The 288,358-nt window shown below is 44.6% G+C and overlaps 2 protein-coding genes across 13 annotated transcripts; both read right to left on the reverse strand.

Annotated features, from left to right (window-relative positions):
• Positions 1-38,565: 38,565 nt before the first annotated feature.
• PRDM2 (PR/SET domain 2) lies at positions 38,566-158,608 on the reverse strand. Of its 12 annotated transcripts, XR_010837364.1 has the most exons (11): positions 158,539-158,608; positions 144,496-144,569; positions 128,223-128,337; positions 126,462-126,565; positions 114,690-114,842; positions 108,688-108,814; positions 83,633-83,743; positions 74,673-79,068; positions 45,971-46,114; positions 40,407-40,504; positions 38,566-38,864 (listed from the first exon to the last, which is right to left on the reverse strand). XR_010837364.1 is itself a non-coding variant. In XM_067017042.1 (10 exons), the coding sequence occupies exons 2-9, from the start codon at positions 144,502-144,504 to the stop codon at positions 45,994-45,996; spliced, it is 5,136 nt and encodes a 1,711-aa protein (XP_066873143.1). In that variant the 5' UTR covers positions 144,505-144,569; positions 158,539-158,608; the 3' UTR covers positions 38,566-40,504; positions 45,971-45,993. The 12 variants fall into 12 exon arrangements, 8 of the variants coding, with proteins under 8 accessions (XP_066873143.1, XP_066873169.1, XP_066873184.1 ...); XM_067017042.1 differs by having other exon boundaries at positions 38,566-40,504; XM_067017068.1 differs by lacking the exon at positions 144,496-144,569 and having other exon boundaries at positions 38,566-40,504; positions 158,539-158,597.
• A 61,177-nt stretch (positions 158,609-219,785) lies between these two features.
• Positions 219,786-246,809, reverse strand: PDPN (podoplanin). The gene is given in 8 exon segments (XM_059045904.2): positions 219,786-221,497; positions 222,052-222,163; positions 222,933-222,968; positions 226,386-226,515; positions 228,139-228,272; positions 246,495-246,657; positions 246,659-246,751; positions 246,753-246,809. Coding segments are annotated over 8 exon segments (717 nt in total). The 5' UTR covers positions 246,795-246,809; the 3' UTR covers positions 219,786-221,490.
• Positions 246,810-288,358: the final 41,549 nt, after the last annotated feature.

Below are 288,358 nucleotides of genomic sequence, written 5' to 3' on the forward strand. Positions count from 1 at the left end.
GAGAGGCCTTACATCGGGGAAAACTTGATTAAGACACCATCTTAATCAAGAGACCAAAGTTAATATCATTAGTAACAGGATAAATCAAAATCATGTACCATCAAATAGGATGCAACGGACAAACCCAGCATCGCTTCTACAATAATACCAACAAAGGTGCATTTTGTGAATCTAAACATGAGGAAATTAGATAAACCCAAATTGAGGAACATTCTACAAAATAACTGTCCTGTAATTTTCAAAGGCAGCAAGGTCACAAAAGTTAAGGAAAACCTGATGAACTATTCCAGATCAAAAGCAACTAAAGAGGCAGGGCAACCAAATGCAACCTGTGATCCTGAATTGCTCTAATAAAACTTCTATGGATTATATGGTAATGATGGATCGATATTAATTCCTTGAGTGTGATGGTCATATTGTGGTTCAATGGAGAATGTCCTTGATGTGTAGGAAGTGTACCCTAAAATACTTGGGAGTGATGGAGCATCATGTCTGCAACATACTCCCAAATGGCATGTGAGGGAAAAGTTCTTTGTACTATTCTTGCAACTTTTCTGTAGCTTTGAGAAAAATAACCAGACATAACAAAGAAAACGTGATCAAAAAGCAAGGGAAAGAGATAACAGAGAACCACAGGTAATTCAGATAACTCCAGTATTAGATACAGATCATAACAAGGTTGCTTAATACGGACAGAAATGGGGCAAGGTGAAGAATTTCGGCAAAGAAATGGAAACCATAAAAAGGTACCAATTGAAAAAAGAAGTAACCGAATTGATATTAGAAACAGGTGGAAAGAATCAGTGAGAGCTGAAAAAACAGAAGGAAGTCAGAATGCTGTAGAGAGGAAACAAAAGGATGGGAAAGATAGAGGAAAGAATGAGACATGGGGATTCAGTTAAAAGGTCTAACATGGGCTTAACCGTCATCCCAGAAAGAGAGAAAAGAGAAAATGGGATAGAATTGCTATCAGAAGAGATCATTGATAATATCTGAAAAAACTGACTAAATTAAAATTTACAAAGCTCAATGAACCCTGAGCAGGATAAATAAAAAGAAAACCACATGTAGGCATGTCACAGGAATGCACTGAAAACCAGTAACAGAGAAAGTCTTAAAAGCAGCTGGAAGTGCAGGTAAGGAGAGAACAGATGTGGCAGAGAACAGCATCTGCCTTCAACACAAACTAGGGAAGCCAGGAGCTAACGGCATGGTACCTCCAAAGTGCCGAAAGAAAATAATGGCCACGTGGAATTCTACACCCATTGAAAATATCCTTCAAGAATGAAGGTGACATAAAGACACCTTCAGACTAAAGAAATCTAGGAAAATTTATCACCAGTGGACCTAGTCAAAAAAAAAAAAATACTAAAGGAAATTCCTTCAGGAAAAGGAAAGTAAGGCAGGAACAAAGAGCAGTGAAAAAGCTAATTGTAACTAAATCTAAATTACATATAAATTAATATTAACATGTAATATTAATATACTATCATACAAATGTATCATTATTAATGATTAATAAATTATTATATATTAATATATAAAAATGCACTATAGGGTTTAAAGTATACACTGAAATACAGAGCAAAAAATAGCTTAGAATTGAGACAAGGTAAATGGAATTAGAAAGTTCTAAGATTCTTACATTGTCCAGGAAAAAATAGGACTTATTTTCCATTAAAACTTGATAAGTCAAGAATATATGTTGTGATCTCTAGTGAAACCACTGGAAGTATGTATAGTAAAAGAGCAGACAATCAGACTAATAGAGGGAGAAAATGAACATAAAAATAATCAACCCGAAAGATATCAGGAAAAAAAAGAAAAAGAAACTAAAAAGAAGACTGGTGGATCTGTTACTATCAGACCAAATAGGCTTAAAGAACATAAAAGCAGTTCTAACAACCAACAATATCTTTCATAATAATAAGATAAGCAATTCAATACACCTCAAAACATAAGGCAAAAAACTGATGAACTGTAAGGAAAAATTTTAAAACCCACAATGAGTGAAAAATAGAAAAACTGAATAAAAAGCAGAAAATACAGAAAAATTAAGCATAATTAACATATTGCCCAATGGACATATATAGATCATTATGCGCAACAATTGCCAAATATACATTCTTTTAAAAAAATATGTAACATCACAAAAATTGTCCCTATGCCAGACTTTATTTCAATTCTCAAAAAATTGTCAAAGGAATAAAAAGAAACTTCCTTTACCTGATAAAGTGTATAAAAAAGCCTATAGAGAGGGATGAACAGTCAGAGCACAGAGGATTTTCAGGGCAATGGAAATACTCTGTAAGACACCATAATTGTGAATATATGTCATTATAAAGTTGTCCAAACCCATAGAATGTACAACACCAAGAGTGAACCTTAATGTAAACTATGGACTCTGGGTGATAATGATGTGTCAATGTAGGTTCATCAGTTGTAAGAAATGTAAATGTACGGCTTTGGTGCAGGATGTTAATAATGGAGAGACTCTACATGTAGGGGCCAGAGGGCACGTCGGAAATCTCTGTAACTTCCTCTCAATTTTTCTGTGAACCTAAAACTGCTCTAAAATATAGTCTATTTTTAAAAAAATCTAACCAGGCTCCTCACAGCCAGGATATGGACTGAAATAGCCAAATACAAAAAAGGGCACAAATTCAACTCAAAGAAAAAGCCCATAGAAAACATTATTCCTAGTGGTAAAATACTGATGACCAGGAATGAGGTTTGAAATAGAAAAATAAAAATGTCCCTATTCTCACATGACATGATAGTTGTAGAAAATCCAAAAACAAGTCTACAGAAAAATTACTAGAATAAATTCAGCAAGGTTGTTAGATTTAAGGTATATATAAAAGAATATATTTCTATATATGAAACAGAAAACAAAATTTTTAAAATATAATAGCACTGAAACATATCAAATAACTAGGAATAAAATATAATGAAAAACACTCAGGACCACTCTACAGAAAATTATAAATGATGGAGAGAAAGTAAAGAAACCTAGCAAATGAAGAAATGTGTCCAACTGAGCCATGGATTTAATGATTTGATGTCGTAAAAGCTTCAGTTCTCCCCAGATTGATCTACAGATTTAATCTGATTAAACTGTGAACAGATTCTGTGAAAATTGACAAAATGACTCCAAGATTTAATTGGAATGGCAAAGGGCCAAAATCTCTTGAAGAAGGCCACCAAAAATTAGAGGACTTGCTCTACCAGGTTATCCAGATGGATATTAAGCTTCAGTGATTAAGAAAGCCTGATATTGGCCCAAGGTGTATATATATATATGTATGTATATGTATATATAGACATAGGTGAGAATAAAGGGTCCAAACGGTGATTCACTATGGCAGAGCAGTGGAGATGCTCAATGGTACTCAATCAATTAGAAATCCGTATGGGGTAAAAAAATAATTAAACTTGGCCCTGACCTCACACCATACAAAAAAGTCAGTTTCCAGATGGATTGTAGATTCCAATGTGAAATTAAAACAAAACTTCTTGACAATAATAGAGAGTATCCTTAGGACCTTGGGGTGATCAATGATTTCTTAAACAGGACTAGCCATAAAGGAAAAGATGGATAATTAGACACCTATAGCCAAGAGAAGATTCCTACTCTCATTATAGAAAGAACTCCCTCGGGCTTCCCTGGTGGCACAGTGGTTGAGAGTCCGCCTGCCGATGCAGCGGACATGGGTTCGTGCCCTGGTCCGGGAAGATCCCACAGACCGCGGAGCGGCTGGGCCCGTGAGCCACGGCCGCTGAGCCTGCGCGTCCGGAGCCTGTGCTCCGCAACGGGAGAGGCCACAACAGTGAGAGGCCCGCATACCGCAAAAAAAAAAAAAAAAAGAAAGAAAGAACTCCCTTAAATCAATAAGACAAAGAATTCAATTAAAACACAAACAAGAGGGAATTCCCTAGCGGTCCAGTGGTTAGGACTCCGGGCCCGGGTTTGATCCTTGGTTGGGGAACTAAGATCCTGCAAGCTACACAGTGCAGCCAAGAAAACAAACAAACAAACAAAAACCAAACCAGAAAAACAAAAAGTAAATAAGAGATTTCAACGAGCACTTCATTACGTCATTAAAGGGGGTGTTTAAAATGGCCAGTGTGAAAAGATGTTCATCCCCATTATTCATTGGGAAAAGCAAATTGAAACCAACATGACGGGCTTCCCTGGTGGCGCAGTGGTTGAGAGTCCGCCTGCCGATGCAGGGGACACGGGTTCGCGCCCCGGTCCGGGAAGATCCCACATGCCGCGGAGCGGCTGGGCCCGCGAGCCATGGCCGCTGAGCCTGCGCGTCCGGAGCCTGGGCTCCGCAACGGGAGAGGCCACAGCAGTAAGAGGCCCGCGTACCACACACACAAAAAAAACCAAACAAACAAACTTAACAAAACCAACATGAAACACTAATACATATCCACCGTAACAGCCAAAACTTCAGATTGACGATTCCAAGTGTTGGTAAAGGTATAGAGCAACAGGAACTCTCATACACTATTGGTGGAAGTATGAAGTGGGGCAAACACTGTGGAAAACCGCCAGGCATTATGTGAACGTTGAGCATATCCGCCTGCTCTCTGACTCAACAACCCCACTCCTAGGTATACAACTAACAGAATGCATGCCCACGTATATCAACATATTACCAGCATGTTCACAGAAGCATCCATTACTCATAACAGCTCCAAACTGTGAACAACCCCAATTTGCATCAACAGCAGTAGATGATAAAGGAGGGTATTCACAGAAGGGAATAGACACAGGATTGAAAGTGAACAAACGACATGCAGCATGGATGGTTCTCAAGGCTGAAAGGGAAAGCCAGATATAAAACACATGAAGGACTCCATTTAATTTCATCTCGTGGGACTTCATACAGTTATTGGTATCAAAGGTCCGGATAGTGGTCATCTTTAGGGAGCAGGGGTGACTGGGGAACCCCAGTGGGACTCCCAACACAGAAGCTCCGTCTTAGAATCTGCGCCCTTTGTTATTGTTTTGTTGCTGTTGTCGTCACACTTCAGTAAAAGTCGCTTTTGAAAGTGTGGCTGGATACACACCAAACTTAAAAAACTCTCACCCTACAGCAGCAGGACACCGGGAGGGACTGTCATTTTAACTTCAGATTGTCTAGAACTAAGCTGTACCGTTGTAATTCCAAAAATAAACATTGAGTTGAAGCACTAAATTAGCTTTCACCAAGAGTTTCTATTCCCCAACCACTGTTACTGGAAAAAGCTTCCCATTGGAGAAGTGAGCTGTTAAGTGAAAGTGAACACTGCTTTATCTCAGCAATGTCCCTGTTTCCCCTTGTTCTACTTAAGTTTTTTCCTGAGTACAATACAAGTTCCACTATCAGTTCCTAGGAAGCCTTTTCCCTGGTTTTTAGAACAGTACTGGCATGGACAGGCCCTCAAACATCAATGGACGAATGGACAGTCTGAGATTTGATGGATTTTTTTTTTTTTTTTTTTTTTTTGCCAGGGATGGATTTCTCTAAGGAGCTGGTGGGGAACCCACCATCCAGTCTGGGCTTAGTTTTCTCAGTTCCACATCACTACAGTGATCACGTCACTTATAGTCCAAATAGGGGCACGTGCAGGTGAAAGGGGGTGCTAGTAACAACTATATCGGCAATCAGAGTTAAACCAGGACCATTCTAGGCAAACAGGGATGTAAGGTTACAAGCTAGCTTGGGGCTGAGAATTCACTGGCTAGAGAAACCACAAAACGTAAAGCAAGGCTCCCCTGGGATCGGAGCTGTGCTGTCAGCCTTGTTATTAAAACGGGGTAATTGTGTTCTCTTACTTTCTACGTAACAGCTAATGCTACTAGCTCTGAAATAGAAACCTATGCTAAATGCATCTTTTATGAGACAGTTTCTTTTGTGCTCTCCCTGCCTTATTTGCTGGCTGCCAGATACCACTTCTGGGCAAAGGACTGCCTGGGGCACGCCTCGCCAACCTCTCTCAGGCCTGCTGAGACCTAACCTTTGTTCTAGCTGCCTCTCTCAGGCTCTTCCAAGTCAATACGCGGGTTGAAATTCTGGACTGTTCAAGGCCAGGAGCCCCCATGGCTTGCTGCAGGAGCTTAAGAAACATTTGTTAAGGGAGTCACGTGGCACAGCGGTCTTTCTGGCCCCTCCTACTTGCCTCCTCCGGACACCCAGCCTCTGCCTGAGATGTCCCGCTCCTCCTTCACTGAGTTAACTCCTTCTGGCCCCAGCTCTCAGCTCCGACGTCACGGCCTCGTGAAAGGCACGTCTGATCCCTCCGAATAGGTCTGGTGTCTCTGTTACACACAACCTGGTTCTTCTGCGAGGACTCAGATCTTGATCTGAGATTGGATGACCTTTGCTTTCTCCAGGGCCAACACTAGGCTGAAGCATATGAGGTACTCACCTCAGGTGCAAACGTTAAGGGGGCCCCAAAAATTCAACAGTCAAGACAAAAATGAAAAATTTTTTTAAAAAAACAAAGTCATGCAAAAAAAGCCACCATGAACACAATACCAAAATCTTAAATAAGGGCAAGATCACAAGGCAACGCTTGTTAGAGTACAGATTGCTGGATCCCATTCCCTGAGTTTCTGATTCAGGAGGTCTGAGGGAGCTGAGAACCTGCACTTCGAACAGGTTACCAGCTGCTGCTGCTGCTACTGATCCAGGGAACACACTCTGAGAACCACTGATTTAGAGTCTATTCACCCTACTTCCCACCTCCACCCTACATCAAGATACAGAAAAACAACTCCTTCCGTGCCATGAGCAGAACTGGGCAGCCACTGCCTTACAAAATAGATCAATATTTGACCATCTAGCACTCCTGTGGTTGGCTGAATGACGCCCCCCGCAAGGACTCCACGTCCTAATTCCCAAAACTCACCTTATATGACCTGAAGGATTCTGCAGATGTGATTAAGTTAAGGATCTTGAGGGGGGAAGACTGTCACGCGTTAGCCACGTGGGTCCCCATATAACCACACGGGTCTTGATAAAAGAAGGCAATACGACGACGGAAGCAGAGATTGGAATGACGCACTTTGAAGGGAGAGCAAAAGGGGCCACAAGCCTGGACTACTGGGGCCACTAGAAGCTGACAAGAGCCTCCAGAAGCAATGCAGCCCTGCCGACACCTTGACTTTGGCCCAGTAAAACTATCTGGACTCTTGCCCTCCATAACTGTAACAGAATAAATACGTGTTGCTCTACGTCACTAAGTTTGTGGTAATTTGTTACAGCAGCCATAGGAAACTAATACACTCCCCTCATGTTATAAACAAAACACCTGGGGACACAGTGAAACACACCACTGTGAACTGGGCCACAAGGGCAAGGAGGGTTTGACAATCCTGGGGACAGAGACCCGTATCCCCAGCGGATGTCAGTAGTTTTGTTTCTTTTGTTTTTTCAAACACCCTGAGCTCTTTCCTACCTCAGGACCACTGTGGATGCTGCTGCTCTGAGCTAGAACATCCGTGTGGGGCTCTAGTTCATGGGCCTGCACATCAACATCTCCAACAGCCAGAAAACGGAACAGTACAGTTCTTCCTAGGACCTGCCAATGAGAAGGCAAGCCCACGACGCCAGAGGGTAGAGCGGGACAGCTCTACTGAGATCGCTGCCAGCCGTTCGGGTAAACTGCAGGTCATAATCATCAACTCAAGAGCCTTGAACAACAAGGGGACTTCTCATCACATTACTAGTCACAACATAGATGTTATGCCCCACTCCAAAAGTTCGTATGTTGAAGTCCTAACCCCCTAGAACCTTAGAATGTGACCTTATTTGGAAATAGGTTCTTCAAAGAGGTAATTAAGTTTAAGATGAGTTCATTAGGAGAGCCCTAATCCAATATGACTTGTGTCCTTATTAAAAAAGGGAAATTGGGGGAATTCCCTGGTGGTCCAGTGGTTAGGACTCGGTGCTTTCATTGCCAAGGGCCCAGGTTCAATCTCTGGTCAGGGAACTAAGACCCCACAAGCCACACGGTGTGGTCACAAAAAAAAAAAAAAAAAGGAAATTGGACACAGATAAGCACACAGAACGCCATGTGAAAATGAAGGCAGAGTTTGACTTATAGAAGCATCATCTCAACGAGTGTGAAGGATCTCCAGCAAACCACCAGCTAGCTGAAGAGTGGCATAGAAGAGGTTCTCCCTCACAGCCCTCAGAAAGAGTCAACCCTGCTGACACCTTGATCTTGGGTTTCTAGCCTCCAGAACTGTGAGACAATAAATTTCTGTAGTTTAAAACACCTATTTTGTGGTACTTTGTTATGGCAGCCCTAGCAGGTCAATACAATAGGGTAACTCCAGGGAAAGTTAACTCTGCAGCTCAACAACATCATCTGGAACCCAGGTCTCTTCCTCCATTCTTTTTCCTCAGTGAGTCAGCTTTGCCTCATGATCACAAAATGGCTGCTGCAGACATGCATGAGAAGGTCCAGGAGAAGAAGCGCTGTTCCTGTTCATGTATATCATTAAGAGAAAAGAAACCCTTTCTAGAAGCTCCCTAGGGAACTTTCCCTCACATTTCAATGGCCAGATAACATCTCATGGCTAAGATCACCAGTAACAGGAATGGTTTCCTCCACTCAAGATTTCTCCATGGAGCTGGGTAGAAGGTCATCCTTCCCTAAAGAAAGTGGGTAAAGGTTGGACACAGGGTCGACTTATCCACTGAGCAGAGTAAACACAGAGCCTAGAGCCAGCAGTACTTTTAGGGGCCCACAAAAAATATTTTACATCTCACAAATAAGCAAGATACATATTTCAACTGTCATTTATACGAATATGATTTTTTTAATTTTATTTATTAATTTTAATTTTTATGTATTTTTTGGCTGTGTTGGGTCTGTTGCTGCGCGCAGGCTTTCTCTAGTTGCGGCGAGCGGGGGCTTCTCTTCGTTGCTGTGCACGGGCTTCTCATTGCCGTGGCTCCTCTTGTTGCAGAGCACGGGCTCTAGGCACATGGGCTTCAGTAGTTGTGGCATACAGGCTTCAGTAGTTGTGGCTCACGGGCTTAGCTGCTCCGCGGCATGCGGGATCTTCCCGGACCAGGGCTCAAACCTGTGTCCCCTGCATCAGCAGGCGGATTCTTAACCACTGCGCCACCAGGGAAGCCCTGAATGTCATTTGTTTAATATTTGTTAGAGAGGGAAGGTCCCTCAAAGGCAAAGTGCCTATAGGACTCACAAAAGTCACAATGCAGCCCTAGGTGAACACCTCTGCCAGCAGAGGAGGTGGGTGAAATGTGTTTGGGTGGGTAACTAGTTGGGTTCGCTACAACTCAACACACAGACGAGAAGACTCATGACCACCAGTAATAGTAGCGCATTGTGGCATGAATGTTTCAAGCAGGAATGGGGTGAGGGGTGATATTAGCTGGGAAGAGTCCTCTCTCATCACCCAATAATTGATACCCCTACAGAGGGGACAACCACCTCCCTACCTTGCTGGTTTGCAACTTTCTCATTGTGATGGACTGTACTGTGCCCCCCATTATACACTGAACCCCTAACCCCCTCATGTGACTATATCTGAAGATAGGACCTTTAAGGAGGTATTAAGGTTAAACAAGGTCATAAGGGAGGGCCCCCTGCTTCGACAGGACTGGTGTCCTTAGGAGAAGAGGAAGAGACACCAGGAGTGCATGTACAGAGGACAGGCCACAAGAGGACACAGCAAGAAAGCAGCCGTCTGTAAGCCGGGAGGAAAGGTCTCACCAGGAACCAACCCCGCTATCGCCCTGATCTTGGACTTCTGGCCTCCAAAACTGAGAAAATGAATTTCACCCTTTACGCCACCCAGTCTACAGTGCTCTGTTATGGCAGCCCAGTCACTGACACGCTCATCTAGTCCAACCCTCTCATTTTAGAGGGGCAACCATGTCTGAGAGAGCCAGGCACTTGCTGGGCTCTAGCAGAGCTCAGCCTAGAATCCTAGCCAAGCTGGGCTCTATCTGCCTCATACGTGCAGCCAAGGGACACAGTCGCCGTAGGTCGTGGGCGCCATTTAACTCATCACCTGCAGGTGTCACCTGGGCTCCTGCCCACGCTGGAGTCTGTGCTGTAGCAGGCCTTGTTTTTACCTCTGCATCTGCTTCCTGCATTAGTACCATAAGGGAGTGGCCAGCGTTCCCCGCTCCTCCCATGGTCATTAGCATGCAAGAAACAGCCTCATAATGATGGAGGGAGGAGGAAACAAACTCATCAGCTTAATCAGAGAAATATAGTTTGCCGGCCAAGTGCTAATTCATCAAAGCACAGCCAACAGAGACATTGGCTCGGCTTTCATTAGCCCAGCGAACACAATACAGGAGCAATTGAGCATAAGAGGCAAAGAACGATAATTCTTTCCAAGGAGCCCCTGGGTGACTGTGGCTTTTGCACATGAATAAAGAGGAGCTGATTAATCAAAGGTGGTGAATAAAGGCTGCTCGCTCTCTGCCGAGACACGGCAAGATCGAAACCGGATAGTACCTCTGCCCCTTTCCGAGTTTGGGCCCCCTCGCCCTTCAGGATAGTATGTGACAAGAGCAGGCTTTTAACGAGGCAGCTGCTCGGCCATCTCAGCTTCATTCCTTTTCCTAAATAATTGATACGTGTGGATCGCAGCTGCTATAAATGTCAGGCCACAATTTGTGGCGAACGCCAGCTCAAATCAGTTCAGGCAGCACATGACCAGAGGCCTCCCCGGCTGCAGCCAGAGCAGAATAATAAAAACGCTCAAGGCTGTGGCGGCATTTTTCTTCCTATCAGCTCTCGGTGCAGGAGCCTCAAGATATTTTTTTTAAGTCCTGCAGACTCCCTGGGAAGGAGGGAATTATGGCCTGAGATTTTCTGTGAGGTACTGTTGACCTTGGGAAGCTGAAGGACTCCAAGAGGATGGGGAGAGCATGGACCCTGATCTTTAAAAGCTCAAGTCCTTGGGCAAAATGACCCACCACTCCTAGGGACCAACAGGGAAGAGCCATTATTTGGTAGAGGAGGTAACTGCCCCTGCCTCTGGGCCTTTGCACCTGCAATTCCCTTACCTTGTGACGGTTTTCTTCCTCTCGCCCTGTTGTTAACTTTACTTGTTATTCTGGTTTCAGCTTAACTGCTTCTTCCTTCAGGAAGTCTTCCCCCACCTCCAGGACTGGGCTGGGCATTTTCCATTGTGCTCCATGGCACATAGGGACCCTGGTCTCCACTCGCCCAACAGCACTTACAATTTATTCCAATAGCAGAAACTCAGTGCCCTTCAGGAGGTCTCCTCCACCACTGCACACATCCTCTGTGGGCTGTCAATCCAGAGTCCTGTCCAATTCCAGCCAAAGTAGCGGACGGAAGACCAAAGACAAGTCAAATTCTCATGCCAAGACAACCTGATATTGATCAAGGTAAGGAAAATGGTGAGAACCAATCTGTCCCAGAGGCATCGACTCTGGAAAAGACTGTCTATATTTTCTGCTCTTTAGATCCCTGGAGCTGCTGCCCATTCCTGTCCTTTCCAAGCCTGGCGGTTCGGCTTCTTTTTCCAGCCTGTGAACCATCCCATAGCTACCCAGTGCACTGTCTTTGGCTGAGGGTAGCCAGAGTTGGCTTCTGTTGCTTACAACCAAAAGCCCTGAGGTCCTCTACCATCCCGTCCGTCCCTCCGTAGCGACTCCCTGAGAACAGTGGCTGTCACTCGTCCTCATACCCTCGGAGACTAACACAGGATCTGGTACGTGGCGACTGCTCCCCAGTTTGAGTGGAAATGCCTTGTACTAATCACTGAGTAATGCTGCTTTGATTGGCTGTGTCAAGAGCTGTCAATCTGACATGCAACACGCACTGATGAATCTGCTTAGGGATGCAACCACTGGGAGACAGACGTGACAGAGCAGAAATACGTCAGGATTCAATGCACAGGGATCTGAATTTGGATGCCAACTCCAGAAGTTGTTAGGTGTTACTCAAGGGCACAGAGTTCACCTCTTTGTCTTTGCACTGTACCTGGCACCTGGGCAGGTGCTCAAGAAAGAAGTAGTGACATGAGTGTGTCACTAAGTCAGTCTCACCTTCAGCATCATTAGAGGAAGAGAATGTCATTTCCCTCTCTAGACCCTCGAGGCTTAAACCCTAGGTTAAACACGTAACGTGCTCAGTGGTCAGTGTGTATCAACTCCCTCTCCACTCAGAGTGTGTGTGTGTCCAACCTTCTACGTTTTCCCCAAGGTGTAACCATGTTGTGCAAGGAGAACCGTAGTTTAACCCTGCTGTCCCCACTCCCTCCATCCAAGTTACCTAGTCTAGAGTCTGTAGGGGAGAAGAAACTTCTTCCCTCCACCCTCCAAGGCTCTCCAGACGGGGCCCTGCAAATTAGACTGACAAGAGACAGATTAACAAGAGGAAAACAAATAAAAATTTATTAACATCCACAGCACAGGTACACATGGGAGAAAGCCAGTGATGAGGAACTCAAAGGGGTGGTTAGAACTTGGGGCTTCTATAGCATCTTAACAGTGGACGATACACTTGTCAAGAAGTGACAAGACAAAGGAAACAGGATTTGGGGTGGCAAACTGTGGGAACATAAATATATAGGAGAAAAAATGGAGGATAAGGGTTTAGTAAGGTTTCCTAGGTAGATTCCTCTGGTGCCATCTCTGGACCAAAAAGAGTCAAGAGTGGTCCCAAGTGATTAAGAATTGTAGAAAGGAGAGGGCAGAGGGTTTTTCTTATGTCTACTTCTTCTCAACTGCTCATTTTAAGGTGGGATGAGTGGCTCATTTTAAGGTTGGATACTCTGAACCCTTCGCATCATACACAGAAGCTATGACCTGGGGTTCCAGGCTCCGGTGACAGCTGTCCAGAACGTGGGCAGTCCTGAATGGGTCACCAGGACCCATGGGAGAGCAAGTCCAGTGTGACTGCAAAGAACATTGCAGAACAAGGCAGATACGCCTTGTAAATCTACGCATATATTTAATTCAAATGATCTGGATTTGTATCTAGCTGCCCTTTTGATCTGCTCTCTGAAAACTGTCATCTCCTCCCACCTCCCAGAAGAGCTTAGGAAGCCGTGTTTATCTGGGAGAGCAAACACTACTCTTCATCTAGATCAAGGGTCAGCAACGTTTTTGTTTTTGTTTTTGTTTTTTGCGAAGTCCCAGATGGTAAATATTTCAGGCTCTGCAAGCCGCACAGCCTCTGTCACAGCTACTCATCTCTGACATTGTAGCCTGAAAGCTACCATGCCTGTAACTGTGCTTCAATAACGCTTCTCTTTGGCAGGTACTGGAATTTAAATTTCATATAACTGTCAGCTGTCACAAAGTATTCTTTCTCTGATTTATTTTCAACAAATGTAAAACAGATAGCTAGTGGGAAGCGGCCGCATGACACAGGGAGATCAGCTCGGGCTTTGTGACCACCCAGAGGGGTGGGATGGGGAGGGTGGGAGGGAGGGAGGGAGACGCAAGAGGGAAGAGACATGGGAACATATGTGTATGTATAACTGATTCACTTCGTTATAAAGCAGAAACTAACACACCATTGTAAAGCAATTCTACTCCAATAAAGATGTTTAAAAAAAAAAAAAAAAAAACGTAAAAACTATTCCTAGTTCAGGAGCTGTGGGCTGTATTTGCCCTGCAAGCCAACGTTTGCTGCCCTCATCTAAATGGAGGCTTAGGGCTTCCCTGGTGGCGCAGTGGTTGAGAGTCCGCCTGCCGATGCAGGGGACACGGGTTCGTGCCCCGGTCCGGGAGGATCCCACGTGCCGCGGAGCGGCTGGGTCCGTGAGCCATGGCCCCTGAGCCCCTGTGCGTCCGGAGCCTGTGCTCCGCAACGGGAGAGGCCACAACAGTGACAGGCCCACGTACCACCAAAACAAAAAAAATAAAAAATAAAAAAAAAAAAATAAATGGAGGCTTAGTTGCTCAGCTTTGGCATAGGATGGCCATCATTCACTACTCACGCTATAGCTATAGCACCCTCAGGAGCCTGCACCACAGGAAGGAACTTGCAAGGAAAGCAGAGAGGAAGGCTATCCAGAAAAAGGGGAACAGTGGCAGTGGTGAAAACCTGTGGAATTAGACCCAGGACAGAAGTCAGTTACTCCTGCTTGCTAACTTGTCGAGCCCTGGGCAATTCAGTTACATTGTCTAAGCCTTAGCTTTCTCTCACACTAAATGGATATATCGCACCTCATGAGATGGTGAGTGTTATGTGAAATAACCTATTCAAAGCATTTAACACAGCCTGGCACCCAGCAAGAGCTTCACGGGGGGGCTGGTCCCCCACAGGGAAGGAACGGGACATTCCCATTTTTTCCAAGGCCAATTAGCCTGAAGAATGTCCACACATTTACAGAATGTAGGGACAGAATGTCCATACAGACAGAACAAGTTTGCTGAGCCCTGATAAAGGAGAATTGTGTTTGATCTCCTGGGTAAGAATGACTTCCTAAGCTATTCTAGAAGGTGGGAGGAAACAGGCCAGTTTTCAGAGGGCAGATTGGCAGGGCGGCTAGACTGTACTTGGTGTGTGTGTGTGGTGGGGGCAGGGGGAAGCCTGTTCACCTTCTACTTCAGCAGCAGAAACTCAGCCACATTTTCCCCTGATGCCCCTTTTCTGTTCACCCTGCTGACGAGTAAGGCTTAGCTCTGCCTCTAAATTACGAACAATCCCCTTCAAGTTGACCTTATCGAGGGTCTTGATCTGCAGCCTGCAACCCAGCCCTCTCTGCCACACAGAGCAGCGGGCCTCCAGCCTTTAGGAACAAATTCACCTGAGAGCCGGGAACAATATGGTTAGTTCATCCAGATTATCCTTAAAATGACTACCAGCTTCCAAGAACTCCAGCAGCTACCCAGGACGGGCGAGACCCCACTTATAGATACATTGTGGGAAGGTTCAGAATCGCCCACGAGAAGAAAGCGGGTAGAAAGAGGGTAGCGACGGAGGTCCCGATCTCCCCTCTTCCAGGAAGGACCAGCTGTCCCTGCAGTTGCTGGTGGTACGTCAGGCCCTGCAGGTGCTGCAGAGAGGCCCAAGGTCACATCCTTCCAGGGATGACCACCTCCCGTGACTGGTGACGGGCATATGAGGGCTGGGCCATTCCGGCTCAATGTGGGTCACTCCGATGGCCCATTTCGGCTCCCACGCGTAGGGAAGGAAAATTATTCTTTTTACCATCTACCCATCTTAGGTTCATTGGCTGGGGCCCTGACCGTTAGACTGACAGAATTCAGATTAGCAAGAGAAAACCAAACAGAAATTTAACAATGTATTGATATTTTGCCTATATCAATACATGGGAGAACTACTTATACATACAACATCTTAACAAAGGAACAATGCATGTTTAGGGAAGTCAGGACTTTGAGTGTCTAGGGCAGCAAACTGGGAAGTTTTAAAGCTTGTTGTGTAGATTCCTCTGGTGACGTCTCCAGGCTGACAGAAGCTTGGAGTTGTCTCCCGGGGATGAACTTCTGTCCTTCCCAGTGGAGAGGGCAAGCGGGGACAGCTTTACAAACGTACGTCCTGTTTCAGGCAAACAGGGGAGGTCAGAGGGCTTTTCTTATACCTGCTTCTTCTGGGTTGCCTTCAGCTCAGAAGAATCAGTGTTCTCAAGTGGCACATTCCACTCCCCTTCGCAAGCAACCCGTGGGGTCAGCAGAGGCTGTGGGGCATGACCTCTTCCTCTGACCTCCATGCCACAGAGGCGGACCCCAGAGCACACCCTACCAGACTCCCGGAGTGAGTACTCTGGCTCCGAGTCTGCTTCCCAGAGAGCCCAGGCGGCGACAGCTGAGCAGCCAGCTCCAGGGTCAAACTCCCTGGCCAGACCCAAGGGCCGGGCCACTCGCGTGAAACTCTTTCCAAGCCTCAACCTCTTACCTGGAAAATAGTCTGTGCCTTTTGATGGGGTATGCATAAAATAAACATGCAAGGTACTTAGTACACCTTCTGGACTCACCCCTGAAAGATGAGACGTCTCATAGACATGCTAGGAGCCAAGCAGGACAAAACCTAAAACAGCTAAGGGGATCAGAATACGCCACCCCAAATATGTCGCTTTTGTGCAAGGACTGTTTTGAGGTGACGACAACTGAGAAACATCAGACTGAAAATACAGTTCTCTAGCCTCCCCCTATTTGCCTAAGCAGGGCTTAAATTTCCCTTTGCAAAGGATTTCCTCTCCCCTTTCTCATACCAGGAAGAGCAGAACCACTTCTTTTTTTTTTTTAGGTAAGAAATAGATTTACTTAGAGAGATACACATTCCATAGACAGAGTGCAGTCATCTCAAAAGGCACTTTTAACAATCTTTTTTTTTTTTTTTTTGGCTGCACGGCATACAGGATCTTAGTTCCCTGACCAGGGATCAAACCCGTGCCCCCTGCAGTGGAAGCACGCAGCATGGAATCTTAATCACTGGATGGCCAGGGAAGTCCCTCAAAAGGCACCTTTTGAGACAGAACCACTCCTAATCACCAGAGAGGACTCTAGACTCTCAACAGCCCAGAGATGGCACCAGAGGAATATGCATAACAATTAGTAAAATAACACTTACCTTCCATTAGTTTCCCACATCTAGTTACCTTCCAACAATTTACTACCCTTTTCCTTTGTCTCGTCACTTTTCCGTTGACTATATCATTTTTTGTTAAAATGATATATAAGCCTCCAGTTCTCAACGTCTCTTTGGGGTTTTCACTGCCATATGCATGTGAAATAAACCTTTTGCTCCTGTTAATCTGTGTTTTATCAACTTAATCTGCAGTCCCCAGGTACAAAACTTAAGAGGGTAGAGGAAAATGTTTTTTCCTCTCCAACAACAGCATGGAAAAATAGGCCACATGGGCCCATAGCAACGAGGCACATGTCGGCTTGCTCGTTCTTTTCTACAGTTTGAGGTCTGCTTCTGATCGGTCACAGGACAGTGTGTATAAAACGGGAGAAACCTGTCATGACACACAAAGGAGGCTACATTACACATTTATTTTCCCCAGTGCCTTACACAAGGCCAGGAACATAGTGGACACTCAAAATCCAATGGATGAATAATGAACGGAGGAGAGGGGAGGGAGGGGAGGTGATGGCCAAGATCAATGCATGCCAATACTTGAGCCTTTACTCTCTGCCAGCCATTTTTCACAGTACATGGGTTACAGCTGGGAACAAGATGAACTAGGCTGCCATGGAGCTCACAGTCTAATAGGGTATATATGGATTAAACAGCCAATCACAAAAGTGTTAGGGGAACCTGCGACCGAAACCGCCTGCCCTGGCCAGGCCCCATAGTAACCACTCGCGTGACTTATCTTAACAGCAGGAGGTCCTGGTAACGAACGTGGAACTAATAAGCTACCACCAACCAGAAGCCTTCGGGAAAGGTCAAAAGGAGAGAGGAGACACCAGTCCATATGTCCTACCAACCTCTCAGAATCCTCACTGAAATCCATCTCGGCTGAGTGATGCATGTGCCACCAGGAAGGACCCTGACTCAGCGTGAATGGCCGGAGACGACCCGGAAACTAACCCCATCGCCATAAAACCCGCGACCGTGGGCCACGTGGCGGAGCAGTTCCCCTGGGGTCCCTGACCCTGCTGCTCTCCGCCCGGGCGCCCCTTCCCCATAACGTCTCTTGCTTTGTCAGCTCGTGTGTCTCCTCAGACAATTCATTTCTGAGTGTTAGACAAGAGCCCACTCCCGGGCCCTGGAAGGGGTCCCCTTTCCTGCCACAAACGCATAATAGCAAGGGACAAGTGCCATACAGAAAAATAAAGGGTATGTTGAGATCAGTACAGGGGGACCCGATTTAGACTAAGGGGTCAGAGAAATGCTTAGGTCAAGAAAGCAACATATAAGCAAACACCTAACTGATGGGTAGATTTTAGCCAGTAACGGCGTCGGGGTGGAGAGGGCAATGAGGGGGAAGAAAGGCAGGGCACGTGCTAAGGAAAGGGCACGGCAAGCGTGTTCTGGGAGGGGAAAGCCCATCACTGTGGCCGGAGCACGAGCTGATGCTGGGATGGAGGCATCGGCCAGGCCACACAGAGTTTCATGATCCACATGCTCTGGGGTTTCCTCTTCTGCACAATGGGCAGGCATGGGAAGGGCATAGGCCAGGGAGTGTCCGGACTTAAGTGTCAAAGAGATACCCTGTCTGCAGAAGAGACGTTGGGCCACAGCAGGGCAAAAGGGGAAGCAACGAGAGCCATTTGTAGTCATTCAGAGGACGGTGGCTTAGACCACGGCAACTGGGAAGGAGAGAGAAAGGCAGGTCTGGGTAGGATGCCTTCTACATAGAGACGACATGTGACTTGCTACCACACACCGGGCACTGTGCAAAGCAGCTGTTCCTAAATGCCTGTCATTTCTGTGCCTTCTTTTTCAAGACATCTTCACTTATACGCTTAGCTTGGAATTACAAGGACGAGGTGTTTCCTTCTTTCTAAAGTAGTAGTTTAAACATGACATATTATGCATGCACTTATATCAGTTCCCTCCCAAAACTCTACTAGAATTATAAAGTAATTTATTTTTAATGTAGAAACCCACAGGGGCAGAGGAGGGACATGGTAGAAGATGAAAACGTCAAGACACTTAAGAAGCGGGAAGAGTGGTGTCCCATGATAACTGAGTGTCTTAAGGCAGGGCAAGCTGAAAATGGGGTGCCTGAGCACAGGGAGCAGGCAAGAGTGGAAGGCTACAGTCCACGCCACGGAAATCCAGAAAGCCTCCGGTACTGGAGGTACAAGGCGTCTCTGAAGGTAGGGCTGAAAAACAGGAAGGTGGGTTGAAAGTCTGTAGACTTAGATCGCCCCCAATTCCTTCCTGGTATGTGGCAGAAAGTGGCAAGTACATTCCAGGGAGCAGCTGAACCAGAAAGTCCCTGGATTTCTGAGCGCCAATCACAGCAAAAGGGCTGTAATGAAAACAGGGAGATGAAGAGAAAATCTGAACATGACATTTCTTTACTCAGCTCTCAATGCTGGAGCCAGTCTTTGATCACCCTGACACATCCTCTTCCTGGGATTCTCCTCAGGAAACTAATCATCACAAAGGAAAAACCTATAGACGGAAACACTGAAGAGTTCTGGCTGAACCCCCTCCAAAACCCATGTGAAAGCCCAACAAGTGGACAGGCATCCCCCATGCACGCAGAGCTTCCAGCCAGCTATGAAGCATCACCCAAGACAGCTCAGAACCAGCTGATCCCTGAGGGAAGCGTCTAGTCCCCAACCACAGTGGGCCATGGAGCGAAAGGCCTGGGTTCCAATCCCAGCCCTGCCCCTTGCCAGCTGTGAGACTTAGACAAATGACTTTAGGTCACTTCACAATAGCTACCTTCTGGGTGAAGGATTAAGTAAGAAAACACTTGTACAACTATTTAGAACAATGTCCAATATGAAAGAACTACATAATGTCTAAATAAACTCCAGACAGCAGTTCTGCAGAAACAGTGCATTATGCATGACTGCAAAAAAAATGTGAATTAGAAATAATTTTGTACCCATGAAATGATGGGGTACTTAGGCAAAGGAATAGAAAAAGTGTAGAGCTCTTAAGAATTTAAAATGACTAAAGAAAAAAACAAAAATAGAAGGTACTTCCCTGGTGGTTCAGTGGTAAAGAATCCACCTTCCAATGCAGGGGATGCAGGTTCGATCCCTGGTTGGGAAACTAAGATCCCACGTTCTGCGAGGCAACCAAGCCCCCGTGCCACAACTACTGAGCTCCTACGCTTCGATGGAGAGAGTCCAAGTCCCGCAAACTACAGAGCCCATGCGCCCTGAAGCCTGAGAGCCACAACTAGAGAAGAGAAAACCCTCACGCCACAACTAGAGAGAAGCCCATGCGCCACATCAAAAGATGCCGTGTGCCGCAACTAAGACCCAACACAGCCAAAAAAAAAACATAGAAGAGCAGCAGTACTAATAAAGTCTCACAAAATACAAAACAAAAGAATCAAGATCAAAATTTTTATAAAAAGAAAACTACACGTTCAATGCAGGTGCTAAACATCGAAACAACAGAAGTTCTTGAAAGAGAAAAATATTTTTTTAAATTAATTTATTTTTTTATACAGCAAGTTCTTATTAGTTATCTATTTTATACATATTAGTGAATATACATCAATCCCAATCTCCCAATTCATCATACCACCACCCTCAGCCCACTTTCCCCCCTGGGTGTCCATACGTTTGTTCTCTACATCTGTGTCTCTAATATCTGCCCTGCAAACCGGTTCATCTGTACCATATTTCTAGGTTCCACATATATGCGTTAATATATGATATTTGTTTTTTTCTTTCTGATTTACTTTACTCTGTATGACAGTCTCTAGATCCATCCATGTCTCTACAAATGACCCAATTTCGTTCCTTTTAAAGGCTGAGTAATATTCCACTGTATTTATGTGCCACATCTTCTTAATCCATTCATCTGTCGATGGGCATTTAGGTTGCTTCCATGACCTGGCTATTGTAAATAGTGCTACAGTGAACATTGGGGTGCATGTGTCTTTTTGAATTATGTTGTTTTCTGGGTATATGCCCAGTAGTGGGATTGCTGGGTCATATGATAATTCTATTTTTAGTTTTGTAAGGAACCTCCATACTGTTCTCCATAGTGGCTGTATCAATTTACATTCCCACCAACAGTGCAAGTGGGTTCCCTTTTCTCCACATCCTCTCCAGCATTTGTTGTTTGTAGATTTTCTGATGAAGCCCATTCTGACTGGTGTGAGGTGATACCTCATTGTAGTTTTGATTTGCATTTACCTAATAATTAGTGATGTTGAGCAGCTTTTCTTGTGTTTCTTGGCCATCTGTATGTCTTCTTTGGAGAAATGTCTACTTAGGTCTTCTGACCACTTTTGGATTGGGTTGTTTGTTTTTGTAATATTGAGCTGCATGAGCTGTTTATATATTTTGGAGATTAATCCTTTGTCCATTGATTCCTTTGCAAATATTTTCTCCCATTCTGAGGCTTCTCTTTTCGTCTTGTTTATGGTTTCCTTGGCTGTGCAAAAGCTTTTAAGTTTCATTAGGTCCCATTTGTTTATTTTTGGTTTTATTCCCATTACCCTAGGAGGTGGATCAAAAAAGATCTAGCTGTGATTTATGTCAAAGAGTGTTCTTCCTATGTTTTCCTCTTGAGTTTTATAGTGTCTGGTCTTACATTTAGGTCTCTAATCCATTTTGAGTTTATTTTTGTGTATGGTGTTAGGGAGTGTTCTAATTTCATTCTTCTACATGTAGCTGTACAGTTTTCTCAGCACCCCTTATTGAAGAGAGTGTCTTTTCTCTATTGTATATCCTTGCCTTCTTTGTCGTAGATTAGTTGACCGTAGGCGCGTGGGTTGACCATAGGTGCGTGGGCTTATTATCTCTGGGCTTTCTATCTTGTTCCATTGATCTATATTTCTGTTTTTCTGCCAGTACCATATTGTCTTGATTACTACAGCTTTTTAGTATAGTCTGAAGTCAGGGAGTCTGATTCCTCCAGCTCTGTTTTTTTTGCTGAAGACTGCTTTGGCTATTTCAGGTCTTTTGTATCTCCATACAAATGTTAAGATTTTTTGTTCTAGTTCTGTAAAAAATGCCATTGGTAATTTGATAGTGATTGCATTGAATCTGTAGATTGCTTTGGGTAGTATAGTCATTTTCACAATATTGATTCTTCCAATCCAAGAACATGGTATATCTCTCCATCTGTTGGTATCAGCTTTAATTTCTTTCATCAGTGTCTTATAGTTTTCTGCATACAGGTCTTTTGTCTCCCTAGGTAGGTTTATTCCTAGGTATTTTATTCTTTTTGTTGCAGTGGTAAATGGGAGTGTTTCTTTAATATCTCTTTCAGATTTTTCATCATTAGTGTATAGGAAAGCCAGAGATTTCTGTGCATTAATTTTGTATCCTGCAACTTTACCGAATCCATTGATTAGCTCTAGTAGTTTTCTGGTGGCATCTTTAGGATTCTGTATGTATAGTATCTTGTCAACTGCAAACAGTAACAGTTTTACTTCTTCTTTTCCAATTTGTATTCCTTTTATATCTTTTTCTTCTCTGATTGCCGTGGCTAGGACTTCCAAAACTATGTGAATAACAGTAGTGAGAATGGACATCCTTGTCTTGTTCCTGATCTTAGAGGAAATGCTTTCAGTTTTTCACCATTGAGAATGATGTTTGCTGTGGGTTTGTCATATACGGCCTTTAATATGTTAAGGTAGGTTCCCTCTATGCCCACTCTCTGGAGAGTTTTTATCATAAATGGGTGTTGAATTTTGTCAAAAGTTTTTCTGCATCTATTGAGATGATCATATGGTTTTTATTCTTCAACTTGTTAATATAGTGTATCACGTTGATTGATTTGCGTATATTGAAGAATCCTTGCATCCCTGGGATAAATCCCACTTGATCGTGGTGTATGATCCTTTTAATGTGTTGTTGGATTCTGTTTGCTAGTATTTTGTTAAGGATTTTTGCATCTATATTCATCAGTGATATTGGTTTGTAATTTTCCTTTTCTGTAGTATCTTTGTCGGGTTTTGGTATCAGGGTGATGGTGGTCTCATAGAAGGAGTTTGGGAGTGTTCCTTCCTCTGCAATTTTTTGGATGAGTTTGAGAAAGATGGGTGTTAGCTCTTCTCTAAATGTTTGATAGAATTCACCCATGAAACCATCTGGTCCTGGGCTTTGGTTTGTTGGAAGACTTTTATCACAGTTTCAACTTCATTACTTGTGATTGGTCTGTTCATATATTCTATTTCTTCCTGGCTCAGTCTTGGAAGATTATACCTCTCTAAGAATTTGTCCATTTCTTCCAGATTGTCCATTTCATTGGCATAGAGTTGCTTGTACTAGTCTCTTAGGATGCTTTGTATTTCTGCAGTGTCTGTTGTAACTTCTCCCCCTTCATTAATAATTTTATTGATTTGAGTCCTCTCCCTCTTTTTCTTGATGAATCTGGCTAATGGTTTATCAATTTTGTTTATCTTCTCAAAGAATCAGCTTTTAGTTTTATTGATCTTTGCTATTGTTTTCTTTGTTTCTATTTCATTTATTTCTGCTCTGATGTTTAGGATTTCTTTCCTTCTGCTAACTTTGGGTTTTGTTTGTTCTTCTTTCTCTAGCTCCCTTAGGTGTAAGGTTACATTGTTTATTTTTTTTGTTTGTTTTTGTTTCTTGAGGTAGGCTTGTATAGCTATAAACTTCCCTCTGAGAACTGCTTTTGCTGCATCCCATAGGTTTTGGATTGTCATGTCTTCATTGTCATTTATCTCTAGGTATTTTTTGATTTCCTCTTTAATTTCTTCAGTGATCTCTTGGTTATTTAGTAACATATTGTTTAGCCTCCATGTGTTTGTGTTTTTTATGTTTTTTTCCCTGTAATTGATTTCTAATCTCATAGTGGTGTGGTCAGAAAAGATCCCTGACACAATTTCAATCTTCTTAAATTTACTGAGGCTTGATTTGTGACCCAACATGTGATCTATCCTGGAGAATGATCCATGTGCATTTGAGAAGAAAGTGTAATCTGCTGATTTTGGGTGGAATATCCTATAAATATAAATTAAGTCTATCTGGTCTATTGTGTCATTTAAGCTTGTGTTTCCTTATTTATTTTCTGTTTGGATGATCTGTCCATTGGTGTAAGTGAGGTGTTAAAGTCCCCCACTATTATTGTGTTACTGTCAATTTCCTCTTTTATAGCTGTTAGCAGTTGCCTTATGTATTGAGGTGCTCCTATGTTGGGTGCATATATATTTATAATTGTTATATCTTCTTCTTGAATTGATCCCTTGATCATTATGTAGTGTTCTTCCTTGTCTCTTGTAACATTCTTTATTTGAAAATCTATTTTTTCTGATATAAGTATTACTGCTCCAGCTTTCTTTTGATTTCCATTTGCATGGAATATCTTTTTCCATCCCCTCACTTTCAGTCTGTATGTGTCCCTAGGTCAGAAGTGGGTCTCTTGTAGACAGCATATATATGGGTCTTGTCTTTGTATCCATTCAGCAAGCCTGTGTCTTTTGGTTGGAGCATTTAATCCTTTCACGTTTAAGGTAATTATCGATATGTATGTTCCTATGACCATTTTAAGAATTGTTTTGGGTTTGTTTTTGTAGGTCCTTTTCTTCTCCTGTGTTTCCCACTTAGAGAAGTTCCTTTAGCATTTGCTGTAGAGCTGGTTTGGTGGTGCTGAATTCTCTTAGTTTTTGCTTGTCTGTAAAGCTTTTTGTTTCTCCATTGAATCTGAATAAGATACTTACTGAGTACAGTAATCTTAGTTGTACGTTCTTCCCTTTCATCACTTTAAGAATATCATGCCATTCCCTTCTGGCTTGTAGAGTTTCTGCTGAGAAATCAGCTGTTTATCTTATGGGAATTCCCTTGTATGTTATTTGTCATTTTTCCCTTGCTGCTTTCAATAATTTTTCTTTGTCTTTAATTTTTGCCAATTTGATTACTATGTGTCTCGGCGAGTTTCTTCTTGGGTTTATCCTGTATGGGACTCTCTGCGCTTCCTGGACTTGGGTGGCTATTTCTTTTCCCATGTTAGGGAATTTTTCAACTATAATCTCTTCAAATATTTTCTCGGGTCCTTTCTCTCTCTCTTCTCCTTCTGGGACCCCTATAATGCCAATGTTGTTGCCTTTAATGTTGTCCCAGAGATCTCTTAGGCTGGCTTCATTTGTTTTCATTCTTTTCTCTTTATTCTGTTCTGCAACAGTGAATTCCACCATTCTGTCTTCCAGGTCACTTATCCGTTCTTCTGCTTCAGTTATTCTGCTATTGATTCCTTCTAGTGTAGTTTTCATTTCAGTTATTGTATTTTCATCTCTGTTTGTTTGTTCTTTAATTCTTCTAGGTCTTTGTTAAACATTTCTTTCATCTTCTCAATCTTTGCCTCCGTTCTTTTTCCGAGGTCCTGGATCATCTTCACTATCATTATTCTGAATTCTTTTTCTGGAAGGTTGCCTATCTCCACTGCACTTAGTTGTTTTTCTGGGGTTTTATCTTGTTCCTTCATCTGGTACATAGCCCTCTGCCTTTTCATCTTGTCTATCTTTCTGTGAATGTGGTTTTTGTTCCACAGGCTGTAGGATTGTAGTTCTTCTTGCTTCCGCTGTCTGCCCTCTGGTGGATGAGGCTATCTTAGAAGCTTCTGCAAGTTTCCTGATGGGAGGGACTGGTGGTGGGTAGAGCTGACTGTTGCTCTGGTGGGCAGAGCTCAGTAAAACTTTCATCCACTTGTTTGCTGATGTGTGGCGCTGGGTTCCCTCCCTGTTGGTTGTTTGGCCTGAGGCAACCCAACACTGGAGCCTACCTGGGCTCCTTGGTGGGGCTAATGGTGGACTCTGGGAGGGCTCACGCCAAGGAGTACTTCCCAGAACTTCTGCTGCCAGCGTCCTTGTTCCCACGGTGAGCCACAGCCACCCCCGCCTCTGCAGGAGACCCTCCAACACTAGCAGGTGTGTCTGGTTCAGTCTCCCCTGGGGTCACTGCTCCTTCCCCTGGGTCCCGATGTGCACACTACTTTGTGTGTGCCCTCCAAGAATGGAGTCTGTTTCCCCCAGTCTTGTCGAAGTCCTCCAATCAAATCCCGCTAGCCTTCAAAGTCTGATTCTCTAGGAATTCCTCCTCCCGTTGCCGGACCCCCAGGTTGGGAAGCCTGACGTGGGGCTCAGAACCTTCGCTCCAGTGGGTGGACTTCTGTGGTATAAGTGATCTCCAATTTGTGAGTCACCCACCCAGCAGTTATGGGATTTGATTTTATTGTGACTTCACCCCTCCTACCGTCTCACTGCGCCTTCTCCTTTGTCTCTGGATGTGGGGTATCTTTTCTGGTGAGTTCCAGTGTCTTCCTGTCGATGATTATTCAGCAGGTAGTGGTGATTCTGGTGCTCTCACAACAGGGAGTGAGAGCATGTCCTTCTACTCCGCCATCTTGAACCAATCCCAAGAAATATTTATTTTTATAATTTAAAAAATAATAGGAAAGTTTCAAGCTCCCAATACAGTACCCACCAAGTATAACAGAGAAAAAAGGAAGCCAGGCCTAGCAGCACTGTGAAGTTTCTGAATATTAGGGATAAAGATCTGATAAACTTCTGAAAACAAAAAACAGACGTAAAAATCAGAATAGCATCAAGCAACATGATACATGATCAAGCATCATGTACATGAAAAGGTGCTCAAATCACTAATCATCAGGGAAATGAAAATCAAAACCACAAGGAGATATCACCTCACTCCTGTTAGAATGACTATTACCAAAAAGACAAGAGACAACAAATGCTGGCAAAGATGTAGAGAAAGGGGAACCCTTGTGCATTACTGGGAACATAAATCGGTGCAGATGCTATGGAAAATATTATGGAGGTTCCTCTATAAATTAAAACCAGAACTACCATACGATCCAGCAATTCCACTTCTGGGCATATATCCAAAGGAAATAAAGTTACTATCTTGAAAAGATATCTGCAGCCCCAAGTTCACTGCAGCATTATTCACATTAGCCAAAACATAGAAACAACCTAGGCATCTGCTGGAGGATGAATAAAGAAAATGTGGTATACATACACAATTAAATGTATTAGATACACAAATGCAATATATTTAGCCATAAAAAAGAAGGAAACTCTGTCATTTGTGACAACTTGGATGGACCCTGAAGACATTGTGCTAAGTGAAACAAGTCAGACAAAGACAGACAAATACTGTATGATGTCACTTATATGTAGAATCTGAAAAAGCCAAACTCATAGATACAGAGAACAGTTTGACGGTGCCAGAGGTGGGGGGTGATGGGTGAGCAAAATGGGTGAAGATGGTCAACAGGTACAAACCTCCAGTTATAAGATAAATAAGTTCTGAGGATGTAGTGTACAGCACGGTGACTACAGCTGATAATATTGTATCATATTTGAAAGCTGCTGAGAAAGTAAATCTTAAAAATTCTCATCACAAGAAAACATTTTTTATCATTACCTGAGGTGAAAATGTTAACTAAACTGATTGTGGTAATCATTTTGCAATATATATATTTGCCATATATATATATATATACACACACATACATATACGTGTGTGTGTGTGTATATATAAAATCATATACATAGGGAATTCCCTGGTGGTCCAGTGGTTAAGACTTAGCGCTTTCACTGCTGGGGCCTGGGTTCAATCCCTGATCGGGGAACTAGGATCCTGCAAGCTGTGCAGCAGAGCCATAAATAAATAAATAAATAAATAAATAAATAAATAAATAAATAAATAAATAAATAAATAAATAAATAAATAAATAAATAAATAAATAAATAAATAAATAAATAAATAAATAAATAAATAAATAAATAAAACACATATAATCATCATGTCGTACACCTAAAAGGAATACAATGTTGTATGTCAATAAAACTGGAGGGTTTCCCTGGTGGCGCAGTGGTTGAGAGTCCGCCTGCCAATGCAGGGGACGCGGGTTTGTGCCCCAGTCCGGGAGGATCCCACGTGCCGCGGAGCGGCTGGACCCGTGAGCCGTGGCCGCTGAGCCTGCGCGTCCGGAGCCTGTGCTCCGCAACGGGAGAGGCCACAATGGTGAGAGGCCTGCGTACTGCAAAAAAAATAAATAAATAAAAAGAAAATTGGAAAAAAATAAACCTCAACACATGTAAAAGAACTGAAATCATATGGAGTGTATTCTCTGACCAAATGGATTCAAACTAGAAATCAGTAACAGGAGATAACAGGAGAATTCCAAGGATCTGGAAACTAAGCAACATATTTCTAAATAACTCATGGGTCAAGGAGGAAGTCTCAAGAGAAATCAAAAATACATTGAACTGAATGAAAATGAAAATACAGCATAGCAAAATTTCTGGGCCACAGCTATCACTGAGAGGGAAATTTATAGTACTAAATGCATACATTAGAAAAGAGGAGAAGTCTCAAATCAGTAATCTATGGTCCCAGCTGAAGAACCTAGAAAAAGAAAAGCAAAATAAGCCAAGAGCAAAAGTAGAGGGAAGGAGATACCACAGACCAGAAACCCATGAAACTGAAAAGAGAAAGATGATACGGAAAACCGATGCAATGACGAGCTGGTTCTTTGAAGACTGATAAACTTCCAGCAAGACAGACAAAGAAAAAAACAGAAACAATATCAGGAATGAGACGGTGGATCAAAATGATAACAAGGGACCAGGAACAACCGTCCACCATAAACTTGACAACTTTAAGAAATCATTTCATCTAGAAACACAAATGACAACAAATCACCCAATATGAAATAGGTAATTTGAATAACCCTGGAACTATTAAGGAAATTGAATTCATAATGCAAAAACTCCTGAAGAAAGAAATCTCCAGGTCCAGATGGTTTCACTCGAGAATTATACCAAGTATTTAAAGAAGAATGAATACCAACATTACACAAAGAGTAAAAAGTATACAGATAAAAAAAGAAGTAAAATAGTCTGTATCTGCAGATGACATGATTGTCTATATAGGAAATCCCAAGGAATCTACCACAAACTCTCAGAACTAATAGTGAGTTTATCGATCACAAGATACAAGATCTACACACAAATCAATTATATTTCTTATACTTGCAAGGAACACACGAACATTAAAGTTAAAATATACAATACCATATACAATCATTCCACATGAATATTTAGGTAAAATCTAACAATTCAGGTACAGCGCTCTTATGCTGAAAACTACAAGCACAGATGCAAGCCTTCAAAGACTATCTAAATAAATGGAGAGACATACGTTCATGATTGGAAGATTCGACATAGTAAAAATGTCAATCCTTCACAGATTGATATACAGGTTTAACACAATCCTATTAAAGTTCCAGCAAGATTTTTGGTAGACACAGACAAGATTATTCTGAAATTCAAAAATTATATGAAAAGGCAAAGAAACTATAACAGATAAACAATTGGGGGGAAAAAATAAAGCTGGAGGAATTAGTCTACCTGATTTCAGGACTTAACTGTATCGTTACAGTTAATCAAAACTGTAACTTTGCCATAGGAAGGCAGGAAAAATGTAACACATAGATCGATGGAACAGGATGGAGAATGCAGGAATAGGCTCCACTCTCACTAATATGCCCAACTGATTCTTGGTAAGATGCAAAAGTCATTCCATGGAGGAAATCATAGCCTTTTTAACAAAGGTGCTGATGTAAGTGGATATTCAAAGGAGGGGGAGGGGAAGACCCTTGACCTAAGTCTCACACATTATATAAAAATTAATTCAAAATGGGTCACCAGATTAAGTGTAAAACATGAAACTATGAAACTTTTAGTAAAGAAACTATAATAATGTTTTAATATAGTCAATAATAATGACTATATTATAGTCAATAATAGCGTCAATAAGAGTGACAGACGGTAACTAGGCTTATTGTGGTGATCAGTTTGTAACGTACAGAAATATTGAATCACCACGTTGTGCGCCAGAAAATAACATAGAGGTGTAGGTCAACTATACTTCAAAAACAAACAAACAAACTCATAGAAAAAGAGATCAGATTTGTGGTTACCAGCGGCAGGGGCTGAGGAGAGGAGGAATTGGGTGAAGGCGGTCCAAAGGTACAGAGTTTCAGTTATTAGATAAATAAGTAGTAGGGATGTCATGTACAACATGATTAATATAATGAACATGGCTGTATGCTATGTATGAAAGTCGTTAAGAGAGTAGATCCAAAGAGTTCTCATCACAAGAAAAATTTTTTCCTCTCTAATTTTGCATCTATATGAGATGACAGATGTTTGTTAAACTTATTGTGATGATCCCTTCATAATGTATGTGAGTCAAATCATTATGCTGTACACCTTAAACTTATACAGTGTTGTATTTTAATTTATCTCAATAAAACTGGAAGAAAACATAAAAATTAAGAAAAAGAAAACATAGGAGAAATTCTTGGGGAGCTAGGGCAAAGAGTTGTTAGATTTGACACCAAAGGCATGATTCATAAAAGGATAAATTGGTAAATTGGACTTCATCAAAATTAGAAACTTTTGCTTTGTGAGAACCCCTGTTAAAGGGACAAAAAGGAGCTTCCCTGGTGGTGCAGTGGTTAAGAATCCGCCTGCCAATGCAGGAGACACGGGTTCAAGCCCGGGTCCAGGAAGATCCCACATGTCGCGGAGCAACTAAGCCTGTGTGCCGCAACTACTGAGGCTGTGCCCTAGAGCCCGTGAGCCACAACTACTGAGGCCTGCGCACCTAGAGCCCGTGCTCCGCAACAAGAGAAGCCACTGCAATGAGAAGCCTGCGCACCGCAACAAAGAGTAGCCCCCGCTTGCCGCAACTAGAGAAAAGCCCGCATGTGGCAACGAAGATCCAATGCAGCCAAAAATAAATAAATTAAATAAATAAATAAAGGGACAAAAGACAAGCTTCAGACTAGAAGAAAATATTTGCAAATACAAATTCAAATTCTTGAATTGAATTCAAATTCTAGGGCTACAGTCTAGAGTATATAAAGAACTCTGAAAACTCAATAGCAAAAACCAAACAACCCAATTAGAACCTGGGCAAAAGACTCGAGCAGACATTTCACCAAAGAGGATACACAGATGGTAAATAAGCACATGAAAAGATCTGCATCAAAAGCCATCAGGGAGCTGATCTCAGCTCCGTGCTTTGTGACCACCTAGAGGAGTGGGATAGGGAGGGTGGGAGGGAGGGAGACGCAAGAGGGAAGAGATATGGGAACATATGCATATGTATCACTGATTCACTTTGTTGTACAGCAGAAACTAACACACCATTGTAAAACAGTTATACTCCAATAAAGATGTTAAAAAAATAAATAAATAAATAAAAATAATAAAATTAATGTGGAAGATTTTTTTTTTAAAAAGCCATCAGGGAAATACAAATTAAAATCACAATGGCTAAAATAAATAGTGACAACAGCAAATACTGTCAAGGATGCAGGGCAAGTGAATCACTCCTACCCTGGAAAACGTACGATAGTCCAGCCACTTTGGAAAACAGTTTGGCAATTTCTTCAAAACAAAAGGAAGCCTACAACTCTACAGTCGCACTCCCAAGAATTTATCCCAGAGACGTGAAAACCGCATTCACATAAATATCTGTACACAAGAGTTGCTGTAACAGCATTATTCACCATAGTCCAAAACTAGAAACAACCCAGCTGCTTTCAGTGTATGAACGGTTCAACAAACTGTGATATATCCATACCATGGAGCCCTACTCAGCAATAAAAAGGAGCAATCCCAAGTGGGTACATGCTGTATGACTCCATTTATGGAACATTCTTGAAATGACCAAGATAGAGATGGAGAACAGAGTAGTGGTGGTCAGGACTTAAAGAGGAGGCACGGGGAGGGAGGGAGGTTGCAGTGGACACAAAAGGGCCACGAGAGGGCTCTCTGTCGTGATGGAAATGCTCTGTATCTTGACGGTATCAGCGTCAATCTCCGGGCTGTGTAACTATTATACCATAATTACCATTGGGGGAAACTGGACAAGGGATACCCGGGATCTTTGTATTATTTTCCTACAACTACACGTGAATCTACAATTAACCTCAAAAAAGTTTAACTAAAAGTTAAAAGTTTGACTAAAAGTTTAACTCCAAAATACAAGGAAGTCATCATTATGAAAGTCAGCGGTTACTTTTGGAGGGAAAGAGGGCAGCTGGGAGTGGGACTGGGTGACTGGCAAAGTTCCGGTCCTGTCCTGGATGGTAGTTAGGAGGGAATTTATATAATTCACCAAGCTATACATTTGTTTTGTGTGATTTTTTGTTTGTTTTTGCATCTGTGTTTTGTTTTACAGTAAGTTTAAAAAAATAATAAAAGATAACAGCTGCTCTGTCTGCCTCGTTACTGATCCAGGAGTTAGCAAACTTGGAAGCAGTCGCTAGCCAATCCACAATCGACACGCAATGGGAACAAGAAATAAGCACTTATCAGCCACTAAGGATTTGTTTGTTACAACAGCATAAACAGCCCTGACTGATGCATCCGTTGCGGGAGAGTGCACAAGTAAAAGTTGTCTGGACTCCAGGACTTAGAAATGGGTTACAGTAAACCTGGCAAGGAACAAGCGATGCACCCTTGGGGAGAGCTGGGAGGGGCTGTTTGATGAGGTTAATAGAGCAAAGCCTCAGGTCAATGTCCTGCATAAGCCCTGAGGCCCATACCTACTCTAGACTCAACTGTCTCTTCTATGGACTACAATCATGTCTACTCTTCCGAGGAAACTGAGACACAGAGAGGTTCAATAAGTTTTCAAGGTCACACAGCAGGTTGGTGGCACAGCCGGTTAGCTAACATTTGTTTACATAAAAATCTGAAGGATTAGGTACTAAAAAAGTCCATTGGTGACTGGGGATTTCTTGGGATTTTCTCTATTTTTCTCAAGTTATTATAATGTACATTTTCTAGTTAAAAAATTAAAAATTCAGGACTTCCCTGGCAGTCCAAGACTCAGCACCTCCACCGTAGGCGGCATGGGTTTGATCCCTGGTTGGGGAACTAAGATCCTGCGTGCTGCTTGGTGCGACCAAAAAAATAAAAATTAAAATTCGCTGTTTAAGGAAACACACAAGCATCGACGGCATGCCTCAGTGCCGAGGTAGCACACGCAAAGATTAAGCACTCATTAGCAGCTGGACACAACCCAGGCCGAAGAAGTGCCAGAGGTGTGGACGGCCCACAGTACAGGCTGCCCTTTCCTGGGCTCCACGCCCCTGCCTTCCCTCTCTCTGCACCTTAACCCTGCCAGCAGCACCGGAGAGCAGCACTTAGGTAAGATGGAGCTGATGTGGACCGTGCAACAGCCGGTTTGGAAGGGCTCACCCAGCCTTGTCTGTGGAGGGGCAGGGGGGCCACAGCTGTAGGAGCCCTTCCTTCCTTCCTTGCCCAAGAATGATGGCATCTGGCAAAATCCTGCCAGCCGATGCCCAAAATGCTCCACTCGCTTGCCCCTCTGTCAAGGAATCTTTCGCACCAGATGGCAAGAAAGGTAAGGTGGCTTTAAGAAACAAGAACAAAAAAACCCTTGCACATCAAGCAAAGGTCAGAGCCACAACTCCACGATGTAGGCAGGAGTCAAGAGCCACTTAAACACTCTACAGTCCTCAGGGCCCCACTTGACATTTGGTGACCTTCGCATCCAAGGCTCGAGCTGTAATTAAGAGCAGGGGCTGGGCTGAGGGCCACGGCTGGCTGACGAGTGTGCAGTGACCAGCTGGAACCCCTGACAAGATGTCCCAGAAGAGAAGGGCATCGCGGAGGGCCTTAGCCCGATGAATAGGCTTGCCAGTTTTAGCAAATGTAAATAGAGGACGCTCAGTTCTACATTTTCATTTCAAATCAACAACAAAAAGTTTTTTAGTATAAGTATGCCCCCTACTATATTGGGGACACAGTTATACTTTTAAAAGTCACTCCTTATTTATCTGAAATTCAAACTTAACCGGGCATGCTGGATCTTATCTGGCAACCCTACCTCTGAAGCAGTGACATTTAAAAGAAACCCCCCCCCCCCTCACTTCCCCCCTGGCCACAGAAGCAGGCCATGGTTGAGAATCAGGCAGAATGTTCCACCCAGCTTGGAGGCTGCAAACCAGCATTTTCACACACCTGCATTAGATTCCCAGCTCATCAAGGGCTCCTCTTGATGAGGACACCTTACCCCAGGGATACCTCTCAACGGATCCCACAGTGAATCCTAAAGCCCTTTCTGGGTGTTAGACATCATGGCCAATAAGAACATAGACAGATAAGTTTCCTCTGCTCCCGTGGGGCTGACATTCCAGGGAAGCTGAGAAACTAGAGCATCTCAGGTAGTAGAAAACAGTCAACAAAACCAGGTGACTGAGTAGTCGGGAAAGGAAGCTAAGGAGACAACATTTAGGCTGAGAGCCATGTGGCTATTGGAGGGAAAATCATTGCAGGCACAAGGATATGAACATGCAAAGGCCCTGTGGCAGAAGAGAGCAGAAAGTCCATTGCTATGGCTAGACTAGAGAGGGCAGGGAGGGGGAGAGTGTTCTGCAGGGGGAACCTGGGGCCAGAAGGCTTTCTGAACCAGAAACGGGAGTCGGTGCCCAAAAAAATCCTTGGAGGCTTTTTAGAGTGACATGATGGGATTCAGAGATGTATACACAGGATCACAGGCTGCCAGGACAGGGCTAGGAGGAGACAGGTAAGGCGTTTAGGGTACGAAATTTAAGGAGACCCTCATTCTTAGATGTGTGCAAGTGCTGACTCTCAGTGCCCACCAGCACCCTTCCCCCAGACCCTGCAGGGACCCCAGGAGGCACATGACCGGGAGTGACCATCCCCTGCTTCACCCTACAGCAAACCTGGCCATTATCTGTCCAGCAGCTAGAGTGGGGGGCAGGTCAGGAAGAGAAGAGACAAACTTACTTTGCGCTCCATCCGTCTGGGACAGGCTGCAGGGTCCATTTCCCACGTTGGCTGGGCGCGTCCTGCCCCACCCCCACCAGCGGGGGGGTAAATCGGGGCAGACGGGGGCCAGGGCGCCTGCCGGGGCACCGGTCACCGGGAGCTGGGGGCCAGCGTCTCAGCTGCGCCGTGGGGAGCCAAAGCTGCTGGGGCATTCGGAAGCTCCTAGACCCCCGGCCTCATGGACCTCCGCCCCCCCCCGGACCCAGCGGGTGAGAGGGAGCTGGACATCCCACCCAGACCACTGCTCCTCTGCCTTCACCTCACACCAAGGAGGGTGCCAAGCTTCCCTGTTGGAGCAGGGAGCCCAAGAACCTGCCTTCCACGCCCTCGACCCAGCAGCTCTGTGGCCTCGGGGCTGCTTTAGACCTTCATCAGCGGTAAAGAGGCGCACCTGGCTCCCCCCGGGGCCTTGGAGCCGCGGCGCGAGGAGGGCCCCCTCTGCTGGCGGCGGTCAGCATCGCAGCCTCGGGGGCGCTCGGGATCCCCCTCACCGGCTCCCACCTCTCCGGCGCGCGCGGATCTTGGGTTTGGTGGGCAGTGACACCGCAGCCTGGTTCCTGGGCCGACCCGCTTCCAGGCCTGCTCGCTCCGCGGCGTGCTGACTCCAGCCCCCGCCGGAGTCTCCACCGCCGTCCCCGCGGGGCTCGGTCTAAACCTCCCTGGGAATTCGAGACGGTTCTCATTCCTCGTGCGGCTGCCACAGGCGGCCGCGGGGTTCCGTTTCCTGATCCCTGTCCCCAGCACCGCTCCGCTCTTGTTTCTCACCGGACACAGGTGGCCTGCCAGTTCCAACAGGATCTGCGAAGCTCCTGGAAGGAGTCCATTTCTGGAGCGGGCCTCCCCTCTCCCAGCTGTGACCAAGGGCCAGGCGCAGCCTGACGCTCAAAGAAATCACCAGAGATGCTGCTTAATGCGAACTCGAGACCCCAGGGCCGCCCCCTGACTCGGGGGTCTGGCTGAGGCTGGAGATGCTTATTTTCAGTCCCTGCCGTGACCATCGTTCTCAGCATCTGCGGCATTAAACTTGGTGGGATGTGCAGAACTTGTTGCCAGTGCAGGAGGCCCAGACCACCCCCCCACACACCTCCTCCGGGTATTCTGATTCAGCGGATGGCAGAGAGTCTCTTGTTTAACCATCGGCCAGGTGATCCCGGAGGTATGTTAATTTACCTTAAGGAGACACAGTGGTAGCTGATTCATACCCATTAGAACACAAGAAGGCGAGTACAGTGATCGTACCCTCGTACAACAAACGAGGAACCAAGCTGAGTTCAGTGACCAGCCCAAGGCCACATGGCCGGTAGAGAACAGAGCTGAGATTTAACCCAGGCCTGGGGACCTCTGCGCCTGTGCTTCTAAACCCATACTTCCTATGACCACGCGATGGGGGTGGAGCGAAAGTCCAACAGCTCATTGCTGTGTTCTCGGGGCTGGGGACGGACCTCTCTAGTGACTTTCCACTTGCAGGTGGCTCGAAGTGCTGGGAGAACAATAGGGCAGCGGTGGAAGAAGCACTGAGGGGCTGGGGTGGGAGACTGGGAAATAGTGGACATTGAGCCTGAAAGGCCTGCGTCCAGTTCCTGACCCACATCTGCCAGCTGTGTGACCCTGGACAAATAGCTTAACGTGTCTGAGCCTCCGTTTCTTCACCTGTGAACTGGCTATCGAGGTACCATGCGGTTGGGCTGCTGTGACAGGAGACGGATGGTGCAGGGCACGTGTGGCGTGTGGCAGTGCTCAGTAAACGGTGCCTGTGGGTGACAGCCCTGCGCTTGGATTCGGAGGCTGCTTCAGGTCCCCGCTGACATTGAACGGGTGTGACCTGGGTAAGTTGCCTGCTCTCAGAGCTCCACCTGGTAGAAGAGACAGTAGACCTGCCCAGTCTACCTCAAGGCTTATTAGAAGAATGAGATGGAATTAATTGTGTGTGTGAGGGTATCTGATGGAGCTGAAAAGTAGTCCATTAAAGGACACTGTTATTTTAATTCCAGGCTACTTGCAATAACTAAGAAACCTTCATGAATCTTTCTAAGGCCCAATGTGGAGATCAGGTGAGGAGAACTGTCAAGGTCTGCAACAGGCCTCCTCCTCCAGGAAGCCCTCCCTAATGCCCCAGGTTGGTGAGGGATCCCACCTCTATGCCTTCAAATCACCCAAGGCTGAGCTCTGTACCAGCCCCTTTCATTTCCCGAAACAGCCTCCTTTCTTCTCTACTTTCCTGCCCCTCCCCCACTACCACTCCCTCCATAGCCAGGCTTGTGGGAAATTCATCTCTGCGGGACCAGACCAGGGGTCAGCCAAGGTGGAAGAGCCTGATGTTTGGATTTCACCTCACTGGGAGGTTCCACAATGTTTGCTTTCTAGGTAAGTTTCCTCCAGAGAGTGGAAAGTCCTGTGTGAGGGTTACTTTGTGTCAACTTGAGCACACCATGGCAAGCCTGGATTAAACACTTTCTGGGTGTCTGTGAGGGTGTTTCCGGGTGAGATTAGCATTAAGTAGGTCACCCTCCGCAGTGTTAAGTGGGTTTACGCAATCCACTGAGGGCCTGAACAGGACAAAAAGCAGAGGAAGGAGGAATTCACCCTTTTGTCCTGACGCTGCTTGAACTGGGATATCTCATCGCCTGCCCTTGGACTGGGATTCACACCATCAGCTTCCGCTGGTTCTCAGGCCTTTGGACTCAGAATAAATTATACCACCAGCTTTCCTGGGTCTCCCGCTTGCAGATGGCAGATCATGGGACTTCTCAGCCTCCCTAAATCTTGTGAGCCAATTCCTATAATTAATTAATATATATCTGTATATCTCCTGTTTCTCCAGAGAATTCTAACATGACCTCACGTTTTTAGAGAAAGTGTTTAAGTGAAAAGGCAAAACTGTGTGCTCTCCCTCCTACCCCTCTGAAATATCTGGATATGGGCAAAGACCCCTTGGGGACCTCCTACCGTCTACCCACCCCAAACCCAAGAAAATGCTTACCTCTCACCTTCCATCACGATTCACCTGTCCTCATCCCATCCTCTCAAGGGTCTTTATCTAACTCTGCTAGGATGTGTGATCAGAAGGGTGGTTCGCTCCTCAAAAGAATTCATTTGTACTCACACCTACGCAGATGGCAAAAATTAAAGAGACAATGACAAGTGCTGGGGAGAATGTGGAGGAATTGGAATCCTCGGATACTGCTGGTGGGAATGTGAAATAGTGCAGCCACTTTGGAAAATGTTGGCAGTTCCTCAAAATGTTAAATATAGATTTACCATGTGACCCACCAATTCCCTCCCAGCAATAGAGTAAAAAAAAAAAAAAAAAATACCCACACAAAAACTTTTATAGGAATGTTCATGGCAGCATTCTTCTTAATATCCAAAACGTGGAAAAAACCCAAAAATCCATCAACTGAAGAATGAGTAAAATATGGCATATCCAATACAATGGGATATTTGGCCGTAAAAAGGAAAGAAGTCCCGATACATGCCACAACCTGGATGAACCTTGAAGACATGATGCAAAGTGAAAGAAGCTGGTCACAAAAGACCACATTTTGTATGATTCTATTTATATGAAATATCCAGAATAGGTCAATCTGCAGGGAGGGAAAGCAGATTTGTGGTTGCCAAGGGCTAAGGGCTCGGGCAGAAATAAGAAGTGACTGCTAATGGGTTTGGGGTTTCTTTTGGGGGTGACTGAAAATGTTCTACCATTGACTGCTGCGGTGATGGTTGCACAACTCTGTGAATATACTAAAAACCAGATTTGTACACCTACATGGGTGAATTGTACAGTATGTGAATTCCATCTCGATGAAGCTGTTTAAAGCAAAGAATATGTTTGCAATCACAGGAGGTCTTTCTAGTCTCAGCCAAATGGCTTAACCCACAGGCTGGCGGGTGAGGGAGGGGATGTGAAGGCAGGGTAAGCTTGCTCACCTGGTGGGGTATTTCCACAGGGGGCTTTTGCTGGGAACCTTAGGTTTCCCTCATCGCTGGAATGGAGCCTTCAAGGACCCCCAGCCCGCAGACACAGAAGTCACCAAAACACAAGACACGAAACACAGGAACCAAAATGATCACTCCCACGCCTGTCCCTTGCAATTGCGCTTCACACTTTTATTGTTAATTTTCTTTACATGTCCTCTTCTGCAATCCAAACCCACGCTCGGAGCCCTTCACTGACCAGGAAACACAGCTTTTTAACCCCCCCCCCCCCCATTTTCATGATGAGAACATTCGTGACAGTTTTCCTGACAGTCTGAGTGCTGGAGGCTGACCAGCACGTTCACACGTGCAAAACACGAGTGTTCCCCAGGCCTCACAACGTTTTGCAGAACTCGCCGCTGGCTGAAGGTGACTTTCCAAGCTTGGGGTTCGTGGACCTCCCTCGCTGCTGAAAGGAAAAACACCCTCAAGAACTGAGAGGCTGGGGTGAGGTTCACGAGTGTCAACATTGAGGGGACAAAAATCGTCTTGTTAGGATAAGGAACAGCCACAGATTTTCATGCTTGTGAGGGTTAATTTTAGGAGCGGGCCAAAGGATTCCAGTTTGTGAGAATTTAAAACAAACCACGGTTTGCAGCTGGGTGGGAAAGAGGAAAACTGTGACGTAGGGCAACGGTTAGCGTTTTTCTGCCCATGTGAGGCTCTCGCGAGACCTTCCTCCTGGACCGGTAACAAATCGCACACTGCAGCCAGTCGACCGATTCATTAAATAACACAAGTTATAAAACTTTAAAAATGGGGCATTTACAGTCAGGGACATAAATACATGCTTTTTAAAAGTGTCTACGTACATATTTACAGAGTTGCAAGATCAACCATAGTAGCCCTGAAAAAAAGTCCCTTTTTTTTTTTTTTTTTTTTTTTGCATGACCACTCGTGAGTTCTCTGAAGAGTTCCCTCCTTCCGCTTTGGGTTTGATGTATCACCATCCAAAATGGGGCTGAGAAGACAGCGCCAAAGTGGTCTCAGGCATCCTTGTCTGAGAGTCTGCCCCAAAGGCACAAAACCCAAGACCCTCACTGAACTGGGTCCAAACTCCTAGCTCAGCTCACCCGTTTCTCCGAGACATGGACTGTTCCATCAGAGATGGAGCCAGCTCCATCGTTCCCTGGCAGGCGATGGATGGCCTCTGGAAATCTCTTTTTTTTCCCCCCTAGGCTTTTTAATCCTCCAGCTTATTTTTCATTTCCCAATTTCTGTTTGTTTGTTTCCCTTTTCAGCCAATTGGAGAAGCTCAGACCCTAGAGGCGTCGGTGGTCCCACCAAGGGAGGCAAAAAAGCGCACACGGGAGAGCTCCCCGCACCGCCCTCACAGCATCCTGTCCCCTGCCTCTCCCACGGGAGGAGCCAATCTATAAACGGAGATGAGGACTTTCTCCTGGACGCACAGGGCCTGACTGATGAGAATGACAAATCTGGAAACGACTCGAGAGCCAGCGGCTCAGATTACGCAGGCAAAGAAGGAAGTCTTCCAAGTGCAAAGGGCCAAGGGGGATGATCAGCAAGGCTCCGAAGTGTCTACACACTACGGATTCCCAGAGACACTGGGGGCGCGGGGAGGCAGGGGCGGGGCTGGCTGGAAGGGGAACTTGGCCTCTTCCTGAAGGCCTTCCCCGGACGGACGGGGCCGGAGCTGACCCCTGGGCCAGACGCAAGTCCCCGCCGTGGCAAAAGACAACCGGAGAAGCAAAAAGCAGGATCAAGGAGCTCTTGGAAAATTGCATAGTAGGAGGGGCCCCAACCCAACAGGAAGGCTGAGCTGCAGAACACGGGCCAGGGGCTGCACCCAGGTGTCATCCACGGCGTGCCATCAGCCGCCTTCCTGCCTCCCTGGGGTTCGGGACCCTCATCTGAAGACCACGGGTGCGCGCGCCCGTGCACGCGCGCGCGCGCACACACACACACGCGCGCACACACACGCACTCACTCTCTCTTGCAGGCTCATGGATCTGGAATAGGTCGGTACTCCCTGGAGGCCAGAAGGCCAGTCCCTTTGGCTTCACTGATCCCAGGTCACTTCAGGTGCTGAGGAGAAAAACAAAAGGAAAATAATAATGACGGCTACATATTCAGGGCCTACCCTGGGCCCTTCAACCATGATCCCTCTACTTAATTTTTCTAGTTAAACTATTTTTGTAAGTATACCACACGTACGGAAGAGTACGGCTTGATGAACTGTTAGTGAACACACCTGTGTAACCAACACCCGGATGGAGAAACAATTCGACTAATTGTCAGCCCCACCCAGGCCCCCTTCTAGGATGCCCACCAACCCTCACCGCGCCCCCCTGCCGGGATAAACACTCTTCCAAACCTCTATCACCATAGATGGATCTTACCCAGTTTTTGACTTAAATAAATGGAATCAGTCAAGATATATCCTTTTGTGTCTGGCTTCTTCTGCATAATGTGTTTGTGAGATGCACCCATTTCGAGCATGGGGCTGCAGTTCTTTCCGTTTCTCTGTTACAGGATTCTAGTGCAGGGTCAGGCCACTTTCATCTGCCTAGTCCCCTGCCCCTGCACAACTGGGTAGTTTCTAGTTTGGGGCCCTCATGAGTAATGCTGCTAGAATGTTCTTATGTATGTCTAGAAGACGCATACCGTGCCCACGTGTACGTATTTATGCCGAGTGGAAACTCCAGGCAGTAGGCTGTGCGTCTATAACATATGAACACGTGGTGCACACGTGTATGCATTTCTGCTGAGTGTGCCCCTAGCACTGTAACCGTTGGGCCCTGGGGAATGCATAGGTGCAGCTTCAGTAGATACTGCCAGACAGTTTTCCAAAGTTAATTACACTCTCGCTTCATTTCATGCTAATACTCAAAATGACCCTTGTGGCAGGTGACACAGACCCCCATCTCAAATGGAAGAGACAGAGGCCCAGAGAGGAGAAGTAACTTTTACAAGGTCAGGCTGACCAGCAGTAGAGGTGGGACTTGAACCCAGGTCAAGCCCCCTCCAGAGCCTGTGTGTGCTCTCTGTCCCGAGGGAGTGGCTTAGCTCACATGCTTCCTCCAAGGAAACCCCGGTCACAGTAGCTGGCACACAGCCAGGCACATGAGTGACTGTTTAATGACATTTGCTGCACTGGGTCGAATATGAGCCTGGAATTGCGCTGGGCCAAGTTCAGGGGCTCAGTTCTCTCACCCAGTGGACCTGGTCATCATTACTATCACTACTACCACGAACATCTGCTATTACTATCACTACTACTACTACTACTGTCTACTATTATTACTACTACAACTACTACTAATATAATAATTCAGTGAGAATAACAATAATAGCAGAGCTGATCTATGGAAGAGTTATGCAATACTACATAGCAGGCACTTTCCTAAGTGCTTCTCATGTACAGTAAGTCCCCTACATACAAACGAGTTCCGTTCCAAGAGCAAGTTCGTAAGTCCGGTTTGTTCACAAGTCCACCAAAGTTAGCCTAGGTACCCAATTAACACAATCGGCTACACCGTACTGTACTGTAATGGGTTGATAATACTTGTCACACAAATAATACATAAAAAACAAACACACACACAAAAGACATTTTTATTCTCACAGGACAGTACCTTGAAAAGTACAGTAGTACAGCACAACAGCTGGCGTTACAGGGGCTGGCATCGAGTGCACAGGCAAGAGTCACTGACTGGAGGACGGAGGGGAGGGGGGCAATGGTAGAGCTGAAGTCTCGTCAGCAATAGGCGTACGACTGTACTCTACCCAGTACTGTACAGCAAAGTACGCAAAAGCACAGCCACTCGTAGAGGATGCACGCACGTGACAGTGTACGCCAGACACGTGAACTAACTTATGTGATTGGACATGCGAACGCACGTTCCCATCTTTGAAAGTTCGTAACTTGAAGGTTCGCACGTAGGGGACTTAGTGTACTAACCGACGCAACCTTGACAGTATTCCCATGAGAGATGTACAATCATCCCTCGCTATCCACAGGGGGACTGGTTTCAGGACCCCATGTATACCCAAATCCACAGATGCTCAAGTCCTTTATATAAAATGGTATAGTATGGTATTATTATTATTATTATTAACCCACTTTACAGGCGGACGAATTGAAACACAGAGAAGTGAAGTACCTGCCAGGATTACTGGAGCTGGAATTCAACTCTAGAAAGTGTGCTCTTAACCACCACACGGTCAGTTCCAACCCCCAAGACCTCTTGATGGGGCTGGAAAGAGCTGCTTGCAGCGGAGCAGGGTGCCTTTGAGAGAGGGAGCCTCGAGCCAAGCCTGGTGGAGGCCTGCAGGTGCCCCGCCCATCTAAGCAGCAGCAGGAGAACAGCGTAGAGACAGGGGCCAGCGGGGAGCGCTCTGCATTCCCCTGGTTTGGTGTGGCTAGTATATGTGAGTTTCCTGTGGGTCACGGGGTGAGATCCAAAAAGGAAGCCATCTTGCCAGGCCCCCACCCGAGAGGCCGCCCTCCAGGAAGGAGACCCCAGCGGCAGGCGCTGTGGCTGCACCACCGGGACTGGAGCTGAGGGGAGGCTGGCAGAGGCTGAGCAGAGGGGAGCTCTCCTATCTCGGAGACCCTCCACACACCCCACTCCTGTGACCCTGTGTGAGGGCCAGCACTGGGAAGTCTGCCCCACGGCCGGCCAGTCTTAGCCAGAGGAGCAGTGACAGCCAAGAGGAGGAGAATGGCAGCGGCCAGACAAGTGAGAGGTGCCAGTCCCTGCCCCGGACCTCCCCTCCCAGACCCTAGGGCAGAAGTCCAGCTGGCCCCTTAGGATGGGAAAGAGACAGAGGCAACATAGGATATGTGCAATGGGAGTTTCAGGCTGGACCAGGCAACGTGGCACTTTGTTATACCTAAAAGTGAACAGAGCGTTCTGGGCTTTGCCTGAGACATCATGAGAGCACAGAAAAGGGAGGCAGTGGAAGGCAGGTGCTGGAGAAAAGCCAAGCTCCTCTGTGTTGGTCCCTCCCTTGGGTCAGACTGTCCAGTAAGCTGGCCACAGAGCCTCTACCCCGGCAAGGGCAGCAGGATGAACGGCAGTCCTGGGTGCTTTGAGGATGTCATCCTTTCCTCAGAACAAACCCCAGAGCATGCACAGTGGGCAGAGACTGCTTAAAATCCATCCTCCCTCTGGGCATCAAAAAGCTGATCCCAGGGCTGTCACTTGCCGCTCTGTGTCTCAGTTTCCTTCTCTGTAAAGTGAGGGTATCCGCCTACACATCCCTTCCGGTGCTAAAATCCTTTGCCGTGGCATCTCAAAACATCATTTTGGAACTGTGTTCAACGGTGCTGTGGACTGAATTGTGTTCCCCACCACAACTGTACTCTAACCCCCAAAATGATAGCGTTTGGAGATGGGGCCTTTGGGAAGTGATTGGGCTTAAATGAGGTCATGTGGGTGGGGCCCTCATGATGGGATTAGTGCCCTTATAAGAAATGACACCAGAGCCTCCTCCCTTTGCCATGTGAGGACACAGCTAGAAGGCAGCATCTGCAAGCCAGAAAGAGAGCTCTCACCAGAACCCCACAATGCTGGCACCCCGATCTTGGCCTTCCAGTCTCCAGAACCATAAGAAGTAAATGTCTGTTGCTTAAACCCCCCAGTCTGTGGTATTTTACTGTGGCAGCCCAAGCAGACTAAGATAAATAGTATAAGGTGTTTAAAAAAAAAAAAAAGAAAAAAGTCATTTTTTAAAATAATAAGTAGCACATACTTATTATACATACAAATTTAAAAATTAGGGAAAAAGTTAAATAAGATTTTAAGGAGCAATTTTCAGTCACTTTGAAAGTAGAGTGTTGAGTTCTGAACGTTCACTTGTTGGTGAGTGAACAGAAGCTGTGAGCTGCAGATACAAACGAAATTGGGCCTCTATTCATCTGAGCACCCAGCATGGGAAGCTGAGCACATTTGAAACGAAGGGAAAAGAATTCATCTAGGGTCGAGCACGGGCCCCAGGGGAGGGCCTGAATCTGCGAGGCTTGCTTACGGCTGAGAGTGCAGTGGCCCACAGAAACACCCCGGTCTGGGCAGGAATCAGTCCAGCTGCACCCACCTCTCCCTCAGGCTGCAAAGAACACCTGCTCTGATCTGGAAGCCACACCCTGCCAGCCCATCAGCATGCAAGTCCACGCAGCTGCCAAAAGGATGATCCCAGGACACGCACGGGACCCAGAGTGGGGAACTGCACATCCTGGCTCTGCCTGCCGCTCTCCAGAAGACGCTAGCCAAGCCTCCTCTCCGGGGCCCAATTCTTCCAGCTGTAAAGTGGGAGGGGGGATGGTCTCCTGGGCCGTCCAGTCCTGAGGACTGCAGCATCCATGGCAACCTCGCTCCACTGCACTCCAGACTTGGGCTTACCTCCCCTCGCAGGAGCTGGTGCCCAAGAGGTGGGCTCAGTGCCAGCTGCACAGCACAGACTCTCTAGGGAAAGTGGGTTTTATTTCCACTCCCCTCCTGAACGAACCCCTAGAGAAATAAGGGCAATCCCAGAAACTCCACCTGCTGTGGGAGAGAGGAGTGAGCGAGCCATCAAGGAGAGGAGAGGCAGGAGGGAGGAAGGCACAGCACAAAAGACCACAGAGCTTCGGAACTCAGCCCATCTTGCCTTAAACAGCTGCGTTCTCCTTCCAAGTGACCTTGGCCGTGTTAAGCAGGCATCCATCCCCGAATGTGAGTGTGTCCCAGAGCCACGGGGCCACCTGATAATGCAGATTCTCAGGCCCTGCTCACCTGCACGCTCATTTAGTGAAATGGAGCAGGATCCTGGGGTCTGTATTTTTAACCGGTGCCCCAATCATGCTTGAGATGCTGGTCTCGGGGACACAAGGAAAAAAGACATGCCATGTCACCAGCAGGGAAACCCAAGCCTGCTCAAGGTCACTGGCAAAGCCCGGCCCTCCAAGAGGAAAAGTCCAGCATCCATGAATGAATTCAGGTTTCACCATCAGAAAATCTGGAAGGAGACTTCTAGTTCAACATAAATCTAAGTTTTTATACTTTATGAATTAGTATTACTTCCACTTTCAAATACACTGTGGGAATAGGGACTCCATAACCTTTTCTGCTCTTAAAGCCACTGAAGGTCTCAATTAAGTGCTGAGTATTATTATCACTATTATTATTACAATAACGATCGCTAATACTTAGACTTACTCGGTGCTTATCTGTGCCAAGCACTGTTCTAAGTGCTTTCATATGTTTGACACTTGTAATTCTCACAATCCTATGAAGTAGATACTACTGTCATTCCCATTTCATAGATGGGAAAACTGAGACCCAGAGAGACACAGAAACTTACTGAGGTCCCCCAGCCTGTAAGGGACAGAGCTTGGATTTGAACCAGATGGTCCAGGGTCCACACTCTCAGCCACTATGTACCCTCCCTGCAGGAAGGCCCCCTGCCCCACCCAGCACACCCCCTTCTCTCCTGCCCAGCCCACCCCCAAATCCAAGCCCTGCCTCTCGGCCCCCAGAGCCACCGGAGGCTGCTCCACCCTCCGCGTACCTGTCAAGGAGCAGGCGAAGCATCTACTCTTTGAAGAGGGATCCCTGGAAGTGGGCTGCGGCTGTGGCCTTGACATTCCTACACTGCCTGGTGATGTACGGGGCAGCTGGCGGAGGACATCGAGATGCCAGGCGGAGACTGTAGCTGTGCGGGGAGAGGAATAACACACAGCATCACCAGGAGCCCAGCCCGGTGGGTGCCCAGACAGCGCCTGGGAGGTCTCGTGCTGGCATCGTCTCTCCAGGCACCTTGAAGACAATGGGACTCGAGCTTTAACAACCGAAGTGAGCGCCACCATCCGCCCACCCGCTTCCCTCCACTCGGAGGCGATGGGCCGGCAGAAGCGTCCACAAGCGGGGTTCTGAGACACTGCACCGGGCAGGCCCAGCCTGAGGACCCCCACCGGATGCGCAGGCGAGCCAGGAATGGACCCTGCTGTGCAGACGGCAGTTTCACCGTTTCCCTGCCTGCCTCCCGGGGCACTAAGCTCCCTGCAAACGTATCTGGGGAGGTTCTGGTACCAAGTTACCACCATTGCCTACAGAAGGAAGAGGAGGTAGGTCCGGGTCCCCTCCAGGCTGGAACTCTGCACCTGGCGCCTGTTCCGGCCTCACTGTGCGGAGAACTTTTGTGTCAGGGATCTCGGAGCGGGTATAAACCTGGATCCCTTGACCTGGTTTGGCCCTATTTGCTACTACAGCCCATTAAACTGGATTTCTTTTTCAGGAAAGCATTAAATTTTTTTTAAAGATAGACAACCCAGACCATGATTCCTCCCCTTCCTGCATCCAGCTAAGTCGTACTCACCTTCCAGATCCTAGCTGGAATATCACCTCCTCCAGGAAGACCTCCTTCTCTAACTCCTGGATGAGGTACCCCTCCTGTGGGCTCCCACGGCCCCCCACGCTTGCCCACCACGGCCCCCGTTAAACTGAATCACAATCACAGAATCGTGCATATGCCTCCCTCAGGAGCTGTGCGATCTCAAGGTCGGGGCCCCTGTCTTGTTCGCTGCTGCATCCCCGGCTTAGCATCACAAAAATAAATATTTGTGGAATAAGAACAGCACATGTGGTGCCCAGAACTGTGCTACATATTTTACGTATATCAACTATCTTACTCTTCCTACAGGATGGGTTCTCTGTTGGTCCTAATTTACAGACGGGGAAACAGAGGCAGAGAGTGGTCAAGTAACTTGTCCCGGGTCCCAAGTCTGCCTCTCTAGGCAGAAGAATGGAAGCGAGGTGGGCAGGAAAGCAGGCAGCGCAACCCCTTCTGGGAAGCTCACCCGCTCCAGGGAGGGGGCAAGAACTGGGGATGGGCTCCGTCTCAAAGCTGAAACATCAGGGTTTCAATGAGCGGTTCTCAACCAGGGCATGGATTTGGCAATATCTGGAGACATCTGGGGTTGTCACATCTGAGGGGAGGGACGCCGCTACCCGGCCTCTGGCGGACAGGGCCTGGGATGCTACTAGACATCTTAAAATGCACAGGACGCCCCCAAGATGATGGATCTGCCCGGATGTTAACAGTGCCACAGCTGTCACACGTACCTCTCACACGCACCTAGGAGAATAGACGAACGTATACACAGAACAACAAAGAAGGTGCCAGAGGGAAGATTTCTGTTCTCTCCACAGATGAGATCCCCTCTGAGGTCCTGGCTCTCAGTCATGGCTCAGGACCGCCCCTGCTTGAACTCCTCCCCGACACTGTGCGATCAGTCCTGAGCGAGATTCAAGGCGGAAAACTGAGACCCAAGGCTCGGCGGCAAGCTTGTGCCCCGGACGGACCAGAAGAACCACGGGGTGGCCTGCAAGGGGCACCTCAGGGTGAGCGTGACGACGACCCCTCGGCCAGCCCACCCAACGCTGGGAGGGGACAGTCAGCTGCCAGGCTGCCTGGAAGCACGGGCGACCTGCACGCCTTGGCCGGCTGAGGCATAAGGGACAGTCCTGGCGCGTGGCAGCTCCCCCTACACTGTCCCCCTCTCTGGGGCAACGTCTCCAGCAGGATGTAGCAGCTCTGGGGACGCACGGGCTGGCATCCTCAGTTTCCAGTTCATTCCTCTCACCGACGTCACACATCTAATAAACATTCAAAAGACTAATCAATCAAACAAAGACAACACCGTGGACCTCCCAGCCCTCTCCAGCTGCCAGACATCTCTGCTCCCCTCTGCTCCGTTCCACCCTCCGGCTCCTGTGGCCGCACAGCCGTCGCTACTCGGGAGCAGGCTTTCTCCCCAGTCTTAGTCGTCTGCCTGGGTAGAGCGCTAAAGGTCAGGGGCCAGGCCCCCGAAGGCAGGTGCCTCTCGCCACCCCTCACACGCTGCCTGGCCCCACGGGGGACAACACAACAGCCGCTGTGATTCCCAAGTGCTCTGTCTGCTGTAATCTCCGGAGTCTACCAGCAGACCAGGAGGTAGGAGGAACCAGCGCTTTTATACCCATTTCACGGATGAGGAAACTGGGGCTCAGACAGATGGAGACTTTCCTGGGTGGGGGAGCAGAGCCCAGGTCTTTCAGCTCTATGGGCCACAATTCTGGAGGAGACCCCAAGTCACCACCTGGGTGTTTCCTTTAGGGACTGGGGTGGTGATGTCCAGCAGGACGTCCGGTCTCCTTCCTGATTGTGAAACCCTTTCTCTGTCGGCGGACTTTGAGAGCCCAGCAGCTGTCTGAGGCTGAGGGGTGAGATGCTAAGAAACCAGATATTCTCCGATCCTCAGCACAGTTACGCGTAACCCACAAGCACCTTGTGATTCTTGGTTCCCACTCACTGGCTGTGTGACCTTGGCAAGCCGTGGACCCTCTCTGAGCTACGGTTTCACCACCCACAAAACGGGAAGAGCAATTTTATTTCATAGCGCTGTTATGACGATCAAGTCCAACATCAGCTCGCATGGTGTTTTGATTGTGGCCGCTGTGGGGGCGGGCAGCAGCCATAACCCCCGAGGAGGCAGCACAGCCGTCGGAGACCTGAGCGCCAGTTCCCATCCTCAGACTCACTGGCTATGTGACCCCGGGAAGGTCCTCCCTGCCTCCCGGCCGCCAAACCTCAGCCTCCTCATCTGTAAAATGGAGACAATCCCTGCAGCCTGCTGATGCAGAGTGGGGCTAAGAAGAGCCCCGGGGGACCAGGATACGAGGGCCCTCTGCCTTCTGAGAAGAATTCGGCACAAGGGGGATATTTCTGGAGGCGTGAGGGCAGGGGCCACCAGCGCAGGGGACCCACCAGGGCCCTGCCGGCTCCGTCCACCTTCCTCCCTCTCTTCTGCCGCCGGGTCTGGTCTCCTGCAAGGCCCCCTCCCCACCCCACCCCCGCGGGCTCCCCTCCCACCTGTTCCCCTTCCCTAAGGTACAGCGGGGTGTGACATGTCCCTGCTGAAACTCAACCCCAGGCTCCTGGTGGGGACCGAGCTCTTCCACACACAGCCCGGCCCCGCCGACCTCCCAGCCCTCTCGCTCCTTCAGCTCCTGTCTCCCCGGCTCCGCAGGGCTTCCTTCGGCACATGCACGTGGAGCCCTCCTCCCCGTGGCCTCCAGCCCCGGCTACTAGAGTCTGCTGGGGAGGCCCGGGCTGCTGCCGGACCCTTGACGTCAGAACCTCTGGGGTGGCGTCAGGCATGAACATCTTTCAGCTCCGCAGCGGTTCCAACGTGGGACCGGGGCTGGGAACCAGTGCTCTGCAGATGCCCCCGGGCCCGCGCCACTGACCTCTCGGCACACACCCCCGCCCCCTCCACGGGCGGTTCCACGGTACCTACGTGATTGCACAGTGCATGTGAGGCCAAGGAACCGAGCTGGGTCTGCTCGTCACAGCAGCCTCAACACCTAATTTTGAAGGCGTGGACAGCAAAGCCCCAAAATGTAATGAATGAAGAGGTGAGTGATCCTAGACTCCAGACATCCCGCTGCACAGGCTTCTCTGTCACGCAAATCTGCGCCCATTCGGTGCAGGGGCCAGAACGCGGGCTGAGCGGGCCCCCTCGAGCATCCTTCCTCACAGCCTGGTAAAATGGGTAACACTCATGGTTCTGAATCCAAGGCATCGAGAAAGGGCTGGACAGTCACTTCTTCACGGTCAGCAACGCTCCATAGTCTGAAGGCACTGAAAGGCAGGGCTGTTCCATTCCTGACCCTTGCGGGTGTCATTTATGTTTCCTCCGGTCCATTCCTGCGGATCCTGCCCTGAAGGCCCCCCACCATCGTCACGGGGCGCCCCCTCCCTCCTCCAAGTTCTTGCTCAAGGGCCTCCTTCTCAGCAAGCCTCCCTCCCAGCTGCCCTACTTGAAACTGCAAACACCCTGCCCTGAAACTCCAGCCTCTAGTCCATTTTTCTGTCTTTCTTGTATCTACTGCACCAACACACTCCGTGTCTACCTGGCTGTTTGTTTTCTGGCTCCATTGGAGGTGTTCTGTCCCTGACGTCCCCTGCACCTAGACCCGTGGCTGGCACACAGTAGGGAGCCTTTCATTATCTGCTGGATGGATGGCGTGTCCACTACCTGCCAGGTGCTTTGCCGAGGAAGCTTTGGTGAATGACACTCACAGAGGTCGTTACCTTTCACAGTCTGCGTGTGACTCAGTGATTCTTAGAGGGAAACAACTCTCATTTTCAGATGCCAGTGCGAGGCCGAGACTGGGGCCTCGGGGTTCCCAGGCCCGCCATGTTCTCGCTCAGCCCCCAGTGGTTTCTGGTAAAGGAGGCACCCGATACACTGAACTACACATGACAAACAAAACTGAAGGAGCAGGAGGGAAGGCCAGGGTCGGGGAGAAGATGCGAAAAGGTGATGGGGAAGGTCCCAGCGTGGGTCCCGAGCAGAGAGAGTGACGCAAGGACCTGGTGAGGATCTCACAGGGTTGGTCTGTCTGCGAGGGGTGTCTGCACGAGCTAATGAGTCACAGGGGAACGAGGTCAGCACCTCGATGGGAGCTCGCCCTCACTGGGCTCTGGGGAGCTGGGGAGAAGGTGACGTCACGGATCAGGGCCCACACCTGGCCTCTCATCCCAGGGTCGTCTCGGGGGCAGGGGATGCTGGGGCCAGGGAGACGAAGTCGTAACAACAGAAACTAAGGAGTGCCTAATACAAATGAGCAAAGGCTGCCGATCACTGAATAGACCATTTAATGACACGAGAAGGCAATTCACAGAGAAATCCAAAGCGGAGGAATATGCAAAGGTGCCCGGCCGCCCTGACTGTCCAAGAAGAGCAGTTAACACAAGAGGCTGCTTTCACAGGGCAGACGGGGGACAGGTGCCGTATGGGCGTTACGCGCAGGTGAGGGAATGAGCAGGACGAGGACACCCCCGGTTCCCTGACACTTGGGCAGGCTGCGCCCACCTGCCCCCACCTCCGGAGAGCGTCTTCTCACTTGCCGGGAATGTCAGGGACGAAGAGGTGGCAGAGGGGAGGGTCTCACGGGCTGAGCCAGGCTATCCTGGGCAGCAAGGTGACACGACCCGATGCGGCCGCTGTGTTGGGCACGGATTGCAGGAGAGCAAAGAACGGAAGTGGGGAGACCGGGTCGTCAAGCAAGAGATGATGGAGGTGCAGGAGGTAGAGAAGTGGAATCAGGACACATTTTGGAACTGGGTGTCAGGGTTGGGGCAGGGCTGAGGCAGTCTAGATGGAGTCCAGGATGGGATAGTGTGTTTGACGGAGAAGGGGGCAGGAGAAGACTTCGTGGGGAGAACCGTTTTGCAAAGATTACATTTGAAACGTTCATTACACACCCAAGGGAGAAATCAAGAGGGCGGGTTAAATGAAACCGATGAATTTGGGACGGGTCAGTATTTTTTTGTTTTTTTTTTGTTTTTTTTGCGGTACGCGGGCCTCTCACCGTTGTGGCCTCTCCTGTTGCGGAGCACAGGCTCCGGACACGCAGGCTCAGCGGCCACGGCTCACGGGCCCAGCCGCTCCGCGGCACGTGGGATCTTCCCGGACCGGGGCACGAACCCGTGTCCCCTGCATCGGCAGGTGGATTCTCAACCACTGCGCCACCAGGGAAGCCCTGGGACGGGTCAGTATTTAGGGGGGCTGGACAGGCTCACCCAGGGGAGGGGAGACGGGGGCGGGTCCAGGCAATGAGGATGGAATGCAGAGGGGCAGGGGGTGACGTGAGAGTGGTGTCCACGGTGACACATATTTCAAGGAAGAGGGAGAATTAACAGTGTCCGACGCTGCCGATGCGTTCAGGAAGACAGAGAGAACCAGCCACGGTATTTAGCTGCCTGGAGGCTGCTGGTAACCTTAGTAACAGCAGCTTTCAGGACATGGTGGAGACAAATGCCTGAGAGAAGTGAGTTCAAGGGAGATGGGGAGGAGAGGAACTGCGGCAGGGGCTCAGAGAACCCCACCGAGGAGTTTTTAGGTCAAGGGGAGGGGCTGCCAGCTCTGGGATACACTCTCCAGGGCACGCGCTCCGGGGCTCCGGGGTCCCTCCCCAGCAGGCTCCCTGCCGGGCTGCCTGGGCCATTCTGAGCGGAGACCCTGCCTGCCTCCCCGCCTTCCACCTCTTCCCCTGAATGAGTCAGGAGGGGCCTCGTGGCAACCCCCAGAGCTGGTCAGGCCACATGGCCACCGCCGCGGCATCTTACGTAACTCTACAAATTCTGAAAGAGCAAATCATCTGAAGCTGGTGTCTGATGTTCAGCACTTTTGCAGGAGGCAAGGGAGGGGCAAAGGGCGTGCGAGCCGACGTCAAGGCGAGACAAGCTGAGATGATACTGACGCTCCCTGGAGGTGGGTGAAGCCCCAGGTGGGAGCTCGCGGGAGCCACCTCCTGCTTCCTGGCACCTGCCAGTGGCAGGAACGGGGGTCAGCATCCAAGCAGCCTCCACCTTCTGCTCCAGGGAGGCCCCCTGCACTCAAATGGGATTCCCAGGCTGGGAGTCGGGGTTGGGAGTAGTGATACAGCCGTGGGATGCAGGAACCCGAACTTCAGCCCTTGAACCACTGATAACGTGCTGTGTGGCCTCTGAAAAATGCCACCACCTCTCTGAGCCAGGGTAGTCTTGCTTGCAAAATGAGGATGTCAAAGGAGGAAAAAAAAGGTAATAGCATCATTTACATAGGTGCCTACTATACCCCGGGAGTTTACTGCAGGTGCTTCACTCCCGGAAGCGGGACGGTGATGACCTGCATCTCACAGAGGAGGAGACGGAGGCTCAGAGAGGTGAGGAGGCCCATGTCCACACTCTATCAGCCAATAGGGTGCGGCCAAGATCTGAATCCAAGACCACCTGACACCAAAGCCTGGGCCCCCTCCCAGACACAGTCCCTGTGGCGACGGGGAGCAAAAAGTTCTTTTCAATATTCCAAAAAGCCCGACAGGGTGACCGTCTGCCCGCAGAACAGTCACACAAGCCACCCACGAAGCCAGGAAGCAGTTCTGGGTGGAACCACATCAGCTCAGAGGAGCCCTGGCAGGGGGTCTCAAACGCTGACGCTCACGGGCCTCCCCTGAAGACATGAAAACAATCCCTGCGCCTGCTCCAGTCCTCAGCCCTACAGATTCTGATTTAGCTGGTGTGGAGTCCAGGCACTGGGAATTTTAAAAGCCAACTTTGAGAGCCACTGGTCTGGACCCCACCTACTCAAAGTGTGGTCCGCGGACCAGCATCGGCAGTGCCTAGGGGCTCGTTAGCAATACAGCTACTCAGCCCCCACCTGACCTCCTGAGTCAGAATCTGCATTTTAACAAGATCCCTGGAGAGGCACCCGTGCACTGAACTTGGGGGAGCGTGGGGCTGGGAGAAACCTTCAGCAGAGTCAGGTGCAGGCAGCGTGCTAGGTGGTGGCCTGGTTCTGACGTCTGGGGCAGGACCCCGTCCGTGCCTAGTGAAGTTTTATAGGGAAAGCCTTGGCAATGTGCGGGCTGAGGGGAGGGAAATGAAAGTGGTCCTTGAGGGACGGGGCAGAGGTTCGAAGCCACTGGCCTGGGCAGTAGCTGTGGTTCCTCAGCTAACGCATGAAGGGTCAGCATCGCGGGCCCTGGTAGCTTAGGTGGTTTTTCCATTTAATGGTCCCTTGACGTGAGACGGCTTTTACTGTGCCCTCTTATGGCTGAGGGGACAGCTGCACAGGGAGGTGAAGTAGCTCCTTTTAGGTCACAGAGAGGCGTGAATAGAAAGGAAAGGGAAAAAGGAAGAAAAGAAGGCAGGATTCACAGGGATCTGACCCCAGAGCTGTGAAGCCTGCTCCGCAGATAGTTTCCTTCCCTCTCATCAGCCCTGAGGGAGGCTCCTGGCTGGCCCCCACCCCGTGCATCCAAAAGACCAATCACATACCTTCCTCCTGGGGCTTTTACGCCAGGTTCTTAGGTCTTCATGAGTTCCCCAAACCTGTTTGGCTTGAACTCCAAACACCAAGCATGTGACAGCTCGTGACACAAGCCAGTCAACAGGAAGGCTGGCCTGGCCCGCGATGACCTTGGCCAAAGGAAGTTTCCCAGCAGGGAGATCCCAGCCGGGGCAGTTTCCAGCCCTGCCAGGACAAGCGAGGGGCAGGGGACCCCAGAGACCAAGCAAGCAGCCCTTCACTCTCGGACGAGGACAACGAACCAGGCTGAGGTGGTCACCTGCTCAAGGTCACACAGCAAGTTGTTCTTGGGAAGGAGTCGGGGGGACATGCCTGGTCACACTGCTTTTTGGAGGACACGGATGATGGAGAGGAAGGGCAGTGAGGGGCCCCCATGGACTTGGGCGAAAGCAACCCTGGGAGGCAGGTGCCCTTCTCAGCCCGGCCCAGGCGAGGGCGCTTCCAGCTCTGTCCCTGCCTCCACCTGCCTGCCTCCCGCCGGGGACTCGACCCTAGGGTCGAGCACAGGGTGACTCTATTCACTTCTCACCCACCTGCCCACCTGCCACCAGGCCTGGCACCCGGAGGTGCTCAGAGAAGGTTCCCTGAACAATAAGTGGCACACCAGGAGCAGGGCTCCCAATGCAGCCCAAGCCCAACTGTGCCCGGCTGTGTCTCTCCAAGACCAAATCATCCAAGGCAGCAGCTTCCTGTGAGGTTACTCTCACCACCAAGGCCCCACTCAAACCAGGGTCCCCAACAGACCCTCCCCACTCCACGTGGCGCAGTGGGTCACGGCTGGAGGACGTCACACCTGCAGGAGGAGTCACAGCCTGTGAGGTACAAACTGGGGGTGAGGAGTCCTGGCTGGAGGAAGGAGTGACCCCCTCGGGCAGACCCCGCTCTGGCCCTGGCTGTGTCTCTGCCCCTCACCGCCCTTCTCCCTGGGAACCACTGGGTTCTAGCCCAGATGCTCGCTGGCCCTTCTCTTTTCCTCCAACTGAGCCGAAACGGTCTACTTTCTTCAAAAGGAAACTTCTAAGAACAGGGGGGAAGCCAAAAAGAAAAGAGAAACAAATACAAGCGTGACAAGACCGATGGATGCATAGAAAACAGATTCCAACTTGGGACAGAAAGGGACTGATGGGTCTCCCACGAAGTCCAGATGGGAAAGCTCTTTTAAATGACAAAATTCTATAAGGACACTGAGATTTAATTATTGCAAACACTCCATCTTTTAAAGTGGTCTTAGGCCAAAGAAGTTAAGCTCCAGGGACAAACCCCTGCACGGTTTGGAGTTGCTGGGACTGAGAGTCTCAGAAGCCCTATGAGGCATCTGCCCTGATCACAGGACTTCTAGAACTTGAGGTCTGGTGCCCCTCCAAAGGAGGCCAGCAAGAAGAGGTGGCTGCCTTGATGGAAAGCCTTGTGGGAGCTCAGGGGGCTCTTTGCTACCCAAGGCGTCTAGACCAGTCTGTCCTGGGAGGCCTGGGCGTGCCTGCCTGGCAGGGCATCCCAGACGCAGGGCTGGCACAGCTACACGAAAGACACACTTGCTACGCGCCTGAACCGGATGTGAGTTCAGCGGGTGACAAGGCTGACCAAAGGGCAGGGGCACCGGCGCCGTGGGCTGTGGGCCTGGAGGCCTCTTCCTCGAGGGTGCAGGGGATTGGATACAGAGGCTGCCCCTGCACCTTCTCCCCATCCCTGCCCCGAGATCCCCAAAGCCCTCACCCTGAATGCCAGCTGACCTCCAAACAGGTTGTCAGGTGGTCATGGCTGGGACAGTTCACCTTTTTTTTTTTTTTACAGAGCGGGAGACAGAGGCGGCCTGTAGATGCTAAATGACTTGGACCCGGGTCCGCCTGATTCCACCCTGCGCTGCCAGGGCCTCACCAGGATCCTGCAGCCCTTCAGGTTTGGAAACCGCTCACTTGCAGAGGCCTCTCAAACAGGTTCCCTCCCTGCAGGGGACAGACGCTGCCCAGCCAGACACTCCTGGGGAACCCTCTGACTCACGGCCAGGCGGTGGCAGGCGTGGAATGAAACCCCTCCTAATTTTCCTTCCTTGTTACCAGCATCTCCCAAAGCAGGTTTGGTGGAAGGTTTGCCCAGATGTTGCATGGGTCGTCCTCGTTACCAGGCCCATCACAGCAGCTAGCGTTTCCGTGCTGACTGCATGTGGAGCACGGTGCCCACTGCCTGACGTGGAATAACAAACGGAGTCTCCACAAGACCTCTACGAGATGGGTACCGCTGCAGCTGACGCGTGAGGAACAAAGGCACAGAGAGGTTCGGCAGCTTGTGCAACAACACACAGCTGGCGAGAAGCCGAGAGAGGAGGGAAGCCAGAGCCATTGATTTACTCCAGAGCACGGGCTCACGCGGCGAGACACGCCCCTGCAGGACCCCCGAGAGTTTCATGTGCCCACAGGCAGTGTAAATTCCCACGAAGAGGACACAGGCTGTCATTTACCCCATTTATCGGATAATTGTGCCCTGACCGACTGCTCTGTGCCAGGTACCGTGGGGCACAGTGGAGTGCCGGGCAGACGTGATCTCTGAAGACACGATGACAATTCTGCAAGGGGATGGCGTGGGCTACGCTGAGCCTCGGGGGGTGCCCTTTAAGCATGCAGAAGTTTTTGTTATTTTAGTTTAGTCTTTTTGCACAGAAAATTTCTAAGATCAGCCGTATGAAGCAACGTGTCTTGAATCTGATTTGGCACTTTCTTTGGGAGCCAGATTTCTGCACACGTAGTACACGTGGCGTCATGTGCCGACAGGGAGAGGTGTCCTCCGGCCTATTAAGGTGAGTCAGCCCTTCCTGTCCACATGCTAAACAAGACCAGGCATTCCCGTGATTATCAGTACTGATCCATCAAGCACCTGTTACACACCTGACCCCGTGCTAGGCACTGGGGATACAGCAGTAAAGCAAACAGATCTGGTCTCTAGAACACTGGGGCGTGTGTTCTAGAAGGGGAAGGTAGTTACTTGCATAATACATCAATAAATACAAAGTTACAAAGTGTGATTAGCAGGAAGGAAGAAAAAGAGGCTACCAGAGCTCAGAACAAGGGACTTGGCGGCAGAAACACCGTGTAAACAGTGTGTGTGTGTGTGTGTGTGTTCGTGTTCTGTGGAACATATGGAACACATTTTGGGATTGGCTTCACTTTACCATGGTGTCCTTTGCTTTACTTCGTTTGGGGGTGGGAGGGACGGGAAGGAAAAGAAAGCAGAGAACGTGTAACTTACTTTACCCCCAGAAAGAAAAGAGACGGGATTTCCAGAAGGGGTCGTTTCTGTCTCTGAAGGCCACTCCTCGGGGATGGAGAGGGCATTGTTACCACCTACCCTCAGCCCCAAATCTCTCCCGCCCTCTTTGTTGTGCCTGAGTCTCAAGGCAAGTTATACACAAGGGGATTTGGGGAGTTTGCAAATGGGAACAGGACTGGGGTAAGAGTGCATCGAGTCTCTTCCTCAGGCCTTTTTCTGAACCGTGAACAACAGATCCGGTTACACGGGGTCTCTTACTCGTTACAGGAAGCTGGTCTGAGAGTTTGTGAGCAGCTGAGGACCAGCCTTGCGTTCCCATGGGGTCTCCTTGGCTTTTGCTGCAGATGGTTTTTTCAGGTGGCAACAGCCCACCACCTGGAGGAGTGGGAGCAAAGTCGGGGACGGCTGTGGTGTGTCTACCTGGATAAGTCAAGGGGGCCATTTCCAGCAGCGCTGCAGGCCCCCAAACATTCTATGATGGTGAAGAGGAAAGCTACTGAGAAGTGCAAAGCACAGACTGCCTACTCAAGTCCAGGGGAGGAGCCTTCAGCCCACGAAGGTCCCCTCCATCCGACGTCACCGCTGTCCCATTCACACCTCAGCCCGGGGCACTGCCAAGGCTCTTCCAAAATCTCTCCAGCCTCTCACACGAGAGCTCCCCCGGCCTCAATTCCTGGGCTGCTTCTCTTTAGCTGCACTCACTACCTTGGGGAGGCCAACCTCGTGGTTTTCGGTGTCACGCGCACTCCGCGGACCCCCAAATTTACATTTCCACCTGGGTCCCTTCTTCGGAAACTCAAACCTGTGTATTCAACTACCCTCCCCATGAGTGTCTAATGGCAGCCCAAGCTTAACACACCCCCAAACTGAATTTCCAGCACACACGTACCCCACAAACTGGCTCCATCACCTCATCACTGAATGGCAACTCCATCCATCTGGGTGAGGAGGCAGAAACATGTCATCATCCTTGATTTCTCTCTTTCATCCAATCCGCAGCGAATCTTGGGGCTCTACCCTCAGCAGACATCCAGAAGTCCACGCCACTCACCAACACCACCGCTACATTCCAGTCCAACTACCATCATTTCTCACCTGGGTTACTGTGTTCACCTCCCAGTCTGTATTTCTATTCTTGGGCCCGTTCAGCCTACTCTTAACACATCAGCCAGAGTGATTCTTTTAAAAGGCAAGTCATACCATATTATTCCACCCCCTCAAAATCCTGCAATGAATCACACTCACTCAGGATAAAAGCAAAGTCTTCCCAAGGGCTGCAAGAGCCAATATGGATTGGCCCCTCGTTACCTCCCTGACCTCATCTCCTAGTCCTCTCCCCAGCCTGGCTCCCCTGAGCACATCAGGGATGCGTCCACCTCAGGACCTTTGCACTTGCCATTCCCTCTAAGTGTTTTCATCCCGTGTCCACAGGGTTGCTTCCCCTCTCCCTCCCCCACCACCCCCGTTTCTCTCCCTCTCTCTCTCTCTCTCTCTCTCTCTCTCTCTCTCTCTCTCTCTCTCTCTCTATATATATATATATATATATATATATATATATATATATATATAGTCCCTTGAAAGTCAGGCTACATTTACATGGTAGCCCCCATTTTCACGTTCGTAGTCTCTACTCCCCCTTCCCTGTTTTACATCTCTCCACAGCATTCACCATCTGACATGCTATATAGTTACTTGCTTGTTCATTGTCAGTCTCCCCCTCTAGGATGTGAGTTCCGTGAGGGTGGGGAACTGTGTTGGTTTTGCTCGCTGCTACATCCTCCCGGAACAGTGCCTGGCCCGTGACAGCAGGCGCTGGTCCCACGGTGAGTGTATGGGTGAATAAATGAATGAAGGAGGGGTCAAGATCTACAGTCTTTCTTGACTAAATCACACCCAGAATGCATCATCTAGTTATTGTTTTCCACTTACTGTTTCAAGTGGGGCAAGAACTGAAGAAATTTTTAAGAGCGATGTAAATGCAAAATGTTTCTATGTCTTTAAGTGAATTTTTCATTGTTTCTCACCCCCACCTAACCGGACAGCAGTTTTTAAGCAAATTACTATGAGCCTTTCTACGCATTCAACTAGTTCTTCATAAACAACTCTGTTCATGTTTCATCAGTTTGGATATTTAATTAACTCATACACATACAATAATAAATACTGGCATATTTGTTGTTTATCATAAACATGGTTACGTTATTATTAAACGTTATTAAAAGTGTCATAAACAGGTTTGGGAACAAATACAACTAACTGACTTTTGGCTGCATTTAACTTGACTGCGGGGCACCGAAGGGCACGGGTATTTCCTGTGTCACTGGGGGAGTGAGGGGCGTCCATGAACATGGCAGGTTGGTTCGACAAAAATCAACTGAGCCTCGACTGTACTTCATTTTATCCACAGTTGGTATTCTAACAACAGTTCAGAAAGATTTCTGGTACCACCCCACCCTCCCAGGCCCTGTCCTCTGCAAAATGCTCTCACGCCAATTATTCCTTAGGCCATGGTGAACACGCGGACTTGATGGTTGGGTGAATGTGTAAACGGGAGACCTCTGTGTTTGCTTCGTCAAATGCTTGTGTGCGGCCCTTTGACTCCGTCGGCTGGATCCCATTACGCAGCAGCTCTGACTCATGGGCGCGATGGAGAAACCGCCCAGGTGAGTGAGATGTGCCATGAGTCCAGTTTGGGCAACAGCCTTGCTCGGCACAGCCCAGTCAAGTGCGTGTGGCATCGTGAAATCAATCAGCGTTTAGGCTCCAAGAGGGAGGCGTTCCTCATTTTGAGCAAAAAATAAGAACACACGGAAGGGAAGCCATCCACGGCCATGTATTTGGGAGGCTCTACGAGAGAGGACTCCTTAGTAGATGTCAGGAAGTAAAGCTGGAGACACAGGGAGGATGACCCTATTTTCAGAGCCAAAAACTGGGGGAAAGGATTTAAAAATGTGAAGGAGTATTTGGATTGTCCTACCTCACGAAGTTCAGGATGCTCGGTTATAATCGCAGACAGGCTGTGCGTGCACCGGTGTAGACTGGAGCAGGGGGCGGGAGGTGTGGAGATATATATAATTTCACCAACACCTTTGGTTAACGAACGAGCTGTAGCGCACAATTCCCTTCTGGTCTCTGTCGGTTTACTGACGGGCTTTCACTACCGTGCCCCCAGGCCACAATCCTTTAAGACCAACTGTAATTAACTATCCACCAAATAACAGAGTCCTTTCTTTCAACCTGATTTTAATTGATCATTTACTTATCCAAGGGATGCTCTCTATTCAGCTGCTAACAATTAATTGCCCCCAAAATACACATTTTAAGCCCTGAAGTCATAAGGTGGGATCAGATCAGAGGTCACTGAAGTGGAGTGGTAGCTTTGGCTCCATTATTCCTGGAGGTTTCTTCCTTTGCTTTTATTCCACAGATACTAAGTACCTACTGTGTGCCGGGTACTGCAGTAGGTGCTGGGGTAGAGTGAACGCACACCAGCCGGGCACTGTGCAATACCAGGCTTGTCCTAGTGAATGACCTAAGGTCATATACTCCCCTCAAAAAGATACACAAAGAGCAACAATGGACAAGGCGGGGAACCCTCAAGTCTACCTTGGCTCTGACACTCAGAAGTGACCCTAACTCTCGAGCGACCCTGGCTCATCTGTCACAGCATGGTCATATACAAGCGAAGTGTTCTGAGAATTGAAAAATGTTATGAATATATGAAAGAGACCGTTAATAAGCAAAGGGAAATAATTTAAAATGAAGACCGGAAGCAAATAAAAATGATGGTATGTGGTGACACCATGTCACTTTTCTTCCCCCCCCTTGTAAGAACCGTAAGGGAACTCTGAAGTCTGGGTAAGGCTCATTGGAGAAGCTGATAAAAATGAAGATTTCACAGAGCCACTCCCAGAGGTGATGGTTTAGTAGGTCTGAAATTCTTAAGAAGCCTCCCAGGTGGTTTTTCGATGCAGGTGGTCCACGAACATCCTGGTGAGATCATCCAAACTAGGGTCCCTGCACACACCTGGGAACACAGGCAGGAAATGCACTTCCTCAGCCTGAAATTAACAATACCTACTAGACCAGCAAACCACTCTCTCGCCCCTCTAAGCACCTGCCCAACAGGATTCAGAACATCACCTTAATACAACACCTGCTGCTGGCTGGCACCAATGGGCTGTATCTGTAAGTTTTTAGTTTTAAGGACATAAAAACGTATCGGAGTCTACATGTCGATTATAGTATCTGACACCAATTTATTTAGGTGCATTAAGAGTTGGCTCCTGGGCTTCCCTGGTGGCGCTGTGGTTGGGAGTCCGCCTGCGATGCAGGGGACACGGGTTCGTGCCCCGGTCCGGGAAGATCCCACGTGCCGCGGAGCGGCTGGGCCCGTGAGCCATGGCCGCTGAGCCTGCGCGTCCGGAGCCTGTGCTCCGCAACGGGAGAGGCCACAACAGTGAGAGGCCCGCGTACCGCAAAAAAAAAAAAAAAAAAAAAAAAAAGAGCTGGCTCCTGTGTGAAGGCAAAGTTAACACAGACTTCTTCTCACCAGACTCCCTCGTAAAATTCATTCAAAGGGGCCTAAACGTGAATGAAGAGGACAGGGGGATAAAACACCTATAAGCTATGCATTGGCTATAAGAGAAATTCTAAAAAACTTCTGGAGGAATACTGTGAACGAAAAAGGAAAATCCAAGCCACGATCAGGTCCAGCAGCCTGGGAGGCAAGTACTGGGATGGAACCAACCTCCAGGCATATCCTTACAGATTTAACCACTTTCGAGCACTTGGCACCAGATAAAATATTTATCCCAAATACAGATTACAGGACAGAGGTTATCGGGGAAAGCGAAGCGGACTATTCTGTCTCAGAATTAAGGTGCTTCCCCGGGCGACAAACCTTTGCTGAGGAAGTAACTGTGTCCGTCATCACCCAAACTTTCCTTCCATTCTCTCCACATGTAGAACATGTGCTTTGGGAGCTTAAAAGCAAGCGAGCAGTCTATACATGTGTGTTACACTGAACTCGCCCCTCTCTGCAGTGCACTTTGCTTACAAGGGAGGTCCCCAGGTGTTCTCAGGCCCTAGCGCTTCTTTACTTATGTATCACATCAATAGGACCCCTCCCTGGCTTCCTAGCTCACAGATGATTATCAGAGGCCTATCAGAAGCCTGCCAGGGAGTACAGACAGTATCCATAAATAATAGATGAAAAAGGAGATGCTGAGAAGTACACCCTTCTCCAAAAATACTTAAGCCACATCTCAAGCTTCTGGATCCTGCATGCCTGAACTCCGAGGTGTCGCTTCGCCACAACAACGTATGAACTGACGGTCACCTTGAGCCTTCCAGGAAAGGTGAAATTATGTCCCGTGTACTTTTTAAAAGCGAGGGAACTAGCAGATACGTTAGAGCCCAGACAGCAAACGCCTGTGCAACAGAGCCATTGCCCTTCCAGCGTCCAAGGCGGACACCGGGCACTCGGCCCGGCCTGTATCCCCGAAGGGGACCCTGCCTGGGAATCCAGCTCACAGCACCCCCCAGGCAGCTGCTCCCCTTGCACAAATGGAAAGCGACCTGCCAACCATGGCTTGGAAAGACTGCTATGAAAACAGAAAAAAAAAAAAAAAAGTTCACACCGGGGAACAAGGTTTAATGCTCTGGATGAGTCAGTACCTGGATCGGCTCCCTTCCTAACAAAGCTGGTACGTGAGTTCACCGGCCTGACCACCGTTCCGTGTGGTCTCCCAAGAACTTACGAATTGGACTCGACCAGGAAGGACCAAGACCCGTGTTCACCTCCGGCATACGTTTTTGATTCCTTCGGATTAGCTGGTGCTTCCCCAGGGCAACTGCATACTAACAGGCCACATCTCCCCGCTTCTTAAAGGTGGTGAACCAGGCACGAACTCACTCCCAGATCTGTGGGTGAGAGGCAGAAGAGACTCCCAATTCAGAAATGGAGCCAGACTGCTGGACTCGTTTCCGGGCTCCTCTTTTACTAGCTAGGACCTCAAGCAAATTCCTTAACCTCTGTGCCGCACTTTCCCCATCTGTAAAATGGGAGAACATAAAAGTATTTTATTTCATAGGGCTGTTGCAATGATTCAATGGGGCAGTATGTGTAGAGCCCTGAAAAGTGGCTAGTAAGAGCTTTAAAACATCAGTGACCACTCTTATATTATTATTTCAAGGAACTGGGGTCCCTTGTTTAAGTGGTCACGGTTTCAAAGAGCTAAGGAAGTGTCTTCTTCTGAACCTGGCTTTAAAAACTTACATTTTGACTCTGAAGTTCAAAACCAAGAGAAATACAGTTATATGGAAAGACGGCACAATAAGAATTAGGAAAGATGGCAGAATAAGAATGAATCTTCTCTTTTTCTTGTTGTGATTTGAAAAATGATTTCCTGTTTTATGGCTCATTCTCATCTGATGGGAGAAAGGGAGCAGCGCCGCGGTCGGCACGTGAACAGCACAGGCCTGGCTGAAACACAGCAAAGGGCCCTGGGGTCACTGGCAGCAGAACCGGGACTTGGGGATGCTCGAGCTCCTCCTCTCTGGGCGGAGGCAAGAGACGATGAAGGACCGTTCCGGCCACTGTCATCTGTGCGACCACGAAATCTCATACGCGGCGAGAGTCAGCTCTGAGCAGCAGACGTAAGTGTCCATCAGATTCACACCGAGACTCGAGAGGACGCCTCTCAACAGTAACAGCAGCAGACGCCAGGGCCGGCACATCTGCCGTCTTCACCAGCGTCCTTCCTGGTCAGACACATTGTTACTGTCACTCACAGAGAGGAAGGCCGGCGCTCAGAGAGGTTAAGTAACTTGCCCAGTATTACAGAGCTGGTCAGCGGTAAAGCCAGGATTCAAATATTTTATTCTGCAAGTTATTTACCGAGCGGCTACGACCGTGGCAGGAACTGTGGGACATGTTGGAAATGCGGCAGTGAACGAAACGGAGTTCCCGCCCGGGGAGAACTTTCATTCTAGGAGGGGGGACAGGGAACAAACCTCCCTCGCAAGTCGAGGACGGAACGTACGGATGAGTGAAGCCCCTCCAAGCACGGGAGAGCAGTGAGGCGAGGCAGAGGGGACGAACAAGGCCGGTCCTTCAGACCGGATGGTCGGGACAGACAGGTGACCAGCGGCTCCGGGCGTGGGGCCAATCGGAGCCCTTACCTACATCCCAACGCCCGAAATGAAGTCACAGCAAAACCCTGAGGGGCTCCCAGGAGGCTCGTTCCCTTTGCCTGCGCCCCGACGGAGGGCTAAGACCATCCCGGAAGCCTTTGGGAGTGTTTCTAAAACTCTGCAAAAAGCTCTATTCTCCCCCAAAGACAGTAACCACCATTCTCTGAAACGAACATAAACTGAGGTTGGTGATTTTCCATGAGGGAATCTTTTTTTTTCCTTCTGGGCCTTTGAAAACATGAGCAGTTTCTTCTGCAGCCTCTTCCAGAAGTTCCTCCGCGATCGTCACCATCCACGTTCTGGCTCTTTCCACCGGGGACGGTTACCACACCCTGTCGGCTTCCTCGGAGGCGGCCTCCCCGGCGCTATCGCTGCGAGACTCGAGCCCCGGTCACTAGACGGTGGGCGCTGGTGGTCACCGCCGTCACCGCCACCACAGTCGTCAGCTCCCGAGTCCTCACTGGGAGCACACGTGCCCTCCTCTAGCCCGACCGCTCACAGAACCAGAAGCCCGGGGCTCAGCCAGCAGCGTGCCCCTCCTCAGTGACCGACGGAAGCCAGGGAATTAAAACTCAGGCGGCTCGGAGTTCAAGGCCAGCGTTTATCCCCAGTATGCTACCCAACCTCTCTACAGCAGAACCCCGTTGTGGGTGAGGCCACCGGCACTGATCACTTGGGGGACACGGTAACTACGTCAAACCCAAGGGCATGGTGAAACTAAGGCTGTTTCACGTGGCACCAAAGGGCACGGCTCTGGAGTCAGATGGCCGGGTCTGGGGTCCCCGTTTACAGCTGTGGGACATGGTGCAGGTGCCGTGGCCTCTCTCAGACTCGGTCAATTTGTCTGTACCTGGGGACAACTGCTCTCCCTCAAGTGGTGGGAGAGCTTTCCGAGGAATCAGTGCCCGGCGGGTAGGAACAGCCAGGACACCCTCAGCTTCTCCGCGGTGGCCGGCTACACCCCAAGGTCCTCTGAAAACCCTCGTACACAGGACAGAGCCCGTCAGATCTACAGAACAGACTGATCGTTAAAGATGCTTTCTGAATGGCTGACCGACTGAATCACTACAGGAGAATGTGCCTGAGTTCACAGGTCCAATAATAGCTTGGAAATAGAAGCCATCTGAAAATGTGCCTAAACTCGAGCTGGGTTGGCAAGGATTGGATGTGATTATAAAAAGCAAGTGAGAAGATAATGTTACTGCAAGGAAAATTAAATCCACATGAGTTTTAAATAACTTCATTCCAATAGAGAGTATTAAAATGTATTTCTGGCAAGTATTAAATACTAAAACAAATCCAATTTTAAACTGAAATTCTACTTTAACTTAAAAAATGAAAACGGCCACAACTGTATCCTAAGGCCTAAATCCCCTTCTATTATTAACTTACCTGTGAAACAAATAGTAGGTCTTTTAAAAAATGTTTTCTACTTAAAATTCGTACCTAGATTTCACGCTAAGACTCAGCAGCTTTCCAAGCAGAACTCTGTATTATGCAGCAGGCTCCTATCTAAACGCTGATATGGAAATGTTCTCAGCTTAAATATACGTTCTGATTCAGGCCATAAACCGATACTTTAAAGTCTGCCTGTAGCTTTCTGTCATTACTGAAATAACACCCCGCTGAGTAACTCGGGGAGCGCCTATCAAGGAATTTTCAAAAGCGTCCGTTGTCCGGCTTCCTGATGTGGATTATCAGCTGGACACGGGAAGGCACACTTAGGCACAAACTTCTTCCATTAAAGGCTTATGTTCTCCGAACCACCCACCTGCATTTCAGCTCGCAGAATTTCTATAAGAGACAGTGGAAAAGGAATCCAGCTGGCCCAAGTGAGGCAGAAAACAGAAGCTCATACAAATCCTATCAGCCCGATGGTTCGGCGAGTTTACTCTAATAAGTGTATCCAAGCCCCCTTTTAATGGCTCATGACTGAATGTAACTTTTGCAACGGCTAGTAATTTAACGCGGCATCACGATGGTTTTCCCAATTCTTAGTCTTCATCCAGAAAGTAAACAAAACCTACACGCACCCTCCAGACTCCAATCCCATACTTGAAGAGTAACTTAGCTTTTGGCAGAAACTTAACCTTCCATTCTGCACGCAGTGGAGTGTGTGCTGAGACGGCAAAAGCCCCGACAGACTTTGGTTCTGGTCCAACACGCCAAGGTTCTTAAGTCACATCTGAGGGCACTCCTGGAGACCAACACTTCCAGGATCAAAGCGTATGATTATCATGTGCTTGATTTCTATTAAACAGAGTTTTGTTGACTAATCAGACTCATCTACAAAGCCACTTGAACCTGAAAGGTCTACGATGGAGGTAGAAGCACGTCCCACAGTTAAAGAGAGGGAACGAGATGTGGATGTTCCCAGGCAGCTCTGTACTAATCAACAGTCCTGCTGCACCAGCAAGAAGCCTTACCGAGAAGGGATGATTCTACTTGCTCACCAATGCCGGGAAAGCCCTCACCAGAGAAGATGTCAAGGCCTGTATCCTACATCTAGAGGAAATGAAGCTTTCAAAAAAGAAACTACAAGAAGGATCGATAGGACGGTACGGCTTGTTGGCAGTTCAAATCCCAGCCTTCCACTTGGGAACTGTGTGACCTCTGAACAAAACTCGTTTCCCCCTGGATCTGTTTCCCCATCTGTAAACGATACCAGCCTCAGGGGGCTGTCGTCAAGTTTGAAAAATCACTTTGCACGGTACCTGGCACACAGAAAGCACCCGAGGGCTACGTCAGATTCACCCCAGAGCTTAACAGATCGTTTCAACACCTCTGGGAGAGGAAGCCGCACGAGGCCGAGCAGCGGGAGGCCCGGAGGGCCGGGTGGAGCAGGGGTCCGGGGCGGGCCCTAGGGCGGCAGGTGCCAAACAGGACTCCAGGCATTTGCCTGAAGGGATCGGCCAATGAGCAGCTCCACATTTCCCTACATCACACCCACTCGAACCTCAAGTTCTGTTCCTCTCAACTTTTTTTTTTTTTTGATATTTTAGTCTGTAAAGAATTTCAGTGGTAACATGGATGTCATCCTTCTCACCAATCTGGATCTTTCTCTTTCTTTTAATCCTACAGCAGGGTGACTGTAAATGTCGAGGCACTTGAGGCCCAAATGAAAACACTCAAGTACTTTAGCAATTAAGAGCTACACACATTCGTTATGATTTATCCCACATAAATTCTGCAGTTCTTCAGTGTGCAATGAAATTACCTGGGGTGGACGTGGGGATAATTCAGGGGCCCCCCCAAAATGAAAGAAATGGCAAACCGTTTTCCTTAACCAACGGTCTGGTTTTTGGACTACTTTAAATGTGGCCTTTCTATCCAAGTTACCCTTTTCCTCACCCACCTGTACTTAAAGTATATAAGCCAATCGATTCAAAGTGAGGCCTGATATCAAATCAAAATCGACAGAAATAAAATAGCGAATGCATTGATATAATTTTAGAAGAGTCGCTTTAACGTAAGTATGAAAAGTCAGCAGTCATCTAGATATCTGCCCTCAAATATTAATGTAGAAGCATCTTCTTGACCACCCAGACTTGGGAGAACTGTGACAAAGTGAGGGAGGTTTTGGATATGAAGTGTTAAAAAAAAAAAAAAAAAAAAAAGGCACCACACAAATATAAGCTTCACAAAAGCTGGGATTTTGGTCCACTGATGTAACCTAATTACCTCAGTAGGTGCTCGATAAATCAATGTGATTTTGTAAAACATTTTGTTAGAAAGTACTTGTAACATCCAAATTAAAATAGCCAGCCTAGAGACACTGACAGATCTTTCAAAATATTAGCTGCAGGGACACAAGGCTTCAGTCATTCGCTTTTTTAATTTTTCAGAATGTTTAACTCCATGAAGAGTAAAGCAGCCAAACTGGGCCAGCTCATTCTCGTCGAGGGAGCTGACCACCTGCGTGGGGACTCCTCAACTGAGTATGTGGGTGCTGCCACATCCAGGCCCTGCTGTAAGGATGGGTGGTGACACAACAGACCTCACACTGCCCTTTCAGACCTGAGGAAATGTCAGCGTCCACAGCCTGGGAAGAGGGCTTCCGGCTACAAGGAGAACTCGGGACCACCTTGTCCAGTCCCCACTTTGGGCAGACCAGGAACTAACAACCTTGAGGCAAAATACCTGCCCGAGGCTAAGCCACCGAGGCAGGGACAGACACAGACGGCGGAGGAGCTCGTCAGAGCCCTGGAGGGACAGGTGTCCCTGTTTCCCAGAGCAGCACCCTTTCCAGCTCACGGCGTCCAGCTCCTCCCCGGGTGCCGTGCGTGCTCAGCGCTCAGTTTCTAGAACATTTAACACAGCTAACGCTGAAAGCCGCTCCGTACCTCTGCCTCTTCCTCCCATACACCTGCCCCCAACCCTTCTGGGGTTTCCTAAGGTAGGAATCCGTAAGCCACAAGTGTGAACATCTCGCTGAGGGAGACTGACCGCACCTTCGGCTTCCCCACCGTTCCCTGAGCAGGAAGGACGCGGGCGGAGAAAAAAAATGAGGACAAGGGCTCCCATGCGGGACTTTACGAAACTGCTTGTCTCAGCCGTTTTTAATCTTTAAAAACACAAACAAACAAACAGCAATTCCATATCAACCTAATACAAATGTTACAACTTCTTTGTTTCATTCTTCCCGGGATCCATACATATAAAAGTCTCCAGACTACAGCGAACTGTTCGCCAGCACCAAGGAAACTGACACCCGGCACGGAAATTATTTCACTCTTTTACCCAAGTAAGTTCTCCACGCACTTCTTAGCACCACCGTCCAAATGCACGTCCACTCTCTAGGTGGTATGGAAACGATGTGAATTCACAAATATTCAATCAATGCCAAACAGAAATAAGTGGGAAGAGGTCGGCCGTGGGGCTCGACCACTGCACTTTGGAGATGCAGCCTGTGAGCACCCCTCCCACATGCACCTTCATTTTCCCCCTTAACTGCTCCCAATGATGTACAAAATACAGTCCTTTCACAGCTTTTAGAAAGTTTTTTATTGGTTACAATGATATAAAATGCATCATTTGAATTCCCCCGTCAGTAAGTGCTTGCTAGCAACAGCGTAAGAAAACTTTCTGTACATCTGACAAGCTCCAATGATTTATTTCATGCTGGAAGGGGAAAAACAGCAAACACCACTCTTAACTTGTCTGTCTATAATTAACCCTCTCTCTCTCTCTCTCTCTCTCTCTCTCAAGGCTACGTTGGTTAAAATCAACGGACAACCCCTTTTGTATGTCAATTTGTAAATTTTAATGTTTTCATTAGAATAGTCTTTTATATCACTCTCCAACAAGAAACAATAAAATTACTAACAGCAAACTTCAATACAAGAACACTCTCAGATTAACAAACAAAATGTAAAATGTAAATCACATATAATACAATTGAAGCGTCCAAAACAATTTAAATAATTTTAAATATTTTATTTTTAAACTGCTACAAATGCTTTATACAATATTTCAACATAAAGTCCCCATAACAGAAAATGTAACAAAATGGGAATGATAGTGAAAGGGTTAAAGTGGCACAAATTCACCAAACAAGTATTAAACTACAAATTTTAAGAGGTAGATTACTTTTAAAGTTGAGAACAACAACAACAAAAAAAAAAAACAACACGAATAAAACTTAGCCATTTTCCACCAACTCCGTCATTAATTAGAGGGAAGGCATATAACAATGCATGGAGAAATGATACTTGTATACTCAGAAATAGGCCAATTCATTGGGTTTTTTAAATCTCTATTAGAGACTGACGTGTAAAACCTGATAGGTAAATTCATTTACACTTAGGTGTAGACAGACATACATCTATACAGGCCTGTGATGTATCCCGGGCACTGATATATTGCTACCGTCTCCGATAATACAACAGTTATAAATTAGTGCCAGATAATAATCTGAGAGGATAACGTCCATTTGGATATATAAACATGACACTGGAAGAGGCATAAAAAAGAGTCCATATCCAATCTGGTTTCCTCTCCATTATGCTGGCAATCAGCTTGTGATAAAAAACAACAAACAAACAACAGCAAAAAAGAAACAGGCTAAGAAAGAAGCTAAATGCCTCTGTCTACAGTTCATTTAAAGGAAAGGCATCAAGAGCTGGTGTGACCAAAACATTATAGAACCGAGTGCATCAGCATCCGTCATCCCTGAAATCTACAACAAACTACTGATGAAACAGAGAACTTGCTTTGCAAGATTAGGTTCAACTCATTCCTTTCTCTGGTCTGTGCCGAAAGCCAGGGCCACGCTCAGGTCTGAGCTACCAGTCCCATGACGAGGAGCCAGGTCAGCTAGCCCGTCCTATAGCGCCCTCCTCTGTGCATCTCAATCACCTGTGAGCCCAGCACGTTTGTGTTGGGCGCCAGCGAAGAAGCGGATGCCTGACTCTAACCAGGGCAACAAGAAGCCCGCTGGCAATCAGCTGTGTGTTAGGGTTTCTGAGTCAGCTTCAACTGGTCTTGCAAGCTTGGTAGATTTCATATCCTTTGCCGTAGTGCTTATCCTAAGTTGAGCATGCATTATCTTTATTTAGTCAATTAAGGTTTGTTTTGTTTGGGGGGCTTTTCTACAGGAAGTTCCTAGAAAATAAGAAAACTGAAGATAAATGACAACATAACACAACCTTACATGAACTGACCATGTTAAAGAAAAGATGGGAAGACCATGGGACAAATGTTAAGACAGCAACAGGGTGACTCGGAAGGTGTGTGGGAACGTGGGTGTCCCACGCAAAAGAGACACGCCGGGAGGGACACAGACAGTCTCCTTGGAGTGATGTGGCAGAGATGGTGTGGGAGAAATCAGCACCATTTTGTTTTTTTAGCCCATTTCACGGTAAATGGAAAAGCTTGGTCTGGAATTTCGTTTTGCTTCTCCATCACTTATTTACGTGTCCTTAACTGGCTGCAATGGGAACATAGTATTAAACCAACAACAACAAGAAAAGCTGCTCTAAAAGCAGCACTGAAGAATGTAAAAATGCCATGGGATTTACAAAGATCAAAGATGGGTAAGAAGGGAGTAGAAAATGTACCTCTTTCCTTATCTTTCTGTCTCACAGTCCGTGGAAATGAGCCCTCAGCACCAGCTCTAAATGCAGTCCCACCGACAAGCCACAGGTGGGCTCCAACCCGACCCGGGGAAGGGGAGCCCGACACAGCGTTCACCGGATTAAGAGCTGTAACAGGAGAATCTAGTCGGTGGTATGTCTCTGCGGCTCGGTCCTAAGAAAAGGATTTGGAGCACACGCCTTTTTCACACCCGGACTGGCACGATGGCCTGTGCTACAGGAAATGACCAAATGGCAAATCCTGCTGAGCTCTCAGTGTAGGATGGAGAACTGACGTCGTCCTCACGGCTGACTGCAAGTGTACACTTGAAAATCTGTGGAATCCTAAACTGGCATTTGAATGTAAAACGTCTGAGTGCTGAGGACTACCCCCTTAATCACAGTTACGATGAAACACACAGGAAAAGGGTGTTCTGCCAGGTCTGGGGTAAGTCCTCGAACATGCACTGGAGCAAGGAAAGTGAAATCACTGAAAACCAGAGTGAAAGTGGATTATTTCCAAACCTGTGCCATGAAATCAGTTTGTAAATAAAATTTACAAACAGAAACATACTGAGAAGGGAAGAAGACTAGTTAAGACAACTCCTTGCCAGTGCAGTACAAGAAACGTGGAAAAGGACGAAGCCTCCGCCAAGAGCCCTGGGCTGACACCGATGGACCATCGCATCCCCAGGCCTGCGCCTAGGATCCCAGCTAATTCATACCAAATTCACTACACGGGACTAAGACAACCACAACTCTCTGAAGAATCGCCCACTCTTCTGCCCAGACGATCAAAATACGATGCCCCCGCACGCTCATTTTGTAATTCCCCAAAATACTTCCCACGTTTATGGTCATGGAAGCCTGCTGCCACCATCTACAGCTAGAATAATACCCGTGTCTTCTTAACTGATTGTTCCTTGTTTCCTTTTAGGCCAAATTTCATTCCAGCAATGTTAACTTTCAAACAAAGCAAAATAATTAACTGGAGCAAAGAATAGAGACACAATTTTATTAGGCACTTCAAGTCCTTTGCAGTCTTAAGGGTTCTTCAAAAGCACTGGATGAACTTCACTCAGAGAGTTTTCCTTTATAGTACATTAATTTTTTCTTATCAACTTTACCCTTGAACTGTATAAATGGGATCCAGTACAAAATAAGTGATTCTTTCAGATACTGTCGGAAACAAAGGAGAATACATATATACATTCCAAAGCATCAACCACCTGGGAAATGTTTTTTGGTACAGTCCATGAAAATGACGGCATGTTCTGGGTTCTTTAACCTTGAAAAGGACAGCCCGAGAATGTCCTGTTGTTGTGGAACTTCCCGAACACAGACTGAGTACAAGGAGGTACACAGTGAAGCTGCTACAGGCAGGAAGTCTGGACAGCTGATAAACAGGTGTTTACTTTCACCAGGACTAACTAAGCTCCAAGACGCTGCATACACGTATGCCAGTAAGATCTACCGTAACTGGTTATTTAGTATTTTTATGAAGTAGCTTTAAAAAAAATCTGATCCTTTATTCCTACAGTCAATCATTCCAATCAACCCTTGGCTAATGATTCTTCTCTCCATCTTCAGCCACGACTTATGGCGCACCAGCACCAAGACCTCTGCCTCATCGAACGTGCAGTGGTAACAGCATCTCTGAGCCCTTGTGACCTTTCCAAACAGCAGTCACCTCCCAGTTAACTCTGATTCTGTTTGCTTAAAACACCAAAGAATTTTGAGACACTGGAAGTCATGGCCAAGAGCCGAGAGTCCTGCAGCTCACTCTGAAAGGACAGGATTTTAAAATACTGTGCAGAAATTCTAGCTGATGATGAATCATTTCACCTGAGATGAACCTGTAGGCGTTATTCAGGAAACCACAGGAATACTGAGAGTGCACTCCACTCATGATTGAACTAACTCAGAAAGCCTGAGAAGTCAGTGGAACAAACTTAACTCCTGCCCTATGTTTTCACCTGTCGCTAAGAACAGTTCTTAATGTAGGAAGAACACAGGAGAAAACAGTGGGACCACCTCAGAGCCGAGCTAAGATGGGCTCCGGCATCCCGCCGGGGAAACAAAGGCACTGACAAGCGGGGTGGCCTGCCCTTCGTCCCCACCCGCACCTGAAAGAACCACGCTCTGGCCCCTCAGCAGGCGCTCTCCCCCACTCCCGCCCGTGGGAATCTGGCTGTTTTCCACCCTATGCCCGAGAACAGGAGTGAGGGGAGGACATATGGCATTTTAGAAGGAACAGAGTGCTGTGTTTTGATTTATTTTAACCAAGAGGCAAATTTTTAAAGTGAAAACACAATAAAAGCAAGCATGAACAGTAAAAAGCAGTCTCAGCTGCTAGAACTGCACTTCAGTCACAAAAATATTAAACCAGATTGTAATGTGGTTTTAATGAACTCCGTGATCCATCTTAACATAAGAAGTAAGCTATGATCAGGAAATAATACCAGTGACACTGGGATACCACCCAAGATATAAAGGAAGTTTGAGAGAATTTCACCTTTTCATAGTAGGGTGCTTTGGGGGGGAGCTTTTCATGGCTTCAAATCCAATTCATAACTGGCCCTATGAAAGAGACTGTACCACTTTGTGAGTCCTATGCCTGCAATAAAAGCCGTATGTATCCATCTCGACAACAGCCAAAGCACTGACCCTCCTTCACACCGGCCTACACCGTGAGCAACAGCTATTTCCTTTAAATGCTTATGTCAAAATCGTGCAGGAAAAAGGAAAAGCAGCCATTGGGCAAGGACAGCGTTTTCTTCCAACTGTCTTTCCCCCCTCGCTCTTGAGCTCCGAACTCCTCCGGCCCTGCAGCCTCGCTTACCTGAAGTCCTTCAGCTCCTGCTTGACACTGCTGTCCTCCCTCCTGTTCTCACTCGGGTCGGCAGCAGCTGCCAGCTGCAGGCTTCGGGTGATTGGCCCCCCACTTCGTTCTCTAGATTTTACATTGAACCTGTCTGTCCGTTTCTTACTGGCCAAGGCCGATTTGCTCTGTAAGACAGCTCTGCTTTTCTGTGCCCTCACGTGCAGGCTCCGAGACGTCTTGGCCGAGAGCTGAGCTGCGTGATTCTTGGCTGCAGCTTTGGGCTTCTTGCTCTCGTTGTGAGTCATTTTGGCCATTCGTATCGGGCTTAAGTTCCTTAAGGAGGAGCTTGGTTTTTTGGACTTAACCGAAGCTGCAAATTTAACATTCTGCTTGGACCTGAAGGACGAGGAGGGTGGCGGGCCCTGTGCAGGGCCCGAGCTGCGAGCTCTGGTCTTGCCCAAAGGCGCCTGCATGCTTTGCATTTTGATCTCTGCATCCGCTGTCCGTCTGCGGTGGCTGCTGCCGTTGTTTCTGTCACTACTTGCAGGTGATGGGTGTCCTCCTTTCTTGGATGAATGGGAAACTTTTTTTTTGGAAGGAGAAAGAGGTTTTTTGGGACAGCTGAAGGCGGCGTGCTTGTTGAGGCTCCCAATGTACGTGAACTCTCTGTTGCAGTACGGGCAGATGTGCGAGGACGACTCCGGAGCGTTCTTTAGGTCGGCTTTCTGCTTTGCAGATTTGTTTTTTTGAAGGATGGCTTTCTGGACAAGCTGGTTTTTTTTCTTCAACGCGTTTAACTTGAGCTTATTTGAGGACATTTTGCTGAGCTCAACACTAAAGTTCAGTCTTTTGGGCTGTCCCATTCGCCTGAAGGCATTCTTCCCAGAGTTGTCCAAAACCACCACGCCGTTTCTGGGCTGCACAGCCTGCCTCAGCGGGACCGGATTTTTCCTCGGCGTGTACCTCCTCTTGTCGCTGGCAGAGGCACAGGCCAGGATGTGCTTGTGCAGCTCGGGCATGTTGTCCACACCTTTCCCACACTTGGTGCAGCGGATGGCGGTGGTAAACGTCTGCGGGATATTGTGTGTAGTGAAATTTGTGGCCGTCACACCAATGCCCAGGGGGTTGCGGTGATGGTACTGAAATGGAGGTGGTTTAAAGCTTGGGTAATGTTGATTGAGACCCAATCGAACATCTGGATCTTTCGTCTTTATTCCAGAAGCCATTATTTTTATGGTCGTGTAAAGCTCTTCTGAGGAATCATTCAGCTCCTCTTCTTCTTTAGACGTTTCTAAAGGATCTTCTGGCAAACTCTGCATATGCTCTACGTGGGCCTTGCTGGGATCCGTAAAGTTCTGGGGCCTCAGGGTGCCACTTTCAAACTCATGGTGTGTGCACACCTTATCGGGGTGGAGATCTCGCTGGTGCTGCTGCAGATTGCACAAAAACGCAAATTCTTTTTTACAAACCGAACACACAAAGATATTCCCAACTCCATGAAGCAAAAAGCGATGTTCTGACAAATCAGTTTTAGCCTTAAAGAGCTGTACACAAAATTCACATTTGAAGGGCCATTCCTCAGCATGAATGGATAAATGTTTGGTTAGATCTTTAATGGAAAGAAAAGGTGATTCACAGACGTTGCAGACAAAATTTTTGTTGAATGTCTCCTGAACGATATCCCGTGCAGTGGCAGACTGGGATTCTTCCCTCGCTTTCAGACCTTCATTCTCTAATTCCTCCTGTTTAAAAGATATCATGGGGAGAGAGGCTTCCAGATTATCCCCAGAGGAAACCACAGACGATACTGCTGAGAGAGGAGGTGGCGAAGGAGAAGAGGAGGAGGATGAAGAAGAGAATGAAGGCGAAGAAGATGAGGAGGAAGATGAAGAGAGTGTCGGAGGCCCCGGTGAAGCAGCAGACATCAGGGGCTCCACGGAAGGAATGGGAGATGGCGAGGGAGACACCGTTGGGGACAGGATTGGAAGTGGGGACTGTGCGGTGGCGTTCGAGAGTGGAGAGGGACACGGATGAGGGGATGCCCCGGAAGAGGGGGCTGGAAGAGGTACAGTAGGAAGCAGCGGAGGGGGTGGGGTGGCAACAGTTAACACGGGAGGGCAGGGCTGGGGGGAAGCGGGGTTGGTTGGGGTCAAGAGGGGCGGCAGCTGCCCGGAAGAAAGGGAAGATGTCTGCAGGGCAGCTGACGAAGGAGAAGACTCGCCAGGAGGGGCAGGTAAGCTAGAGTCGGGACCAAGGTCAGGGTCCGGCTGAGGATCTAGGGGTTTACAAGGACTGGGGCTCCTGGTCACATCTGGAGCATTTTCTACAGGTAAGTCAACGCCATTGTATTCATTGAGAAGGACCTTCTGTAGCATGCAGGTGGTTGGTTTCTTTTTCTTTACAGCACTGCAGGCTGGCTGCACCAAATGATTTTCTTTGAATTCCTTGCTTTCAGAGTCACTACTAGGCTTTTTATGCACACTGAGATCTAACACAGATTCCCACTGGACCGGAGCCTTGCCTGTACCCTCAGCCTTCTGTTTCACACCGCTGGATAAATCCAGTGGCTGTTGGTTGCACACATTGCTAAAAGCAGAACTAGCCGCCCACTCTTTAGATACTTTATATTCATCAAAGCCTGGAGGGCTCCCAGTTTCTCTATCATCTCTCCCAGACAAAGTCCATGCTGGCGAGTTGCTATGACTTTCTAATTTGGGCTTCTTGGAACTCAGAACTGCCTCAGTCCACATGGCTTTCCCATCGCCTGGCTTTCCAAAGTCTCGAAGGGCAGGACTGTGTTGTGGAGAGCTGGGGGGAGAGCTGGTCCGCCTCTTAAACCTGCTCGAGGTCACAGGGAGCATCGACGCAGGCGTGGACACACAGACAGGACCTAATTTAGGTATTTCAGTGGCGGAAATCCCCACAGGAGGAGTTAGTTTATCCTGGGTTTGAAGAAGTTGTTTGAGCTTTGATGACAAATACACATTTTTCTCTTTGTGGAACGAAATGGCCTCTGTGGCTGACATGCTGAGGGGCAGGCTCAGGGAACACGAAGGTGCTACGGGATCAGACTCGGTCTCGGCTTTAATTCTGGGCAACACAGGAGGACTGGCAGTCCTCCGTTTCTTGGACTCACTGTTTGTGCTGCTGGAAGGCTCTTTAGGAAGATCATCTGTTATAGGGACCTGTGTGGTCTTTATATTTTGAGTTATTTCCACTGTAACTGGAGTGAGCAGACAGTTGATACCATACAAATCTGCCGAACTGGATTCCATCTCAATAACATCACAGTTACTGGTGCTGCAGCTGGTCTGAATTTTACCATCAATATAGTAATTTAAATTTTCAGAGATATTGCTAGAAATATCCATGATGTACACGTCGTCTGCCTCCCCTTCCTCCTCTGGCTCTGTGCTGGGTACGTAGACACTCTGGGCAGGCGGGGCCTGCTCTGCCGGGGGCTGCTGCTCTTCGAGGAGACCCCCTTTTCGCCGCACACCTTTAGGAATCAGGTGACGCTCGTGAACCCTGCGCTGATGCCGCCTCATGTTCGTGTGAGTTCCAAAAACCTTTTTACAGTATTGGCACGGATGAAGCTCCTTAACTTCTCCGTTCTCTTCTACAACAGAAGCATGTATTGTGTCTTGGGAAGCCTTCTCTGAATTCAAGGTCAGAGAGTCTTGCCCAAGACTGGGAGGCTGCGCGTCACCCTTCGGAGGAGCGCCGTCCCCGGGCGCCTTGCCGTCGCCTGGGGCCTGCGGCGGGCGGAGTGTCAGGCTGGGCTTCCGCTTCAGCCCCGCCTCGTGGCGCCGCTCGTGCCGCCGCCTGTTGATCTGCGTGCCGAACGCCTTCCCGCAGTACTTGCACTTGAAGGCGTGGTTCACCGTGGATATGTGGATGTGCATGTGCCGTTCCAGCCCCTGTTTGGTCGTGAACTTCCTCTCGCAATGCTGACATGGAAACAGAAACGTTTCAAACACGTCACCGTTGGCCTCTTCTTTAGCTTTGGGAATTCTGATAGCAGGTGCCACCTCTGGAGAGTCTTCAAGAGCATCCTTAGGAACGGTTTTTGGTTCTTCCAATAAATCCTCTGGCTTCTCGTCACATCGTATCTCCGGCTCTTTCATGGAGCTTTCATCTGGCACGTCAGCTGCTTCCTCCTCCTCTTCGTCCAGCTCCTCCTCCTCTTCCTCCTCCTCCTCCTCCTCCTCCCCCTCCTCCTCCTCCTCGTCCTCCTCCACGTCGTTCGCCTCACTGCGTGCTGCTTCCAGCTCTGCGGCTGGCCCCGCCTGGGGGTCCCGGGCAGGGGGCGGGAGGGCGAGCTCCGGAGGCACATCCTGACTCACCACCTCCTGAAGGACAGCCGTCTGCTCGGCGGCGGAAGCGGAAGGCTTCTCGTCTTCGTCTCTGGGGCCTGGAAAGCACAGGGAGGCAGAAGCATGGAAGTCAGGGCACACAGCAGCCACTCGTGATCAGTTTCCATTATTTACGTTATTTCTCTTATCCCCTAAATGTGTAAGGGAGGTCGTAACAACACACAGCTCTACTTTCTCGGTTATAAAGTTATACTGCACAAAATTCCATTTCATTCATTCAACAAATGTTTACAGAGCACCTGCTCTATACCAGGCAGCTCCGTGGGCAGTGAGGATACAATGTGAACAACAAATGCCTGAAGGAGCTTAGGTTCTTTTGTGTTTCGTCGCATACATATAAACACATTTTTGTTTACAGAAACTGCAGTGCTTAAAACTGTGTTGGAGTAGTTGATACTGAAATTCAAGATATTATGGTCATGAATTCCAATTTTTCATGATTCCAAACGGAAACCGGAAAATTGCTAAACATATTACCAGGTTAGATTCTTAGTGGTCTGTCTTGAATGCAATGATTCTCTCCCTCCTTCCTGACTAAAACTATACATTGAGAGCTAGAACATTTTCCAAAATCATGCGATCATAATTTTTCACGTAAAAGGAACTTCGGAGCTCACTTCTTCCAAGGCTGATTAAATTGTGGAGGACTCAGGAGTACCTCAGAGAAGGGAAAAGAAATCTGAAGTCCCTTCTTAGTCTCTATGCCCAGGAGGAATCCAGCCCAGCCCAACCTGAGGTTAATGGTGCACAGGTGGACTCACTAGCAAGGTGACAGGCAAGCAGAGACCTAAAGAAAATGAGTCATGCAAGTATCTGGGGGATACAAGCCCTCTGGACAGAGAAAACAGTAAATGCATAGGCTCTGAGTCAAGAGCATGTTCGATGTGGTCAAGGAACGGCCAGGAAGTCGTAGAGGCCGTAGGGCGGGGGGTCCATACAGGGGGAGAAAGGAGAGCAAGAGATGAGATCAGCTCATGCAGAGACTTGTAGGCTGTTGGCCTTTACTCTGAGTAAAACAGGGAGCTACCAGAAAGTTCTAACAAAGAAATATATGATCAACTGAAATACAAGAGAATGACTCCAGGTGCTACGAGGAAGACAGAAAACTGTAGGTGGACAAGGGTGGAGGCAACCCTGCTATATCCTCCAGGAGAAGAGACGAGAGTGGCTTGGGGAGGTGGTAGGAGGTGGTCAGACTCTGGATTATTTTGGAGATGAAGCTGACAAGATGTGCCTGTTGACTGACTACGGTGGGTGGTGGTGGAGGAGGAAGGGTCAAGGAGGATTCCACAGCAACTGACGTTACCCTGCTCACTAAACTGTATCAGACGGAGAGAAAAGCAAGTCTGGTCTGTGTGCGTTTGTGTATGTTGGAGGGAAACCAGAGTTTACTCTGGATGTGCTGAAGTTTGCGGTACCTTATAAATATCCAAGATATTAAGTAGCTATATATGACTCACGGTCCAAAAGAGGCTAAGCCTAGAAATGGCTAAGCCCTCAGACTAGAAATGGCACTTAGAGCACGGGTCTGGACGAGGTCACTTGGAGCGCGAACGCAGACAGAAGAGGGGGGGATGGCTGTGTCCCCCAGATGACTCCAGTACCCAGGGTTCAGAGGAATAGCCAGGGAGGTATGTGGAGAGCCAAGAGAGTGGCGGCCCTTAAACTAAGGAGGGAGTGATCAGCTGAATCCAGAACTGCTAACGGGCTGGGTAAGATGGGAATGAGAATTGAACATTCCACTTGCTACGGTGGAGGTGTGGTGATGGTGACAACAGTTTTGGTGGAGTAGTGGGGGCAAAGGCCTCAAGGAGTTCAGAAGAGAAGAGAAGGAAGGAGAGACAGGGAGACTGTAAGCAACTCTCTCGAGTTTAGCTGTAAAGGAAAGCAGAAAAAAGGGGGTAGCGGCTAGAAGGAAACACAGGGACAGCAAGGGCCTCTGAGACAGGAGCTGTTATAGAGCATGTAATGCTGATGGGGATGGCCCACGATGCTGCTTTCTCTACAGGACCACCTAACTCTCTGCTGAATTACACCCCTCTTACTGCAGATACCTGAAGAGTTAAGAATGGGACTGTAGGAGAAGCAGAGCTACTCTGACTTCTCCTGGTTCTATTAACTGGCTGTCCCCCTACTCACTGGACAAGTATTTACTATCCATCAGTACTAGGTGAATAAGGCCACCAAGATCCTTATCCTTATAGGGCTCCACTTTAATAGGAGCAAGGCAAGCAGGCAACACTACTACAATGAATTAATGGTCAAGCTTATGGAAGTACATGCTTAACAAGGTACAGGACAGAAGCACACGGGAGGAACCTCCAGCGGCTTGGTTAACTGATCAGGGGAGGCTTGTTAGAGAAAGTACTAAGCAGGCCGAACCTGAAGGACAAGGATAGACGAGGAAAATCAAGCAGGAGCAATCACAACATGCAGCACACTGTACGTGAGTGTGGACCGAGCCGGAGGCAATGGGGGGCCGTCAAGATAGTCTAAAGCAGAGGAGCGCCATTTGGGAGACTTGGCTGCAGTGTGTATTAAGGGGTTGGGAAGAGGCAGAAAACCAATTCTGATGCAGTGGCATTAGAAGGGAGAGGCTGGCTACCTACAATGAGAGACGGAAAGGGAAAGAAGCAGAAGAGGCAGGAAAAAAAGCGGTCAGATCACGGAGATACGCTACCAGAGTCCTGTAAACAAACTTGGTGACTGCCTGGATACAGGGGACAAGGAAGGGTTTTAAAAGCCAACCTTTTCAAACTCTGCACATGCAAGGTATTAATATAAGCTCAATGATTCCGTCCTAGGCCTCCTGCTGTTTCCTAGGAATATCGGTCTTCCTTTTTCCCCATCTACCACTACACATCCACTAGCAATAAGGTTTCTGCCTCTAAATGGATACCAGCCTTCTTGCCTCCAGACATATTTCTTAAATTGCATGAGTCTTCCACAAACTGGGAAATCAGTCATTTGATGGTAGTAACGTATTTCAAATTAGGAGCTAACTCCCTTTCCAAATACATTTTCAACAAAGACCCAGCACACTGCTAAAAAAAAATCAAAATGAGACAACAGAAATGAAAATAACATCTCTAAGCCTCAAAAATTTCTTTATACGGTTCATTTTTAGCCAAAATCCACGGCTTCTTTTAATGGAAATATTTTTTCTATGATTGGTAAACAATCCCAGATTTAAAACTGCCCAAAGTAATGTGAACCAGAATGTGCACAGCTCTATGAACCGAAGTGTGGCCACACTCGAGGTCTGGTGGGTTTTAAACATGACGGATGGTTTGGGAAACACAAGGCAGAGTCTGAACTGTTTGCTCGGTACGGAGACTACTTTCTGAGGACCAAGCAGAGCGTGCAGGAGACGCTGACACAGCCACACGTACAGAACCAGTCAAACACTGACCAGCTGCACCACAAGCAAGCAAACCATGAAGCATCTTCTTTTCACAGGACTCGACGTCGTATCAGGAAAACATAACTGTCCTGAATTACTGAATGGGAGAGGGGGCTGTTGGATTGTTTTTTAATTCTGCCACTAAGAGTAGTAAGGCTCTTTAGTACTTTTGTTATTGTTCAAACAAATGTCTTAGCAAACCTGCTATCAGCAGGCAGAACTTTTTTTATTAGGGCTCTGGGAAGTAAATTTGCCTATTCTTGCTTCGTAAGATGCCACAGAACATTATAATCCTTTACGAATGTCATCCCCACAAACTGCTAATAAAATGATTCTAAAAGGTATCCACAATATTTCGTTGGTTTTTTTTTTTCTGCAAATGTTTTTTGAAAGAGTCACAGCCTGTATTTTGAAATCTGCCTGTTTGGGTCACTACAAGCTCTTGAGCAAGCCTGGTCTGTTGCATGAATTTGCCACATAAAAAAATTAAGACACACACCGCCGCCCGCCCCCACTTCTACTGGCAAGAGTCTCGACATGGTGTCTTGACGGCACCAGGCACAGGGCACTCTGCCTTCCCAAGTAACATTCAATTCCCGTCTCTGGGAATTCTTACATCGTGGGGGGCCTAGAATATTAATTCTCAGAAGGGGCTATAAAGAAGAAAATTTTGTGGGGAGAAACATGAAGAGATAAAGTAGGAATTTAAATTCTAAGAAAAAAAACAGAAACTTTTCATTCTATATACTTTTCATTCTGATATATAAAATCAAAGGTGCTTGACATGTTTTAATGAGTTTTTAACTGAAGTAAAAACCATAAAGAAAAATATAGCAAGGTGAGATGTCTGCAGAGTAAATACACTGATGTGCTCAGCCCAACCCAGCGATGGACCAGTACTGGCACCCCAGAAGCCCCTTCCTGTCCCTGCCAGTAAATACAATCACACAGTATGTTTCATTTTACTTTAACCAGGGAATAACTTCATTTTCAACAAGGAAGGTCTTCAATGCTTTTTTTGAAGGGGAGGTGAGACGTGTACGGCTCAACTTGCCACGTTAAATTCAGGCGACCTTTTTGCTGTTTAACCCTTCAGGCTTCTTGGATGATTCTCAGAAGGGCATTCCCAGGAGATACAAAGTCAAAGTAACTGGTGGCAATGCACACCCGAATCATACAGGTCCAATACCCAAGCTTACCTTCCACAGAATCTCTCATATTTGCAGAGGTGGGATCTGGCTCACTTGTCTTCAGCTGTATGTCTTCAGTTTTGTTTGCTTTGTTTTTATTTTCTTGGGATTTTTTCTTCCCTGAAACACAATATTTATTTATTTGTTTTGTTCGTTCAGTCACTCATTATTATCCTGAATTCTTGGGGACAATTACTTATTCAAACACAGCAAACTGTATATTTCTAGGCAATTATGACCTCAGATTCCTGAAGAAAGATGATGAATATGAATACTTCTAAGTTATGTCAAAGAAAAGAAACCCATAAATCCTATATTTTTGAGAACCTCGAATAACAGTTCCCCTCCTAGCTATAATAGCTATCAAACTAATATGTACAATACTCTAAAAAAGTTAACAACACTGATGTAACAGGAAAATTAGATAAGAGCACTAATTTCAATGCCACACAAATAATAGGAACTGGCAGAAGTCTAGATATTTGTAAGAAGCACATTAGAGAACAATCGCATGTTATAACGTGGGGCCCTTTTAGTTAAGACATTATCCAGACTTGTCAAAGTAAAACAACAGCAGCAGAGATGTTGCTGAACGGCAAGGGATACTCCCATGCACCACGGCTCAGATATCAAATGCAGAGTAACTCCGGATGATTCGCTGTCAGCCCGCATGGCCCTCTGAGGGTCCCAGGTCCAGCACAATTCAGCATTTCATTAACAACTCGCAGAATGGAAGTCAGGCAACACTAACTGCACTCCAAGTGACAACACAGTTCAGAAGATAAGACTGAAATGCAACACATATCTGATGAGCTGGAACAATGAACTAAAGTCACCGAGACAGTCAACACGGAAAAACAATTCTCTGTGGAAGTACTAATACTGAAGGTTTGGAAGCTCAGTCTCTTTGGGATTTAGTCAGAATCTGTGACCTTGTTCCATTTTTTCCATTCTACATTTCTTACTCCTGGTGGCTGCTGGTTTTCAGTTTCAGATTCAGATTCAGAGTAAGTCCCTTTCCATCTCCCCAAACCTTCCTTCTCTTTCTGCAACGCTCTCCCCAGCCAGGCCCCAAATAGCTCCCAGAGCTGTCCTTTCTCTTTCAGAACAAGCCTCCTGACACCTTTATCTCTGGTCCAGTGAAACGACAAACTAGAAACCACTCAGAGCTTCTGGAAAACGGTATTCTCCTTAACAGAGAATCACTAGAGAGGAGAATAATTAACTAAAATACAGACAGCAGATGAAAATGAGGTCAGAGACACAAAATACCACCACTGCAAAGATCAGGATTAAAAACAGAAACATCAATTACAATACAAAGCAAATATTAACCCTAAAATACATCCCCAGATTTTGATAAATATTTGAGATGCAAACAAGAAAAAAAAAAGTATAGAATACTTAATAATCAGCCATGTATAATTTGTTAGTCTTAAAAAACAAATTCTAAAATACCATTTTAAATCCCTAATTCTTCAGCCTGTTTAAAAAAAAAAAAACAAAGCTGTTTTTTGCAATTATATAAAACCTTCACTCAAATTCCTGATGAACAACACACCAATCCGTTCACTTCTAAAGGAAGCTGAAGTGGAACCCAGGACACAAGCATATACGTCACTGGAACCACACTCTGGTGGAAACAGAAGCTGAGAGTCTGCTTGGAGACGGCCCATTCAAGCCTCCAGGTGGAAGGGTTATAAACCCCTTCTGCAAGGGGCAAGGACATGAATACACCTTTTCATATTGTCAGAAGTAACCTCCTCTTTCAAGGCTTTCTCCCTTTGTCAACTAAATAGCACTTAGCCTAAATCTGATGATGACGAAGGCTCTTGAAAACTACAGCTGTGTTTTAAGGGAATTTGGATTCAACCAGTTTTCTTATCCTCATTATGATACATGCCCTTCCTTGTCTGTGATGCCCTGCCCATACCAGACTACTGGCGGCAAACAATGCAAATATAAATGATTACCTGGCTATTAACATAATTGCTCTGGTAAGTGCAGTTCATGTCTGATGAGGTTCACATAAAGGGCTCCTAGTGCCCACAGACACCTGATTCAAAAGTTATATTCAGATAGTTTTTTCCCTGGATCAAAACCCCCCAATTTTTGTATCAGTACCACCTCATGTATCCCAAACAGGGCAAAAGAAAGTGACCCTTCTCTTTTTTTTAACTAACCTCTTACTTTCTACTTTGTATAGGTATGAACTTTCGAAATAAGTAAAACTGGAGGTGTAAACCCTACCTCTTAACGCATAAACCTTACGTACTTTTTTTTTTAAGTCACACTGTAAAATATAATAGAAAAACAGATGTCGATTTGTTGTAATACAATCCCTTGCAAAAGCAATTCAAAAAATTTCCTGAAACCTATCAAGTGCTATATGAAGCTAGTAGCAGGTTGTACAAAAACAGTAAACTGGCCTATATGTATAAACAGACTATTAAATAAGTAAAATTTCTAGATTTACATAAAGCAAAGCACAACTTTAACACTACCATTCATTAATATGTACTAAGAATAAAATCATATAACTAAAAGGTAAAAGTGCTATTTTTAGTTTTATTCCCTACATAAAAGAATATTAGAACACCTAGCTGATACTGAATGTCAAATGTCTTATTTTTGGACTCTCCAAACCTAATCAGTGAGAAGCTGCACCATCCTCAGGTCCCCCCACCCCCGTGCCACCCCTGGTATCCTCTTTAAAAACCAGGACCAGGAGAGCCCGATCTGCCCTGGGAAGAGACGCCACTTGAGGCAGGGACATGTGCATTCTACTCAGAGGACACACCACAGGCGCTACAAGCGTCCCGACCGCAGCGCGCCTGACATCTGGGGAGGCCGCTCTCTGCTGTGGGGCTGTCTGAAGCATCAGAGGACGTCCAGAAGCATCACTGACCTCCACCCACTAGATGCCAACAGCATGCCCCTCTGTCTATCTGTGACAAGCAAAAGTCTCCAGACATGGCCCAAGTCTCACCCGAAAGGAGGGAGGGGTTGTCTCTCTACATTAAGAGCCATTGGGCTAAACCAAGTATGGAGCTCCACAGTCTACATATTTATAAAAATTTTTTAAGTATTCGAGTAACACTAATAAACCAATTCTAAAAACTAAGACATGGAACAATTAAATTTACCTCCTCAGTGCCTTTGGTGAACACTGATAGACTTAGTTTACGATGAAAATGAGTCTGTCATGAATCTAATCATCACTCATTCATGGAATTGAGATTATCTGACACATAGAGTCATTTTCTCAATCTTTATCAGAATCATCTAATACCTGAGTTACTTCCCATTAGGACCGTAGACTAGAGATGAAGGGGCTACTGAAATCACCTGTCCTACCTGCTATTTTTTCTGAGAGAAACTGAAGACCAGGGTCCTAAGGGGACTAATCAATCTATGACAGAAGTCTGAACCCGGGTAACCTGCTTTTTTTTTTTTTTTCTTTGCGGTACGCGGGCCTCTCACCGCTGCAGCCTCTCCCGTTGCGGAGCCCAGGCTCCGGATGCGCAGGCTCCGCGGCCATGGCTCACGGGCCCAGCCGCTCCGCGGCACGCGGGATCTTCCCGGACCAGGGCACGAACCCGCATCCCCTGCATCAGCAGGCGGACTCTCAACCACTGCGCCACCAGGGAAGCCCTTGCTGCTTTTTTTTTTTTTTTTTTTTTTTTTTTTTTGCGTGAACCCGGGTATCCTGACTCACACTTAGGTATGCCTAGGGTCACTCACAAAGCCAAATATTGTAATAACACCTGGTGGCACCTGCTATATTTCCTTAAATCAATACATTTTTCTCCCTGATGCTTGGGTTTTGTTCTATATGCAATCAAATTAAAAGAAAACAAAAACAACTTATAACCAAAAACAACCTGTAAGGACTTTTACAAAGGGAGGGAGATGCGTTAGTTCCTGTCTGTGAGGCAGGAGGTGCCTGGAGAACTGGTCCGGCAGAGCCGCTGGGAGCCTGGTAAGTACACGTGTGCACTTACCCTCAGGTTCCTGAAGGGTCCTACATAGAGGCTCTGCCAGCTGCGTGCTCCAGTTGGTCTAAACAAGAAAGATACAGGAATGAAACACAAGGAAAGTGGAATGCAGACAATGACAGAGAACATGATGAAGGACAGGACAAAACTTCATGGATGTAAGGAAAAGGAACACACACATAAAGATGAAGAAAACTGAATGAAAGCGAAGGAAAACAGCAGTTATCCACTGCATCAAGGTTCGCCCCCCACCACCCTCCCCCAAATAACCATCTTTGGCTCTAGTTGGGGATCGGATGTGGTATACTTACTCTCAGGCCTATCCCATGCCCATGCTGCAAAACGGATGCCCTTACCACCTAAGTGCCGTTCCGCGAGACGGCCGAAAGTCCCAATCCGTGCCTCTCATTTTACAGAGACACCCAAGGACCAGAGACATGAAGTCATCTGCTGGAGATCACACAACTAAATTATCTCTGGAGGAGTCAGAATTAAAACCCAACAACAACGATACCAAAAGTGCTCTACTACGTTTAGTTCTTAAGAACAATAATGCACAATATAAACATTCTTTACAAAGCACTTTACATCCATTATTTCACTCGTTTTCAACAGCAAATGAAAGAAAAGTGATATAAAGACTTTCACTACATTTAAAGAAAAGGAATGATCACATTGGAATGGAGATTTTTTTCCAGTTCAAGTTTATCTTATGCCAGAAGCAAGTTATCAGTCAACAGCACGGAACCCCAATCTGAGCAAATATGTTAAATAATATCAATAAAATTGGATTTTCTAGAGAAATAGCTACCCATATAGAGAAATCAGAGAGCCACAATGACTACATTTTAAAGACAACATGTGGCATTACGCTGCTGGTGCCTGCAATGCAAGGTGCAAAACCAAAATTGCCTAAAGCATCACATAAATAATTTAAGTTCTGGACTATTTTCTACTCTTCTGATGAGCTAGACAGACACCAGGAAATTCTAAAGAATAATGTTTCAGTTAAAAATGTTCAGGCCTCAGAGAGAATGCAAAATTCTAGAAGGTCTGCTCAAGTTACATTAAAAATTCATCACAACAGTGAAGGCTCATGCATTTGGTGATTGAAATGAATTAAATTTAGAACCATATGTAACTCTACGTGCACTGCCTGCCTCCTCACTGGGGAGCTACTCAACTCTGAAGCTTAAAATCAGAATTCAGTATCAGTGCACCGAAGCAGGTCCAGCCCATCTCTGTCTGGGGGGCTTACCGCCTAACTCAGATGCACAGATGATTCCAAACCAGGCAAGACCCACAATCACACCATGAAAGGTCACCAAGGAAATGGGCTGACCTGGACCAGGGACCAACCCTGACCCCCCAGAGGGTGGGTGTGCCTACTGCCTCCAGGTCCTCACTCACTCAGCCCTTCATCCCTGCGACGGAACTTCCCTCCTCTCTACGCTACCGGAACTCCACTCAGACGGTTACCTCTGATCTTGTAATCACAAAACCCCAAATTTCTTTATCTGCCCCCAAGTCTCTCTCTGGCATTTGACAGTCTCATCAGTTTGATGGGCTTAACATCTTAAAACCCCTCTCCCGAGCCTTATGACATTACCACCTAGACTGTCCTCCTCCCGCGACCATTCTATGGCAAAAATCTTTCTCTTCTTTCTACCTTGAAATGAGAGGCTCCCACGTAGGAAACCTGAAGGCTGGAAGCATGCTTTCACACAAGGTTGAAGAAAGGCTCCAACAAAGTATTCAGCTAAGCAGAGGATACAGATCTTAGAGATGAGAACAGACACGGGATAATGGAATTAATGGGCTGTATTAAAAGGTAAGAGAGAGAAGAACCCTAAGATTTGGAGTAGAAAGAGCCCTGAACATGGTGTAACCAAACTTCACAAACACACTTCTCTGAGCTTTCTCTCCTCACAAGAACTGACTAAAACCTCACAGCACGTGTGTAGTAAAACTGGGACTTTTATTCCCATCCAACTCACCGTGTTCTAACAGCCGTGTTAGTGACACTTTGTGGGTTACAATTTCACCCTGGAAAACAATTAACAGTGCCATCTGCATTTCAGGCAAGTTTTGAGAAATGCATCATGAACATACAAAGTCATTATGCATCTTTTTCAATTTCTGAAAGGCAAGGGAGTGGTTTTCAGGACAGCAGGCCCAAAACAAGATGAAAAGCTTAACTGGGGAAAAAGCATAAAGTTCATGTTAAATGACTTCTTTATAGGACTAAAAAAAAAAAAAACCCACAAACAAGATCTCTAGCAGATCAGGCAGTAAGGAAGGGGAACCAATGGACGACAGCAAAACTGTTGGTGTGAGCTCCCTGAGGGTGGTCAGTTAGCGCTCAGCACTGGTTCACATCTGGCAGTGGTCGAACATTCTGCAGTGGGTGTGATGAGTAGAGAGAAGAGAAGCTGGAAACGGATATACAAAACTAGGTTTTCCACAAAGAATTACAGGACATTTCAATAATCCTCATGTTTTTTTTTTTTTAGGCTGTGCCACGCAGCACGTGGGATCTCAGTTCCCCGACCAGGGATCGAACTTGTGTCCCCTGCAGTGGAAGCACCAGGGGAGGGGGAGCCCTTTCATGTACTCTTTAAAAAAAAAAAAAAAAAAAAAAAAGGATACTGAGTTTACTACCCTGGAAGTCATCAGAAGGAACCTGTGGCAGCAGGCCCGACATGAGGAACTGTAACCAGAAAGGCTTCCCCGTGTAAAGGTCGACAATGTCACCACACACGCAAGAACGCGTTTATCAGATGATCAGAAGTGGCCGTTACAACTGGCCAAGGTGAGACCCGTGGATAAACAAACCACTTGTGGCCTTAGCCCCGTCAGTCCACTGTGTTTCAAAGAGAGAAATTTAAAGCAGTAAGATGCTGCAACAGTTGGTTTTTACGAAAGTGATATGCTATACATTTTCTACAGATTTCTTTCACAGAGAAAATAACCTTGATATGTACCTGGTAGTAAAAAATTCTGTGACGCTGCTTGCGCAAAATTTCAAATCTTTCTCTGTAGTTAAACTCCTCCCCAAGAGCTGTCTGCAATCCTGGAGGCAAATAATAAAAATAAAACCTCTCTGGTTTTAAGTTGCTCATGGTATTAAAAAAGGACTCTAGGCTTTGCTTCAACAGAAACAATGGAACAAAGTTCTGGATTTTTCAGCGCTGCAGATCACAGTATAAATTCCTGGAATGCTTGCAGCCCGAGTGAGGGATGGGGCGGGGCGGAGGAGGGAGCGGGGGCACAGTCTCTGCTGCTGTGGAGGCTCTGGCTCCCCGCCTCTTCCAAATGTCAGGCTGATGGAAGAACAGCAAAGATCACATCTGAAGGGAGCTTTTAATTTCTTTTTTTAAAAAAGGCTTTTAGTGGCTTTGGATAATTCCAAACACTAGAAATGGTTCCCCAAATAAACTTCAGTAAATTCAAATTAAGAAAGCTTTAAATTTCCTTACACTCTTGGGAACCTCAAAAAGTCTTGTGGCATAAACAAAATGTTAGAGACTAATTAAATACTTCTGAAACTTAAGCTGCTAGCCTGTTCTGTTTTACAATCATTTTAATTTCTCAAGTTCTTCTCATGGATTTTCAGTAGCCTTTATTTTACAGGAAAAATAAATGTATCTAAAGTCTGAAAACCTTACATATAAAAAGTGAATTGGCAACTGCAAAGTAAAGAACTTAATTCAAAGTTCAGGTGTCAGTCCCCTGTGGCCAAACAAACCAGGCCTGGGAGCTGTGCAGGGAGGTGGTGTGTTACAAGTGCCTGCAACCCTAAAACACAGGGGACAGCCACACTCTCGAGCACTGGTCAGTCTCAGCAAAAGGAGTCTATTTTCTCCTCCCAAAGTCCATGATAAGTTTCACAATGCTATATCCTGATGAATAAATTACAAAACTTAGTTTAAAAATACTTTCAGGAAGTAAAATCTAGATATAAATCTGAGTCAACACAATTGCAACATGTAAAATTCATCCTTTACATTTGTATACAGAAATGCCCACAGGAACAATGGTCAAGCCATAACACCAATTAATAAAATCAGGCTAAAATTTATCCACAGATGTAAACCAAAAGGATCCGCATTAAGATGTTGGCAGGTGGCTCCTGGTGACAAGATTATTGATGAGGGTATGATACCTGTTTCTCCATCTGTTTGTATTTTCTTATTTTTCTAGATGAACATTTGGTTACATGCTGCAAAAAATAAACGATTTCTTTAAAAAGAAATACCTACAAAAACGAAATTTAATGAGACAAGAGAAAACGTTTCTCTTGGTTGAGATTAACATATGCAATTTTACATCGGTACAATTTGGAAAACGCCTCAACTTTCCACTTTGCCTGCACAGCAAAAAGTATCAAAGTTGTTTCTCTTTTCCATCTCCCACCTGTACACCGCAGCATAGTGTCCAGAATGCACTCTCCCCAGAAACACCAAATGCACAACAGAGATACAGTGACATCTGGGATTTAAAATACATTTGACCCTTGAACAGCACATGGGGGTTCAGGACACTGACCCTCTATGAAGTTGAAAATTTGTGTATAACTTGTAGTCAGCCCCGCATATACGCGGTTCCTCCCTAGCTGGGTTTCTGCATCCTCGGGTTCAACCAACCTCGGATCACTGAGTACTGTACTATTCATTATTGAAAAAAATCCGCATATAAGTGCAACCCTGTGGTTCAAACCCGTGTTGTTCAGGGTCAACTGTATTCATAACAGACATTATTAAATAGCCCTAACTGCTTAAACATTCACATTACCACTGGGAGCCTTATGGTATATATCCTTCAATTCTCTTTGCCATGCACCACATTACTTCAAGCAAAAAATTGATACGTCTCCTTTTGAAAAGCCACACACCCCCTATTCTTTTTCTTGTTTCAATGTACTTGGTTACCATACCCATAATTATTTAAGTCAAAAATCCAATTCAAACAATCACCCTGAGTACCTCCCAGGTATGTAAGCTGAGGGTCAATGTCTTGGCAGTCAACTATGATAATCATGACAGTCTTGTTCACTAGCTTTTATTTTGCTTCTCCTAAAATGTAAACATTTGGCAATGGCATTTGAATATGACACATTTTGGTAGAGTTTTAAGCAATTCATTTATAAACACAAAAGAATTTATAGCTACTATACTACCAAATCACCGGGATCTACCATGAAATGAGACGCTTTTATTCCAGTATAATTTTTAAGACTCTTCATCACTATTGCTAAATGAGCTCATTCCCTTCTGTTCAAGACCTCAGCTGTCCTCCAGCCCCTTTCACGCCTGCAGATGTGCCTCTATCAGAGCGTACGAAATGACACATCTCTGCTCCCATCGGAAAAGAGGTTGGAGCTCTCCAGGGCTTAGGCACGTACCCGGGGTAGCACAAATTCACCCCTCTGACAAACTCAAAACTCCCGAGGTTGTCTTTCAGATTCAAGAAGCAGAGAAGCAACTAAAATGTATTCTCTTCACAAAGCAATTATTTTTTAAAATCACAAGTTACATATAAATTCAATTCCGGATTTTTTCTCTTACAGACCTCCACCTAAAAACAAAATCCTACTAGCCTATTTAACAACTCATCTCATCCTCACATGTATTAGCCTATATCGGACTACTATTAAAATTTACCCCAAGCTCATTCTTGCTAGATAAAAAAATTTTTCCACTACATACTTTGTGAAGTTTCTGGAATAACAGTGAAGTAGAAGTATTTTGATCATTTTCTTGAGTGCTTATTACCTACAAGGCACTTTGTTAAGAGCTATAAGGGAACACATATATATTACTACAAAGATGTCTGCCCCAAAGATATTTTAAATGGAAGTTATATGTCTAACTTTGTGAAAAGCAATCCCCTTTGCAAAAAAAGGCCCTACTAATGTCAACAAGAAGCAAATCTTGAGTGGAAAAAAAATGTTCCAGAAAATGTGTATTTCATTAAAAATAGAAAGAAGGGAATGAAGGAGGGAGGAAGCTGGCAGGAAGGATGGGGATGGCAGAGGCGGGGGGGGGGGGGGGGGGGGGGAGTGGGAGAGGGGGAGAGGGGGAAAGAGACAGCAAGAGAGAGATTGGGGGCGGGGTGATGTAAATAACCATCCAGCCAGGTACAGTGAGGCGGCTCAAGGAATTGCTAGTAACCAAGCCACAAGCTACAGCCCGCCCGCCCTTGGTAGGAACACAGCCACGGGGCTCCAGCTCTGCTAACAGGCTCCAGCACTGAGATCACAGACTTTTACAAACACTAAATCTTACTCAGTGCTGCTCTCCAAGGATTATCCCACAGGGTCCCAAGCTGACGCTGCTTCTCTCTTTTGCCAGTGTAGAGGTAAAATAACGCCTTCAGGCTACAAAGAAGTCCAGGAGGAAGAGCTCACGAAAGGATGAGGATTTGAAACACAGCTGCCTCCTAGGCCAGTGTCCACGCTGGGAAAAGGGGTCTCACTCTCAATCCAGTCACTCATTTCACCTGCCCCCAAAGGTTCCTGTGTCACCAAGGTCACACATCTTCCCTGCAAAGAGCTGACCCCAACTAAAGTGAGACTTGGACTGGGCTCTCCCCCCTCTCCCTCCCTGGTGTTGGGGTGGCATTCTGAATAAAATAGGTCCCCAAAGGACAATAGCCCACAAAACGGAAATTCACAGAACTGAAATTACGGGCCAAGACATGATTAAGGAGAAGTAACCCTGGTCCAGAGCAGAGGGGAACTAACTATGATACATACTGGTTGTAACTACCTGATACTGTCCTAGGCAAGGGAGCACGAGATAATGTGCACAAAGAACTAACTCTGCACAGTGGCTGACACAGACTCGATAAATGGAATCAATTGTACGGATTATGCACAGTAGATTCTACTAAACAAATTACAGAAATCCCACGCCTACAAGTCTAAATTGTCAGCATATGTTCCTTCTTATGAAGACAATAACATTCTGCTTCCCTAACAAATCCGAATTCATCCATTTGTTTTACTCATTTGTTCTACATCGATTCACAGGATCCCACCCAGATATCATTACAGAAATGTACAAGTCCAATGAGGACAGACGTTTAATTGAGATAAGAGAGAATTATGTCAAACACTCACTAACATCTCTATTAATATATATAAATGCTCTAACAGCAGAAGTTGCCAGTATACGTCAATTTTAAAGCCTGTAATCCACTGATTTTACTGCTTCTGAAGAACACTGTGTTCTTAATTTTTTAAATTAAGCATATACTAGTTCCTAATCTTTTTGGGAAGGAATCTTAGACCTCTTTGAAAATCCGATAGCACCTAAGGCTCCTCTCCCCGCACAGTCACGAAGAGCCGTAATCACAACATCTGGGGCTCAAGGATACCTGTGTTACTATGGAGTCAAGTTGTGAGTTCAGGTAAATATGCATCTTGACAGGAGTACCCCTGTGTGACCCTGAAAAAGAACCCCGACTCCTCAGACTGCTCAATAAAAATACTGCACAGATAATCAGGACACTTAGTAAGTATAATACATAATAAATAAATAAAACTGACATTGTCAACTTAAATAGTAACTTCTCCTAAGAGAATGGCTCTTTCACACTTTAGTTTTTCCCTGAATTCATATCCAGAAAGATGTAAAATGACAAGATTTCCTAATCTGTCATAAACAGCACTGAAATAGCTCCCACACAGTTACCTTCAAGGTTGTCTGATAATTTACTATCTAAGAAAATGTATCCAAAATTCATCCAAAATCTCACCTGCATCAAATTTCGTTGTAACAGTAGAGTCACGAGTGATCTGGATCACATAAAGACAAGACAGAGAAACAGGAAGACAGTAAGCCCTTCATTTGGGCAGCAGGCAAACAGTGAAACGTTTACTTCTGCTTATGCAATAAATCAAACTTCAAGAGTTCTCTAATCCACCAACCTGTGTGATCACAGGTGTCCTAGTTGGGGTAACTAGTGAAACAAGACAGCTTTTAAGATAGCAGATCTCCAGCAACTGAGGAATTCTCTAGTGTCCCGATGTGTATCTAGTTACAGATCCAAAGAGGCTCTTTACTCTTACCTAATTTGTAATCTATACTTAATTCATTCCATGTTGCCAAAGCAAAATATATGGATTTTTTTAAAGAAGATATTGAAACTGTTCATTTCTTTGTTGTTGTTGTTTTTTTTTTAAATCCAGAAGTGCCATGACAGGCCAAAGAATAGGCAGAGTTACCACAGAGCTAATTTTGCCGGTGGCCACCAATTACAATGAAGTGGATGGAGGTCGGCGAGCCACACGTGCTCCTGGGAGGCTCTCGCATAATGTTCACAGCAACCCTACACTGTAGGTGTTACCCTCATCTTACAGACAGGTAAACTGAAGATCAAAACGTATAGAGTAATCCATCTGAAGTCACACGCTGGTAACTGGTGGAGCCAGGATTTGGATCTGGCCTTGTAACTCCAAGGCTATGTTCTAGCATGCCACAAGGAAATCCACACACTGTACATCTCCCAGCACTCAAAGGTTTAGCTGGGTCAGCAATTTTTCCCTTCTCTCCTCCCCTCAACATACACACATCAGGCTCGTTTAAACAAGGTATCATTTGCAAAGTACTGATCCAGTTGTATTTAATACAGAAGCAACAGTGAAGCCTGAGCAACATACTTACTGTGCTTTAACACAGAAAGAGGCTGGAGGGGAACCTAACAGTCATTTACTATGAAAACGAATCCAGGTACTTTCTGACAATTGCCCATGAGATTTGGAAGACTGCACCTCTCTAAAACTGAAAGGGGTCAGAAATAGTGTTAGTTAAGGGTCACTTTTTCTTGAGTCAATACTTTCCACGCTCTGATTCAACCATGAATTTAATTTGCTTTAGCATATAGACAGTAATTTGTTTTCCAGTCAATTCCTGAATTTATAATTTTGATGGAATCAAAACCACAAATGGATGTTATTAAGCTTAACACTCAAATTTGATCTTGCTATCGAGTACTCCTATGATCACACCTAGCATGGAAGAGATACTTCCTGAATAATATATTTAGCAACTAATAAAACTCCTAAAAGCAAGCAAATCTGCAATCTTAAACCCCTCCTTCAAAAATCCAACCAAGATTGAGACTACTGGTAATTATTCCTTTTCATCTGTTTGGATGACAGTGAGAGGGGAAACTGTAATTTCAACTCCAGTGTTAATCCTACAAAAATTACAATCCATATGTGTAAACAGACAAAGATCAAAATTGCAACGAACGAGCACTGTGCTGCCCACAGCATAAATCTGGTCGAAATGAACATGGGTCTCCACCGATGCCAGCACTAACATCTTCACAGCACAGGGACCAAGGCAGGAGGTAGAGCGCAGTGACCTCCCATTCCTCACAGGGACCTGAGGCTTTCTGCTTTACTTCACAGAAAAACAGGTTCTGAAAACCTCACAGGTTAAAAACAAAAATACAGCCAACAGAACTAGAAAGGCATATTCTATACCTCAAACTGGCAAGAGAAGGAAAACAACCTAAGAAACCAAATGGTAGAAAAATAACAGAAGGCACAGAAATTTAGAAATTTAGAACGGGCACAGTGTTGCCCGTTCTAAACTGTCCCTCAACTTCAAACACCACACATAATTCTGTTTGGGGGTTCTAAACACGGGTGAACAAACCAGTTTGCCCTCATTTTTGTGGCATGTGGTGGCTCAGGAAACCTACAAAAGACTGCACCAAGAGGTAGGATTATAAGCACAAGAAGAAAAGATTGTTTATCACTGTAGCTTTAATAGAAATAGGGGGGAAGAGGAATTTTAGCCTAAGTATTATTTACTGCTTTTCTTTTTAACCAAAGCAAAGATCATCCTCTGCAGCTCTACATAACGGGTAACAAACATACAGCTCTTTCATTAAGGGTGAGATTAGGTTTTGGTCATTCAGATACTGATTAAACTAATAAGAACATATAAAATTTAAAGTTCTGAAAGTACCAAAATAGCAAGGATTTCAGATGTCATAATCTTATCTTAGAAACTGGTATTTTTATATACACACACATATACAATATCATTATTTTATCATTAAAATAAATCTCTTACCTCTGAAGCTATTCTAATATTCTTTGTAATATTAAAGTATATTAAATTTACTATATTAACAATTAAAATAACTATACCATCATGTAATGAAAACTTCTATCAAAAAATATTTTTAAATTTCAGAGTCATGACCACAAAAATGAGAGGAGGAAATAAATAGCTACAATAAGTGCTTCAGAATACTGAGGATTTTCTAGTCTCTTACCCATAATCCCTCAGGACTTTTTCTCAATATATGTGCCAAGTTTTAACCTTTTAAACAAAGTTACTTCCCCTTAATTTTTAGAGAAAATTTAAACAGAACAGAAAGAAAAATGCTTAAGAAATTTGAAAAATGAAAGCACAGATTACTAAGCATCAGTTCCGTCCAGCCTACAGTGTGGGTAAGGGTGTTAAGGACTTACTAAACCGTTAAGGAACAACTGAATAAAGAACTCTCAGTAAAAGTTTCAGGTGGAAAAAGCCATATTACATTTTGTTACAAGTCCAAGAAGTTTTAAGTTTTATACATGCACACATATTCTAAAGACTCTATTGTGGGATAAACACAATTAAGAATCACCCCTGCCCCACATGAGCAGAACTCAGAAGTGCACACAAACAGGTTAGGGCAACTCCTTTCTCATTCTTGTTTCCTTTCTTGCTTTTCCACCAGAATGAGTCAAGTTTCTAGAATAGGAACAGCTTTATCAGCAAACAAAACCTCTTCAGAAGCTACTGCTTTCAAATGGTTCATGAATTCTTAAAGGAAAAGGTAAAAAATTAAAAGCCACGCCCCCATAAACATTTTGACGAAACAAAGTCCCTATCTTTTGTTGGTGTCACATCATGAGAGTGAAGGAAACTAATAAGCATGATTTAACTCAATTATACCACAAAGAAATCAGAATTACACTTAAAATCAGGTTCTAGATTTAATTTTTAGAGTGTATGTTAATTAAAACATGTTCATGATCTATAACATTCAGCTTAAGAGAACTTTTAAAGTTATATTTTATTCAGTGGAAGAGTCAGTCATTCTCAACAGAAGACCACTAGCACAGAGGAGGACACGAAACATCAGTGGCTCCTTGAAATCATCAATCAAACAAAAGGCAAGAACGCCGCAGCGCCTCTGCCGTCCACACTGCCCAGGGACATCGGCCAGGCAATGTCTCACTCGGCTCCTGTGGCTTCCTAACGGATTTCAAAAATAATACACAACTTAAGAGAAATGAAATATTTATAAGAAGCTCAAACCAACAAATATGTCATTAAAACAAACCAAAACACTTAATAGACAAGAGCTGGAAAGGGATAAAAATCCAATCTGTTATTTTTTTTAAAAACTGTTTGAGGTGCTCAAAGGAATACAATAAATCTGTTTAATCCATAAGCCCCAAAGCAAAAATAACTCAAGGCATTAGTTTTCACCATAACTTAGCTTTCCAATACCAAAGATTGCACTTAATCACACTGCCTTATTATTTAGGATTAAAGTGGGCAATTCTAAAGTGAGTAGTGAAAATTCATCTTGGCTAATTAGCAAAGCCTTATAAAACACTGCTACTTACTCAGTATAAGTGTCCTGCTTAGAAACATTACAAACTAAAACTAGATTAAGGCAAGGCGGAGCCAAACAATTTAGTAGCTGGGCGAACCTGGGCAAACCATGGAACCCCTCAAACATCAGGGTCCTCATCCACAAAGGAGGAGAATGATTCCCTACTTTGCAGGGCTACTGGGAGGATTAGCAACGATGTACATGGAGCAGCAAGCACAGTGCCAGGCACAAGACAGACGTGCTAAAGAAACGAGTAACCGCTGTCATCGTCACCGGCAACAGAAAGCAGTTCATCACCTGAAGACATGAAGTGCAGGGAAGTGTCAAATCATGAGATGTGTGCCTATCAAAATACACTGTAATGAATGAATTCAGCCAAGAACTCTTGTAATGTCTGACACTGGTTTAATCTGAGCAGTAATAAAGAAAAACGGTTGCTTTCAACATTTATCTTCTTCACTTTGAGAAACAATAGTAATGTTTTCAAACAACTCCTGCTTTTCCAAGTCATTCAACTGCCTAAACTACGTCGACCAAGTTATTAACATTAATAAAAGCAACTGTCCTTGGCAGCATACAGAATATGAGCAGATAACGTGAATGCCAACAGGGGCACCATGTGAGCCTGTCTGAAGCTGCAACTCCCAGTTCCCCACACAACCTTTAACGGTTAAGAAATGTCTATTAATTTTTAACCAGCTTGAGGGTGTCCTTGGGGTATTTATCCAATTCTTCAGTTCTTTAGAGGCAACGTCAAATGTAAAAGTATATACACTCTCCTCTCTGTAATTCTACTGTGAACATGGAAGTTCATGTATTGGGTTGGCCAAAAAGTTCCTTCGGTTTTTGAGTAAAAATAAAAGACACATTTTGGGGGGCTTCCCTGGTGGCGCAGTGGTTGAGAATCCGCCTGCTAATGCAGGGGACACGGGTTCGAGCCCTGGTCTGGGAAGATCCCACATGCCACGGAGCAACTAGGCCCGTGAGCCACAACTACTGAGCCTGCGCGTCTGGAGCCTGTGCTCCGCAAAGAGAGGCCGTGATAGTGAGAGGCCCACGCACCGCAATGAAGAGTGGCCCCCACTTGCCGCAACTAGAGAAAGCCCTCGCACAGAGACAAGGACCCAACACAGCCAAAAATAAATAAATAAATAAACATCCCACATGCCGCAACTAAGACCCGGCGCAGCCAAAATAAATAAATAAAACAGCATTCTGACTATTAACATCTAGTGGGATATAATCTAAGGATTAAAAGAATGGCCAAGAAATTTTAAGCTGTACTCAGTGACCTTAATGTCATTTCCAAACTATTACATGTACATTGTGGGATAAAGAAAATAATTACGAAAAAAAAAAAAGACACATTTTTCATTTTCACCAAGAACTTTATTGAGCAACATATTCACCGTGCTGTTCCACTACCCTCTGCCGTTTTTCAGGCAACTTCATAATTCCATCTTCCCAAAACTTTTTATCTTTTTGAGCAAAGAACTGTTCCAGGTGCCTTTTACAGTCTTCCAGGGAATTGACATTTTTTTCCATTAAGAGAATTTTGTAAAGACCAAAATAAATGGAAATCCGAAGGTGCAATGTCTGGTGAATATGACAGAAAAATCAGAACTTTCCAGCCAAGCTTTTTTGTCTGGTCATCAAAGAAACATGCAGTCTTGCATTATCCTGATGGGAGATTATGCATTTTCTGTTGACTAATTCCGGATGCTTTTTGTCAAGTGCTGCTTTCAGTTGGTCTAACTGGGAGCAGTACTTACCAGAATTACCCATTTGGTTTTCCGGAAGCTCATAATAGAGGACTCCCTTCCAATCCCAACATATACACAACCTTCTTTGGATGAAGACCGGCCTTTGGTGCGGTTGGTGGTGGTGCATTTCACTTGCCCCACAATCTCTTCCATTCCACATTATTGTACAGGATCCACTTTTCACCGCCAGTCACAATTTGTTTTAAAAATGCAACGTTTTCATTATGTTTTAGTAGGGAATCACATGCAGAAATACAATCAAGAAGGTTTTTTCGCTGATCTTATGTGGAACCCAAACATCAAAGTGATTAACATAACCAAGCTGGCCCCGATGATTTTCAGCGCTTGATTTGGATATTTTCAGTATGTTGGCTGTTTCTCATGCAGTATATAACGTTGATTCTTCTCAATTAATGTCTCGATTTGATCGCTATCAACTTCAACTGGTCTAGTGACCGTGGAGCATCATCCAGCGAGAAATCTCCAGCACAAAACTTCGTAAACGACTTCTGACACATTTGATCAGTCACAGCACCTTCTCCATACACTGCACAAATCTTTTTTTTTTTTTTTTTTTTTGCATTTAGGCTGCTTTTTTACCTTTCTTGAAATAATAAAGCATAATACGCCGAAAATGTTGCAGTTTTTCTTCCATCTTCAATATTTAAATGGCTACATAAAAATTCACCAATTTTGATAAGACTCTTTTTAAATGCATGCTGATATGACAGCTGTCACAACGCAATCTAACAAAACTGTGTCAAATGAAGTTAAAGACAACTAAGCGCTTACTAGAGCCATCTTACGGCAAAAACCCAATGAACTTTTTGGCCGACCCAATACTGCAACAGCTCTGTAAACAGAAATGTAAAACTGCCTAAGAAAAGGAAATACTCGCTAAGTGTTAAAAATAATGAATTCATAATGTAGAAAAAGAACCCAGTATTCTTATCTAGGCAAAGCACAGCAAAATTTTTTTTACTTTCAAATTACAATTGGATTTTTAAAAATCAACAATTTTCAACTCCCTACATTCAAGGTCCTTTTACCTTCTAGAAAACTTAATCATAATTAATCCTTTTTTTCTGTATGAGGCAAGTCTCACCTTCCAGTTTCCATATGGACAGGAGAACCAGGAATAACAACCTTAGAGCACAGCATACTTCCTAACACACTCCATTACGGTGTGTATTAAGAATTTTGCAAATTCATCCACTAAAATACAGTTGAAACTCTGCAAAATGCTTTGAAACATTTTTGTTAATCCATAAATGTCCCTATGAACAAGGTTATGCATAGCAAGAATCAAAGGCACAAAAATACCAACCAACTTATTTACCTAAATTTAGAGCAATTCAGTAGCAGCAGAAGTAGAATTAGAAATCAAAAAAATTCCTCGATTCTTACTGTTGAAAAAACATTAAAGCTGCACTAAGCTTTTAAAAACAGACCACAAGGGCTTCCCTGGTGGCGCAGTGGTTGAGAGTCCGCCTGCCGATACAGCAGACGCGGGTTCGTGCCCCGGTCCGGGAAGATCCCACATGCCATGGAGCGGCTGGGCCCGTGAGCCATGGCCGCTGAGCCTACGCGTCCGGAGCCTGTGCTCCGCAATGGGAGAGGAGGTCACAGCAGTGAGAGGCCCGCGTACCGCAAAAATAGATAAATTTAAAAAAATAAAGTAAAAATAGACCACGAAAACAGCAGGAACAACCGGGCAGGCAACCGTCAGAGACAGGTCACCCAATGTTCAGCAAAGGCATCCCTCAGCTAGAGGCAGTGAGAGCTCCACTGAGGACCGACTAGGGCACTGCTCACTTGGGCCCAAGGCGACAAGCTCACAAGCCGCGTAACATCTAATGCTGGGGCCCTACCTCCACAGGATCGTAGCCACTTGCAACTGCCCCAAGCCCTGCTCCAACACTTGCCAACAAGAACTAGGGATGAGCGCCCTGTAAGTGGGCACAGGACCCGCCCACCAGGCACCCAGGAAGCTCAGGGCCCATGTGCAATCATCCTCAGGCACCATGGCTAGGCCTCTGTCATTCAGCCAGGCCTCCGCTCTTCAGCTTTGGCCGAGGAACCTCAAAAAGAGCTGTCGGCTGCTGGGGAAGGTCAAGACATCAAACTCCACTGAAGCCCACCTGTTCGCTTTTATTAAATGTAGTCTCTAATTTTAACTTTAAATGGAACCAGTGCTATCACTTCTGCTGTTGTCCACCACAGGCAGACGTAGACAGAAAGCAGAGTATTATGAAGAGGAAAAGGCATGGAAAACCTGGGCTCAAGTTCGGACTCCTGACGCTCATTGGCAGACAGAGCTTGGACAAGCTCTCCACCCTCGCTACGTGTCCACTTCCTCATCTGGAGCTGGTACAAACCACGCAGCAGCAGAGGCTAAATGGGATTAGCCACGAGAGTGCTCAGTTCCACTCAGTGCTCAGGGCCCACCGCTCCATCTGGTTGCAGCACCGCACAGCCCATGAAGCTCCACGGCTGTCAGAGCCGCTCGCTGCATCTCTGTTTCTACCTGCTGTCCAGCAGTGTCCTGGGACCTCTCACAGCCCCGTGGGTTTCTTTCCCCACATCTGTCCTTCTTCCCCTCCTCAATGTTCTTCACGGGAGTCCTCCCCACTGTGCTCTGCTCTGCGACCACAAAGTAGCATCACCGCTTCTCCCAAAGGGCTCCTGCCAACCCCTTCCCTATTCTAGAGCCTGTACACACATCAACTAGAACACCTAGTAAACCTGACCCACACTGAGCTGCAATAAAACAGACGATAAACTCCTCCCTGGATGTTTTACTCACCTCTCTAATCTCCCCTACCAATCCCGCCACTAAGTGCAGTGCTGGTGGGAAAGGGGCCAGCATGTCCATTTGCACAACTGAGTTCCATACAAAAAGACTCATGTGGGTTTCTAGGTGGCAATCCCTATACATCACCCCAGCAATAAATAACCAACACTGCTAAAAGAACACCCGGGCTTCCCTGGTGGCGCGGTGGCTGAGAGTCCGCCTGCCGATGCAGGGGACGCGGGTTCGTGCCCCAGTCTGGGAGGATCCCACGTGCCGCGGAGCGGCTGGGCCCGTGAGCCACGGCCGCTGAGCCTGCGCGTCCGGAGCCTGTGCTCCACAACGCGAGAGCCCACAGCAGTGAGAGGCCCGTGTACTGTTAAAAAAAAAAAAAAAAAAAAAAATTTAAAAAAATAAATAAATAAATAAGAGAACACCCAATCCGGTCCTTCTTCCTGGAGCTCTCAGCCCCGAGAACTTGACAGGACCCACCCCTGCGTCAGTCAAGTCACAGCCTCTGAAAGGCTATCCCTGGCTACCCATCCACAGCCACACCATACGTAACCACCTGCAACACACACACAGTTTATTAACATTGTAAGACTTGTCTTGTTCATCTGTTGGTTGGCTGTCCCCTCGTTCTCCACAATGTAAATTCCATGATAGCGGGAACCTGGGTTATGATGTTGGTTCTCTGCTGTAGCTTCAGCACCTAGCGTAGCGTCTGACACAGAATATACTTGTTAAATAACAAGGCGGGGGGATGGGGGGGATATCTCCAGGTTGTTTATGTGAACAATTTTAATTATGGAAACAGATGAAATAAACTGGTTATAATTTAACTGTTCTGTGGTGACTAAAAGTCACTTAGATAAATACTAAAAACTAGTTGATCTCAGGGACTACTTACAGCTTTCAGAAAAGATTATGTGAACCTGTTAAGCCATCTCAGGGCACTGTGCTCTTTGTAGTTCCTTACTGTTTTTGTTACAAACTTTTGTCTTCTTAACTGTCTGGCTATTAGCTATAAAACTACTTGCTGCTACAAATAACTCTTCTAATTTCCTCCTTCTAATTTGCTATGAACAGGAAAGTCAACAGGTTAGAAGTAGGCCTAAAGTAAGAGTGAAGCAGCCTACAGTGAGGCCCTGCCATGGGAAGGGAGAGGGAGGACCCACTGCTTCCTTAGAGCTTATACAGGTGCTCCATAAATAGTGACTGATTAAATGACTCACAAGCTCAGTAGTTTCTCTGCAAGAATCACATAAGTAACCATCAGCCACATTCTGTCAGTGGCACTTACAGGTACCACAGACCCACATGCTGCACAGAGATATTCCTTTTTATTCTCTCTCCTGCTCTTGACAGCAACCCAGTGAGGTTGGGTATAGCACAAAGACCATTCCATGTTATGACACCTACTTTTAAAGCTATGGAAACTGCACCCCCATTAAAAGTGATGTGATTTGCCCAGCCATACACCTGATAAAAGCCCGAGAGTCCCATGTTTTGCATTCCTTCCACTAAGCCCATGTGCATCAAGACACTGCTACTTCTTTAGAGTAAAAAGAACTCTGGGTAAGGTTCTTATGTAGCCAAGAGAGAGCAGGAAAACAACATTCTATTAGTCTATATTTTAAAAGAACATTTGCCAACAGTCGTAATTTACTGCTAACAAGCAAATTCAATCCCTCATTTCTCAGTAGCAGACAAGCAACAGAAATCAAGATGATAAATACTTCTAAATTTGGCCTTTCTATGTTCAGATCACAATCTTCCCGTGGATTAAATACGAATGTTTCAGTGAAATATTGAAAACCCAACACTGAACACCCTCCCCTGCTCTCTACCTGAAATGTTTAATCAGTCCCATTCAAGGAACTTCTCATGCTCATTACAGGGGCTGCTCAGACATGTAAGAAGTTAGGCTGAATTACAAAGGTGAGAATCCAGAATTCTAGTTCAAAATGCCTAACATATGAACGAACACCTTTGGCCACTGGCAAAACTGCATGCTTCCTGGTCAGAGACAATATGAACTGTGTTCTCACAGCACTGTGTTCTCTTCCTGCGTTGCAGGTTTGCATGAGTCTTTGTTTGCCAATCAACAAATTATTTATTGAGGGCCTGTTCCATGCCAACCATCTAGGCCCTGATCAGTAACTTACTGATTTAATGTCTGTCTCCCCCACTAGACTACAGGCGCCAGGAAAAAAGTTACTGCTGCTTTTTTTGCTCACCATTGTCCTGTACGACCTAGCAGAGTGCCTGGCACATGGCAGGGGCTTAACAAACATTAGTTCAATGAATGACTCAGAGACAGACAGAGGCAGGGAGATAGAGACAGAGAGGGAGAGAGAAGAGGAGGGACCACTTTGTATGCAAAGGAATCAGGGCTTTCCACTGCCCAGAACACGCCGCATGATCCACCAGCGATCTGATGAATTCTGAAAGGCACCACATGCAATGCACAGCTGTAGGCACAGCAGCTGTCATGCAAAGGATCAGAGGCCCAGAACTATGAAGAATTCAGCCCTTTGTTTCTCTCTGCCTGCCTCCTAACCAAAATGAAGTTAGGTCCACTGTCAATCTACCTGTCAGCTGCACGTCTTCAACATCTGGCTTTCAGAAATACTAAGTTAATATTGCTACTGAATGAAATTTATGTTGATTTATTCTCTGACATCACTGCCTGAAAAGATATTTAAATGTCTGAGGTCACACATAAGACCTAAATAGAACCAAGTTAACATAAAAAGTTCTCCATTTCAGGTCTCTGTAAGCTATAAATTAGCTTTCACAGAGTATTTAATTTAAAAACAAAAGAGGTTTGACTATTTAAACTTTAGGTCATAAAGAGCAAACACAGCTCCTTACCAGTAAGCTATTCAAAACAGATTGTTAAGTTCCAAGAGGGAGCCTCACGTAAGTATTTTAACTAAAACTTAAGATTCAGTCGGTTATACACAGCTCAGAGTAGTTATAAATAACAGAATAAGAAATATGAACTACTTAACTCAATGCAAAAAGCCCAGCAATATGGGCAGGTATAAAAATGAAGATGTGTAAGTTCATGTACCACTAATAAAACTTATTTTCAGTTTCTTCCTCCACAAAAAAAAAAAAAAAAAAATTAAGGAATAAATAAAAATCTATTAAATGTTCTAAATAAACATGCACACCAAAGTACGCTTAACAGAGTAAAGCATTAGGATGAAGTTGCTATTAACCTATTAACCTATGACTATATTTAAATACATGAGTTAGTTATGCTTAGTAACAGAGTAAAGATCCACTGCCTTCCAAACTCCAGCCCCTGCAAATCACAGCTTACCTAGAAAGGCTGGTGACATTAGTTATACACAAAGTGAACACTAAATAAAGGAACAATCTGAATTATGTGAAGTTTGCAAACAATTACGCGCTAAGCCTAACAGCAACAAAAACCTCAAAACAGTAAACAACAAAAGCAAACAAACAAACAAAAAAACACCTGGCAATTTTCTAGACCCTGATCATCTGATTCATGATCAAAGCATTTAATGACCTAAAACTGACGAAATCGAGTTAGATAAACAGCGAACATGTATTCAGTAAAAGGCCTAACAAACTCCCTTGGATGGATTATTCATTATACCGTAAAATACAAAGAAAATGTAATGGAAAAATCAGAATAGACTTTTTTAACTTCTCACCTACATTTTTAAATGTTACTTTTACATTTTTCCAAAATCAAGTTTACATTATGATTTTATTTACAGTATGACTTCCACAATTCACTTTGCAGTGTTCTAAGTAAAGGCCGGACTCAAGTTCAGATGGCTACAAAAATTTATTGAAGACTTAGAGCAGGCAAAAAAACAACAAAAAAAGGAGATTTATATTAGTAAGAAACTACCATACCCCTCGCCTTGGCATATATTCAAACAGGGCTCTACGCAAGATTCACTAATTAATATTAAAATTCTCCATTAAAAGAAAAAAAAACAAAACAAACAACGTGGAGAATGCCAGCTGGAAATATGATACATACAACCAAACTATTTTCCTCCCAGAAATTATCCCGTGCCTTCTGTGTGCCTACACTTTACCTTTTGTTTGAAAACATTTAAAACAAAACAAAACAAAACTGTTGGAGTCAAAAGTAACAGCACACCGTTCAACTTCCATTTTGTTAATGGCCTAATTTCAAAAAGATCTGCGCTGAAACCTTCGCCAGCCGCGAGTGTTGCAATCGTGTGCAGCGCAGTCTTGCGTGGCGTGGAGTGGCCCAGGGCCCGGCCCGGGGAGGAGTGGGGCGGCCGGATGGCAGGGCCCGGCCCCGGCGGAGCGGCAGTGTACGGCCCGGCCGGCTCTCCCTGCCCCGGGAGGCCAGTGCATCGGCCGCAGCGCATCCGGCCCTCCCGCACAGTCCGGGCGGATGGACACGAGGCCGCCGAATCTGCGGACCTGGAAATGTCACTCTCGGAACACATTTTATGACGCGTTGCTGGCGAACAGCACAAAAACCTAAGAATATACAGGGCGTGCAGTGTACGGCTCTGGAGAGACCGACCGCCGCTCCCACCCTCAAGTCCAGAGACCTGCGCTGTGGGCAAGGGAAGTGACAACTGGCCTCGGGCCCCTCGCGATGCGCGTCCGCTCACTTTTCCGCGCCCGGCTCCTCCACCCCAAGTTAGGAAAGAGCTCGACAGCGGCGTCCGGCGCCGTGATTCAGCAGCGCCGGGGGGGAGGGGGGGAACTGCACGGGGGGGGGGGGCGGGGGGGTTGGCACCGGGTCCGGAAAGGGTCACTGAGAGCTGCGGGTGCTGCCCGAGCCCGGATTCGGCCCGGGCCGGGCAGCCGCGGGGAGCAGAGGCGGCGGCGGGCTCCTACCTTTCCTGCTTTTCGGGGAGCTCCGCTTGCTCCGGGCGCTGGCTCGCTCTTCCTCAATCGCAGCTGCTATCTCGGGGTTGTCTTCCCCATTGTACCAGACCAGGAGCTCCTCGCCCGGCGCGATTGGCTGCGGGGAGAGAAGAGACAGCGGCCGGGCCAATCAGAGCGACGGTTGTTGGCGGGGCGGGGCGGGGCAGGCGGGCGGCGCTCCCAGCCGGGCTGCCTGAGGCCAGCCCGGCAGGAAGAGCTCCTCCGCCTCGGCGGCTGCGGGGCCGGGCGACGCGGGAAGGGACCCTCTGCTGGAGGGAGGACCTCACTTCCCGGCCGCCTCCTCCCCGGAGTCCGTCCGGTGAATGTCGGGATCTGATAGGATCGCTTTAAACTTAAAACTGCCATATGTTCCGGAATCTTACTGTTGGAAGCCTCACAAGTATCCACGCAGAAGGAAAACTACGCCACGGAACCACAATGTCCACGAAACCTAAGCTGATGAGAAAATTAAAGCATAATTTAAAACACCCTGGCAGTTTGGAAGACGTGATGAAAGCTAATTATCAGCGTAGGTTTCAGAGTCCAAGAGCAAGTTAAGCATGATAAGACCTACATGCCAGTGCACATTTATAATGCACCGCTAATTATATCACGGAAATGCTAAAAGAAGAGGCCGTGCTGAGGGCGCGAGCATCCTGGCAGTGTATTGTCTCTGCGCTGCTGCCAACCTGCTCCGGTCCTTGGAGAATTCACTGCCTTGCCCTCTGTACCACACCTCGAGTCTACAAGACAACTTTTAAATTTAGAAAGAAATACCTAAAATGAAATGTTCCAAGAGTAAGAATACAAGTAAAATTCCACCTAAAACCCAGTAAATAAAATAAAACTCCATGAGTTCATACTGATATGAATGAATGAAGAAATGAATGAATGAACGGACAAGTAAATAAATAAGGAGAGCTCTTCCTATAGTAGATCCCAACTAATCAATGAAAAAGAAATAATGGAATTAGAAAATCACAACTGGACAATCATCACAGATTAATAATTGATTCAGGCAAGAATCACCAATGGATGCTAAAACTAGTAGATTAAAGTTTGAGGAATAACAAAATATTTGCAAAGTCTCAAAATATCTCCCCATAAAACATTTATTAATGACAAAGAGAAAAACAGTACCTTTATAATAAGACAAGTCAACATCATATGCCTCCTGATATAATGCACAGAAAAGAACACAGCATCACTTCTGGAGATGAAGTGAAACATCACTTCCGCTGAAAATGCATAAATGTAATTCAATCATGATGAAACTTAAGAGAAGGCCAAACTGTGGGACATTCTACAAAAATTACTGATCAGTTCTCTCAAAACTGACATGTTATAAAAGACAAAGACTGAGGTGCTATACAAACTAAGGAGACTGATGAGACATCACAACTGAATGCAACGGAGTTTTCTTTGCCTAAAAGGACATGATTGGAACTGACAAAATTTGAATAAAGTATATAGATTAGCTTATAAAATACTGTGCCAGTGTGAGCTTCTTGATTTTGATCACTGCACTATAGTTATGGAAGAGGATACCCTTGTTTTAGGGGCAGAAGGAATTCCATCTAAGATGTCCATTTAGAAACAACATAGTTCTTCACTTCAACATACCTTCTAGTCTAGATAAAGTCTTTGAAAGTAAATATTATTTTGTTTCATTCTCTGCAGAACTCAATGTTTATATAGTCCAAATTTTAAAATATTCTAAATTCTTTAAGATAAAAGAACAAGCCACTGTTTCCTTTGTTCCTCCAAGGATGGCTAAAACCTGCCATTTTTTAATCTTTAAACCAATGTATTATTTCACTTCTTCAATCAGTTACACCTAAAACAAAAAAACTTAATCTAATGTACAAAATCTTAATGAGTTAAAACATCCATTATAGATGCCTTTTGGCACTCTTATGAGCTAACCTGTTTTTGTTGAAGGAATGAGCTTCTTTATTTAAGTAAACTATTTCTAGCTCCAAATGTATATATAGTATGCTTCTCCATGTTTTTGTTACAAGTCACATATTTATGAAATGGTGGTATCATATAATACTTGAAATGATTAGGGTTTGCAGAGATACGTAAAGTCTTAAATAAAACAAAAGTAAAAAAAGAACATGGAAAGGAGTGAGGGAAAATATATTCCCCACTTCTTCCTAAACCAAACAGCATAACCAGAACACTGGCTAGAAGAACCTACTGGACATCTTCGAGACTCCTCCCCGACTCAGTCTAAGCGTCTACGTTCATTCCACTCCAACCTTGTGCAGAGGACTAACTGTACTAGCAACTGGGTGAAGTTAAATATCAGCACAAACTCTCTACTTAGGAGGGTACAATTTTGTTGTTGCAAAAACCACAAAACACCACAAAAACCACAAAACACCCCAGTATCTGTTTTTACCTCAAATCTAATATACAATTTCTAAATGGTTATTAATGAAATGAATAGCTAGATTAAGAGCAACCTGATTTGTTAGCTCCTGAACAACCTTCAAAATCTCAGCAACTGAGATAATCATTACATTACTGAGCTATGTACACTTCCCAACTTTCTATTAAAACCGCTACACAAATAACAGGGCTGTATGAAGAGGAAAATAATACATCTTTAAAAATCAACGATTGCTTGCTTCTGTACTGTAGTTTTTTCTTCTGCACTGCTTAGTGCATTTAAGATTTTGTAAGTCAAATTTCAGAAGAAAAGAAAATTTATGTCCTTAAACACAGGAAATATAAACCCACATTTAAAAAAATAAAGTCAAAAGTCCAAACAACCTTTTTTTAAATATATTTTGATATTTAACAAAAAACAACAACAGGAAGACTTTAAACTCTTCCTTTGGGGTTCTGACAGGCTTATAGAATGAAGCACTCTCCCTTCTCTAAATATCAGTAAATATAAACTTGAAATTTTACCAGACCAATTAGGTACAGGCAAGGGTTGCCATAAATATTCCTGACACTAGGTCAAATTAAGATAAATACTCCAGAATTATGAGAACACACAAAGCATTCCATGCTTACCCACCTACCATCTATCCCCCAGCATGATCTTTTTAAAAGTCACGGGTCAGACAGCTTCAATTCTCAAATGGGTGAAACTGAAGACTAAAACTCATACGTTTCCCTACAGGCCAGGAGGCCCCCGGATCTGGCCCCTGCCCACCTTAGTAGCCTCATTCGCCACCTCTCCTTGCTCTAGCCAAACCAGCCTTTGTTCTATTCCTTTACAAAAAAAAAAAAAAAGAAAAAAACAAACAACCCCCCCCCAAATCTAGCTTATTCCCACTTCAATACCTTTGCTTCTACCAGCGCCCCTCTTCCTGAACTGCTCTTCCAGCAGACATCTTCGAGTGGCTGCCTCCTTCCCACACCAGTGGGGGAAGGGAAGAGGTATCCCCATGTCTCATCTTCCCTGACCTACCAGAGCTAACGGAGCCCTCCCCCTACCTAGACAATCTATCACATTTTATTGTCTTCAGTGCACTTATCACTATCTGAAATTATTTTGTTTACTTGTTCACTTGTTTATTATCTGCCACCTCCCCCATAAACTGGAAGCTCCATGAGACCAGAGACCTGGTCTGTTCTGTTCACTACTATAGGAGAACACCTGGTACATAGTAGCCACTCAGTATTTGCTGAACTAATAAATAGATGAATGAATGGAGAGCAAGCTAACAATTAACCTTCAGGAATTTAAAACAGTTGTTAATCATATTACAAACAAAACCAGGTGATTACCTAGATTATAGGTGAAAAGGTGATACAGAACAGCACATGTAATTTATTTATAAAACCTAACCCACAGAAAGCTTAATCTAGTAGAATATAATCACAAGTAAGGAATCTGAAAGGCCTTATGCATACTTGAGCAAACATCAAAGGTCAGGATTGGGGGAGGTCTGCAAAGATCAGAGAGCTATGTTACTTCTAACAAAGAAAGGTAAAAATAATAGTAGTAGTATAGCTAGTTAACACTTTGAGTACTTAGGTTAGACTAGGAACTCTTCACAGAATCTTACACATACTGGTTTGTTTAATTTTCACAACTGTATTATTAATTTTTACTATTACCTCCATTTTTACAGATGAGAAAACTAGGACAGAAGGTATAAGTAACTTCTCATGGTCACACATCTCGAAGCCAAAATTTGCTCACAAGGCAGTCTGCTCCAGAGTCCCCAGTCCTAACCATGACACTACACTGCCTTGACAAAAATAACAGCTATCATTTATGTAGCACTTACTAGGTGCTAGAAATCTACCCACAATCACCCATGATAACCATATGAGGTCGACACTATAATTATCTGTATCTTACAAATAAGGAAACTGAGGCACGGGAAAGTGACTTGCCTAAGGTTACACAGCTAGTAAAATCACAATGACTTACTTGCCTTGGGTCACACAGCAAGCCAGGATTTAATCCAGGAGTCTGGCTCCAGAGTTCACTCCCAAACACTATTCCCTCTTGCTTCTCAACGGTTCTCGGCTTTGCTATCAGAGATGAACACATCTTAACTTGAGGTCGGATGAAAGAACTGCCAAGTGCTCCAGTTATCTCCCTGGGCTTCCTCTGGAAGCTTCCTCTGTTTTTTTGCCCGCCCTAGTAGGAACCTCACCCCTAATCCCTCGATTGTCTCATAGGCATCCCCTCGCTGGTACTTCGTCTCCACCAGAATTCTGCCTCACTGATTCAACCAGATGTAACTCTCACTTTAAATTAATTTGAGAACAGAATGAATTCTTGAATCAAATTTTAAATCCAATTTCAAACACCAGAATAGCAAAATTGTACAGTAATGCCTACCAGAAAATCATGCTATTACAATCCAGCAGAAAGAAGGTTATAGAAGTTTTAAATGAGGAAGTACCACAAAAAAAAAATAGTTCCTATGGGAATTGAAAGCAAGGACGTGGGTTTACATGAGGTAAAGGGCAATCCAACTGCCTAAAGATGACAGGGAAAAATACAAAGGAAAGTTAAACAGCTATAAGCTAAGTTAACTTCCAAAAGTCCTAGTGCTACACACAGGCAAAACTCAGCATGCTACAAAGCTGACCATCATCTTAAATGTTTGTTCATCAAGAGTTTTCACCTGCAAGAAGATAATTTTTTTCATGGACTATCCCCAAGTCTATGACATTTTTAATGGAAGTAAGTGAATAAGGAAAAATCTGCCTTACACAACTTTAGCAAACATACCTATTCCAAAAAGCAAAAAGCAACAATCATCTATCTTTAGAGCCTCAAGACTCTGCCTCAGAGAACATTTCCCTGCAGGATGAGTGCAGATTTGCCTTCCAGAAGAACATGAAAACGAGGGAGACAGATGTGGGCTTGCTTGTTGCAGATGTAACAACGCTTCCTAATTCTGACTTCCCCGAATGTACTCAGTGACCTCTGACCTCACCACAAACTCTAAAAAATTATTTTCCTCTTCTTCACATTACTTGTTGATTTTCCTCAACAATTAACGTCTCCAAATAAGAATCTGGCAGAAGAAACGTGTTCTGTGTAATTTCCATTCTGAGTAAAATTTAGAGAAAAGAAAAGCTAATCCAAAGCTACACTATACCGAAGACTGTGTTTTCAGTTAACACAGAACCGCCAGAGCTATTGAGAGCTTCTTACAGTTAGATAAATTGGCCAGTCAGACAGTTCCCAACGCATCTGTATCCTAAGAGGAGGGAAGTAGCTGCCACACGCTTAACTCATCAGTAGCTATAAAGATGCCGTTATGTAATTACTGAACACCAGCTTCCTGCTTTAGTGCCCTTCCTCACACGAAGCAGTGGCAACTGTATATTTAAAACACAGACCTTTCAATGTGCTGATGAACCACTTTCAAATAGAACCCTTTCGAGGTCTGCAAAGTCACCCCTGACAGTCACGACCGAGGACAGCGTTCGCAGAAACGCGTGCACAGTGACTACCAGCAGGCTGGCTCTAACACCCTTACCTTTAAAGTTTTATAGTAAATGGCCCTGTTGATTTCCAGTGGAAATAAATTTTGCTCTTCTCCTGAGCAAGCCCAATTCACATAGCGCAGCCAGTTCCCCTTCTCTGGATCGGTGGCATCAATGCACATCCATCCCAAATTTGGGTAATAGACCTTGGGAGGGGGAAAAAGACATTTTGTTGAAATAAAATATCATTTAAAGGTTTCCATTTTTAACTTCTAAGACAGTTCTTGCTCATTATATGCAAATACTCTATAAAGCATTTCACGGAAACAAATAAGCAACAGAAAAAAGGAAAATAAAGATGAAAACTGAGATCCAAAACTGTATAATCCTCATTAGTTATCTTTCTATCTGGGTGTAATTTTTTTCTCCTAAACGTCAAGTGCTATAAGGAAATGTGCTTGATGATCTCCAAATGCTCCGCAAATACACACACAAAGGACAAGCGACAGCTCTACTCCCTACAGGGTAACAGAGGAAGAGTGAGCCAGCAGCAGTGCTCCACACACAGCACCCGAATGCCCTGAGCCTCCTGGGCTGTTCTGCAAGTCAAGTGTGGAGGCCCAGTCCTGCTGGGGTTCACAGCTCAGCAGGTGCCTTTACTGCAGGGCTGACAGAAACTTAAGTGAACGTGCAGTGTGAACCTCCACGTGGGTGACAGGGTATGATGCTTTTGCAAACTCCGCTGACCTTAAAACCTTCTCTATCCAGAGCAGGGAATATCGGTGTCCTTCCGAAACAAGACCAAAAACCCGACCCCTCTTTGAGGAGTCAGATCAAGTCTACTCTTGCAAGAAGCTTCCCCTGATCATCCTCTCAGTCAATTCCCACTCCCAGATGCTTCCAGCATTCATTCCTTCATCTTAAAGACAATCCACTGAGCAGCTATTTTTAACTTTCTTTGTATACACATACATACATTTACCTAGGCTTTACTTCCCCAAAATTAGACTGTAAGACACTTGATTAGTCACTGAAATAGAACTGCAGAATCAACTGGTGACAGTCCTGTCAAATACAAAGCAAAAGGAATGAGTCTTTTACTCTCGCTTTTGGAAGAAAGGAGAGAATCTTGATGCTTCTGTTTCTTCCCTACACATACACGGCCAAGACTCCCACCACTCATTTCTTCTTTTCTCTCCTACCCACATTAAACACTGTTGTTTGCTGCAGCTTTTCTGCAGGAACAAAGCTCCCACTCTCGGCTCCTCTGGGCATGCCTGTGTCTCCCAGCCTGTGACTGCCGGGGCAGTGCCCACCTTCCTAGCCACGAACAACACTTTCTTCCTGCTGCGAGTTAGATATCGGACATAACGCTACATGCTTTCTGTATTATCTCATTTGACCTTACGCATCAGGTTCATTAGTATCCCCTTTTGTAACGTGGAAAATACGGATCAAAGGTTAAACACCTTTCCCAGAGTCACTCACTGAATCAGTAGTAAAGATGGGCTTAATCCCAGCTCTGCCTGACCTCCACTTATCAGTGCCTTCCTTGAGCACCCTAGCTAAAGCTGCGAATCCTTCGCTACCCACCAGCACCTCCAGTCATCTCCCCAATTTATTTTTCCTCATGGTACTTGTGCTCTTTTAAAGTGTGGGATCATCTACTTACTTACTTATTAGGTGACTGTCTCCCCCCACCATAGTATTTGCTCCATGAGAAGACGTGTCAGTCTTTTCATTCACTGCAGTACCTCCAAGACCCTGACCAGTGCCTGGCAGAGAGTAGCCTCTCAATAAGTAACTATGAAATTAATGAAATCATACACGAATGCATAACTGTCATCATTTAATGAGCACCTACTATGTGACAGGTGCCATGCTAGAAAGTGCTTTGCGGTTATACTCTATTTAGTCACCACGAAGTGTCAATATTTTCACTATCCCGTAGGTACCCACAGTGAGTTTATTCAAAAACTGGTTGTTTCCTAAAACACCTATCTGCACCATTCTAAAAAGAGGTTATCCGTGTCACACTTGACTCCTTTTCAAACTCACTGTCACACTCACCCTCAGCTTGTACACGTGCGAGCATGCGCAGACACGCTCCTCTCCCTTTAAAACAAAGAGAAAGTGCAGTCCCACACGGTATGTTAGGAAGAGACAGAATCACAATACAAAATTTAAACTTTACACACCAAAATAACTTAAGCTACTTTACATTAAACCGTTTAAGAGATACTTTTGCCCTGTCTGCCAGCATGATAAAATAAGGAAAATGGAGCAGTCAGTTGGTCTTTTAACAGTGTCAGTCCGTATTAGATACTTTTTATTAACTCAGGAATAAAAAGTCTTGTTTGGCTTTATCACCATAGACCGCAGAGTCCCACTCACTCCCCAGGCATATACTGACACAGCTACAGACGAACGCAGAGATGGTGCTGGAAAATCCCACACAGTTAAAGGCAGCTGGAGAGAGGCGTCAAGAGTCTAGAGGCCAACTGGAGAATAATAATAGGGCTGTGCCGAAATTTCCTGGCTCCCAGGTCAATAAAGACCTTTGCAAAGAGCAAGGTGTTCCATTTGAGTGAAGTATTTATGTACAGCTCGTTTTGTTACAAAAGAGACTAAGGCATCTGCTAAGTCATGCTTAAACTAAAATACTTAGTTTTATATAAAAAGATGAACAATTCAATTTTTTTACAATGTGCAAACAAGTAATTCACAAAGGAATAAACATGGCCAAAACCCCGCAGAAAAAAAATTAAATTTACCCAATAATCAAAAATAACTCCAAATTAAGTAATGTTTTTACCTGTCAAACTGGTAAAAATTGTTTTTTAAAGGGAAAAAACAAAACAAAAAACAGGATTAGAAAGCAGACATTCCCCCAAAATGCTAATCAAAGAATAAACTGGTTTAATTTTTTCTGGATGGAATTAAGCAATATTGACCAAAGAACTTTAAAATGTACACACGCTTTAACCAGCATATACACTTGTAGGAATTTATTCTCATGAGATGACTGGGCCATCATACCATGATGTATGTACAAAGATGTTCACAGCAGCGTGGTTTACTACAGACTGTTTCTAATTCATTGCTAAATGGAGACCACCACGGATTAGCTCAGTATGACAATCCAGGCATACAGTGGAATGCTAAGCAGACCTTAAAAAATACCGTTGTAAGAATGACTGACTCCCGTGGAAACCTGTATTTTCTGTTATCTTTGTATTCCTTAAGAATTTTTTCAGTAAATACACATTACCCCTATAATTAGGAGAAAACAAAGATAACCAGAAGTTGTGGAAATATACTTATCAGTATAAAAGTCATAATACACTGATGATTGAATAAACCCATTTATAAAAAGTATGGCTTAGATGATACCATTTTTGTTTTAAACATATTAATATATGAAGAGAAAAATAATCTGAAACTTAAATACGTGACTATGTTAATAATGGTTTTCTCGGAGAAGTGGAATTGTTCATAATTTTTATTTTCTTCCGCTCATCCGAATTTTCTACCTTTCCTCCACTGATTTAGTATAATCTCTAAGTAAAAAAGGGGAAGTGGGTGGGGAGAATGAATGAAAACCTCAGTCTGAAGGAAGGCAGCCAAGATCTGCCGAATGCGAGGCTCACAGCCCCATCCTCTTCCCACCATCATCATCACACATACACAGTTTTTAAAAAATATGTAGCTTTCTCACTTTTATTGAGAGTCAAACCTTGTAATTAGGAACTGGGTTGAAAGTGTGTTTTCATACAGCTCCCACCTCAGTTGGTCAAACTTTGGTTTCCAATCAGAATCAACTTCAGTGACTGACACAAAGAACCTATCTCTTAGAATGTGACAGAATTTTGCTTAATGTAAGTACAAATTACTAGACTGCACATGTACCATAACACCATGAGGCTCGAGTAGTGGAAAGACAGGGAGAATTAGAATCCCTTCCTCTCTGGCAGAGACAATGCAAAGGCAGGTAAAACTCCCAGCCCAGCTCAAACTCAACAATGATACATAACAAGTCTATTTCCAAATCTTGATAATGACTAAGAAATACTCAGCTGACTTGATCCCAAGGAGAAATACTTCCATATAATCAATAATTTTTCCTCTATACACAGTCCCTTTTAACAAAGCAAGGGTACCTGATTATGTACTATTATAAAATAATTTTTACAAGTTAACTTTCAAATGGAAATTCCCTATTTGGAGAGAAAGAACTGAAGGAAGGGAAGCACCTCTATGCCAAGCACTGGGCTAGATGCTCTACATGTTATTTTATTTAACCTTTACAAGAACCCTATGAAATATTATTACCCTATGAAATATTATTAAGTCCCTTTTATACATGAGGACACTAGGGAAAGATGATAATTTTACTAGAACTCTGAAGTCACTGAGAGTCAGAGCCAGGATTCAAATCTGGTTCCCTCATTTACCGCTCCACTTCTATTTTTTTCTCTTTCCAACCCCCTCCTTCCAACCTTAACCCCCCCTAGGTCATCCAGGCCTAACCTCCTTTCCGCCTCTACCACTAAACAAAGACTAGGTATTAACTCACTGTCAAACAGGATGTAATTTTCACACCACCCAATTTCAATTCAATTTAATCCAATCATTTCAAAAGCCCTACAAATACATTTTAGCACACACTCCAATTTAAAAGCACATTCAAAATTATATCCTCATGACAGATAGGGAAAGGTCTATAAAGAACCAAACTGTTAAACATAGTTATTATTACCTCATGGCTTGGGGGTGAGGGTTTTAACTTATCATTTACTTGTTATAATATACATGTATTAATTCAAATTTGCAAATTAAAAAAAAATCTTCATTCAATTAACATGAACGTATCATCATTCCAACCCTCAACTGTTTGCCTTACCCACTCTCAACTTGCAGGAACCAACCTTCTTTGCCAGAAATCACTCCCAGGAATTAACGCAGAGCAGTGAAGACACCTCCTCATGCTGAGGTTGTCTTTTACTCATCCAAACCAGTCCCGCCACAGTTAAGAGTCTACAGAAATAGAGCCTTCCGTTGGCTGGTCTCTGGACTTGCCCCTCCACCTGTATGTAGCCTAGAGCTCTAACACACTGTTGATGGACACAGAACCTCTCCTGGAGGTCCAAGCTCCCTTCCAGTGCCTCTGGTTCGTCATATTGTCTGAGGTGCCTTTTCATCTCTTTTCTCTGGGGATCTAGCTTGTTGAATTTCCAACATTATGACCATTTTCCACTTTCCCTGTCTGTCCCTGGAAGACAGACAACATCTAATTCTATTTCCATGTGTTTAGACTGACAAAAGGAGTAAAGGGGAGACAGGAGGTTCACATCTCCACTAGCCCAACTTGCATGGCATTTACCTCCAATGCATTTCCATAAGTAAATAATAACTCAGTGTGCATTTGGAAGTCAATTCCAGGACTTCCCCCGCCACAGTACCCTAACTTCTTGGTTCAAATTACAGCCCATACTCTAACGTTAGAAGAGAATGAAATTCTAAGCAAAAAATAAAGATCAATCATCTTTAAATATGCAACCATTTTTTTTTTTAAAGTGTCTTTATCCTCGACATGATCATTCAAGAGTTCCTCTTTGATGTTCAGGTTCAACTAATATTTACTTAGCCAGAGTCATCCATATCAAGTATTTTCATATATATGATCTCATTTGTAGCCAAACAAATCTATGAGGAGCTTGTTATCCTCATTTAAAAGTAAGGATAAAGGGGGAAAAAAAGGATAACCTTTTGGAATAAGTGCATTTCAAGGAAAACATTTAATAAAAATTATTTCTTTATAAGTTATATAGAATTGTATTAACACTGCTACCTAGGAAACACTATACCTTCTTGGTCTGTTCACATTCCATTTGTTTTTGAGTTCCAGAATTAGACACCCAGGGGGCTTGTTAAGGACCATAAGACACCACCCTACAGAAGTAACTTTCCAAGAGCTATAGACAAAAATGGACCTTTGGTGTCAACCGCTTCACTCTTCAGGTTGCTTTAGAAAACCAGGGCTTCTTTTAAGAGCTATTCAAAGGCATCACTGTATCTGAAATATTCAGAAGATTCTAGAATAAGGGAAATAAAAAATCTAATAGGTGGTAGCACATTTTACTACAATAAGCCAACCTATAGGTGATTCTAAAATACAAATTTAAAAACTAAACAGCTGGGCCTCTCAAACCTGCAGAGCCCAGTCCCAGAGCCATCATTATCAAAAGCCCACACTGCCTGACCCTTGACCCTCATTTGAAACTACTTGTGGAGTTAAGTTTCATACCTACGACCACACAAATATTTCTGGAAACCCGCACAGCAACAGATGCTCAATAAATGTTGACAGGTTCAAAGTAGGCCCCCAATCAACCTCCCCAGGATGAATGAAATAACTCATTCTTAAATCAGAAATTCTAACTCTGGATGATAGATATTTTAAAATTCCATATAACCCTAGGAATCACATAAAAAATTGTGTGTATATATGTGCATTTGTATATTTTCTGGGGAGATTTTCCAAAGGGTCCACAACACAAAAAAAGAGCAAGAATCTCTAGGCTCTGTTGGTGGGAAGAGCACTGAACAGGCAACCGAGAAACCTGGGCTCTAGACCAAACTCCAAAACCGACAGTTTCAGACATTAAGCAGGTCACCTGCACTCATCTCAGACTTCTCAACTGTGGAAAGATTTAGGGTGTTTCTAGTATTCTTTTATTCCACAAACAAAACTCCCCATGGGAGTCTATGCAATACCACAAATGTTGTATGGCAAGCTCAGTGCTCCAGAATTGAGGACAGTGCCCAGCACACGGTAAGAGCTTATTAACAAAGAGGGGTTAAATAAGGAAATAAATAAACTCTCAACGAGAACGTTTTTCTTGCACCACACCAAGCTGCCAATCTAAGTCCAAGTTAACTTATTCAAAAAGGTCGCTTAATTCTCTGCACTTCAACGCCCTCACCCTCCTGAAGTTCCTGAGAGGACGTGATTGGTAGAGCAGTTTCTATGACAACGAAGCCCATGGCCAGCCCACTTTTAAGTACCAAGTTCCCAGTCTCTGCACTCCTGTTAACCACACGGCTTCACAGCAAACCGAAGACCCCACACCTCACCACACTCACTGCCACCGCTTCTCTTTTTCACGCACACAGACCAGGGCTCCGCGCACTTTCTGTAAAAAGGGCCAGAAAATATTTTCAGTTTTACAAGCCATATGGTCCCTGTCACAACTGCTCAACTTGGCCACTGCAGGGCAAAAGCAGCCACAGGCAATACGTAAACAAATGTTCTGTGTTCCAACAAAACTTTATTAATGAGCTGAAGTTTAAATTTCATTTAATTTTCATATGTCACAAAACATTGGATCTTTGTTTAAAATTACTTAAAAACGTAAAATCCACTCTTAGCTCTCGGACTGTAAAAAAACAGGTGGCAGGTTGGATTTCCCTAGTGATCTAGGTCTTTTGCTAGGATACTATGCATGGTTTAGAGGTTGGAAAGGAGCAGCAAGAGCTGAGTGGTACTTTCTGAAAAACGGTTCTGTAGAATCAGCTGGTTGACTTCTCTAGTCTCCTATCTTCTTGCCTCCATTTTTAAATTAGAAATAATTTGAAATTAGAAGAATTGAGATAGCAAAGATTATGAAATGTACTTGTTAATATCTGATCGTAACAGTGCTGAATGATAAAAAGTTTGTTTTCACTTCTGAAAAAAATTACATTAAAGTCTTCTCATTATAGAGAAATAATTTCTCTATCAATTTTAGTTGAAATGCAATTCTACTTCTTCCCTCCATCCACCTGACTCAAAATTTGTTGCCTAAATGAATAACATGCAAATGGAAGCAGTGAACTATCAGTTTTCATCTATAAGAATGGGGGGAAGAAACTATTAAAAACATTAACAGTACTGGTTTTAAAGAGCTCGGAAGGGACTTCCCCAGGAGTCCAGTGGTTAGGACTCCACGCTTCCACTGCAGGGGCACAGGTTCAATCCCTGGTCGGGGAACTAAAATCCCACATGCTGTCTGGCACAGCCAAAAAACAAAATAAAAACTAGGAAGGAAGAATATTTACTCTTGGTGGCTATGTAAATTAGTACAATCTTTTTGGAGGTCTGTTAGGAAAATTTACCAAAAATTAAAATGTACATAACTTTTGACTTAACAATTATTATACTTCTAGGAATTTATCTTAAGAAGATAACCAGACAAGTGAACAAAAATGTATATACAGTGAGTTTCATACTTTGAAGAATTGTGGTTTTTTTCAATCTTATTGAAGTATAGTTGATTTACAATGCTGTGTTTTCTGCTGTCCAGCAAAGTGATTCCGTTATACATATTTGTGTATTCTTTTTCATATTTTCTCTTATGGTTTATCACAGTATACTGAATATAGTTCCCTGTGCTTTACAGTAGGACCTTGTTGTTTATCCATCCTATACTAGCATCTGCTAATCCCAAACTCCCAATCTTTCCCTCCCGAAGAATTGTTAATATCATGAAAAGATTAAAACTACTTAAAATGTCCACTGGTTAAACAGTGGAAGGATACAATGGAATTCTAGGTACTACGTAAGAAATAATGATGTAGATAAGCAATTGACATGGACACATCCATAACATATTAAGAGAAAAAAGCACGTTACAAAATTGCATACATATACTGTTTGATCTCAACTGTATGAAATGTCTATATGTGGTGTTTGTATACATACCAGTGTTGTGTGAGAGGAAAAAAAAACAGAGGACAGAGAAGCAGAACTAAAAGAATGCACACCATGATGTTCACTGGTGATTTTTACTTTCTTGTTTATAGTGTTCTGTATTGTTTATATTATTTTACAGTTGAGCATGTATTACCTTTATAATTTAAAAAGGACTTATTAGAAGGTACAACACCAAGAGTGGACCGTAATATAAACCATGGACTCTAGGTGATAATGGTGTGTCAATTGTAACAAATGTCCCACTCTGGAAGAAATGTGGATAGTGAGGAAGTTGTGCGTGTAGGGCTCGTGGGGGAGATTTCAAAACTCTTTGTACTTTCTGCTCAATTTTCCTATGAACCTTAAACTCTCTAAAAAATAAAGACTAATTTTTTTTAAAAAGACTTATTAAAACATGCAAACAATTCAAAAGTTCTGTTCATCAGAAGCAATTTCAGCCCCACGGAAGTGAACGTGAAAGGCTTTTTCCAGAAGTGGCTTTAGAATACTGCACTTTGTTCAGTGTGTGTGTGTGTGTGTGTTTTTGTTTTTTTCGGGGGGGGGGGTGGGTAGTTGAGGGAAGTATTACGTGAAGTCCAGCCTTTAGCCTGCCAGCAATTCCCCACCAGGAACTGACCAGAATGCTCTCCTCTTTCCAGAACCTGCCTGTTTGGGGCATTCACCCTGAGGATACTCTACTGTTTCTCTGCTGTTATTTCTGATTTAATAGAACGCTTTCAGTGAAAACTTAAGAGGACTTAAGACTGCGTTAGATAATAAAGGGCTCAAGAAAAGCAATTTAACACTTTCTCTCAGATTAGCTTTAAAATGGAGTTCTGCTGAGGCAAAAGACCAGGCTGCTAAAAGATAAACTGGCCTTAAGGGGCTTTAAGGGGAAGAACAAATGCCAAGATGAGATTTTAATGATAAGCAGTTTCTGTTACATTAATTGGGGGCATTCTGTTGCAACTCTGAAGATAAGACCAAGGTTGGAAGAAGTTAATCGGGAAACACTAAATTTTACCTGGATTTTTATTTTCTTCTTTATAAGAAATATGTGCATTATAATTTACGCCTCCTATACTTTGCCAAATACATACCTGCACATGTGTATGTCATAGATATCTACTTTTATTTTAACATAGCAAAAGGCTTAAAGGTTTCTGTATGGAATATATACCTCAGAGTTGAAACTATCTGAATGACAGCCAGATTTTTTTTTTTTTTAATTGCAGGGAGGAAAAGCTAGCCTTGACAAGAACTAAATGTTTAAACCTGACTAACAAGAACTGGCGATGTCATAAGGATTCCCAAACTGTGGCCGTGCATAAGTAGAAGCATCTTAAATTAACAGTGGGATGCTAACAAGTTTATAGGAAAAATCGAATCTCTAATACATCATGGCTCCAAATTAGAATGTTCACCAAGCTACTATGAATTCATACTCTGTATGAATTTCAATACAAATGAAGCTTAATTTACAAAAGGCACTGTTAATAATTTATACAATATGCCCAACAATATCAAATTGTTATGTCGAGTAAAACAGGTACCATAAACTTAGGTTTACTATTAATGACATTTATTCAACCTTAGATATACACAGAACTAGAGTAAGCATTTCCTGGTTCCCTGACATTATCCTAACTGGGATTAACGCTAACCTGGTAGAGCGTATTTGTTGGTTTCACTCGGGAAACTTCTAAAATTAAAAATGCCATTTATTTTGGAACATAATTTTGTGCTCAAGACAATTTTAAGTGTTCAGGCATTATCTTGAGTAATTTTGTTTTGGCTGCGCAGTTTTTCTACAAATAACAGCACCCTTTTCACTCAAAAGTTGTGAAATAACACAAAGTAATCACTCCCTTGGTAAATGGTCATTTCCTAAGTCCCCTTGGGTTAACTGTCACTAGATTTATTATAAGGAATTCAAAGAAACTCTCAAAATTACTTAGAGAAACCGTCAGAATTTTCAAGGCAAGAAACACTGTTCATAGCACTGAGAAAAATAGCAACATACCTCCAACGGACAAATGCCACCGAACTTCTTGATGGAAAGTGTCCAGACATTTCCTAGGCGTATTTTATTTTTTAGACTTTTATATGTTTACACATGAAACAGATGTGATTCAATCTAAGACAATCTGAAAGAAATGCTTTTCCTTACCATCAAAAAATTTCACTTGCTTTAGAAAGGAGTCACACCATTGAGTTCTACTAGAACATGAGGAGCCTCCCGAAGGCACCTGATCTGAATTAAATTCAACAGAAACGCTGAATTCGCATGCAACTCTCCAGGAAACGATAACAAGATATTTTATCTTTACAGCTTTCTTAATGAGATTATTTTTTATTCTCCCCACTTTTAAATTCAGGGTTTTAGGGCCCAGAGGTTAAGTGCCCTGCCCAAAGTTACAAAGGTGGGCTGTGAACCCAGGCAAGCCAATGAAACATTTTCAACTGCCTCACCGCCAGGCAGAGGCGTGGCTCTGGCTCTGCACTGACAACACTCTCAACAGGCGACCCCGAGGAGGAGCTGCTCCCTCTTCTCTGGATGGCTTCCCTGAGCACGGAGTGTGCAGACGCTCCGCTCCCTCTCTTCTAGGACTGTTGTGAGAACGTGAAATGAACGGAATGAAAGCCTTTCTAAAAGTCCAAAGCACTATATAAATATACCGTGTACTAAATACGTCCAACTCTGAATGTTCCAGCAACACAGAGATTAGTTTCTAAAATACGGAGAAGACCCTAGCAACGCTGTATTTGCGGCGACCTTGGAGTGTCTTTTATGCTATCTGTCTGCAAGCCTGTAAAGTGGCAGACCAAAGTCCTGGCTGCAAAGTCCTGAACAAGGCAAATAAAGAGTCGATTTGACATGTATTGTTGAGGACAGCCAAGCACTTTCAAAATACAAATGTAAAATCAGTCTGTATCTAAGGAAACACATCTTCTCTCTAACAAAAATATTCTGATTTTAAAGAACATATTAAGATGATTGTTTTAATTTCGGAATGTCAAATCCTAAGAGAATAGAATATCTTAAAAAATGTACAGAACTGATAAACAAAGGACCAGAATTATTTCTTACCTCCCACATGTATACATTATTCTTAACCTGAGATCTTTTTTTCTTATCACCAACAAATGGCCCAAACTTTTTGCCTTTTAAAATTGGCTTAGTGGCCCAGACACCTAGAAAATAAAACCAATATTTTCATAACATATTGTGGTTATTTTAAAGACTAAAGCATTAAAAGCAATTCAGTTTCACAAAATACTTAAAAGGTTAGACAGCCTAAAAGCAAGACAATGTTAAATTAATCAAGATCACGCAAAATCAAATTAAATCAAGTATTCAATGGGGATATTTATTTTTCTTCTTTATATTCTTCTGTATTTTCCTAATAGCCTGCAAAGAACCTATACTGTTTTATAAGTAGGAGAGATTGTTCTATACTTGCTTGTTTTTAATTGTTACATGTAAAACTACCCAGACAGCATAATCACAAACACTTGGAGAAGAGAAAAATCATGACAATTAAAAGAGAAAAAAATATTGGAATGCAGTAAAACTACAAGTAAATTTTAAGTTCTTCTTTCACTTTTCTACAGATTTCAAGTTGTCCCCAATGAACATAACTTGCTTTTATAAAGGGTTAGACACATAGTTTCGAATAAATATTTTTGAAGTTTGCTTGCTCAAAGTGGAAAATGCTCTCCTCTCTCTGTTTCCTGAAAACTTGAACAACTCACTTTTCAGAGTTTCAAGCAACAAAGATTTATGCTCCTTTGTGGTATTCTCAGGGGTACTTCTATTTTCTCCACACTGACCATAAGGCAAACAAACAAGATGCAGAAGCAGTGGGTAAAATGGCAGGAGATGCCCTGGAGTCAAGGGAACCAGCGCCAGGGTGACTCTTACTGTGAACAGGTTCCGTCACCTTCTGGCCTCAGGTACCCCACCTACAGAAGGAGGCTGTGGTCTCAGCCAGTCCTGCCCAGCTACGATGAACTAATTCCACTGCCTATAAGTCTGCTATGAATCCCATTTGTTATCCCAGCTAATAATTAATTAGTGGAGACATAAAATCAACTACTTTCATGAATAATACAATCTAAATGCTCAAATTACTCACTGAATAATTTTCAAAGAGAATTAGGAAAAGCATTTATTAAAAATTTATTCACACACATATACACATAAACTGGAATATCAGAAGTACATTTTTAAAAACAGAAAATAGGACAAAAACATGATATATTCCAAGACTGTACTCTAATTTTTATAACTTATTTCCTTAGCCTTCTGTCTAAAGATTAGGACACAAAAACAAGACTAAATACAAAAAAGCTTGGCTGTATTCAACAAGAAATTCCAGCCAGTAGCATTGGAACACACTCATGTCATCATACACTAAAATATCTACTAGGCGTCAGGTACTGGAGACATAAGCTAAATAAGAAATGAAGGCACTCACAACCAGTGAAAGGGACAGATGTGAAAACGAATACAAAATAATGAAATAAATATACTAGCATGATCACGCTCAAATCACAGTGAAATCAGAGGAGGGAGAAATACATTCTACGGGAAGAAGAGCCCCTGGGAGACACGGAGGAAGGGGGCTGCTCAGGCTGAATCACGAGGGATGGTGGATGGGTGAAGGTGTGTTTCTGGTTTAATTTTATCATCTATGTCCACCCTGGATTCTTAACTGGAAAACATAATCTTCTGAGTCAGAGTATAGATGTGTTGCTTTTAGAGTGAGCTCCCTACCTGAGAAGCCCAGAGGAAGCCTCGCCACAGCCTGCCCTCCCTGCCCTCTCCTTCTCTGACCCCAGCGCTCACCAACCCGAGTCTTGTCAACAGCAGATGGGAAAAGCCTCACTTCCTCTGGAAGGCCTCGAAGCACATGTTCAGGTACCTCGGCCAGGGTCTCGGCGGCTGCCACAGGCTCAGCGTTCTGCAAGTTAAGAAGCAGAAAGATAAGAGCAAAAGGAAGAAAACCCAGTTCCGTTTTGATTTTTTTCTGGCCCAATAAGCAAATAAGCAAAAATGTAACTGAAACCCAAAGCTGGCAAGGCAGACTAAGATGATGATGTCAAGCGTTCCAGGAGTGGCTTTGATGCTTGTCTGTGAGTCTCCAAAGGAAACCACTGTAACCTTCAAGCCTGTCTGTGTTAATCTATTTTGTTCCCGCCACCTGTGGCCATTTTAAAAACACGGAAAGCTCCGGCACCACATTGTTTTAAACTCCCACAGAATCTGGCAGCAAAATACAGCTCAAGCTTAGTTTTAAGTCATAGGCTACCATCAGCATGGAAGGACATTAAAAAAATAAAACCCAGCACTCCCTACTTAAATGAGCACTGTTGGCACATATGCTGTAAAGGCCATGCCAGCCAATCGGGCCCCCATCCCATCCATGCTTTCATCCCTCCAGCAACAACCCCTTGACAGGCTTGAGGATTCCCAGCAAGAACACTACAATGTATTCTGGGCCCTCCATGGAAGTGAGACCTTTCCAGGAAACAGTACCATACGACTGTATACCAAGTAACTAAACAGCAAAGTCCCCACGATATCATACAGTCTCTAAGAAACAGAGAATTTAGAAATTACTAAGTATATGCCAAAATTCTTAAGAAATAAGATTACTATTAGATATATGTCTGTAAGGTAACGGAACGGGGAGATTGGAGCCAACTCATAGGACATGACTGTTAGTCTAAAAATAACTTTCAAATCAAAGGAAAATCAAGTGGCTATTAACTGGCCAGCACATATACCCCAAAGAACCAATGTGCAGACTGTGACCCCACCAAGAACGATGGGCTTTGTAGTCTGAATGTTGTTTATTTCACTGCAAAAGGAAACATTGCTCAAGGACTTTCAAAGAAACCAACATAGGCAAAAAGCAAACTCCAAGTTAAAAAGATTAATTTTCCCAGAACAATGAAGATCTTGTAGTTTTTAAGAATGTTTTGTGCCAAGAAAAGAATATCATCCAAATTTTTGTACTCCTAGCATTTCAACGTTTAAAAAAACATATCAATAGGCTGCTTCGAGAGAAATAAATCCCGCGGCAACAAGCATGTCATTATGAAGGTCTACTGTGCTATTTTGAGTTGAAATGTGCAAAAGTGGGCATCGAGAGACTAGGGTTCATTCCCTGGACAGGGCAAAGGTGACGGTGCATACACTCCAGAGGCACAAATACTTACATCCTGCTTGATTTATGCCTTGGTCCTGACAGTATCACCAAGCACAAGTTCAATGCCTTCCCAGGCATAAGAATATCAAAACAGGCCCAGAAAATGGTCTTATGGTATTTTTCATTAGCTAAAGCGTGAATAAATTTAGCACACAAATTTCTCACTTCTAAATACCGTGCCCTCATTTTAAAATTTTTCAGGGATAAACTGGAATTTTGGAGACGTGAATAAATTTTTCCAAAGAGGGCAAAGGTATTAAATTGGTAGTTGCTATCCTAGGCTGCATAATAATAATTTTAAACTTGGATAAATTACACAATATTAACAAGTACTAGCCGCAGTGATGAGTCCTATTAGCACATGGTCAGTTAGCACAGTCCATGGGAATTTTCTTCCCCTTTCTCAGATGGGACCCAGGCCAAGATTTTAAAGGATTTGACACCACTTAACCTCCCCAGAAGCTTTGAAAAGACAGTGCATCAGCCGACTCAAACTGATATTTCCAGGACGTATTACAGTCACATTAATGACTTAACGTGTACCGGGAACTCCCTCGGGCCTCAGTGCGACGCACTGTGCTAATCACCTTGTGTGCAAGCTTACTTCCAAACAGCCCAAGAGGCAGCACTGTCAATGCCCCCTCCCAGCTCCCCTCTCCCTCACCACACACACAGATGAGGAAACTGAGGCTTACGGAAGTGGTCCAAGCTGCTCAAGGACAGGATTTGAGACTCCATCTGTCTATCCCTAGAGCCCGAGCCCATAACTACTGTGGTATTCACAGTTAAAATTCTGCTGGATCGGGTAGGAGGCCCAAATGTAAAACATGGTGACTATGGTTGAAAGCATGTATTATAGAACTGAAACTTGCGAAGACAGTAGAACTTAAATGTTCTCACCAAAAACAAAGAAAAGAAAAAGATAAATATGCAAGGTGATGGGTATGTGAATTAACTAGGTGGTAGGAATTCTTTCACAATGTATAGGTATATCAAACCACCACGACGTACACACACTTCAGACACCTTACAATTGTATTTGTCAATTACACCTCAATAAAGCAAAGATTTCAAAAAAGAAAAGATGCTGCTGGAATATAATCTGAGAACCTCTGCCCTAAAACCTCCAAACTTCCCCAGAAATGTCAACAGGAGGTGGCGCTAAGGCAGGACTGGTCACTCCCACAGGAGATCTGTAACTTGAGGGTGAGTTGGAGATCATGGATACTAAAATTTCTGAGACACCTGTGAATATAAAGGGCCTCAGCAGAGGTGCCACGGGAAAAAAGAAATAAGGAAAGTTCCCATACACGTGTCTACTTGCTTTCAGCAAAACCATTATTTCTAATTTGGGTTCCTTGAGTTAGTAGAGGAAAGCTTTTTTTCCTGTTTATTTCCATCTCCTTGACACTACAAAGGGACTCAACTAAAACCGGAGGACCTCAGTGCAGACACTGGCCAGCTCCAGGGCCTTCCCCTCACCGTTCCGGCTGTTGCAATCTCCACTGCAGTGGCTATGGCTGCGAACTGCTTGGAACATCTTCAGGAAATCAGAAGTAGAAGAAGGTAGGATGGCTTGCCTAAACAGAACCACCCTCTCCCCCTTCCTTATTTTTCCTTCATAGCTCTTACCACAATTTTAAATAATTACTTGTATAATCATGTGGTTAGTGCACCTCCCCTCTCAGACTGCAGGGAAGACAGACTGTGTCCATCTTACTCCATGTTGCATTCCCAGTGCTCAGCAACAGACTTGAAATGTTTGTTGTCACTTAAGTACTTGAATGAATAAATGATTCTTGCAAGTTAACTTAAACCTTTTTTAGAAAAAAGAAGGTTAGGAAAAAAATTAAATAGCAGAGTCATCTATCTGAAAGCACTTTCTCTATGAGTGCCTGAATTTCTTGAATTTGAGGTAGGTATTTCTGGGTCAATGTAAGGATCCTTTTTTAGAAAATGTGATATGCTCTCAATTCCAAGCAACCAGTTTACAAGTAAACCTTTGGAACAAAAGAACATGTAAAAGAAAATTTCTCTTCCCAACACACTCATAAATTGGGATCTCTTTCATATACATACATACACACACACACACACACACAATCTCTTTTATATATATATATATATATATATATATACATCATATAATATATATATATCATATATATATACATCATATAATATATATATATATCATATAATATAGTATTAGATAGATAGATAGACAGATAGTATTAAATGTAATACCATACTCTAAACAGGGTCACCTTGGTGCTTACACTAAAGAATCACAATCCTGGGAATACTTCTTAGGTTGATTTTGTCTAAAAGAAACTGTAACGTGTAGTTAATTTATTAAAAGATTTCTGAGTTCCTTCTGTGGGCCAGGCAACATTTTAAGCATCACATATGCCTTAACAATGTTATTACTCTAGTGAAGAAGACAGACAAAATCAAAGATATACAATGCTTGGTACTTATTGATGCTCTGAAGAGAAATCAAGCACAAGAAGGGGACACAGTGATGGGACAAGGGGCAGGGTGCTACTTTAGACAGAGGGCTTAAGAAAGACCTCTAGAAGTAGGAAGGGAATCTTGCGACAATATGCAGGAAAAACAGGTCAGGAAAAGACCTTGCTGAGTTAGGAATAAGCGTGGTCTGTTCAGAGAACAGACAGGCAAAGAGACCAATGTGTCCACAGCAGAGCAGTGAAGAGAAGAGTGGCCAGCGCTGTGTGTGTGGGGGGCGGGGGGGCACTGGAGAACCGTGAACCACACAGAATGAGAGGGGTAGAAGGTAAGCAGCCGGAGGTCAGGCTGCACACTCCAGAAAGGAACCCTGGCTGCTCCTCCTTCCAGAGGGGCCAACGGCCCCCCAGCACCCCATCCCTGCTGTCCCAGAATAAAGGCACATTCCCATTGCAAGGGTTTCTGACACTGACCACTGTGGTAAGCACGGGGGAAGCTACGAGGCCTTCTCTACTTTCCTGTTATGTAATAGAAAACGTAAGAACTCTTTAATTCCCTACTTAATGAAACAAGTATCAGTGAACTGATCTGGATTGGTATGTATTAAATTTAACATAGTAAGTTTAAGTTAGTAAGTTAGTTATTAACCGTTAATTGACCTCCTTAATTCCACGTCTCCAACTTCCTACCTCAAAGTTAAAGAAAGTCAATATCCCCTCTCTCTCTCCCAACTAATGGCCACAAGTTGTCCATCATTCAATCACTAACAAATACTTCCCAAGTGCCTGCTCCCGGCTGGCGTGTGCTGATGGTGAAGAGACTATGGTTAATAGAGCTGACCCAGGCCCCCTTCTCAAGAGGCTCACCAGCAGAGGAACGCTTACTCTGCTTCCTAACACAAGAAACCTTACAGGTGTTTGGAATCTCCAGTTTCGACCTTGCTGTGGAGCCTCTTAAAGGGCCTTCGACGCTTCCCTGCAGTGCTCTTCCTCTGGCCGAGGACGGCCTTCCCAGGCTGCCTAACGCGGGGCTCAGGGAACATGACTCTCCTTCCTCCGGGCCAAGCTCGTGCTAACAAGCACTTTCTGCACATCACCTCGCCGAATCCTCACCATGATCAGAGCTAACGCTGACGGAGCATTCAGGACACTAATCAGACATGATTCCAAGCTCTTCCTACAGCAACTCATTTAATCTTTACACTATTGTGCTGGTTGTGGGTTCTTTTATAACCCCATTTTACAGATGAAACTGAAACCCGCCTATACTCACAGCTAGTAAGTGGCAGAGGTAGGATTCAAACCCAGACAGTCACGCTTCAGGAGCAGGAACCCCAAATACCAGGCCTTAGAGTAGCCCTGTCAAGTAACTTCCCCAAATTACATTAAGTAGTGGAGCCAAGGTAAATTCCAGACAGGAGTCCACATTTTAACTACTAAACCAGTGGGGTCTCGCACTATAATCCGGTAGTGCCTGGGAAGCCCCTTTCAAGGGTCCACAAGGTCAGAGCCAGTTTTATAATACTACTAAGATGTCATCTGCCTTTTTTACTCTCAAATGTGTACAGGGGAGTCTTCTGGAGGCTCTGACATGTGATGATGTCATCATTCCACTGGCTAATGGAATGTGTGATTGTTTAGTCTTGTGTTTTAAATTTTCTGAGTTATGAATAAGGCCTGCAGTCTAACATCACTGTACCAAGTTGATTCCATGGTATTGATACGGTACTAGAGTTAAGACGTTACCGTCGGGGGAAGCTGAGCGCAGAGGGCCATAAAGGACTCTACTACTTTTGCAATTTCCTGTGAATCTATAATTACTTCCCCCCCCAAAGTTTTAAAATTTGTTTCAATTTCATGGTAAATATCCAAATACATAATCCACGTAAACAAAAAGCTTGAGAATAGCTGGACTAAGGAAGACCACCCCTGACCTTCCGGTACCTCCCATCGCAGGACTGAGGCAGAGGGCAGGAGAGTGTGGCGATGTGAGGAGCGAGGGAAGAGGCTGGATCCACATATCTGTGCCACCGCCCCCCCCCGCCTCCCCCCATGCCAAGCTTCCTGAGTACAACTGGAGGGGGTGCTCCCCTATAGGCACAAGGGTTTGTTTGATTTTTTTAAGGTTTCATTGCTAATCACCAAAGGAGAACAAGTAAAAGAGACTAGAACAAACTGAGTTAAGTGGCTTCAAAATATTAAAGGCAACAACTTATCGTCGATGCCCCTATTAGGCCTCCTGCAAGGATGGACAAGGCGAACCTACCCTTTGCTTTAAGCCCCAGATGGTGGGACTGCAACCCCATCAAGGTCTGAGGACTCCTAGGGGAGCCAGTGTGTGTTGGTGCTCCAGGCCCCCGCTCTACCCAGAGGAAGCCTGTCTCCACTGTCCTAACGGGGCAAGGGTCCCCATCAGGCCTGCTTGCCACGCTCTCGCCTCTCACTGCACAGTGCACTCTGACGCACTGACGGCTTGGCCCGTTTGACGGCCTCTCCACCAGAGGCAAAGCCAGACACACAGGGCAGGTCTGTTCCACTCACCCTGCCCCCGGAGCCCGGCACAGGATGCGCAGCTCAGAGCAGTGGTTGCAGTGAACAGCCAAAGAAACAAGTGTCTGGCAGTCGATGCCAAGAGGCCCAGGCGCAGAGACGGCTGTCAGTGGATACGGCTCGACTGGTAACGGAGCCCGGGGAGGGGATGAGACTGGAGAGCAGAGGGCAAGAGAAGAGTGAGGACGGGCCCTCAGGACACCACTGTCTCGGAGTGAGAGCAGCAGAGCAGGCCTAGAAGAAGACAGCCCAGAGGCGGTGAGGTGCCAGGAAGGCCAGGAAAAGATTCAAGGAAGGGAGAGAAGTCAACAGTCAAACGCTGCCGGTGAGGCTTCAAAATCTGCCCTATCTGATCCCTTCCTCCAGCACCCACCGCCACCATCCTTTAGAGCTGAAATAGCACAGCAATCCCCTCCCTCCAACAAATGTCCAGTCTCTGTCCCCCGTGCCACCACAGTGCTACCCTAGGAACCCAGGAAAGCAACAAGGAGGACATGGGGTCCTGCCCACCTGCGGCCCACAGCCGAATATGAGAGACCAGCGGGGGGCTTCCACAGGGACCACTGAAAGAAAGGGTGTGATAAACGGAGATAAGGAGGGGACTCTGTTTTAGTTAGGGTAGCTGGGGGTGGAGCACGTGCATCTCAGAGAAGGACACAGAGACTTGGACTTGAAAGATGAGAATGAGCCATGTGTGAAGGACTAAGCATTCCAAAGAAACATCCTGAGGAGACCAAAGGGCTTGGCAAGTTCAGGAACAAAAAGAGGCCACTGTGGCCAGGACAGAGTGAGCCGGGGAGAAAGCAGAGGCAGCTGCCACCAGATCCTGCAGAACCTTCACCACCAAGGTATGGAGACCAGACGGCCTTTGGAGAGTGGTGGGACACTGCAGAGTTTGGGGCAGGGGAGTGACAAGATGTGACAAAGTCTTCTGGCTTCTAGTCTATTCCATATTCAACTTCTCCAAACCCTCTCTGCCTTCTCTATTAATCAACCTATAAAGCATCTGGTTCAAAACTCTTTTAAAAACATTCTAAATAAAGTCCTGTAGTTCCTCTACTGGTTTTAGAAACTTTCACAGTTCAAGGGAAGCAAAGAAAATGAGGTCCCTGAGAGCTTTCTCACGCTGACATACCCGTGCCCCTTGTCCAAAAGGGTCTGATGCAGGGTGGGAATGGAGTGGGGGCTGAGCAGGAGAAGGAGCTTCCTGTTGCCTCCCAGTGAGTCTGTTACAGGCAAGACTGAGTTGCAACTTCTCAAACCACCTTCATCCAAAGCAGCAATCTGTGGACCTACAGCCTTTCAAATCAGATAGCTTGTTTGGTATACCCACAGGTTTAAAAAAAAAAAATTCTATTGGAAGAAAACTCCCCATTTTACTCATAAAAGTTCCTTCCTGGCCCCTACAGGCACAAGCCTCTGGCTCTTCCTGCCCTCGCCAGCCTAGGTCCTCTTACCCCTCTGGGGCTCTCACAGCCTACAGTGACCCAGACCACTGGCCCTTCTGACCCTCAATTCCTCTGACCAGTCAATATCCTCTACATCCTTCCGGGTCAAGTTCACATCCCAGTTCCTCCATGAAGACATTCCAAACAGTGCAGGATTGTCCACTTTTCTGGCTTCCTGTATGGTCAGCTTTATGCTCTATACATATAGTACTTCAAGGCACATGGAGAACGATTCCACGAGGAGAGACAGACTGTTGGTGAGACGATCAGTTAGGAGGTTTAGTAAACAAGGAATGTCTCGGTCTGTACTCAAGCAGTAACAGTGATTAGAAGGTATTTTACAGGGCAGAATCGAGACTTGGTTACTGGCTGAAGATGATAATAACAATACTTACAGTGTTCCCTATATGCCGGGGACTAGCCTTAGCGCTTTATATTTATTACTCATTTACTCTTGCCCACAATCGCATGGAATGGGCACCACTATTATCCCAATTTGACAGGTGAGAAACAAATACCAAGAAGGCAAGTGACTTGCCCAAGTTTACACAGGTGGAGGGGAATGTGAGTCACAAGATACCAAAGGTGAGGCAGAGCTAAACAACCCTATAATCTTCTCTACCAAAGCATTAATATCAGAACAACAAAAAATGTAAGACTCTGCCACAGTTCCTTCCACAGTTATGTAAGGAAATGCTATTCAAGTTGCTAATTTCTTTTTTCAAATTTCAGAAATAATTTAATATTTTCATTCAGAACGACAATGTCCTGGATTTTATAAAAATTGCTAATTTACCTAGTAAAATACATGATTCAAAATGAGATTTAAGGGCCATCATTATTCAATGCATTAGTTTCCTAAACTATACACTCACTGGTTGAAGTTTAAGTAATAACAACAGATTGGAATCACCTTAATTGGAAGGCTTTTTAAAAAATGTCTTGTGTCAAATTTGTATTTATAGTTACCTACAAGAAATATAATTCTATCTTAATAATATGCTACAACAGCAAAAGTGGTTTTGATTTTTCACACCATATATATTTTGAGGATTAGACAAAAAGCAGGGGAGATACCTAAAACAAAAGACAGTAGCCATCCCACAGTTTCACCAAATCTTCAGAAATATGATTATGAACAGATTTATCTAGATGGTCAGATGGTCTCCCCTAAAATATTTCCTGTAAAAGGAATAAACCACTAATACGCACAAGAAATGGAAGACTCTCCAAAACGTACGCCGGCCAAAAGGAGATAAACACAAAGGAGTGCACACTATATGATTCCATTTACCTGAACTTCTAGAATGGGAAAAACCAAACCACAGGGACAGAGAGCAGATCAGTGGTTGCCTGAGGCAGGGGCTCGGGGGAGGGCTAACTGCAGAACAGCAACTTTGGAGGGTGATGGAAATGTCCTATATCTTGATAGTGGTGGCAGTTACATGAGTGTAGACATTTGTCAAAACTCAACACTTCGAATGAGTATATTTCATTATACATAAATTATACCTCCAAGGTGATTTTTAAAGTCAAATAAGTTAATGAATCCTATACTCTCCTCTTTAAATCGTGCTACAATGAGACTTCAATGCTCTGAGAAAATAACTAAAATACCAATGCCATAGAAAAAAGATTTTTTCAAGATTTTTCTTTAACCCAAGTCAAGCATTCCTTTGCTCAAAAACCTCCAAAGGTGTCCCATCTCCCTGAGCAAAGTCCACTCTGGTCCTCACAACGACCACAGGTCTGACGCAACACCTCTCTGACCCCATCCGCTCTGCTCCAGGCACGTGTGCTCTGGAACCAGGCTGCTCCACTTCCTCCCTACACCCCTCTCAAATAAACAGTCACTGTGTTTAATATGTACCAGAACACTGGCACTGGCTGCTATGACATAAGGCTGCATGTACTATCTCACACAGGCAACACATACTCAATGTCTTTATTTTTTTTTAAAGATGCTAAATAGAGTCCCTCTTTTTTTAAAAAAATTATTTTATTTCATTTATTTTTGGCTACGTTGGGTCTTTGTTGCTGCGTGCGGGCTTCCTCTAGTTGTGGTGAGCGGGGGCTACTCTTCGTTGCGGTGCGCGGGCTTCTCATTGCGGTGGCTTCTCTTGTTGCAGAGCACAGGCTCTAGGCACGCGGGCTTCAGTAGTTGTGGCACGCGGGCTCAGTAGTTGCGGCTCGCGGGCTCTAGAGCGCAGGCTCAGTAGTTGTGGCACACGGGCTTAGTTGCTCCGTGGCATGTGGGATCTTCCCGGACCAGGCCTTGAACCCGTGTCCCCTGCATTGGCAGCGGATTCTTAACCACAGAGCCACCAGGGAAGTCCCTAATGTCTTTATTTTTTAAAATATAAAAATAAGCAAGCTTTACTGGTATTTCATGTAAATTTATATCAGTAACTCCTTTTATACACTTCATCCAAAGACTGACCATAAATTACTACATCAGTTTTAACCTATTTAATTAAAGCACCTTGTTTCTTAAATATCGACGTGATCAAAACCAGCACTGGGGAGCAACAGCCGTGGGTGACAGGAGACATCAGATTCAACATCCCTTAATATAAAGAACACAACATTGTATATTCACACTAAGATACACATTCCTGCTACGACAGACTAATACTAATCACCAGAGCAATTGTTGTCACCAGCAAAAGACATCCAAGAATCAGAGAGTATTAAAACACTCAAATTCCATGAACAATTCTTCTTTGTTTAGACTCGCAAACAATACTCTTAGTTACTATTCTGGGGGCAAACAACAGAGGAAAAAAATCAAACAAGCTTCAGTTTCCTAAAATAGCATTAAATTGTATTTGGTTAAGGAATGAGTATGACTGCAATTAACAACAAGCAGATGGGGACACAGAACAAGAAAATCTTATGTACCGTCTCTGCAAAAGAACAACAAATAGTTCTGGAAACACTTGGAAAAGTACCCTCCTTCAAAAAGCTGGCAGGTCTATTACGCTTCCAACTAAAGAAACTGTCCTTGAATATGGTGTTAATAGTGAACAAACATAGTACTACATTCTTGCCCCTAACAATCCAGTCTCTGCAGCATGGGAAGAACGATATTCTAAAAAGTAGAAATCAGATGATGTCTCTGTCCAGTGGCTTCCTATTGCATTTAGAAGAATAAAAGATAAACTTCTTCTCACAGCCCTAAAGGCCCTATAAATCTGGCCCTCATCCCTCACACCAACTTCATCCTGTCCAGAGTCCCCGACGCTCACCAAGCTCCAGCCCCTGGCCTGCCCTCCGTTCCCTGAACCAGCAACAAGCTCATGCTCACCTCAGAGCCTTTGCACTCACTGTTTGTTCACTCTGCCTAGAATTTCTTTCCCCAAATCTTCACACATCTGGTTCTTGGTTATGACTTGAGTCTCTGTTCTATTATTAATCACTTCTTCAGAACAGCCTTCCCTGACCATGTAATCCAGAGAACCTCTCCACCCATCATTCTTTATCACATTACCTTATTTCACTGTCTTCACAGCACTTTTCACTATCTGAAATTATCTTGTTTGTCATCCTGCTTTTTAACTGTCTCCCTCTAAAAGTACGTGTTACAAAGCTGAGCCCTTGCCTACCCCGTTCCCTGAAGGCAGAATCCACAACACACCGGGATGCAGTCTAAGCAGGATGAATGAGGCGATGAGAGAACATTCAGAACAGCTAAAGTAATGGAATATGGATCTTTCCATTATTCTGATGGCTTATCACAATTCTCAGGGTTGGATCTGCAGCATCAGTGATTAAAAGCTTCTTCTGTTATTTTAGTAAGTAAAACTTTAAAACAAGTTTGGAATGCTAAATTGCTTTGCTACTGATTACTGGCAACACCATCGACCAGCGGTCCCCAACCTTTTTGGCACCAGGGACCAGTTTCGTGGAAGACCATTTTTTCCACAGAGGCCATGTGGGGAGTGGTTCAGGCGGGAATGTGAGCGGTGGGGAGCGATGCGGGCGGTGGGGAGTGAGGGGGAGCAAGGGGGAGCGAGGGGGAGCGAGGGGGAGCGAGGGCGAGCGAGGGGGAGCGAGGGGGAGAGAGGGGGAGCGAGGGGGAGCGGTGGGGAGCGAAGAGGGCGGTGGGGGGCGGTGGGGAGCAGTGGGGAGCGGTGGGGAGCGGTGGGGAGCGAGGGGGAGCGAGGGGGAGCGAGGGGGCGCGAGGGGGAGCGGTGGGGAGCGAGGGGGAGCGGTGGGGAGCGGCAGATGAAGCTTCACTCCCTCGCCCACCACTCACCTCCTGCTGCGCGGCCTAATTCCGGTCTGCCGCCCAGGCGCTGAGGACCCTTGCCATAGATGACTGATCAGTATACAGACATGCTGCAATCATAAAACTACTATACTGATAGAAAGTTTCATATATTAGTAACAATTTGAGTTATATAAAGACTCTTTAAAAAAAAAAAACTAAGTGTGATTCAATAAGTTAGTAATCAAGACAGCAGTAATTAACCATTAGGGCTTAAACTTACACAATGTTATATATTAATTATATCTCAATAAAGCAGGAAAAAAAAAATCACTGGGGCTGTACCTAAATATTATAGTTCTCTTCTCCTCTCAAGCGCCTGATGGGTTTGCACTGCTTTCCCCACTTGAGTTTTAAGTTCAATGCAACTATTGGAGTAACTCTAGCCAATTAAGCAGAAGTAGAAGAAACATGTACTGAGACAAAGCCTCCATCATCCTTGGTTCTTAAGCAACTCAACAGCAGATCCACACTGGATGTGCAGCAAGAACAAGAAATAAATGGTTGCTGTGTAAGACCCTGAGATTTTGAAGCTGCCTGTCTGTAAGTGCAGCATAACACAGTTTATCCTGACCGGTACAGCAGTACAGCATGGTGACCAAGAACCCCCGGGCTTTGGAATCTGACGGGCCTGAATCAGAATCAGATTGAATCTGAGTGACTCGGAGCTCTGTCACTTACTGTTTGAGTGATCAGGGGCCTCTGGCCTTAATGTCTTCATCCATAAAATAGTTATAATACCCACTCTTCATAGAGTGGTTGCAAAAGACTGAGTTGAAAGAATATATATGTAATACGCATTGCGGTGCCTGGCATGTTGGTTAAGCACTCGCTACGTAGCAAGTGGCGTTAAACCCTAGAACATCTACTTGAAGTGACTATGAGCATATTTGCATTATGGGACTTTGCTCACCTTGGATGTTCTATAAAGTAAAGCATTCTAAACTCTTTGTCCATGAGACAGCCATTTATAAAGTTCTGGATTCTCCTAGATAAATCTAGGAAAAGATAAGAATAGTGGAACAACTCAAAGTTAACAGGGATGGGTGTGCAATGACAACGAAGCAAGTAAAGGATACCTGTGATTTGAAAGTGGAAAGAAAAGAAAATGGAGAGTGAGGGGAGGAGACACAGCGGCTGCAGAGGCTGGATTCTAAATTAGAAAGATAAGAGGCAGTAAGAAAGGGGTAAGTGCTGAGAACAGACAGAAAGAGAAAGGACAAAAAGCATGTGGGTTTGGAGCTCTGTGGAGCCCAGGGCTGAGGGTGGAGGGAGAGCCCGGCTAGCCATACCAGGAACAACTTGGAACATATTGATAAGACAGCAGTTCAAACTGCTGCTTCAACAGTCAGTGTTTAAAATGCCAGGAGGCTTCGGACTCTGCTGTTTCTTCTAAAGGACTCACTTGTAAAAAAAATATGGTATGCTCACTCCTGGGATCCTCTGGTCCCTAAAACTCAACTGTCAAGCATGTATGAATGAAAGATTCTGTGCTATTGTCTCAGAAACTACACCAATCATAACAGACAGATCTGACAGCTAAAATCCACCAAAGCAATGCTGATCAGTCCCTAGAGAGAACAATCGAACCCTAAACTCACCATCAAGATTTTAATTAAAAATCAATCTGGTTGGGCTTCCCTGGTGGCGCAGTGGTTGAGAGTCCGCCTGCCGATGCAGGGGACGCGGGTTCGTGCCCCGGTCTGGGAGGATCCCACATGCCGCGGAGCAGCTGGGCCCATGAGACACGGCCACTGAGCCTGCGCGTCCAGAGCCTGTGCTCCGCAAGGGGAGAGGCCACGGCAGTGGTAGGCCCGCGGTCCGCAAAAAGAAAGAGGAAAAAAAAAAAAAATCAATCTGGTTCAAGTTAAAACGTTTTTAATACCTGAATTTTTGTGTAGTTGTTTTGAAGCTTTTCAAGCACTTACTGCTCAATTTCACTGGCTGAAAATAAGAATAAATACAAGAGGGAAAAACATGAAGTGTCCCGAAACAATTCTTAATTTTTAAAAATCACTGGGACAATTGTTGAAAAACACTCATAGATTGTATGTCATGCTATAGTAATCAGGTCTCAATATCATGGGAATAATACTCAAATAATAAAAATATAACTAATGATGCTGAAAATTGTACTCATAAAAAGCAGACAATTTTTATAATCCAAATAAAAGTTTCACTACTACCAGACCATTTAAATGATACCCAGAGCTTCCCTGGTGGCGCAGTGGTTGAGAGTCCACCTGCCAGTGCAGGGGACACGGGTTCGTGCCCCGGTCCGGGAGGATCCCACATGCTGCGGAGCGGCTAGACCCGTGAGCCGTGGCCGCTGAGCCTGCGCGTCCGGAGCCTGTGCTCCACAACAGGAGAGGCCACAACGGTAAGAGGCCCGTGTACCGGGAAAAAAAAATAAATAGATAAGTAAATAAATAAATGACACCCAAATCAGAAATGTGCTAGCCACTAGAAACATAAGAGGACACTCTTCCACTGATATTTGGCATTTGCTATCAAAGGCAGTCCTCTGCAGATCTGATATTAAAACTTGTCAAGAGCAAAACCAAACTGTAAGAGAGCCAAAAAAAGAAATGGTTATTACTACGACTCTTTTGAATGGCATGTGGACTTTCTTGAAACACAGAAAGTCCTTTTGATATAAATGGAATATTAAAGCGAAAGTGTGAGGCATCAAACAGGTCTAAATACATTTGAAATGAAATGCTATTAGCTTAGCACAGTTAGCCATCTGAAATAAATGGCTGTTGAAGAGTGATGCAACCTAAGTGACGTCAATATTTAGATGCCACTTTGGAAGCATTCACCATCGTTCCAATCCAGAATCAAGACTCCTCTAACAACAGCTCCGAGGCAGTAGGAGAGCAAGTTCCATGGGGAGACCAGGTCAGCATTAAGACTCAATCTTAAAAAAGGAAAATAAATGAACTCTACGACATATATCCGCACATAACTTTGATGGCCAATGACTATGAAAAATCCATTCTGTTCTCTTTTCCCTCCCCCATCTCACCATTTCAAAAATAATTTGCCTTCAAAAGCATGTCAGTAAATCTGCAAGCTTTAAAATAATAGCAACCATGTGCCCCATGTGTTTGCCAGATTCATTTTTTATGATGTATAGTCCTCTGCATTAAAATCAATGAATTTCTGATAAAGAAAGTAACGAAAAGAAATCAAAAGAATCCATTCCAAAAACTTCACACCTCTCAACCCCAACACAGGACTGAATTTATTAAACTTGGTCACTTAATGAAATGGGAGTTGTGAGCTCCAGTTAGACGCACCTGTAAATGGTAAAAAAAAAAAAAAAAAAAAAAAAAGGTGTCCGAAGTTTCAATTGATTCAGAGTACAAAATGTTTTCAAGCCTGATAGTTTTAAGCTAAACACCAAAAATTACAGACTACACACTCTTAAGTTCTGTCCTTCATATTTTTTAAAAAAGAGTTTTATAAAGATTTCAAAAGAGAATGTTTCTGATATCTATACATTTCCATAACTGCAAGTGAAACAATATTAAGACCAGAAAATAAGAATCCTACTTTAGAACATATAAAATCTACATAATTGGTTCTACTTATCAGAACACCCTTGAGGCTACAGAAATACCCATAGCAGAATTGTTTAATCTCCAGGTAATCCCACACCCTCCTGTAAGGAGAAATACACCTTACATTTCAATATCTGCCCTCTTGTTTTTATTCTAAATGGGTTTTTCAAGGACGGGATGCTTAAAGTTTCCCATTCAGTTTTGGTCTCTAAAAATAACTTACAATTTTCCCTGTGCAACCAATGGGTTATTACAAAATAAAAAGTACTAAAAATGAAAGCTTAATAAGCTTCAAAACAAAAACAAAAAAATAACACTAGAGTGTGGCATTGAAGGTAAAAAAAAAAAGAAAGGCTGAACTAAGGTCCCTAAGAATGAGTCCTCTCCTCAGGGTTCCACAGAAACGCCAACTCACACCAAAACAATGCACACTCCACTTCACGAACAAACACACACTATGAAAATGATGAACTAAATGAATGGTATTAAGAAACAGAAAGGAAAATCTGGGAGGAATGAAGGTGTGTGTTACTACCTTTTAAAAATCAAGAACTGGTCTAACATCTAGGTAATGTATTTGTATAAATTCTTATTTTTAAACTCACCTGATTCATTTTCAATTCCTGTTGTGTTCTGAAAAGATACACACAACAAAGAAACTTCTTTGATTACATGAGCCCTAAAAAGAAAAACAGACAATTGTGATATGTACCTGCCTACAAATTTACAGTGATTTAAAACTACATACAGAACTGTAGAGTTTGCTCAAAGGGCTATTCATAAAGCAACTCCATGCCAGATCAACTTCAATATATGCTGAGAACTTACTTTACAGATTTATTATCTACAATAAAATAGATGTCTTACTATTCTTTACTAAGGCTTCATTGTACTCTACAATTGAAAGCAGACTCATTAGAATGACATCAAATTTTTGCTTTGGAACTGAGTCAGCCCTGAGAAGAAATAAATTAGCTTTGTTAACAGAAACACAAAGCAGTGCTGAGTAACTTATTATGCAATGTAAATGTTCTTCTTTTACTTATCTCAATACTGTGTTGAATACAAACACAATTAGACCCCTACAGTTATTTTGTTTTTCAAGCTCCCGAAGTAGAAAGGTGGATTTACAAACATTTCCATGGAGAGTTCTCTTTGAGGAAGAGAATGAAAACTTTGAAGTAAAATGCAAATGTTTTAATAAAAGTTGTCTGGAAAGACCTACACGTATTCCTTTAAATTTTTTCTTCAATTTATTCACAGTATAGTAACAAGACAACAAAATCATCTCTCGGAAATGCAAATGACATAGCTGTCTCTAGATAACAACCTATGAAGACGGTCCTTTGTGCAACGTTCTCTCTCAGGAGTCGTTTGATGTCGTTCATAACATATGAGAGTCACGAGAGGTGCACTTCCACTGTAATATGCTTGTTTGCAGCATGGATACATACGCATCACTGAGCATAATTCTACTTCTTCGCGAATTTACCTATATCTGTGCTTCCTTCCTAGACCCACAAGACTCCGCTCACACTGTGACTTCATGTTCTAACTGCTAATAAACCAAAGAAAGTCTAATTCAGGGACATTATGCGCCCAAGAATATATCTGCCACTGGGCAGATAGCCTGCCCCCTATCCTAAAGGATAGTGCTTGACATTTCACCCCATTTCATTCGTATGGGTCGCGTGGGGTTTTCTTCCTTGAGCTCTTTAACCACACTCACCTGGATCACCTTTAACAAAGGCACTATATTTAAGCCAGGGCCTGGCCAGCTGAACTAGTTTTTATTCATAACTGGCACCAGGAATGTCTTTGGTAACTTGGAGTTTGTTAGAGAGCTCAGTGCTATACAAATGTAAACTTTTATGAAGTAAACACTCAGTGAATACAATTTCAGAAAACTGGTGGTTAACCCATGAAGTCCATTCCTTTAAATTTTAACATGAAGCATCTTTCCCACATATTTTTAACATGTCCTTCCGTAGTATATACATCCTTTATTGAATATAATCCATCCTTTGCTATGAGACTTGAAATCATTATAAAGTTTAAAATGCGTATTTGTCAAACAGTGATGAGATTCGTGGCCCCTGAGGCATGCACGCCCAACCAACCCCCTCTACCAAACGCCGACTGACAGCCGTACGGTTCCACCAGGAGGACCTTGTGTGACACGTTAGGGCCCCAGAAGTGAACGAAATGGCAGGGCTTTCATCTGCCCTCTCACTGAACTTTCAGAGGTGGATTTACTAACGTTGGCCACGAAGAGTTCACTCTGAGGAAAAAACCTGTAGTAAAATGCAAATGTTTCAATGAAAAAGATCTTTGGAAAGATGTTTCATCATTTCCTTTGGTTTGTCTTTTCCTTCTCACAAGAATCATCGGTATCATTTATGAAGCTTCTTCTAAGACCAGCAGGCACTGTGCTACTGTCGAATAAATCAGCTCTTAATTTTCACAAGGTTAGTCTCTCAACTAACAACACAGACTCGAGGAAGTTACGATAACTCCGCCACAGTATCATAATCTGGGTTTCTGCTATGGTTTCCTAACCGTATCTCCCCAGCCTTTTACTCTTGCCTCACCGTGCACCTACCATGCGCCAAGCTCTGCTTTTGAACAGTGCGCACACGGACCCCTGCCCTCACGGGAAGGAGACCACAGTAAACAGATAAGCAAGTAAAATGTGTAGTAAGTCAGATAATGAAAGTGCTTTAGAGAAAAACAGAGAAGCACATGGAGAGGAAGGACAGGGAGACAGGGATTATAAACTGTCTCTATCTCACTGCCTGTGAACCCATCAGTATGGTCAGAGAAGGCCTCACTGAGAAGGGACATCTGCTAAAAGCTGGAAGGAGAGGAGCTGAGAGTCAGGAAGGGATGGGGGAGGAGCATCATAAGGGAGTAAGACTGTACACAGAAGATGAGGGGCCTAGTGCAGGAGGTGACGGTACAGGGCGGAGAGGGGAACGGGGGAGGCAGATTTAAGCACAGGCTTTGCGAGGCAAGCGCTGTTCACCAGATCGGCTATAGCTTTCCCAACCAGAGAGGGAAAGCCACCGGGAGGCTTAAGGTGGCACAAGTGACCTAGTGTGACTTCGATTTTAAAAGAGACCGTAAGGAGAAGGGTGGAAGCAAGCCGAACTCTTAGGAGGCTAATGCCCCAACATGGGCAAGACATGATAGTGCCTTGGCCCAGGGAGCAGAGGAGACGTGAGAAGTCATTGGATCCTGGATCTATTTTTAAAATAGAGTCCCCAGGATTTGCTGCCAGATTCGATACTATGTATGAAAAAAAAGAGAGGAAGTGAAGGATGACACCAGGGTTTTTAGCCTAAGGACATGGAAGAATGGAGCTGCCATTTTCTGAGATGCTGCCTCCTTCTTTCCATCTGCTTTTCATCTGTTTTCCCTCTTTATTTAAAACATCTTCCCTTCCTTTTCCTCCCGTTTTGTAGTTGTTGGCTCACAGGCACAAACCAAACCACTTAGATACTGTGACATCTAAATATGAATAACTAAAATATTAAAGTACTGGAAACATCTTAGTCTTTCATTTACCTCAATGAATCTTTTTCTTAATAAAAAAGTTGCAATATAATTCAGATATTAATAATCTTCTCTCTGACTTTCTATGCTGTCTGTTCCCTCTCTGTCCAAACAGGAATGCACCCATCATTTCTCTCCAGAGACTAGAGGATCTTAACACCTCTTTAAGGGTTCACAATGACCCTGTACGCTTAGATCCTCCTATCACTTCTAATCCTAATTGCTAAAAACCAGACCCTCATTTTTTTTCTTTCTCCCTCTTGACTCACAACACTGTCAAATTATATCCCTAAGATATTTTACAATAATCAAAAACATTGCAAATCTGACACTGACTTCTCAAATGATATTTTAAATTAGATTTATGAAACTATACTAAAAACAAGGGATAGTACAAGAAAAGACCGGAGATTTTAGCAGTCTCTCTCAACAGAGGACCACTGCATTTTGAGCTGGAGAACTCTCGTGCAGGACTGACCCTTCCATTAAGGCCACTCAGCACTGCCCTGAGTAACCAAGGCCAGCAGTCCCTCCGAGCATTTTGACAACCAAAAATACCCACACACATCCCTGGATACCCTCCCAGCGGAGAACCTCTGAACTGTAGTAATCATGTACTAGCTACAATATGATAATATATTTTAGAGCAACTATAGATTATAAACACTGTCACTGGAATAACTTCCTTAAGATTCCTCCAGGATTGCAAAACCCCTGTGGAAGGGCGTGGCAATTCTACGTACCTTTCATATTCAGTGTTGACTTCAATAGAATTGATTTATATACTCCCTCATCTAACTCAGATATCTCAAAGTCTGTGTTTTATCAAATGTGAGAACTTGAAGTATCAATCCTATCAGTGTAGAAGCAGAGAGAAATCTTTCCACACCTATCACTGAAACTTAATAATTCTATCAAACTTTAAAAAATGCTTAATAATTAAGTGCCTTCAGTTTTCCAATGGTAAATAATGAAAATCTTAAAATCCCTAGGACTTCTCTGACCCTGGATTCTGTCTTAGTTTCTTTTTTGGATTTCTATGCCTGACCAAATCTTCTTTAGTATGTCTACATTTCCCTTCTATTCTACCTGTTGACGTTTTTCAGATAAAGTATATTACACAGATATACAAATTTAGAGCACGTGAATTTCTATCACCAACTATACTTTACTAACAGCATACACTCTTACAAAACTAAGAGCTTAATCTTGATTTTACAGATCCAAGGTTTTAATAATACACACGTACTTAACTTTTCAAGATACTGCTTTGAAATTCTAGGGCAGATCTTCATTACAAATATTTAGCTTAATAATATCATAAAGATGATTTGATTATACATGATCAGTATGAATAGAGCAACAATAAAATAATTAGGGTCTTTATTCAAATGCCAGTCCCTTAGAAAGTCAAGACAACCTCAGCAACTGTTAAGCTGCTGTCATCTGACATGGAGGCCAGAGACCAGAAAATCTAGAAATATGCAGGAAACCCCATAGAAATATGCAGTCCCAGGGTCAGACCGGCTCTGCAGCCCCAGCCATACCTCTCCACCCATCCTCTGAGATAAGGCAGATTAAAAAAAAGATAGACACAAACTAACATTAATGCAATACTCTAACACGTCAATCTGTCCGTACCTGTCCTTTGTAGACTTGTGAAACCTACAAAACTATATGAAAAGCCTTTAAAGAAAAAGCAATAGCAGATTCTTTAAGTCTGGGAGGAAAGGGAAAGAATTAGGAAAATAATTATTTGATTCGCATATTCACCTATAAGTTACTGACAATTACTTTACAATTATTCTTTTGAATCAGTTTAGATCTTCTGGGCTATTTGGAAAACAATCAAATTTGCAACATTCACTTAGAGGTCACTAATATTATAATTATTCTCTTAGATTACAAAAAAATCCCACATTGTAACATCAAGACTCAGAAGAAACTAACTTTTAAGATTCAGGAAGCAACACACAGCTTATGGACAAAGAGTAAAACAGAAATAAGAGAACTAGCATGACTGTATCAAAATTTTTTAAATCATAAATACACTGAAAAATGGGCTAGATGCCAAAAAAAAAGTTTTAAAAATATCACTTTGTGAAAGGAGTCTTGGAAAGTTTATGACCTACATAAGAAAAATTATTCTAAAACTAATCACTACATAAAGTAGATCTCTTATTGTAAATGAATATCATTGTAGTAAACAGATGATTAAGCTTTTTGCGGAGTAGATTTACAGTGCTTAACACTGGTAGATTTACAGTATTTAACACTGATCTTAGCTTTCTCAACCAAAAGATTCTTGCAATCCAGAAACCTCTAGAAAAATAATCAAAATATCTAAATTATGCCAACTTCTCAAATGCAGTTTTTATTAACAAACACAGCTGATGTACTCACTATAAAAAACTAACATTCATAATTCCTACCAGAAGAATGGAATCACCAAGTTACAATCTATAAACTCTAGTTATCAATATGAAAACTTTTAGCATCTGTTCGTTGGATTAAGCAAAAGCACAGAACTCATAAATATTGAATCTGCCTAGGAATTTGCTAAATGAAAAATCATTCATTTTCCTTTTCTGAAATAAAATATAAATTTCACAAGAATAATCATCCAGGACATCCAGTTTCACCCTAAAAAATATACCCCCAACTTTCCTTTTAAAAAGCAGACTATATCACCAAATTAAATAGGATAAAGTGGAAAAAATCAAAACTGGTATGTTTATCATTTTCAGCATAAGGAGTCTGTGTGTGTGTGTGTGTGTGCGCGCGCGCACATGTAAAGAGACTGAGAATACAGCAAGGATTTGGTAATTCTTTGGTAAATCAGAGAATATGAACTCTTACTGCTTTAAACTGCTCATGTTTCTTGACCTCTAGAATGACTTCCACCCAAGGCAAGAGGCAATGGTATAACAAACCATATCAGGGCTTCCCTGGTGGCGCAGTGGTTGGGAGTCTGCCTGCCGATGCAGGGGACACGGGTTCGTGCCCTGGTCCGGGAAGATCCCACATGCCGCGGAGCGACTGGGCCCCTGAGCCATGGCCGCTGAGCCTGCGCGTCCGGAGCCTGTGCTCCGCAACGGGAGAGGCCACAGCGGTGAGAGGCCCGCATACCGCAAAAAAAAAAAAAAAAAAAAAAAAAAAAAGAGAGATACAAAGAGAACAGAATGCTCACAAATAAACCAGTGATTTTCCCTTTTCAATAAAGTGGTTTCCTCAACGAGGCCCAGAATACCACAGACAAATATCCCAGAGCCTGACTCCCCAAATTCATAGAGCAGTGTCCTGCCACCAACCTCAATAAGGAAGCAGAGTTTAGAGAATTTACTCCAGGTGAGAGAATTCGACAGTGACAACAGTTTCCACAGAACGAAGACCAGAAGGTCTGCTGTTTTGAACAGCTTCAGAGCCACAGAGTTCCCGTGAGACCACGAGGTTGATTACAGTTTTTGTTTGAAACATCTAAGTTAAACAACACCACAAACACCACAATAGAATGTTAAATAAGAGACCAGCAGATAAACTAGGAGAATACTATAAATCCAAATTTAGATTATGGCACTTTAGGGTTCTTTTCTTCCCCTAGAATATCTCTCCTTCACTTGAAAAAAAAAAAAAATTAAAAGGAAATTTTTCAAAAAACACTGCTCCAAGCATCCACTAATAAAGAGCCAGCACAGCAGTAAATGTATAGCAATTGCTGATTACTTACCATTTACCTGGTGATGTGATAGATGGCTACTACTATACGCTCTCCCTATTCTTTTGACTAAAGGTATACATCTATGTCATTATATTATGCTGAACGTTTAATTTATTACATCAAAAATTTCAGGTTCTGTTTAGGGCTTCTACAGTAATTCTACAAATGCTTTCCATTTTTCCACCTTTCCAGCCAGTCCCTGCTGTCTGATGAGAACTGTGCACAGATTCAAGATCATTATTACAAAGCCCATCTCGCCCCAGAAAAGGACAGCCGAACCAACTGTTGACTGTATATTCTACAAAACAGCATTAAACGCAAAAAGTTCCTATGAAATGATACTTTTCTAACATTTTCCCTATGTTAGATACGTAAAAACTTTAAATTATTATAAAAGGAAAATTAGGTCGATTCTTTCCTAACACTCACATGCCAAGCTTCCAAATCAAACACAAATTTTCTAAAAGCAAGATGCCCCGTGATAGTTCACTTCACAACTCCCAAAATAAAATGAGCTCTCAACTGACCCCTCTGAGTTATTGTTCTTGCACTGGAGTTGCCAATGCATATGTTACTTACGTGACTACACATTTAAAATTGAGAGATTTTCAAGAACCTCCAAAATACTTCCGAATCTCCTTTAAAATGGAAGAAGGCTTCAGTAACGTGAGGCTCTTGTCCCGGCTCTCAAATACGCATTTTCTCACTTTCTGAGCATTAATACAGTCACCGTACACGTGGCTGCTCGGAGCTTTTTTGGTTTTTCCTACACGATAAAATACATAGGAAAACTCACCCTCCACAAACTACACATAAATGACAAGGAGGCTTCTGAAATTCATAAGTGAATAACACAGAGCAAAATCACAACTTATACCAGATAAAGTGACAACTTAAACTATATTTCACTAGATGCCGGGTTCACAATCACTGTGAGATTCTAGAGGTCTTCTCCCAAGAGTTTATATTATTTTGGTAGGGAGTGACTCTTCTACTTCAAATAAAACTAAGGTTTGGAGCCTATCCTCTAAATATGTAACTATTTCTGTTCTCAAGAGCATTTTAAAGTAACAGCAACACCTACTGTTTGCAGAGCAATGTCTGTGTACTGCTGCTCTACAGTTTAAGAAGCTCTGTACACACATGAATTTCTGTTTAAAGGGAAGTATGTTTCCTCAAAATAAATTATTTGTGGCTCTTGTTTCAAGGTAAAGAGGAATGCCCGCCCCCCATGTATGATACAGAGGATGAAAGACAACCCTTTGTTACCATGCGCTATAGTAAGCCAGCCAGGGCCACTCAAGTGAGGGTCTGTGCAGAGCAGAGATAGGCTAGATGGGATAGTTCTAGGGGCGTTTAAGTTCCAGGTTAAAAGTAAACTTGGCCTGTGGGTAGCGTTCCCCAGGTAGTGAGGGAGGAGCTATTATCCACCCAGCCTCCCTCCTGACCCCCTCCACAGGCCCTGAGGGTCTTCAGAGAAAGACGGCAGAGGGATTACTTAAAAGCAGAGCCAGTGAGCGTAGGCAGGCGGAGGCCAGGGAAAGAAAGAGCCCGCTTTCAGCACTGCCCATCAGCAAGGCAGCTTCGGCCACCTGGGGTGGGCAACTTGCCCCAGAGGAGTTTCTGACTGAGAAGTGCCACAAACAAAGCAATGCCTAACAGTTTAGGAAGGTTAAATTGAAAGAGTGAGGAGGCAGGAGAGGAAAGGGCAGCCAGAAAGACTGGGGCCAGGCAAGCCGGTTAAGAATCTGGATGATGAGCGATAAAGGTTTGAAACACAGATGATAGCTGCAACGAAACAAAAAATATGACTAGCACTGCAGAGGAAGAATGAACAGAATGTGTTTTCTAACTGAACAGGAGGTAAAAAGAGATGGTGAAGATGAGTTCAAAATCTGGAATGTGACTGACAAGAAGAATGTGTACATTTTAAAGACAGGGCAGCCAGGAGTAGGGATGGTATTTAAGTGTAAGGTGGTTGAGTTCCATTTTGGAGGCTCTGAGGGGAGCCCAGACATTCAGGGGAAGCTGCATCCATCAAACGGGGAAAAAAGAAGTCCCACCACAGACTGCCTTCAAGGTGGGGGACAGAGATTGAAAAGTCTTCAGCCACAAGGGGGTGCCTAGGGACAGAGGAAATTGCCAAGAGGAAAAATATCCAGAGAGCAGAGTAGAAGATGAAGGACTGGGCTTTGTGCAAGGCGTGGAAAAAACTAGGAAAAAAAGTCGCCCCCTCCCCCATGTTCAGTAGCGGGAGGATGGGATAGGCCAAAAACCCTTAGGACTCAGAGATAACTTGGAAGCGTTTCTCTTGAAAATAACTGTGCCATGTTATCCCTCAATACCTATTATATTAAACAGGTATCTAAGAAAAACGCTATTAATGTTTCTGAACAACCTAAAGTATCTCAAATTGCTCACATATTCACCAATTCTTCTTAAAACATCCCAGGAAAAGAAGTAATCACTGTCCACACTTTTCAAATAGGAAGAAGAGAGGATAACTGTCCTACCTCTACCACTGCCAGAAATAACCAAGTCCCTGCACTTGATCTGTGAGATAGTTTATTCTGTATATCGAGGTAGCGCTCAAATAAATTACCAGGGAATCGCACTGATACAATATTTATCTCCCAAAACAAGTGACCTGACCTGCTCAATAACCTCTAACAGAGGTAACAGAGCTTCACAATGAAGAATCTAAATTTATCCCAAGAGTCCTTCTTTTTAAAATTCCTACTTTTAGATGTACTTCAAAATGAGGCCTTTCAGAATTACGGCAAAGTCCCTAAAATAAGACTCACGGAATGGGAAACATTTAGAATCTCATTTTTATACTGATACTCCAATTTATGCCTAATTTACACTGCCTTAATAAGGTCTTATGAAATGTGCAGAATTCATACTGGTATATAAGGGTTTGGTGAATCTCACAATTCTTTTCAAATATTGATGGCATCATTTAAATTATTTGAAAATGCCACAGAATTTTCCCACCAGGGTTTAATGAAGTCTTAGTGGAACTACTTATACACACAAGTAAAATCTGTAAGTTTCGCCAATTTCCAGACAGACCGCCCATCGTAATCAAACTAACAGTTGCACTTAGCTTTCCATATTTCAGACAAACTGTGCCAAGAAGTAATTTAGCTCTTCCAAAGCAAAGCCTATCATATGATTTCTTGCAAGAGCTACAAAATACGTTTTTCACCAAAATGGCTGGCAAATATATAAGTATTCAGTGAAACCTCCTTTATTGCATGTTCCAAAGGACTAATAAATGAAAACAGAGTAGATGACGCGAACCAAGACCCTAAGAATAAATATTATATAGTACTGAGAAAAATATTATAAGTGTAATTCACTCCAAATGAACCAGATTTATTACATACAATAACTCTAACACATGCTTCAAGGAAGTCGGGGTGGGGAGTGAAAGGCATTCTCTTTAAGAAAGAATATTTAAACGACACATGCATCCATCCCAGTGCATGAATGTGATTCTGTACATTCAGATATTCTGTAATTCAGAAAACCACCCCATTACCAAATGTGGTCCCTTTTAGTCTGCTTTATTTATCTGTTAAGTTCTAAATTACTCATTATTATTATTATTATTACTATTACTACTGATTAAAGATTACTTATGCCACGACAAAATTTCAGTCTATACTATCTGTTCTTTTAAATAATTCAAATAAAGATTTGACAACTTACACTTTTTTTCGTCAGGGGAAGTTGCATGCTTGCCATAAAGATCAATAACCTATCTCTAAATTATAAAGTAATAAAGTTAGTAAGCACTTCAAAAGTAAACTTTATTTCTTCAGGACAAATTTATCACTTTCAGTGCATAACCCTGAACCGGCGGTTTAAAAAAAAAAGATTTTAGAAAAACTAGACTTCTATCATCAGTTTTTAAGCAGTTGCTCCACTAAGTCTCATTTTCTAAAATAGACCATTGTTTCCGTGTTATTCAGTATAACAGACCACAAGCTTAAATTATGCACCAGGTATCAACTCTATGCAAATTTATTTAAAATTCCTAATAATTTAACCTACATACTGGGAACGCTGATCCTATGTCATGAAAACTCCTCCGTGGTTTCCAGGTTACCTCACGTTGCTTTACCTCTTGCCACGAAAGGGACGCCAAAGCAAAATTTCTGTAAGTGACCATTCAACAAAGTCATAAAACCAAACTCAGGAAAGAACTTCCACGGCAGGTCCCTTCCCTGGCTTCAGTGGGAACTTGAGGTTAACCATGCGTTGAATAGTATATTCTTCCAGTTCTGTGACTACAGAGACTCCATAAACCACTTCAATGATTCAACCACCCAGTCTGATGGACCTTCCTTTAATGCAGTGGCTGCGAACTGGGGCCATTTTGCCCCCCCCAAGGGGCGGACATCTGGTAATGCCTGGAGACTGTCGACTGTCACACCTGGCATCTGGGGGATAGAGGTTAGGGGTGCTGCCAAACATCCTACAAGGTACAGGTCAGCCCACACAAATTACCCAACCCCAAAGTCAACCATGTTGAGGCCAAGAAGCCCCACTTTAGTGGAACCTAAGTCCTGCCTTCGGATGATTTTATCGGCTCTACCTATAAACAACTAACTTCAAAAGTAAAGAGCCAGAACAGGACCCAGACCTCTCACCAAGTGCTGGGAGGAGTGACGGCATCACTGAGGAGCTCCAGGCAAACAGCACAGCCCCGGCCACAGGTCAGCAGTATCAGCAGTAGTCTCCGTCGGGTAACACCCCCGTCATTTGGAAACTCCCTGGATCTACACGTTGCCATGCAATTGCCATGCTATTGTCATGCAAGCTTGACAACTGTCCCCCACTGTCCACCTACTCCCTCTTCAGTCCCCACTGTGGAGTTTTCTAGTTCAGCCCACAGGCTTTTTTTCTTCTGCATGGGGATTAAAAATAGCATGAAAAGCAAGTCAGAAGACATGAAAATAGTAAAGAACCTAAGGTGCTTTCCATCCCGGAAAGTCTATGATTTAACAGGACTTTCAAGGTTTGTAAATCAGATCTGGAACTTGAAAAGAGATGGGCAGCTTAAAGAAACAGTCCCATGAATAAATAAACATCGAACGTAAAATAATCATCAAAAGGATATTCGTGCAGATATATGTATGTAACTGCACCGACCCGGCTGAAGGAGGAGAATAAAAGGCAGCTGAAATGGAGAGCTATTTCTTAAAACTGCATCGGCAGGAAGAACGCGCGTTTAGAGGCTAAAAAGCAGAATTTACATTCTCACGTATCTTGACAGAACTTTAAAATACACAATAGAAAAACCTTTTAAACAAATCTTAACGAAAAGAAAATCTCAGAAACCTTACTGATGAATACGGAATTGATAAATTATGGCCAGTGCATATATGACATGGCCATTAAAAATCATATTGAAGAAGATTCAGTGGCTTGGATATATGCTCGCAATATCATAAGGGAAGACAAACAGTATATATGATATCAATACTGTAGAACATGTAAATATATAGAAGTGAATAAATATATACAAGGAAAGAAATACTCATGCACACCAAGAGAGACACGGAGGAGGAGGAGGTCTGCCAAAATGTTCACAGCGGTTATCTGAGGAGTGGGAAGGGAATGGCTGATTTCTATTCCTTCTTTGTGCTTTTCTCCATTCTCATATTGTCCTACAGTGAGAACCTTTTGTTACGTTTTGTACTTACAAAACGAATATCAATACATTATTACAAATTCATACCGAATTGTTTCAGGAACTGGTCACAAAATGAGAGAAAACAAATGTGAATATGCCAACTTTTCCATGAAAGAAACCACCTTCAGAATCAACAAAAGCCCTATTGAGCGTTATGATTACGTGCCTGGCACTTTTCTAACCACTTCAAATGTATTAACTTATTTAAACCAAACCAAAAAAGATGTGTAAAAAAAGCCATGGGATACCAGAAGCTGTGAACAAGTGTCAGTCCCACTATGAATTTCAATCTCAGTTTCCATCGCTTAAAATGAGGGAGTTGGACGATCTTTAAAGGTCCTCTCAAGGCTACACTGAGATTCTACATGTAAAAGAATGTGGGCAAACGAGTGTAAGTCAGCTTCTGGAGAATGAAGGGGCAGCTGCATGCCACCTCAAAAGCAAGATCCTACTAAAAAGGAACATACGATATGTCTCTCAGTTCCTCCTCCTTAATATTTGTACAGCACATTTCATAACATGTTAAAAAAAACAACAACAACCACCAACGTTTAAAGGCCTACATTTCCCCAATACTTGCACACAACTGCTCAAACGGAGATGAAGTCTGGCATCTTAAGAGGATCACTGAAAGGTTCCATTTGTTAAAACACTGTGGTTGCTTTTCTGTAGTAAAAACTTTTAAGAAACATTTTAATCGCCTTCTGGGTAGGGCCATTTTAGTGTCTGATTAGAGGGATTTAAAGACTTAACTGGGATTCACCAAAGGGCGTTCCACCTCTGAAATAAAACCAAAACCCCAACGCAACGCTGAACGGAAGATGAGGGGCCAGCATGCGTGTCCTCTCTGGGGAAATTACAGCTGCGTAGTTGAGGGAATGTGGGCTCCCCGGGTCGATGTGGGGTTATTCCCGGTTCAGTGGTTCACGCGTGGGTCAGGAGCAACCACGGAGGTGTGGGAAAGACGCTGACCTGTTTGGTCTACTTCGTGTCTCACTTGCCACCATCAAAAAACAGGTTCGTGGGTATCTTTGGTAACAAAATGAGTAAGAGAAAACTGCACGTCTGTTAAAAACAAAAACATCGGTGGGTCTATGATGGGATTACCGAGGGAGAACACTCCCAGGCTTAAACCACACTTTGTGGATTGAGGAAACACAAAGACGCGAGACACAAAACAAATTCAGAACGCAAGAGTGAGAGACACACGGTCGGCTGCAACACAAAAAAGAGAAGCAAGACGACTTGAAATTGGAACGGCCCTGGGATCCGCGGGCGCCCGGGGTCCCTCTGGGGTCGCAGCCGCCCGCCCGGCGCCGCCACCCCGCAGCCCACACGCGTCCTCCCCGCGGGGCGCGCGGCAAACCAACAGCGACAAAGCGGACCCCACTACTTCCCGGCGCCGGGCCCCAAGGCCGGGCCGGGGTGCTCGTCGCGGGACGGACTGACCCCGGACCGCCACCGGGCTGCCGGCGGGCCGCGCCTCGTTCCGGGGCCCCCGCGGGCGCGGGACACCGGAACCTCGGAAGGGGCGCGCCCGTCCGGCCCTGCGCGCCCGGGTCCCCAAGCGTGTCACCCCTGCCGCCTCGCTCCTCGCGGGCAGGAACGGGAGTCCCGGCGCCGAGCCCGCCCCCGTCCCGGAAGCCACCCGCCCCGGCCGCCTCTTACCTGCGCCCGCCGCGCCCCGCGCCTCAGAGCGCCGAGAGCCGCCGCCCGAGCCGCCGCCGCCCCTCCGCCTGCCCAGGAGCCCGCGGCCGCGCCGCCGCCATCTTGGCTCCGGTCGGAAGTGACGTCGGTTGGCGCCGGCCGCAAGGCCTCCGGGACCCGCGCTGCCAGCGCTGTAGCCTAGGGCCGCGACCCCCGGCTGAGCAGACCCCGACGCGCCTCTGCCGGAGGGCCCAGACCCGGGCCGCACACACCCCGAGGGCCCGGACCCGGGCCACCCTAGTTCAGAGTCGTGTTCGCCCCGGGGCCCCGACCTCTGTTCTCTCGGGCTCGACGACCTGGGCCGCACGCACCGCGACGCGCGCCATCCTCACGGGCACCCCGCGGACCCCAGCGGGTCAGCGCCGAGGCTCGCCACCACCAGTCTGTCGGCGCCAAAGGCTTGGGATTCTGCGCGATCGAAAGTTACTGCAAGAACCCACAGCCTTTAATAAAAGGCGGAGGGCAAAGGAAAATGGGTTCATCACTACGTCCCTGTCAAATGAGTAAACACAGACCCCATTTTTCGCTCTTCCCTAAAGGACCAGTGTAGCCTCCCCCAGGAAAGATCCAGCTCCAAGAGGGTGGATGCAGCTGGGTTTATTTGCTCATTCATTACAAACAAGTGCTTCTTGCCTGCCCGCCATGTGTCTAGCACTGTGCTACGGGCTGGGGCTACAGCACAGAACATGACATTGGCCTTGTCCTTGCGGAACTTAGATTTACAAACTAGGAAGCCAATAGACAGCCTGGGTGACAACGAATGACTGCTCTCATGGAGATGAACGGGGTGGAGTTGGAGATGTCTGTTTCGACATCCAAGGACCGACGTGTATCAGACATCTAGCAGGCAGTCGGCAAGGAGTCTGAAGTGGGGGAGAGAGGTGTAGGCTGGGGGATGAGATAGAAAGTTGGGTGTCTATCGCGTATGGATGGTATTTAAAGCCATGATCACTTCAAGGTAAAGCCTTGAAAGTGAAAGCAGGAAGAATCTAAATGGGTGACATTAGACTCCGTGGAAAGGCCCCACCCTAAGGAGGAGACATACTAAAGCGCAGTTACTCTTTGGAAACTTTTGAAGGAGCACACAAATCCGTTTATGTAACTAGGGTTTAATTTTAAGAAAACATGATGAGGCAACACGTATTATCAACTTACTGTGGAGGGATGATGCTAACGACCTAGTCAGGTATGGTGAACAAATGAAGATAATCTCATCAGATAAATTTTTATCAAGGTCTTAAAAAGTGACAGGGTCAGCGCAGAGCCTAAGAAAAAAATAAAATCAGACCTCAAGCGTTTACTTATTTCTTCCACTGATATTCAAGGGAAAGAGACCCTAGATTTAAGAGATACCTGCATGCATGTCACTAAAAGTGTATACTCTGCTGTGGATCAGAGCAGACATCAGACTTTTCCATCCCTTACCTAAATCAGTGCCTCCCACCGTGATCCATGCATCGAAATTACTTGGAGTATCTGAAAAAAAAAAAAAAGAAAGTGAGGGAGGCTCAACTGTTCCATTCACAGTCAAAACACCGATGTACAAATCAAAAACCTTTTTAAAAAAGCTAGATGCCACGTGGCATTCAATAGAATGCAAAGGAAAATAAAGGAACATTAAGCTAGAAGTGACACAGTGAACCAGAACATGTACAAGATAGCATCATGCCAAGAGATGGTTGACAAAGTAGTCAGCGGTTGTCCTCCCTGTCACTAATCTAAAATGACTGGGTGTTTTAGTTTTCTGTAGCTCTTGCAGCAAATTGGGTGGCTTAAAACACCAGAAATATTGGGTTGGCCAAAAGGATCGTTCGGGTTTTTCCATAGCATCTTAGGTTAAAAACCCGAATGAACTTTTTGGCCAACTCAATATATTCTCTCACAGTTCTAGAGGCCAAAAGTCCGAAATCAGTGTCACTGGGCCAAAAATCAAGGCATCAGCAGGACCACAGTCCCTCTGGAGGCTCTAGGGGAGAATCTTTACTTGCCCCGTCCAGCTGCTAGTTGCTGCCAGTGTTCCTAGGCTTGTGGCTGCATCAGTCTTCAAGGCCAGCATCTTTAACTCTCCGCTCCCTCTTCACATCACCTTCTCCTCCGTGTGTGGTTGGATTTCCCTCTACCCTCCTCTTCTAGAGAAACATGTAATTGCATTTGGGACCCACCCAGGTAATCCAAGATCATCCCCTCATCTCAAGATCCTTCACTTAATCACATCTGCAAAAACCTCTTTGCATAGGGGACTAGGACATGAACATATCTTTAGGGGCCATTATTTAGCCTGCTACACTGAGTATATCTTCAGCACTCCTAAATTCCCCCCTTCATCAGCCAGCGTTTATTTTTCATCTGCATATGTTTCTTGAACATTTTATATTTTTCAATTTGTGCCACTGCTCAGTTTAAATAATTATATATATTTTGTCAACTTAATCCAAAAAAGATGAGAACTATTGATAGTACAATGTGATTTCATGAATGTTTATTATCTGATATGCTAAATGTTACTCTTTTGTCTCTTTGAAAAGGTGAAAGATATTGCTAAAGGATGAGGGAAGGATTTTGAGACATTTCATCACATCTCATGGGCCATTTCTGTATTAGGGGTATGGAAATATAAAATGCACTCTTTGTCTGGAGCTACAACGGGAATGAAACTCCACTTTACACAGATACATCTAGCACAGGTCCCAGCCAGTTTTGTACCTTGGCATGACATACCATTACAGAGGACAATCATCACCATTCGTCATCCCGGTACCCAGAACAGTGTCTGGCATGTAACAAACGCTACATAGATATTTTTAGTGGGAAAAAAATCTTCTCCCTCCCTCTTCTGATGTGGCTGGATTTGAGCAAGTATGTGTTGACCAAAGACTATGTGATAAGCACTATGCTCACTTTACAGATGAGGAAATGGAGGCCAGGAAAGCTTAGTTAGTAACAGAACCAGATTTTGAACCTAGACAATTTAGCTCCCTGGTTAGCTGCGGGCTTACCAAGTAAACTCTACTCCCCACGCCACACACCCCCAACAAGAAAAAGCTTGAGAACTGCTACAGGCAACTCTGCTACTACATGCTCTCAACTAGTTATTTCTCAACCAAGATAACTGGCGTAGGAATTGGGAAGTTTTTTTTTTTTTAATATCTGCATAAAGAGACCATTCTAAATACTCTCCCTGGACTGTCAAGCAAGAACATCAGGGGGAAAGTGATTAAGTGTCTAAGGGCAACTGCATGAGGTGAACTCATATCTTGTTCAAATAATACATCACTTACTTTTTAAAAAATACTGAGCCCCCTTTCCTCCTGAATGCGTGTTGTTTTGAACGAGATCCAGAGTCTCTTCTTCCAGTGTCTCCACCTCACCTTCGCCACTCACCACCCCTGTGCCAAGTCCTTTACCCAAGCAAGGAATACATCTGAGCAAGCACACCAGCAACCAGAAGATTCGAAACTTGGATTCTGGGTTCAGATTAAAGACAAATGAATGAAGTTCAAAGATAGAAACTCTGGGGACTAAAGACACAACTTATTGCATGATGGACTCTTTGGGCTGCATAGTTTCCGTGCAAAAGCTGCAGCCTCCAAATGTGTAGACGAATCTTAGCAGTGGTGAGATTTAAAGGTAAGAAGGGGAAAGGAGGGAACCTTTATTGAGTGCCAGTCTGCGTGGGTGCTTTATACTACATTCTCACGTCATGCTCATGACAATGACAACAGTGGCTGCTGTTTTACAGGTGAAGACACTGAAGCTCAGACTGGGGGGGGGGGCACAGCTGGTGGAGAGGCAGGGTTCAAGGACTCGTCCAGGGTCAAAGTCCACGATCTGTCTACTGGCCATGCTGCTTCCCAGGCATCAAGGTGCTCTTAGCACTACACTCTCTAGGCACTAGGGAGAACACAGAAGGACAAAAACGCCACCCTGCATCCCAAGAACTTAGGGTCTAGTGGAGCAGACTGGACTTGCTCACAAAAGTACAGCAGGGCACAGTGTAAGACTAGAATGGCATCCTTATGCTTCCCATGTGTTCCTTGAGGGTTTGCTCCCCACACCGTTTTTTTTCAATATTACTTCAAGGCAACCTACTGAATGGGAGAAAATACATCTGATAAAGAGTAAATATATAAAGAACTCATATAACTCAATAGCAAAAAAAAAAAAAAAAAACCTTATTAAAAAATGGGCAGAGGATCTGAATAGACATTTTTCTAAAGACATACAGATGGCCAACAGGCACACGAAAAGCTGCTCAACATCGTTAACCATAAGGTAAATGCAAATCAAAACCACAATGAGACATCACCTCATACCTGTTAGAATGGCTACTATCAAAAAGACAAGAAATAACAAATGTTGGCAAGGATGTGGAGGAAAAGGAGCTCTTGTGCACTGTTGGTGGGAGTGTGAATTGGTGCAGCCACTACGGAGAACCACATGGAGGTTTCTCAGAAAAATCAAAAATAGAACTACCATATGATCCAGCAATTCCACTTCTGGATATTTATCTGAGAAAATGAAAACACTAACTCAAAAAGACATATTCACCCCCGTGTTCATTGCAGCATTATTTACAATAGCCAAGATAAAAAAGCAACCCAAGTGCTCATCAGCAGATGAGTGGATACGGAAGATGCAGTATATATATATATATATATATATATATATATATATATATATACACATACATATACATATACATATACATTGTGTGTGTGTATATATATATATTTTTTTATATTTTTATATATACACACAATGGAATACTCCTCAGCCATAACAAAGAATGAAATCTTGCCATTTATGACAGCATGGGTGGGCCTTGAGGGCATTCAGTTAAGTGAAGTAAGTCAGAGAGAGAAAGACAAATACCGTATGATCTCAGTTATATGTGAAATCTAAAGGAAGAAAACAACAACAACAGATGAAACATGCTCATAGATACAGAGAACAGAGGTGAGGGGTGGGGAAAATGCGTGAAGGGAGTCAAAGGTACAAACTCCCAGTTATAAAGTAAGTCATGGGGATGGAATATCCGGCACGGCAACTATAGTTATAATCCCGTAGTGAATATTTGAAAGGGGCTAAGAGAGCAGATCTTAAAAGTTCTCATCACAAGAAAAAAGTTTCTGTAACTATGTACGGTGACGGATGTTAACTAGCCTTACTGTAGTGGTCATTCCGTAATATATGCTCATATCAAATCATCTTTTTAGAAGGGAGGGATGTTGGAGAGGGGTGGACAAAAGTGAAGGAATAGTGTTTTGTACAGTAGTGGTTTGTCTAGTAACCTTTGCTGGATTGGAACAGCAACAAATAAAGAATCATGTAGAAAGAAGGAAAAGAAGAGCAAGAACGGACTCCAAGATACTAGCAATTCAAATTTATGACCCCTAAAATAACTGTAATCCATACTCTAAAAAAAAATTCAGAGCACTGTATCAAGATTTTTCATCACACCTCTTATACCACATATTTAGAACTAAACATGTTAATAAATCTGTTAAAAAGTTTGGAATTTCCTGCACAGATGTCCCTAAGTAGCAGCATTCACTCCTATTTCAGAAGCACGAGTGTAACAAGCTCAAAGGCCAGTGTAGTTTTGTTCTAGAGAATACAAAGGCAAGTTTATAAAAGGCTTCATCTTCCTTGAAGGCAGAATTAATTCACTGATACACCACCATGAGAGCATGAATAAAACATATAGGTTGGCAACAAAGACATAAAGTGAAAATATTTTTCAGCAGGAAATAGCAAGCAGCATGAGAAGGAATAGAAGATAAATCAGGTAGAGAAATATGCAGACAGCACTGAGGTGGTAAAGCCTCAGCCTGCATTTGTTTCTCCAGATTGGAAGCTCCTGTGTGTCTCTTCCCAGGGCATCTATGGACAGGACCACCCGTCCTACCTACCCAGACAGAGCTCATTCATCATCGACATGAGTCCCCGCTTCTCACCACCCAAGACCTGTGTTCTGGAAATGCTTTGCTCCCTGTTTTTCTTCACCTTGATTTTCATCTAGAATTCACTCGTCACCCCTTCTCTCCTCAGCATTTTGATGAAATCTTCCCTTAGGACTCATATTAGATTCCTAGGGCTGCGTCAACAAAGTACCACAAACTGGATGGTTGAAGACAACAGAAATTTATTCTCTCATCATTCTGGAGGCTAGAAATCTAAAATCAAAGCATTAGCAGAGTCCATTCCTCCCGGAGTCTCTAAGGGAGAATCTGTTCCATACTCTCTCCGAGATTCTTGGTAGTTGCCTTGGCATTTCTTGGCTTGAGGACACATCCTTCCAAATCTTTCACCTTCACATGGCCATTTCCCCTCTGTCTTTCTGTGTCTTCGCGTGGCCTTCTAGTGAGAATTCTAGTCATTGGATTTAAGACCCACCCTAGTCCAATATGACCTCATCTTAACTAATTACGTCTGCAAAGACAATATTTCCAAATAAGGTCACATTCTGAGGTTCTGGGTGGACATGAATTTTGGGGAGACACTGTTCAACCCAGTACAGGAGTCGAGCCCACAATGATGGCTTCATCTTTATATGAATCCCTGCGTAATAACCATCAGCAATTAATCAAATACTCTGTCCCATTGTGGTGGGACTGCATATATATACATTTTAAGTCCCAAACATATTCTACACCCCTTAGAGTGAAAACAGGGTTGTACATGCCTGCCTTATCCTAACAGTGGTAGACAATTGCAGATTGATAAGCACCTGTGCACTGTTTTGTAATTTAAATGTGACCTGTGAAACAGAAACATATTAGCCATATTAGCAAGAACTTATTAGCAAGAACATACTAGCAAGAACTCTAGGCCTGCGCTGTGAATTCGCTTCTCTTCCAGTTTAATTGGCCCCCCAAACATTTAAATTTTGTTGTCATCACCAGATTCTTTGGCTAACAATAGAAATAATGATATCTTTCCAAAGCTTCCCAAACAGGTTCAGAAGTCACGGCATTCGTCTGTCACAGAGATCACCATTTAATATAAGGCAGCCTTAACACGTGTCGCAGCCAAGACAGCACCTGCCAATACCTGCCAGGGCTGAGACACCTGAGCTCCTACTCAAAACCTACCCATTGTCCAAGTTATGATTAACTTTAACTAATTGTGAAGCAGTGGTTTTGCCCCCAGATGGATGCTTCACAACGTCTGGGGACAAATTGGGTTGTCGTGGCTGGACTGGAGATGCTAGTGGCCTCTAGTGGTAGAGGCCAGATAGGCTGCTAAACATTCTACCTTACACAGGACAGCCCCGTCCATGACAAAGAACCATTTTGGCCCCAAATGTCGAGAAACCCTACTGTAGATTATTCTGCATTTTCCAGTCTCACCATTAGACATGTGTCTACTCAATTGGAGCGTGGAGCAGGAACTCATTACGGAAAAGGAGTTATTTCTCAACTTGTTTTTCCTTACCTCCCCCATACCAGGAGTCTTTTTAGACATTTTTTTTCCCTAATGACCCACCTTTACCATGAAATTTTAATGTCATAGATACACTGCATATCTGTTTGTGTACTCTATGTATAATTGTTGTTTTTACACCCTGGTGAAATAATATGGCTGTATGTAATAGTTTACACCCTGGTGAAATAATAATAAGGAGCAAACAAATATTTTAGCAGGGAATAAATTAATCTTTTATGTAAGATTATAAACAGCTTTTAAAAAAATTGTGGTAAAACATACATAACAAAATTTACCATCTAAACCTTTTTTTTTTTTTTTTTTGCGGTGCGCGGGCCTCTCACTGTTGTGGCCTCTCCCGTTGCGGAGCACAGGCTCCGGATGCGCAGGCTCAGCGGCCATGGCTCACGGGCCCAGCCGCTCCGCGGCATGTGGGATCTTCCCAGACCGGGGCATGAACCCATGTCCCCTGATATCGGCAGGTGGACTCGCAACCACTGCGCCACCAGGGAAGCCCCATCTAAACCATTTTTAAGTGTACAGTTCAGTGGTGTTAAGTACATTCACATTGTTGTACAACCATCACCCCATCTCCAGAACTCTTCATCTTGTGAAACTAAAACTCTGAACTGATTAAAATATAACTCCATATTCCTCCCCCCAAACCCAGCCCCTGGCAACTGCCATTCTACTTTCTATTTCTATGAATCTGGCTGCTCTAGGGACCTCATATAAGGGGGATCACACAGTATTTGTCTTTTTGTGACTGGCTTATTTCACTTAGCATAATGTCCTCAAGGTTCACCCACATTGTAGCAAGTGAGAGAATTTCCTTCCTTTTTAAGGCCAAATAATATTCCAGTGTATGTTTAGGCCACATTTTGTTTATCCATTCATCTGTCAATAAATGCTTGAGGGGCTTCTCTGGTGGTGCAGTGGTTGAGAATCTGCCTGCCGATGCAGGGGACACGGGTTCGTGCCCCGGTCCGGGAAGATCCCACATGCCGCGGAGCGGCTGGGCCCGTGAGCCATGGCCACTGAGCCTGCGCGTCCGGAGCCTGTGCTCCGCAATGGGAGAGGCCACAACAGTGAAAGGCCCGCATACCACAAAAAAAATAATAATAATAAATAAATGCTTGAGTTGCTTCTACCTTTTAGTGGAATGTTGCTATGAACATCTCTCTGAGATCCTGCTTTCGATTCTTTTGGGTGTATATCCAGAAGTGTGATTGCTGAATCATTTGGTAATTCTATTTTTAATTTTTTTGAGAAACTGCCATACTGTTTTCATAGCGGCTATACCATTTTACATTCCCATCAATAGTGCAGAAGGGTTCCAGTTTCTCCACACCCTCATCAATACATTATTTTCTGTCTCTTTGTTAGTAGCCACCCTAATGGGTGGGAGGTGGTATCTCATTGCCGTTTTGATTTGGATTTCCTTAATGACTGTTGATGTTGAGCATCTTTTCATGTGCTTATTGGCCAGTTATATATCTATTCAAGTTCGTTGCTCATTTTTCAATCATGGTTGTTTTTTTGTTGTTGAATTGTAAGAGTTTTTAAATACATTCTAGATATAAGCCCCTTATCAGATATATGATTTGCAAATATTTTTTCCCATTCTCGGGTTGCCTTTTGAGAATGTGGATTGTGTCCTTTGATGCACAAAAGTTTTTAATTTTGATGTACTGCAATTTATCTATTTTTGCTTTTGTCGCCTGTGCTTTCAGTGTCATATCCAAGAAATCTTTGTCAAATTCAATGTCGTGGAGCTTTCCCCCTAAGTTTTCTTCTATAGTTTTATAGTTTTAGCTCTTATGTTTAGGTCTTTGTTCCACTTTGAGTTAATTTTTATATATGATGTAAGTTAAAGATTCACTTGCATTCTTTTGCATGTGGATATCCAGTTTTCCCAATAAAGAATATTCTTTTGTTTGTTGAAAAGACTATCTTTTTGCTATTGAATGATCTTGGCACCCTTGCTGAAAATCATTTGACTTTATATGCAAAGGTTTATTTCTGGGCTTATAAATGGGTTTTAAATATATATTTAGCTCATATATTTCTTCTTAAAATATTTGTTGCAGCCTTCGAAAAATTTTTGGTGTTTTGTTTTTAGAATTTATGCTAAGAATTTTTAAATGTTTATGGCTTAGATTTTTGTGTCCCCCAAGGAACTAATTTTTGCCCCTGTTGAGAATGCATGAACTCTAATCAACATCATTCTGATTGAGGGAGAAAAAATTGATTAGTACAAAGGTTGAATCTTGATGAAAATAGGGTTGTTGTATCCATAATATATCATTCCCCCAAATTATTTTTAATAATGAATGTTGTTCCTGCCAAATGTCTTTCTATTATAAGATCAGGACTACACTTAGCAGAGCCAAAGAAGCAGCTTGCTCCAAATCAGCTAGAACCCTCTAACAACAAGAAAAAACTGAACATTCGATTCCTCATACTTTGGTTACTTGAGCTAAAGATATTGACAAACTCAGACTCCATTTGGACTAAAGAGGGACCTTGCCTCTTTCTAGATGTATTTCATGGTGCAGTACATAAAGATGGCAATATGGAAAGTTTAATATTAACAATACCTGAGAACAAATGTCAAAAAAAATTACTAGCAAGACTGAAGCCTCTTAATATCCTTTTATGCCAGTCAGGGTTATGTCTACTTTCAGAGAGAGAGCCCAACGCATGAGAAAACCACATGCCCTGGGCAATGTTTTGGGAACGTTTTCTTCTTCTGATATGATTAAAGGTAGCAATAGTCACTCGTATGAATTGCTTCTTATTTACCCAGGTGGCATCACAAATTACAAAACCCCAACCATTTTTTATAGCTGACTGTGATGAAATATTACGACTACAGCTACAACGGAGCAAACATATATTTTAGCAGGGAGTAAGCTAATCTTTTATGTAGGATTATAAATGGCGCTTCAATGTAAAACTGGCTCCTGTGTTTATTTTTTAAATGTTTGTTTCAGACTTTGGAAACTATTTTAGTGTTTTGTTTTCGTTTTTAAGAATTTGTGGTTAAGAATTTTTTAAGAATGTGTATGACCTTAATTACGGTGCCTAATATCTCTGGGCCTGATTTTTACATCTGTGGAATTAAGGAGCTAGACCAAACCCCTAAGATCCCTTCTAGTTCTAAAATCTATTATTCTGATTGTGTTTATATAAATTACTACAGGAAAGTTTCATAAGTGAAAGTTTCATAATTGACAAGGGGAGGTATTTGGGGTTAAAAAGAGAGTAATTGGGGTATCTATCCCTTACTTTATGAGAAAAACTCTAAAAATTCATTTTTTAAACATTTGTTTTTAAAATTTGGGGGCATTTTTCAACAATAACAACTATTTAAGTAAAAAATCATATGCAATTCACCTTTTATTACAAGTGACATATGGGTGGAAATGCAAAACAAAGAAAGCCATAATGTTATATAACTTAAGACTTCATGTTGTAGCCTCTTTAAATGTCACTATGGAACTTGGACATTTGCAGTCAAATAGGGACATTCAGTAACAAAAAAACAAACTCACTACTTTATAACATATATATAGGAATATGTAAAAAAAATTATTATATAAACATACAAATATATGTAATATAAAAATTTTAATATAAAATGGGCAAATGTATTTATATAACATAAAATGTATAATATATTATGTATATATAAAAGTTACTATTTTGAATCAGAGAAAAAATGACTATCCATTGTAATCATTTTTTTTACAATAATCACCTGTATTATTTTTTATTGAGCTATAATTGACATGTAAATTTGTACTAGTTTTAGATGTACAGCATAACGTAATATCTTGTTTAATTTAAAAAATTTATTATATATTCTCTCCTTGAATTGAAAGATTACAGGATAATAGAACAAAAGTTGACTTGAAAATACCGAGAAAGATTTTTCTCTAAGTCTGTAATGTATATTTTAACAAGTAGTTACAATTCTAAAAGCAAAAGTGTAATTATAAGAATGGTATGTACAAGACTAATAAATATTGTAATGGTGCTTTAATGCTTTCTGGCTTCACTGTTTTTTCTGGTAAGATGTATGAGCAAAACATATAAAGGAAAAATCATTAAAGTATTCATTTGTTTATTCCACTCCACCTCATTCTTAGAATTGTATGGGTGGCTGACATACATGCATACATAAAAATAGGTAAATAAAACAAAGTGGAAGAAAAAAAAAAAAGAGGTTAGTACAACAAATGTTTCTGTACAAGTATCTCAACAACCTCCCCGTGGCCCAAACATACTGAGTGTCCTATGCCTGATTCTTGTAACATCGCCAAGCTGGGGCATAACAACAAAGTGTAGATGAGAGAAAGCAATTCTGCAAAGGGCTAAGATTAAAATAACATCTATATCTATATCTATACTATATCTATATATCTATATCTATATCTATATCTATATCTATATCTATATCTATATCTATATCTATATCTATATCTGTAGTGTGGGCTGGAGATCCACGAGAGACAATAGTCCAGATGAAGTTTGAAGGCAGTCTGCTGAAGAATTCCTTCTTGCTCATGGAGGCATATCTTTTTGGTCTATTCATGCCTTCAACTGATTGGATGAGGCCCACCCACATTATGGAGGGCAATCTGTTTTACTCAAATTTTACTGATTTAAATGTTAATCTCATCAAAAACCACCCTCCAAATTGATACATACAATTAATCATCACAAAGACATAGTAATAATATAAAATGGCATCTGATCATGCCTAATATAATGGAAATGTAGCATTGGTACATTTTATGACCAAATACATTTTATTTGTATTATTTTATAATAATATTAGATCACAGTACAGTCAGAATTCTTTTTGTTTTTTTCTTTCAGTGGTTTCTGTATTGGAGGCCATGATTGCAGATAAACTTGGTTTTTCACAGCTCTACAATATTTCTCCTTAAAGGGTAGCACTAAATACTTGCTGCTGAATCTTTTGCACTTGTTTGCACTTTGTTCTTTTTCCATGCATGTGAACTTCTGAGTGAAGATTATTCCTATGGAAAGGAAAAAAAATGTATTAAATCAAAGAAAAGACAAGCTTCATCATGTTTACAGCTCTTTTAGTATTTTCACATGTTTAGCTGCAGGTTTAACATGTGGGATTCACACAAGTCTTGATGTGATGTCTGGGAGAATTTGTTACTGCTTCATACTATACATTATTTATTTTTAATACAAACATCTTTAAAGAACATTATCAACCAGTAGAAAGAAATGTATTTCCCCTAAAGCACTTCCAAATTCCTAGAGGAAAATTCATTTTTTTTCTAGCATGCATGCACACACACACAGCATTTATTAGGAAAAATATTATATAAGATTACTTCTAATAGCAAAAATAAGAATACAGATAAATAGATCATTACATGTAAAATTATTTTTCCTCTTAATCATTTTCTCTGGAAATTTTATAAGAACAGAACCTGATGTACCTTACCCTCATATTTTTCCTTTCACTTTGCCTTCTTTATCTGTTTTTACCCCACTGTTCACATTTAGATTAATTGAGCCAGAATTGTGACAAAGTTGCTAACTATATCACTAAGTTGACTAGGTGTGAGGGTGAGGTTTAGTTAGTCCAGATTCATCCATTCACTCAGAGTAGATTTAGTGAGAGCAAGACACACCCTGGTCCTGTCTCCATGGGATTGGGATTCACAGTCTGTCCTGTCTGAAAGTGAGGATCACTAGCTAACCTTGCAGCTTCATTCCCTCTGACTCACCTCTACCCCCCAACCCCCATACTGGTTTTCTTCCCAAATCCTCCTCTCCCAGGAAACCCTTCTCCTGTGTGTCCATGTGTTCACACCCTATTCAGTCTTCACTTGCCTCTTTGTGAGGCATTCCCTGGTCCTTTCTCATCCCACGGTGGAGAGAAATCCCGCCCCTCCCACCCCCATCTCTAAACTCTGTACTTCCTAGGCCTCATGGTCTGCCTTATTTGCACTTAGACCTTTCTACCTCGTCACCCTCATTAGTTGCACATGCATCATATCTCTCCCACTAGACTATTAATTATCTCAGGACAGGGTCCAAGGCTAGGTTAATACCTGCCCCAACACCTGTCACAGTGCCCTGCATACAATAGATGCTGCTGATGGGATGAATAAATTACCCTCATTTAGTCTGATTTAATAAGTGAATTTGGGTGCAAACACCTGTTTTAAATCCTTAAATTAGATATTTAAGGATCTAATTAACCATATCTCAATCACATATGGAAGTCTGGATCCATAACCTAGAGCTGAAAGGGTGCAGAACAAGCTTTTCTGGTCCCTGATGCCTGCCTTCTCCGGACCCAACTGACCTTCACGAAGGCAGTAATGAAGAGGTTGTCAGCCCCAACGATTGTCTTCCTTGTGTGCAGAAATCTAGCCCTCTCAACGCCTCCCTCACATCTCAAACTGTCCCCTCCTCTGAGGCTCTGTGGCCTGCTCCAGGCTCTCCCACGGATCTGCTTCCACCTCCCTGTCCAGCCTTAGCTCCCCCCACACCCAGACATAGTGCGTGAGAATTCGCACGTTTCCTCAAACCCCTCATGTTCTTGCATCACTACTTTGACACCACTACTCTTCAGATTGTCCTTCCCTTGCTCACTGCTTTGTAGTGGCCCCAGCCAAGACAAGACGCAACTTACTGCCTTCCTCTTCTCCTCCTTCTCCCTCCTTTTCCTCTTCTTCCTTCCCTTCCCCTCCTTCTTCTTTTTTAAAAATAACTTTATTTATTAATTTATTTTTGGCTGCGTTGGGTCTTTGTTGCTGCGCACGGGCTTTCTCTGGTTGTGGCAAGTGGGGGCTACTCTTCATGGCGGTGCACGGGCTTCTCACTGCGGTGGCTCCTCTTGTTGTGGATCACGGGCTCTAGGAACGTGGGCTTCAGTAGCTGTGGCGCACGGGCTTGGTTGCTCCACGGCATGTGGAATCTTCCCGGCAGGGCTCGAACCCGTGTCCCCTGCATTGACAGGCGGATTCTTAACCACTGCGCCACCAGGGAAGCCTCTTCTTCTTCTCCTTCTCCTTCTTCCTCTTCTTCTTCCTCCTCTCCTTCCTCCTCTTCTTCCTCCTCTTCTTCTTCCTCTTCTCCTTCTCCTTCTTCTGCTCCTCCTGTTCCTCCTGTTCCTCCTCCTCCTCCTTGTTCTTCCTCCTGCCTTCTTATTGCTTTTCCTGACCTCCAGGTGGAAGCCCTCTTTGGGTCCCCTGGAATGTGTATCTCTTTTAAACCACCCTCATGTTAGCATGCTTCCTCCAGTTACTTGGTATATGTCAGTCTGTCCCCAGGAGGCCATTAGATGCAGGAGGGTAGGGACTGTGACTTACTCACCTCTGTAAAATTGTAAAAAGTTGACTCTGCTACTTGGGCTGTTTGGGACTCTGCACTTAGCTAGCCCTGAGTTTGACTCCTACCTCTACCACTTACTAGATGGATGACCTTGGACAGCCTCTAAACTTTTCTAGGCCTCAGTGAATAACAATAATACCAACGTTATAATAATAATAATAAACTTGCCTCAGCGGCAGGGATGGGGGTGGTCATAAAGAGAATGTACATGAAGCATTTCTCACGGCATCTGTCACATAGTAGCAAGATGCTCATTAAACAGAGATACCATTTCTATCTCCTCTGTATCTGTCACTGTGCCTTACCTGTAGCAGGTACTGAAGCATGTTTGTAGAATGAATAAATGCAAGATGAGATGATGAGTTTAGTGTATTGTGAAAATGACACCTTTCAATATGAACCTGAAGAACATCCCTCACTCTGGAGCAGAGCAAGAAACCAGACAAGGCTGAAGCTGACATGGATCTCGCCAAGGTAATAAAAATAGGTGAAAGTATTTATTTTAATTCTCTCAGCATTTCAGAGAGAAAACTATTTTAAGGTGAAATTCTTTTTTTAAAAAGTCTTAAGAATCAAAATCTAATTGCTCATTTATTGTCCTTCATATGATTACTTTCTTTTCCATTTAGAAACCAGGCAAGATAATCTCAGGCAACATTGGCCATTTCTGAATACTGATTCAAACAGAACAGAGAGTGTGGTTTTGTTTTCCCAAGGATCAAGTTACATCCAAGACTTCTCATTACAGAAGCTGGTACAGCCCAAGATGGGAGGGGTAGGCCATGGGCACTTCTAGCAAAACTCTGGGAAGGATGCAGGAAAATGAGGCTGATGCCCTCCCTGGCAGAGAAACTGATTTTGGCAGAAACTGTTTTCTTAATTAGAGGAAATTGAGGTGACTCCTATCCCCAACTTGGCACTAAAGTTGAGAAGAAAGCAGTCATGTAACATGGATATAGGGTAGAAAGGTGCTCAGTTTGCAGAGAAACCCGTGTCACATGATGGTCCTGTGACCTAGAGATGGAGGCGCTGGTTGGGAAGCCAGACTCTGTGCCTATAACCTTAGAAAGGTCTAGAAAGCAAGTTGTGCCCTCCTTTCACCTTTCACCATGGAACCAGGGACTCTGAACTTACAGACCAATGATTTAACTTTGAAACCACAGATCCAGAGAGAAACACCAAATAGGTTACCACATGCCACTTAAAATTCATTCCTCGTGTCTTGATTCTAGTTTCTTGTCTGCATTAGGCATTAAATTCCATGATGATCATTGTCGGAAACCTTAAAAATAAGTCAGGATTTTCAGGATCTACGGCACTGTTTATACTAGTTTGGTTTTTCTTAAAGAAGGATATCTCTGCACGTGTGGGTCATATTCACATTTTTAATGATCTTTTGCTATTTATCAAATTTATAAATAATTAGTATTTTCAGGTTCATCCAGATATTCATTTTTATTGTATGATATTCATGTTTATTATATTCATAAGTTAATATTTTTAATCTTTGCAGTAGATGCATGAAAATATTAGTGTAAGGTTTTAATTTTAGTTTAAAAATCCATTTTAGCCTGTTTAAACGGTTTTAGTAATTCAGTTTATATTGTGACGCATGACTTTAAAAAACTACTTAGATGGTCATCCAATTAAAGGGCTGTGCTGATAACTTCAAAATATTCAGAGATCTGTTAGCCATAGTCGCTGCCTTCAAGAAGTTTATTATCCTAAGTGTATACTTAGAAGAATAAACGTAATAATTATAAAGATACGTATGTAAAATAGCAGTAATATTGTTAGGGAATCTTGACCGAAACCTCCCGCCTTGGACAAGCATGATGCTAACAGCTTTGCCCAAGCTGTCTCACAACAGGAGGTCGCGACAGGGAACATGGTGCTGCCTCTGAACCCCTGGGAGAATCTGGGAGGGGCCAAAAAAGGAGGGGGCGACCAACCTCACAGAATCGTTCACGCTGGAATCCATCTCGGCTGAGAGATGCCAAGCCGCGCCACCAGGAAGGACGCTGGGTCAGACTCTGGGCCAAGCAAGATGACTGGCCAGAGACAACCCAGAAACTAACCCCATTACCATGAAACACGAGGCTGCGGGCCACGTGGCAGAGCAGTTCCCCTGGCGTCCCTGACCCTGCTGCTCTCCGCCCGGGTGCCCCTTCCCCATAAAGTCTCTTGCTTTGTCAGCTCGTGTGTCTCCTCAGACAATTCATTTCTGGGTGTTAGACAAGAGCCCACTCCCGGGCCCTGGAAGGGGTCCCCCTTCCTGCAACAATATCTGCAGTGACAGCAGCAAGAGGAGTAATAACTTGTAGCATTTTTTGAGCATTTATTATGTGTTGTGTATAAACATTATCTTATTTAACCCACATGGCTCAGAATGGGGGAGGGATAAATTCCCCAAAGGAAGGTCAGGTTAGTCTGGGGGGATTCAAGATGGGGAGAGATGCCAAAAAAGCAAACCACAAAAAGTACATAGAATAGTTCCTGCTTACAATAGATTTTACTTTTTTTTAAAGCTCATTGCAGTTATTCATTTAGATAGCTCTGACATGATGGTTATTTTTTGTTTCGTGGATGAAGAAAACTCAAGTATACACAGTGTACTGTTGGAAGGGATGCTCTGGTTCAGAAGACTTATGTCCTGGCTTCACTATTGGCAGTTTTGTGACCTCAAGTAAGTTACACATTTTTCTCTAAGCCTCAGTTCCTTTAGTTGTAAGTCAGGGATACAATTAAATGAGATAATATGTGCAAATCACTTGATTTGTAGAAATGATAGGCATTAACCATCACTCATCTTATGGTAGCTGACTCAGAATTTCACTGAGATAGCCTCAATTACTGTTTCTCTCCTAACACAGTTTTCTGCTCTCGAATATCCAAAGTTATATGGATAGTCTGATTTGGAGACCAGCGGTGGGTCGGGAATTCTTGCTGGCACTAATTGCTGCACTTCAAAAATTAGAATGTAAGAAATGAAGTGTGTGGGACTTCGCTGAGGCACAGTGGATAAGACCCCAGGCTCCCAATGCAGGGGCCCCGGGTTCAATCCCTGGTCATAGAACTAGAATCAACATGCATGCCACAACTAAGGAGCCCACGTGTTGCAACTAACGAGTCGGTGAGCCAAAACTAAGGAGCTTGCCTGCCACAACTAAGACCCGGTGCAACCAAATAAATAAATATTTTTTTAAAAATGAATTGTACAGTGGGCTCTGGGTGGACTATGGTCTATTCCATTTCTACACAGCATGTTAGGTCTGAAAGGCTCCAGAAGGATCTGTGAAGCTACCCATTCTAATGCCTGGCTTTCCCATGGGAACTACCACACCCAAAGAAACAGGAATTATGTGCCAGTTATATGAGATCCACCTGTTGTCCTTAGGAATCCCAGACTCATCCTTGAAAATTGGTCACCACCAGAATCAGATGAATTTTGCCGTTAACTCAACAGGCAAGCATCCATGTATTCATGTCCCACCATCAGCAGTCTGTCCTAGTTGCTAGGGATATGAAGGTGAATTGAATGAATAACTTTGCTTTCTTTAAGGAGAGAAAGATCAACAGAAGGAAAGGAGTTTAAAGATTGATGGAATAAACTCTGTTATTTGCCTACCCAGGATCTATTCTTTTTCTTAACACGATGTCCAGTCTTGGAGGCAGAGTAGGATTAGGCTAATCCAATCGTGATAATCCCATTCTTTTTTCTATAATTGGTTGTGAAACCAGAATTAAGCCAAATAGCGTGGTGTGTCATTCTCCTGGAAACTGTTATTGGTCTGGGATGAGGCATGTGATCATTTATGGAAACAACTGGAGTAAAGGGAAAGATATAAATCCCATGGCTGATAGAGTCTCTTCTTTCTTTCCCCTTTCCTCTTCCTCTCTCTTGCTAGACATGAACAAAAAACCATGTCACCTGAATATTACCTGGCAGTCACTGTGACTATGAGTGAAAACAGCTTGGACATAATGTTTACATACAAAAGAGAGAAGGACCAAGAGAATGACGAAAGAGCCTGTGTCTGACCTTGCATGTCAGGAACCTGCCCTAACTCATATCAGCAGTGTTCGATGAAAGTATAATGCATGCTACACATATAACTTTAAAATTTCTAATAGTTCCTTAAAAAAGAGTAAAACGAAACATATCATAACTCACGCTGACTGCATGAAATATTCAAATAAACACATAAAAATCTTAAAAAAGAAGAACAAAATTAGGTTCCTCTGTCTCAACTTCAAAGCTTGCTACAAAGCTACAACAATCAAGAGTGTGGTACTGCCATAAGGACAGATACATATCCATAGAATAGAACTGAGAGTCCAGAAATAAACCCATATATTTTAGTTAGTTGATTTTTGACAAGGGTGCCAGACAATTCAATAGGGAAAGAATAGTCTTTTCAACAAATGGTGTTGGAACAACTGAATAGTCACAGGCAAAAGAGGGAAGTCGAATCCCTACCTCTCTCACCACACACAAAAATCAGCTCAAAATGGATCAGATACCTAAATGCAAGAGCTAAAACTGTAAAGGTCTTAGAAGAAAACATAGGAGTAACTCTTCAGGAACCTTGAGTAGATGGTTTCTTAGACGTGACAACAAAAGCAACTAAAGGAAAAATAAAGATAACTTGGACTAGATCAAAATTTGAAACTTTTGTCCATCAAGACAAAAGACATTATCAAGAATGTGTAAGGCAACTCAGACAACAAGAAAAAATATTTGCAAATCATATATCTGGTAAGTGTCTAGTATCCAGAATATATACTCTTGCAACTCAACAATAAAAAGAAAAATAGCCCAAGTCTTCAAAAAGGCAAAAGATTTGATTTTCTCCAAACAAGGCACACAAATGGCCAATAAGTCCTGAAAGGGTGTTCTACCTAATTAGTCATAGGGAAATGCAAATCAAAACCACAGTGAGGGGCTTCCCTGGTGGCGCAGTGGTTGAGAGTCCGCCTGCTGATGCAGGGGACACGGGTTCGTGCCCTGGTCCGGGAAGATCCCACATGCTGCGGAGCGGCTGGGCCCATGAGCCATGGCAGCTGGGCCTGCGCGTTTGGAGCCTGTGCTCCGCAGCGGGAGAGGCCACAGCAGTGAGAGGCTCGCGTACAGCACAAAGAAAAAACCCACAGTGAGATACCGCTTCATACTCACCAGGATGGCTATCATCAAAAAGGCAGATAAGGGTCGTTTGTAGAGATGTGGATGGACCTAGAGAGTGTCATACAGAGTGAAGTAAGTCGGGAAGAGAAAAACAAATATCGTATTTTTTTTTAATTAAAAAAAAATTTAACACGGGTTCGTGCCCCGGTCCGGGAGGATCCCACATGCTGCGGAACGGCTAGGCCAGTGAGCCATGGCCGCTGAGCCTGCGCGTCCGGAGCCTGTGCTCCGCAACGGGAGAGGCCACAACAGTGAGAGGCCCGCATACCGCAAAAAAAAAAGAGAAAAAAAAATTATTTTATTTATTTTGGGGGGCTGCGTTGGGTCTCTGTTGCTGCGCGCGGGCTTTCTCTAATTGTGACAAGCAGGGGCTACTCTTCGTTGTGGCACGCTGGCTTCTCATTGCAGTGGCTTCTCTTGTTGCGGAGCACGGGCTCTAGATGCTCGGGTTTCAGTAGTTGCAGTGCATGGGCTCAGTGGTTGTGGCGCACGGGGCTTAGCTGTTCCGTGGCATGTGGGATCTTCCCAGACCAGGGCTTGAACCCGTGTCCACTGCATTGGCAGGCGGGTTCTTAACCACTGCGCCACCAGGAAAGTCCCCAAATTTTGTATACTAATGCATATATGTGGAATCTAGAAAAATGGTATAGATGATCTTATTTGCAAAGCAGAAAGAGAGACACAGACATAGAGAACAAATGTATGGATGCCAAGGGGGAAAGGGGAGGGGTGGGAGGAATTAGGGGATTGGGATTGACACATATACACTATTGATACTATGTATAAAATAGACAACTAATGAGAACGTACTGTGTAACACAGGGAACTCTACTTAATGCACTGTGGTGACCTAAATGGGAAGGAAATCCAAAAGAGAGGGGATATATGTATATGTATAGTTGACTCATTTTGCTGTATAGGAGAAACTAACACAATATAGTAAAGCAACTATATTCCAGTAAGAATTAATTTTAAAAAAAGAGTTAAGGGGAAAAAAAGGCAGGTAATAACAAGTGTTGGCAAGGAGTGATTAGAACAATTGAAACCCTCATATATTGCTTGTAGGACTATAGAATGGGGCAGCAGCTTTGGAAAACCATTTGGCAGTTCCTCAAAAAGTTAATCACAGAGTTACCATAGGACCTGGCAACTCCACTCTTAGATATATATCCAAGAGAATTGAAAACGTATGTCCACACAACAATTTGTATGCAAGTATTCAATACAGCATTATGTATAATATGCAAAAGTGCAAACAACCCATCAGCTGATGAACGAATAAATCAAATGTGTTCTATTCATACAATGGAATATTGTTTAGTCATAAAACAGAATGAGGCACTGATAGATGCTTCAACAAGAATGAATCTTGAAAACAGTATGCTAGGTGAAAGAAGCCAGACACAAAAGACCACATTTGTGTGCTTTCATTTATAATAAATATCCAGAATAGGTGAATCAAATCCATAACACAGAAAAGCAGATTAGTGTTTGCCAGGGCTGGGGGGAGATAAGAATGGAGAGTGATTGTAATAAGCATAAGTTTTCTTTTTGGGGTGATGAAAAATTTCTGGAATTCGATAGTGATTTTTTTTTTGTAAATATGCTAAAAATCACTGATTGTATACTTTTAAAAAGTATGGTATATGGATTATACCTCAACGGTTTCAGTTGCAAAGACAATCAGATCTCTGTCGTTGACTTGCATACTTTCAGCATAGTGTGCAATAAAAAGAGCAGGAAGTACTCTGAAATATCCCAGCAGCAAACGTTTCCCAGACGACTCAGAAAAGAAAGCTAAGTGAATACGATTCTTTGATCTGAAGAGTGTCTTCCGATCTCTGTCAAATGGCAGGACAATATAGGTTGCTGTTTCTTTCCTCCCAAAACCAACCTTGGAGAAACTATTAAACACACACACACATACACACACACACTCACACACACGGATGTGGCTTCCGTAAACTAAGAACAGAAAACAATAACAAAAAATTGGAAACTCTAGCTAAAACCTGTCTTGATGAGGCTGTGGGAATATTAGTGATTCTAGCCTTCGTGATGGCAGCTGCAGGGGTGCTAAGAGGTCAGGATGGAGGAAAGAGCTCAAGTTCCACTCTTGGTTCTTCCCCAAAATGCTCTGAAACAATTATTATCTCCCCCTTCACCACAGAAATCCTAGGTCACTGGTGTCTGAGGGCACCACAAGTCCCTGCTGGGCTTAGGCGTTGATGTACATTATATGTATGCATGTGCAACATATGTATGCATACATGTGTAATATATACAGATATTTATACATCTTGAATTTATTAATTGCACTTTTCAGATTTTCAGATCTTTGCTAGGTATAATATGTAGTGAGAGAGAAGAAACCAAAAAACAGAACACACCATCTTTTTCTGCACATTTTTATGTACATATGGAAAAAATATTGAAAAAGTAGACCATGAATTAGGCCATAAAAGAACCCTCAATAAATTCCAAAGGAATCAGGATCACATACACCATATAGACCATGTTTTTCAGCCATAATGCAATAAAACTAGAATTTAAGAATGCAGGATGACCACAGAAATGCCATATGTCTGGAAAACTATATATTTTCCAATCTCTATAGTTTGTAGAGGAAATGAAAAAGGGAAATTAAGAAATTCTTAGAACTGAATGATAATGAAAACATTTCTCCATAACCTTGATAATCCAATAAAAACCACTTCTGTTGTGACTGGTGCTGTGCTTAAGTTGCACAAGCTGGAACCTCTTACCTGAGGATGAGATTGCATGGTCTTTAAGACTGAGTCCATAAGGGATTTGGAGTTTTTTTGGCCATGCCACGTGGCATGCGGCATGCGGGATCTTTAGCTCCCTAACCAGGGATCGAGCCCGTGCCCCCTGCACTGGAAGCGCGAAGTTTTAATCACTGGACCACCAGGAAAGTCCTGGGATTTGGATTTTTTTTTTAACATTTTTATTGGAGTATAATTGCTTTACAATGGTGTGTTAGTTTCTGCTTTACAACAAAGTGAATCAGTTATACATAGACATATGTTCCCATATCCCCTCCCTCTTGCATCTCCCTCCCTCACACCCTCCCTATCCCACCCCGCTAGGTGGTCACAAACCACCTAGCTGATCTCCCTGTGCTATGCGGCTACTTCCCACTAGCTATCTATTTTACATTTGGTAGTGTATATATATATATATATATATATATATATATATATATATGTCCACACCACTCTCTCACTTCGTCCCAGCTTACCCTTCCCCCTCCACATATCCTCAAGGCCATGCTCTAGTAGGTCTGTGTTTTATTCCCGTCCTACCACTAATCTCTTCATGACATTTTTTTTTCTGAGATTCCATATATATGTGTTAGCATACAGTATTTGTTTTTCTGCTTCTGACTTACTTCACTCTGTATGACAGACTCCAGGTCTATCCACCTCACTACAAATAACTCAGTTTCATTTCTTTTTATGGCTGAGTAATATTCCATTGTATATATGTGCCACATCTTCTTTATCCATTCATCTGTTGATGGACACTTAGGTTGCTTCCATGTCCTGGCTATTGTAAATAGAGCTGCAATGAACATTTTGGTACATGACTCTTTTTGAATTATTGTTTTCTCAGGGTATATGCCCAGTAGAGGGATTGCTGGGTCGTATGGTAGTTCTATTTTGTAGTTTTTTAAGAAACCTCCATACTGTTCTCCATAGTGGCTGTATCAATTTACATTCCCACCAGCAGTGCAAGAGCGTTCCCTTTTCTCCACACCCTCTCCAGCATTTCTTGTTTCAAGATTTTTTGATGATGGCCATTCTGACCGGTGTGAGATGATATCTCATTGTAGTTTTTTTTTTTTTTGCGGTACGCAGGCCTCTCACTGTTGTGGCCTCTCCCGTTGCGGAGCACAGGCTCCGGACGCGCAGGCTCAGCGGCCATGGCTCTCGGGCCCAGCCGCTCCGCGGCATGTGGGATCTTCCCGGACCGGGGCACGAACCTGCGTCCCCTGCATCGGCAGGCGGACTCTCAACCACTGCGCCACCAGGGAAGCCCTCATTGTAGTTTTGATTTGCATTTCTCTAATGATGAATGATGTTGAGCATCCTTTCATGTGTTTGTTGGCAATCTGTATATCTTCTTGGGAGAAATGTCTGTTTAGGTCTTCTGCCCATTTTTTGGATTGGGTTGTTTGTTTTTTTGTTATTGAGCTGCATGAGTTGCTTATAAATTTTGGAGATTAATCCTTTGTCCATTGCTTCATTTGCAACTATGTTCTCCCATTCTGAGGGTTGTCTTTTGGTCTTGTTTATGGTATCCTTTGCTGTGCAAAAGCTTTTAAGTTTCATTAGGTCCCATTTGTTTATTTTTGTTTTTATTTCCATTTATAGGACTTGGATTTTTAAGGAGACTAAACTCTGGTGCACGTGATCCAACCATTAAGAGTTTGCTTTTTTTTCCCTGAAAAAAATCAATGCTTTTCTACACTCGATGAAGAAATAACTCAATGATGTGTTTTTGGAAATCATCTTAATATCACATCCAAAATGCTTAACACAACAAGAAGAGATGCACCAAAGAGGAGACAGGAATTCATACTCGGCTCCTTGCCAAGCGGAAATGGAATCTTCCAGAACGAGTGTGACACACGCTGGTTGGGGTAACCTGGTAATGAGCCCTGGAAAGAGACTTTCCTGGGAGACCTGCCCATGATTTCTTGTCCTTGTTCTAGCTTGTTCATTACTATCTGAGAGAGCCACCAAAAATTCACTGCCGTTCTCAATGACACAGAGTGTTAGTGAGGAATTTCTAAGTGTACCAAGCGGACAAGTACTGTTTCTCCCTACCAGACATTATGGCCCACTTTTGATAACAGCATCCTAAATTTTCTATGGAAAATGGCCCCTCCTTGCTCCCAGTCTGTGTCATTCATGCGGCTGTCATTCTAAGTTTGAAGGATCGGGACAAATCCAGGCCTGTCCAGTGGGTCCAGCATTTCCTGGAACAGTGATTGGTTTAGATTTAGGAGGATGGATCTGTAATCAATCTGCCCTTTGGGAGACTTTTGCAAGATTTTTGTTGAAAGAGACACTGTCTGTCCTTTTGGAAGCATAGGCAATAAGGCATGTAAGTCTGGAGCAGCTTGGGGTCATCTTTGCTGCCACATGGACAGAGGGCCTAGAATTAAGGCAACTCAGGAAAAACAAAACCAAAACCAAAAATGGAGCTAAAAGGTAAAGAGGGACTTGTTCTTGATGACTTCTTTTGGGCCCCTAGATCCAGCCATGCCTGAATTTGGAAGTACCTATGAACTTTCTGATTATGCAAGTCAATAAATTCTGTTTTAATTTTTATTTTTTATTTATTTTTGGCTGCATTGGGTCTTCGTTGCTGCATATGGGTTTTCTCTAGTTGAGGTGAGGGGGGCTGCTCTTCGTTGTGGCGTGCGGGCTTCTCATTGTGGTGGCTTCTCATTGCAGAGCACGGGCTCTAGACGCATGGGCTTCAGTAATTGTGGCGTGAGGGCTCAGTAGTTGTGGCGCACGGGCTTAGTTACTCCACGGCATGTGGGATCTTCCTAGACCAGGGATCGAACCCGTGTCCCCTGCATTGGCAGGCAGATTCTTAACCACTGAGCCACCAGGGAAGTCCAATAAATTCTGTTTTCAGATTAAGCTAATTTGAGATTTATCACTGGCAAGAGAGAGCACTGGCCAATAAAGCAACTAATGAAAAATAAAAAACAAAACCAATTGGATTTGGAGCCAGACTTTTGGCTCAACCTATACATCATTAACAAACGATGGATACCTTTTTAAAAGAAGGGAGAACACTAGCCTGTTCACTGATATAAACAACTGTTATTCCTAATTTTAAAATGTTTTATTTTGTTTACCAAGCAAAGAACTATAATAAATTTTAAAATATATTGAATTTTAAAATAAATTTGGAGAGCTGTCTATTCACCAAAAAGCATTAAACATCCTGCAGATGCTGCTAGTTTGAGAAACCTAGGTGGAGGTTTTTCCTCTGTGTCTCCATCCCTCCTTCCACAGTGGATTTACAACATTCCAGTTCTCTTTGGAAGTATGTCTTTTCAACCCCTTTTCAAGATGCCTGTTGAAAACAAATTTTAACTGGGAAATGATGAGACTTTCATTTACGTAAACACATTGGCCCTTTGGTTGGTTTATGGGCTAATTTTTTGGTTGCTCTTCAGTGCTGCCATCTTGAAATTAGCCATAAATCACATTTTCTGCTCCTCTGAGAAGGGTGTTATAAAGAAAAGACTACAGGACTTAGGAAAGGAATGGAGAACGTGTGTATTAAAATCTGAGCATCTTTGTATGCATGAGTGATTTTTGACAGTGCAAAACCAGATTACATATCAATATTTACATGAAAAGAGCAAAAGTACTTAATGAGAATTTTAAACCCCTTCTTGCTGTCATTCTTATTTGCACTTGAAAAGAGCTGTCAGTCAGGATACTTTTTTTTCCTTTGGTTACTGGAGAGATGACTTTCTTGAAAGGATCTGTATCTCTTTTTTAGGTTACAACATGCTTCACAACTTAAAAGTGTTCATCTTCTTGAAATCATGTGGGCTCCATTTTTCAAGCCTTGAATTACAGGGTTATTGCCCTGGATAAAAATGTATCCACAGGGAAAGGATTATCTGCAATTCAGAAATGTTAGCCTCGTTCATCTGGTGGCAGCCAAGTAAGTTGGGACCGATATGGTAATCTAATTTATAGTTTTAAAACCATAATTGTTTTGGTTAAAGTAATGTGAAGATGAGTGCTTTTCCTGACAGCTCAGCAGGTCTCCCAAGCTGTGACTGTCAAAATGGTAGAGACTGACAAAAAAAAAAAAATCAATTATATTGCACAGTGAAACCTATCCCTGAGGTTTCTCATGAAAAAGGAAAGAGGAAAGAACAAGTGAAATCCAGGACTCCTGAACACATCCATAAGGTGTGAAAAGCAGCAAAGGATCTAAATCAAACTGAATTTAAAGATCTCTCTTCTAAGAGAAGCCCACACCCAACCTCCCTACCAACCCAGGGTTCAGACATTTAATTGTTGATTAGTAAAACTGCCAAGCTCTTCCTTTGTCTTTTTTTTTTTCTATGTACAAGATACTTGCCATAGCTTTATTTATAATAACAAACTAGGAGAGAGACAAACTTATAGCCGTAATGAATTGGTGAAGTTAACAGCCCAAACACAGTGACTAAGGCATCTTTAACACCATGCTTTGAAGAACATTTAACAATGGAGGAAAATGTTTATGTTAGGTTAAAAAAAAAAAAAAAGAAAAAAGATGAAAGACCAATTATTCCATGTATTTAACAGATTGTGCATATTTTTGTATTTGCAAAATAATAGAAAAATAACTGAAAGTAGTTGTCTTGATTGGCAAGATTTGGAGTAATTTACGTTTCCTTCTTCCTACTTTTCTCTAAAAGTATTTTTTTAAATTATTATTATTATTATTATTTTTTTTGCGGTACGCGGGCCTCTCACTGCTGTGGCCTCTCCCACTGTGGAGCGCAGGCTCCGGATGCACAGGCTCAGCGGCCATGGCTCACGGGCCCAGCCGCTCCGCGGCACGTGGGATTTTCCCGGACCGGGGCACGAACCCCTGTCCCCTGCATCGGCAGGCGGACTTTCAACCACTGCGCCACCAGGGAAGCCCTAAATTAATTTTTATTGGAGTATAGTTGCTTTACAATGTTGTGTTAGCTTCTACTGCACGGCAAAATGAATCAGCCATGCATATACATATAGCCCCTCCATTGAGGACACTACAGTGCATTAAGTAGAGTTCCCTGTGCTAGTCAGTATGTCCCCATCAGTAGTATATTTTATACATAAGTATCAATAGTGTATATGTGTCAATCCCAATCTTCCAATTCCTCTCACCCCACCCCTTTCCCCTTTGGTATCCATACTGTTTTATTATCTTAAGAGGCAGAAATGACACTGACTTGACTGTTTTTTTTTTTTTTTTTTTTTTCGATACGCGGGCCTCTCACTGCTGTGGCCCCTCCCATTGCGGAGCACAGGCTCCGGACGCGCAGGCTCAGCGGCCGTGGCTCACGGGCCCAGCCGCTCCGCGGCACGTGGGATCTTCCCAGACCGGGGCACGAACCCGCGTCCCCTGCATCGGCAGGCGGATTCTCAACCACTGCGCCACCAGGGAAGCCCTTGACTGTTTTTTTAAAACATTTCTACCCCTAAGGCACTTACTGACTGTCCGAGCCCTTTTAACTTGATCCCTCCTAACCTGGAAAGTTCCTTCCTTTCTTTACGCGCAGCCCTGTATATGTAGGACGACGTGCCCCCTCGTGGCCATCCGGAGAGTTTCAGCTAATTTCCATTTCTCTCACTCAGACATTTCTTTTTTAAAGATGCAAAATCACTTCTTAACCTAGATGCTGGGAGGTGTGTTGGGAGAGGGTTGAGGTCACTGGAGATGAGATTCAGAGGTTGCCTTCAAGGAATTAAGGTAACCAACCATCCCGGTTTGCCCGGGACTGAAGGATTTCTTGGGACCCAGACCAAGTGCTAAAATCCATCAAGTCCTGGACAAACCAGAACACATTGTTACCCATTGGTTTATCCCATTCACTGTTGCTGCATGGAGAGCAGGCCTCTACCAGGGTTAAAATACAGGGCTGGCAGATTACATGGGAACAAGGATTGATAAAAGTCTGGAGAATGGTGTGATTTCCTGAAAGGGCAGGTATAAGCAGGGCATCAGATCAGAGGCAAGTTGGGGGAAGTTGTTAACATAAGGACACTAGGTCCTTCAACTGTGTCTAACCAGCAAAGTGCTGGACACTGTGATATGGTTTCGTCTCAGTTCCTCTCGGACTGGGGTCTTCATCTAGGGAAGCCCTGTGCAGATTTATGAACAATTGGATTTAGCAAGACTATTTAAAGGAGGTTTCTGTCTCCACCGTTACATATCACAGAGCCAAAATGGGAAACTCAAGTTGCCCTTTTCATCCTCCAGTGCTTTGCCAACTTAAATGTTACAAACAAATCGCAGATTAATATCCCCTAACTAATGGCTGGAAGGTAAGAGAATAATTATGGTTCAGTCACGCAGAGTAGAACAGAAGTAAAGAAAGGCACCATGTGCAACGGAAATTGGAAGGAAAACCAAGAAGGGAGAAACTGCAATTACCTGGCTCGCAATCGGCCAGGACCACACAGTGAACTCCCACCACTCAGGTTCAGGTGTCTTAACGAGAGAACCAGGGCGAACTTCCAGCCTTTTAAATCACTTTTCAAATTACCCAAGAGCCACCCCTGTTGGTCCTGAGAGGGTGCCTTTGCCAAGACTTGTCCAGTTTCGTCCTGCCCAGTGAATCAAAGCAGATCAGGTTGTGGTAATGCTGCACAGAGAAAGCTCTCAGCTTGTTATTATTATTAACCGTGGTTTTCAGCTGGGGGTGATTTGGGCCCTGCGGGTACAGTTGACAATGTCTGGAAACATTTTGGTTGGCACAACTTGGCGAGTGCTACTGGCATCTAGTGTGTGAGGCCAGGGATGCTGCTAAGCATTCCATGATGACAAGACAGCCCCTCCAGCAGGGAAGTATCCAGCCCCGAAGGTCCATGGTGCTAAGGCTCAGGGACACTGGAGATGGCATACGGTGGCACGTTCTTCTGGTCTCGTTTTTCTCCAACACGGAAGATGAACAACTGACTTAAACTTTCATGTCGCTGCATTGGAATGGTATCCACCCTTTTCCAGAAATGTTCAACAAAAGCAGAATATAGAGTATAGGGAGTGTGATATTACGAGACTGATAATTTCATCAATTTACTGGGAGCAATGGAAAGAAATGAACTGACTCTGTTATCGTAAATCAGTGCCCTTCTTGGTCAAGGGTTCAAAGCCAGGATCATAGGTCTGTGGTCAAATCCAGAGGACTGCTGACTCCATCTAAAAGGAAGGTGGAAATACAGAAATAAAGTACTATGAAAACATGTGTAGCCACAAATCTGTGTTAATTTACACATGGTGGCTTACAGTTCACCTGTTCAAATAGAATTGATTTAGCTTTTAAACATGACCAACAAGGAAATATAGAAGGTGAGACTGAAGCATCTAATAATGCCAGAAAGTAAGACGGTGCTCAAATAAATTAAAAAAATACAGTGATAGGGATATGCCAAAGGGATACATGAGCCAACTGCAAGATTTCCCAATGGCCAAAGCTGGAAGGAATAATTTGAACAACAGAATAAATAAGGAAGTATTGGATTATAAACCAAATTATAAAATAACTATCTATGAGTCCATGTTAATATAAATAAATGGGGAAGAATAAATATTAATACATCTATTTGGGGTTAGAGGATAAGAGGGTGTTTTTTTTTTTAATTTATTAATTTTTGGCTGCGTTGGGTCTTCATTGCTGCGTGCGGGCTTTCTCTAGTTGTGGTGAGTGGGGGCTACTCTTCGTTGCGGTGCACAGGCTTCTCACTGCAGTGGCTTCTCTTGTCGCGGAGCATGGGCTCTAGGTGCATAGGCTTCAATAGTTGTGGCTTGCAGGGTTACTTGCTCCATGGCATGTGGGATCTTCCTGGACCAGGACTCGAACCCATGTCCCCTGCGTTGGCAGGCAGATTCTTAACCACTGTGCCACCAGGGAAGTCCAGGATAAGAATTTTTTTTAAATTAATTTTTTAAAAGCTGCCTGTTAGAGGGAATTCCCTGGTGGTCCGGTGGTTAGGGCTCCGTGCTTTCACTGCTGAGGGCCTGGGTTCAATCCCTGGTCAGGGAACTAAGATCCTGCAAGCCCTGCCATTCGGCAAAAAAAAAAAAAAAAAAAAGCCTGTTAGAGATGCGTTAACACAACCTCTGGAGTCTGATCACATCCTCTCCTACCTCCACCACCCCTAGCTTTGTTGTCTGTCTGTGGCAAATTGCTCATCCTTCTGGAGCCCCCCCTCTTTTTTTGCATATGTAAAAGGCAGATAGGAATAGTATTCACCTCACTGTTGTGCAAGGATTCAAGGAGCTTATCCCTGTGAATCTCTTAGTCTGGTGCTAGCACGATTTAGCAATTAAACAACTTCACTTTCCCTTCACTCTGTATTATTTCTCAGTTGCCATGTCTTTCTCACCACTCAACTGTGAAGTCAGTAAGTGCAGGGTCTGGGCACTTTATCTCTGAAGCATCAGCATTCACCAGATAGTGGTTTTAATCACGCATGTGCTGAGGATGAACCATTGAGTGAAGGGAGGTGTGAATGTTACGGGACCTGTGGTCCTACTGACTGCAGACTCGATGAACTGGGGGTCCTGAGCACTGGCGTTGAGGCCAGTAGGGAGGCAGCCACCAGTGTAGGCCTCTAATTGGAGGGAGTGCGGGCTTTGGCTGTGACTGCTTTTAGTGATTCTCCTATTTCTGACTCGAGGGAGGCATGCAGGTTGCCAGGCTCTACCTGCCTGACTCTTGGAGATGCAGAGTCTGTGAGCTTCTTCTTTCCACCTGTGAGTAGCGGGTAAGCTGCAGAAGAGCTTACTGTCACAATGGAATTCAACACAAAGGGGGTCTTTAACATCTGAATGTCCTATAAGCAACAGTCGTTAAAGGACATTGTTTAGAAAGTATTGCAATATAGTTTGAGCCAATTACCTCTCAGAAGCCAAAATCACACCCATAGGAACTCTATGGTGTGTTTGGATTTTATAAATATATTCATATATACCCACGTTTATAATTTCTCAGTATAAACAAATTACACAGTGGGTTTGTACATCTTTTTTTGAAATAGGTCTCAGATCCTAGGACCACTATAGAACAAAATGCTTTACCAGTAAACTTTTATTCTTCAATAACAATCTTGTTTGTTTGTTTGCGGTATGCGGGCCTCTCACTGTTGTGGCCTCTCCCGTTGCGGAGCACAGGCTCCGGACGCGCAGGCTCAGCGGCCATGGCTCACGGGCCCAGCCGCTCCACAGCAGGTGGGATCTTCCCGGACCGGGGCACGAACCCGCGTCCCCTGCATCGGCAGGTGGACTCTCAACCACTGCGCCACCAGGGAAGCCCCAATAAGAATCTTTTGAATTGTGTTTTAACTTCAACAAAGGTAATTCTTAGTCCTGGGATTTTAGTCTGAAAGGAGCCTTCCTTGGATAACAGAGGTATATTTTCCAGTTCTTTCCTTTATAGTCACAGAAGGTGGGCATTGCATTCAATTTAATCCTGCTTCCTGACCGTTATGAATTAATACTGCATGTACTTGGACTTGATAGATTTTCTGGGTGTGTAAACAGTCACAAAAGTAGGCTTCATGACAGTGGCAAAGCAGGCTAGCTACCAATGTCAACTTTGCCATTGAAGTCCTTAACTCTGTTTGTCTATTTTTTTTTTTTTTTTTTTTTTTTTTTTTTGTGGTACACGGGCCTCTCACTGCTGTGGCCTCTCCCTTTGCGGAGCGCAGGCTCCGGACGCACAGGCCCAGCGGCCATGGCTCACGGGCCCAGCCGCTCCGCAGCACGTGGGATCTTCCCAGACCGGGGCACGAACCCGCGTCCCCTGCATCGGCAGGCGGACTCCCAACCACTGCGCCACCAGGGAAGCCCTGTTTGTCTATTTAGACCCAGCAAGACAGTGTCACAGCTGGCTTAGAATGCGATTGGTGAGTCTGGTTGAACTTCCAGATTTTCCATCATAGGGTGTTGGATGTGATAAATGGGCTGGGTTCCAATGGTTAATAACTGCTCTCGAGGACAGCTAGACTATACTCCAGGCTGAGTTAAGGTGAGATACCAAGACCCTGTTATGTACACTCAAGCTCCAAGCAGCTGTACATAGTCAAGGGTAGTTTTTTTCCAAATACAAAGGTTTTTCATTGCCTTTCTTAGCCACGCCCACCCTCAGCTTTCCTCCCAGGATTCTGACAACTGCGCTGTGTAGGTTGCTCATCACTTTTTATTAGCTAAACACACCCTTCAGCATTTAAAATAAAGATGTCTGTGTTATTTGGTCCAGAGGATACAAAGTATGTACTATGGAAGACACCTAAAAAGTGGTTGAGAATTTGAGCTGTAAGATTTCCTTGTGACAAATGTCTCCCTATTTTTCCTGGCAATTAATGTCTCCTTCAATTCTTGCCACTAGCTGGTGCTAGGATACCATTTAGTAAGCATGCGTTTACACTGAATCAGCCCCGATCAGTCACCCTAAGTGGGTTGCTCCTCTTTGTTTGACATCATGCCCTTGTGTCATTTCCACTGTCTGCATGTCAGGGTGGAGGAAGCAGGTCTTCCAAGCCTGCCAGCCCACAGCTGCGCCTACAAACAGAAGAGATTTCCTTTTGGATGAGACAAACTTTAAAGTCTCTTTCGACACTACAGTTTTCTGATCTCATTATCACTTCCAAGGCTTAAACTTTTTTTTTTTTTTTTTGCGGTACGCGGGCCTCTCACCGTTGTGGCCTCTCCCGTTGCGGAGCACAGGCTCCGGACGCGCAGGCTCAGCAGCCACGGCTCACGGGCCCAGCCGCTCCGCGGCACGTGGGATCCTCCCGGACCGGGGCACGAACTCGTGTCCCCTGCATCGGCAGACGGACTCTCAACCACTGCGCCACCGGGGAAGCCCCCATAAACTTATTTTGATTACTCTCGAATCTTACAAGTAATGGGTTGTTTTGGTTTTGAAGACAGAGGCAACCTAACAAAAATATTAATCCCGAAATTCACGTGGTTAAAGTCCTCCTTGAAGGAAGCAACAGAGCTAGATATCAGAACTCTTTTTTTTTACAATTTTACATCGGAACATTTATATATGATGCAATTAGCATTTATATCAATATATTTTCTTATGAATTCCCCATTATACTCTCAATCCCATACCGCAGGGCTCTTCTCTTCCCCTGTTCCATATTTATATTTTCCCAATTCACCGCATTTTTCTTTTTCTTGTCTTACTGTGTTTTCCTGGACTCACTTACAATGTTGCGTAGTAATGATGACAGCAGATATTTTTGTCTTGTGTCTGATAGCAAAGGAAGACCTTTCACCATTTCACTATTAATGCATTTGCTGTAGGTTTTTAATTTGCTACGTTTTGTTGTTAATGCATATTCAATTTTATCAAATGCTTTTTTGCATTTATTGAACCAATCATATGATATTTCTCTTTACTTTCTGAATGTTGTGAATGCATTAATTAATTTTTTAAAGGATAAACCAATCTGACAGTCATACAAACCCATTTTGGTTTTTTACCCATTTTATATAGAATGCTAGATTTCGTTTGATAATATTTTTTAATAGGATTTTTGTCTCCAGGTTCACGAGCAGATTGACTGGCTTATTTTCTTTCTTTCTTGTCTGTCTTCTTTGGGTGTCGTACTGAAGTTATGCTACCCTCACAAAATAGGGTCAGGGAATCCTCTCTTTTCTGTGAAAGAGTGTGTGTGAGATTAGAATAATGTCTTGTATGAATGTTTGGTGAGAGCCACCAGGAAAGCCATCTGAGTCTGGAATTTTTAACAGAGAAATGTTTTACTCCCAATTCAATTTCTTCAATGGTTGTAGAAATTGTCAGGTGCTATATTTCCTCTTCTTTTAAAAAAATTTATCGAAGTATAGTTGGCTTACAATATTATATTAGTTTCAGTTGTACAACATGGTGATTCAATATTTTCATACGTTACACACCATACAAAATCATTATAAAATATTGACTATATCTCTGGGCTGTACATTACATCCCAGTGACTGATTTATTTTATGACTGGTAGTTTGGTCCTCTTAAATCAATTTTGCTAGGTTATTTTTTATTAAGAATTTGTCCATTTTGTTTAAATATTCAAATTTATGGTCACACAATTATTTATCATATCTTATTTTCTATTTAGTGTCTATGACACTGACAGTGTATCCTTTTTTTTTTTTTTTTCCTTTTTTTGGCTGTGACACATGGCTTGTGGGATCCCTGACCAGGAATTGAACCTGGCCCTTAGCAGTGAAAAGCGTGGAGTTCTAGCCACTGGACTGCTAGGGAATTCCCAGTGTATCCTTTGTTTTTTCATTCGCGGTATCAGTTACTTGTGAATTCTTTCTCTGTCTTTTCTTTTTTTTTTTTTTTCAAATCACAGAGGTTTGCCAATGTTATAATTTTTCAAAGAACTAATTTTTGGTTTTATTGATTCTCTCTACATATTTGTTTCCAATTGTTTCTGTTCTTTATTATTTCCTTCCTTGTGATTTTTTGTGGGGTTATTTCTACCCCACCACTAATGTCTACTGATAAATTAATTGCCATTTTTAAATAGCAATCACTTTACTGGTAATAAATACATTGCTTAACTTTAATTCCATAACTGGTTTGGTTGAGTAGAGTATAGCATGAATTAGGCCAAGGTTGACATTTTGATTCTTCCTTAGGCTGACAAATTTCCTTCAAGTCCATGGCTGTGGTTCAGCCCCTTACAGAGGTCACTGAAAGCATTTGGCAAATGTGTGGTCTTTCACCATTACTGGAAAAACCACACAGAAGTTCATGCCCTACCATCTGTTGATAACTTCTATTATCTTCAACAGGTGAAGAATAGCAGATTTTATGATTAAAAAGCACAGAAGGAAAGGTTCTTCTGTTGGTAAAAATATGCTGACAGTTCCATTTCTGTTTGAGTTTGATGCATATATCACTTTTCAAAATAATTAAGAAATTTTCACAAATTGAGTTTCATGTTATTATGCTATCATCATTATAAATTATTCTTTAAAAACCATTGAACTAAGTTCAGAAATATCAATTATTGCATAATTACTCTGAATTAATGTATCTAAAGTGTCAGCTCCGGTATTTGTAAAAGTAATTTAGAGCAATTCCCCCTGTTGGGGATAAAGGACAGAAAGTGTTCTCAGGGGCAGTGTTTTGTGACACATGGGAGCCACTGTGTTTGTCAACAGCAAATATTAGATCCTCCTGTCCCCAGCTGTATCTGGTATATAATACTGCAACTGAAAGTAGGGGGAAGCAGATGGTCTTGCCTACTTGGCAGACAAGAATAGTTTACTCTTCCTGGCTTCCTGTATAACTTTATGCATTGCACTGGGGTTAAGATAGAAATGTGAGTAGTGTGGTTAGAAAGCTCTGAAATGACAGGGCTGAAAGAAGGTAACAACTGTCTCCCATAATGTTGACTCGTAACTTTTAGAATGTTCTGGAATTTTAGCCTATCAATTTTCAGACAAGGTGCTGAAAATTCGAAAAGGATGTTACCTTACTTTAACAATGAATATCCAATGAACCAGAACATCTATCATTTCAACTGAGGCAAAAACATAATCAACCATAGATGTTGGGAAAAATTCTGTCACTCACATAGTATGTCAAGATAATTTCCAGATGGGTCAAAGATCTAAATTTTATAAATTATGTAAGTGCCAGAAAAGAAGTAAGTAAATTCCTTTGTAGTGTGGGAGTGGAGAAAAACACTATTAATTACAACTTGAAATCCAGAAGCAATAGAAAAAAAAAGATTGTGAATTCAACTACCCAAAACAACCAAGACCTTTTAAAAGATGAAAATAGTATAAGCAAATCCAAAAAACAAATAATATACAGGGAAAAGTAGTTGCGGCTTATATCACAGATAAAGAATTTAGAGAGAGCACTTCCAAAAGTTGAGAAGAAAGAGAGTGATTTTTATTTTATTTATTTTTAATTTTTATTTTGGCCACACTGTGTGGCTTTCGCAATCTCAGTTCCCTGATCAGGGACTGAATCCGGGCCATGGCAGTGAAAGCACCAAATCCTAATCACTAGACCACCAGGGAACTTCCAGTGATTTTTATTTTAATGGATGAAAGTTACCAACAGTCCATAGCAAATGAAAAGCAAATGGTCTTTAAAGATATGAAAAGATGCTCAGCCTTACTCATAATAGGAGAAATGAGAAAACTACCCTGAGATACTATTTCTCACCTATCAAACAGACAAAAATTGAAAACTTTGACACCAAACACCGTAGGCGAAGGTGTGGGGGAAACTGTAATTCTCATGCATTCTTGATAGGAATACATAATAATAGGAACCCTATGGGGAAGAATTTGACAATATCTAGCAAAATTCCATATGCATTTATCCCTTGATGCAGCAATCCTATTTCTAGAAATCTATCTCAGTGATACATTTGCAAACACATAAACAAAATGACATTCATAAATTATTCATTGCAACATTCTTTATAAAATATTGGAAACAACCTAAATATCCATCAACAAGGAAACAGTTAACTAAATTATGAAAAACTCAGACAATGGAGCACAGTGTGGCATGAAAAGGATGAGGCAATATCGCAATATACATACTTATATGGAGTGATATGCATAGGATATATTGGTAAAAGAAAATATCACCTGCAAAACAGTGTATATAGTGTATCACCTTTTGAGTGAAGGTGGAGAGGAAATACACACACACACACACACACACACACACACTTTCTCATATTTTTAAAAGGAAACACCGGAAGGATAAATCAGTGGGGGAAGCATCGGGAAGAAGAGGGAATGAGAGGCAGAAGCAGGAAAGGAAATGAGACTTCTCTGAATATATCTTGCTAGAAAACTTTGACTTTGGAATCATGAAATATTTTACAAATTCAAAAAAGAAAATTAAATCAAAAGGAGAGGATGGGGCTTCCCTGGTGGCGCAGTGGTTGGGAGTCTGCCTGCCGATGCAGGGGACACGGGTTTGTGCCCTGGTCTGGGAGGATCCCACATACCGTGGAGCGGCTGGGCCCGTGAGCCATGGCCGCTGAGCCTGCGCGTCCGGAGCCTGTGCTCCGCAACAGGAGGGGCCCCAACAGTGAGAGGCCCGCGTACCGCCAAAATAAATAAATAAATAAATAAATAAATAAATAATTTTTTTTAAAAAAAGGGAGGATGGGGGGGAAGCATTTCCTGAAAATTGAAAACAAATCAAAACTAGTACTAAATTATACATCAACTTGATATCATACCACCAAAGATAAAAGAGCTATTTCAAGTCATTTTTGGATGCAACATTTTGACTGTACATCATTAGTGGAAAATATTCTAAGTCAAAAATAACTGCAAAGAAAATGTAAACTTCATTCCGTAGTCTTCTTGTTAGTAGCAACATTGACACTGCAATTTTGAAATTATCATATGTGTATTATATTTTAATGAGTCATTACAGCAATAAAAATTGTTCTTAGGAATCAAGATTTTTAGTGTAACAGAAAAGACACACAAATATAAAATTAAAGAAGTTAAGAGAAACACCAGTGATGTTAAATTTGAAGTGGAAAAATCACTATGAATATTTTAGTCTTTTTCTTTTTGAAAAATATTCATTTTCTAAATCAATTAATAGAAGCAATAACAACGCAGTAGCAACGAACACACCATTTCCTGCTAAAAGAAACAGGGCTTCGTAGAGAAATGGCCGAGTCCAAACTGGAGGTGGGAATTGTACGAGTTGACCCTGGGGCTTCTTGTGCCAGAAAGCAAGAAAGCCATCAAAGACAAGCCTTAGGGGCATGTCGAAAACCCAACTTGTGAGGTTGCCTGTGGCCTCAGATGGAACAATCTGTGCATCAGAAAGAATAACAACTGGGACTGATCAACACATGACAAATGTATAAGAATCAGTGAGTTCATAATGGTAATGAATGAGAAAGAGGAATAGAAATAGCAGCTCAAAAAAACTCATTGGACACCATTGAAACCACTGCTGGTAGCTGGGGCACCAACTCTGTTATGAACCAAATGTTTGTATCCCCCCCCAAATTCATATGATGAAACCCTAATCCCTAATGTGAAGGTTTTTAGAGGTGGGGTCTTTGAGAGGAACTCAGGTTAAGATGAGGTCATGAGGGTGGAGCCCCTATGATGGGATTAGTGTCCTTATAAGAACAGGAAGAGACCAGAGCTGTCTCTCTCTCACTCCATCACATGAGGACACGGCAAGGAGGTGGCCATCTACAAGCCAGGAAGAGGGCCCTCACCAGACACTGAATCTGATGGCACCTTGATCTTGGACTTTGCAGCTTCCAGAACTGTGAAAAACAAGTGTCTGTTATTTAAGCCACCCAGTCTGTGGTATTTATTATAGCAGCCTGAACTAAGAAAAACTCCTTACTCTGAGAATTGATAATTAAAGGGAAAGAAGTAAGCATTTATCCTTCTTGTTCTATATGAACTGTATTTCTGGGTTTCTAAATAGCCTTCGTTGATGAGGAAAAGTTCTTCTTCACAGGAGAATTCCAGCTAACACATTTAGAAAGAATAATAGAATTTAAATGGTAGGGGGAAAAATCGCCATTTTCAACTCCTAATTGTATAATTGGTCCAGAGATTAAATTGATACAAAACCTAATGGAGAATGATTGTCAGGGAAGTTTAAAATGGAGGGATCAGACTGCCATCACCTGAGTCCATTGACCAATCTCAGGATCCCTAAATGTAGGACAGCCAGATTCGATGAGATGCCATAGAAAGTACACCTATAAATAGAATACAATAGAAAGTACCACTGTGAGGTATTCTTGTCAAATAATTTAATCAAGCCTTTAGACCTAACTTTTAGTTTACAGGAGAAACAAGGGACAAACCAATAAGTTAAAGGACTTCAGAAGAAAGAAATGACACAAATGCAGAATGTGGGACATCCTATAGAAAATCCAGTTTCTAAAACAAGTCAAGTGCATGAGGAGAACAGAGGGAAGGGATGATCCAGATTAAAAAAGGACTTCAGAGCCATAATAATCAAAGGCAATGAGTGGAAAAATTAGAGTATAAATGGACTAATAATAATTCTTTTTAAGGAATGTTTAAGTTAGATGACATGATGGCATTGTGGAAATGGCCTTATATTTTAGAAACATCTATAGAAATCTTTCAAGGTGAAATGAAATCGTGTTAAGGATGTTTTAAATTATCGAAGGGGAGAAAAAAAGAGAGGGAGGAAGAAAGGAAGGGAAGGAGAGAGGGATAAAGAATGGTTCGAAAAAGAATGTGTGACAAAATCAAAATGTTGAAATTGCTAAATCGGAGGAAAGGGTCTACGGAGGTTAACTACACTGTGCTTTTGTGATGAAAACCTTTATAATAAAATGTAAAAAATAAAGCAGCGATCATTGAGGCTCTTCGCCAAAAAGATTTTGGAAGATCAGTATCTCACCTCTGGATGCACCTTCTGGGCAGGAAGGTTCCGGCTGTCTGGTACCAACAGTGACCTTTGCAGGCAGGCCAAGGGGAGGTCCATGCAGAGACAGAAGTGAGAGGTGCTCCAACAGGCCATGTGAGCTGCTGTGTCTTCATTACTCAGTAAAGAAACATTTTATTTGGAAACCTTCCTTGCCTTTAACCTAACAGACTGATTCAAACAGTTCATTTAGCAGAAGTGTCTTACAGCTCCCAGACTTGCTTTGGCCACTTAAAATATACTGTGTAAAACCAAGTGACTGGCTTGTTCATTCCCAGAAGGGAGTATTTCTTCAGTGTAGGCACATAAAAGGACCTGTTTTTATGACCTGGGCTCAAAAAAAGTTAACATAAGGAAGTAGGGAAACACTGGGCTGTATCAGTCATGAACTGTGTGAGTTTGTCAAGTTCCTTCACGGTAGGTAAGACCTTGTCCAGGTGATTCCCAATCCCCTTGCTTCTTGGAACACACTGTCCTATGAGTAGTGAATGTCCTCGCGTGGGACGTGCTTGAACAGCACATGAGCTACAGGACAGGACACGGAGCTAGAAGAGAATTCTAGAGTCCCCTCTGACTCTGAGATCCTGTGATTCCCTGACTCACGTGTCAGTTACCACATATATTGTCCATCAGAATGTCAAATGTATGTTCTAAACCAAAAGACAGCATGGAAGTCTGTTGACAGATGAATTTTTTAAAGTTCCAAACTCCTGTTCTGTAACTGGACAGTCATTTTACCTTCTTAACCAACCAGGTTCGTTTGCCTGATGCACAGCAAGCCAAGTGCTGAGACACTGAGGTTTGCAGCAGAGAAAGGTTTTATTCACAAGGCAGTCAAGCGAGGAGATGGGAGAACAAATCTCGAATCTGCCTCCCTCAGGGCTCGGGGCTCGCAAAACTAATGGGATAAAGATTTATGGGGAGGGCTTCCCTGGTGGCGCAGTGGTTGAGAGTCCGCCTGCCGATGCAGGGGACACGAGTTCGTGCCCCGGTCCGGGAAGATCCCACGTGCCGCGGAGCGGCTGGGCCCGTGAGCCGTGGCCGCTGAGCCTGTGCGTCCGGAACCTGTGCTCCGCAACGGGAGAGGCCTCAGCAGTGAGAGGCCCGCGTACCGCAAAAAAAAAAAAAAAAAAGATTCATGGGGAAAGGTGATAGGAAATAAGAAAAGGGTGAGGTAATCGTCGTTCCGCACAGGTGCAGCTAAGCTACAGGCTTCTTCATGGGATGGATGTTCAGAAAATGGGGTGTTAGCATGTTCTGAGGGTGGAGTTTGGGGCAAGCCCCGTTGGAAGGTCAGTGGTCCTAACCAGTCTTAACCGGCTCAAGCTCGAACTGGACACACCTGACTCCAAGTTCCTGAAAAACAACTTGGGCAAACGTCTTATTGTTTTGGCTACGTGATGCTTGCAGGACGTGCAAGAATTTGTTAAAAGAATTAAAACGAGCTGGATAAGTGAAGGCAGGTTACAGTTCATTATTTATTAAGCAAGTTCCAGTTTAAGAGATCTAACTGATGACTACTGTCGGTTTCAACTCCTATATGGAAGACTTCTTGCAAACACAGTAGCTTGTTTCTGGATCAACGCGTGGATATTCAGTTTTCTAGAGTGGTGATTCTGAGCATGCTAGGGTGTGGTCCAAGAATTCCTGAGGGATCCTGGAAGCCCTTTTTGAGGGGGAGGGCTCCACTTTCCCACTTATCTGTGTGATTTTCTTCATGTATTTCAACCTCAAACGAACGGATTGAATTTGGAAGCAGATATGAGAATTCAGCTATCCTCTGTTACATCAGACATTAGGAGATTGGCAAAGATAAAAAACAATGCCACTCTTCTGACAAAATTGTTTTCGTCTTGGAATATATAGTTATTTTTCATTAAAAATGTGCTATTTGTGTTACTATGTCATGGTTTTATTACGGTATTTTATTTTATTTTATTTTATTTTATTTTTTTTGCGGTATGCGGGCCTCTCACTGTTGTGGCCTCTCCCGTTGCGGAGCACAGGCTCCGGACGCGCAGGCCCAGCGGCCATGGCTCACGGGCTTAGCTGCTCCGCGGCATGTGGGATCTTCCCGGACCAGGGCACGAACCCGTGTCTCCTGCATCGGCAGGCGGATTCTCAACCACTGCGCCACCAGGGAAGCCCTATTACGGTATTTTAAAATGAATAGAAAACATGAAAAAAACTTGCCCAGTTTTAGTGTCTAACGCAGTAAACATTGGCAGATATATCACATAAACAAAAGCTCTTTGGTTCTAAATAATATTTGAATATAAAGAGGTCTGAGATCAGAAAGTTTAAAAGCCACAGTTCTAGGGAAATGACCCAATTTTACTTCTTAATAAGCAGGAAACTAATCCTCGAGAACAGCTCTTCAAGGAAGATACGGATGAAGAAATGGAGTCTCGGAAATGAAGCTCCTTGTCCCAAGGCCCCGAGCCACAGAAGACCTCCTCTGTCTTCTCTGCAGTCAGAATTAGTTCCCACGCCCGTTCTAAATCAATCACCGGCCAGGAGCACAAGCTCCGTGATTGGCCTAGAATGCCTGTGTATGGATAATGGGTGTTGGGGTGTCAACCTCAGATGACCCATTCTCTTTATAGATGACGAGACTGTACAGTGACGATGGCCGGAGAAAGGTGCAGCATCTCATTATGGATCAGACGGTCCTCACTGGCTACAGCAGTGTCCATCCCCTGACATCTGCTCTCAGTGATCGGAAATGATCACCGATGAATGGGGAGCTGGAAGCCAGGGAGACTTCGCACCCTATGGTGCAGCCTCGGCACCCCTCTGCCCCCTTTGACAGCCCAGCTTGGCGTCTTCATGACTGCCGGCAATGTCAGAGGTCTTTTAATACAACCCTCATTGATTTCCCAGCGACACTGCCTCGGCATGCAGACCTATGGCTGTAGACTATCCCCGAAAACAGCGTGGAATGTTGAAATTTTCCAGAGCCACAGTTCACTTGAAGAAATGATCGTTTCCATTTGCTGAACGCACATTCAGAGGCAAGAAGACTGCGTTTGCTTTGAAGAAAAATTAGCGTCAATCGTGGGTTACATTAAATGTCATCGGACAAATTTAGGAGAGTTCATACATGCAAATATTTGTTTGGCTCAGGCTCAGTGCAAGGCTGGAGACACTTGGCCTTTATCCTACAGGAGGCTCTTTGGGATAACGGTAGATGGACTGAATTCCATACAAAGCTCAAACGCAGAGCACTGCTGCCAGGCCACAGATGGCCTCTCCCGACTCCTCAGTGTTATTTCTGGAGGAGCTGTGGGGTTGGCAACTCAGGGCACGCACTGATCTGTGAGCAAAGGCAAATGAGCATCCTTTGGGTACCAGCTTCTACCATTGTCAACCAGCGATCGTCTCATTCTGGGACTTGGCTGATGTCACACGTGGATATGTTGGGAAGGAAACACAAAAAAACAAATTGGAGGATCAATATGATATCAAAAAACAAATGTGGGAGAGGTCTACACAGAGTGTAGATATCACAAGGTGAGGGTCCTTGGGGGCCACTCCTCTAGACTTACTCACTTTAACTGGATCCAGCCTCTGTTTTTGCACATCAAACTCACTGTCCTGACCCACACCTTCTCATAGCTTCTCATAACACAGAATAAAATTGAAAGTCTTAACCAAACTTCTCACCTCCAGGCCCTGTGTGATCCAGCCCCTCGCCACCTCTGCGTCCTCATTTCCTAACTCCTTCCGCTTTCACTCACTCCACCAGGTACACTGGCCTTCTTCCCTTTCCCCAAAGCACCAGACTTCTTCTAGGACCCTGCATGGCTCCCTCCCACGCTTCATTTCATTTCTCTGCTCAGATGTCCACCACTTCCACCTCCCCAGAGGTCTTCCACGACCACAGTGTTTTGGACCAGCACCCTTTCCATCCCTCCACTATCCATCCCTTCCTCTGCTTTGTGTTTCTGAATCGCAGTTGTCACCACCTGAAATTATATTGCAGGTTCGTCTCCTATATTGCATTTGTCTCCCCGGCAACAATGTAAGAACCCCGAGGGAGGGACCTTCTCTGAAGTAGTCACTCCTCTAGCCCCAATGCCCGGTACAGCTGCTACTTGTTGAGTAAATGAATGATCGAATGAATACATCTGTTAAAAAAAAAAAAAAAAGAGGGCTGGACTTGATTCATTGGTGGACTCGTACTGGTCTGAGAACTGTTACTGGTTCATGAGCAGAAAGTTCAGAAATTGTGAGTAAACATTGAGAAAATTTTACGGCAATTTGATGCTGCTGTGACATCCACGCTCATGACTGGGGACTGATCCTGTTGAAGTGGGTAGAAAGCCTCGTCTGTAGAACAGTCTGGGTGCTGTTGAACCTGCAAGGTGAACCACGTGTGGCACAGCTGCAAACTAGATGCCTGCAGTTGGACCACTTTAAAGGAGGGTATTTTATTTTAGTTTATTTCTTTTTTATTGAAGTCTAGTTGATGTATAATTGTGTTATTCCTGCTGTGTCGTGTTATTTCTGCTGTACAGCAAAGTGATTCAGTTATACACATGTATACCTTCTTTTTTATATTCTTTTCCATTATGATTTATCACAGGATACGAATATAGTTCCCTGTGCTATACATAAGACCTTGTTATTTATCCAGCCTATATATATAATAGTTTGCATCTGCTAAACCCAAACTCCTAGTTCATCTCTCACCCTTGCCCCGTCCCCCTTGGCAACCACAAGTCTGTTCTCTGTGTCAGTGAGTCTGTATCTGTATGGTAGATATGTTCATTTGTGTCATATTTTAGGTCCCACATATAAGTGATATCACATGGTATTTGTCTTTCTGTGTCTTAGTTCGCTTAGTATGATAATCTCTAGGTGCATCCATGTTGCTGCATATGGCATTATTTCATTCTTTTTATAGTTGAGTAATATTCCGTTGTATATATATGTACCACATCTTCTTTATCTATTCCTCTGTCGATGGACATTTAGATTGCTTCCATGTCGTGGCTATTGTAAATAGTGCTGCAATGAACATAGGCGTGCATGTATATTTTCAAATTATAGTCTTGTCTGGATATATGCCCGGGAGTGGGATTGCTGGATCATATGGCAACTCGATTTTTAGTTTTTTGAGGAACCTCCATACTATTTTCCACAGTAGCTGCACTAGCTTACATTCCCACCAACAGTGTAGGGGGGTTTCCTTTTCTTAAAATGAATGGGATTTTAAAGTTAGTTTGGAGACTTCCCTGGTGGAGCAGTGGTTAAGAATCCACCTGTCAATGAAGGGGACATGGGTTCGATCCCTGGTCTGGGAAGATCCCACATGCCGTGGAGCAACTAAGCCCGTGTGCCACAACTACTGAGCCTGCGTTCTAGAGCCCGCGAGCTACAACTACTGAGCTCACGTGCCGCAACTACTGAAGCCCGTGTGCCTAGAGCCCGTGCTCCGCAACAAGAGAAGCCGCCGCAATGAGAAGCCCGCGCACCTCAACGAAGAGTAGCCCCCGCTCGCCGCAACTAGGGAAAGCCCGTGAGCAGCAATGAAGACCCAACGCAACCATAAAATAAATAAATAAGTGAATAAAAAAAAAAAGTTAGTCAGCTATGATCCAAGTGCTTAAAAAATTCAGATTCCATTTCTTCCATTGAAAAATTATTTAAATGCAATTGTAGCTTTTCAGGATAAATGGCAACTGACGATGGATTGAATATAAATTCTGAAAACAGAGCATCACTTGCTTCATTTGAAATAAAATGAGTACCCCGAGCTTGTATCTTCACATAAAATTGTGTCCTCCGCAGGGATCTGCAATGCACACCCTGACTTTCAAGGTTCGGGTCAACACTTTCTTTCTCTCCTCAAATAAGGAGGTGCTATAACTCTGGTGTAAACGTATTAGCCAGAGATCCCAAAAACAAAATCCAAGCTTCAGTGCTGTGTCAGAATATATTAGGTGCCATCTGAAAAGATTTTGAGATGCCCCCCTGGTCTATTTTATTTGGATGCAACATTGTGTTTTCTCCAGTTGCTCTTTAAAAATGAGATAGGGCCATATGTGTGTAATGTTTTAAACATAATTTTGAGTCTTTTTTTGGAGCCATCTAAGATTCTATTCTTTCCTGTAATCATTGGCTTTTACCAAATTTCTTCCATATGTAAGTCAAAACTGGACAGTGTTCATCCTTTTAGAACTCATCATCAGTATGAAACCAGCTGTTTGTGTGGGGACTCCTGCCTGAAGTCCACAAAGCAGTGAACAGATTCTTTATTCATTCTCGGGGCTGCTACCTTGCCTTATGGATGTTCAACGCTCTGCTTCTTGCTTCTCTCTTCCCAAGTGTTCAGAGCCTTAAGGAATCCTCCAAGTATCGTCTCCCCTTGGGTGGTAGTTTGGCTCATACCCTGGGGTTTTAGTTTCCATGGCAAGTCAGCACCCTGAACTTCCTCAGCAAACAAGACTCATTCAAGCTTTACAGAAGGAAGTTGATTGGTCTGGAGGGTTCTGTTGAAGGGAATTGAGATTGAGGAAGAGATGAGAGGCCCTATGTGCTTTTGGAAGGTGGGAGCTACAGTGGGAGGTAGACAGACCCATGTCTCCGCAGGAATTCTGTAAAACTGATTCAGGCACTGGGGCTCAAATCATCTCAACTGCACGTCAAATCTCTCAGCCACCCAGCACATCCCAAATCATATACTCTTGCTTGTTTAGAGGAAACACTCACTTTACTCCCTGTGATGTTGGTCAATGGGTCTGGGACACAAGTAGATCTGAACCAATTCATTCTGCAGAAGCCCCTCCTGAGGATGTGGCATCTTCACAAATACACGCTGGCGGATGCACTTCAGCAAGAATTGAGTCCTAAAGCAGAGGATTTTCCCCATTTCCCCTCCTGGTGGGAATAACTGCTAGAGATTCAGCCCATGGGGTCAATGATAATGGTACCAAGGAGACAGAGAAGGAGAACTCATGCAAGCTACAGTCCTAACTTTCCTTTACAGAGTGGCTTGGGGCTTCTGTAGGCTCACAGAAATGCGCTGTGGGGACTCAGAGCCCGGGGGAAGCCATGTCCTCACTGGGGCACAGCTGGGAATGAGACACACAGTTGCTGATCTTTAAGAATTATAGGGGCTAAATGGTAGCTCCTCCCCACCACCAATACGTATGTCCAAATCCCCTGTGCATATCACCTAATATGCCGAACGATGTGACCTTGAGAGGAGAGTCTTGAGAGGAGGGGTTTACCCTGGATTATCCAGGGAGGCCTTAAATGCCGTCACATGTATCCTAATAAGAGAGGGAGGTAGAGGGAGTTTGGGGACGGACGCACAGAGGAGAGACACACATAGACGAGGAGGCCGTGTGAACATGGAGGCAGAGACCGGAGGGATGCAGTCACAAGCCAAGGAACGCCGACACCCCCAGAAGCTGGAAAAGGTAAGAAACAGACCCTTCCCTAGAACTTCCAAGGGGAAGCAGCCCTGCCGAGACTTGATCTTGGACTTGGAGCCTCCAGACTGAGATGATCTTTCCATCAGCTCTCGAAAACGAGTACAGGAGTTTACAGCCCGGCAGGGGAAATGGACATCAGGTAATTAATCACACAGATGTTTACTGACGATGGTCAAGGTGAAGGAGTGTGGGTTGATGCCTATGAAAGGGAGACCCGACCTGGTCCGGGGGGTGGTGGGTGCCGGCAAGTCTTCCCAGGGAAGTGACACTGAGACATAGTAGAGCCACAGGCTAAGAGCACCGATCTCAGCCTTGCCGCTGAACGCCCGGTGACTTTACACCTCTCTATGCCTCAGTTTCCCTTCTACGAACCAGAGATAAGAATAGCTGCATTGTCGTGAGGATGCGTAAAACTCACAGAACATTGCCTGGCACGTGGCAAGGGCTGTCTGCCACCAATTATTTGCCTCTTCAGTCGAATAGGAGTTGTTGGCTTGACAAAGTGGGGGGCTTGAGGCGTGGGGTAGAGTTTCAGGACCAGGAGAGGTAAGATGAGCGAGGCCCAGGTCTTTGTCACACTTGCATGTGTATCTGGGCTTGCCTAGGATTGGAAGAGGTGTGAACGTGTACTTGAGAGAGGAGGCGGTGACTGAAAAGAGAAATTTAAACTCCTGTGGGCTTCTAAGTACTCCCGAAGACTTGTTACACAATTGGTTTTCCCAACGCAGATGATTTTTGATAAAAAATGAATTGTGCTCACGTAAACCCACCCTCTGATGATTAGGATTCCTCCCACTTGTTTCCCTTGCTCTTGTGGCTCCAGGCCAGCTGATGAGAATTTTAACACAGGAAAGGGCATCCAGTGCATTTAGTCCCAGCCCCAGCTGCTCCTCTGCTTCCTGGCCTGAAACGGAGACCCACAAAGTGGCTGGCGGGGCTTCCCTCTGGTGACTGTGAAGTGATCCTGGAAGTCTCAGAGGACATTGGGGCCTCCTTTCCAGAAGATCTTTGGTTTCCAGAGCCTGTCTCAAGGTGTCTGATGGATGCATTCAACAGGACGAGATGTTCTGGTTTCGAGAACCCCAGGGGTTGGGGTTCTAAATGTGTTATCTCTTTACTGAATGCAGAGTAAAGAAAATCTACCAGCTCCCCTAGCCCTATGCTCCTCCCTACTCTGTGCCCAGGACCCTCAGTTACCAGGACTGAGAGCCCCAGGCCAGAAGTGATGGTATGGACCCTCTGGGCACTGGATACTTACACCCGAAAATATATGAAAATACAAAGGACCCAGCCTGTTAAAATGACCTCTAATTTGATTTGCACAGTGGTTTTAAGTGTTACTCTCCTCAGCTCAGAGGAATTGACAAGCAAGGAGGTTGAATGGAGATCTTTGTACATTCACCCAGCTGTTCGTTACCGAGAGGGGTCTGTGGGTTTGGTCTGATGCCTAGATCTACAGATGCAGACAAAGAGGCACATAGCTGGTGCGATGTCGGCTTATTTACTGAGGGGGCTCAGGCCCTGGCTGGAGGGCGGCAAAGGCTGTGACTCAGACCCTTGTCGCCGCCAGCCCCTCTTCTGGGTGGCCCCCCGGGCTGCACGTTCCCCATCTTGCTGCTTGCTGTGGCTGCCCTTTATAGCAACCAGCTTGGTGACCCGGGGTGGGCTGGGATTAGCTGGGAGCAGATTTCAGGGCTTGGGTCACTGAGGACAGCCTGACCTGGGAGAGCAGAGCTTTCCCTGTAAACAATCATGCTGTATGTGTGGGGTCCTGGTGGGGGAGGGACAGGAGGATTGGGTGAGAGGCTTGCTTGCATGTCGTGCTAAGGTGATCGCATTTGGGGAGCCCTCCGGGGATTGGGTTGGGGGCTGTTCAAAGATGGGTCTTATTCCCCACTTGCTTTATGTTAACACAGCTATGGCAGGTACCCCAGCCCAGGGAGTTGAAGTGCATTTTCCTAGTATATCACCTTCTGGTGGCTGCCATACAAGGTACCACAAACAAGGGTGGCTTAAAACACTAGAAATGTACTCTTTCACAGCTCTGGAGGCCAGAAGCCCAAAATCGAGGTGTTACAGGACCTCCGTGCCTCCAGAGGCTCTCGGGGAGAATCCGTGCTTTCCTCTTCCAGCTTATGGTGGCTGCTGGCGTTCCGAGGCCTGTGGCTGCATCCCTCCAATCTCTGCCTCCATGGTTACATTGCTTCCTCTTCTGTGTCTTACAGGGACACTTCCTGGATTTAGAGTCCAGCTGGGTAATCAGGATGATCTCATCTCAAGATCCTCAAATTAACTACATCTGCAAAGACCCTTCTACCAAATACGGTCACATTCACAGGTTCTAGGGACTTGGACACACAGATATCTTTTGGGGAGCCACCATCGCACCCATCCACCTAGACAGGTTCTCATCCTAACGCCCTCAGTCCCTTGAAGAAGGTTAGAGAGCACGATATGGGACAACAGATCTACTTGCTCTCTATCCTACAGGATGAAGTTTTCCAGAAGAGGGTTAAGCATCCCATTGAACTGCAGGAGAAGGCTGCGTTACACCATGTTTATGTTGTGGGCTGGCTGGTGGGCCCTGGGTGCACTGACAGGCGGTTCCCATCATCCCTCAACCTGTAACCCCCCCTCACTTCTGTGATTTGGTTTTGCTGTTCTTCTCAGGAAGACCCTCCCCTGGACCCTCTGCCTAGGCAATTCCACCCGTTCTTCGGGCTCAGCTCAAATATCCCTTCCTTCACATCTGAGCACCCGTGGCACTTCTTGGTCTACAGCAGTGATCTCCAGAGCTGGGGCGGGGGGCATACAACAATCATTGGGGATACAAGAGGAAGATTTGAGAACTCTTCTTTGTATTCAGTCTGTGTCTTCAAAAAACAAAGAAATGAAGCCTTTCTAATATCCAGGCCGGCTGAGGTCCACGTGTAGGCAATTTATTAACATGTATTGGGCCGCGCAAAGATATCGGACTCTTTTTTTATCCTACAAAAATGGCAGTTTCACGTGGTTCAACCTAATACTACACTGGAAGTGAGTGCTTACAGTTTTTACTGCTAGGGATCAAAAAGTTTTGGTCAGATGATCGAACCAGCTCTGCTTCACCCTGTTATTGCTTCCCCAACTCAGATCCTAAGCCCTGGAGGTGGGAAATCAAGCCTTTAATGGCTCTAGCCTCCCTCGAGCACCTAAACTTGACCCCGAGTTAGTACAACCAGGACAATGCAGAAGCTTGGTAAGTTTGCATTTTGCTCCCGGCATGCCTCTTGGAGTCTTGGGAAGGTTGAAAATCACACTTTTGGGCCCTGGGCTGTGAGGTGTGGAATTTGAGCCCAAACCTAGGAAAGTGACCTCTCCTCCCCAGAACCTCCCTCCCCCCCTCCCCACTCTCCCACTACTCTCCGCCATCTCCTTCTGTCAGGCCCTCCCCTGGAGGATGGGATCAGGTCAAAGGCACCCAAAGCTCTACGTGCCTTACGCCTGAGCTCTGGGTGGCCCTGTGTGTGGGGGGTGGGTGATGAGCAGGGCCATCGGTCTGTGTGCTCCTGCCATGTGGCTCTATGACTGCTGAATTCGCGATAGCGATGACTTGAACTTCCTCAGCAGGAGAGGTAGAACCACAGGAGCTGGGCCGCAACAAAGAGTAAGACTTCATGACGACGCCGTATCCCAGGTCTGCGACATAGACAAGAAGGCGCATGCAGGCAGCAGGTGATGCTCCCGTAGCGTGATTTCAGGCACCCCGCAGGCTCTCCCTTCAAAAAATCTCCCACTACCTGTCCCAGTCCCTGATTTCCGCCATCGGTGATATTCCTTTGATTTCCTGGATTTTTTAAAACAATTTATTTCTCTAGATGAGACATAAAAATTCTTCTGGGGCTTCCCTGGTGGCGCAGTGGTTGAGAGTCCGCCTGCCGACGCAGGGGACGCGGGTTCGTGCCCCGGTCTGGGAAGATCCCACGTGCCGCGGAGCGGCTGGGCCCGTGAGCCGTGGCCGCTGAGCCTGCGCGTCCGGAGCCTGTGCTCCGCAACGGGAGAGGCCACAGCAGTGAGAGGCCCGCGTACCGCAAAAAAAAAAAAAAAAAAAAAAAAAAAAATCTTCTGAGTGAGCTACAGATATAATAATACCTCATACTGGAGCCCAATGGCATACAATGAAAGGGGTAATTCAGCCATTCCAACTTTTGGCTTGCTCATCTAAAACAGGCAACAGTAATACCCACATTTCAGGGTTGTTGTAAGGATTAGATGTACGCATGTAAGAGAATCTGGCATGTTCTTGGAGGTGATGGTTGCCAAATAAACAGCAACTCCTATGGCTGTTGTATATTGCTGGTGTATATGGCCGTTGTATATTTAAAAATTATAAAACACTTTCACACGCGCCTTCTATTTGCCTCCGATGCAGTGTTAAGAGCTGGGCTGGGCTGTGTTATCATTTTAATTTGTACAGAGTAAACTGCAAGTCGGGTTTTCCCATCCTTGACCTTGAACATGGTTCTTTCTACTCTGTTTTTTTTCCTTTTAGGGGGATCCAATGGGGGCGAGACTAGGAGCCTGGGGGAGAGGAGTGGACAAAGCGGAGGGAGGTGAGCAGACACCAGAGAAGCTCTTAACTTTGTCACAACCGTGTGTGATATCGTGTTGCCGTGTGTCCGCTGTCTGAAAGCAACCTGTAAACGCCATCGCTATTTGTAAGTTGGAGATCTATGAAAGAAGTGTGCTTCTCAGGGCGCAGAGAGTTTCTCCTTTAGCCACAGACCCAAAGGACTATTTTTATTGGCACACTTGATGAGTTATTAGAATTATTTCATCTCACTGTTGACATCTGCGGCAGTGCCTGACTCACAGGAGGTGCTGAATGAATGTTTGTTGAATGCTCGCTCGGTAGACATCGGGATTTTATTTTCACTGAAACGCGTCTGACCACTCAAGGGAAGTGTTGAGTGAGGAAGGCATTTCAGGCTTAGTCACCATGAAGGGCGGCGAGGTTAGTACAGCTGGGTCTACCTTTGTATCTCACTCATCCTGTAAGGGTTGGCTTTGCCTATTGTTCTAGGTCACATTTCTTTCACCATGGATTCCACCAACGTGAGTGCAATATTGGAATGACAGTATGGGAAGGTCTAGTAACATCTGTCCCAAAGGAAGCACGGTGGCTGCCAAACCATTGTTTGCAAGGATCAAGGGAATGGCTCAAGGTCAGAGTGGAAGAGGTGTGTGTCGCATTCCATCTGGGGTGGGCTGGACGGGCAGTGGGGGGGTTGCACTCACAGATGGGTTACTCAGGGGGTATATTAGTTTCCTAGAGAAACTGTAAAAAATTACTACAAACTGGGTGGCTTGAAATGACAGAAATTTATTTTCTCACGTTTCCAGAGGTCACAAGTCTGAAATCAAGGCATCTGCAGGTGAATCTCACTCTGGAGCCTCTTGGGGAGCCTTCTAGCTTCCTCCAGCTTCTGGTGGTCTGAAGCATTCCTTGGCTTGTGGCCACATCACTCTGATCTCTGCCACCATCTTCCTATGGCCTCTCCCCTGTGCTACACCTCTTCTGTCTGTGTCTCCTCTTCTTATAAGAACACTTTGTGGGCTTCCCTGGTGGTGCAGTGGTTAAGAAGCTGCCTGCAAATGCAGGGGCCACAGGTTTGAGCCCTGGTGTGGGAAGATCCCACATGCCGCAGAGCAACTAAGCCCGTGCGCCACAACTACTGAGCCTGCGCTCTAGAGCCCACGAGCCACAATTACTGAAGCCCACACGCCCAGAGCCCATGCTCCACAACAAGAGAAGCCACCGCAGTGAGAAGCCCGCGCACCACAACAAAGAGTAGCCCCCACTCACCGCAACTAGAGAAAGCCTGCGCGCAGCAACGGAGACCCAATGCAGCCAAAAATAAAATAAATAAATTTATTTTTTTAAAAAAAGAACACTTGTTGTTGGACTTGGGACCCACCTGGTTAATCCAGGATGAGCTCATCTTGAGAAAGAGCCTTAACTTAATTACATCTGCAAAGACCCTTTTTCCAGGTAAGGTCACCTTCACAGGGACTGAGGGTCAGGACTTGGGCATATCTTTTCTGGGGGCTACAGTTCAACCCATTACAGGTGAGGTCGGCTCCACTTACTTTCTGAAAATGATACTGATAAAATGATGTGTGGAGAAATTCCCAATCAGCGTCAAGAATTCCTTATATTTTGTTTAAAAGAGGAAAATGTTGAATTTAATTTTGTGTGCCTAGCAATTCTTTTTCACTTCAGAGACGGTGCCTATTATGAAATCTTTCCATTTTTGACATCTTCGCCAGAAATATTTTGGACGCTGGGTCACTAGAAGGATTTTTCTCAGAAGCCAATTTCATATTTTTAAATTCTTTTTCTTCTGCATGTTAGAACATCTCTTCCAACTTCTGATATATCACTTTGTACTTAAAAAAAATGCTGACCTTGAAATTCACTGTTGTATTTTTATTAGAAATAACTAGGTCCAAAAATGTTTTCATGAAATGTAGCTGACATTTCTATCATTTTGAAAAGAAATAATAAATGAATTTTCTTCCAATATTTTCATATTGGAAAAAGATCAGAAGGTCATTTGAAGGCAAATAGATGGGTAGAGACAAAGCACCATTGTGAAGTTACTGGCTGTTTAAATCCAATTAATTTAGACTTTCTTTCTATGAGTATAACACTTATAAGATAGACGCGAAGTAATTCCTAGTCAAGGCTGGATATTTAAATATCCAAAAAATTAATTCATTTTTACTTTTAGTTTTTCTAGGGGACAAAATTCTGCTCTCTAGAAAAATGGAAATTCTTTTATTATGACCCCATTTGTCAGAACATTGTTTGCAGCACCAAAATTTAGAAACATCCTAAATATCCATCCACTGGAAAAGCATAAGTAAATGGTGGTATAGTCATAATCTTACCCTCTCCACCAGCTACATAGATGCATTAGTGTATCAGCAAGGATAAATCTCACAAAAATAATGTGGATGAAAAAGCAAGTTGCAGAGAAGGAGTCCATGCAAATAAAAGTTAAAAACATTTACAACGATGCTGTATCTTGATTATGGTGATGTACATATAAAATAAGAATAGTAGAAAAATATACATGTTTCCCAGTGAAATGCACCCAACACGGGAGAACGATCCCTCTGGGAAGAGAAGAAGGAAGAAACTGATGTCAGGATGGTACCCAAGGGATGATGTGTGCGAGTTTTTATTTCTCAAAAAAAAAAATGATGTAGTAAATATGAGACAATGTGAGGGCTTGCTGGAGCTGAGTGGTAGTTATATGGGTTTTGTTATTACTCCCTGTATTTTTCTGTATGTTTAAAATATTTCATAATTTAAAAAGATAAGTTCCCTATTTTCCACTGGCTGAAGAAATTGTGTTTTCAAAATGCACTACTGCTGAGCTGATAGGGAGACACTGCTTTTAAAAGATGACATGTGGAAACAAAGGAGGGCCAGAGACACCAGATCCCTGCTGATGCTTGGGGCATATTGTAACCCTGTAACTTTAGGCAACTGTTTGAACCTCAGTTTTTCCATCTATAAAATGGGAATAATCTCTGTCTTGCCTACTTCACAGGGATGTTGGGAGAGTAAATGAGGCTATGATAATAGAAGGAAGAAGTGGTCTTTGGAATAACTGCCGCTAACGATTGAGCAGCAGCTGTGTCTTCAGACAGGCTCTAAACATTCATTATATCCTTTAAGGCTGATAACAACTCTAGGATGTAGGTATTATTTTCCACATAAAAAATAGTAAAGCTCAGAAACGTACGGTTTTCCCAGGCTCTTCCGTCCAGAACCAACCCTTGCCAACAAGGAACAGGCAATGGCTTGGGGGTGGGGGCACCTACAATGGTCGGTGACCCATGTGGCCTGGCACAGGAAGTTCTGACCAACCGGGACAACGGTGAATAGCCAGGCTGAGCAGATTCCCTTGGACATCAATGGTCTTGGAAGTAGGGAGTGAATGAGTCCATTAGTGGCAGAAACCAAAGCTGAGAGAACACACAGAGAGGGGATGCTGAAGCAGGGGGTGGGTGTGTTTAGGGGGACAGCACCGGCCCATGAGTCATTTGAGTTGTGAGTTACTGGAAGTTGTAAATAAGCAGAAGCCAGGAAGCAGAGCATAGATGCTCAGAGTAGAGAATCAGTTTGTTGGTTGGTAGTGGCAGGGAAAGTGAGGGGTTGAATCACCCTAATAGTGGACATAAAAAGCACCCATGTGGTTGTACCAGTCAAGGCCCCAGCAGGAAACATCTGTCGCCCTCAGAAGAAGGATGGAGAAGAGTTGGATAAAGGGGCAATTTACCAAGGGCAACATAGTTAAGGAAACGCACAAGAGACAGTGAGACACCTGGGGCTAGCAACCAAGGGAGGCCCTTTACACTCACATTCCTGAATAGGCAAGAGCAGGGATTGGTTACTGGAACCTGGCCAGAGCTGTAGCTCCATCCAACAGGAGCTGTGGCTTTTGATAGAGAAACGCAACCACCAGAAACCTATTAGTCTGGCAGGGAAGGAGCTAGAAGAATAAAGACCCCAACCTGTCTCTTCTGTTGCCCCCAAATCACCTCTCAGTGCCTCTGATTGGCCAAACCCAACCAAAACCCAGAGGGCAAGGGAATTTGGTCCCTTTAGGTCCGTCTCCCTGGTCACAGAGCCAGGTGAGGAAAGGTGGAGAATAGACTCAGAGGGACAAAGGAAAACTGTCCACTGCAGTGATGGAGGTGTCAAGATAATCCAGAATCCAGCACTGTTGAGAACACTCTCACTTCCTTGTGGTCAAGCTTTGCCACTGCTTGGGGGTTGCCATGGGATTTGTCACCCTTGTTTTCACAAGTAGCCACAGAATACATAGCACTGAATGAGGACACCTGGGTAAGTCTCTGTTCCTTGCAATCAAAAGAGCCTAAAGACATAAAAATGTTAAGTCATTTCCTCCATAGTGGAAGTGGCAGAGCCTGGAACCAAAGCCACAGCCATCTGGGTCTAGAACCGTGCTCTTTCCACTCTACCGCCCTAGCTGTACAAATGTGATATAGGTCCCATGATAAAGTGTGGAAGCCCTGAATATCAAGTTAGTCTGTGGGAATCCATTGGAACAGTTTTAGAAAGTGGTGGTTAAATGTGCAAAATGATGTCTTGGGAAGATACCACTCATGGAATATAGATCAGATTGCATCAGGGAGATGTTTAACTTTGTAATAATGATAAGGTTCTGCTCGAGGATCTGAAGCAGAAGGGTGGTGGTATATACCTAAAGGGTGAAAGAATTGCTCCCTTGCTATGTCCGAGTCACTGCTCCAGGGGCTAAAGATGTAGCGGGGAACCCAACAGACGCCTGCCTTCCCGGAGCTTCTGCTCGTTGAAGCCGTGAGAGTAGATGAGCTTTCCAAGGGAGGAGTGAAAAGTGAGCCTTAGGTATGCCTGCGAGGAAAAGGGTGAAACAAAGACAAGAAAAAGAGCCAGTGGAGCAGTAAGCAGAGGGCCAGGAGGGGCAACTGGTTTGGTAGCATGGCAGGCAAACCAAGAGAAAGAAGGGGGTCCGCAGGGCTGACCACGGCTGCTCACTGCCGAGGACAAGACCAAGAAGAGGCCGCTGACATTGACAAACGGGGGATCATTTGGAAGCTGGGGCAGAGCAAGTCAACGGGGTGGGTGGAAGCTAGATTGTGGGAGGTCATGGAGGCACCCTAATTGTTGGGACTTACAACAGAAGTGCTGTGTAGGGAGGAGAGCTGGATGTCTTCATCGCCATGGTAAGTTGGTGTGGGTATCATTCTCTAAGGATCTGGTCCTCATAATTCTGAAATCCTAAGTGCATAAGAATTGAGGTGGTTCTGGGGCTTAACTCATACCAATCAAACTTATAAAAACTGATTTATAACCCCACATGCCAGGTTGGTCATTTTCAACGAGTGAGATTCTTTTCCAGTGTTGGGAATGTTTGTGCCCCTTATCAAGGGCACCCCCATCCCAGCATTAAGCTACTTGGAGAGCTGAACTATGAATCAGAGGCTGCTAGATGGTATAAATGAGAACAAAAGGAAATAGCTCATCCAGAGGTGTATGTCATCCAAGCGATGCTGGAAGACTCCTCTGGTGACCTCTCTGCCTGTTCCTGACCTCTTAATCTTGGAGTCCACCAATACTCCGATCTTGGACTTGGCTTTTTCTATTTATGCTCTCGGTGATCTCATCAGTAACATTGTCATTAAGTACTGACAACTCCCAAATTATGTCTCCAGCCACATCTCTCGCTTAAGCTCCACTCGTACACCCAGGTGCCGGATTGAGATACCTCCACTTGGATCTCTAAACAGGCATCTCAAATTCTACATGTTCAACACAGGACTGCTCTTCTCTCCCAAACCCTCAGCATCCACAGCCTTCCCTGGTGAGTTGATGGCAGATCCATTTTCCAACTGCTCGGTTCAAAATCCTTGGAGTCGTCTGACTTGTCTGTCTTTCTCAGATCCATGTCCAGTCCATCAGATAGTTCTGCTGACTTTCTTCAAAACAGAACCAGAAGCACACCACCTCATGACACCTCCACTGCTATCATCTCGGTTTGAGCCACCATCATCTCTTGTTTGGATGATCACATTGGCTTTTTATCTGGCTACTTCCCAACCAGAAGCAAGAGTGACTGTTTTGAAATACGATTCAGATTATGCCTCTCCTCTGCTCGGAAACTTCCAATGGCTCCCATTCAGATGGGCCCCCCACCTCTCTGGCCTCATCTCCTACCACCGTCCCCACCCTCACTCTGTTCCGGCCTGCTGAGCTTCCCTGCATTCCCTACCACACGCCAAACATGCTCCTGCCTTGGGCCTTTGATGTTCCCTTTGCCTGGAATGTTTGCCCCCAGATGCCCATTTGACATCCCTTCCTCCCCTCTTTGAGAGCTTTGCTCAAATCTCAGTGATGCCTTCCCTCCCCACCCGATGCAATGCTGCGGTCCCTCCGTCCTGCATTTCCTCTTCCCTTCCCCTTCTGGTTTTCTCCATTGCTTCCGCCCCTCTCTAATTTTCCACATGCTCTTTGATTTACCTATTTATTTTGGGTACAGTCTGTCTACCGCGCTAGAATGAAAGCTCCACTCAGGCAGGGATTTTTGTCGATTTTGCTCACTATGTACCCAGAACGGGGACTGACAATAAATGTTTGTTGAATGCATGAATGAACAAACAGATTATTCCTGGCTCACCAGGGTATATCTCTCCAGCAGCCCCAAACACCTCGTCAGCCTGTGAGTGTCTTTTGTCCCCGGGTCTTGCTGGACAAACATCTACAGACTCAGCCTCACGCCCAGGTGCTGTGTGGAAGGCGGGGCGGGGCGTAGGAGGAAGGCTCAAGCTTTCCCTTCACTCAGAACATTCTTTGCCTTCCTGAGGTTACCCACAGGGCGCTGTTAAGTGATTTCGGTTGTTCAAGCACTTATTTCAGGTAACCTCTCTGCCAGCACCCAGAGGCTCACCGTCACTTCAGAAACATCCCTCTTGTGACCGGTATGGGATTGTTTTCTCGAACATGAGCATCTGTGGGGAGTCAGAGACAGTGGAAAGAAAACATGGGAGGAGAGAGGTCTCAGGAAAATGCACGGGACTCCGTGTTGTGGCCTGGAGCCCTTTGGATGCAGAAAGAGAGCCCTGGGTGCTTTGCGTCCGTGACTGATAAAATGACCCTTCAGAGAGAGTGAAAAATGCCGAGGATTAATGTTCGGTGAATCCGGGCTGGCACTTTGCCTGAACCGGGCGGATCCATGTGTGCTGGGCCCATGGGCCAAAATCACATTCTTCACACCAGCAGGACAGTCTTCATTATTCTACTCCAAGATTTTACATTTAGTCTGCACTATTGTCCGTGAAACTGTGGTTACATACTGTGTATTTATTGAATTAAAAGCCCCAGGATCTACTGTACATGCTAACTTGGCTTTCCGCTTCAGGAGGAGCAAAGAGAAATGCAGTCTTTCAGGGAACGCCAAGTTCCCTGATGCTCCCAGGTGGATAACTGTTGTTCCAAGTGTATGTGCTCATATCCAGCTGTATCTCAGGGAGATTCTTCTCCTCCTTCCACTGGACTTTAAACTAGCAAACAAAGTTTAAATGAGCAGACAGTGTCAGAATACGCATCATGCCCCATCAAAGCATTTATCACAAGCAGCCCTGAATACTAAATCAATGTGAATTAAAATAAAGATGGAGAGAGTAAGGGATTAAGTTACTTGTTCTTTCCGTGTTCATTAAAGGCAGCACGTGAAGCAGAACTAAGTCCTGGTTTTTGATTAGTTCTCCCAGGTTGAAAGAAACAACGATAGGCGTTAAAAAAAGAGGCTTTAACGTGGCACAAACAGTTAACTTCGGCACGGCTTGGTCCCCAGGCGTTTCTGATGGAAGGGCGGATGGAGTTTTTTTCCTTCAAGTTCCAGCGCCCTTGGCAGCTCCATTTGTTCCTAGTCATCTCCTGCGTGCAGTGTGTAAGGGAATATAAATTTACACTTGATGTAGCCAAGGGCCCAGTTCCCTTGAGGGTCTGGGGGACTAGGTGGATATGGTTAGTTTTCTGCTGGAAAAGGGATGCTTTCAAGTCCTCCCATGGAAATTTCCATGAAGAAACTGTAGCCCAAACAATTCGGCTCCTCCGAGGTACTACAGCTGTAAAGCATCCGAATTCAGCTCTTTTCCATTGTGTCACCACCTAGAAACAGGCACCCAGGATTCCTGACATCTGGCAAATTCAACAACCCTGACTTAACAGAAACTGAGTATTTATTCTGAGGAAGAAGGCATGATGTGAGTGGCTCTCTTGCTTTTAGCATCCAACCTTTATGAGTGGGGGTGGGGTTGGCAGGGGGAGAGACACAGAGTATGGCACTGCAATCCATACAGGGCAGCGTAGGTGGTGGTGGGAGTAGATGCACTGACAGAGGGCCAGAGGCAGAGGGCCTGGCCACTGCGGTCTCCAGATCCTGTGCAGTATTTGCAGCTGAGGGCCAAGGAGCAGTGAGATGTCCCAGGAACAGGAATTCTGGAGCAACATGCATCCCAGGCCATAGGTAGTTGGAAAGCCCTCACAGGGGTTATTCTCTTTCTTGTGTGGTCGAGCCCTAGCCACGTGAGGTCAGGTTCCCAGGTAGGACTGGCAGGGGCCCTAGGTATACCTGCTTCCTTATGTGGCTCCTGTCCCCAGGGCAGAGAAATCAGAAGCCAGGCAAAACCTCGTTAACCCTTTGTGACCAGAGAGAGCAAAAGTAGTGCCAAGGTGCCACTTCTCCTCCGATTCCTCCACTTGACCTTAACCGCCCCCCCCCCACACTTTGGCAGACCTCTGGGTGAAATGTATAGTCACATTTCTTTCCCATGGATGTACTTCCTATAACCATTTATAATTCACTCCCAATCAAGTCAAGAGGCGAATGTTTATATAACATGTAATTTTATATGGACATGTTCTCAGGGGTGACCCAGACTTGATCAAGATTGCCAGTCAAAGTCTGACTCATTGTTATACGCAACCATCTGTTTTATTTCAAAACATGTCTACACTGCATTGAGCATCAACACAGATGTGACCAAGAAACCCACGGTCCTGTCCCAGCAGGTGATGGGTCCAGTGTGTGACTTGGGGTTGACTATTATTTTTCACAGTGAGAGAAAAAAAGAGTGGATACGAAAGATGAAACGAACATTATTCCCAACTCCTGTTCAGGAATCTGAGTGATGATACAGGGGATATTTAAGAGATGCGTAAAGTTCTTCCAAAGACCCTTCTCCCCATCAGTTGATGTTCAAACGTGGAACCTGGGCTGGTGGACCAGCTGGACTTGAGCGACACTAGAGCACACTGTTTAAAATTACATCCACACATTACTGCAAAAGACAGAGGAACAGGCCATGCCAAGGTAGACTGATAGTTTACTTTTTCCTGTTTTATGAACCCGTACAAGTTTAGAGGCTATCAGAACTGTACAACCGCAACAGTGATAGAGCATCTGCTCGGTACAAAAATTTTGTGTGTAGGAGAAAGAATTCAGTTGACTTACAGGGAGAAATGTCCTGAGTTGGATGCTGCCAATACAGAACTGTCAATTGTGACCCCACAGAAATATGTGGGATCTCATGAAGACCAGAAATATCTTTCATTTTCAAATAAAGTCTCTAAATCCAGCTGTTTTTTAAAAATCAGTATTCCCATATCTTTCTTCCGAGGCAGAAAGTAAATGTTAGGAAACTGGCAGGTTCTCTTTCTCAGAGGCACACACAGGGTTTGGGGAGCACGTGGTTCTCGGTTTCTGGAACACCCGAGCCTCTGGCACCATCGGGCCTTCAGCAGCCTCCTCGGCATCCAGGGCTGAGATCCTCATATTCCAGAGCAAAGGACTTGTGTCATGGGGAAGAGAGAAGGTCACCCCTTTAGCTCTGGACCCCCATCATCTGAGGGAAGTGGAAGGGGGCAGGTAGAAGCAAACCTTTGTTTCATAAAGTCGTCATTGGAGCAGGCAGCAGAGCACAGAGACCCTGCCGGTGCCCTGGTTGTGAGACACAAAATGCCTTCCCCAAAGTACAGACTTCTGTTTATGATCTAAAATAGATACCTTTGAAATGATTTACCCAGACCAGTGAAAGGCTGTTGCTCATTACATATTATGCAAGTTTAGATTTTCTACTTGATTATTCACACCAAATCAGGCTTTAAAAACAGACCCAATTAGACTGGAATGCATACATTTCAACAGATCAGAAACTGCAAAATGCTTATGCCACGTACTGACATAGCTTTACACCCAAGGACATCATTGGTATAAATATTTCCAAATTCCTTTGCATTCTAACAACAAGAGAGAACAATCAGAACAAAGACATGATTTCAGTTTCTAACATCGATTGAATTATATTGTCTACCTTAGTTACACATCAGATGACATAGTTTTGCTCCATTTTCTGTGCATTTTGTCTGTTAAATCATCTTATACAAAATTTATATTAAAACCATTTTTTTTTTCAAAAGACAAACGCTTAGAGAAGCGAGTCTTGTGAATGCTCTCTCCTTCCATTACTTTTGGCGAGTGGAGGGGTCACCGTGGATTTTGAGTGCAGTGGCGAAGCATTTCCGCGGGTCATCTTCTCCACACGCTCAGGCGGTGGGGGGAAGTTGGAAACTCTCTTTTTTAAAACATACTGGCAGGTGGGCACAAGTCTTCAGCTCTTTAGGGCCTGTGAAAACAAAGAGAAAGGTGACAGTCACTTCTTTTACTGGCACTGTGACTAGTAATAAGTCACTGCCCCTATTGTCCTTTGTCTATGCTTTCCAATTCTGGATTATGGGGCTCTTATCTCCCTGTTCATCCCTCCTCCAGGCCTGGCCTCACACCCAGGGTCAGATTCCCGGGCATTTCCGGACACATACATCTGCAACTGTATTGCTAATTGTGTCCCACGACCCCCCAGTTGTATATCCCCACCCAATCATATGTTATCTCCCCAACAGATGGGTTTTCGTTCAAGTTCACTTAGCTGGAAAATTAAGACAAGTGGTCAAATTTGGTGAGATCTCAATGGAAGCCAACTAAAGAGCCATCTCTGGCACTTTCTTAGAAATTTATAAGGCCCCAGGTAGACACCTGTTCTTCTGGGGAAGCTTCAGATGTAGTGCTTACGGAGGTTGGTGGCTTCTGAAGACGACCTTTATTTGGAGGTTTCTAGTAGTTCAAAGGTTGGAAATGGCTGCTCTCATTTACCTATCACACGGGCCTAAGATATTTACTTACGAATACCTTCCTGACATTTTTCGAACAAACACAATGATGATTCCACCAATGAATCCAATGGCTAGTAAGACCCCAACTATGATTCCAACCAGGGTCACTGTTGACAAGCCACCTGATAGAGAAGAAAAAAAAGCATAAGCCCCAGATAAACAATACACCAGCAATAAACAATGCCACTGGCCCACTGTAGATAACAAATGATGTTCTGTGTTGTTTCTCCTGTATTCGGTGGGAGTTGACTTATGAAGGGAGAAATGTTGGGTTATTCTAATCTCATATTATGAATGGAAAGTTTTCTGGGTCTCAAGATCTATCAAGCATACCACTCCTACAAGGTGGCTTCGCTATTAATTACTGGGTAGCATCTGTGTACACACAGCTACTAAATTAGCCCCTATTTTCATTCTTAGGAATGATAAATTATGATATGACACCATTTTCCATAGCTGTCATTAAGTGAATAGACTCGTTTGCAGTTTGCTTATTTTCAAATACAGGCTTTCCTGTCTTAAAAGAGGTTTGAAACCTGTTTTCAGAAGGTTCGTATTCTGCCCCCATTGACTACAATCCAGGAAAGAATGTAATTCATCACAGAGATTAAGTTCAAAGAAACCTTTTTTTTTTTTTTTTTTTTGCGGTATGCGGGCCTCTCACCGCTGTGGCCTCTCCCGTTGCGGAGCACAGGCTCCGGACGCACAGGCTCAGCGGCCATGGCTCACGGGCTTAGTTGCTCCGCGGCATGTGGGATCTTCCCGGACCAGGGCACGAACCCGTGTCTCCTGCATCGGCAGGCGGACTCCCAACCACTGCGCCACCAGGGAAGCCCACAAAGAAACCTTTTTTAAAACAGAAGAATATTTTGGTACCAAAATCTAACCCACCTTTCTCAACTGTTGGTTTTTCTCCATCTGTTTTCCCTATAAAGAGAGAGATGTAATGATATAGAATTATTAGGATTTAGTAACTAGAATTTAACAATTGGCAGAAGATGAATTTACCCTAAATGGAAGGTAGCAAAACACAAGCAAAGAGGATAATTTCTTAAGTAAATTAGATCAGGTTATTTTTAAGCAAGCTCTGACATGACCTTGTTTCAAAACTATTATTATTGAATTTATGAATGCTTCTTCACACCTATGGGTCTGTAGTTCTTTTGTGGATGTTACTTTTTTTCTCACCCACTGTAGAGACCAGGGTCAAGGAAACGGACCCATAGAGATCTTAAATAAATAGTCAAAGATTTCAGAGGTTAGGCTAACAAAAGAATCTAAGCCCCCTGATTCTTGGTCCAATGTCAAGATCATGGACAACTTACCCATTGTGATGAGGTCTATTTGGAAGAAACGTCATTCTGAGAGCAAAATGTTTTGGAAGTTGTGGTTAAGACTGTGATTTGCCTCGTGATATCAATTTCCTAGCAAAATCCAGACCTTACAGGGCACATGATTTTAATGAGAATGTACCCTTTGTATTTATGGCACTATTATTGTAGGATTTCTATCTGCAGCTAAACTTAATCCAATAGTTACAATGTGAATATTCTCATTTACCAAGCATGTGAAGTTGTTTAATTATGAATACCTTCCTGTAAGTAATAAAACTGTGAGTTTCTTTCAGGTAATTTTACACAATTTCTATTAAAAAATAAAGGCCTTTTGTTTTGTTTCTCCCATCCACTTCTTTGTATACTGAGTCCTTCACTCCTCTGGGTGGTAGGTGTTTATGAAGAAGTCAAGAGGCCTTGATATAATGAGACAATGGAGAGAAGTGATACAATCAGGCCCTTCCCTAGAAACTTAGTACACAATTTGCAAAATACCACAGATATACAATAGCTTTCCTAGTCAAAGGTGACACCAGCCAACCATCAGCTATACGATGCTTTCTTTTTCTAATGGTTGAGTTGGAAATAAGTCATCCACTCTGTACCAAATCCATCTTCAAAAAGAAGACATCTTTTCAAGATGGCCCCAGGGTATGGGTCCTTGAACCCAGCTCTCCCTGCATGAGCTGAACTCACAGCTCTATAGCATTTACGTGGCACTCAAGCTGATCGCGCCAACCCAGTTGGGAGACTGGGAGATTGCTGGTTTTGAAGCCTGCCCAGGACAAAGGTGTCATCAAATCAACTCCCTAAATGTTATACCTGGCTGCCAGCTACCAGTAGAGACAGGTCATGTCTTTTGCTTATCATGTCTTAACATGGTGGCTGCATACTGGGCTCATGACATAGCATTATCACCATCAATGACATCATTTGTCAGAAAATACATTACCGAAAATAAAGTTTGTGGAAGATTCATTACTAAATTAGAGTTTACTAGTCTTTTACTCCCTAGCTCCCTCCCAGTTATACTGGCTGTGATCATGCAAGTGTGTCATACATATTAACATCATCAAACTTGGGCGTTTCATTGGGAAAGACATCTGCTGCCCTAATAAAATTACGTCTTAAAAAACCAATTGTTTATAATTACATTTTAACTCACATGTGAAGATTTCTTGGAACACTGATGCATGAAGTGGGAATGTGCCATAATCACAGTTTTTGTGAAAGGGTGGGGTAGGGGACAGGACAAGAGAGTAACCATGAGTATTTTCCAGTTAATTGAGAATTTTTATTTTTAAGGAATAGGAGAAATATCCTGGTATGCTATAAAAACTAGTCAACTTGTAATGCTCCATTTTCTGCTGCTAGTTAGCTGTGAACTCTTGTTACAAATGATCAATGCTTCTCCAAAATTTTGAAATGCTTTCCAATGACCAATTATCTATGTATTGACGATTCTTTCCTTGCTTAGCCCTATTTGGTTCTCTTTGGTGTTTAATGTTAACCATTTCTTTAGCATCTTGGAGTAAGCGTAGGCTTTATTTTCAAAGCATGTTATAAAACTTTTTTTATCTTTGTTGTAAAATACACAGCGTAAACTTTACTACCTTCACCATTTTTAAGTGTACTGTTTGACGGTATTAAGTACATTCACGCTGGTGTGCAAACATCACCACCATCCGTCTCCAGAACTCCTTTTCATCTTGCAAAACTGACACTGTACCGATTCCCCACTCCTTCCTCCCCCCAGCCCTGACAACAACCATTCTACTTTCTGTCTCTATGATTTTGACTACTCTATGTATCTCATCTAAGTGGAATCACACAGTGTTTGTCTTTTGGTGACTGGCTTATTCCATTTAGCCCTCAAGGTTCATCCATGTTGTAGCATGTGTGAGAATTTTCTGCCTTTTAAAGGCTGAATAAAATCCTCATTGTATGTATCTGACACATTTTGTTTATCCAATCATCTGTCCATGGATAATGGGGTTGCTTCCATGTTTTAGCTACTGTGTCTACTGCTGCTATGAACATGGGTGTACAAATATAACGCATTTAAAAAATCTTCAGAAGTGCTACAGGGTTTTTAAAACCAGACTGGCGACTGGGTCTGGAAATGCATATTAAACAGTAAGGAATAACTTTCTAGGTGTTCAGCTGTGCAACTGGTTTCAGGAACCACGGCTTTAGGGAAGGTCCTTACGTTTGCTTTCATTTAAAGATGAACACACCTAACTATATAAAATGATTATAGAAAATTGCTTGAGTTGGCAAGCACTCATTGCAGTTATTAGAGGATTAGTTCCTTTTCTCTTCTACTCCTATCTACTACAAAATAAGGTATGTTTTTAAAATATCCCAAACAACTGAATTTCTCTTAAGAAAGTTCTGGAAATAGGAGGCTCTTTCCCTTGCTAAGTTGTAATGGCAATGATCTTCCCTCATACTCATTAGTGATGGTCTAAACCTCATAATAATGACAAAGACTCAAAGTTGTCCTAAAGAGTTTCACCTCAAGGGGTCCCATTCACTTTGCTGCAGGTACCAACTACGAATCACAAGCACATCCCCAAATCCTGGTAAGACTGGTTTAGAGTAGACTCTTGCTTCATGCGTACAGACATGAACTCAGTGTAAGATGGTAAATGTTAGCATAGAATCTACTAAGATTTACATAGGTTGGCTAAGTTTTACGCTTTTGGGTGTCAACACAAAGATCCTAGTGTGGCATTATAGCAGGTTAGGGTCAGCAATATGACACCAGTAAGCTACCTAACTTGCCCTTGTGGAGGCATTATCACTAGTTGTCATTTAAGGTTAGAGAGCTGTGTTCAGCAACCCAATAAATACAAATTCTGAACCTACCACAGAAAGCTTGGTTCAAAATTAGTGCTTGCATTCCAATATGTGCCCTATTGATGATTATATTTGTTCCTGGATTTTTTGGAATACACTGATTATGCAAAAGAAGATCAACCCCTACTGGGGTGTCTGGTTTTCTTACCCAGGGACTGACTAGTTGCCACATTCAGGGTTGTTGTGCTCTGGCTTTGTCCTTGGGAGTGGATTGTGCTTTCTGCAGTGGGCAGGTCCTCTTTGTGAACCTCTGTCGTGCTCTTTGTTCTTGTCGGCATCTATTGGAGATGTAAATGAGGCAAAACAGAAAGAAAACCTAATGCTTTATACTCTGCCTTATAACAGCAATGGATTGAAGGTGGCATAAATGTATAAGCTATATGATGACCTAAATTTAAAGTGGAAACAAGAAAACAAACATAAAGAAACAACAAGAATGGGGATAGGAATAAAATCCTGAAATAAATGCCAAATGTTTAGCATGCTGACTTCCTAAGGTCTAAACTCTTCAGAAAATACTGGGGCACGAGGCATTAATTCTTTCTCTTCCTTGAACTTGAATGGCACTTTTCCCCTGTAACATTTATTTGGCACATACTATGTTGTATTATTTGTAATGCCCTTCCTCCCCCAATTAGAGTGATAGTTAGCCTTTACTAAGAGCTTACTATTCACCAGGCCCTCTAAATACCTTCTCAGATACACCACGAAAACCCCTAAGTAAATTCTATTATTAACCCTGTAGTATGAATGAGGCTCAGAGAGATCAGATAATATGCTCAGGCTCACAGAGCCAACAAGCAACAGAACAAGACTTGAAAATGGTTCTGTTGACTCCAAAGTTCATGCCAATGTAGCATTCAACAAATATGCTAGTAAGCACAGGCAACAAAAACAAACATAGATCAATGGGACTACATCAAACTTAAAAATTCTGTGCATCAAAGGACACAGTCAACAGAGTGAAAAGGCAACCTATGGAATGGGAGAAAATATTTGCAAATCATATACTTTAATATCGGATTAAAGTAGATAGAACTCTACAACTCAATAACAAAAAAATCAAATAACTTGATTTTAAAAATCGGCAAAAGGACTTGACTTCCAGTCTTTTTTCTTTTTCCTTTGGCTGTGCCGCACATCATGCAGGATCTAAGTTCTCTGACCAGGGATCAAACCCATGCCCCCTGCAGTGGAAACACAGAGTCCTAACCACTGGACCGCCAGGGAGTTCCCTGGGCAAAAGGACTTGAGGAGACAAATCTCCAAATATGATACGCAACGGCCAAAAAACATACAAAAGATGCTTCATATCACTAATCATCAGAGAAAAGCAAATCAAAACCACAATGAGATTATTGCCTCACACCTGTTAGGATGGCTACTCTCAAAAGAACAGAAAATAACCTGTTGGCAAGGATGCGGAGAAACTGGAACCATTGTGCACCCTTGGTGGAATGGTTGCAAAATCACTAGGGAAAATAGAATGGAGGTCCTTAGAAAAATTAAAAATAGAACTACCATATGATCCAGCAATCCCACCTCTGGGTGTACACCCAAAAGAATTAAAAGCAGGGTCTGGAAGAGATATTTGTGCAACCATGTTCATAGCAGCACTATTCACAATAGCCAAGAGTTAGAAGCAATCCAAACAGATGAAGAAAATGTGGTACATACAATGGAATGTTATTCAACCTCAAAAGGAAAAAAATTCTTACACATGCTACAATGTGGATGAACACTGGGGACATGATGTTGCAGCATGCTGAAATAAGCCAGTCACAAAATATGTGATCACATACATATAATAAGTAACCTTGCATGTGATCACATACATATGATACATATCCTTGCATGTGATCACATACATATGATACATATCCCTGCACGTGGTCACTCACCGGAGCTGTCAAGCCAGCAGACTCATGGGGCTCTCCACTGGCACCTGGGGTCACCACGGAATCTTCCACACCCAGGGTCGCCTTGCCATTTTCCACACCTGTAGTCATGCCATCTTCTGGCCGGACCGTGCTGGCTGAAAAGGAAAGACTGAGTCAGACCTTAACGTGGAAATCATGTGGGCAGACCTAACTGGCCAGCTTCAGTCGGATTATTTCTTTTTCATTTCTTTGGGGCATTTTTTTTTAGGGGGGTTGTCATTCTGGCTTAACACAAACCATTCTACATACATACAACTGCCTGGTTATCTCCATTGTAGAAGAAAGGAAGATGGGAATATAAAAAGGTGAAGCAGGCAGCCCCTCCCTGGTATCCCACTGAGGTATGAGGGATGGGGGGGGGGGGTACACTTTGCCTTTTCAATAACGAACCTGATTCTTCCTGGTGCCATTTCATACAGTGAAGTAATGCATTCGGGTCAACAGACTATCGTTTAGACCTAGAAGAATAACCGGGAAAGATTTCTAAAAATGCTAATTAGCAGGCTCTATCCCAAATGTCCAAAAGCAGGGCCTCCTTCTTTTGTTTTGTTTGCGGTACGCAGGCCTCTCACTGTTGTGGCCTCTCCCGTTGCGGAGCACAGGCTCCGGATGCGCAGGCTCAGCGGCCGTGGCTCACGGGCCCAGCCGCTCTGTGGCATGTGGGATCTTCCCGGACAGGGGCACGAACCCGCGCCCCCTGCATCGGCAGGTGGACTCCCAACCACTGCGCCACCAGGGAAGCCCGGGCCTCCTTCGTTTTAAAATCAATCTCACTCTCCATTTAATTTTGAGACTGCTGTCTGCTTGAATGATTAGAATCACTGGCTCTGACCACAGACCTCATGGACGACACAGAGTTCAACCTCTTCTTTTACGTTTGGGGTTATCGCCAACAGGGGAGATCAGTAATATACTTAAGGATGCCGAGACAACCAATAGAGACTGTAGTGCGCCCAGAGCTATATTAAAGAGACTTCACAGCTCCTGGCCCTGGCTTTTCTGCATTACGACTGGATGAATGACCCTGTGTGCCAATGAGAAAGTTTCCAGAGGAGGAGGGGATGGGTGGGGTGGAATTGCAGGTTGAATCCCAGGACTCGGGAGAGAGCTAGAAGCGGCCCCTTCTTCACCCTCTACCACAAAGATCGGAGCTAATCCTGACCCAGTAGGAGTGCCATCTCAACTCATCAAATAACCCTTTTCACAAGTTAAAACAAATCTGACTCATTGGTCATGGGTTCCCTCTCCAGATTCAGAGTGGCTCTGGAAGAAATTCCATGACGACATGCAGTTGCAAAATAAGTGAGCACACACAGCCTAGGAGCAAGAGTGAGGGGGTGCTTGGAGACTTATGTGCTTAACTGAAGGGCAGATGTTCATATCTAGACAGTGCCTAAGTGAGCGATCTGGCCCTTGCCCTAAGATTCCTTATTTTTCCCATGCTTAGATAGCTCAGCCAAAGTCACAGCTAATAAATATTTGATCACAGCTTTTTTTGCTGATGCACAGAGTAAGGAAACCTCTAGAGTAAATTCTCTTGTTCCATGAACTTTCTTTTTGCACTGAGGGTCCTAATCCAGTGCTGCCAATCGACGTTCTGGATAAGCCTCCCAAGCATATGCATTTATTTTTCATCTGGGGTGGGGGGAAAGGCTTTCACTAGTTAGCAATAACTGAATACCTCAGTGCCTACAAATGGATTGCCTCCCTTTTTGGCTGGTTGCTGGGGTTGGGGGGTGGGGGTAGTGAGCGGCTCCTGCTAAGGATTTATGACCATGATCTCAGCAAATGTTGAATGTTTTTTTTTTTTTTTTTCGCTGCGTTGGGTCTCTTTTGCTGCGCTCGGGCTTGCTCTAGTTGTGAGGGGTGGTGGCTTCTCTTGTGGTGGAGCGCGATCTCTAGGTGCGCGGGCTTCATTAGTTGTGGCACGTGGGCTCATTAGTTGTGGCACGTGGGCTTTAGTTGTGGCTCGTGGGCTCAGTAGTTGTGGCTTGTGGGCTCAGTAGTTGTGGCATGTGGGCTTCAGTAGTTGTGGCTTGTGGGCTCAGTAGTTGTGGCTCACGGCCTCAGTAGTTGTGGCTCGTGGGCTCAGTAGTTGTGGCACATGGGCTTAGTTGCTCCACGGCATGTGGGATCTTCCTGGACCAGGGCTCAAACCCGTGTCCCCCGCATTGGCAGGAGGATTCTTAACCACTGCGCCACCAGGGAAGTCCCAAATGTTGAATGTAGTTATCAAGCTCAAGGGGGAATATCCCTTTGCTAGGCAAGCAGTCTTTATTAAAAAACTAAGCGTCCTATTTTTTTTCCTTCAACTCCTGGTTTGAACTCAGTTAACAGACCATCACTTAAAAAATGTTTTCTGTAGTGTTCAGCAAAATCACTTACTATATGGCATCCTCTGACTTTAAAAAGCAAAATAAAACCACCCTTGCTTTAAACAAATTAAGTACTAAATGAAGTTAATTTGAATTCTTTCATAGAATGTTCAGTTCATTGAAAGCGTAACTTGACAAAAATTCCTTCTTGTTCTTTTCTACTCTTGGCCCACTGACCCAAGGACTAAAATTGCTCTGAATAGACAAAGGACATTTTATGAATGACACTCATGATTAAGAGGCATTTCTTTTGTCTCACTGCCCGGCATTCTTTTTGCTCCATGGGAAAGTTGATCTTTAACAAGAGATGCTCAATTCTCCCTCTTATTATTTCGGCTGAAGGCTTTCCTGGGTGAAGGGTTCCTATGAGCCCAGCTGCTGAGTTTCCAGCCAGCATTTGACATCCTTTTCTCTTGAATGGTGAAATTCAAATCATGTATTGATGCCTTCACCCCCCAATCCTTTTTTTCTTCCTAAGACACGTGTGTGCATAGGCAATGCGCACAACTGTTTATATAAGTGCAGCGATGAACCTACAACAACAGAGTCTGTTCTGGAGCGGTGTCCCCTTATGCTCACAGGAACACCTTTTTCCTGCCATTCCCAGCCTCCCCCAGCCTGCCGGTCAGAACCAATGGAAAGGGCTTCCCTGGTGGCGCAGTGGTTGAGAATCCGCCTGCCGATGCAGGAGACACGGGTTCGTGCCCCTGTCCGGGAAGATCCCACATGCCGCGGAGCGGCTAAGCCCGTGAGCCATGGCCGCTGGGCCTGCGCGTCCGGAGCCTGTGCTCCGCAATGGGAGAGGCCACAACAGTGAGAGGCCCGCATACAGAAAAAAAAAAAAAAAAAAAAAAAAAAAAAGAACCAATGGAAGTTTCCAAATATGGCTGTAAGGCATCCATTTGCTTTGGAAGTTGTGTGTATGTGTTATTCTTTAAAAAGGTACTACCTCTAAGAAGATGATGTGATAATTTGATTTGATCTTAAGGTTTCTAAGTTTGAGAACAAATGAGCACTGAAGAGATGCTTATTGGGATAAAAGTATTAATTTTGAATCATTTTTATCTTAGCATTAAAGTCCAATAGCTCCAAAGAAATTATTCTAGTTTCCATACATTTATGGGATGGCATTTCTTTTAAAATATTTTAGAATTTGGATCGAATATTAAATCACACTGTTACTGTGATTGTCTTGCAAGAGTCCCAAATTCTTGATGAAAAGCCTTTGTGTAAGTGTTTTCAGTTTTGTGGTTTTATGTACACTTCTCTGATTTGTGCTGGTGAGTTGCTCCATCTGTTTCCTGGCCAATAGGAGTGTCTTCTCTTGTGACCATTTTTCCTCTTATGGTATTCACCTTTTTAAATAATTTTTAAGTGCTCTTTATGCCTTAAGAATGTATTCTTTGGAATAGATGCTACAATCTTTTTTTTTTTTTTACTAATTGTCATGTCTCTTTTGTAAGTGGCAAGGTCCATCCCTACTCAAACTTATTAAGCTTGTTTTGTCCCTCTGATGTCATACTTGTAAACCCTTCCTCAAGATTATGTAAACATTCATCTATATTTTCCTTAAGGTTCGTTCTATTTGTCTTGTGTTTATCTCAAAGCATGATGTAAAATGGGAATATAAATTTGATTTTCCCCCAAGGATTAAACTGTCATTTCAATAACTCCCCTCTTCCTCTCTGCTTCAAAACGAGCTCTCATTGAGACAAATGGTTTCTTTCAAATACTGTGTCATGGTATCGGGAGAAACCTTTAGCACAAGGACCAGCTTAAATGACCTGGGCACTGCCCTCTGCCCCCGTGCCCCCTACATTCTACCCTCCGTCTGCAGACTCTTTCCAGAACTGATTGCTAAATCTGTGCTCCCCTCGCCATCATCTCCCTCTTCCTCTTCACATCAGCTGACCACTGCTGAGCTAATTCTGTGCCAGGGATGTAGTTAGAATAAATCAGGGAGCAGAGAGCAAGCAAGGAGAGGGCGCCACACTCGAACAGAAGTGCACTGAGATCTTTCCGAGTCATAGGTTCTGCTGAGGGCAGGAGGAACGGCATTACAACAGAACCCTCTCTCCCGTTTGTTCAGCAATGTAGGGTTTACATGACGTCTTCAGGCTGACTTTATATCACAAGGTGGGTTGCACTGGCAACCCATTGTCCCCATTGATCAGATGAGGAAGGTGAGGTTGACAAAGGCCCTCCTTGACCAAACCTTAGCGAGGCTCCTCTGAGCCTTCTTCTCAATGAGGCCATGGCCTTGGGCTTCCATGTGCATCGCTGCAGAGTCCAGTTTCAGCAAGAACCCTGCTAACTCAGGGTAGAGACAGTCTCTCGACCCCTCGATATGTGATCAAGTTCTCCATCTCCCACCTCCTAAGTCCCTGGACTGCCTTTAGCAAGAAGCCCCCACCCCTGAGGTCTCTTCATAATTTTCCATCCACTGCCCCCCTCCCTCTGCTGCTTGGCTACAAATCCCCAGCTGTCCTTATTGTATTTGAAGTTGAGCCCCATCTCTCTCCCCTGTGGCAACAGTCTTGAATAAAGTTTTCCAACTGTTTGAACAAGTGCCAGAAACACTCTCTTTAACAAGGTCAGAAGTTAAACGACTTGCCAAGTTGGTCTGGTCAGTGAGTGGATGCAAAGCCAAGTGTTTTGCCTGCTCATTGGCCCCCAAGACCCTTTTGTGCCTCTATGGCAGCTGTTGCCTGGAAAATGCCTCCCCGTCCCCGGTTCTGACATCCTTCCTCTTCACCCCCATCCTCATCCTCCCTTAAATTATAATCCTGTAAAGAAGATGTGGCACATATATACGATGGAATATTACTCAGCCATAAAAAGAAACGAAATTGAGTTATTTGTAGTGAGGTGGGTGGACTCAGAGTCTGTCCTACAGAGTGAAGTAAGTCAGAAAGAGAAAAACAAATACCGTTATTAGCCCTAACACATATATATGGAATCTAAAAAAAAAAAAAAAGGTTCTGAAGAACCTAGGGGCAGGACAGGAGTAAAGACGCAGATGTAGAGAATGGACTTGAGGACACGGGGAGGGGGAAGGGTAGGCTGGGACGAAGTGAGAGAGTGGCATGGACATATATACACTACCAAACGTAAAATAGATAGCTAGTGGGAAGCAGCCGCATAGCACAGGGAGATCAGCTCGGTGGTTTGTGACCCCCTAGAGGGGTGGGATAGGGAGGGTGGGAGGGAGGGAGATGCAAGAGGGAGGAGATATGGGGACATATGTATATGTATAGCTGATTCGCTTTGTTGTAAAACAGAAACTAACACACCATTGTAAAGCAATTATACTCCAATAAAGATGTTAAAAAAAGATTAACATAAGATTACATTAACAATAAAAAATGTAAATTATGCACCCAAATAAATTGAATTACAGTATCCAATGTCTTCATAAAAAAATAATTATAATCCTGGTTGTCGGAAACAGTTGCTTCCTTGGGCATCTCACCTCCTCTTATGAAATCCCATCTGTTAGAATCCCCCAATCAAGTTATTTAGTGACTATAACCTCTATTTCCTCAAATGAGTCCCCTTCTCGGACTAAGCATCCAGAAGTGGCAGGTTAGAAGGCAGGTGTGATCTGCCTTACAAAGGCTGTATTTCTCAGAGCAGAGGTTCTCTTGCTTCTACAAACAAAGGCAGCAGCAACGATGGAGACTAGAGCCTTCCCTGGAGGCTTCCCCGAGGTTCACCTCTATCTCCTTGAATATTTACTGCACACCTACTATATGCTGGGCCCCATTCTGGGCACTGGAGACAGAGGCGTGAACCAGGTGAGGTCTCCAGTCTCGTGGATCTGGGTACTGTTGCGGTGGAGTGCGGGTGGTCTCAACAAGCAGACAGGCAGGGAAAATCTCAAGATAGTCGTGATCCTGCACCCAGCCCCTTCAGATCCCTGCTCACAGGGCACTTTCTCGGAAGACCTTCCTGACCACCCATGGAAATCAGTACCCCCCCCTCCCCCCACACTCATATTAGTGAATATCTGTATGTTTACTGATCGACTGTCCCACTAGAATATACGCTCAGTAAAGGCTGTTTCACCTCCACGTCCCCATTGCCTACGATACTGGCACAGGGGAGGCACTCAGTACATATTTGTTGAATGACTGAGTGATCTCCAGGTAGGTGAAGAGCTGGTCTAACTAACCCTGAAGCCCAGAATGAGCTTGGAGCACGACACACTCCAGAAATAGGTTGATCAGTGTGGCTGGATGGTAAGAGAATGAGACCAGGGAGGCGTGGAGGGCCAGTCTGGTGGAACTCTGTAAGGAAGGGGTCTTGATTTCAACTGGAGTAGAAAGGAAGCCAGGAGATGCTCTGAGTGGGGGGAGGACATAACCCCAGTCCCAGGAACCACTTCTTAGTGCCATGGAATAGATGTGGGTGTTGGGTATGGTGCTGGGGTCAGACGGAAGCTGAGAGGTCACTGAGACTGTTGTCCAGGCAGAAGCGGGTGGTGTTTGCACCAGGACAGAGCAGTGGGAAGGGAAAGAACTGGACGACGGGTAATGGTTGGAAAGCATCTGAAGTCATTACCCCAACAATCAGAAATAAATATGAAACCTCAGAGGTGAGGCTTCATTTTACCATTTGCTGCAGCTCTGTGGATAACAACATTTATTTTATTTTTTTAAAGTCTTTTATTGAATTTGTTACAATATTGTTTCTATTTTCTGGGTTTGGGGGTTTGTTTTGGTTTTTTGGCCGCGAGGCAGGCGGGATCTTTGCTCCTCAACCAGGGATCAAACCCTCACCCCCTGCATTAGAAGGCACAGTCCTAACCATTGGACCACCAGGGAAGTCCTGATAACATTTAGAGTATGAGTCGGTGAGCTGAAAAAAGTAGGATGTTCCCATATGATGCTGAGTCCTTTACTGGATTTCACCTTGTTTTATCAGGACAGCCACAGAAGTCTCCTACATAAGTTTAGGTAGAGAGCCTCTGCCCCATTTCCATCTCCACATAAGGAAGAAGTTTCCTGCAGTCCTCTCTCTGCTGACCAGAAGCTTCAGAATCCAACAGCTGGAGACTAAAGTGGGACAGTTGACTTTAAAAGAAGTCAAGCTGAGTTACCCCCAGGGTTTCAAAGAAAAACAGTGGTGTTAGCCAATAGATTAAGGCATCTTTCATGTTGTCTGGATTTTCTAGCATCTTGAGCTGCTCCAGCATCTAAATGCACAAATAACCCTTTGAAGATGGACAACTGCATGGCCTTGGAATGATTTTTGTGGCCATCGAGAAATAGAATGCTCTTTTTCTTTCCTTGCAACATCCTAGGAAGTTCTGGATTTTCCCTGTAGGAGAAATTGTAAGATAACTGACAAACAAATAATCCCAATTAAATTTGGGAGAATGTAATGCTTTTAGAGGGAGGTCAAAACATCTATTTAGAAAACAAACCCCAAAACGCCTGCTTCTGTTTCTTTGCCCAGACACTGGCTTTTATACATTATTTTTCTATCATGTCTCAAACTGTGCTCAGAAGCCTGAAAATAAACACACCCCAAACTGCAGAGGGGTGTCAACCTCCAACATTTTCCAACATTCTGCAGACCACCCACTGTGATCACCGAGATACTCAGATCTTTGTACAGTCTTTCATCTCCATTCAAGACATCCCCAATTTAGCTGTTTGATGGCACTCCTTTCGTTACCATGATGTGGGTTTCTGCAGCCGGAAGAAAGGTGTTCGGACTTTGCTTTTGTTGACCACGTCTTTCGAGTGACCCCTCTGGTCCCATAGGCTGGCCCACATCCTGACTTGTACAGAAGGCTTTCTGTGGAATATTGAAAGCCATTTGCTGACCCAGACCCTCAACTCCTGGCAGACCCTGGGTTGTGGTCAGTACAATCCCTGATGTGGCCTGTGGGCTTCCCACCTGCCTCCACCCCTTCCAAGGATCCTGGTAAATTGCTTACTGGATCACAGTTTGGCCATGGAGAATCTAGGCAACTCCTAGAAGTCTGGCCACACCACTCAGTACCCCACAGGAACACACGTGCTCTTAATTTTCCTTCAGGCGATACAGTACAGCCTCCAGCCCACAGAGTCCCAAATTCCCCACGCCTGGCCCCATGGTTAAGTATTTAGCAGATGTTTGCTGAGTGACTGACTGAATGAGTACACTTACAGCCAAGTAGGAGATTTCTTTTGAGTTATCCCTTACCTTGTAATATTCCTACCACTGTCCACCCGGCTTCACCCAAGAATTGTTAAATGCCTTCCCCTGATGAAAGAGACAGCAGAGCTGAAAACAGGACGCTTCCCCTATGAGGATGAACTTTGCTGCTCTGCCGTTTGATTTTTAATGAGCAGCAGCCTGTCCACTCATCGCATCCGGTCCTGTCAGTCCCTGCAGGCTGAGGCTGTGACTGCCCGCTGTCGGCTTCGGGGATGTGTGCCTCTCCCATAAAAATCAAGAGAAACGTGTCAGGCCTGCGGAGATCAGACAAGTGTCACTAGTTCGTCTAGAGCAATCAGAAGAAACGCTACCCATTAAGATCTGGAGCAGCGAACATCCCCCGGCTTCAGAGAAGGGGAGGTTATGCTCAATGCCCCAAGGGGCATTTTCCTTTGACCCCTCTGGGTCACCTCCCAAAGCTGAAGGCAGCGTTCTGACAGTCTCTGCTGCTGAACATGGCAATAAAGAAAGAGGAGGGGCCCGTGAAGGCTGGGGGCTCCTGTTTCATTTCAGAAGCAAGGACTCACACCACTCTGTGGCAGGTGGAAAGTGCAGAACACGCAGTCCATAAGACAGGTCTCCCAAGCACATCCATTCTCTTCCCTTCGATGGGGGAAAAGGAATTGAGACCTAATGTGTACCCGTCACAAATCTTCGCCATCAATCTCCATGACCATCCGCGAGGTAGGTATTTTAATAACGGTGACTATTTTATAGGAGAAAGAGCACCATGTCTGTGCCAAGCACTCTCTTTCGATCTTCACAAAAGCCTTGCAGGCTAACATCATCCTCATTTTGTAAATGAGGATGGTGGAGCTGAGAGTAATCTACCGATGTAGCCAGCAAGGGGGGATGCAGGGGTTACACATCAAGACCTGTCAGACTCCAAAGAAATCCCCAGCTCTAACCACTCGGTTACACAGCCTTTATGTGTATTGGTTACTTTTCCACAGCCCCCACTCATTCTCCTCCCCCCCACTCAGCTCCATCACTGCCCACCCAAACCCTCCCTACTCTTCATGGCCCAGGGAAAACACCTCTTTCTTCAGAGCCCAGCCGCACCCTCCCGAGGTGCCAGGAGAAAGTAATCTCCTCTAAATTAGCGTAGGGCTTGATAACACCACACTCACGACTTTCTCCCTACTAGCATTTATCAATTTATCAAACTTCTTGAGGGCAGCTTTCCTTTCTGCTGTAAGTCGATGGCCCAGCCACTGGCACAGTCTCTGATAACTGAATGAATGAATGAATGAATATTTACACTTTTCAGGACTCAGGAGAATGAATCAACTTACCCACTCACCCCAACCTCAAAGAGGGCTCAGGACCCTTCAAATGCCCAAACTCGAGGCTGTTGGTTACAAACTCAAGCAAGATTACTGAACCTGGGGAGATGTTTCTCTCTTGACCAAGAGCGGAATGTTCTCAGTAAAAAGAGGAAATGAGTTCACAGCTTTGTGGACTGGAATCAACACCTCTGTAATAACTTTTCTGGAACCTGGCCGGGGCCGCAGTCCTGCACAAAGAGGCCACCTCCTAGGGTGGACTGCTTAGTCCTTGAATAACCAAACAACTAAAGCGGGCTTTAGAAGTGCTGGCCTGGAGCACAGCATCTCAATGGGATGATGGGGTGTTTGGGAAACACTCACCATCTGCTCGGAAACTGAGCTTGTGATTCACGCAGGGCTGTCAGCTGAGCAGGCCCTGATTTTGCAACATTGAAAAGAGAAGCCCCTTCGCCTCTGACCTCACCATGCACCCATGCACAGACATCCTCCACAGACAGCCCAGCTGTGAGCCCAGGAGGATGAGGCCCTACAGGAATGTACAGTATGTAGCTGTGTTTCCACTATCTGCCCTTGGCCTTGAGCCTAATCCTGTTTCTTCTGAGCCTCCTTGCCATCTTTCTCCCTTGTTCCCATGAATGGGGAATTCAGGCAGCAAACTTTGTGTCCGGGGCTTATTTCTGATGCCATTTTAGTTGAGATCTCCCCAGGTACCCATCAGACACATCAGACTGGAGGTCTTACTAGTACCTCAAACTCACTGTGTCTATAAGACGATGCATAACCTCCTGTTCCTTCTCATCACATTGGTTCCTAATCTCTCATCCCTCGAATCTGATTTCTATCACCTGCCTTCTTGTCATTCCTGCCAAACGGATTGGGTCACTGTGTTTCTTCCCTCTTCCTCCTGCCAAATGTTTACTACGTACCAACCATATGTTCTTTCAAGTGCTGAGTAAGACGGGTCCTGCTCTCTTCTCTAAAGGGCAAGGGATGTACACAAATAATTAAAATACAGTGATAAAAATAGCCAAGGCGATCTTGAAAAAGAACAAAGAGAAGGACTCACACTTCCCAATTTCAGAACTTACTACAAAACTACAGGAATCAAGACCATGTGGTACCAGCATAAGGATAGATGTATAGATCAATGGAATAGAACCGAGAGGCCAGAAATAAACCCACACTTTTATGGGCAATTGATTTTGACAAGGGTACCAAGATAATTCAGTGGAAAGAACTGTCTTTTCAACAAAATGGTGCCGAGACCACTAGATATCTTCATGCAAAAGAATGGCGTCGGACCTCTATTTCACACCATGATTAATTCATTACGAATTAATTTCAAATGACTCAAAGACCTCAGCATAAGAGTTAACGCTATACAGCTGTTGGAAGAAAACCTAAGAGTAAATCTTTGTGACCTTGGATTAGGCAATGGCTTCCTAGACAAGACACCAACAGTATAGGCAACAAAAGAAAAAAATAGATAAATTGGACTACATCAAAATTTTAAAAAATGTGTGCTTCGGTGGATGCTATTAAGAGATTGAAAAGTCAGCTCACAGAATGGGAGGAATATTTGCAATTCATGTCCGATAAAGGTCTCGTATCCAGAATACGCACAGAATTCAACAATCAAAAATGACAACCCAATTTTAAAATGAGCAAAAGAGACAAATAGATATTTCTCCAAAGAAGATATATAAATGGCCTTTAAGCACATGAAAAGAAGTGCGACATCATTGGTCATTAGGGGAATGCAAATCAAAATCATAATGAGACACCGCTCCATACACACCAGGATGGCTACTATTAAAAAAAAAAAAAAACTCAACCAAATGGAAAATAACAAGTGTTGGCAAGGATGTGGAGAAATTGGAACCTTTCTGCATTGTTGGAGGAATGTAAAATGGTGCAGCTGCTTTGGAAAACAGTTTGGCAGTTCCTCAAAAAGTTAAACATAGAGTTACCATAAGACCTGGCAATTCTACTCGTAGGGACATACTTGAGAGAAATGAAAACATATGTCCACACAAAGACTTGTACATGAATGTTCATAGCAGCATTATTCATAATAGCCCCCAAATGGAAACAACCCAAATGTCCATCAGTGGGTGAATGGCTAAACAAAATGCAGTATAGCCATATCATAGAATATATTATTCTGCCATAAAAAGCAATAAAATTCGGACTCATGCTACAATGTGGATGAACCTTGAAAACACCATGCTAAGTGAAAGCCAGACACAAACGACCACATACTGTAGGATGACATTTATATGAAATACCTAAAATAGGCAAACCCATAAAGACAGAAAGCAGATAGGTGGTTGCTAGGGGGTGAGGGAGGGGGAAATGGAAGCAACTGCTAATGGTGTGGGGCTTTGGAGGAGGGGGTGATGACACTATTCTATTAGTGACAGTGGTGACGGTTGTACAACTCTCTGAATATACTAAAAACCACTGGACTGTTTAATTTAAAGGGGTAATTTTATGCCATGAGAGTTACATATCAATAAAACATTTTAAAACAGTGATGAGCGGTGTAAGAGGTGAATGAGAAGAAATCAGAAAATGAGGAAAGAATAAGAAGAAATCTGGAGATACTGAGCTCCAAGTCTTGCTGGCTCTTATTCCCCCAACTCTGATCTCATTCCCCCTTCTGTAAACGCACTTAGTCTCTTTATCTCCTGACTCTCCCCCTCCCCCAACACTAGTCCCATGAACCAGATTCAATCCCATACGGTGTCCTTGTCATTAAGTTTTCTTCTGGCAATCATTATTCGTGGCCCAGCCTGCTCCCATTTGCCAATTGCCTACAGAAAAAGGTCTACCTCCCACGCAACACGGACTCGGCCCTCTCCCCGATTTCCAGCCCTCCCCTACTCAGGACTCCACGACACCCATGACTCTATCAGCCTTCACGGCTTTTCCCATCCCTGGGCGCCCACACCTCTTCCCACACCAACTCCACGTTGTTCTAATTTCCACACATTTTTTCAAACAGTCTTTCTTGCCAGGATTGCCCTACCCTGCCACCCTGCCCTACCAACCCCACCATTTTTCAGAGCCAAGATCAAGTCCCATCTTCCTCACAAGGGTTTCTCCAGCTCCTGAAGCCCACAAGAATCTCATCTCCAAACCAGCAGCAGGTAACGGTATGTGCCACGCAGGACGTGACTTTTGTGCTGCCTTGTCTGTATACACCACACACACATCTGCCTTGCCTCTCTCTGTGTGAGCTGCAGGCCCACTGTATGATTCCGTTCTAACTCTTAAAGTTCTTAATCATATGTGTGCTCTATAAATGTTTAAGGAACAGGGATTATGTCCTTTTAGTTAGGTACCCCAGCGTCAGTCTAGTTCTTCAACCTGAATTACGTATCCAACAAGAAACAAGCGGAGTTACCGCTGTAAAAGTTACTTGAAATCAACCTGCTGCCATCTCTGAGTTTCCTTAGAGGCCACAAGGCTAAGCAGAGCTGGCTGTTGTGCTGAATGTTTCGGGGTGTGGGCTCAGGGGTTGAGCTGCCTGAAGTGAAGTCTCACCATTGCTATTTTCTAGCTCTGCGTCTGTGTGTAAGTTACTGAAGCTCTCTGAGCCTCTTTACCCATCTGTAAAATACAAAGAGTTCCTACCTTGTAGGTCTGTTGTGTGGATTAAATGAAATAGGGCTTGGAAGCTGCTTGACACTAAGCACTGAGTAACTGTTAGCTGTTATTATACAGTTACTGCTATGAATACCACCCATCCAGAATCTAGTTTCTTTAGTTTTACAGATTCAGCAATTTAATCTTATTATAGGGTGATCTAGCTCAGATGAAACTGTTTCACCCTAGCCAAGCTCCTAAGAGGGCAGGAAATCAAATAGCTTATTCAGAATGGGAAATAGTTTCCCAGATGCTTTCTACCCATATTTGCTATTCAAGGCGTGCCCTTCTCAAGAGTGAAATACCTGAAATGCTGTCTGGTGCCGATAGAACAAAGTCTGGGGTGAAGTAGTTGGGTGGAATACATTTCCAGACTGTGAAAGAACAGGGATCCCTAATTCACAGGAACACCTGGACTGAGATCAGAAGCCCTACAGCCACCAGATACGACATCTTGCATACTAGCCGTTAGCAAGGATAACATTTGCCTTGCCTGACTCACAAAGAAGTTAGTAAGTAAATATTTGTTAAATAAATGCATTCCTTGGGCAAGGCAGGTTTCACGTCATCTAGTCCTTATTCCTTTCCCCTCCCTGTCTAGATTCTAGGCAAACAGACTCCCTTCTCCTCTGGGCAGGATACCGTTCACTGGATCACAGCTTTGCTTATATTAGTTGAGTTTTACTCACCCAGATGGAGACAGCGTGATGCATTACAGGAAATACTTCGTTCTCATCAGTAATATGTTGACGCATCTTCTAGTGGCCCTTCCCCGCTTCCCACCTATATCCCATATAACTGTCATTCCCCTGCCTGCTACAAACGTAACAATGACAATTATTACCTCCCCCGCTCCGGGGGGGAGGGACCTCAGTGACCTCTCTCTACTGCCTGGAGCCCTGGAAGCCTTGACCCTCTGGACAGAGGTCGACAGCACACCTTCCTCCGGAAAGGTGATTATCCTATTGGTAGGTTTGTTGTTTTTTGGTTTGTGGGTGTTTTTCTTCCCCTGCATAAAATTTAGTGTTGCCCTGACAATTTCAGTTTGCAGCTCCTCGGACAAGCAGGTGAATGAGGTGGGCAGGTCTGCAAATTTCCCTCTGAACTTAGCGCGATTCCCCTCAAAGAATTAAACCCATCTTCTCTGAGCAATTCCCCAAGGCAAAGACACTTCCGCCAGATGAAAAGGCGGGAGAGCCCGACCCTCCCCACCTGTTGAAGTTCAAGGGAACGCTTGCCGCGGACGAGCCGCCACGGCCAGGCTCATTGGCGGGCACTGGGGTGAGACAGAGGGAAGGAGACAAGCCACCCCATTTTCCTGCCTTGGAGGAAGCTGGCAGAATTCCGGTTGTTCCCTAAGCTGGCTCCATCTCAGAGCCCTCGGAATACAATGCTTGATCACTTTCCTTTCCCAAAACGTTTTAAGACATCAGTAGGGAAAGATTCAGAACTCCAATCCAAAGGTGCTTTTATCTCCTGCCCACCCCCACGGGAATCCTAAGGCTTATCTCAGTAACCCACCCGTTCCCCCCAAGCATTTGATTCTCTTCCAACCAAACACTCTCACTGGATATTTCTGTGGACTATCCAAGGTACGGCAGCTTCCTTGGAGAGCCTTACAGGATCTGATTTAGCTTCCTCAAGTGACTTTCAAAAGGGTACTTGCCAAGAATATGAGCCTTTTCTCTCTCTACATCCTCCCCTGTAATATTTCCACAAGTGGTAACCTGGCATGCCTGCTCTTGGAAGCCAGAAATATGACAAATATTCAGATAAGCCAGTGGAATTTAAAGCGCACGTTCGTCATTTTGCTGGTGAGGACTGCAGTGCACGCTTTACGCTTGGTGTGCCCACCCCCCAAAAGCGCTTAGAGTTCAAATCCAGCACTTCAGGAGATGATGAGTTACTGTTTGGGGAATGAATTAATGAATCCTATTTTAAGGTACTGTGACATCTTCAGTCTTAAAGGAGTATTATGGTAAGTATTAAATGTAAAGAACTTTTTATACCTTAAAAATTTTGTTTTCATGTTTAAGGAGGTTAAAAGCAAGGTTAACCTTTAATTTCAAGTTCAACCTTTTCCTCCCTTTTTTTTTTTTTTTTTTTTTTTTACAGTGGGTAATGTAGCAAAAAAAGCTTGAGGTTTGGAGTTAGGCCCATTTTTTAAATCCCAGTTCTGGCATATTCTGAAGATAATAATGTATAATTCAAGGCCTTGTGATGATTAAATGAGGGAACTGGGACATTCCTAGCACATAGTGGGGGATGGGAATGGGAGGCAGGTGGTATCTTTCCTACTTGGCCATACCATCCACTGTCACTTCAAGGTTTGGGGGTCTCCGTAATTCTCAGTATAGAGTTACTCACCGGCCTCTCATTACGGAGGCCAGAGAAACGAGAAGGGGCTGTGTACCTCTGCTCAGCCTGGGTTCCTCCCTATTTGCCATGTCCCAACTTAGCCTTCTTATGCTTGGATACTTTTTAAAAATGTGCTTTTCTATATTAAATGCTCACTTGGATCTCATACACCAGCGTAATGGAGAGCCTCCCTCACGAAGGCTCTAACAGACCTTTAAGATGCTTTAAGTGCAACAAAAACTCTTAGTAACTCGCGAAGATTTCCGAGCATCCGAAACTGGCAAGAGTTTGGGGGAAATCACCGGGAAATTTGTTCACCACATGATTAATCCTGATTGGACTGGTCCCGGAAAAGCACATGTGGGTTTTCAGCAAGCAGCAGCCTGCAGAATTTCGCAAAATAAACGACCTCATGAAGAGGCCCGTGTGCGTGTTTTGGATGAAAGTTCAGAGTGAGGGTAGGGCCTGACAAAGGAGGAAAATGCCAGATGTGTGGACAGCAGAGCTCCTCTGAATCCACTAACATCCCAAGAGGCAACACATAGGACAAGATTATACAACTGAACCAGATTATAACACTAGATGAGGGAAGCCCAGTGGGGAGTAGACTTCTATGAGAAGGATAATAAAATTCATCACCATAATTACCCCCAGCCCAGCTCTCCAACAAGAGCCCACAATGGCTCAGCTCAAAGAAGTTATTCATCCATATTCAAGTTGCCTCACTCATTATCCTCAGACAAAACCTCCTTCTGGGCCTCAAATCCTCGCCAGCAGCCCAGCAACTCTGCATTGACACACAGCCCCCGGGCAGGGGTCCGGGGATGCTTCTGTCTTTAGCAATCGAGTTGCTAGTACTAGGGGTGGCTGGTTTTTTTCAGACAAGGTTTACCACTTCTTTTTAGGAGTACCTTTGATATTTGGGACTGTCTTTCAGATAATTACGGCTCACACTTCCCTGGGAGAAAACAGAGGATGCCACCCAGTGGCCGTCTTTCCCGGCAGTGCTGGGATGGGGCTCAGTTTGGGGGCCTCCCACACCTTGCCCTGCTGAGCACAGAATGTTGTCATTTGCACACTGTCTTGCCAAAAGGGAAATGTAACTGAAACGCACAGCCGTGTATATAGCTCTGGAGAGAGAAGTTCCAAAGATAGGACTGCCACGAATAGCTCACGGCCCTGCAAAGAGAGCTGCTCAGTCTCCCCGAAGCAGACGGCCCGGCAGAGAGTAACAGACCCTATATCACTTCCCTGGGGCTGGGTATAATTGTCTTTGTGTGGAGTCCTCCCTCGAACCCCTCCCTTCAAGCAGGATTCTTCTGGCACCAGGCTTACCTCCGTCCTCAATTTGGAAAATGAAAACGAATTTAATTTCCTCAACCTCCAACTCCAAAGATCACAAGTTAGCTTACAACGCCTTGGACCAATATTCAGGGAGCAACTACCGTGGTACCAGATATTGTTTGGGCCTCGGGATCAAGGCGAAGACATAGCTGCGTCCATGGGAGCTTATATTCTACTGTGGAAATGGATTAAAAATAAAAACCCAAGAAAAATTGAACACTGACCAACGTGCACGGATGCCACAAACACAGCACACTGAGCCAGGAAGAGGCAAGATGAGAAGAAGATGTAAGAGAGAGAGAGGAAGAGGGGAGGAGACGATGCAGATAATGGGCAGGCAGAGCTCCCATCATCAGATCCAGTGGCGTGAAGGTCTAAGGAGTCACCAACACTCAGTCACTGGCGCTCTTGGCCAAGTTCGACACATGGCCCCAAAGGAACTTAAACCTCAATGTTCACGATAGTCCTCTACTCCCGCACGCACTCAGGACCCTCCGCTTCAGTCCCTTCCCCACTCACTATCCTCTCTACAGAGGATAAAGGAGGCCTCTTCCAATGGGTGTCCGCTGCTAGTGTGTCCAACGTGCCCTCCTACAGGGTGTAAGACCTGGCAGGCCCCCAGAGGGAGACAATCGCAGCACAGGGGAATTCCACCCCCAGCCCCTGTCCCTCCCGATTCCCTGGGGTCAGTTTCTTCTGAGGCCACGGGCGGTCCTCCCATACACAGCCCCGTAGGAAAGCCCAGCGCCGCCAGTGGAAAGGCTCCTGGAGGCTACCCTTCCACTCTGTCTCTCAGGAGCCATCAGGGGGTGGGCCGCCACCGAGGGAGACCCGCTCTGCTCCCCACCTGCTGCCTGTGGATTCGGGGTCTCCTCCTGGCACCCCGCTCAGCTCTTTCTCTGCGACCCGGCACCAGCAAAGCCGCTGTCTCTCGTTCGCCCGGGTCCTCCGGACTCGTGCGCACACAGACACTGCCAGCTCCCCTCTGCTCTCCCGGGCAACCTCAAATACCAGGCCCGGGCATCCCCGCGAGTCCCAGCTCTCTCGTCCCCACCAGCAGCTGCAGGGAGCCCCGCCTGCTGGCTCTTACCTTCTTCTGCCAGGACCCAGAGCGATGCGCTTCCCAAAACGAAGAAGAGAACTCGCCCCTTCCACATTGTCTTAGTTGACTTGTTCTTTGGGGGGCCGAGCAGCTCGTTTCTGTGCTGGGGGAAGATGATGAAAAAGCTCTTCAGCCAGAGGCCCCCGCTTGATGGAGCGCGAGACTGGGGGCTGGAAAATGCGGGGAGCAGGAGTCCCAGCGCGGGAGGGATCCCCAAATTCCTTCGCCCGCAGCGGCAGCCGGAGGAGCAAACTTTGCAGCGGGGAACTTTCGGATCAGAGTCAGCATTTATCTCTCCCGACGAGGGCGAGGGCGAGGGCGGGGACAGCCCGCGCGGTAAGGTATCCCAGTGCGGGGCTCCCTAGGACCGCCCCCTGCCTCTGTTTGGCCAGCGCGAAAACGATGACCTCAGGCCAGGTTTAAAGTTACAGGGCCGCGGCTGCGGGGCGCTGCCCGCACGCGCGGAGGGCCCGAGCCCCGGCAACACTGGCTTTTATTCTGTTCCCCGATAGGAGGGGAAGGGGGCGCAGGCAATAAGCGATATTTTTTTTTTTTGGTAATTTTTAAACATCATTATTCTCTTTTTTTTTTTTTTTTTTTTTTGGTACGCGGGCCTCTCACTGTTGTGGCCTCTCCCGTTGCGGAGCACAGGCTCCGGACGCGCAGGCTCAGCGGCCATGGCTCACGGGCCCAGCCGCTCCGCGGCATGTGGGATCTTCCCGGACCGGGGCACGAACCCGTGTCCCCTGCATCGGCAGGCGGACTCTCAACCACTGCGCCACCAGGGAAGCCCCCATTATTCTCTTTTTTAAGAGTAAGGCACAAGATTAGGTTTTTCTTCTTAGAAGTAAACTGTTCCTTGTGTGGCCAGTCATTTTAGAACCAAGCAAGGGATTGTTCTTGTAAATATTGAATTTGATGGCTTTAAAAAAAAAAAAAGTGGCCGTCCTCCTCTGGGTGGGCCAGAGGCGGTTCGCGCTGGTAAATCGCGCCCTTGTTCAGGGGCCGCGAGCGGGCGGGCTCCCGGGGGGCTGCCGGAGAGAGCTGGCTGGGAGCTTAGCAGCCCCGGTGGCTTCGGCAGTTTTGGAAAAAAGGCTGAGCGCGAGATCCGCCTCTTCCTACTTGGGATACAGCGCTGCGGTGCTGGGGCCCAGGACAGACCTGCGCAGTCGGTGGGGCGCAGCAACCCAAGGATGTCAAAGGGGCCCACCTGGTCACCAACCTGTGTGCACTTCCAGCTGGGGCTCGTCCCCTTTAATCCTGGACCTTGGCCCCCAAGTCCCCACTTTACTGGTTTAAGCAATCTTGCCCTGATCTCAGGTCCTGGATGTTGGCAACAGAAGAGAATTTATGTTTTGATTTTGTTTCCTTTTGAACTCTTGGAATTATTTTTTTTTTTCTTTTAAGGGGAGGAGTTGGAGAGGTGGCCCACTCCCAGATGCCACAAATTCCATTCAGCAAAAAGAGCCAGAAGACGAATGCGCCCCAAAGCTCCATCCTGAGGTGGAAACTGGCCGTATTCAGATCCTTCTCCTAAACCCCAGATTCCAAATTTACTTTGTAATAAGAATCACATGGGGAGATTGCTTAAAAACTACTCAGAGTCCTGCGTTCCACCCTCTACTCATTAATTAGACCCTTGGGGAATCCATATTTTAAGCCAGGAGCCACGGGGGGTATTTAGTAAACAGCCCCCTGGCAACCCTTCTCAAACAGCGTGACCCTGTGAGTCACTGTTAAAATGCTGTGAAGCTTCCTGGGGAGATTCTGCATTTCTAACCATCTCCCAGGTGAAGGCTTGTCCTGGGGCTACAGGATAGGTAGGAGCTGACACGTGAAATAAGGAGAGGAAGGGACCCTGGAGAGTCAAGGGGTTGGAAACATAAAGAGAAAACTGGAGATAGAGAGGATAAGCTGAACTAACTCCCCCATCACGTTAATGCATTTTACTGGTATGACTGCATTACCAGTAATGTTTGTTGAGAGGCTGCATGGTGCCTTTATTGTCTATCCTGCAAAATGGAGAATAGATGCAAATCCACTTCAAAGTAAAACAAAAAAAAAAGATGGAGAGACTTCACTCGGGAACAGAAATGAAATGCAGCCTCGGTGGGAGAACAGGTTAAGTGCAGCTCATTTAGAGGGTGCTTGGGGCTGGGTTATGACTGAAGGTGCCAACTAAAAATTGGCACTTGCCATCTGCCTCTACAAGGACTAAGTCACAAACTGCTGTAGCCGCTAACCTTCAACACGCCCTGAAAGGAGTTTGGAGGTCAGGAATGAGGCCCTCTGTGCTCTGGGAAAAACTGGTGGGACAGGCCTTCAGATAGTCAGATGTTTCCAGAAGATTTTATGAGCCAAAGTCTTTCATCTCCTCATGTCTAGAAAAGCACTAGAATCATTAACGGTGACATCTTCTCCTTGTGACTAGCAGCCAGCCTCTGCCAACATGTGTGCTTGACCGCACCTACCCCACTTCACTAAAATCATATATGATGCTGACGTCTCCCCCTACCTCTTTGTTTTTTTAAAAAAAATATTTATTTTAATTTATTTATTTTTGGCTGCTTTGGGTCTTCGTTGCTGTGTGCGGGCTTTTCTATAGTTGTGGCGAGCAGGGGCTACTCTTCGTTGCGGTGCGTGGGTTTCTCATTGCGGTGGCTTCTCTTGTTGCGGAGCACGGGCTCTAGGTACGCGGTCTTCAGTAGTTGTGGTTCACGGGCTCTAGAGCGCAGGCTCGGTAGTTGTGGTGCAAGGGCTTAGTTGCTCCACGGCGTGTGGGATCTTCCCGGACCAGGGCTCGAACCCCTGTTCCCTGCATTGGCAGGAGGATTCTTAACCACGGAGCCACCAAGGAAATCCTCCCCTAACTCTTTGGAGCAGCTTGTCAGAGCTGTCTGAAATGCTGTCCCCTGGACTAGAGTCCTCATTTTGCCCCAAATAAAACTTAACTCACAATTCTCATGTTGTGTACTTTTTTTTTTTTCTTTTTCATTTGACAAAGGAGAAGCACCTCTACCCACCCTGGCCCCTGTCCTCCAGGGATGTGTTTAGATTCTGCAAGGTTGGCCACCTGACCTGCTGGTAGAGGAGTTGGAGCTTGTTGGAGGCCATCCTGCGTCTGGGGACAGGGCCAGGTACTGTCGGTCTAACTGGGGAGTTTGGCCTAGTGGGGGACCTCCCTCAACAACTGCCACAGCAGAGGAGAGAGAGGGGACACTGCTCCTGGGTCAGAGGTTGGAGCCACTGTGCACCTGGATGACTCAGGGTTAGACTAAAGAAGCTGCAGTGAGCACAGGGCATTTGGAAGTCCGAGACCAGCCCAGCTGAGGGAAGAAGGAAACGAGGATGATACATGCCAGGAGATTCCTACATTCCTGTGAAACAGCTTGAGTCTGAAAGTGGTGACTGGTCAGATAACAGTGACATTTACCCGCGAATTTCGGGACCTTCAGCATTTTCTCATGTAATCCTCAGGACATCCTTTGGGTTAAGAACACTGATAATACCTGTCTTACATCCAAGGAAACAGGTTTTCAAAGCAGTATGGTTTCCAAAGGGGCTTCCAAAGCAAGTGTGCATCAGATTTGCCTGATTAAGATAAAGATGCTGAGAGCTGGGCTCCACTCCAGAGTTTCTGATTCATACGTTGGGGTGGCTCCTGAGAATTTGCATTTTTAAAAATAAATTTATTTATTTTATTTGTTTATTTTTGGCTGCATTGAGTCTTCGATGCTGCGCACACGCTTTTCTCTAGTTGCGGGGAGCGGGGGCTACTCCTTGTTGCGGTGCGCGGGCTTCTCATTGCGGTGGCTTCTTTTGTTGCGGAGCACGGGCTCTAGGCTCACGGGCTGCAGTAGTTGTGGCTCACAGGCTCAGTAGTTGTGGCTCGTGGGCTCTAGAGCACAGGCTCAGTAGTTGTGGCGCATGGGCTTAGTTGCTCCGCGGCATGTGGGATCTTCTCAGACCAGGGCTTGAACCCGTGTCTCCTGCATTGGCAGGCGGATTCTTAACCACTGTGCCACCAGGGAAGCCCGAGAATTTGCATTTTTAACAAGTGCTCAGGGATGCCGCTGCTGCTGGACCTGGGGCGCCACTTTGAGATCCACTGATTTTTTTTTTTTTTTTTTTTTTTTAGTGGTACGCGGGCCTCTCACTGTCGTGGCCTCTCCCGTTGCGGAGCACAGGCTCCGGACGCGCAGGCTCAGCGGCCATGGCTCACGGGCTCAGCCGCTTCCTCCGCGGCGTGTGGGATCTTCCCGGACCGGGGCACGAACCCGCGTCCCCTGCATCGGCAGGCGGACTCCCAACCACTGCGCCACCAGGGAAGCCCGAGATCCACTGATTTAGAGACCACACAGGTAGTCTGGGTCACCTAGAACAAAGGGTGGAGCCACAGTCCCTCTGTTGCAGGACATGAGCCTGTCAGATAGTGCTGGGTCTGCTTAAGGATCTGGAGGGAGAAGTCTGTAAGTCACTTTTAAGAAGTAGGAGCCTCCCTCCACACCCCAAGCTGAGGGTGGGAGGCCAAGCCTCAGAAGGAGAAGGAGCAAAGCCAGAGCCCTCAGCCTGGGACCCCCCCACCCCGAGGGGCGGTGCAGAAAGAGGGTTCGGACCGCTCCTGCGCCCTGTGTTCTCTGAGGCTGCGGCACAGTCCCAGGGCAGCAGACAGAACTTCCAGGCTGCCTGGGAAGACTTCTCAACAGCTTCTCTTGCTTATCAACCCACACTGCTCTAGAGCTGAGATATCGCTAATATTAAAGGCACCTCTGTGACTCAGGGGTAAGTGGTGCACTTAGGTGAGTGACCTGGGCCCCAATGTATCTATAACAGGAATGGATGAGGCTGAGGGTGGGGACGGCCGGCAGGGAGTAGTGCCTGGGCTGAAGGAACCACAGCAGCTTGCTTTGCTGGAAAGAGCCTCAGTGTTTAGGAATCACAGTTCAGCTCCATGGTGGCCTTCAGCCAACACGAGCCTCAGTTTCTGCTTCTTTGAAATGGGTGTGTTATTCCCACTTTGGAGGGTTCTATGCACAGCACGGAGTATAACTGCTGTGGTTGCTGTGATGGTCGTTTCTGCCAGGCCCTGCCCGGTTCTCAGCCTCTCGAGTCCTCCAGTGGCCACCTGTGCCCACCTGAACCCTCAGTGAGTCCTAGCCTCGAGGGCAGAGGTTCTTGACATGGACTTCGTGGAACTGGTTCCTTTTGGCCTAAGGAAACCCAGCTAGATAAGGACTCGGCATCAACTCATCCCTTGCTAGTCCAACCCCTGCCTTGGGCCTGATTCCCGAGAGACCCCTGGATCCCTGTCTGGCTCCCTGGGCCCAAGGGTCCCTCAGGGAAACCCGATTATCTCCCAGTTCCACCTAGGAACGAATGTTCTGCATCAGGACCCCATCTGGAGTCTGGCTCCCGCCATTCCACTAACAGGCTGCCGGCTTGGCTTTCTGACCCACTGGGCTACCTCTATTTGCCAAAGCACCCCATCTCTCTCCAGGAGTCACCCCAATGCTGGCTGCCCCTCCTATTGTCAATCACACTACTGCGTGCCCTATTCCAAAGGGCAGCGCACAGTTTTGCTGGCAGACTCCCTAAAGGAATTTTGAAAAACTAGGTACCAATTATTTTTCATCATAGAGTCAAATAAGTACGTTTTTAATGGGAGGTAGTACATATTAAATGCTTCATGAAAAGAAATAAGATGAAGACTGACTGTAATTGGGAAAAATATTTCATGTTGCGATTTGATAACACAATGATCATGAAAAATTATATAACATTTTTATCTATGAATTTTTAGCCATACAGCTTGACATTTTTTGATAAAAGACCTGGAAAACTTTCCAGCTATACTTCAAAGTGTCCGCATCACTCACAAAGTTTTAAAATGTTGTGCATGTGTTAAGTTTTTATTATAAAAAATATGCATTCGTTAAAGGAAATGGGAAAAACAGGAAAATAGAAAAATTATCATATGCTCAGATTTCCTTGTATGTTTGTTTGCAACTTTTTCTTTTGACATAATTTCAAATTTACAGAAAAACTGGAACAGTCCAAGAACTCCCATACACCCTTGACCCAGATTCATGAATTTGCTTATATTTTGCCTCATTTACTTCATTGTAATCTCTGTTTTACAGACATTTTACAAACATTTGCATATTGCTTTCACCATCAATGTCCTCTAGCCCTAAATGCTTGGGTGTGAATTTCCTAAGGACAGAGACCTTCTCTTTCTTAGCCATAGTTGGATTAGCAAAATCACAAAATTTAATACTAAAAGGGTACTATGGTCTGATCCACAGCCCATATTCAAATTTTTACAATTGTACCAATAATGTCCTTTATAGATTTGTTTTTTTTTCAGGATCTAATCCATGATATGACATCCCGCTTGGCTGTCGTGTCTCCAGAAGATCTCAGAGCTCTGCTTCAGGCTCTCTTTACCTGGCCTGACCTTGATGCTTTTTGAAGATAACAGGCTTGTTACTTCGTAGACTGTCCTTTAGTTTGGGTTTGTCTGATCTGTCCTCACGATTAGGTTCAGGTGTGCATTTTTGTCTGGATGACCACAGAAGGATGTTGCGTTTTCTCAGTGTGTGACCTGAGCAGGCCCCGATGTCATTTCCCAACGTCAACACGTGAACGTTAACTGATCCCCTGTTAAGACCTCCTGATCCTGAATTCAGAACACCCCAGCATAGGCCAAGTCTTGCTCTTAACGGCAGGTACGCAAAACAGGGAAAGACAGTGTGTCTTGGTACCCTGGGGCTAAAGAGGACTTTCCACCCCAGAAATATGCTCCATAATAAAATTCAGGATGGATGAGGAGCTGCCTTTCTTTTGTAAGTGGCAACAGAGTTATCACGAAGGTTTTACTTTCCTCCAGCAGTTTTAGAGGGAAACCTACGACGCCTGAGAATTTGAGGAACCCATCCCTTGCGGGCATACCCCTGGGGAAAGCTGTGTGCATTCAGTTTGAAGACCCCCTACTCTGTCCCCCTGCCTGGCTGGATCTCCTCCCAGCATTAGGGCCACTTCACCCCACCCGACTGTAGTTAAAGCGTTGAGCCAATGTCTTCTAAGCTATGGTGTCTCTCTGCCCGCTTTGAGGGTATCCTGAGCTCCCTGCAGCCAGGAGCTTGCTGATACATTCATCTTCCTCTGTTATGCGCTCCATCAATATTTGTGAAAGGAGAGTTGTGATTTTATCTGGACTGCTAGAGGATCCTTACCTTCGAGGAATCCCAGCCCAGCTCAACCTGGGAATTGAGTCAACAGCACACGCTATACCTCCAGCCAGCCTGACTGTGCAAAGACAAAATGAACAGGTGGCTTGTGAGATGTCTGGGATGCTGGAAAAGGCTTGGGGGCATCTCTCCAAATCTTGGTACGTACCCCCGTCCCCCTGCAAACTGGCTGAGGGCTAAAGTTCCATAAACAGTATTCATTCCTTAGCTTAAATCCCTTTTAGAAACCCGATCCCTTTGAGGATGCAGGCAAACGCGGGAAGGACGGCCCGGAGCGCTATGAGTCTGGCAGAGTTTGCTGTGAATGACTTTCTCTCCCTTTCCCAAGAGCAGGTTTTGATAAGATGTCCAGGAGACCCGTTTCTTGGATATTGCCAAGAAGGAGAAGGCGCACAAAATAGAAAGCTCTGGGGTGCTGAGGACACGTTTTGGCTGGTTCACAATTTCGTTTGGTCCAGCAGCAGCGCAGGCTTCAAGATGGCGTTCGTTGACTGTTGTAACTCATCGATTCACTCATTCGGGAAACACTGCACGCCCAGCAGTGGCAGCTGTGACGTTTGCCCGGAGCTGGTTGTCCCCTCTCTGTCTTCACGTGACGGCCACACATGCCGTCAACCTCTCCACTCTTACCCCTCATCTTGGTAGAGGAAGGTTGAGTCTTCGTCGCCGAGGTGGGACGCTGTGGCTGTCTTGGGCCGAGGAACGAGGTTTGATGTTCCGTTTTTCCCTGGTCTATTCAAAGCATGGAGCTTTGGCTTGAAGCAATGGGGAAAACATGCAGCTCTGTGGATCAACAGGCTTCTGTGCGCTTTGTCGTCCTGGGGGAGACTTGGGCCTCTCTGCTGGCCACAGGGAGGGATCCACAGACTCCAGCAGAACGGGGAGCTCTGACCTGGCTGGAGGCTGAACACCCCCTTCCCTGGGGAGGCGAGACGCCCCATTTTACTTACTCAGAATCTGATATTGGCTCCACCCTGCACCAGAGAAATGCAGAAAGCACTTACACAGGCCCCTGGTGATTTTTTTTTCCAGTGCAATAACAACAAATTGCTTATTTATATACTGCCCTTCCTCCCTCCCCCACCCAAAAGAAAAAGCTGGCTGAATCCATCAGTGGATTTGAATTCAGGTATGTTGGATGGTTGGGGGAAAAGGGTCGCTGATTCCTTTAATGGGTTGAGAGCATAGAATCAGATTTTTGTTCGTTTTGGTTTTTGTTTTGTTCCCTTGTTGTTGTTTTCTCTTTTCCTGATCAACGCTGAGTTTTTAGTGGATGGACAAGCATTGGGGCAGATGGTTGTTTTTTAAAATTCAGACCGATCCACACAGAAAGCTCCTTTCACTGGTGTGTTCAGAGGGCCCTTCATTATGGAGACTCGGCACTGCTTGGCAAGCGATCTGAATGAATGTGTCTCCGTGTGGGGGGCTGGGAAGTTGAGTAGGGACAGGGCTGGAGGCTGGTGTTTATCTTACTGCTCTCTTGAAGGGTGGTGGCCTTAATGACATCCATCCTGGTCTTTCTCTCTCTGTTGGCCTGGGTGGAAACTGGGCTTGTGAGAATGCTGGTGGCAAGTCAATGCGAGTCAGTGAGAACTCTAGCAACTTCACTCACCCTTTCCGCTGCCAGCTCCTGCCCACGTCCCTGGTGATGGCAGCAAGCCCACCACAGAATTTGTGCCATCCCAGCCTGGAATCCCGTGCCCAGAGCAGACGGTGCCATCCCCAGAGATGAGGCCAAGAGGCCTAAAGGACGAGACCCCACCCTGCCTCGCTCCCCTGGGCACGGTTTCTTTGGAATAGTCTGGATTTTGTTTGTCGTTTGGAATCTCTTTTGTTGAGGTCCCAAATCTGTTTTAATCACCATTCAGGAATCTAATTCAAAAATCTGGACTTTGGTGTCTGCCAAGAGATGGGTTTGGCCATGCTAGGAAAACAGGAAAAGGCTTAAAAGCTAATAAAGCTGGAAGCAAACGGCTTTTATGTCAGCAGTCCAATATTCAGAGCCTCTGCGCCCCCATCCCTGTCCCCAGCTGCCTTCAGATGAGGCAAGGACTCTCCTTATATTGGAGCGGCACTTTTAAGGGATCCTGGAGATAGGTGAGACGTGCAGGGGATTTTCTGGGAGATGTCACTGGAGGGATTTAACTGTTTCCTTAGCAGAGCCAGGGAACCCGATCATGTTTTTAAAACTGGCATAACAGCAAGGAGCTACAGCACACGTTATTTATTCTTTCATTCGGTAATGATCTCTTGAACATCTGACTGTGTACCAGGCAGTGTCCTAGGCTCCAGGGATGTGGCAGGGAGCAAGGCATCCAGATGGCTGTTTCTGAGCCTCTTACATGCCGTGGGGGAAACAGATGCTAGAAAAGGAAATAAATAAGGTCTGCAGAGGTTGTACTGAGGGTTATGAAAAGAAATAAGTCAATGGAGCAGAGTAGCAGCCTTCCACGAGGAAAGCACACCACTGGAGGTGGCAGTGACCAAGGGGACACACACAGGCAGGAAAGTTTAAAGGGTTTCAGTTTTCAGATTCGCAGCTCACATGGTTCTCTTTCCTAACAGGGATCTACCTCCCCTTCCACAACTGTTTTTCTTCTCCTTTGCTGTAGGAAGACGAATCTCTTAATCCTCCTTCATCCTACAATGGTGCATTGCCTAAAGGATGTAAATACTTTCTAAGGACAAGTGAGGGACAATTTCAAGTGCTGGTGTCTGCATAACCTCCTCTGAGCAAAACACCATAAATCCGCAGAAGAGCTTTATGTTTTTTTCTTGTTGTAGGGATATTTCTGCGAAGGGTGAAATCTAGCTTTAGAATTGGGGTATTTTGACCCGTGTTGGATTCTTCTGAGTTCACGTGGCCAGAGTGATGACAATTTAATTTTATGACCTGGCCCCTTCCATACTCTGGCTCTTAACCCAGATGCATGGCTCTGAGGGAAAGCCCTGGGAGACCAAAGCGAAGGGAGAACGAAGAGAAACAAGGGCCCCTTGTTTCCAAGAGGAGGCAAACTCATGGACAAGGCTCCTGCCAGATTCATATATTCGTGTTAGAATTAGAATTCAGAAGAAGAATCAGAATTCTCAAGAAGGTGTATAACAACACATTATTCTGAACTGAAATAAAGTTAGACTCTTGACAGAAGGAATGTCTGATTTGGTTTACTGATTTGATAGAGAGCTGGCTTTGACAATTAGGTTTCCTGGCAGAATTTTCCCATTTTCAATGAACAAAGTTCGCAGCTCTACGGGTTTTTGTGAAAATGTATGTAAAGCATGTGATCAGATAAAAATCAATTTATGTAAATATATTGGCAAAGGTGTCTTGAAATGAGAGATGTTTTTATTTTCCCGACTGTTTTTCGAGTATATCCAACTAAGCAAAGTGTCTCTAAGTGAAAGAATAACAGGCAAACTAGTATTTGTTTAATAAGTACTTTCCAGAAACTGAAAATGTCTCAAATGACCCAGTGGCATATATTTTTGCAAACCATTCTCATCAAAATTATGGTTTTTAAGTACTGACTTTAAAATTTTCTTTTGTAAAAAGCTATTTAATAATTGAGACATGCCAAAAACATATACAACAGAAGCATAAATTATAAAGCACCATAGTGAATTAATATCTGTGAATTCATTACACAACTTAAAAAGGAAAATATCACCAATACTATAGGATTTTCGCTTTGCCAACTTCCAGAACTAACATGGTCACAAATTTTGTATTTATTCTCCTCTTGATTTTCTTAAAATAGATTTGCCACATATGTATATGTAGTTAAACAACGATTAGTTAATTTTCTTGTTTTTGAGCTAAAAAAAGTTTCCTAAAGTGTGTAGTTTTCTCTAACTTGCTGCTTTTTTTCATTCAAAATTATGTTGTTAATATTCGTTGTTATTGCATGTAGCATAGTTCATCCGTTTTCACTATTGTGTAATATTCCATTGTGTGGAACTATCAGTATATTTTTTATCTCCTGTTGATGGACATTTGGGTTGGGTTTTTAGTTTTTTGCTGTTATAAGCAGTGCTGCTATGAACACTCGTGTACAGGTCTTTTGGTGCCCGCAATTGAGAATTTCTCTAAACCAGTTCATCCCAAAGTGTGGTCCCTGGACCAGCATCACCATCACCTGGGAACTTGTTAGAAATGCAAATTCTCAGGCCCCAAACCAGACTTATTGAACTGAAAACTCTGAGAGTGGGGCCCAGTAATCTGGGTTTTAACAAGCCCTCCAGGAAGTTCTGATACCCGCTAAAGTTTGAAAAACACAGGTATAAATTTAAGAGTGGAATTACTAGATTATAGGGAAAGTGCATTTGCAAGTACATGTTTAACTGCTGTGGGCTAAATGTTTGTGTCTCCCCCAAATTCATATGTTCAAACCTATTCCCCCAATATGATGGTGTTTGGAAGTGGAGCCGTTGGGAGAAGATTAGGTCATGAATGGGATTAGTGCCCTTATAAAAGAGAGGACACAGATAAAGAGCCATCTCAACAGACACCGAATCTGCACCATGATCTTGGATGCCCTAGCCTCCAGGGCTGTGAAAAAAAACCCTTCTGTTGTTTATAAGCCTCCCAATCTATGGTATTTTGCTACTGGAGCCAGACTGAACAGAGACACTAACTTTATGAGATAATTCTAATTTGTTTCCCAAAGTGATTCCTTGCTCTAGTTGGCACCCTTCCTCCAACCCTCAGCAACAGCTGAGCTGCCATTACTCTCCATCTGTCATCACTTGTTAATTTCAGACTTTTCAATGACACTATAGCTAATTCTTATATAATATTTACTATGTGTCAGGCATTGTTCTGTATCTTCCATATACTAATTTTCAAGCAATCCTCACAACAACCTTATGAAATAGGTACGACAGTAAAACTCCACCTAATCCTATAAATGAGGTCCAAAAAACCCAATTGTTTAAGATATTAGGTGGCATTATTATAAGGTTGATGGAATGAAAACAGGCTGGGTGGATGGTGGGAGCCAATTTTCAAAAAGGTCTTACTGGGTTAGTGTCCTATTTTATATAGAAGAAACTGAGGCCTGGAGAGATTGTTGCCTTCCCATGTCTTAGAGGAGCCAGGATGGCACCCAGGCCAGGCAGTCTGGTTCTGGAGTCTGGTGTAAAATAACACAGTTCATTAGGGTACTGTATGCAAGTTAGTACCTGATTACTAATGAGGCTGATTATCAGTCCATATTTTTATCCATCACATACATTTTCTCTTCTGTGTAAGACCTGCTTGTATCCTTTTGCCTGTTTTATTATTAGGCTACTTGTCTTTTTCTTATTGATTTGTAGGAATTTAATATATATATATATATTCTTTTTTTTTTTTTTTTTTAATTTTTTTTAAATTTTTAATTTTTTTTTGCAGTACACGGGCCTCTCCCTGTTGTGGCCTCTCCTGTTTCGGAGCACAGGCTCCGGACGCGCAGGCTCAGCGGCCATGGCTCACGGGCCCAGCCGCTCCGCGGCACGTGGGATCTTCCCGGACCGGGGCACGAACCCGTGTCCCCTGCATCGGCAGGCGGACTCTCAACCACTGCGCCACCAGGGAAGCCCCATATATATATATTCTTTATGTGCTACCAATCACATATTTGTGGTTATGTGTGCAATATACCCCCCAATTCATGGCTTGTTTTTCTTTATGGTGTCTTTCGATGAACAGAAATTATTAATTTTTATGTAACTCAGTGTGTTAAGTTTTTCTTTAAGTCTGTGTAAAAAAATCTTTCCTTATCCCAAGGTCATAAAAAATATTCTTTCACAATTTTTTCTGAAGCTTAACAAATTTACCTTTCACATTTAAGTTGTTAATCCACTTGGAGTTGATTTTGTGTAAGGTGTGAGGTAAGGGTTCAACCCCACTCCTACCCCAGATGGATAACCAATTGTCTGAGTATCTGTTGCATGATCTATCCTCATAGAACTGCTACATCGCCTCTTCATCTGTCAAGTTTGCAAATAATTGGGAGTCTGTTTTGTTGCATTGATTATTATGTCTGTAATTGTTTCAACATCACACTATCTTAATTACTATAATTTTGTAATAAGTCTTGATATGGAATTAGGCAAATTCCTCCACCCTCACCTTCCAGCCAGCCTTTCTTCACTCTAATGCCCTGAAGCACTTATTATACATAAAGAATTATTTATCTCCTAGGCATCTAGGTTGGTACTAGTTAACTACCATCCCTGAGACAACTGAGAAAATAACCACTAAAATCATCTTCTGTGTTCTGCAGTTCAGAGGAATAACTCAGTTGAGAAAAGCTCTAGACTATTTTAGGACCATCACACTTCTTTCAAATACATTTTGGAATCAGCTTCTCAAATTTCTCAAAAAAAGAGAAAATAAACCCCGACAAACCTTTTGGGATTATGATTGAAATTACATGGACTCTATAGATGAATGTGGAGATAATATCTTTTTAATACGGTACTAATTTAGTGTCTAAAGAATGTCTTTCAAAAAAGTTTTAAAAATTTCTCTATCAACTTCTTTCTCATCTTTGTTATATTTTTTCCTGTGTACCTTCTATTTTGTTGCTATTGTAAATAACATCTTTTTAAAAATTAATGTTTTCATTTGTTGCTTGTGTATAAAAATACAGTTGATTTTTGTATATTGATCTCATTTTCAGTCACTTTGCTAAGCTATTTTATTCATTCTAATAATTAGGTCTGAAAATCTTTTGGGTTATCTCTTTATAGATAATCATGTTATCTTGAAATACAGACACATTTGTTTCCTAACCCTTAAACTCTTGTTCCTTTTCCTTGTCTTATTGCCCTGACTAGTACCTTCAGTCTAATGTTAAAAGGAATAGGAAGGGTGGGCCTCCTTGTCTGGCTCTTGATTTCAAAGAGAATGTTTCTAATGTTTCTCCATTTAGAATGATGCTTGCTGTTGGTAATTCCCTTCTATTCCTAATCTGCTGAGAGTTTTTATTAATGAATGGGTATTAACTTTTACAAATGATTTTCTTGGCATCTGTTAAGATGATCATGTGATTCTATCCTTTAATTTGTTAAGGTGATGAATTGTGCTTATAAATTTTTCTCATGTTAAACTACCCTTGTATTTTTAGATTACATCCAACTTGGTCTTTCTTACTTTTCTCGTAGATTGTTGATTGAATTTGGTGATATTTGGTTTACAATTTTTGCATCAATGTTCCTGAGTGAAATTGACCTATAATTTTCCTTTTTAACATTATTCTTGCCTGGCTTTAACGTCAGAACTTTGTCTCATAGAATAAATTGGGAAATGTTCCCTCCAATAATCTCTTCTTTGCAAGTTTGGTAGGATTCACTTGTAAATGTCTCTAGGACTACTATATTCTCTTTGGGTCATTTTAAACTATTATTTAAAACTTCTATATCCGTAATAATTATATGATTGTTCAATTTTCTATATCTCCTTTGGTAAGTTATATATTCTGTGAACTTGTCTATTTCATGTACATTTTCCAATTAATTGGCATAATGTTTATAGTATACTCTCATTATTTTCTTAATCTCAGCTACATCTGCAGTCTCTTTTCCTATGCCAGATCTTGTTTCTTTGGGCAGTCTTTTTTTCCTCTTGATTCATTTTCCAGAGATCATAAATTTTTATAGATCTTTTTGAAGAACCAATATTTGTCTTTGTTCGTATTAATTGCCAGGCAGTATTCTAAGTTCTTTACCTACATTAACTGATTTAATTGACTTTATCTAACACTTTCTCATAACTTTTTTATCTTTGACACTTTCTTCCTCCCTGTCTCTGTTTTGCATTCTGGATACTTTCTTCACATCTATTCCTTAGTTCACCCACTATCTGTCTAATCTGCAGCTAAACAGATCCATTGAGTTTCAGTGAGTATATTTTTCATTTCTAAAAGTTCTATTTGGTTCTTTTTCCTGGTCAATTTTTATAGTTTATTGTTCTTTGTTCATTTTTTAATAACATGGCTTTTTCTATAAGCACTTCATACTTTATATTTTTTATCTTACAATTCCAATACCAGGAATTCATATGATTTTAAATTCGTGTCTTGTTAATTCTGCTCATCTCACTCCATGAAGCTTGGTTTCCTTGAGTACTTGGCAATTTTTTATGGTGAGTTTATATTTGGTTGAACATAATCTGTAGGGATCCTGAGAGCCTAAATTGGCGATGCTTTCTTCCAGGGATGATTTATGTTGGCTTTTTTTCAGTAGCTGAGCTGTTACCACATTGGGCGGACACCTTGGGCTCCATTCAAAGAATCAGGGCTTATAGCAGGAGTCTCAGTTTTATTTCTCCCATCTTGCAGAGGGCTCAAGGCTTAGTGCCCTGATTCCAGGGCTCGTACTCATGCCATCTCTCACTGTCACATTTGCTGACTCCTCCCATTCTACTGTCATTTTAGTATTCTCTTCTATCCCCCCACAAACCCTGGAGATTGTCCTCATTTTCATACAAACCTAGCAATCATACAAGAAAGCTTATTGTAATCTTGCTAGGGTCTAGTTATAGTATAGTGGGAGGGGTCTTTGGAGGAACTGATCTGCCATACTCCTGCAAGAGGAATTCTGTTTATTTCTAATCTTCAGATTATATCATGGAGAAAGTGTGAATGAAGTGTTCTTGTGCCTTTAGCACCTCTGTAACACCTGTTAAGAGTCAGAGACTTCACCAACAGTAATGCCTGCCTAGAATTTAATACTACTGTTTAGTTTTCATTGTTTCTGGCTTATGGCTACATTCTATGATGGAAAGTGCGACTGGATTTCCATTTACTGTGGTGATATAAGATTTCCCTTAAAGAGGAATCTATTTATATGTGAAAAAATGATTCAATTTAAAGAAAATCTCAAATAAATAATAGTGCAGGCTACAGCCTGCAAAAATCATGTGAGAATGAGAGTTGGGGAACACTGGGCTGTATCTTCCCAATTTCTCAGATCCCATGTCCCCCCTGAAAGCATCCCTCCTCAGCCCAGCCTCAAGTGCTCCCTCCTTCCTCTGAAGGACTAAAGCCTTGTGGCCAATGCCTCTTAGCCTCTCTCCTGCTAATCACCCTTACATTATGTGCCATGACCCCTAAATCACCCCAAGACCGAAGCAAACACCTTGAGGACAAATGAAAACCCCACATCAGCTACCCACAGGGTAAGTGTTCCCTTATACCTCTTTGTCTCCCCGTGAGATTTTATCTCCCCTTTATCTCCCCCAAAGAGGCCTTGTCTCCCCATGTCTCTCACGAGACCTTGTTTCCCCATAAGCCCTGCCCTGTGTCTTACGCATAATTGGTGGTCTCGTGGCCATTGGTGAACTCTAGTCTTTGGTTGGGTTAAGACATTTAAATGAGTTGGTGTAGCCAGAGGGACACAGCTGGTGGGGGCTAGGGGGGGCCTAAGAGGCACGCAAGACACCAGTGGGTAACAGCAAGTGGGCAGTTGCTCCCAGGCAGGCCAACAATTCAAGTGGAAGCACTAAGTCTCTAAGCATCTTGTCTCTTGGCCTTTCCTTTGTTTGTCTCATAAGCAAACAAACTCTGGGTTTCTGTTTCTCGGGAAGTGCAGCATGGACCCATCCCCATTTCCTGGTGCTCACAGCCAACAAGCCATCTGCCATGACCACTGCGCTAGCCTCCAGTGGTCATTTAGGGGAGCAAACTTCTCACCTACTCCTGCTTTGCTCAGATCTCATGGACAGCCCTCGTTTTAACCACGGAAGCAGCATCTACAGAAGTGAATGGGAGTGAGAAGCAGCTCTACACTGAAATGGAAGCCATGTCCTGGCCTATGCTTCTGCCTCCTGGAAACTAATTATTTATTTTGCAAGATGCTGTCACTTTTTCAACCTTAAGTTTATTCCTAAGACCGGGAAAAAGTACTGTGGGATTTAGGTTTTCTCTAGAACGTGCTGTGGTCCAACAACTTTACTTATTTAGGCTTTCTTTTCTTTTTGTAAGTCAAAAGTTATTTTTGAGTTAATCTCTTTCAACAAATATTGACCGAATGGCCTCTCTGGCACGGGATTTAAAAGCAAGGCCGTGGAGTCAGAACGCTTGCTTCAGTTCCCACCTCTGCCCCATGCTAAGTATGTGACCGTGGGCACATTAGCTTCTCTAAGGCTAACTTGCCTTTTCCATTAAATGTAGATAGTTACAGCACCTGCCGCAGAGGGTTGAGGTGATGGAATGGGGTCATTCCTGTGAAGGAATTAGTACACCGCTTGTCACATGCTAGATGATGAAGGTGGTGATGATGGTGATGATGGTACGTGTCACGCCGCATCCTTTGATGCAGCTTTTCCAGTTTTAAAGCCAGCATTTTGTTCTCCACCTTTCCAACTTCTCTGTCGACACGATAGGTAGCATCCAAAATGGCGCCCAATAATCCCTGCCTTCTGGATTTTTGCCCTGGTATAGAGCCATATCGTATCAGGGTAGTCTCTGCGACCATAAGCGTATGGCAAAAATAATAGTATGTCATTTCTGAGCCCTCTAATTCCCCATCACTTCTTCTAAGGGAAGCCACCAGTCATATCACGGGTGTCCCTAGGGAGAAGCCCACATGGCAAAGAATGAGGCCTTCTGCCAACACCAAGCGAGTGAGCTTAGATGCAAATCTTCCAGCCTCAACTGAGCTTTGAGCCGACCATACCCCTGGCTGACCTCTTGACTGCAACGTCATAAGAAACCCTGCCTCATAGTCACTCAGCTAATCCGCTCCCAGATGCCTGAGCCTCAGAAACCGTGAGGTAATGAGTGTTCATTGCTGTTTGGAGCTGCTACATTTGGGGATAGCTTGTTACGCAGCAACAGATACTAATACAATCTACTTCTCAATCGTTTGCACACTTTAAAGGGCAATAGAGGGTGTGATTGATTGGCTCCCTACAGCTCCAACAGAAGGCGGGATCTGAGGTGTCACCGGTGGACTGGAGGACTCCACTCTACTCTGGGAGAAAATAGTGCAGGATGCTCGAGCATCCATCCTGCAGACCTGCATCTGAATCCTGACTCTGCCATTACTTCCTCTTGTGTGATCATGGGCATGTCATTTAACCAGGCTAAGCCCCAGCCTCTTCATTTAAGTAAGTGGAGATAATAATATCTACCTCATGAAGTCGTAAGAAATAAATGAAAGAATGCAAGTAAAGAGCATAAGGATAAGCATTCCCTCATATGCTAGCTTTTAATGTGAACTGCTGCCATCCCTTTTCTTATCATTAGCTTGCAGGAGGTGTCAAGGGTCGAGCCTCTTCATTGCCCCACCCCACCTACCATCCCTCCTACCGTAGAGTGGGGAGAGACTCTGTTTTGAAAGCTGAGTGGGATGTGTTTATAACATAACAAAGGTATATTTGCCTTTTGGAAATCACCTCAAACCTCACGTTAATTTGTGCAAACCACAAAATAATGCCACATGGACCACCAGCTCTACTCATTGCTTTGGCTGGAGGACATTTGGGACAACTGGTCCCCTTCAGAGTGGGTCCTTTTATTTAATTTCTAGGGAGAATAGAATCTGATTATTTTATCAAGAGTCCTTCCCAAATGATGCCTCCCTAACAGACATCCAGGCGCTTGAAAGCAAGCGTAATGCCCCGGTATTAAGTTTACTTGGCTAATTTTAAATCTCTGGGCATCCATCATGTACTTAGCTCCAAATTATATGGTGGATCTCGGTTTTTCTTAGACCTCATCCATGCAGCAGGTAAATAAAACAGCTCTATGAAGGGACCATAAAAAGCTATGTAAAGGCTCCGTGTGTCTGTCCTCCTCTGGCAAAGGCTGCCATCCCCTGCCCAGCAGAACTGTCCTCCAGCTCTTGTACAGTCTGGCAACCCTGAGATTGGGGGACGACCCAGGGTGAGTCACATCCCAGGTTAATGGAGACCACCAGCCCAAGAGGAACTCAGCTCCCAAGCCTCTCTGGCATCTCACCCCTCCTCCTAAGTCTTCATCACCAAAGCCAGCCTGTTCTTCCTGTAGACTTTGGAAAAGACCGCTTGGGAAATATGCAGTGTCCACGCTCGCCACGAGAGGGCGCAGTAGGGCAACATTCCTTCTGGGGGTGTTGCAGCCAGAGGGACCGTCTGGCATGTTAAGCCCTGTCCCCCAGGATGACGCCTGGTTACAAGACAAATATAGCATAAACAATAGTCGGAGGCTGTAATTTGGGTGCCACAGCCTCGGCTGGCAGCTTCTCCTCTTTCTTTTTTTGATTTTTTTTTTTTTTTTTTTAACATCTAGTGAGAGGGAAATGTGCTGGGTTTGGAAATAGAAGCCCTCTTTTTCAGCTCAAGGTCTAGGCTCAGATTTGCCTGGTTGGAGCAGGGCCCTTTTTATTTTTCTAAAATGAGTTAATAAGTTCATTCACTCACTGGACAACTAGCTACTTAGCACAAACCAGCACGTGCCAGGCCCTCTGCAAGACACCAGAAATACAAACGATTTCCTGGTCCCGGCGGGGAGGTGGGCGCTGTGTAGGGCACAGGCAGGGCCAGGCTGCAGGCCGGGCTTCAGCGACGGGGCTGGGTGTGGAGGTTTGAGACGGAGTTAAGGGATGCGTGTGTGTGTGCAGAGCACTCGGAGCGTCCAGGCCCAGGGGAGGGGATGAGTGCCGGCCTGAGACAGCACCGTCAGGCCCTGCGGCCAGTCTGGGCCCGTCCGTCTCCACCACCGCCGCCTCCGCCTTCTAACCTGGCTCCCAGCTTCCCCTCAGACCCGCCACACACCAGTCTCTCCCCAGTGGCCGGTAGGATCTTTAAAAATATTAATCAGGGCTTCCCTGGTGGTGCAGTGGTTGGGAGTCCGCCTGCCGATGCAGGGGACACAGGTTCGTGCCCCGGTCCGGGAGGATCCCACGTGCCGCGGAGCGGCTGGGCCCGTGAGCCATGGCCGCTGGGCCTGCGCGTCCGGAGCCTGTGCTCCGCAACGGGAGAGGCCACAGCAGTGAGAGGCCCGCGTACCACAAAAAAAATAAAAAATTAATCAGATCCAGTGCCTCCCTTGTGCAAAGGCTCTGGTCACACCTCTCTCAGGGGTCCCCTCCCTGCATACCCTCTGACCCTCTTCTGCCCTGTGCCCTCCAGACACACTGGCCTTCTTTCTTTTTTGTTTTTGAATTTAATTTTATTTATTTTTTATGCAGCAGGTTCTTATTAGTTATCCATTTAATACATATTAGTGTCTACATGTCAATCCCAATCTCCCAGTTCATCACACCTCCCCCCACCCCCCACCCTGGCCACTTTCCCCCCTTGGTGTCCATACGTTTGTTCTCTACATCTGTGTCTCAATTTCTGCCCTGCAAACTGGTTCATCTGTACCATTTTTCTAGGTTCCACATATATGCGTTAATATACGATATTTGTTTTTCTCCTTCCGACTTACTTCACTCTGTATGACAGTCTCTAGATCCATCCATGTCTCTAAAACTGACCCAATTTCATTCCTTTTTATGGCTGAGTAATATTCCATTGTATATATGTACCACATCTTCTTTATCCATTCATCTGTCGATGGGCATTTAGGTAGCTTCCATGTCCTGGCTATTGTAAATAACACTGGCCTTCTTTCTAACTCTGGAACTCTCCAAGAGCAGCCAAGCCTTAGGGCTCTCAGGCTGACTATTCCTTCTATCCAGGGCCTGCTTAGTGGGCATACGACCCATGTAGTCACACAGGGCCCTGAACTTGGAGGGGCCTCACTCTGGGTTTAATGCCCCTCTGTCACCAACGTGAAATTCTTAATACGTGTTGAACAGGATCCCACATTTTCATTTCAAGCCCAGGACCCTGAGAATGACATGGCCAGACCTGCCTCTGCCTAGACCTTGGTCTTGGCACGTCTGGCTCCTTGAGTCACCCAGGTCTTGTCAGCTCAGATATCACCTCCTCAGAGGGCCCTTCCCCTGGGCACCTGCCCAAAGCAGCCCTACCTGGTCTCCCTGGGTCACAGAACTGTTTTGCTCTCCCCACAATACCATCCCTGTCTGCAGTGACCTTATAGTTTAGTTCTCCCATGCTCGTTGTCTGTCTCCTCCTGTTCACACCACCTGTCCACAGCTGGCTGTGTGTCCGTGCAGAGATGGCCCTGGGGGCCCTGGGGCACCTTTGCAGGAGGGAGGGTGGTGGGTGTGAGCCTGATTGGGCAGGGGAGGAGGTGGGTGTGGGAGCTGGGCCCCCAAGACCCGGGCAGTTCTCTTCTCTTTTCAAAGTTTTATTGAAATATCATTGATTTCCAACATTGCATTAGTTTCAGGTGTACAGCAAAGTGATTCAGTTATACATATTTATGTAAATATACATATTCTTTTTTATACATTCTCTTCCATTATAGGTTATTACAAGACACAGAGTATAGTTCCCCGTGCCATACAGTAGGTCCTGGCTGATTTTCTATTTTATATATAGTTTCCTAAACTCTCTTGCGCAGCAAGGCTTCTCCCTCTGCTGCCACACCAGCACCGCTGTGTGTCCAGTATGTGGCCCATCCTTCCTGCCGCTGAGGAGCTGTGAAATTCTAGACCCGAGCAGGGGGAGTGAATTCCCCTCTGACGTCAGTGGCTGATCCAACATGTGTCCTGAAGCCTGAGAAGGAATGACTGGCATTTTCTCTCCCACTTGGAGCCTTGCGGATGTAATCCTGGGGACAGAGCGGGGGCCAAGCATCCAGGTAAGGTTGTTTATAGCTCTGGGGCGCTTGGCAGCTCGATTTGAGTTAAGTCGGCCTTAAGTTATTGACTAAATATTTGCAGGCGCATCTTCAGGTTAGAATTATCCAGAGCCCTCCAAGGGCATCTGGAACCGCACAGCTGCGGCCTCTGACTCTGTATTTTGCCAATGGATGTGGTTTGTTTTCTTCTGAAATTTCTCCAGTGTGGAAAACAGTGACTTGATTAAGGCTGTGGTTTGTGAGACAGAGGGTTCAAATTGTACTGTACGCTTTGTATTACTCAGTTAAAAGTGTGACTTTATCATCATCATTATCATTATTGTTGGTTGTTGATTTACCCAGAACTAGAGGGCTGTCTCCTTCTTGGAGAAATGAAGACTTTCATTCAATTAATTCAAGAAATCCGTATTGAGTGTCTGCTATGTAACAAGCAAGATGTAGGGCTCCTCTGGGGGAACCAAAAGGTAATAATAATCGCTGTTGTTTAGGCATCAGACACTGAACCGGGTACACTATGTATGTGAACTCACTGTAACCTCCAGCCACTGCCTGAGGGCGTGTGTTACTTTTATTCCCATTTGACAGTTGGGAACTCTGAGTCCTAGAGGGAGGTGAAGGCACGTGCCGAGTTGCCCAGCTAATGTCATGGACAGTTGGAAGTGGACCTGTCTGTGCCACTCCAGCCTCCAAGCTCATGATCGCCGCCCCGTCATGGTGGAGGGAAGAAAGACGGTGACCTAAATCCTTGGGCTATGCCCGCAGCCTCAAGATGGGTCGGCCAGCCTCAGGGAAAAGGAATCACTTTATCACCACCCCTCTCATCTGCAATCTTTGGAGGAATTGCCCCATTTGCTCCATCCAACAGAATGGGCACTTTTTCCGGTGGAGTGTGGGTAGGGATGCCACACCAAGCCGTACACCCCACACTTCCAGGGAGCATCCTTCACATAACCTACTGTCCCTTGAAGTAGCGCACTGGTTAATTGCAGTGGCCCTGAGTTGAGATTCACTGCCTTAATGAAGTTATTCAAAATAAAGGGGCAAGAGGGCAAAAGGAGCTTGAGGAAGCAGGAGAGAAATCGTCAAGTATGGGTACCACCTGGCCAGGTAAGGTTCAATGTCCACAGAGAGGAAGCTTTGTAAAGGAAACAACTTATACCAGTTTTCTATTTCTGTGTAACAAATTACCCCCTAACGTAGCAGCTCAAAACAACAAACTCTTATTATCTCACAGGTGCTGTGGGTCAGGAGTCTGGCAGTGGCTCTGCTGGGTGGTTCTGACTCAAGATCTTTCTGGGGGTTGTAGTCACCATGTGGGACGGGGCTGAGGTCATCTGGGGCCGGAGAACCCACGTGCAAGCTCACTTCCGTTCTTGCTGGTGGGAGGCCTCAATTTCTTGCTGACCATTGGTAGGAGACCTCAGCTTGAAACCAAGCAAGACCCTGTGGGGCTCCTGGGCATGGAAGCCTTTCTGTGTCCCCTGTTTCTTGATTGTAGGGAATAGATTCCAGCCTCCATGACCTTCCCTGAGTTCCAAAGGGCAGATTCGAGCAGTTGCTAATCAGGGAAGGGAAGAAATGCAGAGACAAGGGAGGGGCAGTCAAGAAACAATAGTGCAGCTTTGGGGCAGGGTCCAAGTTCCTCCTCAAAGGATACACATAACAATATCTTTGAGCTCTTCCTCAGAACTAAAACCCCCAACAACTGGAAGATGAACTACTTAATGAAGAATTCTTCCTTCGAGAGACAAGGTCATAGTTTGCTAACCTTGAGAAACACAGCTCATCAGGAGACCACCTGAGACCAGATTAAAGGAATGCAGGCCCTGCACACACCCTGATCCTTATTGGCAAACCCACCCTTGAACCATTCCTATAATACTCCTCACCAATCCCTCCAAGTTGGGACATACAGTTTTTGAGGACATGAGCCCACTGTGTCCCCCTTTGCCTGACAAAGCAATAAAGCTATTCTATTTCACTCCAAACCCTGTCTCCTGGACTCAATTCAGCACCAGTGCACAGAGGCTGAGTTTTCGGCATCAAGCTCTTTGCCACGTTGCAAAGCTCTCTATAGGCAGCCTGAGTGTCCTCACCAATGGCAGTTGGCTCCCCCCAGAGAGTGTTTTGAGAAAGAGAGAGAGAGAGAGATCTGAGATGGACACTGTAGTCGTCTAACTAATACCAGAACTGACACGCCATGAGTTAGTGGTCACAGAGACCACCTCGGTACAGTGTGGGAGGGGCCACAAGGGTGAGAAGTCCAGGAAGGGGACCACTAGAGGCTGTCTTGGAGGCCAGCTTCCACACAGCTGTGAAACAGGAACACAAGCATCCTTAGAAAATCAACATGCAAAGCCAGTAATTGCTCCCCTAGCTTGGGCCCCCCAGACTCTGCAGGCCTTGGGGGTTTTCGGTAGTTGAACCCTTTCATGCCTGATACGTGCCCCATGGACGGGCTTCACTCTTGTTCGTTTCCAGTTGAGCTCTGAGTGGTGGGGTCTTTGTCTCATCACCCATTTAGCCTCGCCCATGCTGTTTTGAAAGCCAACAAATTCCATCAGTGGTTTGGAAAGGACATCTGAATGGCAAAAGGCGTGACTGGTTTCTCACCTCCCTGAGGGACTCTGGAGAGAAGAACATGTTAGAATCTGGGACCCTGTTCTGTTTCATGTAGCAGCTGAGGTTGTTTACATTGGGGGTGTTGCCTGTTTGGTTTCTTACTTAAGACCTTTAAACCAGGTATCTGAGGTGGAGGGGGAAATATACCAAACCTAGGGACATCCAGACCTGGTTTGAATCCCAACTTTGCCACTTCCATTTCATGAGCATGGGTAAGTTACTTAATCTCCCTAAACTTTATTATTACATTTAAAAAATGGAAATAATGATCCAGCTCACAGAAGCATTGTGGGAATTAAATTAGACATCATGTGAAAATGCCTCACTTGGTGCCCCAAACTTAGAACCTACCTAGGAAATGGTGGTTGACATGGAAACTATTGTACCATATAGAAAAATAACCCTAGCTATTTTATTGCATGTTTTTCAGCTTTTTTGAAAAGTAACTTTTTAAATATAAGAAAATGGTCAGTTTTAGCTTTAAAAGTGATCATGTTAAAAGGCTTTAGCTGTGGTTTTATTACATCCTAGAGCTTAAAATATTCTGTGGACCCATTTTTTTTTCAAGGATGGTATTGGAAAAAGCATGATTTAGGTTATAAAAATTCCAATTTGCAGTTATCTTTTCAGGAACACATCTATTCCCTAAGGTGAGGAGCATGTGTATCCCAGATGAGATGAAAATTTCCCTGTTCCCTTTTTTGTCCCTTCATTCCTTCCTAATCAGACACTACTGTAAGTGTCTTTTGGCAAAATAACTGCCTGTCTACAGGTACAATTTCTCAGAAACACTTGCCTCAAAACTTGTTTTTCTGAGAGTCTCATCTGCAAGGTGCTTTCTCGTCAAAGATACATTCCTATTTTCAAGGCAGCAATTCTGCTTTGTTTCCTTTTTTTAGTATGCATTGTCATTCTGTGCGGAGGGCTCCCTCCCTGAGTTCTACACTTCAGGATGTTGAAAGTCGCCGTCATGCCAAGGCAAGCGTCACCCATCAAGAGCTCCGCAATAACTAATCAGGAGTGGGGGATGGAGCATCACAACTCAGAGTTCATTTTCTGCTCTTTCAGGGCTCGTGGTGAAGCTAAGCAAAAGGCCTTGAGTCAACTTCTGTGTTGGTGTGCGTGCGCGCCTTGCGTTTGAAGGTGGAGGGTAGACTAGGTGTCCAGAGGGACTTTGCCTGTAGGGCCTGGAAATGGAATGGGAAATTGGTAATTCGGTGTCATTTCTTATGAAGCATTTCCCTTTACCTCTTCCCATATTTCCAGGTGATATAAACCACCCTCCACCGAGGTCTTTTGCTTCCTAAAGAATCAGACAGCTATAGCCTCCTAATAGACTCTGGAGGATTTCCAAATGCAGCATCTCCAGTTTGATGTGAGTGACTCTGCCTAAGCGCTTCTCACTTAAACCCAGTGACGCTTAAGAGCGTTTCCATGATGAACGAGCCACTGAAGACTAGAGTTTAATGACTGCTGAGAACCAAGGACTCACCCCTGTGGCTCAGAACTGTGTCTTCCTCCGCCTTCCTCTCCTTCTGAGTTCCTGTTCTAGGGCTGCTTTAGGGCTCTGCGGGCACAGAGCAGGTGCTCAGTAAATGCTTACTGACTGACAGAGTTCTTTACACACACACATACATAGCTCGTTTAGTTTAGTCTATTCCTTCCCTTGAGTGATTGTAAGTTTAACTGTGTCCACTCGCCTTTCCATTCTACCACCTGGTCACTTTTAAAAAATTAACTAATTAATTAATTAATTAGCTAGTTAGTTTTTGTCTGCATTGGGTCTTCGTTGCTGCATGCGGGCTTTCTCTGGTTGCGGTGAGCGGGGAATACTCTTCGTTGTGGTGTGCGGAATTATTGTGGTGGCTTCTCTTGTTGTGGAGCATGGGCTCTAGGTACGCGGGCTTCAGTAGTTGCAGCACATGGGCTCAGTAGTTGTGGTGCACGGGCTTAGTTGTTCTGCGGCATGTGGGATCTTCCCAGACCAGGGATTGAACCCGTGTCCCCTGCATTGGCAGGTGGATTCTTTTTTTTTTTTTTTTTTTTTGCGGTACGCGGGCCTCTCACCACTGTGGCCTCTCCCGTTGCGGAGCACAGGCTCCAGACGCGCAGGCCCAGCGGCCATGGCTCACGGGCCCAGCCGCTCCGCAGCATGTGGGATCCTCCTGGACGGGGGCACGAACCTGTGTCCCCTGCATCGGCAGGAGGAGGACTCTCAACCACTGCGCCACCAGGGAAGCCCTGGCAGGTGGATTCTTAACCACTATGCCACCAGGTAAGTCCCCACCTGGTCACTTTTGAGGTCTGTTCCACTTCATTCATCAACAGACCCAAATGTAAACTGCTAGGGAGAAGGCTTGTATCCATGAAAAAACTCATCAAAAAGCTCTGAGAACTCTTCTGCCCCTTAGAGGCAAAGCACAGTTATATAGGATTTTGTTTGTTTGGTTGGTTGGTTTTTTTTGCGGTATGCGGGTCTCTCACTGTTGTGGCCTCTCCCGTTGCGGAGCACAGGCTCCGGACGCGCAGGCTCAGCGGCCATGGCTCACGGACCCAGCCGCTCCGCGGCATGTGGGATCTTCCCGGACCGGGGCACGAACCCGTGTCCCCTGCATCGGCAGGCGGATTCTCAACCACTGCGCCACCAGGGAAGCCCTATATAGGTTTTTGAGACAGAGGGCTGTACATTAAATGGTGTAGATAGTTTGCACAATCCAGATCTGTAAGTACAAAGTTATGAGTCATGATGACCCCTTTACAAGATCAAGAAGGAACGTTATTTTTTAAGGGGTTGTCTTCTTGGTTTTTAGGAGAATATTGCTCTCTATAGTTGAGCAGGTATTTCTGCCAATGGGGAGGTTTGGTGGATGCCTAATGCAGATACACAACAGCCGAGGGGCGAGAGGAGGCCAAAGGGCAGTGAAAATTCTCCCATGTTTAAATTTTTCTTGTCTTGCCATAAAATATTGTTACTGAACTCAGGTTTTATTGCTCACAAAAGTCAGTGCTCAGAAATCACGTATTGGTTGGAAAGGAAAGGCTGCTTTATTCAGGAGGCTGGCAACTGGCACCTTGTTCACCTTGGGTTCTCTGGGGAAGAGAAACCAGAAGTGAGTGTGCTTCCTGGGACATCCCTGAATTCAATTTCTAATCTCATGAGCAGATTGCAAACTGCTAATTATTAATTTTATGGTCTCTTTACTTGGTTAATTTACTAAGAATTAGAAATCAGTGAAGGGAAAGATTATAATGAACTCTCTCTCATGTCTCTGGTGTGTTTTCTCTGACGTCACACAATTCTCCAATTCTCTGGACACCAACAGGGTGCCTAGATACTCAGTTCAATTCTGACACTATCCACCTGGAGTTCTTAAGTCTCACCTGAACTTCTGACTGACTGGCTATAAATCCAGGGTTCCCATGACTCCCTCAGGTTTGACAGTTTGATAGAACAGCTCACAGAACTTAAAAAAACCGCTTAAGTTTACCAGTTAATTATGAAGGACAGCTCAGAAGTAGCCAAGAGGAAGAGATACATAGGGCAAGGCATGGGGAAGGGTGTGCAGAGCTTCCATGGCCTCTCTGGGAGCGCCAGCCTCTCAGCACCAACCCAGAATCTCTCTGAATCAAAGTATTCAAGAGTTTTTATAGGGCTCCATCTCTAGCCTCTCTCCCCTCCCAGGAGGTCAGTGGTGGGGCTGAAAGTTCCCACCCTCTAATTACTTGGTCCTTCTGGTGACCAGCCCCATCCTGAGGCTGTCTGAGGGTCCCACCCTACGTCATTGCATTAGCACGAACTCAGGTGCGATCTAAAGGGGCTCGTGTCAGAACTGAATTGAATGGTTGGGCACGAAAAGAACTGGAGAACTGCCGTGGTGTCAGAGAAAACACACCAGAGCTATAAAAGAGCGTTTTGTTACCAATAGCAAAAGATACTCCTATCACTCAGGAAGTTCCAAGGGTTTTAGGAACTCTGTGCCAGGAACTGGAGACAAAGGCCAACATCCAAAGGTGATTTATTTCAGCCCTCTATACGTGCAGCTTACACTGGGGATGGTCTTTCTAATTGTTCCCACTGTTTCCCCAGGACCTCTTTAGATCAAGAGCACTGGTCTGAGATTGAAACAATGGCGAAGTTGCTGGTTCCTGTCGACTTAAAAAATATGCACAACTTGGGGCTTCCCTGGTGGCGCGGTGGTTGAGAATCTGCCTGCTAATGCGGGGGACGTGGGTTCGAGCCCTGGTCTGGGAAGATCCCACATGCCGCGGAGCAACTAGGCCCGTGAGCCACAACTACTGAGCCTGCGCGTCTGGAGCCTGTGCTCCGCAACAAGAGAGGCCGCGATAGTGAGAGGCCCACGCACCGCGATGAACAGTGGCCCCCGCTTGCCACAACTAGAGAAAGCCCTCGCTCAGAAACGAAGACCCAACACAGCCCAAAATAAATAAATAAATTAAAAAATATATATATGCACAACCTAAAAGCTGAGGGTTAGGTTGTATTCGGTGGGAATTTTTAGGACTTCACACCGGGAGACAGCATCTCAAGTAACCCTGAGAACTGCTCCGAGGAAGTGAGGGGGGAGCCAAGATATACAGGAGTTTTGCAACAAAGGGCAGGTAGTCAGAACATTAAAAGATTATTGTTAGGGCTTCCCTGGTGGTGCAGTGGTTGAGAATCCGCCTGCCGATGCAGGAGACACGGGTTCGTGCCCTGGTCCGGGAAGATCCCACATGCCGCGGAGCGGCTGGGCCTGTGAACCATGGCCGCCGAGCCTGCGCGTCCGCAGCCTGTGCTCCGCAATGGGAGAGGCCACAATAGTGAGAGGCCCGCATACTGCAAAAAAAAAAAAAAAAAAAAAAAAAAGATTATTGTTAAATTGAAGAAAACCAGATATCCCAAGTTAAGGAATTTAGCACTTTTCTATATATGGGAAAATGCAAGTGGCTGGGCTCACTGAAATCATTCCTTTGATATGCACCTCAGCTATCTGGGGCCAGTATCTCGTGTTTTCATATCGTGAGTTTCCTCGGGGCTCACCATAGGGAGTGGCTACAGTCTGTCTGATGGCTGCTGGGTGGTAGATATTCTTTCCTTCCTGAGTTTCCTCAGGGCTCACCGGCTCACATCGGAGGGCTGCAGGTCTGCAACTGTTGATGCCTGTGACATCCTTTGTTTACCGATATGGCAGGAAATATTCCGTTTCTCATTCCAATGGAGGTGGTATCCATTGTTTGCTGTTATTGTTGTTTCCTCCAGTTGTGTGAGGCAGAAAACCCAACTCAAACTTCAAATTGCCTCAAGAAAAGTAAAACTTTATTGGCTCATGTAACTGAGAGGCCGTACATCTTCTCACTGGCCCCCTCCACTCTGCTTCCCAACAATTCATCTGCAAGCTCCACACGGGTTCAGGGCCCTGCCTGCACACAGCAGGTGCTTAATAAATACTCACCATGGCCACAAAATGGCCCCAGAAACTGCAAGCACCACATCCTCGCACCACAGCATCTCAACAGAGGGAGGGAGAGGATGTTCCTCTTTCCCACAAGCCCCCGCAAAACAGCCTCTGGCATCTTCTTAGAGCCAGCTGAGTCATGTATTCAGGACCGAACCAGTCACATGGAGATGGGGTGTGGTCTGTTAAACTGTTCACGACACTTGTTAAAAAAGAAAGGCAGGGGCTTCCCTGGGGGCGCAGTGGTTAAGAATCCGCCTGCCAATGCAGGGGACACGGGTTTGATCCCTGGTCCAGGAAGATCCCACATGCCGCAGAGCAGCTAGGCCCGTGTACCACAATTACTGAGCCTGTGCTCTAGAGCCAGCGAGCCACAACTACGGAGCCTGCGTGCCACAACTACTGAAGCCCGTGTGCCGAGAGCCCGTGCTCCGCAAGAAGAGAAGCCCCTGCAATGAGAAGCCCGCGCGCTGCCATGAAGAGTAGCTCCCGCTCGCCACAGCTAGAGAAAGCCCGCACGCAGCAACAAAGACCCAAAGCAGCCAAAAATTAAATAAATAAATAACTAAATAAAAGAAAGGCAGACTTTATTCAGGACTGTGGCAATAGGTAGAGGGACTGCTCCCATGAGGTTTTGCAGCAGGGGAGAGAAATTGTGCTCAGTTCCCAACACAGCAAGGAAAAGGGGGAATTTATAGCCAAGAAGCAGGGACCAGGGATGGTCGGTGGATGGAAAATTACTGAGAGGAAACGTCAGAGTTAAGGGGGGGATTCTGGGTCAACTGACCTCACAGGATCTTGCTGAAATCAGGCCGGGATGATCAGATATCACCTGGGGGAGGGGAGGGGGCGGTGAGGAATTTGGTCGGATACTGAGAGTGAGGGTTCTGGCTAACTGACTTAGCAAGATTCTTGCTAAAATTAAGCTCTTGAGGACATGCCCAAGGACAAGGCCTGGTAGGAAAAGAGGTCAGAGGAACCTGACTAGAATTTGGTCAAGAAGAGAATCTTTTCAGGTCAGGGCCCACAACACAAGTCTGAGAACGGGGGAGGGGCTGATTTCACCAACAGGAAAAATCTTGGGAAGAGAGAGAAGAAGGGATGGTGGGATGTCAATCAAAGCATGTCTACTACGGGGGCGGAGCCAATGCTCCAAACCTGCAGAAAGGTGATGCTCAGTCTCCTGAACCGCTGGGGTGGGGGCGGTGAATGTGAGTTTGTTTCATCTATTTACCCAGCACGGCCACCCATTAGAAGGTACTGTTACCCCAAAACTGGGTTCACCTCTTGGTGGGTGACAAGCCAAAAGAGACAACGAAGCCAAGATCAGGAGGAGGGAGGATTTTGTGCTTGCAGCAAGTAAGGAGAACACCGGGGGTCTTTCCCAAAGCAGTGTCTCCCCTAGCAGAAAAAGTGGGGAAGTTGTAAGCTCAGGGGTACATGCATACTCATGAAGGGGCTTGGGCGGCAGGCAGAGTCCAAGCTTCGGTTGATGGAAGTCACGAGGGTCAGAAAAGGTTACCATGCCCATCCCTTAGGTTCCCGTTGACCTGGTGGTTGAGCACCTGAGGGGGGGTTAAATTCTGCAAAGTAGCTCCGAGAAAGTGCTTTAGGCTCACCTTCACCACTGAAAGAGAACTGGGAATCTTTACGGCTGAGATGTTATCTTCGCTATCTTTACTTCTGTTGCCTGATAACAGTTTGTTCTTTTCTTCCCTTAAGATCATTTTTACTGAGACCTGTTCTAGGTTAAGGATTGCGGCCAGGCTTAGGTCACAAAATGGCTGAGGCAAAAATGGCTTCACTTCTGTCCACAAAGCCATGGCTGGTTCTCTTTCTCCAGGGACCACCCCCTCCACCCTGTCTGTTTACAGAAACCCAGGAAGGGATGTTAGGCATCAACTAGCCTAAGAGCGTCATTTCAGAGATGACACCGAGGACGAGAGAGCGTCGTGACTTGCTTAAGATAACAGTGCGAAGGAGGCTGCACTGACGCCGGAACACAGATCTGCTGGCTCAGAGTTCAGAACTCTGTCTCCTGCCTGGAGCTAGGTGGGTGATGATAACCAGTGGTCCCTCTGGAACCAGCTCCTGCCTGCTCCCAAGAGCCAATCATTAAATGATCAGGAATTTTGCAAGCTGGTGGTAAACACAGCCATTATTAAAAATTAAATACTATAAACTTACAATTAAATAAATTATATCAAAAGTGAAGGCAAGGGCTTCCCTGGTGGCGCAGTGGTTGAGAATCCGCCTGCCGATGCAGGGGACGCAGGTTCATGCCCCGGTCCGGGAAGATCCCACGTGCCGCGGAGCGGCTGGGCCCGTGAGCCATGGCCGCTGAGCCTGCGCGTCTGGAGCGTGTGCTCCGCAACGGCAGAGGCCACAACGGTGAGTGGCCCGCCTAGCGCACACACACACACACACACAAAAGTGAAGGCAATTGCAACAGTTCATAGCAGCACTATTCACAATAGCCGAAAGGCAGAAACAACCCATCCACAGATGCATGGATATATGAAATGTGGTCTATCTACATATGGAGTGGAATATTATTCAGCCATGAAGAGGAACGAAGTACTGACGTACGATACCATATGGAAGAACTTTGAAAACATTATCCTCAGTGAAAGAAGCCAGACACAGAAGGCCACATATTGTATGATTCCCTTTATGTGAAGTGCCCAGAGCAAGCAAATCCATAGAGACAGAAAGCAGACTAGTGGTTGCTGCAGCCTGGGGGTGGAGGTGGGGGAGTGGTGATGGGAAGTCCTGCCTGATGGGTGTGGGTTTTCAGTTGGGGTCCTGAAAAATTCTGGAACTAAATAGTGGTGAAGGTTGCATAACACTGTGAATGTACTTACTGCTACTGAATTGAACACATTAAAATGATTTTTTTAAAAGGCAATAAATACTCAAAACATCATTTTCTAATTATTTAACTACATTTTACTATTATCTATGCTTGGGAGGTTATTTATATCTCGGATGTCTGCATGGCAGAAAGTCTATTAAACAATGTTCTACTTACTGTACATTTCTCCGCAGCTCCATACTCAGTAATGCCATGCTGGTTGCTATATGTTACCGTGATTGGAGTATTTGTACCACAGAAATTTGGAAAACACTTACAAATCAGGGCTTACTTGGCTGGGCTTTTGAAAAATGCACAGACTTAAGAAAGTGATGGGAAAACACTAATAACGCAGATTCAACTGAAAAGGGTTTTGTGCCTGTGGTTATGATATTGAGATCAGCCAAAAAAAATTAAGGAAATATTCTAGTTTAGGAAAACAGTTACCTGATTCAGCAAAGAAGTTGCTCACATGATCAATGAAGTCTCAACATATACCTTCATTGTTTAACTTTTATTTTAGTTATTAATGCAAATGAAGAGATCAATCAATATCCATGCTAGAACTATACCCAACAACCAACTACATGAGTGACTGCTTTGCTGAATCAGATAGCGATCAAGAAGTTATTTGTAGTCTGATTTTGCCAAATTATGGTTGAAATGTGACCAGAGGCTTGCTACAGCTCAAGAGTTCTATAAAAATCGGTGAAAACATTCTGTGAGAATTAGTTGGGTGAATGGAATTTACAAGAAAAGGTATTGCATAATTTATTATTAGTTGTAAATTGTGTGCTCTACATCCTTTACGTCAGCAAAATTTTAACTCGTTTATGCATATGTATATTTGGCATATGTTTTTTCTGGAGAGGCAGATGGTTTAACACTCACCAACATATCACTGGCTACAACACCTTCCTAACATGATAGGGTTCAATTTAAATGGGTTAAGCACTTCAAAGAGCCCCTCAAATGTGATAATCCCATTCGAGCTATCATAAATTATCATCAAGACCCAGAAACAGAATGTTGGCAGCGCTGAGAATAATGGGGACTGGTATTTTCTTGGAAAAAGTAGGATAAATTGAGTAAGAGACTTCTTGTCCAGAATTTGTTCAATTTATTTCCACCTGCCAGTTAAAATATCATTTTCTCCACTCAGAGAACCAATCTGAAGTATATTCTTGCAACCTTGCCTCCCAGAGTTCAACTGGGAAACCAAGTTGTTTGATGTCTAAATGAATAAGCAAAATGACATTTGTTTAGAGTATGTTGTAGAGAATTTAGAACAAAATATTTTGGCGTCCCCCCAAACCTACGGGTTCCTTGTATGCTTGTCAAGAGAAGTACACGGCCTTCCAGGTAAGTAAGCTGCTAGGATTCCCGCCAAAGGACCAGTACAAAGTGCTCCAAAGGACTCAGAACTCATCTGATTTATCATGCTATCCAAGGAAGGGAACATTTCCCGTGAAAAACAGGTTTGTCCAACTTTTCTGCTCTTTCATACTTGAATGAACAATGGATGGATCACAGTTTTCACGGGCGCAGGAAAGAGAGGACCCGATATTTGTGAAGCTTTTGAGAATCAATCAGGAGCTTCACAAATGTTATCCCATCTAATCCTTGTGGCAAACTTGGAAGGAGGGTGTTATTGGGATACTGCATGTGAGGTGAGGAAACTGGGGCTCAGAGAGAGAAACTAATGGTCTAACCTCAAGCAACTTTAGGAAAAATCAGATTTGAACTCAGCCAGGAGACAAGCAAGGGCCAACGGATAAAAAGGAGAGAGAAATAGCACTATGGATTTTCTATTGATTACTGATGCCTAGAGATGAAGAGGGTTGCTCTGGGCAGGAATGGTTACAACTAACTCCTGTATAGCTTAGAAAAGAAAGTAAGAAAACATAGTCTGCACTGATTAGGCTGCTGGGAACACATGGAAGGCTGAGCAGGGAGGTGGTGAGGTTCAGAGAGTCTTGATAAATACCATCCCTTGTCCCTACCTGAGTTCTGGATCAACTGAGAAACAAGAGAACTGTCAGTGGACAGAGGTCTGGAACATTCTCTTTATTACTAAGACTTTGGAGAAGGTGGCTTAAATCTGAGGGCAAGTGGACATCCCACAGTGGAAACAGGCAGATGAAGGTGCCACATATATGCAGAGCTGGGCCAGTTTGGTGCTGTCTCTGTAAACCCCCAGCTTGGAGGTGCACAGATCCCAGGGGAGAGCAAGGGGAGGGGCTGGGTTAGCCAGACTCCGTTTCTCCAAGCTGCTCTTCTTCCTCTGCGAGGGATGGGTGAACCCACTGAGGACAGCTCCCTCCAGGTCGCAGGAGACATTGCCCATTGTCAGCCGCTGAGGGCTGTGGCCACTAAGGCCTTGGCTGGTCTGCGTGTTGCATGGCCCCTTTCTTAGCCAGCCTTGAATCTGTGGCTCACCTGTCACGTGACACTGTGCATTCCAGCAACTGGAACTGGAAAGGAGCAAGTCCCTTCCCACCTGCACAGCCCAGGAGCTGAGGCATGATTGTGTACTCACCGTCTCAGCACTTCCTCTCCATCTGCTTGGGAGGGTTCTGTCCTTTCTGTCTTTTCTGGGCTTTTGAGATATCAAATTGGGACCATGCGTAGAGAAAAGCAAGAGACAGGACAGGAAAGGACAGAAAAGGCGAGCGGGCTGAGGCTTCAGAGTGCGTGGAGAGTGAGGGATTTGGAGTGTGGAGCATTCTGCAACAGCTGTGCGGATTTTTGCTTATATGTGGAATCTAAAAAAAAAAAAAAAAATGGTACAAAGGAACTTATTTACAAAACAGAAATAGAGTCACAGATGTAGAAAGGAAACTTATGGTTACCAAGGGGGAAAGGCGGGGAGGGGATAAATTGGGAGATTGGGATTGACATATACACACTACTATATATAAAATAGTTAACTAATAAGAACCTACTGTATAGCACAGGGAAGTCTACTCAATACTATGTAATGACCTACATGGGAAAAAAATATAAAAAAGAGTGGATATATGTATATGTATAACTGATTCAATTTGCTGTACAGCAGAAACTAATACAACATTGTAAATCAACTATACTCCAATAAAAATTAATTTAAAAAAAAAAGAGAGAGAGAGAGAGTCGGGGAGAAGAGAAGCAGGGAGAGATTTCTAAAGAGATGCCCTGGCTTGTTACTTAGATCCCCTCTAGTGTTACTGGAGAAGCAGCAGCAAGGACTGAATCTGTACTGTAATTACTTTCAGGGACAAGATGGTGCTCCTTTGAATTTGACACCATAGAGACTCTTTACACGTATTCCTGGCTTATAACTGGGGTGCCCTAGATAGTAAAATGACAGGCCTCTACGTGGCACAAGCTGATGGTTAGGGTGAGTCTTGGAATCTGTCCTTAAAAAGCTCATGGTTTCACGCGCGAGACAGACAGGTAAGCAAATAACTGTAACTCAGTGAGGCTAGAGTTGCATCTGAGGATTTACCAAGGACCAGGAGGACACAGGTGAGGGAAGGAGCCATTCTATCCTGGGGAGCAGGGCAGGTGGAAGGGGGCCCTAGGAAGGAGGTGATACAGAGCAGGGAAGAGCATTCAGCATGGAGATAATAGCGGGATAGAGGCACAGAGGGCCAGTGACCAGTGTGTTTAGAAGCAGGAGGGAGGGTGGCTGGAGATTAGGGTGGAAAGACCCCCCCAGGATGAGGTCACATCTGAACACTGAAAGCCTCGATATGTGCTCAGACTTTCTCTAAAAACAAAGGTAAGCCATCAAAATTTTTATTTTGTTTTCAATACCCTTTTCCTCATTATAAAATGCCAGTTAGAGATAAATGGTTTTATTTTATTCTTTTTTCTCTGTGTGCATGTCTGTAAAACAAAATTGGGACATAACGTTTTGTAAACTGCTTATGTTCACTTGATATTTTCCATGTCACTGAACAGTCTTCTAAAATAAGATTTCTCAGAGTTGCATAGAATTTCGTTAGGTGGACATTTATGTAACGAATGTTTTATTGTTGGATATTTGCCATGGTCTGAATGGTCCCCCATCAAATCATATGTTGAAATCCTAATCTCCAAGGAGACGGCCTTAGGAGGTGGGACCATTGGGAGGTGATTGGGTCATGAGGGTGGAGCCCTCATGAATAGGATTAGTGCCCTCATAAATGGTCCCACAGAGCCCCCAGCCCCTTCCACCATGTGAGGACATAGCAAGAAGAATGCCATTTATGAACCGGGAAGCTGGTCCTCCCCAGCTATGGAACTTGACCCTGTGGGCACCCTAATCTCAGACTTCCAGCCTCCAGAGATGTGAGAAATACATTTTGTTGTTTATAACACCACCCTCCCACTACCCACTGCCCCGGTCTCTTGTATTTCGTTATAGCCTCCCAAATGGACTAAGACAATATTTCAGGTTGTTTCTAAAAAAAATTATATCATTATAAATAACAATGTAATGAACATCTTTGTGCATATCTCTTGTCACCAGAAGGCTACAGGCAAAGGTCAGCTCTCTTTTGAAATATCACAGCGATAGGAATATCAAGTGTGATTTAGGTTGTGGCAAAGGCTGGAGACAAGAAACCAGTTAGAAGAAGAAATGTTTTACAACCACCGAGAATGTGAGGGCAACATTCCCAGACCAGGACTGTGGTCAGCTGGGAAGCAAAAGGATACAAGGAAAATATGAAGCGAATCTCCAGGACTTGGTGTTAATGGACATGGGATTGAGGGAGAAGCAGCAGCAGCCAGGGATATAATAGTGATAATGGTGGAGACAGTAATAATAATACTAGAACTCACACTTGTCAAGTGTTGCTCTAAGCTTATATTCTTTCTTTCCATCCTCACACAACCCTCTGAGGGAGGTACTATGATTCCCATTTTACAAATGAGGAGAACGAGGCACAGACTATTTAAATAATGAGCCAAGATCATATAGTTAGTAATCGACAACCTGGGATTCAAGCACAGGCAGGGCGACTGCACAATCTGCCAGCTTAGCTCTGTGCTCACTGTCTTCACCCAGCCATCCCAGCCTGGACCACACATGATGGAAGTGGTCCGGCTAGCACGAGAGAGCAGGCGTGGGGAAGAGCAGGCCTGTAGGCATTTTATCCCAGGATGGAGGACAAAGTCTCCGTGGCCCTGAACCAGCTTGTAAGATACCCGTTCACCCCACAGAGGGCAGAGCCTAGTACCTGGTTTGCATAGCAGGTATTAGGTAAAGATTTGTCCAACGAGTGCATGGCCAAGTGACCAATGATGGGCTCTGCCCAGAAACCAGGTGTTGCTGGAAGAAGACAACTCCTGACTGGGACCAGCTGGGTTGCGGGCTGGGTCTGCAGGAGTCCAAGTGTATCTGCAGAACCACATTCACGGAGTGCCACTCGACCAGAAGACTCAGGATGCAGCGGTGGGCAGCTCGCCACCCCGCCGCCTCAGGGCTGTGGCTCTCACTGTGACGGCGGCCGGAATGAGATGCCGCAGAGGGAAAATGCCCTCAGCCAAGCAGTTGACAGGTAACTTCCAGCATCTCCCTGCAACATTGTCTTCCTTTCCTGCCCCTACCTCCTGCCAGGGAGTGGGGGGTCAGCCATAGGTACAGGTGAAGTAGGCAGTCACTGGAAATGCAGTGACCTCCAGGGACACCCAGGAGCTTCCTGCCCCCAATCCCCCCACCCCCTCATCACTGCTCCATCTTCGTCTTCCACTGGCTCAGATTCTGCTCTTTCCAACTCCACTGGGCCAGCTAGAGTGCTGCTTCCCAAAGTTCCTGCTGTCCTTACCAGTGTCGATATTGGCCATTTCCTTCTACATGCTTACCTGTTTTCCTTACATAAACTCACACTTTGAAACCCGATTACCGACTTCTGCTTTGTGGTAAACAGTAAGATCTGTGAAATGCCTAACTTATCCAGTGAGGGTCAGGAAACGCAGGGCTGTGGGTATCTGGGGTTCAGAGCACAGGTCAGGGGGACTGTGCTGCACAAACCCTCCCTCCATCCTCTCCCTCATGTCTTTCTGTCCTCTCATCCTCCACGATCAAGACCCTAGTTCAGGACTCCATCATCACTCTTGTTTTAAATAACTTTATTGAACTATAACTTATATGCCACGAAATTCATTCATTGTGACTGTCCAACTCAGTGATTTTTAGTAAATTTATAAGTTGTGCAACCATCACCATGATCCAGTTTCAGACTATTTTCACCACTCCAAAGAGTTTCCTCATGCCTGTGTGTGTTAATTCCCCACTCCTACTGCTTTCGGTGGACAGATCTGCTTACTGTCTGAAGATCTGCCTATTCTGGACAATTCATGCAAATGGAATCATACAATATGTGGTCTTTTGTGTCTGGCTTCTTTCACTTTGCATCATGTGAGGTTCATCCATGTTGTAACATGGACCAGTAGTTCATTGTTTTTTTATTTTATTTTATTTTATTTTTTGCTGCGTAGGGTCTTAGTTGTGGCAGGCGGGATCTTCACTGAGGCATGTGGGATCTTTTGTTGTGGCGCTCGGGCTTCTCTCTAGTTGTGGCACGTGTGCAGGGTTTCTCTCTCTAGTTGTGGCGCGTGGGCTTAGTTGCCCTGCGGCGTGTGGGAATCTCAGTGCCCTGACCAGGGATCGAACCCTCGTCCCCTGCATTGGAAGGCAGATTCTTTACCACTGGACCGCCAGGGAAGCCCCTCGTTATTTTTTTATTGCTAAGTAGTATTCCATTGTACGGACGTACTGCTCTTTGTTTATCCATTTACCAGTGGATGGACATTTGGGTTGTTTTCAGTTTGGGGCAATGATCAATAATGATGCTGGAAGCATTAGCTTAGATGTTTGGGGGGTAGACTTACCCGGCTTCTTTCTCTTGGGTAGAGTCCTAGGAGTGCTGGTGACATCATCACCCCCTTGAATTGCTGTGAAAAAGTCTTGCCTTCCCCCAACTCAATCTCTATGCTGTTCCCACAGTCATCTCTCTAAAAGGCACACCCAGTTATGTCTCTTCCCGGGATAAAACCTTTCAAGAGTTCAGAACGAAGTCCAGACTCCTGACCTCAAAATATACAGTGGCCTTCCTGGTGCCGCCTGCTTTCCCCTCTCAAGCCCCTCTCTCATGCTGGGGGTCAGGCCAGGCGGGGTTGTCACCGTGTCCCCAGCATTCAAGTCCATTTAGAACGAATGCACCCAGTCAGTATTGTTGGGTGAATGCATGGAAATAGCAACTCTGTGATCAGAGCTTTCAAAATGCTTGTACAAAAGCTCAGAGATTGACCACCAGACCCTGGGACAGCTGCAAAAGAAGATCCAAAACTAGTGTGGACTAGGAATCAGGAGGCCTGGGTTACTTTCCAGCACTGATTTTAGAGGTTTAGTAGGCCTTTCTCAAACGTTCAAGGCCAAATTCTAAATTATTTCATAAGACCTCTATGTCTTTATGTACACAGCTCCCTCTTGCTGGAACATATTTTCCTTACCTGGAACAGAGTCCCAATCTGCTTGGAGAATTCCCGTTCATCGTTCAAAACCTTAGTCAGCTGCTATATGTGTAGTAACCGAATCACTTTGCTCTACACCTGAAACATTGTAAATCAACTATACTTCAAAAAAAAAAAAAACAAAAAAAAACAGGGGTTTCCCTGGTGGCGCAGTGGTTGAGAATCCGCCTGCCGATGCAGGGGACGCGGGTTCGTGCCCCGGTCCGGGAAGATCCCACATGCCGCGGAGCGGCTGGGCCCGTGAGCCGTGGCCGCTGAGCCTGCGCGTCCGGAGCCTGCGCTCCGCAACGGGAGAGGCCACGACCGTGAGAGGCTCGCGTACCGCAAAACAAACAAACAAACCAAAAACAAAAACCTTAGTCAGGTGTCACCTCTTCTGTGATACCTTGTCTGATCCTTTCCATCCAGGCAGAATTATCATTCCCTTCTTCTGCCATATGATTGTATTTTGTACACAGTTTTATCATTGTTTGCTTTACAAATCTTTTGCTTGTATGTCTGCATACAACACGAAGCTACCTGTCAAGGTATCTGAGGGAACCACGCTCTATTTGCCTTTAAAAAAAATTTTATTTTATTCTTGGCTGCATCGGGCCTTGGTTGTGGCCTGCAGGATTTTTCATTGTGGAGCGCTGGCTCTTTGTCGCGGCGTGAGGGCTTCTCTCTAGTTGTGGCGTGTGGGTTTTTTCTCTCTAGTTGTGGTGTGTGGGCTCCAGAGTGCATGGGCTCTGTAGTTTGTGGCACGTGGGCTCTCTAGTGGAGGCGCACAGGCTCACAGTAGTTGTGGCGCGTGGGCTTAGCTGCCCCACAGCATGTGGGATCTTAGTTCCCCGACCAAGGATCGAACCCGCGTGCCCTGCATTGGAAAGCAGATTCTTTACCATTGGACCACCAGGGAAGTCCCCCCATTTGCCTTTTTATCCCAGTTCCTTGGCACAAAGGAGTTCAATGTAGTTTATTTTCTAACTGAACTCATCATTCTCAAGTCTCAAGTTCCCCCATTGTCAAAGGGGGATGACAGCACCTGCCCTAACTACCTTAAAGGCCTTTTAAAAAGAGAGTAAGATGACTGATAAATAACAATACCTCAGTAAAAGGCAGGAGGGACTCTATGAAGGTCAAATCCAATCACCTCTTGCTTAGCCAGAGCCCCTGGTTTCTCAGCTGGACGTGAATTGACTTTGTTTGGTTCAGGGAGTGCTTGGAACCATCCTAAGCCTCACCCTCACTGCCAGCATAGGCGTTTGTTAAGGAGAGTGATTAAGAGCTCATGACGGTCTAAAAACATGACCCTCCAGCCCCGTCCCCGGCTTTGTTTTTCTTCACTGGGCTCATCACTCGCTGACATTATACAGTAGAGTCATTTGCTTGGTGGGTGTGGTTCCAGACCCTGATCCCTATAGCCCCTCTTGAAGCTGGATGTGGCCAGGGGCTAGGCTTTCACTCCCAGAGAGGAAACGGGAAAGGTGGTTACCTTCCCCTC

This window comes from Kogia breviceps, chromosome 1 (genome assembly GCF_026419965.1).
Source record: "Kogia breviceps isolate mKogBre1 chromosome 1, mKogBre1 haplotype 1, whole genome shotgun sequence".
Lineage (NCBI taxonomy): Eukaryota > Metazoa > Chordata > Mammalia > Artiodactyla > Physeteridae > Kogia > Kogia breviceps.

Excerpts from the sequence above, each read along its gene's own strand:
- PRDM2 (XM_067017042.1), bottom strand. Across the intron at positions 83,744-108,687 it reads CTCCCCGAAAAGCAGGAAAG|GGAAGAAAAAATCCCAAGAA; the intron begins GTAGGAGCCCGC and ends ATTGTGTTTCAG. Across the intron at positions 79,069-83,632 it reads TATGAGAGATTCTGTGGAAG|GCCCCAGAGACGAAGACGAG; the intron begins GTAAGCTTGGGT and ends TGTGCTTTCCAG.